Source organism: Equus caballus, chromosome 20 (genome assembly GCF_041296265.1).
Source record: "Equus caballus isolate H_3958 breed thoroughbred chromosome 20, TB-T2T, whole genome shotgun sequence".
Classification (NCBI taxonomy): domain Eukaryota; kingdom Metazoa; phylum Chordata; class Mammalia; order Perissodactyla; family Equidae; genus Equus; species Equus caballus.
Window position 1 is genome coordinate 29,433,966 of NC_091703.1, and position 288,358 is coordinate 29,722,323.

Sequence of the window (288,358 nt, forward strand, 5' to 3'; positions counted from 1 at the left end):
AACTGGGCAGATCACCATGGCTAGAGAATAGAATATGTGACAGGGGCACCAGCACTTGCTGTTCCTGGATCCCTAACCAAGGAGTTTGGGCAATGTGATCAAATTTACACCTAGAAATGTTATCGTGGCAGCAGTGTGGAGGATAGACTGGAAGGAGTTGAGATTACAGGCAGGGAGACCAATTAGGAGACTACTGCAAGAGTCCAGGGAAGAGATAGAGAGGGCCTGAATCAAGGTGGTAGCCATGGAAATGCAGAGAAGGGGACAGAATACTTAAGTTGAATTGATTTTTTAAATTCATTCATTCATTCATTTAACAAATTCTTTCGAATGCATTCTTTGTGCCAAGGGTTTCCTCTAGGGACTGGATATAATAATAATGAACACAAAGTCCCCACCCTCGTGAAGCTTATAGAGCAAAGATACATACAGAAAGTGGGAGATCTAGTGTATACAATTTGGATGAAATGGAGATTGAGAATGGAACATCACATCACACTACAAATTTTAAAGCCTTACAAACATCACAAACATAAAAATCGTAAAATAAGTGCTTTAATTAATTAACTGCCTGATGCACCTCTATAATAAATTTTTCCTAAATTGTTGGCGTTATATTCTTGAACTGTCTCCTCATGTTAATTTTGTAATTTAAATTTTTCTAGAAAGAATAAGAAGGTAATATAGTCCTTCCTCCAGCATGCCTGATCAAAACATTTTATTTTTTTCTTCCTTTTTATGTTTTTTTAAATTGAGTTCATAATAGTTTACATCAATGTGAGATTTCACTTGTACATTATTTCTTGATTGTCACCACATAAGTGCTCCCCTTCACCCCCTGTCTGATCAAAACATTTTAAATTGTTGATATTTGGGTAAACCTCTACCAAGTTTCTTTCAATTATGAGCTACAAGATTTTAGGATGTTTTAAATTTTTTGTATGGAGACTAATCTGAGAATCTCTTATATTGATGAATATATTATAATTGCTACTTTGGAGTCATTGGCTAGTCATTCAACATTTAGGTCACCTCTGGATCTGTTTCTATGTAATGCTTGGGAAGGTGGCTTACGTGTCTCATTTCTTGCATGTTTTGCATGTCCAATAATTTTGTATTATATGTGGACATTATAGATGATGAATTTTAAGGCCTTTGGAGTATGATTTCTTCCTTCAATGAATTTTGTTCTAGCAGGTAGTTAATTTACTGATAGTTTTCCTTGATTCTTAGGTGGTTTGGTTTTTAGCTTTATTAGGGTGGATATAGGAAGTCCATACTCAGGATATGGTTCTTACTCCTAAGGCATGACCTTTTGGTGTTACAGTTCAATTCTCAGCATATAATCAAAGTCTTTCCACTTTGACTGGGCTAGAACTCCAATAAATCGCAGTTCTGAGTAACTTGTATAGTCTTCCTACTTCCTCTGCCATGACTGAAAGCAGAAGTCCAACGCTTTGTCCTGGAAGGGACCTTTAATTTCCTATGTTCTAGAGTTCGTTTGACCCCAACCACATTAGCTCTTTAAGACCTTATTGCATTAAGGTCTCCTCCAACTTCCTGCAAATTGGAGTGTGCTAGTTTCATTACTATTCTTAGATTGTAACATATAAACCTATGGTAAGCCATAAAACAAGCCTCAGTAAATGTCAAATGTTTGAAATCATACAGAGTATGTTCTCCAATCACACTGGAATGAAATTAGAAATCAATAATAAAGGGAAATTGGAAATTCACAAATACATGGAAATTAGTGTGCCCTTAAGTATCCAATGAGTTAAAGAAGAAATTTCAAGGGAAATTAGAAAATACTTTGAGATGAATGAACACAAAATCACAACATACCAAAATGTATGGAATGGAATTAAAGCAGTGCTTCTGGGGAATTTATTTCTGTAAGTACCTGTATTCAAAGGAAAGATCTCAAATCAATAGCCTAGCCTTTCACCTTAAGAAACTAGATAAAGAACAAACTAAACTCAAAGCAAGTAGAATGAAGGAAAATAGTGTCTGTACCTAAGAGGATTCGCACTTGTCTCTGACTAGTCCATATTTTAAACTCAATTCATGATTTAAGACTTTTTGCTCTGTCTTGGTTTTGTGAATCTGGACTGTAAATCTGTGCAAAGTTGCTGTGGTTATAATTCTCAGGCACTGTTCTCTTCTGTTGTGTTCAGTACCAAGGCAACTTCCCTTACTAGTTGCTACCTCTAGTATGCTAGAGGTAGATATGGAGTAGCATTATTTTTGGTTCATCACTGCCGCAGCCTTTGTCGGTTCTGGCTTTCTCAAAGGAGGGTCTCTTATCTGATGCTCACCTTAGGCAGGCCTGGGATTTTGTCTTCTATTTCCAAGACTATCACAATTGAAGATCAAATTTTGTTTGGCAAAATTGAAGGGTAAAAATCAGTTTCAATGTTTGAACTACCTCTCTGAATTTCCATGTCCACTTAGATTGTAACTTAAAACTCCTTACTATCTTAGCAGCTCTGCAAAAGTGTTAATAAATTACTGTAAAATAACATATGATATATAGGTTCTTTTCAATAAGAGAGTCAGTGTGAATAACTAAGCTTCATATTTGAGAAATGGGAAAATGTCCATTCTCTTATAAACCTGCTGAAATAATGTTTTCATCCCCACCATTCCATTAAAACTTCTCTTGACCTCCACTTTCCCAACTCTAATGATAAATTATCAGTCCTCAACAGCCCCTTGGCAGCATTTCACATATTTGAATACTGCTCTTTCCTTCAAATACGCTCTTCCCTGGGGCACCACTCTCTCTCATAGTTCTCCTACTATACTGTTTATTGCTTCTAGTCTCCATTATGAATCCTACCCATCTTCCCGTTCTCTACATGTTAGAATGTCAAAGTATAGTCACTGATTCTTGTAATGGATCTGTTGTTCAGTGATCGGTTCCTTCCATCACAACTGAGGCACTCATTCCCCTAGCTGCTTAGAGTGAGGGAGCTGATAGCTCTTAGCTGAGACTCTCTTGAGGCATATCCCTCAGCCATCAGTGACAACTGCGTAGCTCAAGATCATGTCCCCAAACATGGCATCCCACATTCAGTGACCAGTCACTGTTGAGATGTATATGCAACTTTGACTCCTTGCCTCAAGACAAGGCAACTCTGAAGGACAATTGCTTTGGTTCCAGAGCTCCCTGTAGTACTAGTTGATGCCTTTGTTCAACTTCTCCCTCTGCCCAATATTGCTTCTCTAGGGAACTCATCGATAAATTTCTTGCATATAAATCTCAAAATCTCTTTCCTGGAAAACTGAACCTACATTTGATATTGGAAGTGGTCCTAGGAAGTAGTCTCAAAACTAGTATTTTGAATTTGGGTTACGTGATGCCAACTGGCAATGAAGATCCAAGCCCTAAAGATAGGTAAAGAACCTATATCCTTGACAGGAGGTGCAGTATGATTGTTAAAACTTTCAATGGTGGTAAAGTAGGATGGGATAATGGTGGAAGGTAATGAACTTGTAGGTGAATTATTTCAGGTGGGGTGGGTCTGGGATTTTATTTTATTCTACTTACAAACGAAAATCCAGCCTGTTAATGTTTCGTGGATGATCTCAAAAGACACAATGTCTATGGTCAGAAACAAAGGAATTTATTATTCATAGATAGCAAGCAACTTGAACATTCATATATGTGTCAGTTTCACTTGCCCCCAAATCTGAAAGAAGTTACAAGGTATATTCAGATGGATGATATGCAAACAATGAGTCTGTGTTGCATGTAGGGGAAACCTAAGCTTAGGGAATCTGCCACTTCTGTAGAATGCAGTTAAGTAAGCTTGCTTTTTGTCCAGGGGAAAATGTTACCTCATCTCTCAAGTTTACAACCTGCATAAACAACTGTGAGAAAGGGCTTGGATAAAAGAATGGTCAGGGTTTTGAATTCTTGGCACATACTGCAAGACGTGTAGGAATGTAAAAGGACCTAGAAGGAATGTTTTTGCCAATGAGGTTTTTGAGAATTTGAGTAGAAATAGTATTTATGAGGACTTTGGAATAGTATAGCTGTTGTCGGGGGCCACTGAAGCATTAGAAGTAGGCAATGGGTTTCTGAGAGTGATTAACCACCAATATAAAGCAAAGTGTAAAAGCCAAAGGGCCTCCTCAGCACCATAAAAAGTCTAATCTTCAGCCCGAGAGCAGAAGAGGCTGAGGATCAGACCCAGGACTTAGTTGAAAGAGCAGCAGAGCTCCAAACAAGGTTATTATCAAATCCAGTAGGCATGCTAAGCCACTGCCAGATTGCTGACTGGGAAGGATTGGAATTCTAAGACTTAGGATAGGGATATCTAAGTCAAAGCACTTGAGAGTCTTGAATCCTCAGACTTCTCTGAACCCTGTGGGCCTGCAGAAGTACCCCATGCCTCCCTATTAAAAGCCAGTGTTTCCTGCTTGCTTGAAGATGATGTAGAGCCTCTGCTTTGCAAGTCATCACGTGCCCGCCCAGAATCTACTCCACTTCTCCACCTGGCCACCAGGTCAATTCCTAGGTTTACACCACAGCAAAACCTGGCTGGGGAAGTACTGGGGGGATGCTGAGGGAGGAAAGAAGCTATCTGCTAAAGGAGCTATAGGACTGAGCCAACATGTATTGTCAGGACCAAGGAATGTATATATGAGATTGGATCTGAGAGGGCTGGATCAAAGAGGGGGATATAAATTTGGATAAGGAAGAGTGTATCAAGATAGAGGCACTCTCCAATGATATAGGATTTAACACCTTGGCAAGGGCCCTGGGAGATGCTGCTAATACACAGATAGGTTAGCACTTGAAAGCATTGAAAAAGCAAAACCTTTTACACAAAATGATACATACTCTATGATTCCAATTATATGAAGTTCAAGAGAGACAAAACTAAACTTTGGTGAAAAAAAAGAAGAGTTGTTGCCTCTGGGAGTGGTGGGGGAAATTACTGGGGAGTGGTATAAGGGAACTTCCTGGGATGATGACAATGTCCTATATTTCAACAGAGGGTGGGTTACACAGCGGTATGCATTTATGAAAACTTGAATGTACGAGTAAGATATATACATTTTGTTATATGTAAATTTTACCTCAGAAGAAAAGAGCCATAAACAAATATTGAAATCTAGTTAATGACACGCACACTGAAGTATTTAGGAGGAAGAGTACTGATTGATGTCTGCAATTTACTTTAATATGTATTAAGAAAATATAAATATATTAATAAAAATGAGATGGATTGATGAATGGATGGAGCAATAGCCATGCAATAAAGCAAGTATAGTAAGATGGTCATCGTAGAATCTAAATTATGGGTAAATGGTATACTTTAAAATTCTTTCAACTTTTCTGAATGTTTGAAAATGTTTGTAATAGGATGTTGGGAGAGAGAAGTAAAGGTTCACAGTATGTGAGGCAGACATACAGGATTGCTACTGCAGATGGTGGAGGCAGGGAGCAAGAGGCTCACAGAAGTGTGCATGCTAGAGTGGACATACTATGTGAGGAAGGCCAGAAAAACCCATGATCTGACTATATTCTAAGGGAGTGATGGAGAATCCTCTATTAACCAAACTGAGAGGGAATATGCTGATGAAAGGGGACCAGCATCATTAAGAAGCTCTGTGGTGAGAGCCAGCTGTAGACCAGGGCTGATGGCAGGTGTATTAATTGTCTAGAGCTGCCAAAACAAAGTAGCACAAACGAGGTGGCTTAAACTACAGAAATTTATTGTCTCACACTTCTGGAGCTCCAAGATCAAGGTGTCGGCAGGGGTGGTTCCTTCTCAGGGTGATGAGGGAAGGATGTGTTCCAAGCCTCTTTCCTAGGTTCTGGTGGTTCGCTGAGAACCTTTGGTGTTCCTTGGTTTGTTGATTTCTGCCTTCATTTTTGCATGGTGTTCTCCCTATGTGCTTATCTCTGTGTCCAAATTTCCCCTTTTAATAAAGACAAGCCATTAGGAGTCCACCCTACTCCAGTATGACCTCATCTTAACTCATTACATCTGCAATGACCCTATTTCCAAAAAGGCAACATTCTAAGGTACTAGGGAGTTAAAACTTCAACACATGGATTTTCAAGGGATATAATCCAATCCATAACAGGAGGAGATGCTGTAACAGAACATGTTTCCCTAATTGCAATTAAGGATACCAATATAACAGGCCAGGCAGTTATGCTTAAACTTAGAAGCAGTTTGGCAGAAATAGCTATAGAAAACATCATGTTTAGAGTAGCAGCCAGAGGGAACTGACCCTCAGAAAACTATGGAGATGGTTGATAGAACATAGCTTCCCAACGGTAAAATAGATGGGTACCCAACAAAGGTGTTTTTTGATATATATAACTTAAAAAAATCAAGAATAAGTGATAAGGCTGAGAGCAATCACCTCAATAAAAAGTCTCAAGTCATTATGCAGTTTCTGGACCTGAGCTATTATCAGAACTGGCTGTGCCTCCATGAGGAAAGACCCTGTAATGCCAAACTCAAGGTATATACTGTATTTCCCTAAGCCTTCCATAGAGGGACTGCAGTACAGGACATCTAGTTCATTAGATGTATGCTGGGGAAAGAGGGGATAGCCAAAGATTTTTTAGGACTCTGACACAAAGTGTGAGTTGATGTTGATACCTAGGTACCCAAAGTATCATTGTGGCCCCCTGTTAGACTGTGGATATATGAGGGCCTGATAAGAAATGAAGTTGTGGCCCAAATAAAGCTCAAATTGGGTCCAAAGAAACTCCCCTGCCCGCAGTGGTCATTTCTCTCATCTCTGAATTTAAAAAAGATGAGATATACTTCAGAGATGGAGTAACCCCACACTGAACCTTTGGACTCGGCGTTAAGAGCTATATCATAGGGAAAGAAGTGGTATTTTCTGAAACTGCTACCTCTTTCCCAGCCAACAGAGTAACTCAAAACAATTTTTCTGAATCCCAGCAAAAGTGGAAAGGTTAACACTACCCTTAAAGATAAAAAGAACACATCATCCTCCCCACCCCTTTTAATTCACCAGCCTGGCCCCTACAAAAACCAGACAATCCTGGGAAGGACAATTAACTACTGCAAACTCAACCAGGTATTAGCCCCGGTTGCAGCAATGGTAGATATGGTATATGCCAGAGATGATACATTTTCTAAAGCAGATTAACATGACCTCAGGTACATAATATGCAGTGATTGATCTGGTAAGTGCATTCTTTTCCATCCCTCTCAGAAAAGAAAAAGAGAAGCAGTTCATTTTTACAAAGTGGCCAAAAGTTTACATATCTTCTTGTTTCCTAGGGGCTACATTAGCTCTTTTCCCCCTCTATCATATTGTACTCAAAGGGATCTGGACTATTTGGACAACCCCACAGAAATTATATTGATTCACTCTACTGATGATAATATTATTCAGACCACATGAACAAATCATGATATGTTGGAGACCTTGGTAAGATACATTTGTTCCAGAAGGTGGGAGACATATGCGAAGAAGATTCAGGTGTCAACAACATAAAGTGAAGATATTACTTATGTCTAGGTGTCCAGGACATGTCAGACCATCCCCTCTAAAATAAAAAAGAAATTATTGCATCTTGCATTTCTACTGCTAAGATGGTAGTATGATTCCTGGTTTGCCTCTTTAGACTCTGGAAGCAGTATATTTCACACTTGAGAAAAATTCCCTGACCTATTTTACTGAGTAATGGAGGTGGCCAGATTTCAGTGAGATCGAGGCTGGCAAGGATTCTTCAGGAGGTCCAGGCTGCGGTGCATGCTGCACTGATCCTCGGGCCACATGATAGGTATTACAGGTATTGCAGGTGTCCACTGTGGAAAACATGCGGTATGGAGTTCATGGAAAGCCTTAATAGAAGAATCGCTATATAAACCCCTATGGTTCTGCAGAAAGGCCATAACATACACAGTGAATTATACATACATCTTTTGAAAAACATCTCCTGTTGTCATCCATCTCTGCTGCATTAGCACTTACCCCTATGACTATATAAGTGTGTGATGGTGGTGGTTGATGAGGAGTTCCTTATGACCAATAGACAAAAGAGGGAAAATGCTGAGTGTGGGCCATGGATGAATTGGTGTAGTATGTCAGTATAGGAATTGCACCCAGAGGGCAGAGCTTTGGGTGGTTCGCCTGGTCATATATTGAGTGGAAAGAAAAATGCTACAGGTAAGAACCTATATACATTCAGGGCAATGAGGAATGTCATCGCTGGTCTGTAGGAGACTGGAAGGAAAAATATTGAACGTCAAAAACAAGGAGGTCTGAGGGGAAGGCAGGTGGATGGATCTATGAAAGTGAATAGGAAGTCTAGAGATCATTGTAATACAAGTTAAAGCCCATCATAAAGCATACGTCATGAAAGAGGCAAAAAACAGACAGAATGACCCAGATGGTTTATATCAACCAGCCTCTGTTGTTGACCACCCCAGTGCTGGCACAACGGACTCATGAACAGGGTAGACATGGTAACAGAGAAGGAGGCTATCCATGGGCTTAACAGCACAGCCTCCTTCTTAATGGTATAGAGCTACTGCTGAATGTCCAAATTACTTGCAGTGGAAATCAATATTAAATACTTGATATGGTACCATATCGTGAGGGGATCAATTCCATTGATGGTAAGTGATTACATAGGGCCTCTTTCTACGAAGTGATTCACCTTGATTGGAATTAACACATATTCTGGATATGGGTTTGGCTTTCCTTCTCACAAGACTCAGCTAGCACTATTATCCAAGAACATACAGAATCTTGGATTTGCTGACATGAGATCCACACAACTTCACGTTGATTCAAGGGAAGTGTAGCAATGAGCATGTGGCCATGGGATCCACTGGTTCTATCACACTCTTAACCACCAAGAACCTGCTGGCCAAATAGAGCAATGGAACGACCTTTGGAAAGTACAGCTAAAGTGCCACCTTGAAGATGACACTCTGAAAAATGGCATGTCATGATCCAGAGCAAAGCATAAAAACCCTAAGACAATGATCATTAAGTAGTGTTTGTTTCTTAATATATAAACATGTATGTCTAGGAACTAAGGAACAGAAGTAGAAGTGGCCCTGAACTCCTTCCCTCCTAGTGACACATGTGGGGAAACTTGTGCTTTCTATCTTCGGTGAGTCTGGAAGTCTTAGTTCCTAGAAGAACATCTCTACCATGAGAAACAGGGAGACTCCCTATAAACTGAAAGGTGGGGCTGCTGCCCAGATATTTTAGCCTCCTTTACCAGCAGATGAGGAGAGGAGTCACCATGCTGGCAGGAGTTGATGGTCCTATCAATAGGAGAGGTAGGGCTGCTGTTACACAATGCGGACAAGAAAGAAAAAGTTCGTCTCTTAGGTGATCCACTTGGATGGATGTCTCTGGCTCTCCCCTGAGCAATCTTCACGTTAAATGGAAAAGTGCTGCTATAGCCTGAGAGGCGCATACTGACCAGAAGTTTAGACATCTTAGGGATGTGTATTTGGGTCACCCACCAGGAAAACCACCCAGACCATCAAAGGTAATAGTCAAGGATAACGGGAATCTACAATGGGTAGTAGAGGAGGAAGAAAATGAATATCCTTTACAACCTTAAGATGTGCTATGTCATTGGGGGTTGTAATTCCTCCTACCCATGTGTCCTTGTAAATTTCCCCAGGCAGAGAGCAGAATTCTGGAGTAATTGTTCCCATTCCTTATTCTATCAAACAAATGGACCAGAGTGGTTCAAGGGTGGACTGTAGTGGATGTTGTACTACACAATGAGGCATTCATTTCCCCAGCTGCTTGGAGAGTTGGTAGCTGATGGCTCTTAGTTGAGCCTGTCTCCGGGAATTGACCTCAGTCAAAGAGTTGCCTGAGACACCTTGCATCAAGGCAGGGCAATTCTAAAGGACCAGCTCAGCTCATGAGCTCCTGATAAAATCAGCTAGACCCTCTCTTGTAACTGCATCACAATTCAACTACTCTGCCTGATCCTGCTTCTGCAATCCCTCATGAATGTTATGCCTGAAGATGTATCTCAATAAAATTTCTGCATACAAATCTGAGTCTTGACTCAGTTTCCTGAGAACCCAATATACAACAATTCTCTTATTTTCTTTATAGACACTTACTTTCTATGTGCTGTCATCCACCTTCATGGATTCATATACTATCTTTCTGCTTCTGACCCTCAAATTCATATTTCTAGCCCTGACTTCTTCCCTGATTTCCAAATTCATATCTCCAGCTGACGTTTCAATATTTCTACTTCAGGGCACACTCAGAAATGAGTCAGTGTACACTCAGGAAAAAGGAAGCACTCTAGCTGTATCAAATACCAGGAATTTCATACAGGGATTGTGTTACAAGGCAATGGAAAAGCTGAGGAGCCAAAGAGGAAATAGTGAGGCAACCCAGAGATCAGCAATAGTAGGAAACTGTTATCACCCTGAGAGCTGGAAGGATAAGGCAGGCATGGAGCTTGATTCGCCCAACAAAAGCTGGATCATGAAGAACTTGAAGTGAGAATAATGGAAGGAAGTATCAAAGAGTAGGAGTTAGAGCACCGGCTAAACCACAGCTGTTGCAAAAGATAAAAGCACAGAGAGACTATGGGAGAAGTCTGGCCTCTCTCCTCTTGCCCTCCAGTATTCTTCCTGTGACTCCTACCGGCCAAGCCTATCCAGAAACCAGAGCGCAAAGAAGTCTGAGAAATGTTCTGTGAGATACAGAGGAGGGCAGAGGAAGGTGAAGAATGAATGTGAGAGCAAATAGGCAAATGATTGGCTCAGCATGTCCATCATAACCTGACCAAAGGCATACATTGATTACCCCCTCCAAACTTTCTCTACCCAATAATCTTCCATTTCTCAGTTAATGGTAAGTTCATCCTTGCAATTAGTCTAACCTTGTAATCATCTTTGAATTCTCTTTTTCTTTCACATCTCATATCCAATTTGTCAGGAAATTGTGCTGTTTTTAACTTCAGAATATATCTGGAATTCTTACTGCCTTCATAACTACCACCCTGGACTGAGATAGTATCATCTCTCTCCCTTGGGTACCACAATAGCCTTCCAAGTGGTCTCCCTGCTTCTGTCCTTGCTACCTGACAGGATGTTCTCAACACAGTAGCCAGAGTAAGCATTTGAGTCAGAATGTCACTCTCTTCCTTGAAACTCTGCCAAGGCTCCCCATTTCACTTAGAAGCTAAAGTCCTTGCAATGACCTACTTGAGACAGTCTGAGCTCTGTTGTCTCCCTAACCTTATTGCTTATATTCTCCTTGCCCACTCTCCCTCAGCCACCCTGGCTTCCTTGCTGTTTCCTCCACCAGGCACACTCTTTAGATTTGCACAGGGCTAACTCCTTCATCTCCTTCAGATCTTGGCTAAAATATCATCTCCTCAGTGTGACTTGCATTGACTTTCCTATTTGATACTTTAGCTGGCCCCTTCCCATACCAGGACTTCTGATCTCTCTAACTTGATTTTACTTTCTTCTTCTTTTTTTTAAATCATAGTGCTCATCAACTTCCATTCTACTTTATGTATTTATTTCGCTTAATTTTTTTTTTTTTTTTTTTTTGGTCACTCCCCACTGGAACATTAGCTCTATGAGGGCAGGGATCTTTGCCCTTTTTTTTTTTTTTGGCCACTGTTGTATCTTGAGCACCTAAAATTGTCTAGCTCAGAATAGTCACTCAGAGAACACTCTAGTTTATGTACAAGAGGTCCCACAAGGTAAATACTTGGAAGCTGCTGGCCAAATGTGCATATCATTTTCAACTTTACTATATATTTCAAAATTGCTTCTTAAGATAAGTGCACCAATTTATACTCGAATCAACTGTGTAGGAGAGTTCCAAATTTTTGAGAAATGTTATTGCTGAGGTGTGGGTATGAAATGGTTTAAAAGTGGCCTTTCCTTAATTGCTAATGATTAAGTGCATTTGCTTATGTTTATTAGTCATTCAAGATTCCTCCTCTGTGAATTGCCTGTCATTTGTCATGTTTGGTTGCTGGATTTTTTTCTTATTTATTTATAGATGTTCATTATACATTTATTGTACTGGTCCTTTGTTGATTATACATGTTGCAAATATCTTCTCCCAGTCTTTTACTTGTCTTTTCCACTAGTTTCTGGTGTATTTTTAGATAGTTTTAATTTTTAATGAGGTCAAGTTTATTTATTTTTTCCTTCATAGTTTGTATGTTTGTATATTTTAAAAACAAATCCTGCTTTACTTGAGGTCATAAAGAAATGATCCTAAATTTTCTTTTAAAAGTGTTAAAAGTTTTTTTTTTGAGTTTTAAGTTATTAATCTTACTGGAATTGATTTTAGTGCATGTGTTAAGTAGGAACTCAAATTTTATTTTATTTTTCCTTTTGGATATCCAAATACCACAGTACTATTTGTCAGTAGCCCCTTCTTTCCCCATTGACTTGTAGTGCCACATCTGTAATACATCAAACTTCCACACATGCATGTTTGTTTCTCAGCCCTCAATTCTTTTCCATTGGTCTATTTGTCCATAATTTTGCCAATACCACACTTTCTTAAGTACTAGACATTTATAATAAATCCTTTTATCAGGTAGAGAAAGTTTCTGCATCTCCATTTGCTCAAAAATCTCCTTGGATCTTCTTCACTCTTTCATCATTCCACATGAATTTAGAATCAACTAGTTAAGTTCCATGGAACACATTCTTGAGATTTTAGTTGAATTGAATACTAATTTAAGAAAGAACATCTTTATGATACTGAGTTCTCCTATACACAGACATGGTATATATCTCCATTTTCTAGCCTTCATAAATAAAAGTTTACACTATTTCCATTAAGGTATCTTATGTCTTTCTTCGCTCCTGTAATCGCTATCTTTTAAAAATTACATCTTATAACTTGTGCTGGTAATGGGAAATCCAACTACGAATACGAATTTTTAAAAATTCTATAACCTGGCTAAACTCTCTTATTAATCATTGTAATTTGAGTATTAGATTATCTTGGACTTTCTATGTAAATAATTCAGCATGCTCCTTAAAACAATTACGTATTTATAATTCGTGTTTTAATTAGGTAATACAATCAGCTCTAAAATTAAAAATATATTTAAAACATATAGAATAACACTCTTTCTCTCACCTTTATTGTCCTTTTCACTGAGTTTCTAACCATTCACTCTCACAGGTAACCACTATTATTAATTTTCTTATGTATTTTTCCAGTCTCTGATTACACAAGAAAATACGTTAAATTCTTTTTACTTTCTTCTACTCGCAAACATAGACAGAGATCTGCTCTTTGGGTTTCTCCCTTTGTTACAGCCAGAACAGTCTTTTCTAAAAGCCCCTTTAATAGCCAGAGGGGAGGGGAGGTGACAGGGCGGGGAGCGGGTGAACTACAGAGTGTCTGTGGGGAGGTGGCTAGAGAGGCCCGGAAGTGGCCTCCGTGCCCCGCCCCCGGGTGGTCGGCTAGTTGGGACACTTGGTGAGTGTGGGGTAAGTGCTGCCCGCCCGACGGGCGCCAACGTCCCGGTGCGGGGGTGGGCTGTCCTGCGTTGTTTTGTCTCGAGCAGGGGTGTGTGGCGGGACTTTGGGGGTGAAGAGAAGCCCCTCCCTCCCTCGTCCCCTGCAGCCTTGTCTCCCGAGGAGGGCGACCCCTGGCAAAGGCCGTGGGGGACCGAAGGGCGCTCTGTTGCGGCGCCAGGGGTCCCCGCGTAGGGCCCACGGGTGCCCCTTGTCTAGGGCCGTTTCTGGGTGTCGGGGTCGGTGCCCCAGGGCGTTTAGAGACTGGGATTCTTGGGTCACACTCACAGACAAGCCTTGGAAATGGGAGCCGTTACATTTTTGCTCCGCCTGGAGGCAAGGTCAGTACCAAGGTCTTTAAATTACTCCGTGGTACTGGACAGGAGCCTGGACTCTGGAGTGGGATTGCCTGGTTCGATTCCTGCCTCTGCCACTAATAGGCTGTGTGACTTTTGGCTATGACTTTTGGCTAGTCCTTTAGCCTCCGTTCCTCGTTTTACTGCTTTGTAAAATAGAGATAATGCTGTCACCTAACTTGCTGGGTTGTTGTGAGGATTAAATGACTTAAAATGTGTAGGGCCCTTAAAATAGTACGAGGCACAGAGTAAGCACGATTTCAAGATTTGCTATTATTATTACTATTATTATTTCTAATTATGACGGCATATTATCTTTAGTGAATGGTCTTGGTGACTGGCTTTCCTACTGCTTCTTTAAATTTTAGTGTCATTCATCAGTTCTTTTTGTAATGGATGATTTCTATATTTTAGGAGGGAAAAAAGATAATCTGAATAAGAGCCTATCCCAGAGCAAAGAGCCAAATGGGTTTTGTTGTGTTGTGTATTGTGTGTTGTGATGCTCAGACTCCCCAAAGCTTTAAGACTTGGGAATGCCTTTCCCTTGGCTGCCTGGATTCCCAAGGAGCAAGAAAGGTCTTAACAGTGAAGAAGGACTGGAACCCCTGGTGTTAGCAGAAATCGTGGGTCCTGCTCAGTGCTGGGAGATCTGCCAGTGTTTTGAGCGTCCTAAGTCCCAGCCTGAGTGGGGATCAGATATATATGTTTCTATATGTGACTTCCATGTTTCTATACATAACTATAATATTGGAAACTGAATTCACACTAACACCCTTAATTCCAATCCAACCTTACAAGGTTAACACTAGATTTCTCTTTTCTGTATTTGTAGCTCTCTTCTCCGACAATGAGAAACTTTACTCATTATCTTTGATATATTTACCTATTTGATCAACACTACCTGTTTGTAACCAATCTCCTAATCCAGTGCCTTCTCACTGTGCTCAGTTGGGCTCAGACCCCAAATAGGAGAGGGGTGAAACTTGCTTGGGGAATGTGGAATAGAAGTGGTAATGTATCAGGGTTAATTTTCCTGCATGGACACCCTCTTCACTCTGCTTGGGCTCTAAACTCATTCTGGGCTGGGCTGTGGCCCTCTCTCACCTCCCTTGACCCCACCTAAATGCTTTTAGACTGTACTGTTCTGGAAGGAAGGAAGGTAGGATTTTGTTTAATTTTTACAGTTGGGGGGGATTTCAAACAAATATAAGTGTAGAGAGAATATTACAGTGAACCCCAAAATGCCCATCAGTCAGCTTCAATAACCATCATCTTTGGGTCATTTTCTTTCTTCTTCTTTCCCTTCCCTTCTCCTGCCCTCTTCCTTTTTCCCTCCTCCCTCCCTTCCTTCACCATCCCCATCCCCCCCCTTCTAGTATTAAAGCAAATTCAAGCTATTGTATTAGTTCACCCACAAGTACTTCAGTGTTAATTCTAACAAATAAGGACTTTTATCTTGTTTTTTTTTAGTGAGGAAGATTGGCCCTGAGCTAGCCTTTGTTGCCAATCTTCCTCCTTTTTTTTCTTCTTCTTCTCCAAAGCCCCAGTACATAGTTGTACATCCTAATTGTAGGTCCTTCTAGTTCTATGTGGGATGCTGCCACAGCATGGCTTGATGAGCGGTGCATAGGTCCACACACAGGATGTGAACCAGCAAACCCTGGGCCACCGAAGCGAAGCACACAAACTTGACCACCCAGCCATGGGGCCACCCCAGGACTTTTATCTTAATGTAACCATAGTATCGTTATTACACTCAACAAATTTGACAGTCATTTCTTAATATCGTGGTGTTCAAATTTTCCCCATTGTCTCAAATATGTCTTTTTATAGCTGTTTTTTCTGTTAGGTCCAAATACAGTCTACCATTTGCATTTGGTTGTTATGTCTATTCCATCTCTTTTAATCTGCGACAGTTCTCTTTCTCCCCCTCTCCTTTTTGTTTACTTGAATGCCATTTATTTGCTGAAGAACTCGGGTCTTCTGTACTACAAAATGTTTCACATTCTGGATTTGGCTCATTGCTTCTTTTTAGTATCTTTAACTCATTAGTTCTCAAACTCAGCTGCACATTGGAATCATCTAGAAAATTTTAAAAGTTACCAGTGCCTGTGTCCCACCCCCAGGGACTGATTTAGTTCATCTTGCTTTCAGCCCAGGTATCAGGAGGTTTTAAAAGTTTCCTAATGATTCTAGCGTATAGCGAAGTTTGACAACCTTTAATTGAATTTGCTTCTGTATTTTACCTGTTCCCTGGTATTTGGATCTAGAGACTTGATTAGACTTAGGCTCACTTATTTTGGTGATATTCGTTCACGGAACAGTGCCCCAGATCTCTTGTGGCAGCTGATTAGGAGGAAGTATTTTCTGGTACTTCTCATTTGTAACACCTGTGCTGAGGTCGCAGTTTCCTGAGTCCCATCCCTTCCCTGTCATCCTCTGAACTGTAGTGGATTGGAACAGAAACCCAGGAAGGCATACTCTTGGAAGTGTTTTCCTCTAGTCACCTCTGTCAGCCTCACGTTTTCTATCCCCTCCATTCCATTGAGTGAAGAGGGACGTACTGACACCTCAGCCCAGTCAAATAAGTTTGCAGTCACTTAGGGTTTCAGATCTATTTCTGTCTAGTTCAGAGGAATCTCAGGGCTCCCCTCCCTTTTAGGGCTGGCCCAGGTGCCATGGCGGCTGGGAATGGCTAATAACAGAGAGGGCGTAACCTGTGAGGGATGGTGTATGTGTGGGCCTCCATACCTTACCTTCTCCCTTTTTCCCTTTCCTGGACCTACCCAACTCATGGTGGGGGGCGGGAGGATGGAAGGAGAATTTTCTTTCCTGTCTTTGCTAAAGTGGGAGGGGACCAAGCTATAATCCCATCCTCTAAATTTTATTCAATAAATACTTTCCATGTGCCTGGCAGTGTTTTAAGGTCTTTACAAATATTAACAAATGTATAACAACTCCATGAAGTAGGTTCTTTTATTATCTCCCTTTTAAAGTTAGGGGAACTGAGGCACTGAGTAGTTAATAAGTAACATGCGCAAGGTCACACAGCAAGTAAGTGGCAGAGCTGGGATTTGAGTCCAGGCTGTCTTGTTCCAGTGCCCGTCTTCTAACTACAGTGAATGGTAGCTTACCCAGCCTGGTTCTGGCATGGATTATGGTTAGCGCCAGCTCTGCTTGGAGGCACCTGAGGCAGCCTCTGAATCCCCATTTGTCCCCTATCTCTGCAGCCTTCCAACATCTGAGATTTCACAGTGAGGGAGAGGCAGGGCCTCCCTCTTTTCAGTCTTTGTGGGAACCCCATGTACCTCCCCAGGGAAAGCTGCAGGGGATGTAGACCCCAGCCCCCATCTGCCCATCCTTCTGGGCCCCGTGCCCAACTCTGGGAAACTTAGGAGTCCCTGCGATGCCCGCCTCTATTCCTTGGAGGCAGCTTTGCCCTTACTCACTTGCCAGGTGACTCCCTGCTGTGGTCCCTAAGTTCCCCATCAGCTTTTGGCACTAAGGCAGATTTTGTAATTCAGAACTTCACATTTTCACTCTTTACAGGAGGGGTTCTAGGCCAGGGGCCTTTTAGCTCCCAAGGTAAAATTTAGCACTGTCTGGAGATGTTTCTTGGTTGTCATGACTTGGGGAGAGGGAGGGTGTTGCCGCTGGCATCTAGTGGGTAGAGGCCAGGGGTGCTGCTGAACATCCTACTATTTACAGGACAACTCCCCCAGCCTCCCCTCGCATAGAATTAATCCCACCCAAAATGTCAACAGTGCTGGAGTGCTTTACAGAAATAACTGTTCACCCAGTGCTTTTGCGTTCATTCATCCTTTCACTTAAACAACCACCACAAACTTATTCTGTATTTACTGTGTGTCAGGACCTGGGAAATACAAAAATGAGTAAGCTAAAGGCAGATCTCTTTTCAAGAAACTCACAGTCCAGCAGGGTAGGCAGATTTTTAAATAGAGAACAAGGATGCACAAGTACTGTTGTTGGTTTTTTGTTTTGTTTCTTAGGAAGATTAGCCCTGAGCTAACATCTGCCACCAATCCTCCTCTTTTTGTGGAGGAAGATTGGCCCTGTGCTAACATCTGTGCCCATCTTCCTCTATTTTATATGTGGGACGCCTGCCACAGCGCAGTTTGATAAGCAGTGCGTGGGTCCGCGCCCAGGATCTGAACCGGTGAACCCTGGGCTGCTGAAGCGGAGCGCACTACCTACTGTGCTACCAGGCCAGCCCCCTGTTGTTTTTAATATAAAGTTTACTAAGCACTCTTAGTGTGCTCTTTCCACAAGCTATCTTATTTATTTTGCAAGGAAGGCAGAAAGCGTCATCGGAGGAGACAGTTCATTCTGCCTAAGGGACGGGGGTGGTGACAGGCTGTACAGAGGAGGGGATATTTAACCTGGGCTTCAGAGCTCAAGTGCTGTTTACCCTGCAGAGATGTGAAAGCATGAAAATAAATACTATATCAAGAGTATAGTGAACAGCCTGTCAGGGCAGCTGCTAACCTCTTGCAAAGTCAGGGAAACTTTGTGCCTATTAGAAAACATACCTCTGTGGAGTGGACACAGTCTGGGCCCAGGTTTGTGAGCCCTACCTGAGCTCCCACTGGTCCCCTTGGCTGGGCACGTTGAACAGTGCACAACCTGCAAGACCATAGGGGATGTTTCCAGGGTTTAGATCAGCAGTGGGCATGAGTAGAAATAGGTGCTTTATCTGGATGAGAATGGGAGCATTACTGGTTTGAGGCAGAGGAATGACTTGATGAGGTATATGTATTTTAGAAAGAGCTCTCTGGTGGCAGGCTGGAAGGTGGGGGAGGAAAGGAGGGGTTGAAAGCACTTAGTAGGCTAGACACAATAATGAGGGCCTGGGCCATGGCAATAGCAATGAGAATAGAGAAAAAGGAACAGATCTGCGAGACACTGAACAGGTAGAATAGACAGGACCAGGTGACCCAGTGTGGCAACTGAACGAGAAGAGCACGTCAAAGAAGATCCTGAGGAAGTCTGGCAGGTCGTGCTGTTGTTTCTAGAGAGTGCCGTACTGGGGAAGGAGTAGATTGCGGGGAAGAAGATCAGCTTGGTTTGGGGCATATTGAATTGGCTTTGTTTGCAAGATTTCCAGATAGGACTGTCTGGGAGGCAGCTCAGGATGGGGATCAGGAGTCTTCAGCCTTGAAATGAGAGTTAAAATCTTGCAAGTGATTAAAGACAGTTCTGGGGAAGATGTAACGAGAGAAAAGAAATACTCAAGAACAGAACTCCAGGGCCCACTCATACTTAAAAAGAGAAAGGCCAGTGAATTATACTATTAGCTGACATTTATACAGCACTTGCCACAAGCCAGGTGCTGTTGTAAGAACTTTATACACAAACTTACTTAATGCTCACAATATCCTTGTGTACAATTACTATCCCTACTACGGAACGGGAAAGAGGCACAGAAATACTGAGTAATTTACCAAGGTCACCCAACGAGTAAGTCGTAAAGCCACGCTAATGAACCCAGGCGAGAGTCTGCACCTAAACAGACTGTGAATGGAAGCTGGAAAGAAACAGGATGGAGGAAAGCAGGAGAGGAAGGGGTCCCTGGATTCAGGGACAAGATAGTTTCTGGAAGCGGACAGGAGCATCTGCTGCCTGAGAAGAAGCCATGGAAAATGGAAACTGGGGGAAGCGTCTCTGGTTACTCTGCAGGAGTGATCTCAGCGGTCATCGCTGGCAGCTGCTGCTCACAGTGTGTTGTGGGATAGTGGGAGCTGGGGACCAGAGTGGGGGTCCGGAGGCTTCCTTTCAGGAAGTTTGACCTTGAAGAGGAGGAAAAGGAGTGGCAGATTGAGGGGGTGGCAAGGACCAGGGGCAGCCACCGCTTTCTCCAGGGCAAGGGCTTGGTGATATTTTCTGCTTCTTTGATGTTTCTGAGAGAAACTGAAGGTCCCCTCTAGCGCAGAGCTCAGAGGCATCTAGGGAAGCCCTACTTTCAGCTGAATTTGAGTGTTACTTTTATGCCAGTTGTTTGGGCAAACTTCACAACAGAGAGAGTTGGGAGCCTCACCAGCAGGTGCCCAGGGTTTAAAAATTCCGTCGTATGTCTTTTGACCTGCAGTGCTTTGATGGCAGATAAGGACCTGGTATTTATTCCCTATTGCTGTATAACAGTTTACCATAAATTTATCAGCTTAAAACAACCTGTTTATTATTTCCCAGTTCCAGATGTCAGAAGACCAGGCAGGCTCAGCTGAGTTCTGTGCTTAGGGTCTTCCAAGGGCAAAGTGAAGGTGTTAGAGCTGAGCTCTCATCTGAAGGCTCTGGGGAGGAACCCACTGACAAGCTCACTGAGGTTGGTGGTAGGACTCCATTCTGTGGTCAGTCGGCCGTGCTACCTCAACATATTCAAAGTCCTCAGGATTAGGGCAGCAGTGTTTGGGGTCATTTTAGAATTCAGCCAACCCCAGACTTGGTTTGTAATGGGCCAATCACCAGGAGGGACGTCAGAGAGCGTCTAGGAAGTGGCCCAGGTCGGCACCAAAGTTCAGCCCAGCCAGTGTCAATTTTTCTCCAGATTAGTCTGGAGATCTAGGGGTGAGGTTGGGGGGCCAGAGGCGGTGTCCAGGCCTACCCCCAGGATATCCTTTGGGGAGCTTATTGTGGGATTAAGGTTTGGGGTGGTGCCAAGAATGGAGCTGCAGACGCACTTGAATATGGGGCAGAAATCTTCACGGCTGCTCCCCAGGGATGTCCTCGGGCTGCTGGGCATGAGAGGAGGGGACTGCTTCAATTTTACTGGTTAATAGTGATTTCCTACTTCCAGGAATCTTCCGCAGAAATACAGCTCCCAGCTAGAGTGAGGCCTGAATACCGCCTTGGCCCACGATGGCCAGAGAATCGAAGGAAAGCGCAGCCCTGGACGCCCAATCTGCAGAGGACCAGATGGGGCTTCTGGTCATAAAGGTGGAGGAGGAAGACGCCTCTGCCTTTGCGGAGGAGGCCAGAGTGAGGAGCAGCCTGGTTCAGGGCTCGGAGCACTCCCGCCAGCGCTTCCGGGGCTTCCGCTACCCCGAGGCTGAGGGGCCCCGCGAGGCGCTGAGCCGGCTCCGGGAGCTCTGCCGACTGTGGCTGCGGCCCGAGATGCACAGCAAGGAGCAGATCTTGGAGCTGCTGGTGCTGGAGCAGTTCCTGACCATCCTGCCGGGGGACCTCCAGACCTGGGTGCGGGAGCAGCATCCCGAGAGCGGGGAGGAGGTGGTGGTGCTGTTGGAGTATTTGGAGAGGCAGCTGGATGAGCCGATGTCGCAGGTAGAGAGAACAGGTTTAGTATCTGAGAGGTGTGGTCTGTTTCTTGCTGAAATCTCAAGATCCAAGCGAGAGGCATTTCTTTAAGCTCCAGAAATTCTCAATCTCTTTTTGTACCATGATCCTTTTTGGCAATAAGGTGAAGTCCCTGGACCCCTTCTCATAATAATATTTTGAAATACATAAAGGAAAATATAAAGAATTATAAAAGTACTCAATTATATTGAAATATGGTTAGCAAAGTATTAAATTTGTGTTAAAATTATATATATGCTTTTTTATTGATGAACTAAATAATAAGACCTAGGGACAGACCTAGTAACTAGTAATTTCAAAGTTGTTATAAGCATGAATGATGTTGACAGTATTTGCCTGGTTGTAATGTGATGTGAAAACATCTTCAACTTCTATTGGTGACAAAGTCCTGGGTATGCTATACCACATTGGTTTGTTGCTTCCTTTCATAACTGAAGGGGATGCTCAGTTCCTCTTAGAGCCTAGTAAATAAAAGTAGTTTTTTCCTATCCAAGTTTGTGGACCATTTGGGAGGGAGTCCATGGACCATAGGTTAAAAACCTCTGGTAGAAAATTGGTTGATTTTTACTTGCATCTTCTTGCCTGTTGATGAGATTGTTTCCTGTTTGCATTGTGTGGTGCCCTTGTGCACATTCCTTCAGAGGACATATGGTCAGAGGCTTCTAAGTTATCACTAGGAGACCAAGGTTCTTGAATTGGATCTACCGTGTCCAAGCCCTCTGTAACAGTGAAAACTCATTTCAAGTCTCTTAGCTTCAGGCTCTTCAATCTTTATGGAGGATGTGGGAAATTCTGAGCTGCACATGAGAAAGTAACTTGAAAACTATAATTTAACTATAAGTGTCTAGAAGGAAGCCTGCATTTAACAGGGACATACCATATGCAGGATCCTGTGTTAGGTGATTTCACATACTGTGATCTTATTTACTGGTCTGCCAAACCCTGTAGCTAGAAATTATTATCCTCATTTTTCAGTAAGAAAAGATATTAGTATTCTCTGAGAACTTAGTACCAATTCCCAGAGTTTTCATAAAAGCACAAATATATTTAATGAGGGAGCACAGAGTAATGCTTAAGAGCATAAGATCTGGAGTCATTCTGCCTGAGCTCCTATCCTACCGTTGCCACTTGTTAGCTGAGTGACCTTGGGCAAGTTGCTTAAACTCTCTGTGGCTTAGTTTCCCCATCAGTGAAATGGGGGTAATAATGGTACCAACCTTAAGGTTGTTGTTGTCTATGTTAAATGAGTTAATATCTTTAGTGCTCATGGAAACAGTGCCAGGCACATAGAACGTGCAATAGAAGTGTTTGATGAATAAATGAAAATAAATGAATAACTTCTAGGTCCCAGGTGGTGACCAGGGGCAAGAACTGCTCTGTTGCGAGATGGCACTGTTGGCACCATCCCAGGGGTCACAAAGTAGCCAATTCCAGCCAATGAAAGCTCTGCTCAAGCATGAATCTCTGGGATCCCAGCCCTTACCAGACAGAGGTGAGGATTATCTTCTGGGCAGTATGAATTCTACAGGCTTCATCCACTTCCACTTAAAGGTCACCTAATCCATTGACAGTTACTTTATATGCCCATCACTGATTGAGTCTACTTTGAGACTGAGACTAAAAGGGAAATTTCAAACAATGGTGGAAAGCTTTCCTAACCAAACCTGGACATAGTAAATAAGATAAATAAATAAAATTTGGTTTGGAAAGCATTTGTTCTCCATTTATTTAACACATAATAATGGAGGCCTTCTACGTGGTAGCCAGTGTTGTTGGTGCTGGGGAGCTGTCAGTGAGACAGGAGTCCTTGCTGCAATGGAGCTTACATTCTAGTGGGGAAGATGGAAAATAAACACATTAATAATACAATTTCAGATAGCAGTAAGTGCCAAGAAGAAAATGAACAGAATCTGTAAAGCCAGTCAGAATATCCCACAGACTATAGGACTATTGCAAATTAAAGAGTATAAATCTTCTAAACCTTAGGTCTGTTATTAAAATAGCATGAAATTCACTCCATAGGACGCGGCTGTATATTCTGTGGTGTTTTCTCATGTGCCCTGAACATGTGTGTAGGGAAGACACACAACACCAGGACATGCCAACCAACACGCAGTCTTCACTTCTCAATAGAGGTTCCAGCCTAAACCAATTGTTTTGTGCCCCTTTTAAAGTTTGCCTTTTTTTTTTTTTTTAAAGATTTTATTTTTCCTTTTTCTCCCTAACGCACCCTGGTACATAGTTGCATATTTTTAGTTGTGGGTCCTTCTAGTGGTGGCATGTGGGATGCCTCCTCAGCATGGCTTGATGAGCAGTGCCATGTCTGCACCCAGGATCTGAACCAGCAAAACCCTGGGCCACCGAAGCGGAGCGCGCTTAACCACTCGGCCACGGGGCCGGCCTCTAAAGTTTGCCTTTTATAAGGAAACCTGAGGTTCTTTTTACTCTTCTCTCTCTTTGATCTGAGCAAGTTCTGTACAACCAGATGTCCATTTCTCCCTTTCTGGGCCCAGCCTTGTCTGACTCTAATTAGTTTCCCAAAACCAAAGCAGAAAGCCCCCAACAGCCACTAAAGACATTTTAACCAAAATCTTATTTTTCTCTCCCTCCCTAGTAAAGTTCAAAGGATCTTTAGATGGAAAGCTTGCTTTGTGTTGCTTTCATTAAACCATTTTTACCAAGGATCCTGCTTTTCTGTGTAGTTTGTGTATATCTACAGAGCACACCAGATCTATTTAGGCCCTAGGATTGGAGCTGGTAGGGATCAGGCATTTCTGGAAAGGAAAACACTGTATAAACTTCTCAGCAGGAATGTATTGACCCAGTTTTTGGACTTGGATTCCACAGGGCAGTGAGGCCGAATGCCAGGGTAGATCTCATCTTTCCTTCTTAGCTCTCCAGGTTCCTGGGCTTGCCGCGGGAGGGCGCTGCAGAGAAAACACGGTGGGAGCTGCCAGGCTCTCCCCAGAGCCCCAGGTGAGCTGGAGCCCCTCTGCCTCCCACAATGTCCTGTACTACTGTGGTGCTTCCCATGAAGGTCCCTCCCTCCCCACTCCCCCTCTATCTCCATCCTCAATCCTCCACCCAAATCCTAGGTGAATTTTGAATTTTCTCATTTATGCCAAGGTTGTTTATCATTGTGTAACTTCTTTTTGGTGCCCAGTTAAGAGCCTTTTTTTTTTCCCCCAAAAGTACGTATAATGAAATTAAATGAAAAAGTAAAATTTACTCATGCAGATGATTAATATCTTCTAAATGCTTTGTATTATAGTCCATTATTAAGTAAATAACAGCATGATGGTGACTTTACGTTTATAATGTGACATACGAAAAGATGACTTTCATAAGCAAGAGAAACCACTCAGTGATAGATAGCTACTCTGCTGCCAGAGCCTTTTCCTATTTTATTACTAGCTTGGGGGCTGTCTGCTTCCCAGATCTTCCCTCCTCCACCACTTTGGTCAGCCCCTTCTTCAACAGGATTTTCTTCTTCAGTAAGGGCAATTCAGAAAATGCAAACTGAAGCTTTTGTTGTGATCGTGGTTTGGTTTTGTTTTTCTAAAGTTTTTAAAAATTGTCCTGTGGATAGGAATATAAACATGTGACCTCTGCCCTCAGGAACTTTTAAATGTGAGGGAACAGATGAGGCAAGTCCTTTTATCTAAGCTTATACGATTTGAACAGTCTTTACTTACACTGGATTTTAATTTCCTACCCAGTTCTTCATGTCCTTGAAAATCTCAGTGTTTGAGTCTCTGTAGTGTCCATTTTCATCCCCGATTTTTCTCACTTCATACCTAGATTTCATTGTCATTAGTGTAAATGAACCCTTATCACTACTATGCCGGAAAATCACACCACAAATCTTTTGGAAGGTTTTGATTGGGCTCCATTTCTTTCACTGTGTTGGCCTTTATTTTCCAAATCTTTTCTTTCTATTCTGGTGTCTAAATATTTATATGAAGATACTTATTGTAATGTGTTTAACATTTCTTCCATGGTTATTTCGTTGTTACAGATGACACTTAAGACTGGGTTAAGTAGGAATAAGGGTGCCACACTTGCTGTTTTTCACAGAGCCCCTTTAAGGGGGTGTTCTGGCATTGCATGTCCCCCTCACTGTAGTCCCCAGCTTTAGGAGTGATCCTGAGCAAGTGGAACTAGGTGGGGTTACCTGTCGTTCTAGGGGCTGCTGAAAATGGAAGATGTGGCCCTGACCCTCACTCCTGGGTGGACCCAGCTGGATTCACCTCAGGTGAACTTCTTCAGAGATGAAAGGCAGAACTGTGGCGGCCTGATCTCCCTGGGTAAGACTGATGGGCACTGATTTCTCATCAGATTTCTTGGCTTCCTTTGAGTATGAGAACCTCCTGGGTTGTTAGTAGCTGTTTGAATTATGTTTGGATTCAGAACCACCACTTCTGAACCCCAGCTGCTAACCAGCTGTGTGACTAGCTCCTTAATCCTGACCTTGCTTTCTTCTCTGCCCTGCCAGTGTCCTAGTCAGGATACATGGGAGGAAGCAGAGACCATCCCTAGTACAGGTCCAGCTCATAGTAGATGCTCAGCACATGTTGATTTCTTCCGCTTTCCTTCCTGTTGCTAGCCGTCACAGAGGAGGAGACCTGAGGGGTCCCTTCAGGAAAAGGGCCATGGGAACACAGATGTGAGAGCTAGCAGTGACCTAGAGATTGACTATGGAGCCTGACCTTAGAGATGAGGGTGCCTGACAAGACTGCCTGACTTGTCTGAGTTCACATAGCTCATTGGTAGCACAGTGGGGGCTCCAACTCAGATCTCCTAGTGCTGAAGCCAGTTCTGTTTGGGAACCCTACCTCTACGTGGAATAAGAGCAGAGATGACTGCCCTTATTGATTAGTGATCAATTTCTGAGTCCCCACTTTCCATGTTTCTTACAGAATGCTTCAGAAGTCCTTTCACTTGCTTTGTTTACTGCCACCTTCTGCTCAGCCCTTAGTATCTAATCCTAGATGCATGGCCCTGCTTTACTATCCTTAGAACTTGGAGCCTCTCTGTGTATCCCCAGCAAAGTCCTCAGTCATCACCATCTTCCCTCCATTCCCAGTTTGTACCCTTCTTCCAGTGGCCTCATTCTCATTCTCAGGTCTCCCTCCTCCCCAGCACTCCTGTTCTTTCTCCCTCTTTATTCTCATTCTATTCTTGCACCTCAATCTTCATCCATGGCCTATATAGACCTCTGTAATTCTTGCCTCCCTGGGACTCATCACAGAGCTTTCCTCCTTGGCAGAGCATAATTGACAGTTGCTGGCCATTTGTTATTTCAGGTGGTGAAACACAGACTAAGATCAGGGACTTGCCTCCACAAGAGGAACATCCAGAACAGGAGCCTGGGGAAATACCGTGCCACCTGGGTGAAGCCCTTGGCCAGATTTCTACATGTGAAGCAGCTGGTGAACAGGAGGGCAGGTTACAAAGAAAGCAGAAAAATGCCGCTGGGAGGAGACGGCACATTTGTCATGAATGTGGAAAGAGTTTTGCTCAGAGTTCAGGCCTGAGTAAGCACAGGAGAATCCACACTGGGGAGAAACCCTATGAATGTGAGGAGTGTGGCAAAGCCTTCATCGGGAGCTCTGCCCTTGTCATTCATCAGAGGGTCCACACTGGTGAGAAGCCATATGAGTGTGAAGAATGTGGCAAGGCCTTCAGTCACAGCTCAGACCTTATCAAACACCAGAGAACTCACACTGGGGAGAAGCCCTACGAGTGTGATGACTGTGGGAAGACTTTCAGCCAGAGCTGCAGCCTCCTTGAACACCACAGAATCCACACCGGGGAGAAGCCGTACCAGTGCAACATGTGCGGCAAGGCCTTTAGGCGGAATTCACATCTCCTGAGACACCAGAGGATCCATGGGGATAAAAACGTTCAGGATCCTGACCATGGAGAGAGCTGGGAGAGTCAGGCTAGGATGGAAAGCCAGGAGGGACATATTGAGGCTCCCGTGTCTTATAAATGTAATGAGTGTGAGAGAAGTTTTACTCAGAATACAGGCCTTATGGAACATCAAAAAATCCACACTGGTGAGAAACCCTTTCAGTGTGATGCATGTGGAAAAGGCTTCACCCGAACTTCGTACCTTGTTCAACATCAGAGAAGTCACATTGGGAAAAAAATTCTGTCACAATGACTCATTGTCTTAACATGCCAAAGTTGGTGCTCGTTCCTACTGCACTGAAGCCACCCTGGAGCCCTTCTGACTGCAGAAATTGTGGGCTGGGGCTTAATTTACCACTGCACGTCATCGGGTATTTGTTAGAAAAGATAGAGTCTGGCTGAGAGGAAGTATCTTCTATTCTAGAAGGTGACTGAAAAAACTATATTTGATAGGAGGCTATGGGAGAATTGTCTGGAAGACATAGGACCTGAAATGGTTTGTTCTCACCTATTGGACTTAAAAGGGCTTCCAGCCTGGCTCCTCACCCTCAGCCAGCACATTTTGATGTTTCCTGGGTGGAAGGCTGTGATTTGGGGACTGCTGCTCTGACTGTTCGTTTTGCTATAATGAATCCTCCATGGTTGGTCAGATTCGTGAAGTCTTACGCTCCCCACTGTGCCTTGTACACAGGTGCTAATAAACATTTATTAAATGTACCAGTGAGATTACCTGTATAATTCTGAAAGTCTGATGTCGTCTAGATTTCTGAGGAATTTCTCACCAAAACCATTTGTGCTTGTGTCTAATTCTGAGGTTCTAGATTCTGAGTTCATCTAGTGCATTTTTGCCCAGCACATAGGATTGGCAGAGAAGGGTTGAGGGTTGGGTTACTGTGATGGAGAGAATCCAGATTTCTTTACCAGACTAGGAATTCTAGTGTGAATGCCTTAAACAGCTTCTTTATCATTAAATCGTTGTGAATATGTGCCAATCATGAAATTCCATTGTTTTGTTACTGTTTCCCTGATATTAATTTTGTCACTCTTTAGGGAGAAAATGTTCCTATTCAGGCAGCGTGAAAATCAGTTACCAAGTCAGAATAAAATAATAAAGTCTCTAATGCTCAGCATCTTGGTTCTCACCTTTTAGTTCTCTTGGGCCTAACCAAATGCTCTCTGAAATAGCTACAGATACTCTCTTGCCCACAAACTCTCCCCACGCCCAAGTGTATAGTAGACTGTGCATCAAGTCTTATGCCTGCTAACCTCAAACATGCTGCAGTCAGTGGATTCACACCAAATATTTTAAACAAATAGCACTTACAGTTTCAAAACTCCATTATTGGTGTGTGACTGTCTTGCTCTTCTTATATATTGATTCCCAAACCAGCTGTGTGGTACCATTCCGTCCATTATTCATGGTGAGAATTTTAACCATTAAGTTAACTCCTCAAGCTATCTACTTTTCTTTAAACACACCTTGTAGACCATCTTTTTCTTCTTCATGATAGTCAAAATTGCAGTCTTGAATTTGCGAGAAATTTTTTTCTAGTTAGCATTATAACAAAGAATTTATTACATATATTTTAAATGGAGTTGCCTCTGCAAAAGCATTTCAAGATGACCATTTTCCTAAAAATTTTTTTGTTAGTGTATCACTTCTCTTTATTATAGAAATATGCTTTTTTTTTTTTGCATCTGCTCACACTTCTCCCTTGGTTTCTGGCACCAGCAGTCTCTTCCCTATTTACAATATTTCATTCTAAGACTCTGGAATTCATATATAGCAAGGTTTTCTGGTCACCCTTCACAATTAATGGTTTCTCCATTGTGATATATTTCCTGCTTATTTAAAATCCTTTGCAGATCTATCCAAGTTGCCGTTTTTATGTCACTTTCCAAGGCTTGTACTTCAAAGGTTTCAGGGATCTAGGGGACAGAAATCTAACAAATCCTAATGTGAGTTATTTGTATTACAGTCATAAACTATATGGTTATTTATTTTGTTTGAATTCTTAAACCCATAAAAATGCGTTACATGCTTTCCAAACATCCTGAACATACTTGTATTAGTGTTGTCTAGAGAAACAGAACCGATAGGATGTATATATGGAGAGAGTTATAAGGAATTGGCTCACATGAATATGGAGTCTGAGAAGTCCCAAGATCTGCAGTTGGCAAGCTGGAGACCCAGGAGAGCCAGTGGTGTAGTTCCAGTCCAAGTTCTAAGACCTGAGGAGTGAAATAGCTCATGGTATATGTTCCAGTCCAAAAGCCAGCAAGCTTGAGAACCAAGAAGAGCCAATGTTTCAGTTTGAGCCCAAAGGCAGGAAAAGGCTGATGTCCCACTTCAACGCAGTTAGTGAAGAACAGTTCCCTCTTGAGAGGGTCAGCCTTTGTTTTAGCCAGGCCTTCAACTGTGTGGATGAGGACCATCCACATTAGGGGAGGCCATCTGCTTTATGCCAGTTCAAATGCTAGTTTCATCCCAAAACACCCTCACAGACACACCTAGAATAATGTTTGACCAAATATCTGGGCACCCTGTGGCCCAGTCAAGTTGACACATAAAATTAACTATCACAACACTATAGTTTCAGGTTTTAGCTAAGCATCAAAACTTTTAACCATGCTCCCCCCTTTTATCTCTAGTTCTTATAATTGACAGTAGGAGACTAGGAAATAATGTTTGTAGCCTCCCTACCCAGCTTACAGATGAGAATAGAGACGGGCTGGTATGAGGATGAGAGACAAGAGATAAATGACTGGCTCACCACTGCATCCTCAGCACCTGGTAGGTTCCAAATGAATGAATGATTCTGAAAATTGGCTGATTCTACTTGCTCTTTCACATTAACATAAAATTTCCTGGCACCTACTATATGAGACCAAAGTGTTCACACTCCTATTTCCAGAAACAACAGTTTTTCTTCTCTATTTCTAAATAAGTATATTTACAACCATTCATTCAGCAAACTGCATTGTGGTAGGGCATGTACTAAGGAATCAAAGATAAAGACATTGTCTTTGCCTTTGAAGAGCATGAGAACTAATGTCTTCTGTCTCCTAATCATATTCTATCCATGTCTGTCCTTATTTTATGAGGCTGCTTGGCACCCTGCATGTCTCTGTATGTGCCATGTAGACCAGGACTGAACAGCAGCTGATCCAAGCCCTGTAATCCACCCAGAACATGAGAACATGGTAGACTTGTGAGGAGCTGCTCCAAGGCCATTTGCCGTTTCCCTCCCTATCTACCGCGGAGGCTGTCATGAGATATTTTCCTCTAATGAGGAATGAGGCTTTCTACCTCTCCCAGTTAGGCCTATGACTGCAAGCTACAAAACTGCTTAGCTGCAGCCTGACACGAGCTTCTCAGCACAGGACGTTCTACCATATGTATTGCTGTCATATGGCTGCTTTGGATGCCATCCTGTGGGACAAGGGACAGAAGGAACTGACACAAATGGCTACTCTTGCCTTTTATGTTTATATAAATTTTAAAATTGCTTCAATCTAAAAAGAGCTGTTTGTTTTCTGATCAAATCTGTCAGCCTTTCCTTGACAAATCTGCTGCCAAACATGGGGTTGGTGAGGACACAATGTCCTTTTGGAGGAAAGATGTGGCCATGCAGAACAGAATAGGATATGTGGTAAGAATTCCTGGCATCTGGTAGCACATGCTCTTGCCTAAGTGGTGGACACGAGGGGAGGAGCAAGGGTCTTCCCGCTGTTGTACCTATACCGCCCTGGCTGAGATACAGGATATAAAAGATTTTCCGGGAACCAGTCGCATATGTTACCTGCTGATGAATGTTTAGAGGTTAAGTCACTGAAGGTAGGATTGAATCCAGCTGCCTGATGCCTTAGTTGTTATTAAATGTTTATTGAGGCTGAGTAGATGGCTACTTAAAAACCAAAGTCAGTGCAAATCTTACTTTGCACTTTGCTTACTGGTGTGGAGCTTATCCTTCCATGGCTCCTGACCGCTCCCTGCCCTATATCCCAACCTCAGTTACTATAAGGAAAGAAGGCTCCCACTGCTCCAGCCACCTCCGCAGGATGTACGCTACATCACTCCTGCCCTCCCTGAGCTCCCACCCAAGCAGACAACATGCTCTCCTGGCAGTTGCTGTTGTAACTCTTGAAGTGCCTGTGTTTTCCTCTGTGTTTCTGTTGGGAAAAAAAAAGATGTGTCTAAATTCAGCTGATAGAACTTAAAAATTTGCAGTGAAGAGAAAAAAGTTAAAGTAACCTTGTGAGTGAGGGTGCCTGGGAGATGAGATGGGGCATGAATGGTCCCGTGAATGACACAAGTGCCTGCCCATTGTTGGGTACCGTCAGTAAAATGTGTGTTCCTGACTTTTGCCCATAGCTAACTGAATTGTTTGTTGTTTACCTGTTGAGATCTGGTAAATTCTTTTTATATTCTAGATGCAAGTCCTCTCTCAGGTATATGGTTTGCAAATATTTTCCCTTGTCTGTAGTTTGTCTTTTAATCCTTGAGTCTTTCACACAATAAAAGTTTTAAATTTTGATGAAGACCAAATTATTAATTTTTCATTTAAAGAATCATGGTTTTGATGTCAATTCTAAGAATCTTTACCTAACCCTAGGCCCTGATGCTTTCCTCCTGTTTTCTTCTAAAAGTGTTAAGTTTTAGGTCTTATGTTTTAGCCCATCATCTATTTTGAGCTGATTTTTGTATAAGGTGTGAGGTTTAGGCTGAGGTTTTTTGGGTTTTGCCTATGGATGTCCACTTGCACCAGCACCATTTTCTGAAAAGGCTGCCCTTCCTCCATGGTCTTGCTTCTGCACCTTTGTGAACAATCAGTTGGACATTTTTGTGTGGATTTACATCTGGGTTCTTCAATCTGTTCCGTTGAACTCTGCGTCTGCAATCCCACTCTCTCTTGATCACTGTAAGTAAGCAGTAAACCTTCCCATCAAGCAGAGTGAATCCTCCCACTTTATCCTTTTTCAAAATGTAGTTATTCTAGGTTCCTTGCTTTCCATATAAATTTTAGAATAAGCTTATCTATATCTACAAAAAATTCTTGCTGTGATTTGGTAGGATTTATGTTAAACCTATAAATCAATGTAGGGAGAATTGATACCTTTACTATACGTTGTGTTTTCTAATCCATGAACATAATATGTCTCTCCATTTATTTAGATCTTCTTTGGTTTCTTTCATCAGCATTTTGTCATTTTCAGCATATAGATCCTGAACATGTTTGTTAGATTTATACCCAAATATTTAATTTTCTTTGAGGTGATTACAAATGGCATTGCATTGATTTCCAAAGGTTCATTATTAGTGTATAGAACTAGGATTGAGTTTTGCATGTTGACTTTGTATTTTGCAACCTTGCTTAATTCCCTTACTAGTCCTAGCAGTTTTTTGTAGATTCCTTGGGATTTTCTATGTACACAATCATATTACCTGCAAATAGGGAAAATTTTATTCGTTTCCAATACGTATGATTTTGTGTCATTTTTTGGCTTTATTGCACTGGCTTGTACTTCCAGTATTATGTTGAATAAGAGTGGTGAGAATGGACATTGTGGTCTTGATCCCAATCTTATAGGGAAAATGTGGTATTCCACCATTAAGTATGAAGTTAGCTGTAACTGTAAACAATCACGATGTTGGAAACGGACTCAGGGCACGGGGAGGGTACGTGGGAAGGCTTCTCCGTTCAGGGACGTGGAACAAGAGTCATCAATGAGTCCCTGGCCCCCTACCCCCCACCACAGAGTCCTCTGAAGCCACCAATCCTCGGAGATCCTGGAGAGTGTGACACGAAACGGGCCGAGTCGGAGGGCCCAAGGGTCGATACCACCCCGCTACCGCTGAAGCGCACCGCCAGCTCCAGAGAACTCGGTCTTGGTCAGGGAAATGGACCGGCCCGAAACCTAGAGCTCCCACTACGCCCGCCCACCAGCAGCTGCCAGCAGCGGGCGCCCCGCTCCCGGCAGTCGCCAAGCCGCTGGCAACAGTGTCCTCCAGATGCGCTCCCGCTTCCTCTCTAGGAACCAAGAGGCTTTCTGGACTCGATGATCTCCTCTTCCAAACAGGGCAACCTCCGCCGCCTCCGGCTTTATGCGCTTCCCTCGCTCAGTTCAGCCACTCTTCTCCTCACCAGCAGCGGGCGGGGCCACCCCGGCCCAGGTGCCCTCTGCTCGTCCCAACAGAAGCCTACTTCCTCCACCATCCTCCCTTTTTGGGGGTTCTCACAACATCTCAGCCAGCATCTCTTGCCCTTTCCTCCCACTGGCCTGAATGTTCTTGGCCGGGACTGTACTGGGCTTGAGGAGCACAGACAAGACTCCCTAAAGAAATCGAGTGGGTTATTGAGATATCAGGACCACACAAAGGGAGGATTAAGATGCCTTCCCATAAACGATGCTTTCCAGATGGAAGGTAATTGAGAACCACTGATCAAGGTACTTCACTTGGAGGAGATCCTGGGGGACCCTCCCCCACCAGAATTTGTCATTGTGAAACCAAGGACGGAGTTCAAGCTTCCCTGGACTGGGATGAAACTGTGCCTGTACTCACAAGGTTAATGTGGGAAACAAAGTAACCAAAGTTTCTGAGTTTGCCTTGTACAACAGCAGAAGGACCGCTAAGAGAGTAGCTTGCTGACAGCCCTCTGCCTGACTAAGCATCACCCAGGAGCAGTTTAAAACGACATTGTAAACTTTATATGTCGTAGACTAAAGATCCACCGCATGCAACACATAGAATCCCCCCCGAAGTTGCACAGGAGGCCCATGAAGAAATATGAAAGACAGTCACCCCTGTGCAGAGGACTCTTAGAACTTCAGCGCCCAAGGCCACATGCTCCCCTCCCCCTCTTATTCTTACAATATGCTTTGGAAAAATGCTTAGAACTGCACGTAGGCGAGCAAATCTGTAACCAGTAGAAAGAATAACTTGTTAGCAGAAAATTTATGTCCTCTGCCCAAACTGTTTTAGATAAGGAAGGAACTGAAGTTTTCTCAGATTCCTCAGGAATATTACATTCAGCAGATCCGTTACAGAGAGGAGGCGGATGTTCTGCAGTCATCCATCACCTGACATTTCTGAGTACCCCCCCTCCCCGCCCCCCTAACTCCATTTGCCTTATAAAAGTCATTTCCAAATCAGTTCCCTTTAAGGTTTTTTAGGGTTATAGTCCACCATCTTCCGATATGCTAGTTTATTGCTTATTAAAATTCTTTTCATACCATCGCCTGCTTGGCATTTTATCTTCTGGAGAGCAGACAGAGCCCTTGCTCAGTATCAATGGGATTAACTCTAAAATACCCAAGGTTAAAGTATTATATTACTAGAGAGGAATAATGGCTTGGTTATCGAACCTTTCAACTAATTGTAATTCACTCAATGCTCCCTACTCTTATTAACCATGATTTCAGAGGTTACATGTTGGTGGTTTTCAGTTTAGTCTGCACACAATTGCTCTACATAGTGTTTTAACATTTTTAAAATTTACTTTCCACTTCATAGAAAAGTTCTGATTTCCTGCTCCTCTTGAAAAATCTTAGGATCTGGCCTCTAGAGGTGGATTGCAACTTGGCAGTGATTGTCTAGACCTGAGAAGAAGCAAAGTGTAATTTATCACACTTCCACCACTCTCTATTGTTTCCCTGACCTGGCCTGCTCCAGTCCTTTTCGTTATCTGCCTAGAGAGTACTTAGGAGAAAGTATGTGACCCTTCCTTATCTGAAGGAAGCTAGAAGTAGAGAAGGTTGAAGCCATAAAGAAGGGGACAATGAGGGTCTTAGACAGTCTAAGACGAAAGCCATATCTTTGCCGAGAGCTGGGTATGGGGCTTCTCCCTCACCTTTATTTGGACGCCAGTCTCCCGACACTCTATTTCCTCCATAATACCCAGTCCCGTAATCTCTCTATTCCACGAACTCATTAAGCTTCTTCCCCTTCAAAGCCTTCACTTTTGCAGATTCCTCTGAAAAGGCTGAAAAGGTGTTTCCACCCTGATTCCCACTCCAATCCTTTCAGGCCTGAGCTTAATGTCATTTCCTCAGAGAAATCTGATTCCCCAGATCATGTGAGGTCCCCTGTTATAAACTGCGATCACATCATCTGTACTTTTCCTTCAACTCTCTTACCACAATTACAATTATATGGCCATTTGTGTAATTTTTTATTTAGTTGTTTAATATTTCTCTTTCTCAGTACGCTATAATGTCCACAGGAACAAGGGGAATATGTCTGTAATGTTCAGTTGCTACAACAAGTAACTTTTGAATGAATTCCTTCTTAATTTAAGATATAAATTGGCTCTAAGATATTTTTCACCAAAAGTCCCATTTATAACTTGCTCCTCTTAAAAAACCAGAGGATCTGGCTCACTTAGAGTGGATGACAACTTCCAGTAATTGGCTAGAACTGAGAAGAAATGTATTAGCCACAATCCCCAGCACCCCTTAGTGTTTCCCTGACCTGGCTTGTTTTAGTCAAATTTGTTACCTAACTGGATAGTTGTACAGTAAAGGGTTAACTTCGCAAGCTCAGGTTGCACATTCTAAGGAAAGGTCTTTCTTCAGGAGGACTGACCCTTGACTGGCTCCTGTGACATAACCTCTGAGCCCTTGGAATAGCCTGTCTGAGAAGTGTTTTTATAAGCCCGAGGCCTTGGGTCACACTATATTAGCTTGGCCATGTAGTTTATACTTACGGTGAACACTTACAGTGAACACTTGCTTTTGTATCCCTGAGGCCCTGAGTCATGCTTTATCAGTTTAATGTCTAGGGGCTGGAGAACAAGCAGTCATTTAGGCACTGCCTGCCTACAGAACTGACCCCCAATAAAAACCCTGGGCACCAAGCCTCGGGTGAACTTCCCTGGTTGGCAATACTTTGCATATGTTGTCATACATCATTGCTGAGAAGTTAAGCGCATCCCCATGTGACTTCACTGAGAGAGGACATCACCTGGAAGCTTGTCCTTGGTTTCTCCTGGACTCCACCCATGTGGCTTTTCCCTTTGCTGATTCTTATCTGTAGCCCTTTGCTGGAATAAACCATAACTGTGAGTATAACAGTTTTTCTGAGTTCTGTGAGTCCTTCCAGAGAATCATCAAGCCTAAGAGTGGTCTTGGGGGCCCCTGACACACATGATGTCAGAAGAGGGATTTGCTAGAACAACCCCGACTCACTGAAACATGGCAAAGGCATTATTTAGGAAAAGGAATGAGGAGAGGGCAGGGGGTGATGAACATTTGATGCCTGAATGGCTACTGAGTCACCCATGATATGCGACAGCAGCTGTTCTGTGATCAGTTATTACAGGTACAATTTACCAATGGGATTTAGAAATCATAGACCCAACTGCCGAGAAGTTGACTCACTGGATACATAAGGAAATGCAAAATAATGACAATCCCTTGAGTTCTGTAAGTTCTTCTAGTGATCTTTGAGCCTGAGGGTGGTCTTGGGGACCTCTGACACAATAATACTTTAGGAAAAAGCATTTCCCTCTTCACCTGAGGGAAGATACGGGCTATACGGGAGAGAAGCCAGAAGGAACTCATGAAAATTACCTTGTGTGTTCCAATCTCAACTTACAACTAACAAATAAATGCTTATTTTTCCCTCCTCAAAACTATAAAAAATTTCCATGTGTGAATACATATCTTGGGGGTAGAAATCTTCTTTGGAGTCTTAGAAAAGCCCACTAATATGTGTGCATATTTTCTTTTGAAAGAAGCCTTTCGGAAGTCCATCGACGCCCCCCACCTTCCAAGGACACTGGGCCTGGGCCCCCACAAAGGAATGTGTCTGGGCTCAGGGCCAAGGATGGACACTTCGGCCTTGACTCTAAGGCACAAGCTACAAAAAATATGTCCTGCGTCATGTTCCTTGTCTGGGCTAGCCACCCCGATGGGCACATGACAGGACTTTAGAAACATCCCATCCATGGGAATAAAACAGATAAAAACACCCCATCCGTAGGAACAAGAATAAATAACTCAAAATATCCAAATGTGTAAAACCCTGAGTCGAAACCCAGAGAAACTTTAGGACAAAAGGGAGTCACAGGCATAGAATAATTGGAAGTCTCACTGAGGAAAGGATGCTTTGCCTCAGACCCGGACAATCGCACTCCCACCAGCCATACAAACTATTGGGACTTCCCTGGCTGATTGTGGTGTGGATGTTGTAAGTACCAATTTGTTGTTCCCCTTTATCCCTGCTCCTTGTTCTGTTTCCCTTTATAAATAAACTTTGATTGCTTAAACAACCAAGTAGCCTTGGCAGTACCTGTCATTCTTTGCCCTTCGCAGTTTCGGGCAACATGTGGGTAGGCCTTAAACTTAACTGCTTCTCCCCATCTCTTTCTTGTTTGGAGTGGGGCCCCAGACATTACTTTTTGAGTTGGCTTTCCATCAGCATTTCTTGTATATGGTTTGAGGGCTAGAACAAATAGCTAAAGTCACATCCTAGAGAAAACGGGGAGTATCCCCAAATAGGAAAAGAAGCTGATCAAGAGTAGGTTCTGATTAGAAGAAATAAAAAAGTATATTAAACTCAGAGATTAATCAACAACTTATGCTTAAAATGAGGCTCAGTACAGTCACATATTGCTTAGGGGGGGGGATATGTTCTGAGAAACGCATTCTTAGGCGATTTCATTGTTCTAAGAATATTACAGAGTGTCCTTAAGCAAACCCAGATGGTATAGCCTACTACACACCTAGGCTATATGGTACTAATCTTATGGGACCACCGTCGCATGTGCGGTCTGTCATTGACTGAAATGTCATTATGCAGTGCATGACTATCTTCCTTTGATTACTGGACCCTTAACTTCAGTCTAGTATCTACATTCCAACTTTCTAAGAAAAAATTAGATTTCTCCTTTGCATCTGCTGTCCCCATTCATCTGTCTCTCCCTAAATCCTCCACCACAGTCACCACCTCTTGCCCACGGTGGGTGGCGTCCTCTCACCCAGGCCTGGAGCTCCTCAGGCAGGATGGTCAGGAACTGCTCCAGCACCAGCAGCTCCAGGATCTGCTCCTTGGTGTGCATCCTAGGAACTCCAAGAGCTGGGCCAGAACCCCACAAAGCCCAGTGGGCTTCTAATAGCAGAAATGTATAAAGTGTGAATGGAAGAGTCTAGCCTCTGTGGGTTGTGAGTCCTAAATTCCTCCACCTTTGTTATCACAGACTCTTCCTGCTCCTCTGGGGTCTGAGGCAATGTGATTGCAGACATTCTGGGAAGTAGAAACAAGAGAAAAGGCTCACTCCAGCCTCAGATTCATAGTCGTTTTTCAGAGCCATTCTCTTTTCTATTTCCTGGGACATAACACCTTATCAGGGAAAATTTCCAGTCTCTCCTTACCAGTTCCATGCATAACAGCAGAGGCCCTTAACTGGAGCATTATTCTGAATATGAAGAAATTGTGTGTCAAGAATCAAAAACAGGAAAGGAGTCACTGTTTCAGCAAGTCTTTTTTCTCTCTGCCAGCCCTACTGTGATAGCTCTTGGATATCTTCCCAGCTTATTACAGTTCCTCCCTTCTGTGTTAACTGTCTCTCCACTGATCTACAAAGGACAGGTTTCTGGCAACCATACCCCAACAATCTCACTCCCTCCTCCCTGGACACAGCCAACTCGTTCAGGGCTAAGTTTTTGATCTAAATTGAGCTAATCATCGTCCCTTTCCCAGGAGTTTGGATTTGGAATCGATCCTCTCTTTAGAAGGGTGGACACACAGCAGCGCCTTGGGAGGCACTGGAGCCCCATTTTCACCATCACATAGACTGTGAAGCACAGAAAGTCAGTTTGTATCAGAAATACTGAAGTGGCACCCCAGAGGTGGATAAAAACAAGAATCTATTCTTGAGCTTTATGAGATATTCTGATATCCTTATACGACATTACCCTTTTTCCTTAGGTCAGTTCCCATAGGATTCTCTTCCTTGCTACCAAAAGAGCTCTCTATAACCAAAGTGTGGTTCTGTTATATGGTAGCCAGAATAATGCTCTCCCGCAAAGTTGTCCACATCATAATCTTCAGAACTTATGAATATGTGTTAACCTGGAAGAAAACACTAACAAAGGTTCAAGGAAAGTTGAAGTTTATTTCGTCCAGTTAGAGTCTGCAGGCTGTGAAAGCATGGACCCAAGGAGATCCTGAGTGGTTGTTCAGAAGGGGAGGGGTGGGGGAAAGATTATATAGGCTGAATGTTGGTGTCAGTCCAAATTCCATAGTGACCATTGACAAAAAACAGGGTCTGCAACATGGTCTGGTGATCTGACTACTGGTGTCAGTCTATCTTTGTCTTTATCTTAATCAGCATTCCAGGAGTGTTGGTAAAAGGTCAGCTACAAAACAGAATGTCACAAGTTAGGGATCAATGGTTACACATCCATTGCTCAAGTTCCCACTTCTCCTGAGAAACTGACCTGGGGTCAATAGAAAAGAATTTAGGCCTCATTTAGCAAAAGAGAGTCCATTTTCTCTTATAATATTTAACATATGTTATGTTACATGGCAAAAGAGTCGTAGACCTTAAGATGGGGATACTATCCTGCATTCTCTTGGTGGGCCCAATCTAATCACACAATCCCTTAAAAGCAGAGAACTTTCTTTGGCTGTCAGCAGATGTGCTTCGGATGTGGCAGAAGAGGGAGCTGAAGGGCAGACATCGATTCAAAGCATAAGTAGGGCTTAATCTGCTGTTGGTATCTTTGAAGATTAAGGAAGGCATGAATGAGTGAATGTGGGTGGCCTCTAAAAACTGAGAATGACCTCTAGTCAACACCAGCAAGCATATAGGGAACTCAGTCCTACGACCACATGGAACTGAATTCCTCCAACAACTTGAATGAGCCTGGAATTAGTTTCCTTCCAAGTGCCTACCAACCAGCTGACACTTTGATTTTGACCTTATGAAACCTGGAGTAGAGAAACCAGCCAAGTTAACTGGGACTTCTGACTTAAAGAACCGTGAGATAATAAATTTGTGTCATTTTAAACCACTAAGTTTGCGGTAATTTGTTAAGGTGGCAATAGAAAATGAATACAAGCAAAATAAGTATCATTGGGAGCACAGTAAAAATTAAGATCCAGACCTACAAAATCTGAACCTGCATTTAACAAGAACCCCAGGTGATTTGCTTACACTCATTTTCGAGAATCATTGTTTGGTTATACTTTGCCTGCTATGGAAGTGGAGAAAAGAAGCTGAAAAAGAACTCATGTTTTCATGATTTGCAAAGAAAAATAAAGGAAAGAAAAAGAACACCATGTAAGAGATGTGGGCCAAAGATTCTGTATTCAAAGAGAGTCTTATTTTCTCCTGTTATCAGTCAGAGTTCAACCAGAGAACAAGTTGATTCTATCTATCTGTCTGTGTTTGTCTGTCTGTCGGTCTATCTATCTATGAATAGGCTTATACAATTAGGGGGCTGGCCAAACAGTCTCCACAAGGCTCCAAAGTCCGCAGGCAGGCAGGAAGGGAAGATCACAAGCTGGCTAGGACCTATATAAATTCTTGTTGCCTCTGACTTTTGTGACAAAGGTATTCTGTGAAAGCTGCGGCCCTCTATCATGGAGTTAAACTCATACACTTGGATCAGGAGTCATAAAACCAGAGGCAGGACCCAATGGAAGGAAGAACAATTACAAGCCCAGATGCTGCTTCACACCAACCAGGTGAGTCAGCTGATGAGCAAAAATATGTGTATGCTACATAATGGCTGCTGCCTCCCTCTTGCCCTCTCCTCACCAGAGAATCTTCCTGCAGTCCGCCCTAACTGGAAACATACTAGAAAGAGAATTCTGGGGAATATAGTTCAGCCTGGCCAAGTTGACCATCGCAAGCCATCATATTCCACCCCTTCTCAACTTGGCACCTATACACATATCCTTTAACCATACTTAATCTCCTAATAATGACAGTTACAAAATTATACTCCCATCTAACAGGATACAACTAAATCCCATAAAACCACAAACACTAACTCTTTCCTCAGAAGAAGATACAAAGTCTCTTCTTTTTTTGTCCTTGGCCAATCTTCATTCATCTCCTAGCTGATTGACACTCCTCCTTTTGAAATCCTTTAACTTAAATACTGAGATGTAAAGTTAACTACCACTGATATATCTTATGTTAGACGATAAGAGTGCAAAAGAGAGAAGAAAGCAAAAAATTTGGTCAATATACAAATATATTCATACAAAAACAATAAAGAAATAGTCATAACTATTACTGTCTGGGTTTTTTTTGTAACTACTCACATGGTCCTAACTGTTATTTATAACAACCTTCTTCCACTGACCATTCCGTATTCCCTTCACCCTCAGCAAGCACCTCAGCTGGATGTAGTTTTTTGCCTGGTAAAGTAACCCAAGTCTTCATTCCTGAAGAGTCTGAGCCATTAGCAATCCTGCCTGAATTGGGTTGTTGCAGTTGTCCATTGACATTAACCACAGACAGTGGAGTACTAAAATATGCCCTAAGGGATCTCCTGTAGTCTAGCCTTTTACTCCTCATTGTCTAATGGAACTCATTTCCTCCTTATTAATTAGGGTCAATCACATCAGCCAGTTTTGTAACACCTTTCTTTGTCTACTGATGTAAAGGCATTGTGGAGTCAAAGGGGCCAGGTCACAGTCTCAACTCCCAGTTCAATGGAATCCTTGTTGTGTCATCTCGGGGAAGCATTCCTCCCTAGACCAGCAGAGCCTAAGGTCAGGAATAGAAAGTAAAAATTTTGCTACTGGATTGCTACAAGGGGTAAGAGTGAACAAAAAACTTCTATTTCCACCTCTGGATTCCTGGACTTATGAATCATGGCTATGGGAGAAACAGCACCATAAACTGGATGACAATTTAGAGTATATACTGCATCCTGGAAGACAATGCCAACTCTGCACCAAGGGGAATATGGTAAGACCAATAAATTCCATGAATATGAGTCCATTGCCCATTTCATTTGCTGCGAAATGAGCTCTCTGGTCAGAAGTGATGCTATGTGGAATACCATTGTTACTGCGCAAAGGACTTTTATTAAGCAATGAGCTAGCTAATTGGAAGATGGTGGACTTATGTCCTAAAGAACCATCTCGAGGAGAATATAGACTCTTGAAGCAGTTACATAGGGATAGTGGGCTGTAGAGAAGGGGGTCAGGAATGTTGACCATCTGGCACTGTAGACTAGGGGTCGCTACACTAGACCTTTCAGCTTTCATTGATGATGGATGCTAGTAGAGAATTCCTGTCCTGGATCATCACATTTCTAAGGAACTCAAAAGAACAAAGTTATCATCTCATGGCAGCTAGGAGGTATATAGCTAAGCAGGGGTCATAAATCATGATGCATGCAGTTTTCTTTATGATTTGGTTATTTGTTATCAGCCTATGTGCAAGCCAGAGTATGTCCAGCTGGGCTAGTTACTTAGAGGTTATCCATAGTTACAATATGGCTTCCTTTCTACAGTATGGCTTCCCTTATGCCAAACTCACATTGAGCCGGTATCACCATGATGCTGAATAAGGCAGAAGGCAAAAACAGGAGGCAGTTTTGGCAGAAACACTGTGGACCAGGAATGCAAATCCATATCCTGAATAAGTGTCTATTCCAGTAAGAACAAAGTGCTTCCTCTTCCATGATGGAAGTGATCCAATGTAATCAATGTAGCCAGGTAGCTGGCTGATGACCCCCAAGAAATGGTGCATGTTGGGAGTTCAGTGTTGGTTTCTGCTGTTGACAGACTGGAAACTGAGCAGTGGCTCTAACTAGCATTGATGCAAATAATCCATAATTAATCTATAAATCAAAATTGGGGTGAGTTTATCATGAGCCAGGTTTGAGGACTATAGCCTGGGGCACCAAAGAAGTGGGGTGTACAGAGTGGTATATACCATCTTGGAACAAAGAGCATACATCATGTGTGACAGGAATATCTCTCTTACTACTGTCATGAGATGCTGGCACAGCAGTCAGTGGTCAGCAGGTCAGTGGTCACCAGGTGAGCACAGGAGGTCGGTAATTAATCCTTAGTTTCCAAGAAGAGATGCTTATCCTTAAAGAAATGCCAATATGGGGGGAAGTTACATCCCCATCCTTAAGGGCATCATTCTCATCTTTGGAACATAGTAAATGTTTAAAGCAGATGTACAATGCATGCTCAGCAGGCCATGTCAGGCCCTTCTGGAAAAACAAGGTCAGGCCGAATTGGTTTAAACCAAATGGCTTCCTCATATGCTCCAATATATCTTACCGCTTTTCGTTTATTTATCACTAGGTTGACCTTGGTGAGTGGAAGTAAGCCCTTGCATAACCTCAATCCCTGCATCCATGGCCACTTTGTTCATGATCCCATTAAATAATGGCAGGAGTGCCTAGGGAAAGGCTGACTGATAGCCACAGAACAGCTCATCCTAATCACCTAATTACTAAAATCCTCCTCTGCTGAAGTCACCCTTTGGTAAACATTCAATGGTACAAACGTATCTTCTGCTTCTGTGCTCATTAGGAGAGGTCTAGTCACACACTTTTCCCCAGCCCTCCTTATCTCCAATCTTCCAATCGTGTTCCTTCCAAGTCCTTGATCATTCAGCCAAATCAATGGCCATAGCTCATGAAGAGTTATGGACACATACTTCTGGCCATCTCTTCTTCTAAGCAAAATGAACAACCAGGTACAGTCCTCAAAGTTCTGTCCCCTGGGGGGATTTCACTTTGTCACTGTCTTTCAGGGCTGTCGCAGAGTGGGGCTCAAGTGCTGCAGCTGTCCACTTTTGGATGTTGCCTGCATGACATACAGAATCATCTGTAAACTAGGCCCTAGTTTTTTTTCTTCCTCAGTCAACTGGTCATAGAGAATTCCCCATGAGGCCATAAGCTCAGGTAGATAGAGAGGAGGTACTGTAGGAGGAGTAGAGGCCTTGGGTACTTGGCTCACTTCCTCATGCAACTTATATGTGTTGTCAGGGCCTGCTCAAGCCTGATCGTATATATACCACTTCCATTTAATAAGGAAGTGCTGCTGTGCATGCCCAGTTTTATGGCTTGGCATATCAGACAACATTCAATTCATGATGGGCAGATCAGGTCACATGATAACTTAGTGGTCCATGACCAAGAATTTATTCTCTACTAAGGTCCAGTGGCAAGCCAAAAGCTGTTTCTCTCAAAAGGAGAGTAATAATCTGCAGAGAATGGCATGGGTTTGCTCTAAAATCCTAAGGGTCTGCTTTGTGATTAATTTATAGGGATCTGCCAAAGTCTTCAAAAAACATCTCTATCTATTGCTTACAGGGCAAGGTCCATTGGATATGCTCTGTTATGTGGGAGGAGTTTCTAGTTCCTAAGTGATCACTAACAGGGGCTGTAATCCAACCTACTCAAAGGGTGAATCTGAAAAGTTTGGGTTTTTTTAGAGAGTAGTGAGCCAAAGTTGGACTTGACTCAGGTGGCCTTTAGGTAATCATGTAAAGAAATGGTCATTGGTAAAGGTTGGGCACTGTTAGATGTCTAATGGGAAGGAAAGTAGATGAAGAGACAGGTACTAACATTAATTGAATATACTCTATTTGCTAGTCACTGTGCTGGGTAGGTGCTTATATTTATGATTCAATTCCTATAGGTGACCAATTTTGGATTATAATCCCTGTTTACAAAAAAGGAAACTGAAGTTCAAAATAGTTCGGTGACATACGCAAGAGAAAAAAGGGGGTAAACTGAAGTTTCTGATTTAAATGTAGGTCTCTAACTCCAAAATTCATATGCCTTTCACTATCTCAGACCAATTAGCTGAAAGGATAAAAGCAGTTATGGTCTGCAGTGAGGACTATCATTTAGGAACAACTAGATGGAGGAGGGAGTAAAGGTGAAAAGGAGGGTAAAAAGGGCACTAAACGAGCAAGGTGACTGTTCCTCAAGGCGTAAAAGTAGGGCAGAAGCTAAATGGTGGTCTTTCTGAGTGCTGGCCTCCTGGACCTAACACGTGTCTAATTTGAGGGAATTAGAATTTTTTAAAAATTTATGCATGTGAAGTTTTATCACCATAAAACTGAAAGACAATGAATAAATCTAAGAGGAACATCCATAAAGGATGCTCCAAAGTATGAGTTATGTGTACATGTACAGTCAACTTACGGAGACACAGAATAAACAAGACCAAAAGGGGCACCAACAAGGATATGCCTTCCCACCTGAATGCCATCTTTTAGGAGAGGTTTTACCCATATAGAGATATAAAGTAAAACACATTGATATCCAAACCCCCAAATAAATACAATTTTGAAAATAGTAAATTTTGGACGATATAAATAATTGGCTGAATCTTGGGATAAAGTATAAGTTATCCTTATTTGAATATATACAATTGGTATAATTTTTTTTAAACTCTCAAGTTACTCAGTGGCTGTCCCAGCGTAACTAGATTTTATTCCTGTGAATAGAAAAGGCTATGTCCTAGCAATAATCCTGTATAATTAATGCTTTCTTCCATTTCTAAAAGATGTGTTCCTCAAAAGAAACAAGGGATTAAGGACTGTAGTATGTGGAATTCCACCTTTGGTGAACAAGATTGTAAAAATTTGAAGAGCATGAAAACTGAATTGCTGAAATGTCAATAAATAGAAATTGTTAATCCCATCTATCTCATTCCCTGTCAAATAGCAAATATCCCACATCCCATATCCAAGTAAGTCCCAACCACCCATACAAAAACAACACAAAACCAACCAAAAAACAAAAACAACCTAGGTAAGAGTGAAGTATGTATATCGCAGCTTTCTCAATGTGATTAAAAGCACTTAATTTTCCTTTTAGTTCATTTCACATTTTAATTTATACCTGTATATTTCAAGGGAACAGAGTGCTTCTTTTTCACTCCTTGAAAGTCTGAGATGTGGGTTTTGGTTCCACATTCATTGAAACATCCAAAGTAACCTAAATTCATTTGGCCACTGACGTTTGCGGTGCTGAAGTTGGATACTGGGTATCAATTAGAATTGTAAAATTACCCAGAGTGCCTACTGGCAAGAATCAAAAGTGATTACAGAAATAGCACTTTCTGTCACTGCTAGCCACGTAGTTATTTCCTATGTAACCTATGATGCCTTTTCTTTTTCTTTTTCTTTTTCTAATTTAGCTATCCTTTCTTTCCTATTACTCTAGAAACTCTCTCTGCCAGCAATCTTTGTATCACCGGGGCTTCTCATGCTCTGCTCAGAGCATTTATTATACAGCTTAGTTAATCACAGAAAATCTGTTTCCTTCCTTTGTCACAAGGCTCTTGCAAGAACCTCATTCATTCAAGAAACACTGAGTTCCTACTAAGTGTCAGTCCTATTTTAGTTCCTTAGGATGCTGCAGTGAACAATACACTAATGGCAAACACGTATAGTTCTTAACTCGTGCCAGTCACAATTCTGGGCACTTCACATTTATTACTCATGAGTTAAAACCGACACAAATCTCTGCCCTTGAGGAGCTTATACTAATGTTAGGGTCGGGGTGAGTTGGCGATAGAGACAATAAACCTCTGTTGAAACAATAAATATTGGACAAAGAAAATATGTAAATTTATAGTGGGGCGATGAGAGCTATAGAAGTAGACAGGGGAAAGATGCTGAAGGTGTATATGGCAATTTTAAATATGGTAGTAAAGACATGCCTCACTGAGGTGACATCTGAGTCCCCTCAGAGAAGTGAGTCAAGCTGGCCATAGAACAGGACCCAGGTTCTCCAGCCCATGATCAAAACTTTTCAAAGGCCCTTTGCCTCAGCATCCCAACCCAGAAAGATCCGACCCACCACGCCCAGTCGCCTGTCTGGGCCGATTTTGCTGCAGACGCATTTGGGAAGAGGCAGGGGGAGAAGGAATGGGAGGGAGGCTTCTCCGCTCAGAGAACCCTGCTCCGCAGCCCCTTCCTCCGCGTCCCAGCCGGTCCTAATCAGAGCCCTACCTGGGGTCTCGAGGATGACTCCGAGGGGAGGAGCGCAACAGTGGCCTCCAACCATCCTCACCGGACACTCTGATCCCTTGCGCCGCAAACCACTGAAGCTCGAGGTTTTCACAAATTCGACTCCCGCGGGTACTGGCGCTTCTCTCATCCCGGATGCACTTCCGGGTCCACTCTAGGATCCCCAAACGCCGTGGTTGCTCTTGAGAAGACTGAAGAGCCTTGGCTGGATGGGGCTCACAGACGGAATGGACCCGCTCTCCAACCTGGATTTCCATTTCCTTGCTGAAGGAGGCACTTTGATCGCCTTATCTGCCTACAGGCCGATCTCCAGTATTGGTAGTGGTTATGAGCGTGGACTCAGTTCTATCTACTGGTGGTTATGAGCGTGGACTCAATTCTATCTATAAAATTCAGATATTTTCCTTATAGGGTTCTTTGCTGACATTACCAGACTTTTTATATATATATAGCAACTAGAGACAGGACCTGGCACAATTAACACTTTGTATTTGTTGAAGAAAAATGTGCCTTACCTCTACTGGCCTGACACTCATCCGTCCTACCTTTGAGCACTGACCAGCCTGGTGGTCTCTGGAAACGTGTCCGAGTTTCTGTTTCTAAACTCACGGCTCAGGGCTCAGTTGAAAGAGGAATGCTATGTGGTAAGAGTGAGAAGGAGTGGGCTTCTCTTACACATAAGTGTCTCTTGCCCTTATCCTTGGCGTTCTTTCCTGTTCTGATTATATAAACAGCAAATCTGAATGAAAATGAAGCTATCTGTTCCTACAAGAATATGCTTACAGACAGCTCCTAGATATAAGAAAAAAACTGAAATTGTGAGTGTTTCACTCCCTATGTTTTAAATTGTTTTTACATTCTAACTGTACCCAGGGTCACTAGCAAATATTTACTTGATATATGAACTGAGGTTACTTAGGAAATGTATATTGAAGGAAGAGTTCTGACATTCTTGTCCACTGGCACATACTGAAAGAGTAATCTGAGTACAGAGAGTCAGTGTCTAACTTCAGAAAGCAGCACCAGGGCAGGAGGCGTCTGAAGAAACTGACCTGTACTGTCAGTATCCAGAAGTGGATTCAGGCATCCAGGCCACTTGAAATGATCAGTGCCCAGTGGTGTGCTCAGAGAAACACTAAGTTCAGTCCACCAGCAAGGTAAAGGCAGACTGAGGATCTGAGAAATAAAAGGTACTTCCAGATGCACCTGTTAGGGCTGGCACTAATGCACACAGGCAGCTGTTGCCAAAAGAGGGCAACATGGGGCTCCCTCTGCTACCAAGGCACCTCCAAGATCCAAAGGAAATGTCTGAGCTCTAGGAAGCATGAGTGGTCAGAACTGTTGATCTTTTTTTTTTAATCTACCCGATTAAGAAAACCAACTTCCCACAGGAAACCTTTGTGGGGTATTAAATTTAATAACAGGATGGGGACTTGAATCAAAGGATGACACTCTTGGCCTTTTATTTCCTGGTCAAAAGAATGCAGCCCAAAGATCAGATAGCACATTTGAAAAGCTAACCTAGAAATGTAATGGAATTTCAACCAAGAAAACATGTATTTCATTCCTACTCCCATTCCTTGTCAGTATCCTTCATTTTTAACAAGGGTCTCTCAACTTCAGCACTATTGACATTTTGGGCTGAATGATTTTGTTGTGAGGCTATCCTGTCCATTGTAATGTGTATAGCAGCATCCTTGGCCTCTACCCACTAGACGCCAGTAGCTCCTTCCTCCCTCTGTACCCCTTCCCATGCTAACTGTGAAAACCAAAGTCTCCTGACATGGTCAAATGTCTCCTGGGGGACAAAAAACACCCCTTGTTGAGAAATACTGATTTAAACCAAGCCTATTTAAGATATGAAATTTAAAAACACTTATCAAAGACCTACTTCCTATAGTCTTCTCCCATTTGCATCTCATGGCCACTCCTCTACCACCCAGGCAGTCCAAGCAGTCGTTTTTTCCTGACCTTTCAAAATCTAGCAGTCCATATGAAATCTAAGTTACTTCATTCTTAGCATGAAGTCTAATGATGTATTACCACTCTCTACCTCCTTTGTTATGGCTGGCAGCATTGCCCATGGATCACTGGCCTTCTGCCAAACAAGGGAAGGCTCTTATGATGGGACATCGTTATTCTACTTTGTAGGGTAAATGCAGTAGAACGAAACTATTAAAGTGTCAGGGCTCCAAATCATGGGTTTCTTTCAGTCCCTACAGACCAGTGAAGAAAATTCTATCATGAAGGGTTGTAGGGAGTGAGGAAAAGAGGGTCATTTTCACATGAGTTATGTTCCATAGGTATTCCATAGGTATTCTTGAGGTATAACTTATTATAAAGTTGTTTCCTCCCAGTTAGTAAGTTCCCTGAACGTTTTTCCGACTTGGCTTTTGCATTTAACAAATGCCTGATTCAGCACAATGTACTCCCATCAAACTTGACTGACAAAACAGTGCTTGTTTGGGACACATATGATAGAGGGAAACTGAACAATAAAAAGTCTGTAAAGAGTGAGGGTTCAGAACCCTTGACAGTACAAGTTGAAAGGGGCCTGGGAAATGATCTTGTACAATGCTCTTTAAACTATTTTGAATATGACCTATAAAAATGAATACACTTTACAAATGACATAGTTACACACACAAATATATAATACTGAAACAAAAATATCACAAAACGATACTTATCCTTAGTATGAGAATTCTGATACTTTCTGTTCTAAATGCTTCTATTTTTTAGAAAACCTACTGATGGAGGATAATGGCAACTGCTTAAATCTGTGTCTCCAAACATAACCTCCCAAAATAATATAGAACAAGAAAAACAAATAAAATTATAGAAAAACTATGCCCTCAAGACTACCAGAAGACAAAAAATACCTAAACTTGAAATTACCTGGAAGCACAAAATGACAAAACACCAAAATCTTCCTATGGCAAACCTCTGTGGTGAGAAAGGACAGTCTGAGAAAAAGTCATAGAAGAGAGAAGAGGGGAGCTAGCAGTGAGCCTAAAAATTGCTATAAAACTACCAACAGAAGGAGGAAGTCTACCCTAGTTGTGAAAACTTGGAAAAATATACTGGGAGATGAGAACACTGAAACAAAATTAATATTTAAAACCATAATCCAAGAACACTTTAGAGAGTTAAAACAATGAAAAGAAGATCTGAATATAGAAAAGCCTCAATGGATACTCGGGAAAATTACCCTGGAACAAGCAACTCAGAGATACATGTGAGAAAATCTGTTTGACTTTAAAGACAAAGAAAAATGTTCTCCAGACCTCTAAGGAAAAACATTAAATAACTTAAAAGGACTAAATCTATTAGACTGGTATCCATTTTCTCAAAAACATCATACAAAAGGAAACTATAATGGAATATTATTTTTAAAAAATTCAATAATAGTGTGACACAACAATTTAATATTCAGTTGTCCTTCAAGTATCAAGACTAGAAAAATATTTTGAGACGTGTAAGAACTTAGGGATTTCAGTACTCATGAGTCCTTGAGGAGTCAACTGGAGAACAAGCTTTATTCAATCATGTGACTTGGAAAACTCCAAAATTATTGATGGATAAATTTTAGTATACTTTATTGTAGATCTAAAATTAAAACAAGAGTGGCAATAAGAGTTGAAGACAAATATGTAAACATTGTATGTTGTAACAACGTAGAAATAATGCAACATAAAAATGGGAGAAGGGACACAGTAGAATAAGCTCAGTGACTATTATTGCACAGGCAATGGATTGGACATAAAAGAAACAGAAACCGACAAAACCAATAGTAAAAGGCTAGATAAGAAAATAAGTGACTAAGGGCATTAAAAATGTATAAGTACAAATGTTACCATTTAATAAAACCACAAATTTTCCTAAATACCAAGAATATTTTTAAAGGAAAAGAGCAAAAAATACACAAGAAATAAATGTAGCAAATATGACATAATACACACAAAAAATTACAAAATAAATTGAGAGTTGGGACCAAATAGATCAATCATATCAATAAATGTGAATGGACTTAACTTACCTATTAAAAGATTTTCAATTAAGCTCATAAATTAAGACCTGACTATGTATTCCTTGTACAGTGAACACTGCTGAGATAAATTCAAAAGATCTAAAGTAGAGAAATGTACCACATTCATGTGTTAGAATACTCAGTATTCTTAGGATGTCAATTCTCCCTAAATTGATCTATAGATTCAAGGCAATCCAAAATAAAATCCCAGGAGACTTTTTGTAGAAATTCACAAGCAGTTTCCAAAATTCACATGGAAATGGAAATGACCTACAATAACCAAAATAACTTTGAAAAAGTTGGAGGGCTAATGCTATTTGATTTCAAGAATTATTATAAAGGTCTGGTAATTGAAAGAGAATGGTATTAGTGTAAAGGTAGACAAATCATTTGCACAGAATGGAACATCCAGAAATACTCCCATGAATATGAAAAAGTGATTTTCAACAAACGTTCAAAGGCAATTCAGTAGAGAAAAAACTAAAAACCATAAAGCACCTAAAAGTGATCGTAGAATAAAGTTTTTGTGACTTTGGGTTAGGCAAAGATTTCTTAGCAATATCACCAAAAATATGACCAAAAAGAAAAAAAAAAGGGGGGCCAGCCCCGAGGCCAAGTGGTTAAGTTCATGTGTTCCACTTCAGCGGCACAGGGTTTCACCGGTTCAGATCCTGGGCGCAGACATGGCACTGCTCGTCAGGCCATGCTGAGGCGGTGTCCCACATAGTACAACCAGAGGCACTCACAACTAGAATACACAACTGTGTATTGGGGGGCTTTGAAGAGAAAAAGGAGAAAAAATGTTTGGCAACAGATGTTAGCTCACATGCCAATCTTTAAAAAAAAAGAACAAAAGATAAATTGGACTTAATCAACATTTAAAACTCTGCTCTCCAAAAGACACTGTTAATAGAATGAAGACAATCCACAAACTGGAAGCAATATTCACAAATCACTGCACTGATAAAGGACTAGCATCCAGAATAACAAACCACCCAAGAAAACAATGGGCAAAAATTTCAACGGATACTTCAGCAGAGGCTGATGGGGATAGCAAATAATCCCATGAAAAGATGCTCAATATCATTAACCACTAGGAAATGTAAATTAAAATTACAATAAGATACCACTGCACAACCTATTATATGTTTAAAATGAAAAAGACTGACCATATTAAGGGTTAGCAAGAACGTAGAGTGATGGAACTCTCATACACTGCTGGTGAGGAAGTAAAAGAGAACAAACACTGGAAAACAATCTGACAGTTTCTTTAAAAGTTAAAAATATTCTTATCATCTATATCCGACCATCCTGCTCCAAGGTATTTACTGAAGAGAAATGAACACATATGTCCATACAAAGACTTGTACACAAATGTTCATACCAACTTCATTTTTAACAGCCCCCAAATGGAAATAATCCAAATGTCCATCAACAGGTAAAAGCATAAGCAAATTGTGGTATATCCACCCAATAGAATACTACTCAACAATAGAAAGAATGAATTATTGATGCATGCAACATGGATGAATCTCAAAATAACTATGCTGAATGAAAGAAGTCAGACCAAAAATAGAACATACTGTATGGTTCCATTCATACACAATTCTAGAAAATGCAAACTAAATTTATAGCAACAGAAAGCAGAGCAGAGGTTGGATATGGGGGCAGTGTGCAGGGAAGGGTGGGAGGGAGGAATTATCAAGGGACATGGGGAAACCTTTTGGGGTGATAGAGATGTGCATTATTTTGTAGTGATTATTTCACAGCTGTGCACATGTTAAAACTTATCATGTACAATTGTACACTTAGCAGTTTACTGGATATCAATTTCCCTCAATAAAGCTTTTTAAAAAGTCATAATAGATTATATTACAGATTCTAGGGAAGTAATTTGAAAATCTAGGTGAAATAATAATTTGAAAATCTAGATGATAATTTTCTAGGCAGATAACAGATTACCAAAATTGACCCCCTTATAAATAGAAAGGCTTAATAGACCATTTCTGTAAAAGAAAGAGAGAAAGTTACCCAGGAATTATTCCACAAAAAAGCACTCAGCCCAGGTTTTATGTCAGAATTCAACCTTCAAAGACCAGCTAATTCCAAGCCTATATGAACAATCATTAAAAATGAACAAGAATTTAACTCTTTTTATGATGCAAATAAAATACTGAAACCTAAACCTGAAAAATATAGTACAAAAAAAGAAAATTGGACCAATTTTACATAAATATTGAAGAAAAATGTACTAAATAAAATAGCAAGTAGAACTCATTAACAAAACATCATGACTAAATGGGATTAATTCCAGGAATGCAAAGTTGGCTCAGTATTAAGAAACATTTTCAAATAATGCAAGGCAATAACAACGTTAAGGAAAAGAAACGTGATTTCCATAGATGCTGAAAACACCCTCTAGAAAATGCAGTCCATCTTTTAAAATAGGGACTATAATACCTTGTCAAAAGAATCTAATGATGCACAGCAGATCCAAAGAATCATTGCAAAGTTCTGAAATCTGTGTTCCTGTATTTAGTGAGCTACTATAAAATATGTAAGCTTTATTCTCCTAGAGATTGGGCTGTATTACCAACTTACCGCAGGGCTTCTAAAGATTCTTTCCTCTTCTAGCCTGTAGGTTTTAGAACTGAAAAGGATAACAAGCAAGTCACTTAAAGTACCAGCCTTCACAAGATTATATTCTGTGTTATCTATAAGGGAAAATATCTCTAGCATTATCTGTCAATAGGTTATATTTGAAGTATCTTTTTCTGTCTTAAAAAAATAATCAGACCAAAGCTGGAAAATATATATTCTCTGAAGGACACGTATATAGCCTTGTGTTGGAGAACACAGAGGCAGTCCCAAATCTGGGAAAGTATCCAACAATTCAACGATGTGGTTCCTTTCTTTACATTTACTGAAACCATATAAATGTGATTTTTGAGTCCCAGAGTACTCATACATGCCTATTTAGCCCATCAATAAAATATATTTATAACACAGTAAGACAATATTACTACAGTCTACATTTGTTGAATGAATTTAAGATATGAGATTAGAGCAGGCATGGGGAAATAACATATCTTCAATACACAGATAATCATCCAGGAGACAGGATCACAAGTCCAGGGGTGCAGAGAAAGAGTTTATTTCAAAAGTCCTGGTTGCTTACATATATAGACTCCTCTAGGAATCGAAAAAACTTCTGACCTTTCCTTTTCTTGACCTGAGACACTCATTGAATATTTTTACTGGCTAAAATGGGCAATTTAGAATACTTCTTCACCATACAACTGCCCATTTACATTAATTATATTAATTTTCCAATACTGTGGAGAGACTGTAGGTGAGGCTTGATCTCTATCTATATAACTTCCCACAATCCTCTCATTTATAAGAGCCTCTCTAATATGGATTTGCTGATGTTTACCAAGATCCAAACTCTTATCTGAAGAATTTTCCATACACATCACACTGTCAGGGTTCTCTTGAGTGTGAATTCTCCAATGCTGAACAAAGCTGGTGATTCCACGGAAAGTATTTCCACATTCATCATGTTTATAAGATCTCTCTCCTCTGTAGATGCTCTGGTGCACAGTCAGTCCTGACTTCTGGGTGGCCTTCCTATTTCCTTCACATAATGTTCTACAAGATTTCCATGCTGAATGAAGGCCTCCTCACAGTCACCACATTTATGCAGTCTCTGGCTTATGTGGATTCTCTGATGTCAAAAAAGGCCACTATAGCTGAAAGCTTTCCCACATTCCTTATACTGATAAGCATTTTTCCTTGTGGTGATCTGCTGGTGGCAAAAGAGGGATCCGTTATAAACAAAAGCCTTTCCAAACTTGTTGCTCTCAGAGAGATTCTCTTCCATGTGGACTCCCTAATGCTGAGTAATGACTCACCAGTAAGTAAAGTTTTTACTACACTTATTGCATTGATAATGCAGTTCTATAGAGATCCCCCAACATGATTTCGCATCTTCACAGTTTTTTTGTGTTGGAGACAAGTCCTTATTTTCATTCTCAGTAACATCATCTAAAAAAAATGCATAGACAATTCAAATGTCAGTTGTATCTTCTGCTGAGATAATGAGACTTTAGTTGAGGAACACTGACAAAAACAAAACCCAGTTTTACCTAAAGAGTATGCCTTTTCCACGTCTTAAAACTGCCATCTCAAGTTTATAAAGTGTCAAAGAAGGCATGTGAGGTTCCAGTTTGAGTGAGGAGATAACTGGGCAGAAGGAGATTGGAATAGCATGCAGGATTTTCTCACAAAATGTGACAATAAAAGAATCAGGAAGGTATAATAAAAAAAAGTTAAGAGAAGATCAGTTTGAATCCAGAGATGAAAAACAGGGAATATTATGAAACCAAGAGGAAGTTTAATTTGCAAAGGCTAGTTAAAAGGACCATTTACACCAAGTGAAATGTACCTAGGCCACTCCTATAGACAAAATGCTCCATGAATATTTGTTGAGTGGATCAATAAACAACAGGATATGATAAAGGTTATCTTGAAGTGATAGTAAGACCAGTATCAAAATGCATATACTATTTTGATGTGGGAAATCAGTAAACTGGAAAAATTGCAGTGGGGAAAATAACTTTCCCAATAATGTTCAGGACTAAAACATAAGAAGAAATCAGTACTTGAAGCTAAAGGAGTTGGACAGGTCAAAACAAAATAACAACAAAACAAAACACAACGCCCCTGGCAAATACGGCTGAGAGTTTCTACCTGAAGAATTGGGCACAGCAAGCCCTCATGGCTTAGTGGTTAAAATTCAGTGTGCTCCACTTGGCAGCCTGGGTTCAGTTCCCAGTCGTGGAACCACACCACTCGTCTGTCAGTAGCCATGCTGTGGCAGTGGCTCACATAGAACTAGAAGTACTTACAACTAAAATATACAACTATGTAGTGGGGCTTTGAGGAGGAGGGAGAAAAAAGAGGAAGATTGGTAACACATGTTAGCTTAGGGTGAATCTTTCCCAGCAAAATAAATAAATAAGAATTGGGTAGATAATGAGAAACAGATTGGTAGGGGCAAGGTTTCAAGGGAGAGAACACTATTAACAAGAGTTCTAAAAAGCTTCCTTTCGAGAATCTCTCCTTTCTCTGCAGAAATCCTTTCTCATCAGCTTTCTGCTTCAAAGGCAATAATGCTGAGAGTTAAACTAAGATACGGTCTTAACAGGCTGGACCCGAAACCTTTGATTCCAAGGTACTATCTCTGTCATAGGCATAGCTTGTTCTTTTCTTCAGCCTTGGCCCTAAAGGCAATGGGATGAAGCTGGTCTTGAACTGATTTTAAAGCTAAACTTTCCCCAAAAACCCAATAGAGAAAGAGAAGGTTCCATACGTGCACATGAATACCAGGGGGAATTAAAGCCCACAGCAGAGACACTGGGTTATGGCTCCAGAGATATCTGAGGGATCCTAAAGTCACGTTTTGCTGTTTTCTGTGCTATTCCGGAAGCCTTTCACTAGTCAAGCCATAAGTTATCTTCCCAACCCTTCCCACCTGATGGTGTGTCCTTCAAGCTGTCTCTTCAACTTCTCCAGCATGACCGATGCCTCTTCTCCACATTCTAGATGATATTATCCTACCTAGGTCTGCAGTTCTCCAGGCAGGGTCAGGACCTGCTTCAACATCTGCTCCTTGGTCTGTATTTCTAGTCTCAGAAATTGTGGGCAGAGCTTCCTGAGTCTTCTGACAGCCCTGTGAGGTCCAGATCTTTATCTCCTGATAGTAACAACTTAAAGTTTGAAGAAAGGTCTGTGATTTCTTTGCCAGCCTGATTCTTGGCACAGCACATCCCTGTTCCTGTACCATCAGTCACTATTAGAGAGCTTTCCTGCAAGAGGACTGCCATTCTGGAATGAGAGAGCTGAGGAGAAGATTCACTCCAGCTTGGGGTTCACACTGATTTTTCAGAAGTATTTCCCTGTAGCTAGTCTTCTTCCTAAGGCACAAAATAAAACTGTTAAAAGAAACTCTAAATTTTGTTAAGCTCTTTTACCCAAGAACTCACTTACCTGGACAATGCACTTAAAGAAAAAGGAACTGTCAGGAAGCTAAATAAATTAGGAGTGGGAGTGACTTTGCAAATTATTAGCTGGCAACACCTGCTAAAATCTCTTACTTCCTAAATGTTTATGTTAATAAAGCTTGAAAGACCATGACCCTCTTTCCTTTGGTTCTCTCCTTCAGAGAATCCCAAATAAAGGGTAAAGAAAAGAACATCAGAGGGGGCTAGCCCAGTGGCATAGTGGTTAAGTTCAGTGGGCTCCACTTCAGAGGTCTGGGTTCCCGGATACTGATCCTAGGAGCAGACCTATACCACTCATTAAGCCGTGCTGTGGCAGCGTCCCGCATACATAATAGAGGAAGATGGCCACAGATGTTGGCTCAGGGCCACTCTTCCTCAAGCAAAAAGAGGAAGATTGGCAACAGGTGTTAGCTCAGGGCCAATCTCCCTCACCAGATTAAAAAAAAAAAAGGACATCAGAAATGAGAAAATAACAACAGCTAATATTTGTTTAAAATTGACTACGAATTTACTCATTTAAGTAGATACTATACAATTCCACTGACAGATGACTTATACTGAGGCACCGAGAGATTAAGTAATTTGCTCAAGGTCGTATAATCAGTAATTAGATCTATGTCTTTTCCTTGCACTCAAGCGTCGTCCCATCTGCTCTAGGGAGAGTCATGAGTCAGATCATCTCCGCAAAAGAACCCAACCTTCCTTTTACCAAACCAAGATCTCAGACTTTCTTCTTTTTCTCAACAACCCCAGTATCTTAACACAGCTCAAAACTTGGAAGCCCTCCTGAACTTTCCCCCGTAACTCCCAATCATCAGACCCAACCTCACCGGAGTTCTGATGGGCCGGATCAGACACAGAGTCGAACCCGGATGCCACGAACCCACAACAACCGCCTCCACACGCACGCCACAACGACTGTAAGAGCTCGCAGTTTTAAGCCTGCACTATCACCAGCCGCCTCACCGTTCGGTGTTCTCTAGGAATCTGGAGGGTTTCTCCTCTCTGTGGTCGCCTGACAGTATCCCCGCCCCCGCTGAACGGCGCCGGCTCGGGCTGCGCCGTCAGGTAACTTCAGGGGCCTAAACTCTGAGGCCGGGGCGCTGCAGGTCCCGCCCGGGGTCTTCTTCCAACTGCAGAACATCAGAAGAGCCACTCAAAAGACAAAAAGCGAAAACCCTGAGCTACTAGTTATCTCTGATAACTAACAGGGGCGGAGCCAAAAGATGGGGAATCTCTCCTGCCAGTTTAGGCGATATTTGTCCCCTGCCGGACACTGTTTATCAGTTCCCAAGGTAAGAAAGTACAAGTAGACCTAGGTGGGAGCTTTAATCCCAGGGCGGGGCGGAGTATGCAGCAGTCCTGGGGAGCTTGCAGCATGCTCACAGGTAGTTTAGGGCCTGGGCTGGAGCATCTAGAGCCAACACGTTTGAGAGCCCATGGTAGTAAAACCTTAGAAAACGGCTACAAGGCACTTAACATGTGATCAATACTGTTCTAAGCACTTTATGTATAACCCATGTAGTCCACATTAATTGCCCAGTGAGGTAGGTACTATTATTATCGCCATTTTACGTTTTGAGGAAACTGAGGCACAAGCAGATTAAATCACTTGCCCAAAGTCACACAGCTAGAGTTTGGCTACAGCAAGATGTCGAGTTCCTTATCCGGGATGAAATGGTGAGAGAGTTACTCCTGAATATTTCACTGGAGTAGGCAGAACTGAGGCACTAGATCAAAAAGTAAGATATGCCTATCAAGCCTAGAAAGGAATAATGAAGATCTAACTACGAATCAGGTAACAAACGGCCTCCGCTCAGGAGTCCTTCTTGGGACACTGAGGACCAGGACATCTGGACTTAAGATGACTGGTAGAGCAAACATATATATCCCCCAAAGACCACCTTCAACTGTGATGGGTGAAAGCTCTGGGAGCCTTGAATGATGGGTTTTCAGACCTGGAAACCATCTTTTATAATGCGTGTGAAGTGAATAAACTGTTTCCATGAAATCAAGGGAGAATTGCTGGCTCTCAACGATGGTCTTACAATGTGAGCTAGGGAGTTAACTGAGAAGTTCAAAATACTTATGGTTGGCTTTGTCAAAATCAAACTATATACATAAAATCAAATTCTATGTATAAAATAAAAATTATATACAATTATTTTATACAAAATATATTCATACATATATTAATATATATGTAAAAATACTTATATGTATAAAAAATAATGTGCACGGACTCCTTACCAGTTATACCCAGAAAGGTACGGAAGGAGAGGGGATCCAAAGAAATTCTAACAAAATGATGAACTGCTGGAGGAGCTGTGATATGCGACCTTTCAACGTGAAAAGATGAAAGTTGAGAAGATTCAATTAAAGGCTATCAAATGATTATCCCTGAATTGAACAAGCACTTGTTGCTCAAATAAATTCTGGGCTGTGGAGTCAAGAGGAACACCTGAAAGAACTATTTTATATAATACACAATTATGATTTTTTTAATCCAAGAAGTGGTACTAGCTACAGAGATAAAATCACTTTTGAAAACCCTCATCAAAGATAGATCCATATTGGTTACTGGATAGATCCATAATGGGGGCATCTCTCTAAATCTTTATTATCTGTATTAAAGAAGACAGCCAAATATCCCTTATTCTGTCAGAATAATGCTGTCAATTATGGTTCTAAGCTAGAAGGGGGATCCTTTCCTATAAAGAGACCATTTTTAAAGTGGAATGTCTCCTGCAGACACCCTCACTGTGCAGGTAAGAAGAACTTAGGGCTGATGTGTATGCTGACCCAACCTCATCCAAGATTTAGTAGGCAGAGAGGACGGTGATATTATTACTTTTGGTGTTTGGACCTAGGACTCTGGAGTTTCTTAAGTATTTTCCAGAATAGTAATAGAAGTTAAAAAGTTTCTACAGATAATTACTTGAAACACTGAATACCACTGCAACACACAGTTCTTTCAAATGAAATAAACAGAGGAAGTGTGGGCTCTGGGACTGGGCTGCTTGGGTTCAAATCTTGGCCCCACCACATACTAACTTTGTGACCTCAAGCAGCTTAATTCATCGATTTCAGTTTCCTTAGCTAAAACTGAAATAATTTAAGCATTCAGTAATGTCCGGCCCTCAGTAAGCAAGTAATAAATGTTATGTATTATTGTTAATTAATCCTTTTCTCGATTCCAAAAGATGGCCAATAATGAAGGGTTTGTTTTAACTGTAACAACTCTATAATAAAGTAGTACCGGATATTAATGGAAGAGGCTACTTCTGTTCTGAGTACAGGAGTGCAGAGCTTTTCTAAGTGCTTGTATCTTAGCGCTCTCTACCGCCATCCTCACCATACAGATATTTCTCATTTCAGAGCCCTGCTCAATCCTCTTTCGTCATTAGCTGTACCTCATATCTCAGAGTCCAGCAACCTCTTCATACAACTATTTTATCTTCATTGGCAGTCCTTTCGCAGACCCTTTCTATTGCACTCTCTGGAACCCCTATTTGATTGTCAGGTTACTTTTTCATCCAAAGCCCAGTTTAAGCTCACTTCATTTTTCATCATTTTAGAAACCTGGGTCTCCCCCAACCTCCAGGTGCTTTTTGCCTTAAACATTCACATCTTGTTTACCTTGAATCAATTAGAAAAGAGAAGCCAAACTTATTCTCATCCTTAATGTTATTTCTAAGCCACTGCTTCATGATTCATTTGAGTTTTACATCACTCTATCTGGCTGTTGTGGTACTACTATTGACTGCCATTACTTCTATGTTGGACTCACTTCATATGGTTCCTTTCCATCCTGTTATTGTTGATGATTCCAAAATCCATGTAGATAAGCTGCTTCAAAGGACTCTAATTTCCTAGATCCTGTCATTGTCATACTACATCTATCCTTTACACATGAAGATGTACTCTTGACTTCATCACAAGACAGTCTCTGTTCACTGCTCCCCAATTCCATATCTAACATCTCTCATGTCCTCCACTTGCCCCTCAGGGCCTTCAGCTTCTCTGTTGCCAACTTAGTTCCAATAAGTAACCTTATTCTACTATATTTTCTCCTTATCCTGGATAACTAGTTTGATCTCCTTTGATCCCTACCTGGAAATTTCATGCCACTCCACCTTTTTTTGGTAGTACAACTGTATTTAGGCACAAGAAACCACCAGAACAAACCCCCATTTATTTTTAAACAAGTTATGAACTGTATCTTTCTATGTAATAGGCATATCCCATTGTTCTGGGTCTTTGTTTATGGTTGCTTTATAAGATTAGGTACTTAAGAGAGTCAGAGGCAAATGGAGGAAAAAGTGTGCATTGAGAGAACATGTTAAACAGAGGATGAACTGGAGAGACTGCAAGTAATGGCACTGAGAGTAGAAAGCAAGTTTAAAATAAAGATTGCATTGCAGAGAGCAGTCAGATTAAAGGGAGAGGCTCTGGAGTTAGAGGAACTTCAGTTTGGATAACATGTCTGTGAAATCAGATTTGATGCCAAGTATGGAGAGCCTCAGTGTGGTAAAGAGGACATTCTCATATCGGTTCTTGTTACTAAGTAAAGTCCCCTCCAATAAGAAGAGTTTGCATGAGAGTAAGAAATTTCAGGCAAGGTAAGGTTAGGTCTCACATACTTATATCTCCAGAGCTCTCAGGCTCACTCTGGGATCCTTGTTTGTTTCTTGGATGTTAAAAATTAGGTTTCCAATCCTACCTGCCTCAATGCCTTGTGTGTGCAACTCCAATTTTGGTCTTATGAAAAAGCCTAAATAAATAGTTCTCAGCTGGTGAATGAGGTGTTTTTCAAATGTTCATTTGCTTTCCTCTGTTTTGAACTCAGAATGTTTTCTTGCACAGTCATGTAAATTCCAATCCCAATAGTCGATCTGGCAAATAATTTGTCTAAGTTATAAGACTAATACTATTATCATTTTTATGGGAAAATGTGTTCACACTTACAATTTAGAAAACTAGGAACACATGTATTTCTATAGTACTACTGACTCTTCTCTTTCCAAGCCAGTGATGATATGCTTATGTTCTATATAGGGATTATGGATAGGAAGGAAATAAGAGGACATCTCAGTAGAGATTTAAAATGATTTCAGTAAATAAAAAGATAAACAGAACAGGAGCCACGTGTACATCTATGTGGCTTGCCTATTTTCCCACTACAATAATCATCATAGGTTCTCATCCAAAACAGAATTGTTTACTGAGTAATCTAGGGGTAAAGTCAACCAATTTTTGGTTGATTTGTATTTTCAGAAGCCCCAAGGGATAGAATCACTAATCTTTAGGTCTTTTATGTGCTCAAGAAGGTATACAAACCAAAAATTGTACACCATTCTCAAGAGCCATTTTTAGGGAATTCAGAACATAATAACTATCCAGTTGGGAAAAAAGGGAGGTTAATGAGTAAAACAGAGAAAAGCAGCAGCACCCCTCCCCTAACTAAACACATACACACACAAAGGGCTTACACTAAGACCCTGGAGCCTCGGAATGTAGGTCAGTCTTTTTTTCAAAAAAAACACTTAAATTTGAAGGAATGGGCAGGCCATCCTGAAGCCCTAGTTTTGGGCATGATGGAGGTCTAATCCCCTGTTCACTCTAAGGAGCTGGTGGCATATGTCCCACATGTAGGGCTTTCCTTACGCCAAAAATCTGCAGTGGTCCCTTGTTTATGGGACTGTGTTCATGTTTCCTCACTTTGCTGGCAACCACAAAGGCAGTTGTGTCTCGATGCAATGTTTCTCATATTTTAGTTAACATCAGGCGACTGTAGAGCTATAAAAATGAAGATTCTCAACCCCATCCCAGACCTACTGAAGCAGAATATCTGTGAGTGGGACTCAGGCATTTTAAACAAGCTCCACTGATGTTGAGGAATCTATTGTAATGAAAAGGACATGAAGTCAGAGATCTGCACCTAAGTTGCTGGTCTTTTCCTTTGTGTGATGTTGTAGCTATGTCACCATCTCTGTAAACAAGAGTATCCTCAGTTTTGAAATGGAGAATAATTTTAATTTACCGAGATATTTTAGGAATTAAATGAGAAGAGTGCTTTGTAAGTGTCAAAGTGTTATAAAATATTAGGTAAAATTACTGGCATTCTAGCCCTTCCATAGTTTGTCCCCAAATTATTTCCAACTTAATGTCATCAACTGCCCAGTTTGAACAAGCTCTCTACTTTAGGTTTGCTAGTATTGTCACTCATATTTCCAAACGACTCTGCTTCCATTTGTTTGAGCCTATATATTTTCTCCCTTTTGCCTTTCAAATCTGCCCACCAAACCCTTATCTTCAATTAAATCTCTCCTGACCATCTTAGGCAACAAGGATCTGTCCTTCAGAATTTATAGCACTTACTGTCTTCCAAGTGCCATTTTAATTCTCCACCACTTTGAGCATCAATTCTACTGTCCTGTAGTCTTATTTAACTAAACATGTGGTCTTATATATTCCAAACTAGATTGTAAACTCTTTAAGAAAAGGAATTTGGTGTTATGCTTCTTGTTCTCCACAGCACCTAATACAAGGGTCAGCACATAGTGGATTCTTTATAAAATATCTGAGGTTTTCTCATAGCAATAGTGAGTGACTGACATTTTGCCCTGAATCATTTAAAAGCTACTCCAGCCTGCACTCTGTGACATAGCTTCCTTGTAGTCATCACAGAGAAACAGATTTTTCTCCTTTGTGGATCGTCTGATGTTGAATAAGAGCTGAGTTCTGCCTGCACGATTCCCCACACTCTTTACATTTATAGGGACCTCTACTATGGATTCTCTGGTGTTTACTAAGATCTGACCTCTGTCTGAAGGCTTTGCCACATTCATCACATTGGTAGGGTTTCTCCCCAGTGTGGATTCTCTGATGCTGAATGAGGCTGGTGATTCCTCGGAAGGCATTCCCACACTCATCGCACTTGTAGGGCCTCTCTCCAGTGTGGATTCGCTGATGTTCTGTGAGGACTGATCTTTGAGTGAAAGCCTTCCCACACTTGTCACATTTATAGGGTCTCTCTCCAGTGTGAATTCGCTGATGTCCCATAAGACTTGTCCTCTGAATAAAGGCTTTTCCACAAACATCACACTTGTACGGTTTCTCCCCAGTGTGGATTCTCTGATGTTGAATAAGGCCACTCTGACTGAAGGATTTCCCACATTCCTTACACTGATAGCATTTTTCTTTGTGGTGAGTCTCCTGATGGGAAACAAGGGATGAGTTATAAACAAAGGCTTTTCCACACTCATTGCACTCATATGGCTTTGCCCCAGTATGAACTCCTTGATGCTGAGTAAGTATTGAACGCCGACTAAAACTTTTATTACACTGAGTACAATGATATGGTTTGTCTCTTGTGTGGATTTTGAGATGGTGAAAGAGGCCTGCTTTCTGGCTAAAGGCTTTGCCGCATTCATTACAGTGGTAGTGTTTCTCTCCTGTGTGAAGCCTCTGATGTTGATTAAGAGCTGACCACCGGCCAAAGGCTTTGCTACACTCATTACATTTATATGGTTTCTCTCCAGTGTGTATTATTTTGTGCCGAATAAGCACAGTTCTCCCACGGAAAGTTTTTCCACATTCTTCGCATTTGTAGGGCCTGTCTCCAGTATGGATCCTCTGATGTTCTATGAGGCGTGAGTGCTGACTAAAAGCTTTTCCACAGTCATCACATTCGTAAGGTTTTTCTCCTGGACAAATTCTCTGGTGTTCAGTAAGGTCTGAGTTCTCAGTCAAACTTACTCCATTTTCATCACATATAGGTTGTTTATCTTCCCTAGAATGTCCAGAAGGCTCTTCTGTTTTTTCTTCAGATTCATAGGTTTTTTCATATCTAATAGACTGGGACATTTCATTTTCAAATTTGCTAGATATAGTCCCATATGGTTCCATTTCTTCAGAAACTTCTTGCTTTAAAGTTAAATTCCTGTACTCATTTCCAGTCTCAATATCTGAAACTACAAATGGATCACAAATGTTAACTAATTTCTTATGATAGCAAACAGCAACTTCAATAGGCAACACAAAATTATTGAAATGAAAAATACATAAGAACCTAGAGTTTCTGCACGGCTATAAAATGGTATTGGAATATAGGACAGACCTACTACATAAAACACTCCAAAAACTGTTAAGGAAAAGACCAATAACCCAATAGAAAACAGGGCAAAGGAAAAATTGATGGTTTCCAGGAAAGGAAATACAATAGCTCTTAAACATAAGATGCTCCACCTCAAAATAAGGGAAAAGCAAATTTAAACAATATTGAGATATTATTTTCACCCATCAGATTTGCCATCAGTTTGATATAACACTGTATTCACAAAATGGATATCACACATTGCAGTGTAAATCGATCCAAGCCTTACAGAGGGCAATTTAACAATATCTATCAAAATTACAAATGTATATAACCTTTGACCTAGTAATTCCACATATAGGAATTTATGCTACAGATATACTCACACATGATTATTCACCAAAGCACTGTCTGTTATAGTAAATAAAACACTGGGGATAACTTAAATGTCATCAGCAGGGAAAAGGATTAGTTAATTGTGTAGTACATCCAGACATTTTAATATTAAGCCACTGTTTAGAAATAAAAAATGCAAGGTTCTACCATCTTAGTGATAAAGAGAGGAAAATATATTCATTTGAATATGAAAAATGTATATGCATAAAAAAATCTCTAGAAGGACAAACAAGAAACTAGTAACAGTAACAACCTATTTTAGAGCAGGGAGGAGACAAGATGGCTGGGAGAATTGAATAGAATGAAAACTTTTCATTTGATAACTTTAAATTTTTGTTTTTGCACCATGTGAATTTTTACCAATTTAAAAAATTAAATGAAAAAGAAAAAATATAGAGAAAGATAAGGAAGATACAGGGTCTTTCACCCATTCACCGAATTTTAACATTCTGCCACCTTTTCTTTATTACTCCTTCTCTTTATAACAGTACACACATATTGTTTTTTCCTGAACCATCTGAGAGTTAGTTGCAGACATCATGGAGCAAAGCTTATTTACTGAAGGAGGAAGGATAAAGTCAAAGGGGAAGATAGTGGTATTATCTGGTAGGATAAAGGCTAGAAATAGCAGGGAAGTCAGTACAAAGGACAATAACTATCAGAAGGCCTAAATTAAGTGATCTCAAATAAAAGAAAGACAAAATTTAGAAAAATATTAATATAAAGAGAAAAAAAGAACTGAAGAGTAACAAATTAAGCTGTCTGAGAGTCTATGCATGAGCCCTCAGATTCCCAGAGAGACTTTCCTGACTTCAATGATCAGAAACAGCATGCAGTACAAAAGAGTCCCATGTCCTCTGCTAGCCCTGCCTTCTTCCTCCCAAGATGGGTCTTTCTTCCTTACCTTGCTTCTGTTGGGCTTCAAGTTCTGGAGATTCACACTTTAGCTGGGCTTTCACACACTGGAGGGTCATACTGGGTTCTTGTTCTCTTCCTAGAGGTGCCATCTCCTGCAAGAACATTTCCTGTTCCTCAGCGTGGTCTGAGACCTGAGGTAAATGAGGTATAGCTGAGACACTTGCTCTGACAACAGAAAACAAAAAAGTATACTATTCATGGCAGTGGCACCCAGCTCTCTGAAACTTGAATGAACTGCCATAATCCTACTCATTCTTCAAGGTCAATATAAACATCACCTCCTCTGGGAAACCTTCCCTTCCCCAGCTGGAAGTGATTTCCCCCATACTTAACAGCTAAAGTATGTTGGTTGTGCCAGTTTTACTTCTTTGTCTTATGCTCAAAGAAGTGGAGAAGGAAAGAGAGAAAGAAAAAAGAAAGGAGAGAAGGAAAAGAAGGCTATAAAGAGGAAGAAAGGAGGAAAAAAGAACTTAGGGGAAAATAGAAGAGAGAAAGAAGAAAAGGAAAGGGGCTAAGTAAAGGGAAATAATAGAGAGAAATGATGAAGAAAGGCAGAAGGAAACAAAGAAGAAAGAGGAAGAAAAGAAACAGGGTAGGAGGAGGAAGCAGAAAGGAAGGGAAAAGAAGAGAAAGGAGAGAAATCTCTTCCATAGTCACTCCAGAAGCTGTTCCCAATACACTGCTCTTCCAAGGTTTCCATCCCACTTCTCTCCAGGAAGATGATCTTATTTTCTGTTTATCCAAGATTACAATCATCTCAAAAATCATCTAACCTTTTAATTTATCTATGTCCACTCATACTCTTTCCTTCCCTTCTGTCTTAGAGGAAGATGTCTTTTCTTTTTCAAGGCTCCTATCTCCACTTTTGCCTTCAATCCCATCCCTTTCTGCTTCCCTCTGACCCTTGCTCCCTCAATTAACTCATTTATTCAGCAACTTCAGCCACTCTGTAGCTTCCATTCCTGCAAGGGCCCATTCCCTCTTGTATTTAAAAATAGGTTCCCTCAGTATGGTACTGTAAAAAGCAGAATCACTCTACTTACTTTCTCTGTTTCTTAGTTTAGCAGCTCTGTGACCTTGGGCTAGTCACTTACTCTGAGATTATACGACATCATGTCTGTAAAGCATGTAGCACAGGGCCTTGGCATACAACAGGCCCTCAAATTACTCCTCTATCCCCTTCAATGGCTAAATTTTGTAAATAAGAAATCACTATACACTGCTTCTATTTCCTTGACACAGTTTCATTTTGTAACCTCTGTCTCCAGAGTAAGAGCCAAAATCAACAGAATGCTATCTCAGATGTACTGAAAAGATGTTTTGATACTTCAAATTTTGAAAGAAAAAAAAGAAAAAAAAGGCCAGTACAGTGAGCTGCACCTTCTATCCCTGCCTCCCCGGGTTGACCTCAGAAATCAAGCTGTAAACCCCATTAGCTGCCTCCAGCATGCTGTAAGAGAAAGGACTGGCTGGCAATACAAACTCAACATGTTTAAAACCAAATTACTTTCGCCTGCACCTGAGAATCCAATGTTTCTGTCAGTGTCTTCCTACCCCGGTGGCCACTCCTTCTCAGCTACCACTTCTGGTTATTCTGCTTTTGTCTCATAGCTTTCAATTCCATCCATATTCTGACAAGTGTCACCTTTAAAGTTCTAGCATAGATCCCTCCACTGAATCCCAACTTTCTATATCCAGTTGCTTGCTCAACTTTTCCAACTGGATTCTAATGGGAATCTCAAAATTAACACATCTAAAACCTAACTCTTGATTCCTGTCCCTCCACTCGAAACCTACTTCTCACCCAGTCTTTACCAAATGACAAATCCATTCTACCTGAGTTCAGACCAAAAACCTTAGCAAAATCCTTAACTCGCTTTCTCTCATATCTCACATCCTATATAAAAACAAATCCTGTCAAGCTCTACCTTCAAAATATATCCAGAATCCAATCACATCTCCCCACTTCCACTGCTACTATCGTAGTCCAAGCCACCAATATCTCTTGCCTGGATTACTGCTTATAGCTAAGCCTCCTAAACTTGTTTTCCTGCTTCTACCTTTAACCTCTACGCCTTCCCCTCCCCCATCCCCAACACAGAACTTTCCCAGCATAGCAGCCAGAGTGATTATTTTAAAATTTTAAGTCAGATTAAACCTCTCTTCTGCTCAAAACTCTCCAATGACTTTCCATCTCAGAATAAAATCCAAAGTCCTTTTAATTAATGGCCTACAAGTGCCTACATGATCTGATCTCTTTATAACTACTTGATTTCATCTCCTCCTTGACAAGCACAACTCCACCAGGACAAGCACGTTCTCACCTTAAGACCTCTCCATTTACTATTCCCTTTGCCTGAATGCTCTTATTCTGGATGGCTCCATGGCTTGCTCTTCTGATTCATATCCCTGCTCTAAATGTCACCCTATCTGAGTAGCCTTCACTGACTGGTCTATCAAAAATAGCACAATCTCCATGTCATTCACTATTCCTTTGCTTTATTGTTTTTTTTTTTTGCTTGAGGAAGATTAGCCCTGAGCTAAAATCTGTGCCAATCTTCCTCTATTTTGTATGTGGGTCGCCACCACAGCAAGGCTGACGTGTAGTGTATGTCCAAGCCCAGAATCCAAACCTGCGAACCCAGGCCACCTGGGTTGGTGCCGAACTTAACCACTATGCCGTGGGGCCAGCCCCTATTTTCTTTAACAAATATAATTTGTCACCACCTGACATATTATGTTTGCCCATGTTTTGTTTACCATCTGTCTCTTCTCAGTAGGCTAGAATCTATCTACACGAGAGCAGCAACCTTCTATGCTTTGTTCGCTGCTGCATTCCCAGTGCCGAGAATGGTGCCTAGTGCAAAGAGATTTTCAATAAATATCTTAATGAACGAACTCTTCCCCAATTCACTTCCCCTACAGTCTTGAACTCTGTTAGGAATGTCTTCATTACGCTAGTCTTTCAAGCTTGAAATCCCTAGTGCATAGCCTAGAAGAGATTGCTTAGTAAAAAGTTTTCCATGCATTCTTCCTTCTTCAAATGTCTAAGCTGTCATTTCCATTTAATTCTTACCTAAGGCATGCCTCATCCTTTCTAGCCACACTTTTATAACTCCATTTCAAACTTAGATCTTTTTGCCACATGCTCCTTCCCTCTCCAGTCTATTTTGTACCCCAATGCTAGATCACACTTCTTGTTTTATCATCTCACTGTTTTATATTTGTGTGTGTGTGTTAGGAAGATTGGCCCTGAGCTAACATCCAGTGCCAATCTTCCTCTTTTTGCTTGAGGAATATTGTCCCTGAGCTAACATCTGTGCCAATCTTCCCCTATTTTGTATGTGGGACACTTTCATAGCATGGCTTGATGAATGGTGTAGGTCCATGCCCAGGATCTGAACCTGTGAACCCCAGACTGTCAAAGCAGACCCTGCTGAACTTAACCACTAAGCCAACAGGCAGGTCCCTCTCACTGTTTTATACTCTTTATACCAAGGTTTCCTAGCCTTGGCTCTATTGACACGTTGGGTCAGACAATTCTCTGCTGTATGAGGCTGTCCTATGCATTCTAAGATGTTCAGCAGCATCCCTGCCCTTTCGCTGCTAGATGCCCCCTTATGACAACCAAAAATGTCCCAAGATGCTGCCAAATGCTCTCTGGGGCACAAAATTGCCAATGGCTGAGAACCACTGCCTTTTATCAATGTTAAAACAAAACAAAAAGGTCCTACATAATTTGGTTCTCTTTTACATCTTGGGGTTAGTAAAGCTCATCTAGACTCAAAAAGAAAAGGTTAGGAGTCTCTGTCCTTCAGAATTAAATCTAAACTCCAGGGCTTGATATTCAAGGTCCTGGACTCTCTGTTCTTAACTCTTGTCACAACTCACCTTTCCAACCTAACTTGGCTTTCTACTACTCAAAGAAACATGGGTCCCCTGCCCTGGCCCTCCCTCCTAACTTTCTACTCTGCTCCTATATCCCATTCCTTTGAGATGGTAATTAATTTCTCCATCTTTTAATCCTTTAATGGAGACAGGGCAGTGGATATATCCGCAAAACCTTATTTCTTAATTTGTATTGAACAACAGAAGTGATGCCCCTTTCAAGAGGCTGCTGCCCATTCTGTTACCATCATCTCTCCAAAATTTTCTCTCTGTCCTAGAAGACTTGTTTCTAAATCTTCTGTTTCTAATGTTTCTGAGCAGCATTTTATCAAAGAGAACTTTGTAGCTTAGTGCAGAAATACATAATCCTTCCACAGAAAAGGTATAAATAAATTAGGACTACATTAATCAATTTTTCATGACACTCAGGCCCTTTTCTGATGCACCAGTGTCAAGATCACACTTTGTGAACTAATGCTGTACTTCACTCTGGCCTAGAAATCCATAATTCATCGTTTCTCCAACAGAAACCACATCTATCTTCTCACCTGATATCCTGGCTCGTCCAACTCTCTCTCTAAATCCTCCAGCACAGTCACCACCTCTTCCCCACTCTCTGGATGCTGTTCCTGCACCCAGGCTTGCAGCTCCTCAGGCAGGATCGTCAAGAATTGTTCCAGCACCAGCAGCTCCAGGATCTGCTCTTTGGTGTGGGTCTCCGGCCTCAGCCACTGATGGCAAAGTTCCCGGAGTCGACTCAAAGCCTCACGGGGTCCAGATGTTTCCTGGTAGCAGAACTGCCTGAAGTACTGTCGAAAGACCTCTCTGCTATGGGTGTTGTTCTTCTGCAGCTTCTGATCCTGTCTCGTGGTATACTTATAATTCTCCTCCTTCTGCTCCTCCTCCTCTATCTTTACTTCCAAAAGTTCATCCTGGTTCCTGTGGGCCTGGATAGCCCAAGTAGATGCCATCATAGCCTTGCAAAAGCTGTGTCAGTGCTTCAAGCAAGATCTCCAGTGGAAAGTTTCTTCCTGGGTGGATCTGAGGAAGAAGCCATCATTATTAACACAAATAATACCATAGTCAAAAATCACAAATTCTAAGAATTTAAATATGTGCTTTGAAACACGTCTCCAGGTTAATTTACTATACTCAGGGAAATACTTTGATTAAAAAAGACTTAAGAATAGACTAAAGAGAAAGATTAGGTAAAAAGTGCTAAGTTATTTCAGGACTTTATGAAGAAAGAGTAAGACTTGGAAAGAACATTTCCATTTAGTTCTAGAATAAATGACAACTAAATGGAATAAATCCAACATTTAGAGTAAATAATAATAATAAAACATTGAGACATCCTCGATTAGCTGCTTTATTTTTTAAATGCCCAGATGTCTGGTGAAAGCCATGAAGTCATAAAACAGCAAAGTCACATGAATTTATTCCCTCTGGGACTTATCTCTCCGCTCCTCATCATTTACAAAGTGAAAAGGCTGGAAATGTTGGTCTTTAAGGCCCTCTTCTACCCTCACATTCTGTGATTCTAAATCTGAAGGGAGGCAAGCCCAGGAAAGGGGCCCTAGGCCGCCGGTCGGCGTCTGAGACGCAGGAGCGTCCAGAAATGTCGGGAGGCGCACAAGCGAGAAGGGTTCGCGGCCCCAGGCACAGCCGGACTCCGCAGAGACCGAGGGCGGACCCCTCAGCCCCGGGCTCCGACCCACCCTCCCAAGGGTCGGGGGATGGCTTCTGTGTTGGGAGCTTCCCGCGGACCCACCTGGGCGGGGAGGACCGCAGGGCGCCCTGCTCCCGCCTGGGCCGGCCCGAGGGCCCCAGGCCGCCAGAACGCCCTAATATCCCGTCGCCCAGCGTCCGGAGCACAGGCTCGCTCACCCGCGGCCCCCGGAGCCAGCAGAGGATTCCCTCCTCCCGGGGCTCCGGGCTGAGGCCTCCAACCCCTTCGGAAGCCAGAACCCAACAAGAACGACCCACAAAGGCCGAAACAAGACCGGCTCGCCGGGTCGGCGCGGGCGCACTTCCGGCGCTGCTCTAGGAAGGGGGAGGGAGGGGCTCTCAACTCGGTAGTTACCCCCGGCTCCCGCGCGCCGCTCCCGCGAGAGGACCGCTGAGGAGTGTCAGGCCGGCGGTTCCACGGAACAGTCTTCTGCTTCTCCTCTTCTGTGCCTATCTCCGCTTCCCCCGACCCGATGAGTAGTCGAGGCTTCGCAAGTCGATCTGAAATAGGGAAATCCCACGCTTCCTCACTCTCACTTTTATTTGGGTTTCTGCACCTTTGAGATTCGAGGTGCCTCAAAGGGATGCTCCCCAAGTCCTTCCCAACTCAGCAACGCTTCACGACGATCAAGGGACGAAGATCTTGTACATACACTTATCAAGGGGCAACATGGTGGTTTCCGCCTCCTTTTTCACCTTCAATAGTTCTCATGTTCTCTTTTATGCGTTGGTATGATTATCTATCTGAAAACACGGAGTTCAGTGGGAAAACTACGTAAAAAAGATCATTTAGTAAAGTAGAGATATAAAATTAACATACTAAAATCAGCCTTCATATATGCAAATGACCAGTGATAAAGTTATAAAGCTGAAGACTGTATTTACAATAGCAACAACCAAAATTATTAGGAATAAATTTAAGAAGAAATGTGCAAAACCTATATGGAGAAAACTTTAAAAAGAAAACTCTTGAAAGGCCAGTGTAAACTTAGCAAATAGAAAGCCATATGCTGTTCTTGGCTAAAAAGAATCAATAAAGAGGTTCTATAATAAAAGTATCAACACATTCTGTTGTAAAATTAGACTAATTATAAAATTCTACTGGGTAGAATACTAGGCAGCTGTAAAAACAAATGAGAAATAATTTTCTTGATGCACCACTATGGAGTGATTGACAGGTGTTTATAGTATACTACCGGTAGTAGGCAGAATAATGATCCCCCAAAGATGTCTACTCCTAACCCCCAGAACCTGTGAATATGTTTTGTTACATAGCAAGGGGAAATTAAGGTTGCAGATAGAATAAATGTTGCTAATCAACTGACCTTAAGATAGGTTTCCTTAATTCGGGACCAACTTTTTTTGGTGGTTGTTTCAATAAAACTTGATTTATGGACGCTGAAATTTGAATTCAACATAATTTTTCCATATCACAAAATATTCTTCTTTTGATTTTTTAAAATTAAATTTTATTTTAATATAATTGTAGATGCACATGCATTGTAAGAAATAATACAGAGACACCCCATTTATTCTTTACCAACTTTGCATGATTAGTAACATTTTGCAGAATGATAGTACAATGTTACAACTAGAATATTTACATTGATAAGAGTCAAGATACAGAACATTTCCGTCACTACAAGAATCCATTTTATCAACATACCTACTTCCCTCTCACCCCCATCTTCTCATTAACTCCTAGCAACCAGGGCTCTGTTCTCTACTTCTGTAATTTTGCCATGTCAAGAATATTATAGAAATGGAATCATACAGTGTGTAACCTTTTCAGACTAGCTTTTTCCATTCATAATTCTCTGGAGAATCACGTATCAATGATACATTTCTTTTTATTCCTGAGTCGTATTCTCAGAGGGTTGTATCCAGTTTTTGGCTATTACAAACAAAGGTGCTCTCAACATTCCTGTACAGGTTTTTGTGTAAACATAGAGTGTCTTCATCTCTCTGGGATAAATGCCTAAAAGTACAACTGCTGGGTCATGTAGTAGTTGTATGCTTAGTTTTTAAATAAACTACCAAGTGCTTTCTATATAGCTGTAACATTTTACATTCCCATCAGAATGTATTAGTGTCCCATTTCTCTACATCCTCATGTCATTTCGTGTTGTCACTCCTTTTGTTTTAGCTTTTCTGATAGTTGTGATATTTTACTGTGGTTTTAATTTGCACTTCTCTAATGGCTAATGATGTTAAGCACCATTTTATGTGCTCACTTGCCATCAGTATGTCTTTGGTGAAATGTCTCTTCATGTCCTTTGCCCAAGTTCTAATTGGATTGTTTGAGTTTTTACATTTGAGGTTTGCAAATTCCTTATATATTCTAGATACTAGTCCCTTGATATATGGTTTGCAAATATTTTCTTCTGTTCCGTAGCTTGTGTCTTCATCCTTTTAACAGAGTATTTCACTGAGCAAAACTTTTTAATTTTGATGAAGTCCAATTTAGCAAATTTTCCCTTTATGGATTATGCTTTTGGTGTCAAGTCTAAGAACCCCTTGTCCTTAAATGCTAATATTTAATCCTATGTTTGTTCTAAAAGCTTTATAGTTTTAAGCTTTACATTTTAGTCTGTGATCTATTTTGAGTTAATTTTTGTATAAGATATGACACTTAGATCAAGGCTTTTGCTTTTGTTTTTAACCTATGGATTTCCAGTTGCTCCAGCATTATTTGTTGAAAAGCACATCTATCCTCCATTGAATGCTTTCCTACCTTTGGCAAAAATCAGTTGGGCATATTTGTTTCTCAGTTCTCCAGTCTGCTCCATTGCTCTATGTGTCTATCCTCCACCAATACCACATCTCTTGATTACTGTACTAGTTATATACAGTCTTAAGTTAAGTAGACTGATTCCATATACTTTGTTTTTCAAATCATTTTAGCTATTTTGGTTCTTGTGCCTTTCTATATAAATTTTACAATAATTTTGTTTGTATTTACAAAAAGACTTGCTGAGATTTTGGTAGGAATTGCAATAAACTTGTATGTTAATTTGGGGGAAATTGTCATCTTTACTATATTGAGTCTTCCAATCCATGAACATGGTATATCTCTCCACTTATGTAGATCCTCTTTGTTTTCTTTCTTCAGCATTCAGACTTACACGTATTTTCTTTTTTTTTTTTGAGTCACTGTAAATAGTATTGTATTACAATTTTAGTGTCCATGTGTTCATTGTTAGTATATAGAAATACAATTGAGCTTTGTGTGTTGATCCTATATTCGGCAAACTTGCTGAACTCAGTGGTTTAGGGGTTTTTCATACATTCTTTGAGATTTTCTAAGTATATAATCATGTTATCTGCCAATAGGGATGGTTTTCTTTTTAGTTCTGTATGACTTTAATTTCCTCTTCTTGTCTTATTGCACTAAACCTTCTTGCTCTGTGTTGAATAACAGTGGTGATAATGGAGATTCTTGCTGTGTGCCTGGTCATAAGAGGAATGTATTCAATATTTCACCAGTAAGTATACTGTTAGCTGCAGGGTTTTTTTGGTATATGTTCTTTATCATTTTGAAGGAAGTCCCCCTCTATTCTTTTTTTTTTTTTTTTTTTGAGGAAGATTAGCCCTGACCTAACATCTGCCACCAATCGTCCTCTTTTTGCTGAGGAAGAGTGGCCCTGAGCTAACATCTGTGTCCATCTTTCTCCGTTTTATATGGTGGACACCTGCCACAGCATGGCCTGATGAGCAGTGCTAGGTCCCTGCTCAGGATCCAAACCAGGCCCCCAAAGCAGAGCTTGTGAACCTAACTGCTTCGCCACCAGGCCAGACCCTCCTCTCTATTTCTAGTTGGTTTTTTTTTTAAATCACAAATAGGCATTGGATGTTGTCAAATGCTGTTTCTGCATCAATTGATATGATTTTTCTTCTTTAGCATTTTCATGTGGCAGATTACATTAATTGATTTTCAAATGTTGAACCATTTTTGCATACTTGGAATAAGTCTCACTTTGTCTTTGTATATAATTCTTTTTATATATTATTGAATTCAATTTGCTAATATTTTGTGGAGAATTTTTGCATCTATGTTCATGAGAAATACTGGTCTGTAATTTTCCTTTCTGTAATGACTTTATCTGGTTTTGTTATTAAGGTAATGTTGGCCGCATGGAATAAGTTATTGAGTGTTTACACTACTTACATTTTCTGGAATAGATTGTGGAGAATTTGTATCATTTCTTCCTTAAATGTTTGGTATAATTCACCTGCACCTGATGCAGAGTTTTTTGGAAGGTTATTAAATATTAATTCAATTTTTTTAATATATAGACCTATTCAGATAATCTACTTCTCCTTGTGTGAGTTTTGGGAGTTTGTGTCTTTCAAGGAATTGTACCATTTTATCTAAGTTATCAAATTTGTGAGCACAGAGTTGCTCAAACTATTCCTTTGTTTCCTTTTAATACCCCTGAGATCAACACCTTTTTCATATGATATTGGTAATTTGTTTCTTCTTCCCTTTTTTTCTGGCACATACTGTTAATTTTATCAGTCTTTTAAAAGAACAACTATTGCTTCTTTGATGTTCCTCTATTTTTTTCTGGTTTCAATTTCCTTGATATCTGTCTTTATCTTTATTTCCTTTCTTCTGCTTGCTCTGAGGTCATTTTGCTCTTCTTGTTCTAGGTTTCTGAGTGGAAGACTTGATTACTGATTTAAGACTTTTCTTCTTTCTAATGTATACATTTAATGCTATAAATTTCCATCTCAGAACTGCTTTAGCCATGTCTCACAAATTTTGGTATGATGCATTTTCATTTTCTTTCATTTCAATGTATTTTTTAAAATTTCCCTTGAGATTTTCCCTTGACTCATGGATTATTTAGAACTGACACACCAATTATTTAGATTATCTAAAACCCATGGATTATTAGAACTGTTCTCTCTCTCCAATTGATTTCAAGTTGGTTCAATTATTCTCCAAGATGACACTCTATATGATTTCAATCCTTTAAGTTTGTTGAGGTTTTCTTTATGAACCTGGATGTGGTCCATTTTATTATATGTTCTATCCACTTCAAAAGAATTTCTATTTGCTGTTGTTGGGTGGAGTATTCTAGAAATGTCAATTGGACCCTATTGGTTCGTGGTATTGTTGAGTTCTTCTATATCCTTGATGATTTTATCTTGCTGTTCTAGCAATTGAGAGAGGATTACTGAAATCTCCAACTATAATTGGAATAGATTTGTCTCTTTCTCTTTTCAGTTCTATCAGTTTTTGCTTCACATACTTGAAACTCTAAGTGCATATTTATTTATTATTGCCATATCTTCTTGTTAGATTGGCCCTTATCACTACATAATGTCCCTCTCTGTCTTTGGTAATTTTCTTTGCTCTGAAGTCTGCTTTATCTGATATTAATATACCTACTCCTGCTTTCCTTTGATTAATATTTGCAAGACATATCTTTTCCCATCCTTTTACTTTCAACCTGCATATATCATTATATTTGAAGTGAGTTTCTTGCAGATAGCATATAGTTGAATCATGTTTTTAAATTCACTCTGTCAATCTCTTTTAATTGGCATATTTTAGACAGTTTATGTTTAGTATACTTATTGATATGTTAGGGCTTCAATCTGCTATTTTGTTTTTTGTTTTAGGTTTGTTTTTTCATTTCTTTGTTTTTGTTTTCCTGCCTTCTTATAGGTTATTTGAGCATTTTTTAGAATTGCATTTTGATTTATCTGTAGAATTTTTGAGTACATCTTTTTGTATAGGCTTTTTAGTAGTTGCTCTAGGTATCACATTATATATACATAACCATCACATCCTATTGGTGTCATCATTTCACAAGTTAGAGTGAAGTATAGAAACCTTACTTTCCCTTACATTCCTTACTCTTTCCATTTGTAATTCCTTTAAGTATTTTCTCTAAATACATTTAGAACCACATCAGACAGTGTTATAATTCTTGCTTCAATAGTTAAACATAATTTAGAAAACTCAAGAGGAGAAGGAAAGCCTATTGTATATACCCATATTCCTTCTTCTTTCCTGATTCTTTTCTGTTTAGAGAATTTCTTTTTGCCACTTTTAAAGGTTAGGTTTGCTGGTGTCAAATTCTCTGTCTTATTTGTCTGAGGATGTCTTGATTTTCCTTTCACTTCTGAAGAATATTTTCACTGAGTATGGGATTCTGGCTTGACAGTTCTTTTCTATTTCAGTTCTTTAAAAATACTGTGTCAATTCCTTCTGGCTTCCATCATTACTCATAAGAAATCCACTGTCATTTGAACTGTTTTTCTCCTATAGGTAAGGTGTCATTTTTTCTCTGACTGCTTTCAAAATCTTTTCTTTGTCTTTAGTTTTGTCATTCCTTGAGTCTCAAGGTCTAAAGTGGGTATGTCTTTTTCTTTCCACTTTTTAGAGTCTTTTTGTATTTGTTTTATATACAATGTCCAGGGTTTTTAACTGTACTTAGCAAGAAAAAAAAGGGAAAATTAAGTTTATTCCATCTTCCTTGAAGCGAAACTCCTCTTCAGGGCCAATTTTTATCTTGAAATTCTAGTTTAGGGTATGCTCATCTTGTCTGGAGCATAAATTCAGACTTCACACTGAGTGCAGGCTCCAAGGTTAGCTCTCTCATGGAAGACCTCCTCCTAAAGTGCACAAGATTTGCTCTGTTCTGGTCTCATCAGCATTTCTCTCTTACCTCCACCAACCCAGCCCTTGACTGAGACCAGATATCTTGCTGCTTCCCTGACCCAGTAGGTGGAGTTTTCCTTTTATGGAAGGAGTTATCGTCCTAGAAATTCCACACCATGTCAGAGTCTCCATTTCAGCTCTGGTTTTGTGTTTTGTAGACAGAAGAGAACCTTACAAAAGAGGAATGTGAGAAGTATTAAGATGGAAGAGGCACTGGTGGAGCTCTGGCTACTCAGAGAAGTGGTAGACAGGAGGTACTAGACATCCCAGAGACTTCCTAGAAGAGCTGACACTTGGGTTGAGTTGTAAAGAAAGTACAGAAATAATCCAAGTGGAGAGGCAGGAAAAAGCCTTTTAGATAGAGAATCCCTAAACCTTCAAAAGGGCATGTTAATATAAGGTACGTAGATATGTGTGGAATGTGAATGTGTGGAATTCCCCTTCACAGGTGGTTTGTAAAGCCCCCACCCCAAACACTTCACTTATTGGGTTCCCACAATCCGGGGCCACTATGCACACACCAGGTTTTATGACGAAAAGCACCAGACCCTGCTCTATCACTTACCACACTCCCTGATATCCCTAAGGGGCACCTTTTCTACCTCCTGGTTCTTCTAGTAGTCACCTCCATATAAGCAATATGCCTCTATTATTATTATTTTTTTTTTTTTTTTGGTTTACTTACTCTAGGCATTGCCTATTGGACACTTGGTATGTTAGATTGGAATGTAAGTCACTTAGAATCCTCCAAATATACTTATGTTGCTATTCTCTGCTCGTCCTCTTGTCACCTTTGGGGGCAAAAAGGCTTAAATTTTTGCTCGTTTTCTAAGCAAGAGTTTACTCAATGTGTACTGCGGCTCACAGCACACACATAGTTACATGGCTCAGGTTTTGCTTAGCAGCATGGACCTGTCTAAATATTCTTGATCCTTTTTCTCAGTCTGTTTCACATATTTTAAAGATAGGTCAGTTTCTGGCCTGAGGAAAGAACTATATCAACGGTTCATCAATTAGATACAAATTAAAGAGAATCCAGAAAAACCCAAATAAATAAAGGAGTTCTTTCTGGAATCTCTTTTCCTAATATTGTTCAACCTTTTTTCTTGATTGTTTCTTGGCCCCCTTTCAACTTCCCTAAATACGCCTACCATGATTATGAGCCTAATCATGCTTTCATTTTATTTTCACAAAGTAACACTGACCTTCTGACATTACAGTTTCACCTTTTCTGTAATTTCTTGAATCCTAGATCTCAAATTCTGCTTTTTTTCCTCTTTTGATTTTTGTAGTAGTTAGAAGGCTTATCAAAATATCACAAGAGACTATCTCCTTTTTAAATGTTAGAGTTATTAGGTTAATAAAATGGCCAAGAAGTGTTAGTAACATATGTGGACAAAAAGTGAGAAATGAAAGTTTTCTAGAGCTCTGTTTTCACCTTTTGTGTCTATTCTCTGTCTCTATATCCCTGCGTCTCTCCAGAGTCAAAAGATGGAGATGCTGTTACTCAGCCTTCTGTCTGTCTTAAGCTCTCTTTGTGATTAGATGCTCTTTTCTTGTGGCTACATTGCCTCTATGACAGGGAGCTGACTTGATCATTCTTGGTGCAGGCTGACTCCTTAAAGGAGACTTTCATATCAACCTCCTGCAGGAAGCCATGCTTCTGAGCTGAAAAATCTTTCAAGATTTTTAGAAAAGGACCCAAAAGTCAACTTAATGTTCACTCCCATGTGGATTCAAGTTGTTGTCCAAGACTCGCCCTGTGTCTGTTGTTTTCTGACATGTTCCATGGTTCAGAGTGAGATTTGAGCCCTGGCAAGGTATGGGGAGGAATCCCTCATCTCTTCCCCAGATGCCCTGGAAGAGAAATCTACAGAGGCTGGGGGGAAAGAGGGTGAGGACTGCTCCCAGAATCTGTCCTGGGCTATCTTTTAGCACTACACACTTCATAAGATATCTTAAACAGTTAAACCATTTCTGCAAATTGTATGGTTTCAGAATATGGATCTCGAGCCTAACTCTCTCCCCATGAGTCCTAGATCCACAAATCCTTAAACTAATCCATTAACAAATAGCAACATCTGCAATATAATGCCTCCTAGGATCTCAAACTTAACGTTATCAAACTGATCTCATCAATCTGTTGTCAAAATGCTTTCTTTTTTTTACTGTTTTTTTAAAGATTGGCACCTGAGCTAACATCTGTTGCCAATCTTGTTGTTTTTCTTCTTCTCCCCAACCCCCCCCCCCCCCCCCCCAGTACACAGTTGTATATTCCAGTTGTAGGTCCTTCTAGTTGTGCTATATGGTACACCGCCTCAGCATGGCTTGATGAGCGGTGCCATGTCCACACCCAGGATCCACACCTGAGAAACCCTGGGCCACTGAAGTGGAGAGCGTGAACTTAACCACTTGGCCACAGGGCCAGCCCCAAAATGCTACTTCTTATTTAGTGTTGCCTCTCTTGGTGGAGGAACCACCATTCTGTGATTACATCTGGAACTTTTTGTTCTCTTAACTCTCGCATAATCAATCACCAAGTCCTCATCCATTTTCCCTCCTATTTCTCAATTTTATCCCCTCATATTTAGCACTCTCTTAATCAGACCTGCTCTCCGGGAGCATGCCCACTCCTCATTTGTTGCAACGGTAAACAAACTAGTCTCCCGATAGACAGTTACCGCCAGGCTTAAATTTCTTACATGGCCTTTTCAGTTAATGTTCGGCTCCTTGCCCTGGCTTTGAAGGGCCTTCCTGTTCTGGTCCTGCCTGCCCCTCTAACCTAACTTTGTTAACTGTAACATTGTTTAGCTAAAAAATAAATTTAAAAAAATTGGCCATACAATGAATTCTGGCTGTTATTATTAGATAACTTGCTTGCCTCCTTCTAAACCTGAGCTGGAGAACTAGAAACAAGAGTGCAGGCTTCAAGTCACAGAGTGAATTGCAGTTCACCACTTGCTGTACGGGTCATTTAACCTCTCGTTTTCTCATATGTAACATGGAATGACTGACCTACCTCACAGACTCACTGTAAAGATTAAGTGAAATGCATATAAAGCACTCAGTAGTGCAGACCAATGATAAGTCTTGTTACCCTATATTATGTCTTGGTCTCGGCAGGCATTTCAAACACTTCACTGGCCTGAGTTGACCTTAGTGAAGAGGAAAATATTTTTTAGGTCCCCATTATAGCCCCAGGCTTATATGCTTATGGGACAGAAAGACAGAGCATGAGAAGCTTAGTGCTTTGTTAAAGTGGTCTTTACACCAGGGCGGCTAACTCCTTCATTCTTGCAGTAAGGGAAAGTGGCTCCCTACGAGCAGGCAGATCTCTGCTGGGAGGAGGCACTGAGGTAGAGATAGCCTGGTAAACTAGTCATTTTAACAACTCTGTTGAGCAGCCTGTATCAGCAGTCGGTAATCTCTGAGCCCAGAGGCACTAAGAGCCCATGGGCATACACAAGTACCATGGCCCTCATCTCTACCCCCAAGATCACTATTAATAATTACAACAGTCTTTTGGATAAAAGATACATTTTTACAAGTAGAGGTGATAAATTGATAGCCCATGGGCAAGTCAAGTTGTCCTAAAGTAAAAAAAAGGACTAAAGACTAAAGAGAGTTCATATAAGATTTGGAAGATGTGGCAACACTGGGCATATGTTCCACATTTAATAATCAGGTGGATCCGAAGATCTGGAGATAGACCTTAACCCCTTAGGAAGAATATCTAAAATTAGAAATATGAGTTTCTCCTTTAAGAAGGGAGACTTGCTTTTAATCAGAAATATGCTCCTCACCTTCATTTGTTAGGTTAAGGGAAAATTAGTCTCATAGCCAATACATTTCTTACTTACATTGTGATTCCCATTCTTAAAGCTCCTGACACCAAAAAAGATAACATTGCCAATAGTAGTGAAATCTGTTTTAAAGATCCCTTGTGCTACAATTTGTTTCAAGTTGTGAAACATTGATTGTATGATTACATAAGTCATACCTTAGCGACTAGTATGAAAATTAATGATGGTTCAAACCTATCAGTTGACGACTGAAGTGGTTCAGCAGTAAAGCTTACGAAGCTTTTCCTTAAAATATACTATACTCAAAAGTACGAAAAGATCAGGGCCAGCCCGGTGGCACAGCAGTTAAGTTCGCAGATTCTGCTTCTCAGCCTCCCGGGGTTCGCCGGTTCTGATCCCGGGTGCGGACATGGCACCACTTGGCACACCATGCTGTGGTAGGCATCCCATATATAAAGTAGAGGAAGATGGACATGATGTTAGCTCAGGGCCAGGCTTCCTCAGAAAAAAGAGGACGACTGGCAGTAGAGATCATTGTTTATGGTGGTTAAAATGCACAACTAACCTGATCATCTTCCTCCTGCAATGGAACTCAATGAAGAGGATCCTGGCAATTTTCCTGAAACCTTAATGCAATAAAAAAGACGGTTTTTGTTTTCCCTTTTTTTTTTCTTTTTCAGCAAGATTAACCCTGAACTAACATCTGCCACCAATCCTCCTCTTTTTGCTGAGGAAGACGGGCCCTGAGCTAACAAGCGTGCCCATCTTCCTCTACTTTATATGTGGGATGTCTGACACAGCATGGCTTGACAAGCAGTGTGTAGGTCCGCACCCGGGATCCAGGCCAGCGAACCCCAGGCCTCTGAAGCAGAACATGTGAACTTAACCACTGCGCCACCAGGCTGGCCTGTTTTCCCTTATTTTTGACTCTAGGATTGCTTCATTTATTTACATTACCTGCCTCGCCCCTAGGTATTTGGGTTTGCTTATTCTCCTCCTCTGAAGACTAGCTTGGGTATCTCTAATGTTTTACAAACACAAATTAACCAACCTCTATTAATAAAAAGATGCATCTTTCTTGTTTGGAGTCTTGGCTATGAGCTACATGTTATACATTAGAACTGATGTAGGAATGGAAGGCCCAAAGATTCACTGTGCTGTCACTAAAAAGATGCTGAAAAAGTTTTTTTGACTTGATAAATCATCATCACTGTGGAAACATTTAAAATATATTAAGCATCTAATATTCCTACTTGTATATTTTATAAACAACTTAGGTTTTCAACTAAAAGAATACTATTAAATGGTTCAAGCTTTTGTAAGAATTATATTTTGGAACAACTAGTAAAACATCTAGAAATCTGAACTGGTGTTCCATAGGCAACCTTCAAATCACTAAAATAATGTAGCTTATTTGATCAGATTGTTAGGGAAAAAGTAAATGGCTTGCTCTTTTGAATGTGACAGGATTTGGGGGATACGTTTTGAAGAGCCAGTTTTCATCAAAGACCACCCAGAGGTCTAGCATGAAGAAATTCTGTCTTACCAATTTCTGATGCTGGACACCCATGAGTTTTTAGTGTCAGATGAGGTGCTATTGTTCAAAGTCTTTTTCCATCCATATTTATCAACTTCTTAAGTTCTCTCTTGAGTGAGTTCTCTGGTGTTTAATAAGGAAAGAATTTCCATGAAAACTTTCACTATACTGATTACACTTAAGATTTTCTCTCCACTGTGGATTCTGATACGATAGAAAAGCTCTTTGGTCTGACTGTAAGCTTTACCACATGTGTTATACTTGGTAACATTTCTCTCGGGTGTGAAGTCTCTGCTGCTGGTTAAGAGGTAACCACTGACCAAGGCTTTCCCACGCTTGTTACATTTATTATAATGTCTCTTTCTGTACGGATTCTCTTATGATGAACCAGTCTGCTGTTCGCACTGAAAGTTTTCCCATATTCTTCACTTTGTGGGTCTAACTCCAGAAAATTCTCCTATTTTCACTGAAGCTTGCACTCTTGAGTAAAAGCTTTTCCACACTTATCACTTTCATAGGGTTTCTCACCAGTCTGGATCTCCGATGCTGAATAAGGACAGAGTTCTGAGTGAAATTCATTCAACATCCCTTACACTTATACTATCCTTGTAGTAATTTTTGGATAGCTTTCTAGTCTTCTCTGATACTTTTCAACTTCTACAGAATCAAAGTTCTAATAAGCACTGTCATCAAATCTGACAGTGTATCCCTGTTGGCATGTTCTTTTTTTGTTTTTGCTTTTTTTTTTTTAAAGATTGGCACCTGAGCTAACATCTGTTGCCAATCTTTTTTTTTCTTCTCCCCAAAGCCCCCCAGTACATAGTTGTATATTCTAGTTGTAGGTCCTTCTGGCTCTGCTATGTGGCACGCTGCCTCAGCATGGCTTGATGAGCAATGCTAGGTCCGCACCCAGGATCCAAATGGGCAAAACTCTGGGCCACCGAAGCAGAGCGTGTGAACTTAACCACTAAGCCATGGGGCCAGCCCTGGCATGTTATTTCCTCAGATTTCTTCTACTTTGGAAGCAACTTCTCATTCTCCATTTGATCAAATCATCTGGAAGAGAGTAACAATTTCACCATAATTAATTCACTCATTCACACATACCTTACTCAATTATTTGCTCATTAAATAAGCAATTATTGGGATTACATGCTGCAGAAAGATAGAAGAAAATGTTTCACATAAGACAGATGTGCATTAAGTTTATGACTTTTATAGTATGCCATCATTTTAAAAAGGGAGGGTTGTGCGTGCATGTATACATATGATTATATTAAAAGAATAATAAAAGGATAACCCATAAAAGTAAAGAACAAAAGGTTGCCTATGGGGAAGGGAGGGAATAGAACGAGGGAACAGGAATACAACTTTGAAAATATCTTACTTTGTAGGTTTTGCATTTAAAATTTTATATTTTACATAAGAAAAGGAAGCATTTTAAATAATTAAAGAAAAGAAAAAGGATTCTCTAAATAGTGAAGAAACAAAACAAACTGAACTTAAATGTGTACCTGTTGGTGGCATAATCACACAAAAGAGGAATTATTAAAAATGTCCTTAAAAGAGTAATTTTTTTGTATATCCCCAATGAGATATACCTTAAGGACAAAGGAAATGGGAAACACACACACACCACTATTGGCGGTTGACAGAAATCATATTTGTTGATGATAATGCTGATATTCTTATTCTGAGGCTATTGCATATATGCTGTAGGATAAAGCAAATGAGTATTTGATATTCTATCATTCCTAGTGTCTTTGAGAATTCTTCAAAAGGAGATACAGATGAAAAGATAGATTAAGACCCTGAAGTCCTGAATTTAACGTGGAACTAGTGATGTGAACCCATAATACAAATTTTATCATAAATATTTTTCTGGCTCTGAGCACTGAAAAGGAACAATGTCAAACTAAGCAGCGAGCAACCGTAGCACCCTATTTTGGATCTTGAAATACCATTTCCCACTAAACAGAATCAAGGGTCCTTGGAAAAATTATTAGGACTGGGCAAGGAAAATTATAAGACAGGCCTGGTACATCTTGTCCTAGCAGACAGCAAGAAAGCTACCAAAGCTGACTAGGCTCATGTCATAAATGTAGGAGTCAAACTGAAGAGGCTCCTACTGCCCACAGATGAGACATATGAGTTTCAAAAGGCTATTAGTACTATGGATTGAAAAATATCAAATATGTTTAAATCCATGAGTTCTTAATGATACTATTACTAATAATAACTGCCCACTGTTTTAGAGGAGATAGCAAACTAATTGTTTTGAAACTGAGAAACAAAAAAAAAGGTGGGAGGGAGTTAAGCAATTATCTTGCCTTTCATATACAAACCATTGAGTAACCAAGCAAGAAATCAGGGGAAGCATCTCTTTATATAAATATTCCAGCTTTATTAAGTGAAGAAAGAATGACAGAATAAGAATATCATCACTTTGGGATCCTCTAATGAATTACTAGATGTAGGTATTGAGGATCAAAAGCTGATCACATCACAGAAAAAGAAACAATCAGACATTATAGGCTCCAGACAGAACACCAGCTTGCCAAGTTAAACTTGTCTTGCCCCAAAACCTTAAATTTGATTTTGGTCAAGCCTGTAGATTTGCTACAATTTATAGAAAACAGAGAGGACAACAGAACATGTTAAACTACAGCACAAGATGCAAGCAGCAAAACCCAGATTGTGGGAAACTATATAGGACAAACAACTTAATTTCTTTAATAAGTGAGTTGCAAGGGGGAGAAAAGAAGGAAGGGGGACCCATTTATTAAAAGAAACCTAAGAGACATATCAACCAATCACAACGCATTTTCTTCTTGGGATCTTGACTCAAATGAGCTGAAAAAGAAAACAAATTAAAAAGTTTATGACATCTTTGAGACGAGTGGAAATTTGATATTAAGAAATTGTTAATTTTTTTAGGCATGGTAACAGCATTATGGTTATGTTAAAAAGTTCATGTCTTTTAGTTATGCCTTCAAGAAGTCATCTTTTAGAGTACATAATGAAATATTTACATTTGAAAGAATATGGTATGAGATGTACTTCAAAATTATATGTAAAAAATAACATGGGAAGTGAGTAGGGCTATAAATGAGAAAAGACTGGCCATCATTTGATAATGTTGAAACTAGGCGATTCATGGAGATTCACTATACAAATCTACTTTTATATAGGCTTATATAGAAAAAAGATAAAAGGATTTATGGCTTTTAGTTGGCAGTATTGAAAAAAACAAACAAAAGGGGCCGGCCCCGTGGCCGAGTGGTTGGGTTCACATGCTCTGCTTCCGGCCCAGGCTTTCGCCGGTTCAGATCCTGGGCAAGGACACATCAATTAAAAAACCTCTAGGGTTAATTTAAAAATAATTTGATACCCATACAGTGAAATATATGTCAGCCATATGTATATATTCCATGTAACACTCTTGGAAAGATGTCCATAATGTAATATTAAACATAAAAATAGTGGCAGTTGATATATACAGTATAATTATATTTGGGTATGGATGTGTGCTTTTCCAATAAGCATGCACTTACTAAAGAAAGTTTTGTTTCCTACACTCATTTAAAAAAAATGTACATTCTAACATTTCTCCATTGCATGTAGCCCTGAGTAGTTTTCTGTTGGCTTCAATGCAGAAAAATGTTCTCCTGCCTTTAGACTAAGAGGTCCAGGTCAGGGAAGCTGGTGGCATTAAGCTAGAATAGAGAAACTGAACTATGTGATATGAAATAGCAGGATTTTTCAATAATTTTAATTCAAAAAAGTGAAGGAAGAAAAGAATCATAATTGAGGTTAAAATGATATGCTGTGGAACAGGCTTTAGAGGTCAATTGAAAGGTAAGCAAAGATTTTCATGATGAGGTTCATTTGGAAAATGCAAAAAGCCACCTGCATTTGCTATCTTTTGCCCAGGACAATCTCCTCCTCACTTTTCTCCTGAATAGGGTGCAGCTCCCAAGCTTCAGAGTTGAGCTGACCCTTTACTGGCTGGAGCTAGACCCCAGGTGAGTTCTCTGCTGCTGCCAGATAAACTATTGGCCCTTAGGGTACTTCCTAACCCTGTAGGAGGGCTAGGACCTGGGGACAATTAGACACAGTTTAACCAGTGTGATATCTGCTGAGGGTTCTAGAGCTTAAGATCCCAATATTAATATGGAACACAGGATGGGAGGACAGAAAGCAGTTTCCCTTAATCCGCAAGGGCAGGGCATAAAAGGACAGAGAGGATAATACACAGGGAACATAACTCTACAATGCGCATTAGCCATTTTTCTCGCTGTATTTGAGAGAAGATCTCAACTCTGTTATCTCTCTCTGGAGAAAATGCCTGCTTTCTGATAATAGATCATTTCTTCCTTATCTCACCTTTCCTCCTGGATTAGCCAGCTTCCTCTCCAAGCACCTCCAGTACAGTAACAGCCTCCTCCCTAGACTCTGGGCTGCTCCTGCACTCAAGCCTGGAGCTCTGGGCAGGATGGTCAGGAACTGCTCTGGTACCAGCAGTTCCAAGATGTGTTTGTTCCTTGCTGTCTATCTCTGGTCTCAGCCAGTGATGGCAAAGAGCCTGGAGCTGGACTCTGGAAGCTCAAAAGAATCCTCCTAGCTTTGTCTGAAGAACTCCTGGCCAGAAGCTCCAGTTCTGTGCAGGCTAAATTTTAACTATTTGACATTCCTTCTGTTCTTCTGCAGCCCAAAAGGGCTGAACTGAATTCATTCCTGGGTGAAACAGCTCAGAAACCTGGCTTATTGCAGTAGTAGGAGTGCTTCATGCTGGCGCCGAGGCATAACACATCATTGTTAACAGACATCAACTCCAAACTAAGAACATATTCACTCAGAGTGAATGGTCGTGATCAAAGCAATGATCTGCAGGCAAAGAAACTCTGTAAAAGGTAAAACAAGCAAAAAATGGCAATAAGAATAATGGCATAAAATCAACTAAATGATAATTCAGTTACTTCAGGATTAAAGTTTTACAAGACTATTAGCTTTTAGATCTAGAAACCTCAGTGAAATACTCAGATAATGAGAAATATTCAGATAATGAAGAAAAACAACGGAAACAGCTTTGCCTGCTTATATTGCAAGTCAAAGACTGAGTCAATTAACATTTATAAATCAACTTCTCTGTGCCAAGACTTGCGCTAGATGCTTTCAAAGGTACTTTTAGTGTTAGAAAAGAATAACGTGCATGTCAGTCAGGGAGTCCCACATTTGAGTCATGCATCCCAAGTCACTAACCAAGTCCTTTTCTTACCAGATGACCCTGCAGCACCTAACACTGCTAACCACTCCCAATTTTCTAAGGAACATTACACTCTTCTGGCTGTTTTTCCATGAGTTAGTTTTTGAAAAGTGCTTAGACCAATTTTTGGCGCTCTGGAAGCATTATATAAGTGCTTGTTAAATAGATATATGTCTCTAATGGCTCCTTCTTACATCTACTTTACAGTGCTTCTTCTGCCTACCAAGAAACGTCTGGTTACCCTAAGTTGAGATCCAGCCGCCTTCTCATTCCACATTGATTCTGGGCAATCTCATTAATTCTGTAGCATCAGCTGTCACCCGAGAACTCCTAAATCTGATCCCAATCTTGTTTATCTCTTATCTCAATCTTGCTTTGGAGCTCCAAACCATTATAATCCAATGGTGTATTAGACCCTTCCACTTATATGTTTTATGACACTTATATGAGTTTATATGAGCATCTTCAACTCAATACTACTGAAAATTAACTCATCATTTTCCCCTCATAAGCAATACCTCTTCCAATATTACCCATTTCTTTTAAAATGGTACCACATTCATCTAATCATCCAATCCAAAAACATGCCTAATTATTCCTGACTACATTTATTAAAAAAAAAAAAAAAACCAAAACCCTTATGTAGTACTTAGTATGTGCCAGGCAGTGCACTCAGCGCTTTTTTAAAAAAATATCTTTCTCCTTTTCATCCACCTAATTAGTCATCAAGTCTGGTTAAATCTACCTCTTTAGCATAGTTCCATTCCATCCCCTCTTCATTTCCATAGCCACTGCCTTACTTTCATCAACTTATAGTATTGGTTCTTTCTTTGACAAATGCAAGTCTCTTATCTCTCTTGCTTCCAGTCTTGCCCCCTTTCAATTCATTCATCACACTGCTTCCAGAATATTTCTAGAAGGCTAGTAAGATTATGTTACTCCTCTGCTTAAATCCAGACAGAGACTCCTCACTCTGTGGGGTATACCTTCTCATCTTCTGTGCTATGTCACAATTCACTGGATGCCTCAAATGGCTTACAGAAGTGCCAGCATATTGATATCCCAAGCTCCTGAAGTGGCCAGGCAGATCTGGGATAGCTGAAGCCCTTGGCCTGGTCTCTTCTGCAAGGCAGTGTGCATACAAACATTTTGTCTATGAGCCATTACATTAAAAAGATGGGGAAGCACACCACCCTATAAAGTCGAAATTCCTTAGCATATCTCTGTTACTATCTACTTTTTCTCTTTGCTCCAGCTCTACCACACCCACCTCCATCTACTTGTAGTTTTCTGAAACGGTTTTCTGATCTGTCACATACTATATCTACACCCCAAGGACTATTTCCTCTTTGCTATCCAATTTCTATCAGTTGACAGAGGCAGCTCTGCTACTGCATAGTCAGGGAGGTTATCTTTAACTTTCCACTCCCCACCTCCAAAGGCCCTCCTATTATGAAGTTTATTTTCCTCAAGGCACTTATCACACTATATTGTCATTGTGTATCGTCCTCATTACACTCTAAGGTAGTGAGTGCCTCTTTTATCTGGCTTATTCCCCTTTTTATGACACAGAGCCTGGCACATATGTGGCACTCAATAATGTTTGCTTTCTGAAAGTGCTAACTTCTGAATCTATTTTCTTAGCCATAGAAATTCACGTAGCACTTCACTTTGTTTTGCAAAAATGTGAGCATCATGTTATGGTAAAGTACTTTTTAAAAGTGCTAAGCCTGGTAAAGTACTTTTTAAAAGTGCTAAGCCTTTACAGTACTAGTATGCAATATCACGGCCACTACTATTGGGGACTTCAACGAAAACCGAAAAACTGCTCAGGTAAAACGACCGTAGAACTCAGGAAAGGTATAAGAAACCATCTTTTAGCATAAGGATCCGTCAGCCGATGGACCCCGGAGGGGTCTCCCCACTGGTACATCTGTGTCCCCACCTGAGAAGCGTTTGGTCAGCACAGACCCAGCTCTGTACACTTGTGTTCTGTCCCCTGCATCTCCAAAAAGTCCAGCAGCACCGACACGGAAAAGAGAGTCAAATCCTGAGGGATCTACGAAGGGAGAGGAATCCGAGGCAGGCCTGTGAAAAGGGGCAGCACTCCCTCCTCTAGATCCCGACATTTCTGCTGAGCTATAGAGCATCCTGCCAAAGAAAAGGGAGGCAGGTTCCCACCCACACCCACTCAGAGTGTGAGGGTGTGCAAGAGGGAATGTAAGAAGATAATACTTGGGCCGTAGCTCACCCCAGAGACCGGAAGTACATCACAACGCTCAAACGCGTCTCGGCCGGCTTCAATAGCTGCCTCTCTAGGAACGCTTCGAGGACCCGTCATCTCAGTGGCTGGTCTGCGCCCACCACGTGACCGGCGTTGCGCGCTCAGAGGCTTCATCCAAACAGCTCCGGCAGCGCGACCCACTGCCGCTTGTAACCTCTGCTGTCCAGCAGCCCCTCAGTCAGAGCTAACATCTCTCTATCCCGCTGAAGACAGCTGGCCACAGTGGATCTTGCGGAGCCCTACGTTCCCTAGGACCCCGGTCCTGCGAGGGCCCCGCCCTCAGTGCCCCTCTGCCGCAGGGTCTCGTAAGGTACCTTCTGTCCAGTTACCTTCACTCTGTCCCCAGGGTAAGGAGCAACAATCAACACCCAGCTGAGGAGAACGGCAACAAGAGGGGCACATGTTGGCTTGCTCTCTACTGTTTTAAATCTTTGTTTAAACAACTCAGGTCCCTCTGAGTAACCTAACGACTAGCAAGTTTTGGGTATATAGATCCCTAACTGTGCTGAATTAGCAGAAAGCTGAGATTGCAGTGGTGGTGATGGGAAGTCACTCCCCCCCACCTCCCCGCACACACTCACCCTGTCCCCCTCTGTGAATGATCTTGAGGCAAAGGCGGAATATGGGGGCAGGGGCAGTTGTAGCAGTTTGTCTTTGGTACCTTGTGGTGGGAAGAGGGCTATGGCTCTACAGCCAATGAATTATGTGGCTTAAATGTGGTAATTTATGAAACTGTTCGGCACAAGGTCTGGCCCCCATTCATCCTAGCTACTTGCTTAAAATGGCTCACCCTCTGCTTTGTCCCTGCAAGCTTCTGACCCAGTGCCCTTTCTTCCCACTTTTCCTGTACAATTTAAGGTCCAACACCCCTTACGGATCTGTCAGTCCTGATGCTACTGAAATGCTGCTGTGCTTCCAAGATGTCCTCAATCTTGTCTGACAAACCATTCTCTCAATAGGTTCATCTTAGGAAAATAGCTATTTTAACAGTGAGGTTTTTGGGGGGAGGAGTGTCGTCTCTTTGTTTTGGTTTTTGTAGACATACTGTCCCACCCTTTCTTACCTAATCCAATAGATCTGTTAAAGGGGATTATTTCAGACCAGGAAGGTGGTGGCTACCTTGGTGTAGATGGCTACACCTAAATCTCCAACAGTCTCCTTCATGTATGTTCTGCCTCAGCTTTCATGAGAGGACACTGTATTCTTTCTGATTCTCTGTCTCATCTTCTATCTCCTCAGCTGGAAGAGTCATGAGTAGGGAGACCATACATCCTGATTTATACCTGTTGGCTGGGTGTAATTATTAATAGCACTCCCTTTCATTCTCAAAAGCGTCCCAGATTGGGCAATAAATTAGGTAGTTACCTGATGTCTAAGAACCAGTGATATGTTAGCTAAAATGGAGATTCCCAGGCCCTGCCCTCAGAAACTGATTCAGTCAGTCTGGGGCCCAGGAAACTGCGCTTCAAACAAAGAGCCCAGGTGATTCTAACAGGTGTACACATTGTGAAACAGTGGTTTCATCATAAAGCTGAGGCAGTTGGCATGGAAAACTAGGTGTGGGTCCAAAGAGACCTAAAAAAAATCACAGTGATTTATAGACTGTGCTTTTCTCTCTTTTCCTTTTTATGGAAAGTACTAAAACGAGTTAGAAGTAAGGAGTAGTAAGATTATTTTCACTGCTTATTCCATCTGTACCTAAGACAGTCGGACCAATGAGCGACAGATTTCTAATAAGTATTAAGAAGATGAAGCACATTTCTTGGTAACACTGTCTCTGCATCTGTCTTTTTATTTTGCCCTCTCTTTGGTCACCATTTATTGGCCTGAACATATTTTAGATGAGTCTTGCCTTACCCTGTTCCCCCTGCCTAAAACACTTTATCTTTCATCTCTCTCTGCAGAAAATCTACTTTTCTCTCAATCACTAACTCAACATTTAACCAATGACACATATAACTGGTATATATTTTATATTTCAAAATTTCCCCACAGAAAATACTTCATATTTTATAATAATTTTGACTTTACATACACTTTTATTTTAAAATCACCTCAGAGATAATTTTTGTCTTATTGGAAAAATATAAAACAATCTTCCACTATAAATTATAATTTTTTAAATGAAAAAATTGTTAGATATAGAAAATATAGAAAATAGGAGTCATTTCCAAATACAAAATATGGACAGAGACTTGATTCTCCTGGAGTTGTGACCTTCAAATCAAAATTAGAGTGAAAGAGCATCTTCTGGGCTCTACCTACAGCTCTAGGCAGGTTTTGGTTGCAAGATACTCTGCCATTTCTTGATGTACAGTGTCCACTGTCCTAACAGTGCTCAAAGGGGTGCTGGACTATCCTTAGCACCAATAGGTTTATTTAATTGGATTTGAATCAATATTTCTTACACCTTGCTCAGCCATAAAACATTGACTATTCCGCTATTTCAGATTGGATTCGTCAAGGGGCTAAGCATGAATGGATCCTGGTCCAGGAATCACTTGAAAGGAGATCAAGGCTAGAGACTTCATGGGTTGAATAAAGGAGCCAGGGTGGAAAAAGAGAAAAGAGAAGTGAGAGAAAGTTAGAAATGTGAGAGAGACACAACTAAGAATTTCTGGCCGGGAAGATTGGAATAAGCACAGAAGAAGCAAAGGTCTATATGTCGTTGCCTATAGGTTAAGTCAACTGTTGTTGCTCAACTAATGAGGAATGTGCATCCTAGGTAAGAGAATTAGCACCATAAATATCAGAAAACAAGAAAGTTAGTTTGGTGAACTGTCAGTCATTTTAATCATGTTAACCATCACTGCATTCCAATGGTACATCTGTCTCTACAGTGTATCTAATGCCTTTTGTATCTTGATGTTTTCTAAGTTGAGAAAAGTGAGAATTTTTGAGAAGCTGTAAAAAAACAAGCACAAAACATCCAATCTTCAATTGCAGGTGTAAAAATTCAGTCCATTAGAAATACATCCTTTAAAATCCTGATCTGTTTATATTTTAAATCTTTTAAGAGCTGATATAATGGAATTACCCAAACGTGCTGCTTCAGCATATGGAGAGGCATTTAAGATGCTTATGAATTCAGATTATAACAGTATATGTATGATATCACTATATGGAATATATATTTACTTAAGAAGTTGATTTCATTTCAAACTTACATCTACTATATTTTCCTTAATGTTACTCTAAAATCCATATATATTTCTCTTGGAAATAATTTAACCTCAAGACACAATAAAATATAATTTTGAGGAAATTTAAGCTTTTTGATAATTAGGCCTAGTAGTGACACAAATAGCTTGAAACATTAGGTTTAAGAATATATAATAGAACCAGATACATGAAACTGAAAACCACCACCCATCACTTCTCCATTTCTCTATAGAAGAATTGTGTGCAATTCTAGTTACCCAAACTGTTTCCTAGCTCACGTGGAAGTTGTTAGCTTTTAAACAGACAGAGCTTGACTTGAACTAAATTGGGGAGAAGAATGAAACAGAATATACAACATTTTAAAATAGGGATTTTCATCTATAGGAGTATGTATAGGAGCACCAAGAAATGAAGTATTATCCACTTGTAAAGAGAATGAGAAAACTCTGTTATGATGCAGAAATCTCTATACTGTTTCATGAAAATAGCACAGTGTAGAAGAGTGTAAAGAGTATGCCATCTTTCCATGTAATGGAGGAACTAAGAATATATATTCATATTTTCTTGTAGTTACATAAAGAAATAAAGATACACAAGAAACTAGTAAAACAGCTACCTATAAGAAGAAAGATAGGGATCCTTCTTCATGTTGTTTTGATTTTCAAACCAGGTGAAGAATGAATTACTGCTTTAAAAAAGTCCCTCTAATTAAATTTTAAAAGTTAAAAATAAATAAGTACTGGGACTGGTCCAGTGGCATAGTGGTTAAGTTCACACACACTGCTTCGGCAGCCCTGGGTTCCCCGTTTGGATCCTGGGTGTGGACCTACTCACTGCTCATCAAGCCATGCTGTGGTGGTGTCCCACATACAAAAAATAGAGGAAGATTGGCACAGATGTTAGCTCAGTGACAATCTTCCTCACACAAAAAAAGAAAGATTGGCAACAGATGTTAGCTCAGGGCCAATCCACCTCACCAAAAAAAATAAAATAAATGAGTACTACAGAAATAAGTAAAACGCCTCAAATGGAGGATAAGTGGGAGGAGTCTTTACTGGAATGCCACTGTAAATTAAATAGAGAAGCTGTGCATTTATTGAAATGTATAGATGGGAGGGTTTGTTGAGCTAAAAGAGCAAAACCTCAATGACTTATAAATCTTGTAAGTTCCACATATTTGTAATTTCTATTTGGCAATATAATGCTTCCAGTGCCTTAGTAGAAACAGCATTGCACTAGGAATGAGGAGACGAGGTTCTAGTTCCAGCTCTGTTAACTAGCTGTATGATCTTACATGGTGACTTCCCACAGCCTCTGTTTCCATATCTGTCAAATAAGGGCATGCAGAAGTGATTTCTAAGGTCTCTTACTGTGTTTCTATTCTACTTATGTTACCCACTGTGTATTTGGTCTTCCCATCCAGATTATCATCACCACCGATTTTCCATTTCCTTGTCTCCTGGGCTTAGTATAAAGCTTAGTAAACATTCACTCAATCACTGTTAAGGGAAAGAAATTTTTGTATGTATGACATTGGTGGTAATCAATAGGTAGTGCTGAGGAGTGTGGAGGTTATAAAAGCAATCAACATGGAAGACTGATCATACTTTTCTCTCTACTTTTGTATATGTTTGAAATTTTCCATAAAAAAAGGTTAAATAAAAAGAAAAAGGAAGAAAACAAAAATGCTCATATGTCACAGGAAAAATCCAAAGAGGCCTGTATTTTTATAACAAAGATTTGAAGTGAGATATCAGATTCTTTTCTTTTTTTTGGTGAGGAAGATTTGCTCTGAGCTAACATCTGTTGCCAATCTTCCTCTTTTTTTGCTTGAGGAAGAATAGCCTTGAGCTAACATCTGTGCCAGTCTTCCTCTATTTTCTATGTGAGTTGCCACCACAGTATGGTTTGACGAGTGGTGTAGGTCCATGCCCGGGGTCCAAACCTGCCAACTTGGGCTGCTGAAGTAGAGTGTGCCAGACTTAACCACTATGCCATGGGGCTGGCCCCAAGATATCAGAGTTTTAGTTAAGTTTCTTGATCTTTGCACAAAATTCATGAGGCTGAGTTACTAAAACTCTGTAAGGAGAAGCCTTTCATACATTTATGGGAGGATTCATCTGCCCCCTTTGTAGGCTAAAAAGCAAATTATCATATCTTATGAGAATGGACAATAGTCAAGTAGTTTACACTACAGAGTTTACTACAGTTATTTTCAAATCAATTTTTACTCAGTGAACTACCTTTGACACTATTTAGTATTCAGGCTGCATATAATTTTCTAAAACTTTTTTTAAAAGTTTTTATAAACTAAGATGAAGGTTTCCTGAAGTACACCTAGAAAACTTTTTGCATCAGTGTGTGTGAGACTATGTTGATGAAATCAACATAATAATATTCAGTATTGCAAAGTCATGCATGTCACTGACCACAGAGAAACTGACAGATATATTTGAGATATTATTATGCTTTTCTCAGCATAAAAATAAGGACATGTTCACTGGCTTTCCTTGGAGCTTCCTGCAGAGGGTTAAACTATTTTTGTTCTTCCAGGGACAAAGTAAGAACCAGTACCCTTGTCACTTTGCCTAGTGGTCTAATGTCAGGAAATTCTGCCCTACCTGTTTCAAGGAGCTAGCTGGATTCAGCCACAGGGTGGACTTTCCGATGCTGGATGAGGTTGCAGTGGTAAATGAAGTTCTTGCCACATTCTTCACATTCATAAGGTCTTTCTCCAGTGTGAATCCTCTGATGCTTAATGAGGACAGAACGTCGACTAAAGCTCTTACTGCACTGCTGGCACTGGTAAGGTTTCTCCCCAGTGTGGATCCTGAGGTGATGGAACAGCCCAGCGTTCTGGCTGAAGGCTTTACCACAAACGTTGCATTGGTAGCGCTTTTCCCCGGTGTGGAGTCTCTGGTGCTGGAACAGGCCTGAACGCTGGCTGAAGGCCCGCCCACACTCATCACACTCATAGGGCTTCTCACCTGTGTGCGTTCTCTGGTGCTCAATAAGGATGGAATTCTGGGTGAAGCTTTTTCCACATTCACCACAGATATAGGGTCTCTCCACTGAAGAGCTTACCCGTTGCCTTTCCAGTCTGCCCTCGTGGTCACAGGTCTCTCCACATTCAGGCATCTGAATGATGTCACCATTCAGTTTTCCAGGTACTTCCACAAGAGATTTAATTTCTTTAGAAAGCTCCATCTTTGGGGCTAACTCCACATTCCAAGTTCCAGCCTCATCATCTGAAATAATAAATGGATCACATGAATATTGTTTCCAAAGATAAAAGGAAAAAAGTGGCTAGGAGAATGGGTGGAAGGGGAAAAGTGACCTCATTTTCTGTGTACTTTCCCACTCTAAACAATAATGCCTCGACCTCAGGGATAGGATGCACTGTATTGTAACTGCTTGTTTACTGTCTGCCTCTCCCAGCAGACTGTAAACTTCCTGAGGGCAGGGACCATGTCTACCTTGCTCATCACTGTATCCCCAGTACCAAGCACAGTGCCTGGCACAGAGCAGACACTAAATAAACTGTTGAACTGAGGAACATTCAGGGAATGATGTAGGCTTCCTGAGGAAACTCTAATCCTCACCAATCTCCTGAACCGGGCACACCTCTTGGAAGTTATACCGACGCTGCTCTTCCAAGGTGTGGAGCTGGCCACTTGACAACTCCTGGGCTGCTCCTGGAGTTGATTTCTCCTTCACAAGCTCTTCCTGTTCATGATCATGGGCTAGGACCTGGTGGAAATTAAGGACAATTGGGAACCAAATATCAGAGAAGACATTACAAGGGCCTTCTCAGGGCCACTGGATAGGAAAAGAAGGACCAAGAAGCTGGCAAAGTAAAAAAGGCAGAGAGATCAGGAGCCTCCTAAAGACCAAGTCAGGCATAAAGAAATCCTTCTCCTCCTCTTCCTCTTGTGGCACTGAAACCCCATACTTGATCACACAGGTACAAACTCCTGTTCTCCCATCTTCCCACCTGCTCTCCTGGCTCATCCAGCTCTCTCTCCAAATTCTCCAGCACAGTTACGGCCTCCTCTCCACTCCCTGGGCGGTGCTCTCTCACCCAGGCCTGGAGCTCCTCGGGCAGGATGGTCAGGAACTGCTCCAGCACCAGCAGCTCCAGGATCTGCTCCTTGGTGTTCACCTCTGGTCTCAGCCACTGCCGGCAGAGCTCCTGGAGTCTTCGAAGAGCCTCTCGGGGCCCAGGTGTCTCCTGATAGCAGAAATGCCTGAAGCGTCTACGAAAGATCTCTCTGGTATGAGGGTTAGTATCTCTTGATAGGCCAGCTTCTTGCCCACAGGCATGGTCCCCCTCTTCCTCTTTTACTTTCACTGCCATAAGTCCCTCTTGCATCTCTGGAGTCTGAAGGGCCAAGGCTGTGGCCATTTAAGCTTAACTATTCAGAAAAAGAATCTATTCTTGATAATTCCCCCTTGATCTCTTCTTCTGGAAATCCCAAAATCTAAAAAATAATTTGCGGAGAAAAAAATATTAAAATGTAGAAAATATTTTCTGCTGGCAGGCAATGGGAGTATTTATACCAAAATCAGTCACTTTGTCTAATGAGGAACATGAATACATGATTAATGATAAGGACCACACAAATACTTATGCAGATAATATAGGAACGAAAACAGAAACAAAACAACCCCCTTGGACACCCAGTTTTATTGAAGGAAGGGGCCATTTGATCATCCTGAATGAATCCACTCAAATAAATCAGCTTGAATACACTGGGTTTCCATTTGAATGGCAAGATACTAGACTCATAGTAAGTTTTTAGTTGAATGGAAGTAAACAAGCACTTTGGGCCCAAGTGGTCACAGATGACACTAAGCATCAAGGACAAAAGGGAAAGAAAATGGAAGAGGGAGGGAAAGTAAAGAAGATAAAACGACAGAATGAGAAGCCAAAGAAATGCACTTGGGGGAGACGCTGAGTCCCTCCAGTAAGGTGAAGTGTGGAGGAAAGAGATCATGTTTGGAGTGGGGAAGAGCTGGGGTTGAGACTGATCCTCCAGCTACTCCCTCCGCAGCCCTGGGCTTCACGTTTTGAGCCTTAATTTACTCAACCTGTAAAACAGGAATGCCAGAACCAACCTTGCCTATCTGGCTAGGTTGATATAGAGATAAAATAAGACCATGGATAAAGAGCACAAAGAAGCTGGCAGCTTGGTAAACTGTAAAGTAGTATAAATTACCACTATTGTTATTTTTCTTATAAATTTTATTGAAAGATTAAATGAATATCCTAGTGATCTAAACACTGAGGCAAAAAAATCAGAAAGTAGTCAAGTGGAGTCTTGGCTCAGAGATATTAAAATGAAGGAAATATTAGTTCTAATATTTTTAAACAGGTAGAGTTTGAGCTCTTTTTTGCCCTTTAATTTCTTGGAAATTGTTTCTCTTTGAAGCTCCTCGAGGATGGAGAGTGGGCAACTGTATGTAAAATGAGTGCTAATAAAGACACAAATATCTATGACCACTTAGCTTATGAACAATCTTAACCAGAATAGTAATTAATGAAGGCAATTTTCTGAAAGAAAAATAATTACGTGACTTAGTGATTTCCAAGCACCATTGCTGGGCAGAGGCTTTCAAACTGTTTTGACCAGGACGCTCAGTAAGAAACATTTTATACTGTGACTTAGAACACATATACCTGTGCATATGAATGTATGTTTGTGCATGTGTGAGACACACACACTCACACACAAATGACTGAAATAATAATTCTACAAAACACTATGTATCCTTACCTTCTGTGATATATATTATTATTTTTTAAATCTTATGTCATAAAAAAAAAAACCCGGTCACTGCCCACCACATAGATTTCATGACCTACATCTGGGTCATGACCTATAGTTTAAAAATGTTTTCATTTTGATTTTCAGTAAAATTATTGTAATTCACCGTAAAAATAACTACACTATCTCTAGGGATTGGCATGCATTGCAAAATTTTAAAAACTAAGGATAAGGTACTTACATTACAAGTGGACACTGACCACACTACAACTAAAAGAAAAGTCATTAAATTCATATTGCCATTATTGGTTATAGTTATCAAGCAGAAAAAAAAAACCCACTGCTGTAGGATAGCATCCTTCTGGATGACCTGCAAACATAATTCTCTTACCAAATTTCTAACATCTTTGGCTTGGTTGACTTCCATAGACCACCTCAGGAAGAGTGGAGAGGGTTTTCACTCAAAAGACAGGATCCCTGAGTTCATGTTTTCCCTCCAACTTTTCTTGGTGCTGACTCACCACCACTGTGACCACATTATCTTTTTCTGTCAAAACTTTTCATACCCCACTCATTCATTTAGCAAATTATTTATTCAGAACCCACCATATTCCTGGTACTATTCTAGGCACTGGGGATAAGCTACAAACAAAACAAAGTCCCTAGTCTCATGGAATTTATACTCTAATAACAATATTAATAATAACTGCCATTTACAGTGCTTTTAATGTACCAGACACTGTTCTAGATGCTTTACATACATTAGTTCATTTAATTTTCAAAAAAACTGTGAGTAAGCTACTATTGTTTCCCTCATATTACAGATGAGAAAACTGAGACACAAAGAACTTAAGTCATTGGCCCAGGGTTTCACAGGTAGCAAGTGGTGAAGCTGCAATTCAAACCCAGGAAATCTAACTTCAGAATTACAGTCTCAACCACCATACCACTGTCTCTCCTCTATGTGGGCAGAAGAAGGGGACAAGATAAAGAAAGGGAGCCATAGGAGACAGACAATAAATATCTGTCAAATGGTGATAAATGCTATAGAGAAAAATAAAAGTACCGGAGGTAGGGAGTAAGGGGGAAGAACATGTTTCTATTTTATGTGGGGTAGTCAGGGAAGGCCTTGTTGATAAGATGTTATTTGAGCAGCAACATGAACAATTGAGGATCAAGTCACATGGCTATCTGGAGAAAGACTGTCCCATGCAAAGAGAACACTGAGTTCCTGGAGGCAGGAGCATGCCTGGATCCTTCAAGAACAGCTAGTTGAATAATGTAGCTGGAAGAGAGAAAGCAAAAGGGACAGTAACAGGAGATGAAGTCGGGGTGGGAACAGATCATGAAAAGCCATCATAAGGGCTCTGCCTTGTACTCAAGAGATGTGGGAAGCCATCAGAGGTTTTCAGGAGGGGGGTAACAAAATTTTACTCATATTTAATATAAAGTCATAACTGGCTGCTTGACAATAGACCACGGGTTAAAGTGGAAGGAGGGAGAGAAGCTGTGGCAATAATCTAGGGGAGAAATGATGGTGGGTTGAACCATGGTCTGCTGAGTTTGTTCTAGGGTGAGAAAGTTTTAGGGTACAGATATCAAATAGGTAAATTAAGAATATGTGCTTTCATGTCACTCAGTTAACCTAGCGTGAGTTCAAAGGATTAAACAGCCACTTATGCTGTCTTGTTTTCTTAACCTTCTAGGCCCTTGAACGTCTTTTTCCTATTTCCTGCCTACCCACCTTGGTTTCAAGTCAAAGCTTTTCTATTCACAGACAATGCAGCTGAAGCTTTCAGTTCTGCCCACAGAAAATCATTTTTGGTATGTGATGTTTAAGACCTTTACCCAGTTTTGCTGACATCGATTCCTCTCTATTCTCTGTATATCTTAGGTTCCCTTTTGCTTTCCCTTGCCTGATTTTGCTTTTATCTGGTGGTCTGAATACCCAGGTCTTCACAACAGCATAACTTAGTTCTTCTTTGGACCCAATGTCTCTAAAAGGCTTCCCAAGTATTTTATAATCCTGCTTTCCTGGTCACACGCATAGTTATTAATCTCCCATTCAGGATCTCCACCCCATTTATATATGCCAGGTATATAGTTAGCATAATAATCTCTCTCACCTTAAAGAAATACATCTGCATTTTAAAGTTGGTTTCTCCCAGAGTCTCAGCAAGCTCAACACCCCTAAATCTACCATCATGCTCTTTGCCAAGGATACATGTAGGTGAAGACTAAGCAGCACACCATGCAAATGTGCCTTTATAATACACACCTCCACTCTCACCTCTGCTGTCAGTCTATGGCTCCCCACTACTTATTGGATGAATTCCCAAACTCTCAAGCCTGGCTCAAGACCAATCGGACCTCTAGCTTTCATTGTCTGGCCCCACTCTTGTTTTCCTCTATTTCACATGCAAAAACTGCCAGCTCCACTTAAGCTTTTCTTCTCACTATTTTTTAATCAGGCTTTCCTCATTCTTCTTCCACTTTCTTGGTTGCCTTCTGCACTCATTCAAAGCCTACCCAATCTCTGCAGCTGATTCTCATTTCACACCCTCTCTGAAGTCTTCCTCATCCATTCCAGTCCACCCTCTTCCTCCTCCTAGCTCTTATAGCATGAGCCCCACCTTTTACTCTCAGCCACAATCTATCTTGCAGTTACTTCTTTCCTTTTAAAAAAAAATCCAAAAAGTACAGAATATAGAATTCCTTGGCGAAGTTCCACTCTCCAGAAATAGACACTGTTAAAGATTGGAATGTATCCTTTCAGACATTGTCTATGCATCTGCAGTCACACACACACCACACACACACACAACATAGCCAATATTTTTGCTATTTATCTGAGATAAGTAGAAGAGAACATAGGCAGATCTGGTTGGGAATTCTGATCTACTGACATGTGATCTTGGGCAAGTTACCTAATTGATTTTTCTGAGCCTTAATCTCCTCATGTATGAAATAAGGACAACTACCTTGCAAAGTTTTTGAGAGTATTAAATGAGATAATGCATATAAAGTGGTTTTGCACAAAGTCTGGCAAATAAAACACATGCAAATTAACTACATTTTAATGAGACAATGTGCAACTTTTGGTACAGGGGTGGCTTCATCAATAGCTGCTACTTACCCTTAAGGCCAGGACTGTAATCTTTTTCTATTGCCCAAAGCACAACCAATGGGTGAGTGGGTGGGGAAAAACATGCCTACACACACAAACTGGCTGTTTCATCAGGTTTGCAGACACACTCAGACATATATGTCTTCAGGTGTACATTTCTCTCTAATCTTAAATCCTAACTAGAAGCCCAGGATTACTGAGGTCCAAATGCGGTAGGACCACATTCAAATGAAAGAAGTAACTTCCTGGGTTGTGGCTGTAAAGCTATTACAGAAAAAGAAGAGTCAGCATAGCAAAGGATTTAAGAAAATGGACTCTGGAGCCAGACTGCCTGGATTTGAATCCTGACTACATCCCTTACCAGCTCTATGACCCTAGGCAAGTTACTTAACCTCATTTTCTTCTTGGATGTTAAAAAAAAGGGGGACGGGGGAGAGGTTACATAATAACAGTGCCTACCCCATTGACTTATGATAAGTAAATAAGTTAATATTTGGAAAGTGCTTTGAACGGTACCTGGCTGGCACATAGTAAGTGCTATTTAAATATTCTTTTTAAAGAAATGGCAAGGGCCTTTACACTATGTCAATCAGACTGAGAGAGGCTGTGGCATATTATAAAACTATCCTTGCTCATTGTTCTGAATAAATCTCCAGTAGACAACGATGACGTCGGAAAATACAAACATTCCTCGATATCCGCATCTATTGTTATCCTAACATGCGGAGAGGAAGAGTTCAGAGGGGCATCGGTACTAGGGCAGAGTGGCTGAAGAGCTGAGGAATAGACGAGAGCGGGTGGGGGTGGGGCAAGGACGCTGACTTTCAGTTAAAAGGCCCTTCCAGGTTCCGGAGCAGAGTCCTCTGCCCCTCACCTGTGCAGCCAAGCTCTGGCCAAGAAGCCCCCTCTGCCTCCTCCCCACACCCAGGCCGGGGTCGCAGGGCACAGACCAGCCCTTTCGGAGGCCCTCAGCGGTAGCCCGACTCCGAAGCTCACCGGGCATCCGCGGGAGGAGAGGCCACCCAGCCCGGATCGCACCACCTCTGAGTCCTTGACAACCGCAGCCCAGAGACTGATAAACGACAAAGGCCGGAAGTGCGTCACAGCGGCCGCTCTCCAGGAGAGCAGCAGTTCTAGCCGCGTTCCTTCTAGTAAGCCCGGAGGTTTCTACGCCTCTGTGGTCTCCTCGCTGACTCTCCCTCGAGGGGCTAAGGGGCATGTTCTCTTGGGGGCGGGGCCGCAATATAATAACAGCGAACATACTGTTTTACACGTTCTGACTCATTTACTCTGCATTGACAGCGCTGTTAGGTACAATTATCCCATTTAACAAATGAGGAAACTGAGGCACTTTCCTTCAGCCACATTTGTTGGTTGATATATCCTGCAAAGAAACAGTTTTTGTATACTTTACTTTCTCACACAAGATATTCCTGGCTCATTTTATACGTTCTCTTCTCTATACCTGGAATCCAGCATTGCTCCATGAAGCTATGGTTCCTTTTAGTGGAGAATGATATATAGAAACACTGATCTGCGTTTTGGGCAATAGATAAGCTCTGGCTACTGGGATGTATCATTGCTTCTAGGCCCTATCAGTGGACCTAAGACCTGGAATATATACATATGATCAGGATTTTATAGGATATCTTCAATACAATTCCACAGAATTATTTTTCATCTTCACCACTGTACATTTGTTTTTTTCCTTTCTCCCACAGTGAAAAGCCTGGTTCCCAACAGCATCAACATATTTACTCAATGTGCTCTACTTTACAAGAAAAACAAAATACTTTCAAAATTACAATACCAGTATCACCAGCAACATACCTACTATGTAGAGTTCAAAATTTCTTCACTTTATTTGTTCTTGAATTATACCCCTTACAGAAGTCTGTTCAGACCACTGTATACATGCTTTATTTGAATTCTTTTCTCTGTATGGTTATGTTCTAAACTTGACATACAGTTAGGATCATTTGTGATTGTATTCAATGTCAAGGTTTGCTTTCCTTTCATCCCTTTTCATTTCCTTTCTGAACATGCAAAACAGTTCAAAATCAAAATTATATAAAAAGGTATATTCAGAGTTTTGCTTCCATCTCTAACTCCTGTACCTCATATATATTCATGCCCTATTTTGATTAGTTTTTAATTTATCCTGTCCATCCTTCTCTCCTTCCCTCCTCTCTTCCCTCCTTTCTTTTGCAAAAATAAGCATTTACCACCCTTTACCTCTATAAATTTTCATATTATATACACTTTTTTGTACCTTGCTTTATCACTTAACAGAATAACCTGAAAATTATTCTAAATCTGTGCACAGAAATATTCTTTTTTTTTTTTCAGAGGGATAGTACTTCATTGTGTGGATTAACCACATTTTTTTCAACCAGTCTCTTTGGGATGGGTATTTGGATTGTTTCCAGTATTTTGCTTTAACAAATACTGCTGCAATGAACAGTGAAGAAAGAGAAGAGAGGAAGGAGAAAGAGAGATGTCTTTGTAAGGGTTGCATCATTTTTCACTTTCAACAGCAACGTGTGAAAGTACCTGTTTTCACACAGTCTCCCCAACTGTATGTTTTCAGGCTTTTGAATTTTGCCAATATGATAGGTCATTAGGTATTTCTTAAGGAACCACAAACTCAATGCCGAAATCCCTGTTAAAAATAGAGTCACAGTGCCAAATGTTGGCAAGGATTATAGAGCAATGGGAATTTTCATACACTGTTGATGAGAGTGTAAGTTGATAACAGCATTTTGGGGAAACTGTGGTATATCTACCAAAGTTGAACATATGCATATTCTGTGACCTAGGAGTTTCACTTCTAGTTATATAGCCATCAGACATGTATATATGTTTGCATCTAAAGACGTGTGTTAGCTTTGTGAAAGCTTTAAACTGGAAACAACCCACCTGTTCATTAACAGTAGGATGGATAAAAAATTGAAGTTTATTCATACAATAGAATACTGTACAACAATGAAAATGAATGAACTATAGCTACAAACCACGGTGATAAATTTCACAAACGTAACAGTGAGTGAAAGAAGCCAGACACAAAAAGATACATACTGCATGATTCCATTTATGTAAAGTTCAAACAGGAAAACTAATATCTGTTGTTAGAAGTCACAACAGGAAGAAAGGAATAGTTTGGGAGGAGCACAAGTAGGGTCTTCTGGGGAACTGGTAATGTTATATTTATTGACTTTGGTGGTGGTGATGTGGGTGGTCTCACTTTGTGAATTTCATTTAGCTGTACACCTATGATTTGTGTAATTTTACATATATGTATATAATATTTCAATAGAAAGATTTTTTAAAAGTTCAAGCCATTTTACAGTCGAAGAAACCAAGGTTCAGAGCAATGAAGTGTGTTGCTGAGGTCAGCAAAGCCAGGACTCAAATCCATGTTTCCTGATCAGGAAATCCTGACTTGGCTCTGAGGGGTCAGCTACCTAGGAATCCTTGCATTGGGGCCATTAAGGAATCCTTAACGGGGCCATTTCCTTGCTTTAAGTTTAACACAGTGACCATTAGGCAAAAATGCAGTTATTAGTAATGTTTAAATACACATGTATGATAATCTTCTTCAACTATTCTATCTTACGTGAAATGTATCCCAAATAGAGAGAGAGGTGGATTTAAATATATATTTTAAAGGCTAAAGTGACCTAAAATTATTATACAAACCATAAGGTGATAACTATGATTATATAGAAACATGGGGTGTATTTTTTAAAAAGTAAGGGTGACTGATGAAAATATAACAGAGCATAAAAATTCTAAATACACTGAATAAAAATTATGTAAAACTAGATATCTATGTCAATCTCTTTAAATAGACAACAGAAAGAAATAAAAATAATTTTTAAATTAGGGAAGTGAGATTCAAGTGGAATTTTTTTTAATCCTTTGATGCCATTTAAAATATATTTAAACTATTTTTTTCCACAAGGCTCTTTAATATTATTATTATTGAAGGAAGCTTGGTGAGTTTAAGGATCCTCCAACTCAGGGATCTCATCAATTCTCATTCCTCACTTTCCTCTTTTCCTTCTCCTTGCTCTGTTCCGCCCCTCCTAACATCCACTAGGACACCACTGTATCTCCTAGTTCTAATTTTGTTTCTTGCACCCTTTATCTCTCATTCTTCATCTGTTCATTGATCTTTTAGCACACATTTATTAAGAGTTGGTACGTGCATTTTAGAACTCAAAATGCCATGCCTTTATTTGGGACTGTTGTTTGCCTACTAAATAAGTATTCTCTCCTTTTTATTAGATAACAGAACTCCAGTTTTTATCTGCGTACATTGGCTCCTGGAATAAAGATTACATTTCTCAGCTACTCTTGCAGCTGAGTGTGGTCATATGACTAAGTTTTGGCTAATTAGATATTAAAAGAAATTTATGTATTCTTAGATAGCTCCATGAAAGATGCTGACTTATCTGGAAGTCCCTTTTTTGCCTTCCTGCTGACTGGAATGCAGAACTGATGGCTGGTGCTTCAGCAGCCATGGGAAAAAAAGCTGCATGTGGAGGATGATGACAAGGTGAAAGGGACCTGGATCTCTGATGATTCCATGAAGTAAAAGCAACAACTGTAAATTATCTACCTTCTTTTACATGAGAGGAACACACTTTGTATATTTTCAGATCTTTGTTACTAGCAGCTGATCATAAATTCTGATATAGGATGCTTGTACCTTGACTCCCTATCTTGGGTTTTCTTTCTAAATGTGATCTCATCATTTCTGATTGAACCCACTATCTCTGCCTCCTCCCCCTAAACACTGATATTTAAGAAGTCAAAGTTTGGAAGGAGGACAGATAATTAGAAAGAAATGATATCTATGGTGGTAGAAGTAAAGTGAGTGGTCAGAAAAAAAGGGAAGTGAGATTGCCAAGAGATGAAAGAAAAAAAGAGAAGGGAGAAAAAGTGAAGAAAAAAAGTAAGAAAGAATAGGCAAGAATGGCATTGCATTAGTGATTCACCAAACAGTCTGTAAATTATGTCCAAAATACCACATTATCATCGCAGAGTCGTAAGTGTCCACAGCTGCATTATCCTTCAAGGTTGTCACGTTTGGAGGTTTAAGCTCTCCCTTAGAAGCCTGGGGGAAGTTCAAGGTCTTTCCACTTATCAGGACACTGGCTAATCATATCAAAATGATAGCTCTATTTTTAACAGATAGCGATATCAGATTTCACAGAAATGACAGCTAGTGCCCTCAGTGTCACTCAGCCGCTGAACAAAATCAACTTTTATGTAAGAATCATGCTAAGGGAGAGTATTTCTCTGGTTTACATAGTCTGCTCATCCTAGGATACACTCTTAGCCACTAGTAGCTTTCGTTGCCTTAAGCTCTGCTACCTGTCTTCTAATCCAGCGACATTTCGAGGTTATCTTTTGATTTGAATCACTCTCCGCCCTCTCTAGGTCCTCATTTTATTTATCTCTGCACTAACATAAAATAAAGGTACCTAACAAGGAGCACTTCTCTTAGGACCATCCTACCTGCCTGGATGTGTACTACACAGTTGCATCAGGAATTTATAGAGTACCATTGCAAAGGAGCTGCCTCTGACCCCCATTACAGTCTGGGGTATGCGGGATCGGCATCACAGCCTTTCTCAGGGAGGGTAACCAATGCCTCCTTGAGCACTAGTTTTTTTCCAGTACTCTAGAAAGTGATTGTCCTTCTCTTCCTTAGGGAGCAACATCTTATTTTAGAGGGTAAACCCAACTGTTATAAAATTAACTGACAGCACAAAGGAAAACCTTCCAGGGCTCTTAAGGGTAGGTACCCAACAGGGTCAATAGTATTTACCCAAGCCCTTTTTTTTTTTTTTTTTTAAAGATTGGCACCTGGGCTAACAACTGTTGCCAATCTTTTTTTTTTTCCTGCTTTATCTCCCCGAACCCCCGCTGTACACCGTTGTATATCTTAGTTGCAGGTCCTTCTAGTTGTGGGATGTAGGACACCACCTCAATGTCGCCTGACGAGCGGTGCCATGTCTGCGCCCAGGATCCGAACCCTGGGCCGCCGCAGTGGAGCGCGTGAACTTAACCACTCGGCCACGGAGCCGGCCCTACCCAAGCCCATTTTTAAGTCACATGTTAAGGAGTACTGCTACACAACCTAAGGAGGTTTAGCACTCAGAAAGCTTGTTTATTCTAAGTGGGCTTACAGTGAAATATATATAATTTAGTTGGGGAAACAATGAAGATAAAGAGGGCATTCAGGGCATGAAAGGGAAAGAATGGAAGACAAAGACACGGAAGCTTCAGTGTACTTGGGGTGCCTGGGGAAAGTGAGAGGTGTATAATAGGAGCAGAGAGCTCCTGTAGGACAGTAAAGGAAAATAACGTTGGAAATACTGGACATATTTGTGGAGGTGGCTCTTGAATGTCAGGCAGAGGAATTAAATATAGAGGCTTGATGGCATTCACAAAAATCACTTAACTATAGAGCTGGAAGGGACCTTCGAGAGATTACATATTCTAATCCCATAATTCACAGATGGGGAATCCAAGGCCTAGAATGTGTGGGTGACTCACCTAAGGTCACACAGAGGTAGAGTGAGTACTAGAACCTAGAACCTACTTCTCCTTCCTCTCCCCACGTCAACCCCCTTTTAAAGCAACATCTAATAAGTTACTAAGGTGTTGATCACCACCAATATATAAAGCAAAGGAGGAAAAAGTGAGGAAGAAAAGCAATGCCTAAACTTGACCATTCACTTGAGAAATGTTACAGTACTTTCAACTCTGGGTTCGGGCGTGCATTTTTATGTAAATTTAATTGTGAATAGGATGAAACCAGCCATTCCGAAGCTTTACATTTTTAACTAGCCAGCCCTGAGGCCTAGAAACAGAAAATCTGACTTAGCTTACTCTGAGATAGAGAGAATCTAGTCTGAGGATACTTTGGTGTCAGAAGAGATTGAGATGGTGATAGATACTGAGAGTGCTCATGTGGCTTCTCTGAATTCTGCAAGGAACAAATGCTGCTTAACATTTTTACCATAATACTTAAGGCAATGTGATTTTGATTAGTTGTGGGATTTTTTGTGTTGAAAGAGACCTGACTTCTGTTTGAAGGATCTTCCACATTTATTACACATGTAGGGCTTTTCTTTGCTGTGGATTCTCTGGTGTTGAGTGAGATGTGAGCTCAGACGGAAGGCCTTCCCACACTCGTCACATTCGTAGCGCTTCTCCCCCGCGTGGATTCTGTGATATCTAGTAAGCTCAGAACTTCCACTGAAGGCTTTTCCACATTCATCACATTCATAGGGTTTCTCTCCTGTATGAATTCGCTGATGTTTAGTGAGGTTTGAACTTTCCCTGAAAGCCTTCCCACAGACATTGCACTGGTAACATTTTATTAAGGTATGGTATCTCTGATGCTGAGCAAATCTGTGCTGTTACTGAAGGTTTTACCACATTCATTACACTCAAAAGGTCCCTCCCCAGTGCGATTTCTCTGATGTTTAATAAGGACTGAGTCTCGACTAAAACTTTTACCACACTGATTACACTGATAAGGTTTTTCACCAGTATGAATTATAAGGTGTTTAAAAAGGGTTGTGTTTTGACTGAAGGCTCTCCCACACTCTTTACACTGAAAGGGTTTTTCCCCTGTGTGGATTCTCTGATGTCCAATAAGACTGATGCTGTGCATGAAGCTTTTCCCACAGTGATCACATCTGTGTTCTTTTCCTTCTTCTGAATTTCCTTGATGCCTTCCAAACCTGTCCTTGCATTTACAAAGGTCTCCAAAATGAGTACCCTGGAAAATGTTCCTGCCTCTGCAGATTCTGTTGAGTATCATCTTCTGTGATGCCATTCCTTCGGGTACTTTCTGGTTTGGAGCCAATTTCCTAATCTGATGCTTGGTCTCTCTTTCTAAAATAGGAAATGGGCCATTTAAATGTCACTTTCTTTTTAAACTTTTTATTAGGGAAAATTTTAAACATATAAAATTAAACTGAATAGAAATGTCACCTTTTTTTTTTTTTTTTGAGGAAGAGCAGCTCTGAGCTAACATCTGCCAATCCTCCTCATTTTTGCTGAGGAAGATTGGCCCTGAGCTAACATGTGTACCCATCTTTCTCTATTTTATGTGTGGGGCATGTATAGCTTGATAAGCACTGCATAGGTCCACACCCTGGCTCCAAACTGGCAAACCCTGGGCCACCAAAGCAGAATGTGTGAACTTAACTGCTGTGCCACCAGGCTCGCCCCTGAAATGTTATCTTTTTGAATAGATAAAATATTAAACTCCTAAGGGATCATTTATCTCTTTTTCAGTCATGTTCCCCCAACAATCAATAAATATCTCTTTAGTTCAAGTAAGGAAAGAAAATGCTAGGAAAGAAAATGCTAGAAAGGAAAGGTAAAATAGACATATCCTAGGAATAAATAACCTATATAGCATTTACTAAGGTAGGATTGAGAACAATCTTTACCACTAAAAAGGGGCACAAATCATTAAAGCATTCGGAAAAAGTCTAAGTGTATAAAGAGTACTTTAAATTGCATTCAAATACAATTATAGAGGGAAGGCAAAAGTGTCTTTATTCTATTGCTTGGAAAGAAAACCCTTTGTCTCAATCTTCCCCCAAACAGGCCACTGCTTGCAGATTTGGTGTAAACCAATAATTCCTTTACATAAACCAAGGTCAATATTCCTTTATGAAAAATATTCCTTTATTAAGACAATAAAGAATACATTTTTAGTGAAATTTGACCTGAAAGAGAAAAGTTACGTGTCCCACTGAGCTCATTAAAATGAAGATTCCAGTGGCTGCCAGAGGCAAGGAGGTGGGTAATTGGGTGATGAGGGTCAAAAAGTACAAACTTTCAGCTACAAAATAAGTCAGTCATGGGGATGTAATGTACAGCATAGTGACTACAGTTAATAATATTGTATTGTATATTTGCAAATTGATAAAAATAGTAGTTCTAAAAGTTCTCATCACAAGGAAAAAAAATTTTGTTAACTGTGTCGTAATGGATGTTAACTAGACTTATTGTGGTGATTAGTTTTCACCATACACAAATATCAAATCATGATGTTGTACACCCGAAACTAATATAATGCTATGTCAATTATACCTCAATAAAAAAAAAAAATGGAGCTTCCACTTGAATTCACAGGAAATACTGGAAAAGGACTGATTTCTTGGCTTTCCTAGTCACTTGATTGCTATTTTCTAGAAATAGATTCTGAAGGGGATCCAGATGTAAAAAGGGGGATGCTTTGTAAATGGAAAGCACATTTGACATGGAGAGAATGTGGAAAGGAAAAGGTGTACCTAATCTAGGCTGGAGTGACAGGGGAAGGTATTGACATGAAAAGAGAAAATAATTCACTGTGGAAGAAGATAGGAGCAATGTAGTCAAAGTGAAAGGTTTAAATGGTGACTTTATCACTGATGGGTAGGGAAAACTTAAAGGTAGGACAAGGAAGACATTTTGGAGGTCACTGTAAAAGACAGGTGATATAAAAAGCAACAGAACCATGTGATAATTTAATGCTTTAATGCAAAGCAAAGTTGGGTATGTAAAAACAAACAGAAGAAAAAGTTTTAGCTTAAAAGGCCAAGAATAAAGGTTGTACTTTGTGAAGAGAGAGGTAGATGAGCCAAGGAGGATTTAGGAGTGAGTTAGAGTTAGAGACACTAATAATTAAGTTGTACAAGATGGCTTTATTTGGCCAAGCAGGAGCCCCCTACCCTAACTCACCTTCCCAGATAGATCCCTCCTCTTCCTCCTCACCGCTCTCGTAGGGATTGGGGTTCCAGAGAGTCATGCTTGAGCAGGGTCTCCATGTGCCGGAGCTGATAACTTGGTGACTGTTGTGCGACTCCCAGAGATATCACCTCCTTCCAGAGAACTTCCAGTCCATCGGTGTGGGAAGTGCCCTGGAGACAATTAGGGACCATTGGGCTTGAGAGGAAACTGCTGCGAGAATTATAGCTAAAACCTCAGGAAACATCTCCCATGGAGACAGGACAGGGGAAAAGGATTCAATGGGCTTAGAAGGAAAGATGAGACACAAAAAGGAACTAGCAAAAGCAATGAAGCCTGATAGGGATGAAAGCTCAGTAATGTTGCCCTCACTGCTTTCCTATTGACCTAACCATTAAATGCTGTACTTTACCATCACAGAACATGACTCCTGTTCCCACCTGAAAGCCTGAATCATCAAGTCTCTCTTCAAATCCTCCAGCAAAGACACAGCCTCATCTCCATTCAATGGTGATACTCCTGCACCCAAGACTTGAGCTCCTCAGGCAGGATGGACAGGAATTGCTCCAACACCAGCAGCACCAGTATCTGCTCCTTGGTATGATTCTCTGGTCTCAACCACTTATAACAAAGTTCCCAGAGTTGGCTTAGAGCCTCCCTGGGTCCAGGTGTCTCCTAGTAGCAGAATCATCTAAAGTGTTGGCAAAAGACCTCCTGGCTGGACTGGCTGTTCTTCTGCAAGTCAATTTCTTGTACAAAAAAGTGATCTTCCCCCACTTTTACTATCACAGGTCCCTCCTGTTGTTTTCCATTCTGGATGATAAGATTTGTAGCCATTTTCTCTCAGGAGAGGGGTCTCTGCACATGGGTCTATACTCCAGGGAGACGCCTCTTCACAAAATATAGAAAGTATTCAGTTGAAAAATTACCATCCGTTAATAAAGAATCTACATGTACTATTCAAGGCTGCCTATACCACTTTAAGCACAACAGAAAAGGTCTTTGAAATTTTGCTAACAGTGATGTAGATGATTGAAGATCTGACATTCTTGGTAATGGAAATTTACATGACTATTTTTGAAATGAAAAGAGTTAATTTTTTTCCTACCAATCTTTCCTGTGCTCATTCTACTCCAATTAAACCCTTTTCTATTTTTAGACATGTTCAATGCATTCTACCTGAGGCCCTTCACACCATCTTGGAATGCTCTTACCCAGATGTTAGCATGGGACGTTCTCTCATTTCATTAAAGTAAGCTCAAACATCATTTCCTCAAAGAGACATTTCTAGCCCATCCTATATAAAATAGTTCTACTACTATCCACCTTCTTACCCTACTATATTTTTCTTTGTAACACTCATTACCACCTGACAATATATGTTTACTTGCTTTTTGTTTGTTACCCCCACAATACCAAAAATGCCATAGGAGAAGTGGCTTTATCTATTCTGTACACGGCACTATCCCAAGTACCAAGAGTGCCTGGTGCATTCTAAGTCATCAATAACTATCCGTTGAGAAAACGAATGACTAACAAAAGGCATTAACTGTAAGACTTTCTCAAAACTTGTTCAGGAATTGTTTGCTTTATACTGTGTGACAAATAAACAAATATAATTAGAGAAATCAGGCAGCAAAAACATTAAATAGAACAGGTCCACAATGCCTTTTCCACAATTTTGAAGTCCTCCAAAGCTCTGAAAACCAAGAATATTTTCATGAGTCATTTGATGGCAATACTCAAAGCGACATAAATTCATTTTGTAACAAACCTTGGCTTGAAATGACATGAGGCTATTTATAGTTTTAGAGTGAATATTCACATTTTGTTAAAGAAATATTACTGTTTGAATATGAGGTTGCCCCAAACTCCTGGGGTATTATTCATTCAATATACTATATATGCACCATAAAGTTTTAAAACAATCCCTCAAAATCTGATTTTGAAAACACTTCTGACCCCAAGGATTGGAGTGAAGTTCCGTTTTCTGTGTCAGGGACCCGTCAGATTCCAAAAAAGTCACCCCCATTACACGGAGTCCTCTGCTCCTATCAAATTTCTGGAGAGGAGGAGCCTGACTTTGAGTCGCCGAGATGGACGCGGCGGGCGTCGCATCTGGGCACAAAGCCTGGTCTCCATCGTTAGGGGTCACCCCAGACCTCCTCACGGCAGCCCGGAATTGGAAGAGGGGGTGAGGTAGTTTCTCACACTCCGCCCAGAGCCGGCCTAGGGTGAGCCCAGGCCGCGGCTTCTCAACACCCAGCGTCACCCTATCCCTATTCCCGACACGAGTCCAGACCTCACTCACCCGGAAGCCCAGAAAATCCCCCTCCTCTGGGATCAGCCGACTTCCCGGACGTGCCGCCACGCCCCTCTAGGACACTACGAATACTCATCTCTATGGTTTCACCATCCAGCCGGCGTCGTAGCAGTTACACGTTTCCAAGGTTGATCCATATTTCCCGAGAATTCCGCAGGCGACCGATTCCCTCCCAAGTCGACACCTGGTTAGTCCAGGAATGACCCCTCGGTCTGGAGATACTTATTTTGTTTTCTGCCCTCCCCCGGTTTTATCTCCCTCTTTTCACGTCCGCCATCCAAAAATCAGCACCTTCCCATTCCCCCAACGTGTGTCATTCTCCCAGTATGCGTTCTTCCATATTTTACTCTCTTCTCGTGTAACCGTATACAGACACACACATGTATATGTAAATATAGAAAGACAACTTGGTGCTTAACTGCTTGGTTTCTGAGCTTGACTTTGGAAATCCTGTTAGCTTTGTGCTGTGGAGCAAGTTACTTAATTTCTCTCTGCCTCATTTTCCTTAACTTGTAAAATGGGAATGATAGCATATACATCAGAAAGTTATTGTGAATACTGAGTGATTAATATGTAAAGAGCCTCTGGGGCACAGTAAGCACCAAACAAATGTTTGCTAACTATGTACATAGGTAAGTTTTTTTCTAGTGGTTAAGATTCGGGTTCCCGGGCTTCCTTTCCCAGTCAGGGAACCACACCACTGCCTGTCGGTTGTCATACTGTGGCTGTGTGTTGCTGTGATGCTGAAAGCTATGCCACAGGTATTTCAAACACCAGCGGAGTCACCCATGGTGGACAGGTTTCAGCGGAGCTTCCAGTCTAAGACTAGGAAGAAGGGCTACCCCTCCCGAAAAAAAAAATTGGCAGTGAAAACCCCACAAATAGCAGCCAGGCCATTGTCCAATATAACGGTGGAGGGTGAAAAGATGGCAAAGAGAAGGCAGGCCTTCACTCTGCTGTACACAGAGTCACTAGGAGTCAGAATCCACTCCATGGCACTAACAAGAACAAAATAAATTTGGGGGGGGGATGAATTTTATGTTTTATAAAAATAAGACTCTCTATATAACCTTATAATGTGTATATAACATATGTTCTTGCATATTTTGTTTATACCATTAGGATCCTACTAAATCCTTACAAGTCATCTGGAATAATTCTTAAGTATTATTTTTAATAGTCCCATGGTGTTTATTTTAATAGCTGATTTACTGTCCACAGGCATACTACAATGTGTTTCTAGTTTTTTGTTAAGACGAACAAGTCTGCAAAATATATTCTTATATATGATCTCTTCTGCACAGATGAGTTTGTTTCTAGGGGATAGGCTCTCACAAGTAACATTGTTGGGTGGAAGAATATTTGTATTTTTAATTTAAAAAGATGCTAAAGATTGCTTTCCAAAAGGCTGTAACCACCTCACATTTCAGAGCAGCAGCTGTTACAGTTTTTCAAAATTTTGGCTGAAGTTTAGTGGTTTCTCATTTTAACTTTATTCACTGATGTGTCTCAAATTCATATCTCCAGATTTTTTTTTCTGAATGCTGTGATTGTTTATCCTTCTATACTTAGATATCTCAAAGGCACTTCAAACAAAACATGCCTAAAGACAAACTCATAATCTCTTCCCACACCTACTCATCTTCCAATGTCCCTTTTGTCCACTTGTCCACATGAGAAACCTAGGCATCTCTCATCTTTACCCTCACATAAAACCCATCAAAATCCTCCAAAATATTTCTTGGGTGCATCCATTTCTCTTTTTTCCTTTCTGCCTCCATCTCATAAGCTGCCATTATATCTCTCCTGCACTATTTCAACAATCTCTTAGCTGTCCCCCTGCAATCTCCTCCAGTTAATTCTCCACAACACAATCAGTCATCTTTCAAAAACATTATTTAAGTTTCTTTGGACTTTCCTACATCCTCAAATCCTTGAGGGTCATAGTCCTTACTAATCCAAATCAAAATCTCAACAGATTTTCTTGAGGAAATTGACAAGCATGATATTTCACACCTAAATACTCAGCATGCCTCTAATAATAGTAATAATAATAATAATATCCCTGATAATTGCAGTATCTTGTCTTGCCTTTAAAAAATCCAGTAATTCCCTAAAATCTAATAATTAGTTAACCGTACAGAAAAAAGACCTATTTCAGGTGACTCTAGAATATAACGTATTATACATTCTTATAGTGATATATTCCTAGGGCAAAAATTATGGGAAGGTAGTTGTAAACTTCAATCATTATTTTACTGTTAGTAGTAATATTGTTATTGTTATCTTGAAATTATTATATGTATGTTGTAAGATAAAGCAAATAAGCAATTATGTCAATATTCTTAGGAACCAGTATAAAATAGATACAATTTAAAAATTAAAAAATTACATTAACCACTATATTGCTAAATTCACTATATTGAGTAGGAAATATCAGTATGAACTCAGAATTTTTTTCCTTTTTGGGAATACTTGCTAGCTCTGTTCATTGAACAGGTCTAGGAACACTGTATTCTATTTTCAAAGAGGGCCCTCTCATATTATGCAAGATTCAGCTTCTACAAAACCTAGATCCCTCCCCACTATTCCAATCTGAGGCCCATTTCTCCATTTCGTTTGTGGTGTCTTAAGATGCACAGAAGATTTTATGGTTGATTTAGTTAAATTTACCTCTTTTCCTATATGGATTGTACTATTTGAATGTTGTTTAAGAAGTAGTTTCCTAAATCTAGAAGACAAAGGATTATTCTATATTTTCTCTCACATTATTTAAAATTTCAATTTTTTACATTAGAATTTTTACATTTAGGACTGAGTTTTCTGGGGGTAGTATGACATGAAACAGTCATAGCAACAGCTATTTCTGCCTTATAGATGAGAGTCCATTCTGTTGCACTCTTGTGTAGTCTTTATCTCTGCCACCCTGGCCACTCCATTGATGTGCCCATCATGCCAGGTCAATTTGTTGTCTCCTTCTTAAAGTGCAAGTGTTCTTCAAATGTTTCATACTTTTGTTCTGTAGCTCATATTCTAGGACATCAGCAATCCTTGTTGGTAATATATACCTGGGGGGAGGAGTAAAATTTCAGGCCCTAATGTGTACCCTTTCTGGTGAATACAAGGAGTAGGTGGTGGGTGGTGGGAGATGTGCCTGGGAAGAGGAGCATCTAGTGTCAACATTCTGGTTTAACCACACCTTGTTTTCTCTCCTAGCCACCATGGGGTCTTGCTTATCAGGGAATGCCCATATTTCTGCTTCAAGCGGTGATCTTTGACAACTGTTGCCTCTGTATTGTTATTAACTAGCCCATGGAGTGAGTGAAGTAGGAAATGTATACAGACTGGCTTTTATTACTTCATCTGTTGTAATTGGTTTCCATCCTTAGCCAGGCTCTGACATCACCCTGGAGGGCCCAATTTAGACCCATCCTGTTGAGTAGGAGGCTGCTTTTGCTCTCGGTGGTGATGGGGGAAAGAATCTTCTCATGTCATGTGAGAGAAGTTTTCACAGCTTATCCTCTAGCTTTGGCCCTCAAACTTCTTTCTTTGGGATGCTGTTTTCCTCCAGATAACAGGACTCAGCTAATTTCCGTATTCCAAAAGATTTCTCACATTTTTAAAATAATAGTTTCTGAGATCCATTAACTTCCTCGTATGTCTATCACATTTCCCAGCTTGGATTAGCAGAAGGGGCCAATGGAAACCAATGTCAGTTTGAAATCTTGTCTGCATTTTTTTTTTTTAAAAGATTTTATTTTTCCCTTTTTCTCCCCAAAGCCCCCCGGTACATAGTTGTATATTCTTCATTGTGGGTCCTTCTAGTTGTGGCATGTGGGACGCTGCCTCAGCGTGGTCTGACAAGCAGTGCCATGTCTGCGCCCAGGATTCAAACCAACGAAACACTGGGCCGCCTGCGGCGGAGCGCACGAACTTAACCACTGGGCCACGGGGCCAGCCCTCTTGTCTGCATTTTTTAAAACTTGTTTTTAAGACTGAATTTTGTCATGTAATGATATATTGTCTGTTTCCCCATACACAGAGTATTTGTATATTTAGTTATTAGCTGTTGCTTATTTAGTGATTGCAGGCTATTGTACATATATATCTGTTAAGTCTTTGTATATTTTGTATACAAAAAACATAATATTGGCTATATTTTAAAAACAACTTTACTTTTGATGTTTATTTTGTTGTACACATCTTTATCCTTCCTATTCATCTTGTTTTGGTCTTATTTTCCATTTATTCAATTGCCAGAAATGTATTACTCTTCCACAACTGTGACAGACAAATATTTCATTTTTTAATAAAAGCGTTCTTAAATTTCTAACTTTTTAAAAAAGGGAACATTGTTTAATGTTATTATTATCATTATTTTTTGCTGGGAAACATTTTTCCTGAGCTAACATCTGTTACCAATCTTCCTCTCTCTCTCTCTCTTTTTTTTTGTCCCTCCCCAAAGCCCCAGTACATAGTTGTATATTCTAGATGTAAGTCTCTCTAGTTCTTCTGTGTGAGCCACTGGCACAGCATGGCTCCTGACAGATGAGTGATGTGGTTTTGCTCCCAGGAACCCAAACCGTGGGGCTGAAGTGGAGTGCATCAAACTTTAACCACTAAGCCATCAGCTAACTTTCTGATTTAAGTTAAATTTGTTGTAATTTTGTTACCACACAAAGGGCTCAATCTACTCACTGCAAGATGAAGCCAATTAGTTGAGAGGCAAGACAGTGGTAGAGAAAGGACTTTGTTAAACTATGAGCTGACTGTTCGGAGGATGGTAGACTAGCATCCTAAAGAACCATCTTAAAAGGGTATGGAATCTTGAAGCAGTTATATAGGAGCAGAGGGTTATAGAGGAGGGAGTCAGGAATGTTGACCATCTGTCATTGTAGTTTTCTGGGAGTCACCACACCAGGCGTTTCATCTGTTATCAATGATGGATACCAATATAAAGTTTTCATCCATAGGTGGTCACATTCCTAAAGAACTCAAAAGAACAAAGCTATCTCCTAATCACAGTTGGGAGGTATATATGTAAGCAGGGGTCATAAAACCTATAGAGCATGTTATTTCCTGGAGGGTGGTTGTTAATCATCTAAACAATGTGAGCCTCAAGCATCTCCTACAAGGGAAGAGAAACAAAAGTTATAGAGAGTTATAAGATGGCTTCTCTTAGGCCAAGTCTGGTTTGACCTATAACAATTTCTGGTATGAAGTATAGACCCAAATTAATTATTCACCATACTAACATCCTACAACATCCATATTGTTTAATAATAGTGCTTCTTTTTCCTATTGTTGAAATACCTCTGATTTGACAAGTTCTTAAAATAATTAATTGCAAGAACTCATTTTACATTTTAAAGAAAATTTCATACAGTTTTGATAACTGTATTTTAAGGTTTTTAAAGTTCTAACATAATGAGACACTTTTCAAGGTAATTTGTTTCAGATTTGTTTGTTTCAGAATTTACATGAGTTTAGCATTTTTCACTGATACTATACTAAAAGTTTCAAGGCATTTTTTAACTAACTTTTAGGTGTTTTTTAAAATGAAGATGCTTATTTTCATAAGCAAAGTGTTATAGTAAGAAATACGTATTTGGTCTTTGCCCCCTATTGCTGACACAGAGCTTCCAAAATTCTTGGAATTTCCTGAATGATAGGGCTGATAGGAGCATCTTTTGTTATTCATAATAAGCCCCTTTCAACCATACCTGAGTTTATCTTAATAAGGTGACTCTTGGTAGGCCCTTAGATAGCTTCAGGATGGGGGCTGGTTGCCAGAGAAACTAACCATGTGATTAGATGGTTGGAACTTTCAGCCCCATCCTCTGACTCTAGGGAGGGGAGGAGGCTGGAGATCGAGTTGATGGCCAATGATTTAATCAATTATGCTTATATAATGCAATCTCCATAAAAACCCCTCAACAGTGGGGTGTGGTGGAGAGCTTCCCGGTTGATGAACACATTGAGGTGCTGAGAGGGTGGCACATCCCTCCGCTCCATCCACTGCACCTCTCTGCCATACCTTGCCCTATGCATCTCTTGCATTTGGCTGTTCCTGGGTTGTAATTTTTTTGTAATAAACTGGTAAGTAAAGTGTTTCCTTGAGATTTGTAAACTGTTCTAGAAAATTATCAAATCTGAAGTGGGAGAGTTATAGCTCCACTTTATAGCTGGTTGGTCAGAAGTACAAGTGGCCTAGACTTGTGATTGGCATCTGAAGTGGAGGCAGTTTTGTGGGATTGACCCTTAACCTGTGGGTTCTATCCTAATTCTTGGTAGTTAGTTTCAGAATTGAATTGAATTCTAAGACACCCAATTGGTGTCAGAGAATTGGATAATGTGGGAAAAAAAACCCCAAGACATTTGGTATCAGAAGTGGTGCTGGTAAACACAGCACATATGGTTTTCTTGAATTGACTTTTGAGCGTGATTTTGATGGAACATATATTTAAAGGAGGATATATTTCAGGTTATTTTTGGGATTTCTCATTCAGAATAAAGCATCATTTTTTCATATTCTCTTGGATGAAATGGCCCTCCTCAGAAGTCTCATCAAAGCTCCTTTAACATCCTTGTTCCTCAGAGTGTAGATGAATGGGTTGGCCATAGGAGTAATAACACAATAAAACAGCGTCAGAACTTTGGTGACGTCTTGACGGCCATCCACTGATGGCTGCATATAAATGTAGATTCCAGGACCATAAAATAAAGACACTACCAGTAAGTGTGATGAACAAGTGTTGAAGGCCTTAAGTTTCCCATCAGCAGACGGGATTTGAAATACAGCTTTGGCAATATAACTGTAAGAGGCAAGAATCATAGAAAGGGGACCCATTATCAGGAAGGTGGCCACCACTGCTAAAGTAAGCTCGTTGACCGTGGTGTCCACACAAGCCATCTTAATAAGACCGGGCAGCTCACAAAAGAAGTGGTCTAGTTCCTGGTTCCCACACAGGGGCAGCTGGACTGTGAGTGTAGACTGAAGCAGTGAGTTTCCCAGACCAATGAGCCAAGCTGTGCTGGAGAGCTGCAGGCAGAGCTTGTGGTCCATGATTACTGAGTATCTGAGAGGCTTACATACAGCCACATAGCGGTCTAAGGCCATGATGCCAAGCAAGACACATTCAGTACAGCCTAGCCAGTGAAATACATAGGCCTGGGTCATACAACCTACATAGGTGATGCTCTTGTTGGGTCCCCCTAGGTTGAACAGCATTTGGGGTACAGTTGTGGTGGTGAAGCAGAGGTCCAAAAAGGAGAGGCTGGTGAGGAAGAAATACATGGGACTTTGGAGTTGGGAATCTAGTTGAGAGGCAAGAATAATAGCAATATTTCCCAATAATGTGAACATGTAGGACATCAGGAGGGCAAAGAAGAGAGGAAGATCCAACCATGGATATTTGGTAAAGCCCATGAGAATAAAATTCTCTGGAAAACTTTCATTCACGTGCTTCATTGAATTTTGATGGGAGACACCTGCTAAAATCAAGGAAGATAAGGGTGTTTAAAAAAACCCTGAGTTGGTAGAAGTTTTGAAGGTATTATGGAAAGAATATACTTTTATGAAGGAGAGAGGGGGCACATCCTCAATAGAAATCATAACAACACTAATGGATATAATAATTATAATTAACATTATAAGTAAAATTGAAAAAGTTCCTTCAGTAGAGAAAGTGGTTTCAAATATTTCTTTTTTTGTAGAAGGCCTGTGCGATGGGTTAGTGGATTTGAGTTGTTGTGGCTCTTCTGTATGAGTAAAGAAACCATTGGGAGATGTGCACTGTATTCTTCTCCTAGCTACCTTGCAGCTAAGGGAGTATGTGACCTAGGTTTGGTCAATCAGATGCTTCTACCCAGGATTTGAATTTTGGTAAAATGATGCAAAAGAATGAGGGCGGGGGGAGGGATTGTTAGAAATTCAGAGCAGCTCTCTTCTTGACTAATATCCCATGTGACAACACCAAAGAATGTGTCCTACATAGTCTTTCTAGAGTGGGATCGTGGGTGTGTCCTGCTTCCCTTCATTTCTGCTTGTTTGCCAAGTTGGTTCTTTACCATTCCCACTGATTCTGTGAACTACCACTTTTCCAATATTTTCTTTCTGCTTAAGTTATCAGAATTGTTTTCTTTGTTTACAACTAAGGACCCTGACGAATACAGAAAATAGTACCAGAAAGTGGGTTGAAATTTTCTGCATGTCTTTTATAAGTTGAGATACTGATGAGGAAAGAGTAGGACTCCAAGAATTGGAATGAGGATATATGGGGCATCAGAGTGTCCATGGTACCCCACCACCCACACTCCCATTCTAGCCAAGGCAGATGTCCTCTTTTGTCTAATGAAGCTATCTTGATTGAAAATGCTATACTTATCAAGAGAATGAAAAAGATAAGCCACAGACAGGGAGGAAATATTTACAAAAGACATATCTGATAAAAGACTGTTATTCAAAATGTACAAAGAACACTTAAAACTCAACAATAAGAAAATAAGCAAACATTTAAAAAACAGGCCAAAGACCTTAACAGACACCTCATCAAAGAAGATATAGAGATGGCAAATAAGCATATGAAAAGATGCTCCACATCATGTGTTGCTATAGACTATAGTTCCCACTCCCAAATTCATATGTTGAAACCTAATTCCCAATGCAATAGTATTAGGAGGTGGGGACATTGAGAAGTGCTTAGGTCATGAAGGTAGAGCCTTCTTGTATGGGATTTGTGCTCTTATAAAAGGGATCCCACAGAAATTCCTTGTCCTTTCCACTAGGTGAGGTTACAGCTAGAAGGTGCTATCTATTAACCAAAAAACGAGTCCTTACCAGACACTAAATCTGTCAGTGCCTTGATGTTGGACTTCCCAGCCTCCACAACTGTGAGATAAATGTTATTTTAAGCCACCCAGTCTCTGGCACTTTGTCATAGCAGCCCAAATGAAGTAAGACATACATCATCAGGGAAATGCAAATTTGAACAACAATGAGATACCACTACACACCTATTAGAATGACCAAAATCCAGAACAATGACAAATGCTGACAAGAGTGTGGAGCAACAGGAACTCTCATTCATTGCTGGCGGAAAGACCAAATGTTATAGACACTTCGAAAGTCAGTTTGGCAGTTTCTTAAAAAGCTACACATACTCTTACTATACCATCCAGCAATCAACTTCCTGGTATTTACCCAGATGAGCTGAAAACTTATATCCACACAAACAACTGCACACAGATGTTTATAGCAGCTCTATTCATAATTGCCAAAACTTGGAAGCAACCAAGATATCTTTCACTAGGTGGAGGGATAAACAAACTGTGGTACGTCCAGACAATGGAATATTGTTCAGTACTAAAAAGGAACGAGCTATCAAGCCATGAGAAGACATGGAAGAACCTTAAGTGCATATTACTAACTGAAAGAAGGCAATCTTAAAAGTCTACGTATTGTATGATTCCAACTATATGACATTCTGAAAAATGTGAAACTATGAAGATGGTAAAAAGATCAGTGGTTAAGGGAGAGGGAGGGATGAATAGAAGGAACACAGTGGATTTTTAGGGCAGTGAAACTACTCTGTATGATATTACAATGGTGTATACATGTTATTACGCATTTTTTTTAACCATAGAATGTAAAACATCAAGAGTTAACAGTAATGTAAACTATGGACTTTGGGTGATTATGATGTGTCAGTGTAGGTTTATCAGTTGTAACGAATGTACCACAGTGGTGGGGGATGTTGATAATGGGGGAGGCTATGCCCGTGTCGGGGCAGGGGGTATATGGGAAATCTCTGTTATTTTCCTCAGTTTTGCTGTGATGTAAAACCTCTAAAATAAAGTCTTAAAAAAATTGTGATATCTCCTTACTGGAGAGATGCAGGGTAAAAGGAAACCAATCTTCCTCGTGGCTCTTTCCACATCCATCAGGTAAACAGAGTTAGATTCTAGCAGGCTCTGTCAGGGGCAATTAAAAGATAAACCTGAGGAAAAGGATAATGCATAAGAAACATTACAGGTCCTTGAGAATTTGGTGCAGAAATTTGGAGACTGTATGTGATAATGAATTCTGAGGGTGTTTGACCAAAAGAATTAGATATGAATTTATCATAATGGTTACCTTTACCAGAGAGACTTGTTTCAGTTTAGTAGCCAGAGCCATGAGTATGGTTTTAATTGTTTTCTCTCTTGGTTGACTAAAACTCACTGTTAAAGCGACCCACATAAATGATGTTGATTTGTCAGAATTCCCTTAGAATATAGTAAGAGGACCTTGAAGACGTGTAGGTTATGTAATATTTGAGTTAACTCAGTTGATGAGAACAGGCTGGTGGATGAGGACAAGATCATCACCGTATGTGGCTCAATTGGTTTCAGAGAGAAAGGACCATATCTACAGACTATACTCCTATTCTAAGACAACTGTTTTAAATGGGTAATATCATGTGATGATGAGAATCAGTATCCTCTCTCCTTAAAAAGCAACTCAAAGTATAAGAAACCATAACTTTGTTATCAATTCTATCTTTATAGTATATGGAGAATGTTTTATATGAAACATAGATAATAGTGACAGACATTTATGTCATGTTAAACAAGAGACAGACCTAACTCATAATTAAATGGATGAACTTGATCTACAAATATGCTTAGGATGAGGAATTCTCAAAATGAATACACTGAGAGAAGTTTCTACTTGTTCTAGATGTAAGTTTCTTAGCTTGTACTTGAAGCTGGAGCAGGCTTTTCTATAGAAATTCTGTACCACTTAACCAGCTGGTCTGCCTTCCATCTAGCTGTGAGCCAATACTTATCTCGTATATTATTTATGCCACTTTGGACAACTGTACCAAATCCAAGAAACTCTCCTGATTAATTCTACTCAGATCTGCTCATTCTTTTCTTTTCTTTTTTTGATCGCCTATGAACCCATGCATCTGGTCTTCATTATATTACTTTGCTCTTATTGGATTTTGGCTTTATGCACTTATTTTAGCCATTTCACCTTTGGGATGTAATTGTTCAATTAAAAAGCTCAAAATGCATATTAATGTCTCTCATTTTCATAGATTTTGATTCTGTAAGCCCTTGGTGGGACCAAGGAATTGGCATTTTCAGCCAGTACTTCAGATGATGCAAGTGGCTTTTGGATCATACTTTAAGATTCAGGGGCCAGCCCAGTGGTGTAGTGGTTAAGTTTGCATGCTGTGCTTCGGTGGCCCGGGGTTCACCTCTTGGGATCCTGGGTGCAGACCTACACACTACTCATCAAGCCGTGTTGTGGCGTCATCCCAAGTACAAAATAGAGTGAGATTGGCGAGGATGTTAGCTCAGGACCAATCTTCCTCACACACACACACACACACACACACACACACATTTTTTTAAAAAAAGAAATATTCATTCTTTAGAAAATTTAGTCAATAAGAATTATTCGAGCACCTACTCTGTATTAGTCACCTCTCTAGATCCTGGAGATACACTTGAATAAAATAGACATCGTCCTCACAGACCTTATGTCATAGTTGGGGGAGAAGAAACTAGACATATAAGCAAATAACTATATAATACACCATGTGGTGATAAGTACTAGAGAAAAATAATGCAGCATAAGGAGAGAGAAGGCATGCTGAAGGGATTTGTTATTTTATTTAGGGAGATTAAAGAAGTCCTTACTGATAAAGTGACATTTTGAGTAGAGACCTGAATAAAAGGAGGGAATGAGCCATGAGGAATTTGGGGACAGAGCATTTCAGTCAGAGGGTACAGCACAAATCCTGAAGTAAAGGAGTTCTGGATGTGATTGAGTAGAAGCAAAAATATATTGCAATAAGAGCTCAATAATTGTGGACTGCCTATACAAACAATAAAACTTTCTGAGGTCTGTTTAGAGAAGAAAATGAAAATGGGAAGAATGGATAGAAGTTCATAGGTCCATTTCATGTTCCTTCTCAACCGTAAAGCTTCATCTACTCGTGTAATAGTACTTGCATACTACTTGCATAGCATAGCTTAATGTCTCCAAATCCAATTTCCAGATAGCATTGGTGTCCCCCAAGATCACCCTGTAAGTGGGAAACCCAAATTTGCCTTACATCTCTACCTCCACCTGGAAAAAATTAATTTTTGAGCACTTTGTATCTGAAGAACAAGATAATAACAGCAAGAAATGATATAAAAGAAATAAAATACAGGGCTTCTTCCTTTAAAGACCTGATAAAATAATCATGGAGGCAAATATTTCATAAGATGAAATGTGTGCAAAAGAAAATTAATATAACTACAATTCGTAAAGGTAGAATGTAGTCTTAGTATTTAAATTCAGAGAATATATTGGTTGATTCAGGGGCTGGCCCCATGGCCGAGTGCTTAAGTTCCAGTGCTCTGCTTCAGTGGCCCAGGGTTTCACTTATTCAGCTCCTGGGCACAGACATAGCACCATTCGTCAAGCCATGCTGAGGCGGCATTCCACACAGCACAAGTGGAAAGACCTACAACTAGAATCTACAACTATGTACTGAGGGGCTTTGGGGAGAAGAAGAAGAAGAAAAAAAAAAGATTGGCAACAGATGTTAGCTCAGGTGCCAATCTTTAACAAAAAAGGAAAAATATATTGGCTGATTTGTTTACTGAGTCATTTATCTATTCACTCATTAAATTAACATTACTTTGATGCCTACCAAGCACAGGGCGCTGTGTTAGACACTGTAGGGCAGGAAAGCCAACCAGACCTATCCTCTATTCCAAGAAGACTATACCCTAGTACCTCTCTACATGTGCATAAATAACTAAGAATAACTAAAAATGTGCTAAGTACCATCCTAGATGTACAGGTAAAGGACAAAGAGAATTTTGAGGTGGAAGAAATTATTTGTAGATGAGAATCAAGGAGATGGTGGTATCATGAAGGTGAATGCTATTGAACTAGATCTTGAATATTAAATATTGTTTTGAGGTTAAACATGGCATATGTAACACATGCATTTGTCTCTACCTACCAACATGGCAGTAACGGAATAAAAAATGATATAAGCTCACAAAGGAAATGAGGATGAGAAAGGAGCTGAGGGCAGAAAAACAATTTCAACATTGTTTAGAAGCTAAAAAGGAGATAGTTGGGTGGTAATTTTCTTAGAAAACCTGAGAAAGCAGAAACTTTAGACAGTAATGGAGGGAGTCAACAAGCAAATAGATTCATACAGGAGAAACCCAGAAAGGTATAGGAATTGGAGGAACCAGATACCCTGAAGGTGATGGGTATGACATGGAATTGAAAACAGGAGGATTGTCAGAGAAACTTTATTAACAGTTAGACTCTCAGATCCCCAGCTTCTTTAGTGCTACCAGGTGACTATTCCTCTCCCACTCTTCCAGAAGGCAGTAAGTTTACTCCTCTGTAAGGGTGAACTAAAGGTCCCCTAGACTTTGGTATAGCAGGCAAAACTAGAACAGGAGTGAGGGGACAAAATGAAAATGAGCAATTAAATGGCAGTCTGTTTACTGATTTGTGAGACTCTCAACCTCTCTCAATGATCACAACACTGGAAGCCATGCCTGTACAGCCCAAACAGGAATTTGTAGGGTTTGTCATTTGAGAAACAGTCCTAGAAAAGACCTACATTTTGAAAGGAAGATTTCAAAATGAAAAGCTGCATCCATACTTGATCACTCTTATAATGAAACCCTCCCATCACCAAACTCCATATAGTCACACAAAGCTGCCAACTGGCATTGTGGTGTCTCATTTTTAAATATGAATGGACAAGGATAACCAAACACCTGAGGAAACCTTCTAACTATAATAGACAAAATAACTATATGATTTTTTAAAAAAGAACTCAAATGTAACAGAGACAATACAGGAAGGAGAAGATGTCAGGTAACATAAATAAGATATTGTAACCTTGAGAGATGAACAGGATCACTGAAAACTGGGGGCATATTTTTAGAACATGAAATAGTAGTTGAAAATTGAGAATATGATATAAAGGAAAGATTAAATAAAAGGACTGAAAGGTTGTGGAAAATTCTTAGAAAGAGAACAAAAAGATAGGGATAAGAATGTAATAAAATAGATTAAAAAACCAAAGGACAAGACTAGGAGACCTGTCAGATTTTAGAGGAGTTAATCAATAACATTTCTGTCTTCTCTCCCTAAATTTAGAACAAAATAAAGAAGTGGACATAGATACTGGAGAGATGGAGATAAAAATGTTTGCATTATTGTTGCTAGAGCTGTTTGGAGATCATGGTTTTAGTCATACAATTAAATAATTTCTTTTTTTTGTTTGGCCCTGATCTAACATCCATGCCAGTCTTCTTCTATTTTGTATGTGGGTCACAGTCACAGCATGGCTGCAGACTAGTGGTGTAGATTCGTGTCCAGGAACTGAACCTGGGCTGCCGAAGTGGAGTGCACCAAACTTAACCACTAGGCCACAAGGCTGGCCCCCATCTTTCTTTTTCTCCATCCCTGAGAGGACTTATCCATCAGTCACTGGCACAATTGGACAAACCGCCCCCCCCGCCAACACATACATACATACACACACTCTATCACACAATGAATCTTTGCCTGTAGTTTGAGGTACCAGAGCAAGATGAATCCTGAAGACATATTAGATTCAACCAGAGAGGGGGAAACTTGTTGAGCCAAGCATGCTCTGTTCCATTTGTCAAACTTACCCACCTGACAAATTCCTTTTTCTTTCTCAAAACTGTGACTGAGAGAGTTGAGATAAACTGGAATCATTCTTCTGGTACCTTTCCTGACTAGTGAAAGTAATAGAAATTCTTCCACTCTATAAAAATGGGGATTAGGAAATAAGTGCTCCTTCTCCCTCAACAAAATTCAAATCTGATTAGTAGAATCCTAGCAAGAAAGAAAAAAGAAAATATAGGGGTGGAAATTAGCAAAGGAATTTATATATATTTATGTATGTGTGACATGAGTGGCCAGATATCCAGCACATTGAAAGGAAAAAGACCCATATCTAGTTGCATTATTCATGAATGTCAGTTAATCAGGATGAGAAGATCTCAAACACTTCCAGTAGGGGAAAAAAAGTGTGTATAAAGTAGAATTAATCAAAATGGTACTGAACTTCCTAACAGCAATGGTGGAAATGAGAAGGAAATGGGGAATGATTTCAAATTCAGAAGGAAATTATTTCTCAACTAGAATTCTATCTACAACCAATCAACTGTAAAGTTAGACTAAGTCATTTTAAGGCATGTACAATCCCCAAGATTTTATTTCCTAGGCACCATTTCTCAGGAAGTTACTGGAGATATGTGCCACCAAAATATGGGAGTAAACAAAAAAAGAGAAAGGAAATAGGAAACCCACACAAGAGGATGAAGGGAACTTCCATAGCAATAGTAAAGGGAAGTCTTAGGAGCCTGCTAGAGAACAACAAGGATTGAACAGGCACCAGCAGTCATATCTCGAAAAATGAAAAAAGAAATTGGTACCATCTATCACACCTGCTATAGACAGAACTGAGAGGAGATTTTTAGGTAACCATAATTCATTACATGGTTCCACTGTGACTAATGTTTACATGATCATGAAAGTGTAAACCCTCAATGCTGATCTAACTAAAAAGTGTGATAGAAGAGTATTTGGAGGATGAGGCATAGATCTCTCTCTCTCTCTGTCACTTACTGTTGCTCTCACTCTCTCCTTGTTGTTTAAGGGTTAAAAGTCCTCACTTTTTATAGTAAGTAACAAATAAACAAGATTTAAAACTAGAAACCCAAATAGAATAAAAGTTTCTTGTTAAGAAATATGGGTAAATAGAAGAAAACATTGAACTTATTAAAATTTGTTACCTTAGGAGAACAGGAATTGAGAGGGAGGAACGAGGAGGAAGGGAACTGCCGTTTTTCATTGCAAGCTCATAGTATTATTTTATTTTAACTTTGAACATATATGTCTTTAATAGAAATGAAAATTAAATATAAGTAATGGAAGAGATCTTAATATTTATAAATGGTGGCAAAGGGCATTAGAGGGATATACACTATTTGAAAGGATGGAGAGCATACATTATCGATTATTGCAGCATGATATGCATAAAGTGGTGCAGTGCAAGACCAGGTTGTAAAAATAACTGGGTACTGGATATGGAAAATCTTGAATACTATGTTAAGGAGTCCGATCAAATGAAGATTTTTTTCAGAAGGGGTGTGAAATGATTGGAACAGCACTTCAGAATTTATTATGGCCACATAATGAGGGATTAAAGATGAAGAGACTGGAAGTTGGGAGGTCAACTGGAAGGCTACTGCAAGAGTCTAAGGGAGCGAGCCTGAGAACATTAGCTAGGATAGTAGCAATGGAACTCAAGAGCAAGGTATGGATGTAAGAAAGAGGAAGGAGTTGAAAGAAACCTTAAAGTTTTAATCCGATGTGCTAAGAGAATAGAAATTCAATTAACAGAAAGGGGCATATATGTGAGGATTGATAGTAATATATGATTTGACCAATAAAAGAACTCCTTTTACAAAGGTAAATTTAAAGCTTGACCTGTAACACTTGGCCCGGAGGGTCCATTCACCAGAGGATGGATTCCTGCTTCTCCCAGGCACCCCTAGGTCAATTTGACCAACTACCCATTCATAAAATATCATACAACTTCTTGAATCCATGACTAGGATGGTTTGTTGCAGCTGTTTAACCACCAAGGGCAGGGACCAGGACAGATACAGAGGCAGAGGCAATGGCAAGGGAATATGTTTCCAAAGTCAGAGAAGATAATAGATTACATTTGCTGGGAAGTTAATGCATTTGCATATAAAATGGCAGAGGAGGAAAAAGTAAAACAAGATCCCACTGCCCCCCAAAATCCTCACTGTTTGGCTTATTGGTCATTGTTGATATTGTTTGATCTTCAAATTTATCTTCAGGGCATTGGTTTTTAAATTAACTGATTTTTAATGACTTGACCTGCTCTCTCCTCCCACCATGTCTCCTAAGTAACTGGATCTTTTGAACGTAATTCCAAGATTGAGGTGAACAAGTGACAGCCATTGGTCTGGCATAATGAGAATTCATCTAGTTCATGGAGCCATCTTACCCTGCCTGATCTTGTCCAACACTCAGAACCTTTGTTCTCTGTCTCAAACTCTGTAAAACTGAACAAAACCCAATGCCATCTAGGCTGGTGTGAATAAAAAGAGACATCCCAGAACATACCTCTTCTCATTTGAACTTGTATTAGGCAAGTGTCCTTAGCTATAGAAGCTTAGTCAGGAGAAAGGTTACAAAAAGGCTGGATTCCAAAAGTCCTGAGAGAGGGTAACAGGTACAGTGAGGTCAGGGCTTCAATAAAAGACGCCACGGGTCTTGATATAGCAGGTAAAGTGAATGTAATTCGGGAGGCAGAGGATAGCCTCTCCTGATTCCAAGTCTGATCAAAGGCAGATAAAACCAGCTCTCACCCAGTGCGTCAGTGATCCTGTAGGGGCTGTCATTGAGGAGTCAATCTCCCTGGAGAAACCATATTCGTCTTTTATTTACAGTTTTGGTTATGATTATAGATTGCATCAGTTCTTCCACTGATTAATCCCAGCTTAATAGCAAGGGAGAGCAGGATTTACCCCGGCAATTTTCAGAAAGCTAACAAATGTGTTAATAATAATAATGATGATACTAATAGCTTAATACAGCCTAGACACATTACATGAATTGTCTCATTTAAGGATCCTAACAACTCCTTGAGATGGAAACTATTATTGTCCTCATTTTGTAGTTGAGGAACTTGAGGCTTAAAAAAGGTAAGTAATCTGTCCAAGGTTCACAAGGTTCACACATTTCCAGAATTTAAACACCAAGTGGATGCTTTGCAAATGTCACGAATAAACATTGGTCTTCTCATGTCTGTAGTGTTTGGGGTACATGCTCATTTGGTCTTTTCAACCATATTGAAAGCTCCCTGGGGACAAGGTTTAGGTCCTCTTTTTCAACTGGCATGAGCACGTGCTAACCAAGTTAAGATCTTTCTTTTATTTCTTACAAATGCTAGTACAATGTTCACTCATCTCCCTCACATGAAGACTATCACAGAGCAGGTCACTCCTCAGAACAAAGTAGAACAAAAGAAGCAATTTAAAAAGTGGTGCTTTAAAGGCCAAATCCTTGCTTAACTGTCTGACATTAATTTTATCTCAATACTTTCTTCACATCCCAAAAGCTCCTTTTTCAGGCTGCACTCCAGAAGTTATTAGATGCCCTCATGACCAAGTTGTTACTCAGAGCTAAGCCATACAATCCTCCCTCTCCTGCTTGTTAAGGACCAAATTGTCTCCCCCAAAATTCATATGTTGAAGCTCTAACCGCCAATGTAACTGTGTTTTGAGACAGGGCCTTTAAGGAGGTGATTAAGGTTAAATGAGGTTGTAAGGATGGGGCCCTAATCCAAGAAGACTGGTGTCCTTATAAGAAGAGGAAGAGATATCAGAGCTAGTGCTCTCTCTCTCCCTCCTCCATGCACAGAGGAAAGGCCATGTGAGGACACAGGGAGAAGATAGCTGTCCACAATGCAAGAAGAGAGGTCTCACCAGAAACCAATTCTGGTGGCACCTTGATCTCTGACTTACAGCCTCCTTATGAGAAAATAAACTTCTGCTGTTTGAGCCACCCAGTCTGTGGTATTTTGTTATGGCAGCCCTAGGTGATGAATACACTATGTTTAAATCGAAAGAATCAAGGGATGAAGAAAGCATGTGCAAGGCAAAAGCAGGTAAATAGAACCTGGGAGATGGAGAAGCTTAATTCGGTTTGTTTACATGGCCTGTTCATTCTTCATGGAGATCCTCCTACATAGATTTCTAAGGTTTTATTTCATATTTTCCCCCTCCGTGAGTTAAATGAGTTGAACAACTCTTCACTGGGCTGGTATTTTTCATAGAAAACAGGAAATTATCTCAGGCTCCCTAACCCATGGGACTAAGGTTTGACATCAGTCTAGGCTGCTTAATTTTGTTTAGCTCGGTGGCCAAAAATTTCTGTCTTGACTCTGATCAAATAGAATACAGATATCACGAGAAAAGCGTGGGTTCTGACCCTAGAAAGACCTGGTTTGAAATTGAACTTTGTCACCTGCTAACTATGTTATCGTGAACGTTATTGAACCTGTTTCCTCATCTTCAAAGAGCTGATTATAACACACATTTGCCAGGACTCTTGGGTTGGCTAAATGAGAGAGTGTCTGGAAACACCTGGAATATAGTAAACTTCCAGTAATGCTAACTTGATGATAAGAGGGTAAGTGGATGTTCAGGGATGAATACAAAGGTGCTAATGGCACAGGTGGGCCTCACTTGCAGTTCAGCTGCATATGTGATATTTTAAGCCAGAGTTTTGCAAATGTGATTGACTTGCTTCAAAATTACTTGAAGTGTTTGTTGAAAATGCACATTTTTGTGCCGTTCACCAAACCAGAATTAAAACCTCTGGGGATGAGTCCCAAGAAACTGTGTTTTCACTAGTTCCCTAGGTGACTTAAATGCACGCTAAGCTTGGGAGTCACTGCTTTCCAGGATCATTCTGTTTTTTAAACTGCAGCACTAAGGTTCAGTTCCCAGTGGGGCCAATTTATTGATTTCCTTGGAGGAACAAAATCCTTCCTTGAAGACTGAGGGCATATAAGCAAATATAAATTACTGTTTTATAATTTAGTAATATTTGGAAAATCGTATGTAAAACAGCTACCATAATGCTGGATTCTCCAGAATCATTAATAAATTATATGGGAGTTCAGAAAAAGCCTCTAGAGTTGGGAACATTTTTATTGCCCCCTCCTCCTCCGAAAAAAAAGAGAGGACAGGGAAGAGCTTTAGGAAAGATGTCACAAAGTTACTGACTTCTGGGCTTCCCAGCTTTCAGGGCCATGAGGAATCCATTTTCCTTCTCTGTTTCCTCTCTTACAGTTATCATTTTGACCATGAAAAGAAATCAGTTTTTCTTTGAAGTGAGAATTTTGCAATCACAACTGCTTATAAGTGATTGGATCAGAATTTACAAGAACACAGTACAGCAGGGAATTAGAAGCGGCCAGGGAGTGAGGGGTACGGGGGGCGGGAGATGGTTAACGAAGATGTTGGTTTTCCAGAAGGAGGAAAAGCTAAGGCCCCACTGGGATTCGAACCCAGGATCTCCTGTTTACAAGACAGGCGCTTTAACCAACTAAGCCATGGAGCCCTTATGTACGCTTGGCATAATACTCAATCTGTCCTGACTATTAGATTAAATATGTTTGACGTAGTCTATACGATCTAGAACGGTTTACCGTGAGAAAACGGCAAACTCCAAGAAGACGTTTTGCGTCCTTAGATGCGCTGCAGTGCTAACACAAGCGTGAAAACTTTCGAGCAGCTTGCACGTTGGGACCAATAACACTTCAACTTGTCCAAGGATAATCACCAAAGTCGAGGCTAGCCACTTTTTCCAAATTGGGCAAAGTCTTCTAAAAGGAAACTTTGCTATAACTGCACCTCGTCTTTTGTAACTTAGATTCTTCATTCGAATGTACTAAGTGAGACTCTCTAAAAAAGGAACTCCACCGAAAGACTCTTAGACCGCCGGGTTAGGGCAGAGAGTGTCCTTACAGGTCGCTTGCATTTAGCAAGCAGGGATTTGGAGGGGAGGGGTCGGGAGCGGAGAAGAGGAGGCTGGGAGTGCAGACTTCAGCTACAGTCAGTCACAGCGCTTTCTTGAAATCCCACAACGCCAATGTCAAGGGAACTGTAAAGACTCTGATCTGACAACCACAGATGGAAAAGGAGAGGCGGAGTGGGCCCCGGGAGGCTACAAGGTGTTCCCAGGATCCAGGTACAGTCCTCCTAAGGTGAGGAGCCTTACGGTTCCAGTGAACCGCCGCTTTGCCCACTCCTGCCCAACCAAGGCCTGTTTTCGAGAGCAGTATGTCATCAACTCGCAAAGAAAGTAACGCCTTCTCCCCTCTAACCCGGTCCGTGCACCCCGCAGTGACCCGCCCTTTTCTCCCAGGTGGTTGCAACCCTGGGGGATGTGCAGAGAGCCGGGCCCGCGGGCGGTCAACCTGATCGCGGGTGCCCGCCCCCAGAAGGCCCCGCGTAGGGTCGGGGAAGGGCGGTGGGGGTCGGGTGAGTATGCCGGCCCCGGGGGCCCTAGGACAGGCCGGGACTGAGACGACTGAGGGCATGAGGGGCAGGGAGGCTGGCACAGGGGAGAGGAGACCCAAGGACCCGCCCAGACCGCGCTGGTGGTGTGGGAGCCTCTCAGGGTTGGGGAGGACGTGTAGACCCGCATCAAATGCAAACGGACTCCCTGCCCTGCACTTTTCGTCTCTCTCACACACTCCCATGATTCCAGTTCCACTCCAGTTCCTGGAGGGGACGGTGGGAGGATGGGGTGTGAGCTCCTCTAACTTCTAGTTGCAGGCATTAAAAATAACTTCCCGCTGTCTACCCCCGACGCAGCTCTCGGGAGACTGGAGACTCACCCCCTCGCCTAGTCACAGTCCCGGCACCGTGTCCGCAGTGGTGATTTTAAATAATTCTCTCAAGTATTGATCTCTGCTCCCCCCAGAGTTTAACGGATTTTATTCTTTGGCTGCCTTTACACGGGGTATCGTGAAGAGACAGAAGAGGATGCGAAACTCAGGTCTCCAGGGTCCTTACTTGGTGGACAGAGGGGCAACAGATGGGAGTGTGTGTGGGGGGGAGGAAGAAATGTGTGTGTGTGGGGGGGGGGGGGGGGGCTCGTTACGCCGGAGCAGATTGTTAGGATCAAGGAGGGAATGCTTGCAAATGGGAATCTGATATTCCTAGGGATAAGAAGCGAAGGGCCTGTTTTGTGCAAAGAAAGCAGGAAAAGTAAAGTATGTTTAAACAGACTGCAAAACTTTCTTATATCTTTTGGAAATGAGAAAAACGTTTAATTAAAAGCCCCTCTGGCGGTAGTGTGGGAGTCTTCTAGGAGGAGGAATTGTCTCCAGTTTCTTTAGAAACACGAGTTAGGGTCCCACCACCACCATCCCGGCTCCCTCCGGGCAGCAAACAACCAGTAAACAGGCTCTTCCTTAAAAGCTGGCGGAAAATTCCCACTTGGAGGAAACATCTTAGGTGTGGAGAGTTCTTCCAGCCAAAGGCAAGTAGCTAAAGGTGTGGCAGTCTCTCCTAATCCAGTCTTTCCCCCTGTTCTAGTTCGTGGAGTTTCCTAGAGACATCCAAAATGAAACTCCAGAACTTCAATGAAATAATATTTTCTACTTATCAGATTGACAAACAAAACCCCCCACAATTTTTTGTGCTAGTGTTGCCTGTGAGCACTTAAAGACATTGTATTAGTTTCCTGTGTCTTCTGTAACAAATTACAACAAGCTCAGTGACTTAAAAGAACCGAAATTTATTTTCTCACAATTCTGGAGGCCAGAAGTCCAAAGTCAGTATCACTGGGCGGAAATCAAGGTGTTGACAGGGTCATACTCCCTACGGAGGCTGCAGGCGAGAATCTGTCCTTGCCTCTTCCAGCTTCTGGTGACTGCCAGCATTCCTTGGCTTGCAGTCCCCTCACTCCCCTCTGCCTCTGTATTCACATTGCCTTCTCCTCTTCTGTCTCTGCGTAATCTCCCTGTGTTTCTGCCTTATAAGGACCAAATTCAAGGTTTATCCGGATAATCCAGGATAAATTCTCTATCTCAAGGTCTTTAACTTAATCTCTTCTGCAAAGACTCCCCAATTTTTTTTTTTTGTGCCATATAAGGTAATATTTACCTTATTCCAGGAATTAGAATGAAGCTATCTTTTGGGGGGCCATTTTTCAGTCTACCATAGGCATTAACATCCTGCTTCCTCCACCTACAGGCAAGCTATTAACTGATTATAACTTTAGTTTCCTTCTCTGTAAAATGGGAATAATAATATGAATTTCCTTATATATTATTGAGAATATGACTTAATATATGTAAAAAATTAATGACAGTATCTGGGGCTTAGTTGGAGCTAAATAGCTGATTATCATTATTACAATGTTCTGTGCTCATCAGTGTATCGAGGAAACATACTCTTCACCAGTAGAATAGGAGGATAAATTAGTAACATTTAGGGAACCAAAATTACCATCACACATATGATTTGATTTAGCAATTGCACTTTTAGAAAGTTCTCTAATCCCACCCACGTATGAAATGTGGAAATAATTTATTGTGACAATGTTTATATCGTTAAATGTGGCTGGCGAAATAAATTAAGATATATCCATGAAATGGAATACTATTGAGACAAAGGGAAAAGAAGCTCTTTCTGTGTTTCCGTGGAAACCACTGCCACATACATGAAGCGTGAAGGCAAGCCGTGGTAGGTTTAGAAAGTATAAAACAGGAGCATACTACTGGGTTTCTTTTGGCTTGTGTATGCAAAATGTATACCTTGAAGGTAGCTCCAGGCTCTAATACGTTTTCGCAAGGAGTCAGAATCGGGTGTCAGGGTGGAAGGAAGTGAGGTGAGGGTAGACTTTCACTGTATGAATACTCTTACATTTTTGTAATTTTGAAGCATGTGAAAGTTTTACTTATTTCTGTACATTTTTAAAACATTAAAAAGGAATTTCGCTGTGGACACGAAATCCTGCTCTTAGATATAAATAATTCGCAGACTTTTTTTTTTTTTTTCCTAAGGATTATAATTGGTCTCAGCCTACTATTACAGAGACAAACAACTTTTGCACCGCCCCGCTTGGGAAAATGCTCGCCCAGTCTCAAGAAGATTGATCGAGCCAGTTTAACAATAAGGTTGGCAGCGGTGGGATTCGAACCCACGCCCCCGAAGAGACTGGAGCCTTAATCCAGCGCCTTAGACCGCTCGGCCACGCTACCACACGTACGATAGCCTAAAACTCTTCCTGATAGTTTAAAAGGTACAAGACTGTTCTTGCACGTGTTATTTTCTTCTAGAGCCTTTTGTGCTCTGTTTCTGATACCCGAGGGTAAAGGGAGAGGCAGCCAACGCTCAACATCCATCAAACTCGAAAGTAATTAGCCCTTGACAAAATGATCGGAATTCACCACCGCCGACGCAGCACCGGAGCTCTAAGGATGCTGAGATCAAGAGTCGCCAATTTGTCAGCTGCGTTTGGGGATCGGCAGCGGGAAGTCATTTCTAATGTCCGCAACCAGAAAACAGAGGAGCTCCCTTCCTGCTCAACCGGAACTCCGTTCCTGGTTGCTGTGTCTGTGTGTGAATTCTTGTTGTGAAAGTCGTGGAAGGAAACAACTTCGCAAACAGGCCTACTTTTTTTTTGCTGAACATGGTCACGGTCTTCATTTACAAAGTTCAGGGAGGTAATCAGTTTGCATTTGGCGCGGAGCATCGCATTCTCTCCGTACTCGCAGAGGACGCGTTCTGCCCTCTCTTACCCCTTGAACGCGAGCTGGGCGGGTCCCTTGGCCCAGGTCTCGGCTTCCAGACCGCTCATCCTCTCTCTCAGTCCCGCCTGATCCATAAGATGCTGCCTCTTTTGAGCGAGCCCCAGTTCCACCTTTTCAAATCCCAGCGGCTCCACTTAACAGCCATAAACCCATTGGCGAGTCACTTAAGCTTATCGGGTATCACTTTCTTCATATGTAAAATGGTGACAATAAAACTTACCTAAAGAAATGATAGATTTATTTATTTATCTTTAAGTCGATACATGTAAGTTGCTTAAAAGAGTATCTTTCCTATAACAAGCACTCAGAAAAGTTTACTATCATTATTTGTATCACTTATTCATTGAACAACTTTTTGTGTCGTGTTCAGTCTTTTAAATAATACTGTGAGACCTTATCCCATTTTACAGATAATAAAGCTTTTAAAATTAAGTAACATATTCGCAAGAAAACCAAGTGAATTATTTTTTCCTAAATTAATAGATGACACACGGAAGATTTACACTCCAATCCTACAATTTTAAATTTAGGACATTTTCCACTTGGCCAGGTTGTCTTACCTTGAAATCCAGTATATTATTTCTCCATTCTCAATCATCTCATCTCATCTCTCCCCCCTTATCTCACTTTTGTTTACACTATTCTGGACTTCTAGCTAGAATAGAGGGGCCGTCAGATGTCAAGGTCAGCGACATCAATTGTAACGGGAACATTCGCAGGCAAGGAAGCTTCAAAGTCAGGTAAGACCGCAGCTCCACTCTCATCAGAACTAAGCAACTTTCTGTGTCCGTCGTAGTTCCAGTCTGGAAATCTTCATGCCTGTGTACCCAGCTCAGGCCCCTTCTATCTGTATGTCACCTTCTACACCTGTCATTGTAAAGTGGAGCAGTGTGAAATTTAATGAAGTCCAACTTCTCCCAGCAGTAAATGGTGTTTAAGGCATAGTGGAAAAAAAATCCACTTTGCTGCATGTTTATTTAATCAAGGATAAAATTGGAAATGATTTTGATTAATCCTTATTACATACTGGGAACAGCAGTAACATATGACATAGTATGTACTTTAATTTTGTACCCTATTGTAAAAATCAGGCTTGAAAGGGTTAGCGGCAGTAGTTCTACCGAGAAGCTCTACACTCAGTGCCTTCTTAGCGCAGTAGGCAGCGCGTCAGTCTCATAATCTGAAGGTCCTGAGTTCGAACCTCAGAGAAGGCACAACTGTTTTGTCACTTCTACAGACTTTCGTTTCAGAAAGAAGTATGATAGCAGAGAAAATTATGCCACTGATCAAGTTCTCTGGTATGAAATCTAGCCTCCAGGACTAACTCCCAGTCAATGTGGTGTGATGTGATTATAAACGAGGCTGTAGACCTTCAAGAACGTTACCAGTTTCTTTTGGTACCGACTTCCTTTGGTAGCGAGACAGTTTTTCAATACACTGACTATAGTACACTCTAATACAAGTCTGTATTAATTGCCTATCTACTGCCCTAGAAAATTACCAAAAATGTAATACCTTAAAATAGTATAAGTTTATTATTTTGCAGTTCTGGAGGTTGGAATTCTGCAATGGGTCTTATGGGGCTAAAATCAAGGTTGAACAGAGCTGCCTTCCTTCCAGATACCCTAGGTGAGAATTCATTCCCTATTATTTCCAGCTTCTAGAGGCTGCCTACACTCCTTTGCTCATGGTCACATCACTCGGACCACTGCTTCTGTTGTCGCATCTGCTTCTCTGACTCCAACTCTCCTACCACCCTCTTATAAGGATCTAGTGATTATGCTGAGTCCACGTGGGTATCCGGGAAAATCTTCCCATCTCAAGATCCTTAACTTAATCACACCTGCAAAGTTCCTTCTGCCATGCAAGATAACATATTTACTGGTTTTGGAGATTAGAAAATATGTATCTCAAGAGGGGGGTGGAAGACAGTATTATACTTACCATAGACTGCCTACTGGTCCCTAAAGATTCACACCTGTCCCACATGAAAAAACATTCACCCCATTCCAATCTCCCCCTAAACTTTGACTCATTTTAGCATCAATTCATCTAAATCTCATCAGCTCAAAAATTGCAAATACCACCTAGATCACCCAAATTAAGTATGAGTGAGGCTCTGTGTACAACCAATTCTAGGCACAATTCCTCTCCATCTACAAATCTGTGAAATTCACAGGTTATTTGTGCCCCAAAATACAATGGTGGAATAGGCATTGGATAACAGTTATAGGCATTCCAATTAAAAAGGGATAAAATCGAAGGGATAAAGGAGTCACCACCTCCAAGTAATTCCAGAATAGATTTTCCAAATCCCTTTTGGATTTTGGATTTGTAAAATTCATCCAGGCAAACAGCATTAGCTTTCAAGGCCTGGGAATAATCTTCTATAGTTTGAGGCTCTGCCCTCAGACTAGTGTTTCTTCCTTGGAGTCACCCTTTCATTTTTGTGAAGGGTAGTACATGCTTGCAACTGAGTAGTTTGATCAGGCTATTTCCTGCCTAGAGAATTTTGGGATTTCAACATCGTTCTTTCGTTTTGTCCCCTTTCTGTCCTTTTCAGTCCAAGCTGGTAGTGTGTCTACTGGTATAACACTCTCAAGACCCTTGTGGATCTCCTGTGTATGTCATGAAGATTCTGTGATGTACACAGAATGACAGCTATACAAGCATAGGGAAAGGGAAGGAAGCAGCTTTTTCCTGAAGACACTGGGCTTGCAGATGGCCCTTTTTCTTAAAAGGCTTCAGTTTATGTCAAATGCCTTCACCTCCTGAAAGGTGGTTTGCAATGGAAGTGATAAATTATCATTGAGATCTCATGTTTTGACTTTTTCTCAGAATCCATTTGGCATATATGATGAGTGGTAATATTGCCACCACCTCTCATTACGCTTTTATTTCTTTCTTGCCACCATCATTCCATACCATGCAAGCCTGGGAAAATCCCATATTTTAGGGAAATGTCTTCCCTTCATCTAACTGAATCCTGCCTCACTTCTGAGGAGATCTCTCCACTTCCTTTCAGTTATTCTTTTCTGAACTTTATGCTAAATTAGACACCTCTACTTGGAAGCCAACTGCCCTAACACTGTCTCTAATGACTGTGGCCCAGCCAGAAGGGGCTTGTTCCACTGGAGAAAAAGGAGAGCCAGACCTCTGATATCTCATGGCTTTGGCTGTCCAGAAACTTTCTGAGCATCACACCCTATGGTACCAGCTGAAACCTCTTAACACCTTCCAGCTCTCTCTGAACTTATCTAATTACAGAGTCAAAGACCTTCCAGGTAAGAAGTTGCCTGGAATTACTTGCTGCCTTATTACTTCTTCTGCACCATTTCCTAAGGAACCACATTATTGGTTTCCTTTTAACCTGAATAACAGGTTTTGAGCACGTTAAAAAAAATCCTAGGGGCCTGCCCAGGTGGCAGAGTGGTTCACAGGTTCAGATCTTGGGTGCAGACCTAGCACCCAAGCCACACTGTGGTGGCATCCCACATGAAATAGAGGAAGATTGGCAGCAGATATTAGCTCAGGGCCAATCTTCCTCACACACACACACACACACACACACACACACAAATCCTGGACTAATGGTTTTCATTTCGTATGTTAGGACATTTTGGGTTGCCAAAATGATCTGGGGGACATAACTGGGATTTGTATTGGGGATACTGGGATGTGAAAACATGTTTTTCATGGTTTTAGTATACAACAAATTGTCCACGAATGTAACTGCCTTATAAATTGAGTGAAGTTTGTCTTTTTGTTGTTGTTCAGAAACTCACCAAAACGTGTTCACTATTTCAGAAAACCAGGTCTCTAATGCCAACGCTAGTGTCTGGTATGACAGACCTGCTTCATTTGCAGCTCTTGCATTGTTCATGACTCCACAGAATCAGTCAGATTCCAACATCTTTCTGCCTATTGTATTTTCTAGTGTTTTCAAGCTCAGGCATTAACATATTGAAAAAAATGAAATTATTGTGAAATCTTTTCTTTTTATTTATTTTATGTCATAATATTGTGTTCTTGGGAAATTATTTAAGTAAGTTATATTATCTGTGCATTGTAGGTGATGCAGTAAAGTATTAGAAAATACAAAAATAGGTCATTGGATTGGTAGGATTGAGAACCACTGTTTCAGACAATAAATTTCTTGGGATAAGAGACTGAATTGTATATCACTAGAGCCTAGAATAGTGCCTAGGAAATAAACAAGGTCAAGTACTGAAAACATTTAGTTGGAAGAATGCTGTTTCAACCTTCTGTGAATAGATCAGCTATTAGTATGGTAGGCAACAGATCACTTTCCTACTTTTGAAGGTCCTGAGAGAGGCTCAGAGAGGGCAGTCCTCTTTCCCATGCTTTGGAGATATGTGGTGGCAGAGAAGTTGCATTCCTGAGAAGCAATGTGTTTTGTTTCCTTTGGTGGATGGAAAGGTGTAAACTTTTTTCTTTTTTTGCATTGTTTTGCATTGTTTGTCACTACAGCATATCCTAGACCATCTTAACTACTAGAGTTCTTTATAATGTGTGTGTTCAAAGGTATAAATGTCCCTCAGTGACATCTTATTTTTTATTAAGGGAAATTATGCATACGGTAAAGTGCACAATCATTAATGCACAGCTCAAAGACTTTAAAAAACTCAGTTTTATTTGTATATAGTTTACATACAATAAAATTTACTAATTTTAAATGCTTAATTTGATGAATTTTGGTAAATTTATACACCCTTAGAAGAACCACCACCACAAGATATAGAAAATTTCCAACAACTCAGAAGTTTCACTTCTATCTCTTTCCAGTCAATCCCTCCAACCCCCAGACATAGACACTGTTTTGCTTTCTATTACTATAGTTTTATCTTTTTTAGAATTTCATATAATTTCTTTTATTTAGCATAATACTTTTGAGATGCATCCATGTTGTGTGTATCAGTATTTCGCTCCTTTTCATTATTGAACAGTAGTCCTTTGAACAGATACATCATAACTTCTTTGTCCACTTATCAGTTGACAGGCATTTGGGCTATTTCAAGTTTCTGCTTATGTTTCAAAAACATTTGAGTATATAGCTTTGTGTTCCAGGTGTTTTTATTTCTCTTGGGTAAATATATAGGAGTGTAGCTGCTGAGTCCTGTCCCAGGGATACATATGTGAATGTTTTATTTTATTCAAAACTGCCACAGTGTTTCCCAAAATGCTTTTACCATTTTGCTTTCCCACCAAAAGTGTCTGAGAATTTAAGTTGTTCCACATGCTTGTCAACACAAAGTTTTGCCAGTTAAAAAAAATTAGCCTTTCTAGTGGGTCTGTATTGGTGTCTCATTGTGATTTTAGCTTGTATTTCTCTAATGACTATTGATGTTGAGCTTGCTTACTACACATATATCTTCTTTGGTGAAGTGTATATAAAAGTTTTCCCTTGATTTTTATTGGGTAGGCTATCTTATTATCGACTTGAGTTCATTATATATTCTGGATACAATTTCCTTATATATATTTTTTCCCCAAATATTCTTGTAGTTTGTGGCTTGCTTTGTCATTTTCTTAATGAAATCTTCAAAGAGTAGATGTTTTCAACTTTGTTGAAGTCTGATTTATTGATTTGTGTGTGTGTCTTCCTGCTTTTTGTGCCCCATCCAACACAACTTTCCCCAAAACAGTCATGATGTTTCTTTTTCTTGTTTTCTGCTGAAAGTTTTATAATTTTAGCTCTTGTATATGAGTCATGATCTACTAAGAGTTCTTTTAAATGAAGTGTGACGTTAAGCTGCCTTTTAATCATATGAACATCCTATTGTTCCAGCACAATTTGTTGAAAAGATTTTATTTTCCCCATTGTATTACCTTGGCCCTCTTTTAAAAATCAATTGATAACTGGATGGTTTACCCTTTCACTAATACTTTACTTTCTTAATTACTGTAGGTTTATTCTAAGCCTTGAAATCAGGTAGCCAAAATTGTTTTGGCTGCTCTAGATCCTTTGCTTTGCCATATAAATCTTAAACTCAGATTGTCAATTTCTATTTTAAGGAAGACTACTGGGATTTTACTTTGCTTGTGTTGAATCTTTAGACCAATTTGGAGGGAGTTGCTGTCTTTACAATGTTGAGTCTTCTGATTCGTGAAGATGGTATTTCCCTCATTTACTCAAGTCTTAATTAATTTCTCTCAGCTAACTTTTGCAGTTTTCAGTGTACACATCCTGCACATATTTTAAAATTTATCCTCAAGTATTTCATAGTTTTGATGCTCTTGTAAATGTCTTTAAAAATTTTTCAATTTTTCTTTGCTGTTGTAAGGAATTACGTTTTTAAAAAATTGACCTTGTAGTCTGTGCTCTTGATAAACTCACTTATTATTTCTACCAGTTTTTTATAGATATTTTGGGTTTTCCATGTAGCTGATCATCTGAAAATAGAGACAATTTTATTTTACTTCTTCCTTTAGACAATTTATGCCTTTCATTATTTTTTCTTGCTTTATTCGTACTGGCTAAGACTTCCAGAACAATGTTGAATAGAAATGATGAGAGTGAACATGCTTGCCGTATTCTTCATTTTATGGGGAAACATTCCATTTTCACCATAATATATAATGACAGTCGTACGTTTTCTTTCTATGTCCTTTATAAAATTAAGGATGTTCTCTTCTGTTCCTAATTTGCTGAAAGTTTTTATGTATTATGAGTAGATGTTGCATTTTGTGAAATGCAAGTGTGCTTTGAGATAGTTATATGGCTTTATTTTTAATTGTTAGTATGATTAACCAACATTAATTGGTTTTTGAATATTACACTAACCTTGAATTCCTGGAGTTTATTCCTGGAGTTTATCCCAAGAATATCCTGCTTGGTCATCTTGCACTATCATTTTATAAACGCTGGATTTGATTTGCTAGTATTATTAAGGATTTTTTTTTTTTTATGAGGAACATTGGTCTGTAGTTTCTTTCCTTGTAATGTCTTTGTCTGGTTTTGATATTAAGGGAATGCTGGCCTCATAAAGTGAGTTTAGATGTGTGCCCTCCTCTTTTACTTCTTGAAAGAATTTGTATAAAATTGGTATTACTTATTCTTTAAATAATTGGTAGAATTCACCCTGAAGCCATCTAGGCCCAACTTTCTTTTGGTGAGAAAATAATAAAGTATGAATTCAATTTCTTTCATAGATGTAGGGATATTTGAGTTATCTATTTTTTCTTGAAAAAGCTTTTGGTAATTTGTGTCTTTCAAGGAATTTTTCCATTTCATTTAAGTTTTCAAGGTTATTCATAACACCCCCCTATATCATTTCAATATTTGTAGAATCTCTAGTGAAATCCCTTTGCATCTCCTCTCTCTTTTTTTCATGAAGACTATGGCTAGAAATTTATTGATTTAGAGAGGGAGAGAAAGACAGAGACAGAGATGGAGAGAGACTTGAGGAAATTCAGGATTTCTAGGGCCCAGTTGTTTGCATCTTCCCAGTCAAGGCCCCGTGCATGTGATAACATGATAAGCAGCTTGACTCATGGAGCAAATTAAGTAAGTGATGATTATTTTTTAAAAGGCATCATTTAGGGATAGTTTGTTATGTAGTAATAGTCAAGCAAAATGCAAATTAAAACCAGAACAAGATATCACTAGACACTAGGATGGCTAAAATGAAAAAGAATGATAATTCCATGACTTCCTGAGGCTGTGGAACAATTGAAATGGTCATATGTTGCTGAGAGAAGTATAAGATGGTGCGACTTCTTTGGAAAATAGTTTTGTACTTTCTAATAAAGCCACACATATACTTCTCTTATGATGCAGCAGTCCCACTATGTACTTTGTCATAGCCAAGAGAAACTAGTGTATATATGCCCAAAAAGTTATGTACAAGATTTACAGCAGTTTTGTTAATAATAGCTCAAAATTTGCAACAGAATACAATTTTGATAAGTATCATTTTTATTATTTTTCAATTCAAAATACTTTCTAGTGATTTATTCTTTGACTCATAGATGTTTTTGAAGTACATGTCTCAATTTTGATAAAGAGATTTTCTAGTTATCTTTTTATAATTCTTTTTTTTTAAACATTGAGACTTGAGGTAACAACTGTTGCCAATCTTCTTCTTCTTTTTTTTTTTTATTCTTCTCCCTAAAGCCCCCCAGTACATAGTTGTAGATTCTAGTTGTGAGTACCTCTGGTTGTGCTATGTGGGACTCCACCTCAGCGTGGCCTGATGAGCAGTGCCACATCGGTGCCCAGGATCCGAACTGCTGAAGCGGAGCGTGTTCTTTTTTTTCCCCCAAAGATTGGCACCTGAGCTAACAACTGTTGCCAATGTTTTTTTTTTTTCTGCTTTATCTTCCCAAACCCCCCGTACATAGTTGTATATCTTAGTTGCAGGTCCTTCTAGTTGTGGGATGTGGGACGCCACCTCAAAGTGGCCTAACGAGTGGCACCATGTCCATGCCCAGGATCTGAACCCTGGGCCACTGCAGTGGAGCACGTGAACTTAACCACTCAGCCACGGTATTAATTCTTAATACCTACTTTCATTGAATTGTGGCATTGTGTTCAAAGAACATCTTCTATGTTGTTTCACTTCTTTGAAATGGATTGAGGCTTGTTTTATGACATTATATGTTCAATTTTTCTAAATTCTATATGTATGCTTTAAAATATTTTGTACTTTGCAATGTTGGATTTGGTATTTTCTATAGGTCCCTTATGTCAGATTTTAAATTACTAATTTTTTCTCTTTGTTATTGAATTTACTTTTTGCTTGCATTAATTATTGAAACATGACTAAATCTCTTAACCTGATTGTGGATTTATCTATTCTCTGTATAGTACTGAGAATTTTCACTTTATATATTTTGAGGTTATATAATTAGGCATATACAAACATAAAATTTTTACTTTCTTTCTGAATTGAAGCTTTTATCATTTTGAAGTGTCTCTCTCTATGTCTAGTAATGTTGCTGCACTAAATTCCATTTTATCTGATATTAATATAAGTATACCAGATTCATTTTGGTCAATGTTTTTAGGGTTTAACTTTGGCATCTATTTTCTTTAAATCTTTCTGTGTTCTTAAGTTTTAGATGAGTCTCTTGGAAACATCATTTTACTGAATTTTTATTAACTTAATTAGTGTCTTGTATAAGAAAATTTTTATGTTTTGGTTAATGTAATTGCTAATGGAATGGGACTTTTTGAGCCATCTGTTTTTTGTTTCCTATTGGCTTTCACTTAATTTTTAAAAGGATTCCTTTTTCCTTCCACCTGTTTTAAAGTACATTGTGGTTACCCTACAAATCAGAACAAGTGTACTTTACTTGTTAAACTTTAAATTTAGTATCTTTTTCTTTCCTCTGGATAGTAAAAGGACCCTAGTACATTTTAAATTCATTTGCATTTCTCCTGACCTATATAAAATTGACATGTATATTGTAAATGTATCTTCTTTTGGAAATCCTTTTAGATATTATCATGTTTGCTTCACATGGCAAAATCGTACATAATTATTCACATCTTTGTTAATTTTTTTTCATTTTTTAAAGGAGATACAGCCTTGTTGAGACACAAATCCTTGAGAATGCTCCGTGTGCACTTGAGAAGAATGTGTATTCTGCTGTTTTTGGATGGAATGTTCTATATATGTCTAAGTCCACCTGGTTTAGCTTTTCATTTAATTCCACTGTTTTCTTGTTGATTTTCTGTCTGGATGATCTATCCATTTATGTGAGTGGGGTGTTGAGGTCCCCTACTATTATTGTGTTATTTTTAATATCTTCTTTTAGGTTTGTTAATAGTTGCTTTATGAACTTTGGTGCTCCTGTGTTGGGTGCATCGATATTTATAAGTATGGTGTCTTCTTGATGGAATGTCCCTTTGATCATTATATACCGCCCCTCTTTGTCTATCTTTACCTGTCTTATCTTGAAGTCTACTTTGTCTGATATAAGTATTGTGACACCTGCTTTCTTTTGTTTGCCATTAGCTTGGAGTATCATCTTCCATCCCTCCACTCTGAGCCTGTGTTTGTCACTGGAACTGAGATGTGTTTCCTGGAGGCAGCAAATTGTTGGGTCTTGTTCTTTAATCCGTCTTGCCACTCTGTGTCTTTTTATTGGAGAATTCAATCATTTACGTTTAAGGTGATTAGTGATGTATGAGGGCTTAATGCTGTCATATCACTCGTTTGCCTGTTTTCCTGTATTTGTTTTGTTTCTCATCCTTGTGTTTTGGTCTACCCATTGAATTATGTAGCTTTTTATGATGCATTTCTTTGTTTTTTTCCTTATTTATTTTTTTGTGTCTCTGTTCTGATTTTTTGTTTAGTGTTATCCTGAAGTTTGTATTCAGAACCTTGTGTATAAGATAGTCCATTTCCTGATGCCCTCCTATTTCCTTAGTCTAAACCAATTCAGTCCGTTTCCTCCTCCCCTCCTAAGTTGTTTTTCTCATATCTTATTCCAACTTGTGTTGTGAGTTTGTGGTTAAAGTGACAAGATTGTCTTTGTTTTTGGTGTTTTCCTTCCCTTTGTCCTAACGCTACAGTTGAATATTTGCTATCCTATTCTGATTCTGTCTACCTATTTATCTCCTTACTCTGTGTTTTGTGACCCCTTTCTCTCTTTTTTCTTTTTTCAGGTATGAGGGCCTTCTTGAGGATTTCTTGTAGGTGGTGTCTTGTGGCTACAAAGTCCCTTAGCTTTTGTCTGTCTGGGAAAGATTTAATTTCTCCTTCACATCTGAAGGATATTTTTGCTGGATAGAGTATTCTTGGCTGAAGAGTCTTGTGTTTTAAAGTTTTAAGGGGCCAGCCCCGTGGCCAAGTGGTTAAGTTAGCATGCTCCACTGCAGGCAGCCCAGTGTTTCATCGGTTTGAATCCTGGGCGTGGACATGGCACTGCTCCTCAAGCCATGCTGAGGTGGCATCTCACACCCTACAACTAGAAGGACCCACAACTAAGAACATACAAATATGTACGGGTGGCTTTGGGGAGAAAAAGGAAAGAAATTAAATCTTTAAAAAAAAAAGTTTTAAATATGTCATTCCACTCTCTCCTAGCTTGTAAGGTTTCTGCAGAGAAATCTAGTGAAAGCCTGATAGGGGTTTCTTCGTAGGTTATTTACTTCTGCCTTGCTGCCCTGAGTAGTCTTTCTTTGTCATTCATTTTTGCCAGTCTTACTACTATATGCCTTGCAGTAGGTGTTTTTACATTGACAAGTCTAGGAGATCTGGAAGCTTCTTCCACACAAATTTCCCTCTCTTTCTCTAGATTTTGGAAGTTTTCTGCTATTATTTCTTTGAACACACTTTCTGCTCTGTTCTCCTTCTCTTCACCTTCTTGAATATCTATAACTCTTATGTTGCATTTCCTCATTGAGTCGGATATCTCTTGGAGACTTTCTTCATTTCTTTTTAGTCTTAGTTCTCTCTCCTCCTCTGTCTGGAGCATTTCAACATGTCTATCTTCGATTATGCTGATTTGCTCCTCTAGGATATCCACTCGAGCATTCAGGGAATCCATATTTTGTTTTATCTCTTCCATTGTGTCTTTCATCTCTAATATTTCTGATTGATTCTTCTTTATAGTTTCAATCTCTTTTGTGAAGTAGCTCCTGAACTGTTTGAATTGTTTCTCTACATTCTCTTTTACTTTGTTTAGTTTTTTGATGATAGCTATTTTGAATTCATTGTCATTTAGCTTACATATTTCTGTGTCCTCAGGACTGAGTTCTGGGTGCTTGTCATTTTTTCTCTGGTCTGGAGACTTAATGTAGTGTCTGATATTGGAAGGTCGGGTCTTTCTCATTCTGATATTATTCGGTTGCTGTTACAGGCTATCACCACTGGATGGGGGTCGAGAGCCATGTATTCTGAGCCCTCTTCCTTGAGCCGAGACCCCAGGAGCTGGGGCCACGCTGAGTGGGTGGGGAGGAGGCGTGCTGTCTCCTGGGGTCTTGGCTGGGTAGGTCACCCTTTACGAAAGCTTTTGCCCCATTAGGGGGCTTCCCTCTAGGCTGCAAGGGCCCTAGGGAGTCCTGGGTGATCCCACAGTTGCGTGACCCCTCCCCCATTCCTTTCCTCATGGATCCTCCCGTGGCAGCAATTGCAGTATTTAGGGAAGGGAGCAAAGTTTTCTCTTACCCAGTTCCAGCTCCTCTGCTGGGGGCTCCAGCCTCTCCGCCCTCCATCGTGTGACTGTGTGTCTCTCTGAGGTTTTTGTGTTGTTAGGATGTCTTCTGTTGGAGTATGGATGTCCCTTTTTGTTGTATGTTGGAGGGGAGAAAGTCCCGGGCAAGTTCTCTCCACCATGATGCTGACATCACTACCCCCTTTGCCTTTGTTTTTGAAAGATCCTTCTTCTAGTCAAAGAATTTCATATTGATTCTTTTTTTCTTTTAGTGCTTTAAAGATATTGCTGTACTGTGTTCTGGATTGCATTGTTTCTGATGAGATGTTTTCCATCATTGTCTTGGAGTAGTTTTCTTCCTATTTCTCTTGCTTAGGATTCATTGAGCTTTTTGGATTTGAAAGTTTATAAGTTTCAGCAAAATGAAAATTCCAGCCATTCAGTATTTTATCTATCTCTCTTTCTTCTATCCTTTTGACACTCAAATTTCATAGGCTGCAGAATGATATGCCACTTAGTCTTCTTTTCTTTCTGTGTTTCATTTTGGTTAGTTTCCATTGTTGTGTCTTCTAGTTCACAAGCCTTTATTTTGCAAAGTATAAATTGCTCTCAATCCCATTCTGTGAATTTTTCATCTCTGACTCTGTATTTTAATCTCCAGAGAGTGAGTGTCTATCTCTCTCTTTTATTTCTACCCTTTTACTGCCAAAGTAACAAATCTAATATGTTAGGAGCTTTGATAATAATTCCTTTCCTATTTATCCCAATCTCCCCTTCATCTCTCAGCAATTTTGGCAGGCTCACTTCTGATGTATGGGCTTCCTCCATTTGGTTAAATCATTTCATTTGAAGGAATAGCATTGTTTCTATGTCATATCTATAGAACTAATAATTTATGACTGTGCAATGTAGGCCATATTTTTCTAAAACTGTTATCTCTTCTAGTATATTATAACTTGAGGGCTCATATTCTCTCATGACATATATGCACTTTATTAAATGCTCTACAGGGCCTTGAACTTTATAAAGTTTCAATAATGAGGAGGAATCCTGAATAACGACTTGCAAATAGAACTATTTTTCTTTTTCTTTCTTTTTTTTCTGGAGGATGATTAGCCCTGAGCTAACATCTGCTGCCAATCCTCTTCTTTTTGCTGAGGAAGACTGGCCCTGAGCTAACATTCATGCCCATCTTCCTCTACTTTACATGTGGGACGCCTACCACAGCATGGCTTGCCAAGTGGTGCCGTGTCCACACCCGGGATCCAAACTTGCAGACCCTGAGGCTGCCAAAGCAGAACGTGCAAACTTAACTGCTGCACCACTGGGCTGGCCCCTGGAATTATTTTTCTGATTCAAAGGAAAAAAAAGACACTGAAAGTAAACAGAATTATAAGAGTTCAACAATAAAGATCAGTCAGCCACCAGTTTTCTTGATATCCTTCACTTGCCCCACTTTGGATTTTCAAAAGTTTTCATTATCAGTATCTGATGCACAATGTGAATACCCTCCTCACGTCTAAAGCTCTTGGGTTGAACTTTTCCATGGGAAAATTTTGTTCAATTGAGTGAATATGGAGGACCAGTAAAAAGACTTCCAAGCAAGTTTCTTAAGTCCCTAAATCATACCCTGAGCCAGGGATTCAGGAGTATGTGACTTATTGCGGGAGTGGTCCTCACAATGGGGAAGGGAAAGTAACAAAGCAAAGATGTATTCTTGGGTAAGGTCTAGCCTTGACTGACCCATGGGACAGTAGGCCCTGGAGCATAAATCACAGAGCAGGGTGGGCAATGAGTTAAGGGGTTCGGAATTTTGTATCCTTCCCTCCCATCAGTTAGTTATTGGCTATAGCTGGGGATGGGGTGGTGGTATAATCTATTAGAGGTCTCAAAACAGTCTAGGGAAATTCACCGGGAAGGTCACAGGGATAAGTCATTGGGAGGATGGATGTAGGGGCCTGTTAAAACAAATGAGAAGAGGAAAAAAATTGAGGAGGGGTACCCAGATCATGTACTAGAGTAAAACAACTATGTAAGTGGAAGATATTCAGGTTTGTAATTTTAAGCTGAAGTGTAAATATCCCGTATGTCATGTATTAATTTAGGAAAAATAATAGATTTTATTATTTGCTAGTATAAATTACTAATTTTGTTTTAATGCTTTGTGTTAGTTTCCTAGGGCTGCCATAACAAATTACCACAAACTGGGTGCCTTAAAACAACAGAAATATACTCTTTAACAGTTCTGGACACAGAAATCTGAAATCAAGTTGTGGGCAGGGTCATACTCCTTTTAAAGGTTCTAGGAAGGAATCCTTCCTTGCCTCTTTCAGCTTCTAGTGGTTGCTGGCAATCCTTGGTGTTCTTAGCTTGTGGCCAATAACTGCAACCTCTGCCTCTGTCTTCACATGGCCTTCTTCCCTGTGTGTCTGTGTCTCTGTCTCCAAGTCTCTCTCTCCTTCGTCTTCTAAAGACACCATTCACTGAATTATGGCCCATCTTAATCTGGCATGATCTTATTATAACTTGATTACATCTGCAAAGGCGCTATTTCCAAACAAGGTCACATTTACAGGTACTAAGGGGTAGGACTTCAGCATATATTTTCAGGGGACAGAATTCAACCCCAAACATGCTTGGAACTCTTATCTGTAAGTTTAGAATAATACCTCAGAATATTGTTGCAAGAGTTTTACATTTGACCCCAAGCAATTATTCAATAAATACAAACAATGATTAGCACAACAATATAGTGTACTTTATTGATTGCTTATTTATGTGCCAGATATCCTTTAAAAATATTTTATGTGAAATTGCTCATTAAGTCCTCCCATTGACTCTATTAGGGAGGTCTCTCACTATTTCCTTTTCACATATGAGGAAAGTGATGCCCATTGAGGTAAAGTAAGTTGCCAAAGGTCCCTCAGCTAGTGGAGTAGCTGAAGTTTGAATACAGGCAGTGTAACCTAGTTCAAGAGTCCTAATTAAAATGAACAGAGGTGAGGTCCAGGCATAGTTGGGGGACAATTTTCTGATTATTTAATCCTGCCATTCATGGTACTTAGATTAATGTAGTAGCCACTTTGTGACTATTTCTCATTAAAAAGTGAAAAAAATAATTTTGAAACATTTGCCAGTGATTTTATCCAAGAGACAGGCTGATGCTCTCTGATTACTCTGCCCCACCCTATACACTCCCCATACTCTTTCCTTGCTCTATTTTTCTCTGTAGACTTCATCAGTATCTCATACGCTTGCTTATTTTGCATATTCATTTCTTTATTTTCTGTGTCACCTCCACCAGAATGTAAGATCCATGAGAGTAGTCATTTTTGTTAGCTTTGATCACTGTTATATTTCCTGCCCTTAGAAATATGCCTGAGGTGGTTACCAGAGGCATGGATAGGGGGTGGGTGAAATGGGTGAAAGTGGTCAAAGGCACAAGAAATATGCCTGGCACATAAAAGACCAGCAGTTAATATTGCTGGATTAATGGATGAATGAATGAGAGACAAAAAGACATAGAATAAATAAATATCTAGGGCTGAAACTAAATTGCTTTAGATATCTGGCAGAATTCTCCTAACTGCTTTTTTCTCACGGCAACTTTGTCCTGGCTCTGGGAGTGCTCATGTCAAGAACATTCTAGTTCCTGGTTGATCATCATTCCTTAAGCTTTCCAGTTTTTTCCTTAACAGGATTAAATGGGAATGTAATTGTTCTTCCTCACCGCCCCTTCAAAATGGCAAGCATTCGCCTGCAAACATCTTAATTTTCCTTTGTAGGTATTAGTGGATTCATAGTTCATTAATTTACCTAATTTTGTGAAATCAATTACAGAGTTGGAGACTGTTAGAATCTATAGAGATTATACATATCTACCTGTCAGGATGCTTTAAACTGTAACACATTGTAGGTGCTCAAAAACATTTTGCTACAGTTTAAGGCAAAATTTATGTGAAACGTGATTGAGGTAAGGTCACATGCACTATTCTCTGGTGGTGGTTTGCATTTGAATCGCCGTTTCCTTAAGAATCTACTTCTTTTCAAAAGAATCTGAGCAGGTTGCAATCAAGCAATTTGCAATGTATCCGGTTGGGCTCCACCGCTGTAAGTTTCCTGAGACTTTCCGGGGATCAGTAAGAAGACACGGTTAACTCGCTAACAAAATGGTCTTCAGAAAGGGTTGATTTCCTGGGAAAACACAAGGCCCTACTGGGAGTCGAACCCAGGATCTCCTGTTTACGAGACAGGCGCTTTAACCAACTAAGCCATAGAGCCACCTGAAACCACGGGATTGAACTGAGTCTATCTCATTTTACTTCGACTGGGTGAAAAAATGAGTTTATACTACACAGTGTTATCTGTTATCTTTAGAAAACATGCCGACTCCAGGGAGATGCTTCACTTACTCAGGATGCGCTGGAGACAGAAAAAGACAAAAGAAAAAGTATCAGGCAGGTGCAGCGTTAGGCAAAGGACTTTTCTTTTATCCCAAGGAAAAGCGTTGCAGAAACTTGAGGCAATGCAACATGTGGTGAAGCGTATTCAAAGGAAAAATATATACACCATTTGTTTAAAACAAAAAAAAATTTCAAGAATTTGCATAAAATAACTGGCCATATGTAACAAAGCTTGAGATACCTGAAGGTGCCAGACTTGTGAGAGGAGGAGCAAGCATCTCTCGGTGGAGCCGAGGAGTCTGCGCTTTAAGGCAATCTTCCTTCAGCTACAGGTGTCAGCCGGTCTAGTTTCTCTTCAAATCCCAAAATGTCATTTTCAGGAGCACGGTAAAGATCTGTTGTAATAACTTTCCAAGGGGAGCATCTCCGGAGCGGTGCGCAGGTGGGTGTGGGGCTGGGAGGCAGGAGCATCCGCAGCTGCGGCCTCCGGAAATTTGGCGAACATTTGAAAAATCCACCCGAGAAAAAGAACCATTTGTTTGCTCTAGTTTCTCCCCACCTTTTGTCCTCTTCTGTTCCCCTAGGGCTAGGTTTTTATACTCAGCCTGTTTAATTAGCTCGCAGAAGAGGTTATGCTTTCTCCCCTCCAAGCCTGTCCGTGCACACCACGGTGACCAGCCCTCTTCTCCCAGGTGGTTGCAACCCCCCGGGGACGTGCAGAGAGCCGGACCCGCGGGCGGTCAACCTGATCGCGGCTGCGCGCCCCCAGAAGGCCCCGCGTAGGGTCTGGGAAGGGCGGTGGGGGTCGGGTGAGTCCGCCGGCCCCAGGGCCCCTAGGACAGGCGGGGACTGAGACGACTGAGGGGATGACGGGGCAGGGAGGCTGGCACAGGGGAGAGGAGACCCGAGGCCCTGCCTAGACCGCGGTGGTGGTGTTGGAGCCGGCAGGACACATCCTTTTAGGGCCCGGGAGGATGCGAAAACTCGCATCAAATGCAAACGGATCCCCGCCCTGGACTTTGGGAATTAAGACCATGAACACATTCAGCAAAAAAGTATGTCTGTCGGCGCATATGTTTCTTTCCGTACCTTTCACAACAGGGACCTTATTAAAAGCCCGGGCCTCGAATTCCAAGTGGGTAGGGATGGGGAGGCTGGGAATGGGGAGGGGAGCTCGTCTGTCTTCTGGTCGCCGACAGGAAATGAAACTTCCCTCCGCCGAGCCCCAAGCGCCATGGGCCAAACTGAGACTCTTTATCTCGCGTCGTCACAGTTCCAGAGCCAGGTCGGCCATGGTGATTTTCAAGCGTTTATTTCAGTGATTGATTCTTCTAGAATCTAATGGCTTTTATTCTCTGGCCATCTCCTCCTTTACACACGGGTATCATAAGAGACGGCACAGGAGCGAAACTCGGGGCTCTCGGGTCTGTGTTGGATGGACAGAGAGGCAACGACCTGAAACCGAATTCTGATCTTTATCGGTCGCTGGGAGGACTCATTGCAAGGTAGGGAATCAGGGAAGATGCAGAACCTGAAGTTTTGTAGGGAATCGGGCGGACGGTCTAAGCATACGGTTTTAACTATAATTTGGCCTGGTTGAAGGACGTGAAGCTCCAAACGAGTGCGTGTTGAAAGGGAGTAGAGTAGATAGTCCATACTGAATTTAACTTCCTTATGCGCCGTTTGAACCTTAGAAATAGCTCTAAAAGAATTTGGTTTTTTTTTGTAGCGGTCATGTGCCTAAGCAGCAAAGTGTTGGATGAGGGCTCTAGTGTCTTGGGGTGCGGAGAGTAGAACCCCACCCCTGCCCATCATTTTTCTTCGGGCTCTTCCGTAAAGGCCCGCGGAGAGGTCCAGGGAGAGAGCCCCTCCAGTCTCCAGCTACAGTACTTTGCCTTCTTGGGAGCTGCTGGTTTGGTAGAGACGCGTATAGGGAAGAACTTTGTCTTTATCATAATAAATTAAGGATAATTAAGATTCAGTTAAAGGAAAAACCAAGCTTTTCCTGTATTTACCCTTTATTTTTCATATCTTCGGTCAAGACTTGGAATCTAAAAAGAGAGAATTTTATTTTTTGAAGAAGATTGTATGTCATTTAGGTAACATTTTGACAGCTCCCAAATCTGAAAAAGTGTCAAAGCAGATCCTACTTGCCCCTTTACTCTCTCTCCCCAGCTCTGCGGCCCCGTCTCTCCTCCAAGGTTCTGCCTTACAGGCAAACATATTCATTTTTGCGCTTCCTTCCAAGGACATTTTTTGCACATACAAGTGCACGCATATATATCATTAGTCCTACTTTTTACTCTAATGATAGTGTATCAAACACACTCGTACACACCTTAATCACTTCAAATATCCTGGAGTGATTCCCATAGAAAAACATAAAGAGCCACTTTACTCTGGCAGCTACTATTCCGTTGAATTTGTCCACTCAGTTATTTTTGCCCAACCAATGCTGCTGTGAACAACTTTGTATATTGAACATTGCACATGTTTGTGGAAAGTTTCCAGAAGTGGAATGGATAAGTCCAAGCTAGGTTCTATGGTAATGTTGATGGACCTTCCCTAGAAGGCTTCCCAAGATATTAATGCCAATTTTCACCCCTACTGGGAAAACTTGGAGCGCTGGTTTCACCGTGCCATGACCAGCATAGTTTATTAAATAGTAACATTAACGTGTATATAGTGCTCACTAGATGCTTAGTATTTCCTATCTTTACATTTATTAAGACGTTTAAGCTTCATAACAATCCTATGAGGCTATTACCGTATTTACCAATACTTAATGGATAAGAAAATAGGCTTTTCAGTTTAAATAGCCTGCCTCAGGAGAACAGAGAGAACAATCACGATTAGAATCTGTGTCTGTAACCAAGGAATTTCTTTTTTTTTGGCCAATTTGATAGATGAAAAGTAGTATCTCAGTATAGTTTTATTTTGTCTCCCCCTCTAATATTGTGAGACTAAAATCTTTTCAAAAATTTTAAAGCCGCTTGCTTTTCCTTTTTATGAAATGGCTATTATAATCTTTGTCCATTTTTCTGGTTGATGATTGGATTTTTCCTTTGATATGTGTTATCTCTATGTCAGAGAACTTTGTGTGTGTGTGTAATGAACTGTGAATATTATTTTTTGGTCACTTACTCATTTGTCTTTTCACTTTACCTGCAAGTGTTTTTTAATCCAAGCAAACTGTTATTTTGAAGTTCATAAGCTGAGAAAAAATAGACATTACTCATCCAATAGGGATCTGAAGTGTGTATGATTATGGAGGTGGGGAAAGAGGTTCTCTCCTCTCTATTTAGCCACAGTAGCCATGAGACTGCTGTCCGGCATTTGTTTAATAACGAGTTTTGCATTAAAAAAAAAAAAAATCCTAGTATTCCTGGAGTAAATTTTCTTTGGTCCTGTTGAATTAATTATTCTTGCTGGATTCTACTTAATATTTTATTTGAGATGTTGATCTTTAGATATTGAATTGAATTGTTCTCATTTGTTTTCTTTGGGGTACTATTTACATCAGGTTTTGGTGGCCTTAATGAGTGGATTGGGCAGTTTTCCATTTCTTATGCCTTGGAACTGTTCAACCCACAAGAATCATCTGATCCTTGGCACTGGGGCGGAACTTGCCTAAGGGAATGAGTAATTTTCATGGTGGTTAGAAATGGGAAGACCTCTGACACCCTCTTCATTTACTTCTGTGGTCATTATTCTACAAGAATGTATAACTTGGGCATGTCCTAAAGTGTCTCTGATTCTCTATTTCTTCCCTTGTTGGGAGATAGTGACACCAAAGGATTCAATGATTGACTGCCTCTATTGCCCTAGTACAATGCCTGGCACGTGCAAGCCTTCAGTCAATGTTATTCATTATTATTATCACATCAATAGTGGTAATTTATATTGTGCTAAATTCTATGTCATTCATTACAGTTAGATTCTCAGATACAGAGGTATAAAGCTGTAAATAATATTTCGTTTTTACTTAACATGTCCCTATTCATAAATCTCCTTTCTTATAACTAATTTTGAATTCTGATTTCATATTTTCCCTTGATTAGTCTTTCCATTGGTTTGTAGTTTGGTTTCATCTATCAAGAATGCTTTCTTAGCTCTCACAGCATGTCAGCAGCTTTTCTCTATTAAAATCCTCTCTTCTACTTTCATTTGGTTGGTTTTATTGGTCTTTTATTTGCTTTGTAAGTGGAATACTCACCAGTAATCAAATTATTTTAATATTTCCTATTTTCTAAAGAAAAAATGCATTTAAAGTTATAAATTTTCCCCTCTGATCTGCTTTTGTTGCATCCTGCTGGTAATGAGGTTTTCTTGTTATCATTTTTTCCTACAGAGCCTGTAATATCAGTTTTGATTTTCTTTTTCAGCCAAGATATTTCTAAAGAGCATTTCATTTTTTAAGTATAAAACTTTATGTTTTTCTGATTATATTTTGATTATGATTTTGTGCCTTATTTTCTAGTGCATTATTAATTTTCTAAATTAAAAAATATTTTGACATTTTCTTACTGGACAAATATATAGTCAATTCATGAAATCCCATGGGCAGTTTAAAAATGGTGTATTTTTCATTTTTAGGAAATAATTTGTAATTATCAGGTAAATTTTGTTGATAATTCTTTAAGTTTCTTATAATGTTACTTATTTCTTGGTCCATTGATATTTCTTAGACTGAGAGAAGAGAATTAAAGCCGATTGCTGAATTGTGTCTGTCTTTCTACTTATGTCTCTGGATGAGTTTCTGCTGAATGAAAGTTGCTGCTTTGGTTTATTGATCATGACCATTAAAACACAAAAATCCTTATATCTCCACTTAAATTGTAAATTTTAGCATTTTGAAGTCCCTTCTTTGTTTCATTTAATAGTTTTGTCCAAAATTCCATCTCAAATAATATTGTCCATGAGTGCTTTCTTTTTGTATGAGTTTGCCTAATATCCTTGTCTGTCATTGATTTTCAATCTTGCTGATTATTTCTGAGCCCTGTGGGTGAGTGGCAAGCTGGAGGAACCTTATGTGACAGGGGGTATTCAGGAAACAAAGAGCTCAGAAGACACTGGCTGTTGGTGTTCACAACATTTTGAAAGCCAATGACTGTAGTTAAGTGATACCCAATCTTCCACTGGTTTGTCTGCCCACAGCAAAAATTGCAATTGAGATATTGAGTAGAACAAATATGTGGCTTTGTAGAGAAATTCTTGGGGGAATGAAATCTCTAATGCTAGCCAAGGACTTCCCAGAGACTTGAATAAAATGTTTCTAACCTGAAAATCTAGGGCAAGTGAGAGAATCATACTTTTAATGCGTTTTTTTCCTGCTTTTTCTCCCCAAATCCCTCCAGTACATAGTTGTATATTTCAGTTGTGGATCCTTCTGGTTGTGCTATGTGCGATGCTGCCTCAGCATGGCCTGATGAATGGTGCCATGTCCACACCCAGGATCCAAACCAACAAAACCCTGGGCCACCGAAGCAGAGCGTGCTAACTTAACACCTTGGTCATGGGCCAGCCCCGGCACTTTTAATGTTGATGTTTTCTAGGTTCCATCTTTGGTAGTCCTACTTTTCTCTGAGAATATTCAGAAAAATATTCCATACACTCACATCTTTGAACACCAAAATGGGCTGATGACTTCCAACTACCTTTTACATAGACCTCTTTAGAATTGCATATGATTATAGCCAACTGCCTATCAGACATTTCCACCTTATTGTCTCACAGACACCTGAACTCAAGTCCCTCCTCTTATTACTTTTCTCCCTGTTAGCACCACAATCTATTCTGTTAAGCTAAAAACTGAGTAATTACTCTAGATGACTCTCTTTCATTCATTTCTTCATCAAGTGAATATAGTGTTGCTGCTGTTTAGGCTCAAATAGGGATCATTCCCCAACCAGTCATGGCAATCAGTGTGACATTCTAAGCTGAACCTACTGCTCTGAAAGCATAATCTGATGGAACTGAGGGCTTTGCTGTTAATCCAGTTAACCCCGTAGTGAGTCAGCTGCTCCAGAGATACAGTTCTAGTTTTAATCTGGTATTTGCCTTGTCTTAGAGAAGGTTTTATTCTAAGTAGATACCAATGTGATTTTTTAACTGGACAAAAACATTCTGGATCAAGTTTGACATAAAGGGATAGTTGAATTTGCCCAAAAACTTATGGAAAACAATCCTAAATATTGGCAAATATTGTCCCAAGTTTGTTCTTTGTTGCATGAAGGGAATTGTGGACATTGGCTGACCTGACTGGCTGGGACTACCGAGGGCAGAGTTGAGCCACAGCCCCCATGACACCCCAAAGTTCTGACAGGTTTTTCATCCTCACAGTAATGCTGTCTTTTTCCCCCTGACTGATATTACCTCTTAAAATGTAGGATGGTTTTGAGCTTTGATTCTTGACGAATGATCCAATTATGGAGGATCTGGCAAATTCCTTTTTTTCCTTGACTTTGTACTCCATGTGTATCATGCCAGGCACACCTCAATGACCCATTCTGTCTTAAATTGAGAGAAGCCAAATTGAAATAAAAAGTTTAAAGTTAGTTCACATTTTGGGCTAAGGGTTTTAGATAGGGTCTGTAAAAATGTACTGGCCTAAAGTGGCTGATTTCAGAAGAACTTGATAGCAGATGTAGAAAGTGTGGTTTTCTACATAATTTTGCAAGTTAGGAATATATGTTGAAGCCAGAAAGTACCCTTGGAACCCTGAGAACATGGTGATTGATTACAATTTGTTTTCTTTAACTTTATTTTGGCTTTTAAAATAGATGATTGAAGACGTAAATGATTTTTTTCTCCTTTGGCGGGAAGTCACAGTTTGAGGATTCAGCTTTCCCTAATGAGGGAAGAGAAAAACTGTCCTGGGGAATGCCATTTTGTTTTGATGACCAGCATCTTTCCACTGCTTTGTAAGTAACACACCTGTTTGTTGCATCGTATGATCCTTTAATTCTATCTTTAATGTATCTTCCAAGTTACTAATGTACTTAGTGTCTATTTTTAACACAAATTATGAATTCTGCCTCTGTCTCACGAGCTACTTGCTTATTATCTATACCTAACACAGCCTGTGAATTTTGCCTTTATCTCATAAGCTACCAGCTTACTTGCTATCTCTATGGGCTTTATTCAATCAATTTGCTTTCCTATTTTCTATCACAGAATATTGTCAAATAATACATCAAACTCATATTTTATGAAGCCATCAAACTCATAGTTTGTATTTTTGGAACAGGAGCCCCAGGCTGTCAGTGTTCTGTATAGGAAGGACTCTGAGGCCCTATAGATGAAAATGGAGCTCCCTTTGCCAGGCTCAGGGCCTCTTCAAAAGGAATTTAATCAGATAATAATTTCCTTTCCTACCTATTTGTCTTCTGGAGGCAAGCAACATAAACAAAGGAAATTGGAAAAAGACAGAAAAGATCTAAAAAAGGGGAAGTTCCTGCAGTTATCTTTTCTTTAGTTCCACTGAAGTTATGATCAGAAAATGGGGGAGTGCTACATATGCTTTAGGTGGCGCTCTGAGGTTATCAAATGGTTCCTACAGTGATGAGCCTGCTGTATTTTAGGGGCCAAAGGAAGTCTGAAAGAGTTAAAACTATTTTGCTCTTCTTTTTATAATGAAGCAAGAAAGGGTAGATAGTCCTCCATTCCCTAGAGCAGTGGTCTTCCAACTTTAGCAAGTACTAGGATCACCTGGAAGTCTTTTTAAATCACAGATTGCTGGACCCACCCCCTAGAGTTTCTGATTCAGTAAGTCTGGGAAAGATATAAAAAGTACATTTCTAACAAGTTCTGAAGTGATGCTGTTGCTGCTGATCAGGAGACCACACTTTGGGAATCAACTCCCTAGAGACAGAAGGCGGGAAAGGGAAAATGATGACTTCTACAGGGGATTCCTCTGAATAACGAGATGTTTATGGAGGGTAATAGATGATCTCCATGGCCTTCCTCAAATTTGCTTTACTAGGATGGGACACCCACTGCCACCTGCTCTGAATGTTGGCTGCCAATCGCTCACAGCTGCCCATTCTTCAGAGCATTACCCTCAGCTGCCATCTTCTCCCGAGAATTTCTTCAGCCAAAAGGAACCATCTCACATGAGAGGTTATGCCTCCGAGGCTGGGAGGTAAGCCCATAGCCAATGATTGACTGACCTGAGTTATAAAAGACCATCCTTGCTTCAAGATGGAAACAGTTACAGTGTGATTTATTCTGAAGCTAAACTCCAGCAGAAATCACATCCTTACTTCTCTTTCCCCTGCCCTATCTTGCTTTACTGATTCCCTTTCTTCTGAGATGACTCTCTCAGTAAATTACGTGTACCTGAATCCTAGTCTCAGCTTCTATTTATAGGAAACAGAAGCCAAGTCAAGGAGTGTTCGTGAGACTACAGGAGCAAGATTTGACATGCTCTGGGATGAACTTTGTTTACTCTTTTTCAGATTTTGGGGAATCTAGCTTTCAGAACTAACATGGGCGCTCTCAAAGTCCAAGAACCACCAGTGTCCACACAGTCCACAGGGAAGATATTGTATCTATGCTGTAACTGCGATGGGGGAGACTATGTTGGGGACTTACTTCCAGGAATGGGCTGCTTAGCAAATCTGGAAATAGGATGATTAGAGAGGGTCTGTGTCCTGGTTCTTTGGGACTCAAAGAACCTCCTTGTTTTGCCCAAGGACTCTCCCCAAAGGTTTTGTGATCAGTGGAGCCTTCGTGATTTTAGACACCTGTTAGGTGGTTTGTGCAGTAGTAGATTTGTGTGAAAACATATGTCTTGGAATCGATTAGCTCAAGTTTATCTAATTTACATGATAGTTTGTGAGAACCTGTGGTTTGAAAAAAATTCCACAGCAATAATAGGGCCAGTGATGATAATGATGATGATCACCATGATAGTAAAGTCTGCCCCCTCACCTACACTCACCTCCAAGTGCAAGGAAATTTGTTTCTCAATTCCCTGGTCTTGGGCCTCTCCCCAGAACCACCTTTGTTTTCTCTTCAGGATTAGCCACTGGAGGGCATGGGAGTATGGAACCTGGATTTATCAGAACAGCAGCAGGATTGAGACCTCTCCTAGATACTCAGGCATAACGCACTCAGATTGAAGCTGTAGCTCTCCACCTTCCTTACTGGACTGTACCATGGGGCAGGGGACATTCCTCCCCTGGAGCATTCACTTTTGTACAGCACTGCAGTTTCCTGGTGTAGGCTGAATTAGTATCTTGGAGAATTTTATACATTGTGTCATCCCATCCTCCTCCACCCACTTCCTGGACCTTGATTATTCTGATCTGAAAATAGCAACAGATTTGGAACCCTCCTGAGGACTGTTAAGGTTCCTGGAGGTTCTTAAGAACTTCAGAGATATGGAAGAAACTCAAAAATGAAACATTTCTCACCGCCACTGGTAGCTGGTTCTGTAATCCCCTCACTGCCCTCACAACTGCCACAGTGCCTGGTAAGAGACTAAGGAAGTCTCAGATCCTGTGGGTTACAGCCAAGGACAGCCAGATTTTTTTAAAAATCAGTTTTTTCTTGCTGGATTGAGTTCAAGAAAAAACATCAAAATATTTTGAAAGTATTTTCTATTTCTCATGTGCGTCTACCACCTATGAATTTTAAAGTCTTCAGAATCACTGTCCTGGTGATTTCTGGCTTAGTTTGTCAATTTTCATGCCGGTATGTGTAGATTAAGTCGGGGATCACATTTTTATTTAGGTACACAGCAGTATTATAATGTTTGAAATTAGTCACTGATATTTAAATATCCTGTACTTTTTAAGTGCAAAAAATATTTTAAAGTGCAAGTACCTGTGTTCACAATAATTTGTGAAAAGGAAAAGAAAATGTTTTATTTCACTTCCTCGTACAACCTTCTCTTTCCTTAGTTTCTGATTTTCTGAAATCTGTCTTCACAAAAAAGATTGAACTTTAATTACAAAACAGCATGGGCCAGGTAGAGCTTCTCAGCGTGCTCTTTATTTCTCTGATGAGGAGTAGGTTTTGCTATGCTTTTCTTCTATTTACATGTGATTTTAAATTTTTACAGTGAGCATGAATTTTATAAACAGGAATGTATGTGTATTTCTTGTTGAGAAAGAGAAGATTCTTTAAGAAGCAAGGATTCTCTCCTGGAGGAAGACCTGAATAGGAGGGTAGAGTGGGGGCTGACTTCAAGAGATCTGTGTTCACGTCATATCTTTATAAGCATCCAGTCCCACCTAGTGTTTTTGGATGGGTCAAGGAAAGGTCTAGAGTGCTTCTGAGAAAAGCAAAATACTAAAGAGCTAGGTGAGATAGTCAAGGAACCAGGGACACCGTGAGAGAGGAAGAAGTGGTGTGACTCCAGACATAATATGGGACGCGGAAAACACCACAGGAAGCAGAGCTGCTGCAGAATGTTTTTATTTGAGACAGTGATAAGAATGAGTTTAAAGTTGGGGAGACTTGGGGTGAGGAGAAAGCTCATCATTCAGAATGGCAGGACATCCCTGCCCAGGTGCCATGACCTGAATGCACTAAGGGACAGGCACCAAGGAAGGCTCTGGTCAGGTCCGACCTACAGGGGCTTTGGGACCTACCATCATGGAGATGCCCCTCCTTTCACGTGAGATGAGTTTTCAGCTCTCACTCTGCCTTCAGAGATCCTATAATTGAACTACAGGGTGTCAGGGAAATTAAGGAACACTAACTGGGGAGAGGAAGAGTTTAACAATGCATGCCTATCTTGGAGGAGAGAAGAGGCTATTGAGGGGATCTTGAGAGTCTTGTTGCCAGTTCCTGCTTTCTTTAAACCTTCAGGATGGGAAAGGATAGATGTTAGGACTTCTGGGGTCTGCCTTTTTAGGGCCATGGGTAGTCTGAACCATTTGCCCTGAAATATGATTTTCCTTTGGAATAGAGTGAAAAAACTTGATACTTTGGGATCAGAGAGTTGGGAAGATAGATTTTCTTTCCTTTAATCTTCAAACACACGCATGCACGCACACACATACACATACACTACATATGTGTGTGCGTGCATGCGTGTGCATGTTTTTGGGCAGTACAGGATAGTTTGGTCATATGGAGGCTGGATAGAAAGGAATGTGGAGCAAAGAAGGATCTTTTGTTAAATGTATTCTTCAAGCGGGAGGTCGGGTGGCTACTTCTGACAAATCCCTTCCTACTCAGGTGTGAACTGCTTCAGGTACTCCAGGATGTCTGACTTGACTGTGCTGACTGAGGCCCGATGGAACCAGCGCATGACAGGGACTCCATCAGGTCCCACCAGGAATTTCTCAAAGTTCCAGCGGATGTCGTGGACCTTCATGGGCTCCCAGAAGAGTTGTTTTGGTGAGCCCAAAAGATCAGAGGTTGGAGGGCAGGAGTTCTGGAGCAGAGATATGAAACATAGAAAGGTAAATTTTTTTTCTGCCTCTGTGTAGTCCAGTCTCATCCCCACCCCTAGATAGCCTGCCCACTATTGTATATCTCAATACATAAACTACTTAACCTACTGCTAATGAACCACAGACATTTCAATACATCACCACTACAACAACTACCAATCAAACCACCAAGAGTTAGAGGGTATGATAGTAAACAGAAAACATTCCTCCTTTGCCTGTCTCTCCCCAACTCCCAGGATTATATCACCGTGCTTCAATGAAAGAATATCTCTTGTTTTCTTTGGTAAATCATATCATTTCTATGGCTTCAATTTCTCTAACTGAAAAAAAAAAATCGTGGTTTGGTTTAGAGTAGTGGTTCCCAGAGTTTGGGGCTTCAAAAGCCAGTAAAAGTTCAATGACTATTTTTTGGAGATTAATGTAGAATAACCAACATTCAACTTAACAATGAGAAAAAAATTTAAAGTCTACTGTAACTATGAATTCAAAAATTATCAGATTTTTAAGTATTACGTTGAGGAATGTAAAATTGATGAATCACCATTTTTGAGCAACAAAAATGGCAATTTATATGGTTTAACCTAATATTAATTTAAGATCAGAATGAATGATGGTGTTTTATATTCAATAAATTGAGCTTCATGAAAAATTCCCCACAGTGTCTTCTTTTTCAGTTTGCTATGGATGGGTAAGCATTTCAACAAGGACTAGACTTTTTCTGTAGATCAGCATTTGGGAACCAGTGTACTAAGAGATCTCAGGGGTCCTTCCATCTTCGGCTTTTCTTGTCTAACACTCTGTATTACCACTAAAGTCAGTTACCACATGATACTCTACATTATTTATTTCTGTGTTTGTCTCCCTGGTTAGATATGAATTCCTTCAGGGAAGAGACCATGCCCTGTTAATATGTATTAACTCATTGTGTACCACAGTTCTTGCACATAACTAAGAACTTGATAAATGATTGCTGAGTGAATTAATCATTACCATTCAGCAGGGGAGGTTAGTCCAAGTCAGACCTATCATAAGTTATTTGTTATCTTTACTTGAAGCTAAAGCCTCACAACAGATATTGCCATGATCCTTGAACTTCCCTCAGCATTTCTTTCCAAGGAATTCAACCCCAGTCCCAGGCTTCAGCCCCATGCTTTCAGGGCATCTCTACAAACCTGACCAATCCATGCCAGGTTTATGTTCACTCACCTTCAGGAAGGTAAAGACTTTCTGTTCTTTTTCTCCATTCACATCCCCTTTCTCAAAGAGCTGAAAATTGGGGACAAAGCCACCACCTGGACGCACATACCTGCAATGAACCAGAGTATTCCTGAGAGGATCTAAATTAAGACAAGGATGGATAGTAATGGCCACCACAAGCTCACCGCAAAAGGAAGTTAGAGATAAAGAGGGAGAGGGTGTAGACAGGGAAGGTGTGGAAAGAGAGGTCTCTGGAATCAAGTCTTCATGCATAGGCTTCACGGAGCCAAGAGAGAATTCCAAGAAAATTGGAAAGCGATATTTCAAGGTTAGGATTCCTGATTCATTTCTGTTTCCTCTATTTCTTCCTTTGCCTCTGTTTCTTTTCCATTAGATTTTCCTCTAGTCTCATCATCAAAGAACTCAAAGGTAGAGAGAATACTTGAGCACTGCCAGAAGGGCAAGATTGAATTCAAAGCATCATGATGATATTCTTGAATGTATTGATCTACCACCCACTCCAGAAGTTTCCAGAATGACGCCTCTAGGCAGAATGTGGAAGAGAAGTCCTGACAGGGTCTCTGCAGGCACTTACTTGAGCCCAGAAAGGATCTCTGAGTTTTTTCCTGGTTCTTGTTTGCCAAACTGGTTGCAGGGAAAGCCCAACAAAACTACACCAAAAGGCTTCAGCTCCTCCTGTAGTGCATTCAGTTCTGTAGGTAGAGAATGAGCGGCATGGGTAGCCTGGCCAGCAGCCCTACCCTGAGCAGTGAAAGACCACTGAATTTATCCATTTGTCACATGAATAAACTGAGGACTATGAAGAGAAAGTTTAAGATTTACAGAGGTTGAGGAGGCAGAACCAAAAGCTAGAACACAGGTTTCCAGAAACACATCCAAATAGCTGTTATTCTTGTACAGTAGTTCCCATAAATGGCTCCACTTCACCACCCAGTAGGAGCCTTCTTAAAAAGCACAGATTGATTAGTCCTCTGGGCAAGGGGGGGGGGGGGTTCCTGGTTGATTCTGAAGAGAACTCAGATGTAAATGCCACTGCCTTCCTTAGTTGGTGGATTGATTGATCAAAAAATAATTTTAAGCATTATTTCTTTAAATAAAAATATTTTAAATATTAAAAATATTTAAGCAAAATATTGATCCAAAAAATATTTGTAAGCAAAAGGCAAACAAAATGGACATAACATGCCAACCCCTCCGACTATGCCCCATGACGACACAACCTGACACTCCAATCCCCTTCCCAGGAGCACTCTTTGGTGCTCTAACCTGGGAGTTGGAGAGTGAATCAGAAATTCCAAGCTTAGCTCCAGAGCATTCTCTACCCTCTTGTCAATTCCAGTGACCTAACTGATGCCATTTCCCTGGAAGACTCACTGAGATTCCAGGACTCAAACTCCAAGCTGCTCTTTGCCACCACCAGGAAGCCTTCCAACTTGTGTGTCTAGACTTCTACCATTATTTCCATCTTCAGCCATTTTTGGTTCAGATTTATTCAGTCCCCAAGACAGCATCAGCTATTCCCATTCAGACTCAGCTCTGCCTGCTGGCCTCTCCCCTAAGGACCTCTTCCTAAGTGACAGTGCCTACCTGTTTTTATATATTTCTTCAGTTACTATCCACACAAACCTCCCTCGTATCTTTAGCTATCAAGAATATTTCCTTCCTATCACAGAAACACTTAGAAGACCCTGATTCTAGTCCTTTGGAAAGTTCCTTTAACTCTCTCAATTTCCTCATCTGGAGTAAAATTTGAATGAGATACTCTTTAAAATTCTCATGAACTAGTTTAATAAGCTATATCGCAGCAACAGAATGAAAACTATGCCTTAAAATGAACGAGGAAACTCATCGTGTAGTGATACAGAGTAATATCCAAGATATTTTATTTTGTGAAAAAGCAAGGTACAGAATCATTTGTGTGTGGATATTTGTGTATGTGTCTGTGTGAGATAGAGGCAGAGGGGAGAAGGGGAGAGGGAGAAAGGGAGGGGGAGAAGAAGAGAGAAAGGAGGAGGGAGAGAGGGGGATTGACTGATTTGCTTGTATATGCAGTAAAGATTTATGGAAATAAACCATAAACTGATGACAGTGGTTGCCCAAAGGGAAGGGAATGTGGAAAGGTTTACCGTTACTCTTTTGTGTCTTTTAAATTTTGAATGTTGCGAATGTCTTACCTATTTGACACATAACCAATTTAAGTTAAAACTAAATCAAATTAAAACAGTTTTAAAAGCAGATTTACATTCCATGGAACTGCTTTTAACGCATCACAACTTTTTAAACTTATCATATTTTTCAAATTTAACTTTTGAAGGGAGGAAAATCTCAACTTGCAAAATAATGCTAAACTAAAAACTAAACTGTTGTTTAGGCTCTTATAATTAGATTTTGAGATTTTATAAAAATTAAATAAAAATTTAATCTGTAGCTGGGACTGGCCCGTGCAGTAGTTAAGTTCGCACATTCCACTTCAGTGGGCTGGGGTTCGCTGGTTCGGATCCTGGGTGTGGACCTATGTACCGCTTGTCAAGCCATGCTGTGGCAGGGGTCCCACATACAAAACAGAGGAAGATGGGCACAGATGTTAGCTCAGGGCCAGTCTTCCTCAGCAAAAAGAGGAGGATTGGCAGCAGATGTTGGCTCAGGGCTAATCTTCCTCCAAAAAAAAAAAATCAATCTGTAGCTTTTCAGGTTTTGCCTCGAGTTGATTGTACATAAAAGTAATAAACATAAAGTGACTCCAGAATTCTTTTAAATGTCTAGATCTTTTCATAATCTGTATTTTGAGAGTATCTTTTGATGCACAATTTCACCATTAAATTAAAGTCTTTAGCTGCTCTTGGTAAATGTGAACCATTTGGGTTTTGTTGTGCTTTGGAGAAGGGGGTCTTTTAATACCATTTTTGCATAAATTAAGCTGCATCCTGTCTTAGCCCATTCAGGCTGCTATAACAAAATACGAAAGACCAGGTGACTTCTAAAACAACAGAAATTTACTTCTCACAGTTCTGGACACTGGAAGTCCAAGATCATAGTCCCGGTATGGTGGGATTCTGGTGAAGGGCCCCCTCCAGGTTGCAGACTTCCAACTTCTTTTGTGTCCTCACCTGGTGGAAGGGGCTAGCGAGCTCTGTGGTGTCTCTTCTATGACAGCATTAATCTTATTCATGAGGGCTCTACCCTCTTGACCAAGCACTTTCTAAAGGCCCTATATCCTCTTACCTTAATATTGGGCTTAGGATTTCAACATATGAATTTGGGGAGGACACAAACATTCAGACCATAATACCCATTGAATGTTTAATTTTAAAATATGAAAATTGGTGAACCATATATCTTAGAAGTGAGATTGCAATATGCTTAAATTTAAGTAGTGTTTAAGAAGGAGAAAATTCTCAGATTTCTTATTATTGAAGCTCCATTAAGACAAACTGATAGGACTTTGTATTTTTGATGGGTTAAATAGATATCAGTGTTAATGTATGGACAATTTTTCTTGAAACTTGTTCATGTGTTGTTTTGATCCATTTCTTTGTGGCATTTGATGCAATTAACCTTTTAAATTTATCTTGAGCTTTTTTTTTAAAAAAAAGCAGAAAATAAAGTTCTTGGTATGTCAAAAATTGCCTCTATCTCTAGTATAATCCATCAATAGGAATGCCAAACTCTTCCCCATGAGTGCACAAAGAAAATGGAAAACTCCTCTCAGTCACCATAGAAGAATTGGCCAAGTTTAGAGAGATGGAGCATTTTCCCAAACAGCCCTCATTCCAAAGATTGCTCAGCTAGAAAACTACATTTCCCTCTTCTCTGTCATTCGGGAGTGCCTACAGAATCCAAGGGCATTTTCCAAAAGATCGAAGATCAATCCTCTCTCCTGTTGTTACAGAAAGAAAGATAAAAGCAGCCTCTGAAAGCTAGGTTCTGGCCTGGGAGTCTCAGCCAGGGCTTGGTGTTCTGTTGAACATAAACAATATGTTTCACAGAACATCAATATACAATATGTGACCATAATGATTCAAGACAAAAACAAGGACCACTCCATAATCTTATTTTAACACAGACAAAACATCAGCACTGTCCAAATCACGAAAATGACCAAGCATCACCTTATTCTTGACAATATCAGTGATGGCTGCTTCTTTACCAGTTTCACTTTAATACTTTTAGCCTTGGTTTATTCATTCTACCTTGTACATTTGATTTATCAAGATACTCAGTCACATAACTGTCCTCATTTGCTGACAGCATCCAATCCAGCTTCAATTCCTTGAATCCTTCCCCAAATCACCCAACACAAGCCCAGATCCTCAAATAAGTCCCTTCTAACACCTTCTTATGGAGAAGCTCCCTGGTTCCCTGCAGCATAGGTTTTTCTTCAAGGCATCGAGGAACCAACTCAGCTTGTTCAACTACAGATATGTTCCTGGTGGGCCTTGACTAAATCTTTGGGAGCATCTTAGCTCTCAAATCTGGGGATAATTTTCCTGGCATTCTTAAGGCTAAAGGAGGAGAGCAGTGGCAGGATTTAGAGGAACAGAGTCACGTGATCACCTATCCAACCCACTCCCCTTCCTCCCAATAACAAATTAGTAAAACCATCTGGAACTACAATATGGTCATCAGACAAAGCTTTTTCCAAGAGTTGCAACATGAGTTCTTACCAGGATACTGAGCTGTCAAACCTCAATAGGTGGCCACATTGATAAAGAGGACGTGCTTGCCCGCATACTGCTTGAACTGGATATACTCCTCGCCATTGAGAGTGAGGGCTCCATACTCATAGATGGTGCCTGTCACCCCCTTATAACAATCCATCTGGAATGTAACAAAAACAACCACAATGATGTGATGATAAGATAAATAATAATCCCCAACATCTGTGGGCTTTTTCAAAGCACTCTTTCACATAATACCTTGAAACGCTAAGAACTGAAGAGACCTTCTTAGGTAATGTTTTTAATTATGAGCGATGCGTGTCTTCTAACTTAAAACCCAATTTTGTTTGTTTAGTCATTTATTTAGTGACAGGACAAGCACTTCATAATGTTCTTCCGATTCCTGGAAGATTAATACAATTTACCTCCATTCTCTGACATGGCACTCTCCTCCACATCCTCGCACCCTGTTCTAGTCATCCCATCCCTTCTCAAACATTTTTAACAGATGTTTGCAGGGTTTCCCATAAAAGAAGTAAGTTTTACATAAATTTCTCATCTATATATTCCTACATTGTAATTTCCTCACCCCAGAGCTGGGCCAATAACTTGCTCTCCCTCGGGTTCCCATTTTGAAGGCCCTTTCTAGAGATTTGCCATTGGGGTGATCATTTGTACCTACAAAACTCATCCTCAATACCCTCTTCTTATTCCTATATTGTGGAGAAACAGCCTTGAGTGCTCATGAATTTGGGATTATAAAATAGAAAGCAAAGGGAAAAAACTTCCTACCCATAAGCATGCCAAGGGAAAAAAGCAGACAGGACTTGGAACAAAAAGCTAAGATGTTGTTATCTGAGGAGAGGTCAGATTCCTGGAGATGTAGAGAAAAGTCATAGAATTTTAGAATAACTTAAGTAAGCTGCAAGGGATCTCAGTCCATAAAATTCTGCCCAACGCAGTGAAGGAATTGCCTGTGGGTGAGCTCCTGTGAGGCGAGTGGGGCAAAAACTCTCTTGTCATTTTCGAAGTCCATAAGTTCTGTCACCAGGATACCAGGCAATAACTTCTCCTTCACTATCCTTGGAGAGAACAAGGCTGACCCTAGGGCAGGTGCCTTCCCTATGTGTCCATACATCCATACATATCTGTGCGCACATTAACCCCCATATTTGGGAGCATTAGCCTAAGAAGGCCACCACAAAGGGGTTGTCATCTATGTGCCTGCATTCTCTTTGCCTTCATGCCATCTCAGCTGTGTGCTTAATAACTTCTAGCATTTGCCTTTCTTGCTACTGTAATTAAGAAGTCACATGGAGATCATCCTGTGAGCAGTCATTTGTGCACCTCCTTTTTCCTTGTCTTCATGCTGCCTTAGCTCTGGGCTCAACAACTGCCAGCTGTTCGTCTCTCACAGCTATCACCCTCTGAATCAGGATATAGAATCCAAGAAAATTGCACATTTGAAGAACTCGATCTTTCCTACTCAGCTTCCCGGTCTGCTCCAGTTTGCTGAGGTCTGCTTGAAGAGGTCAAGATACCCTGAAACACAGCGTTTTATTCACAACAGAAACTCCACCCCCAATTTGGCAGCAGTGGCTGACACAGCCCTCAGAGGCTGCCTTCTTCTTTTTTTTTTTTTGGTGAGAGAGATCGGCCCTGAGCTAACATCTGTTGCAAATCTTCCTCTTTTTTTTTTTTTTTGCTTGAGGAAGATTGGCCCTGAGCTAACATCTGTGCTAATCTTCCTCTATTTTGTATGTGGGTCACCGCCACAGCACAGCTTGACAAGTGGCATAGGTCTGTGCCCAGGATCCAAACCCACAAACCCTGGGCCACTGAAGTGGAGCATGTGAACTTAACCACTAAGCCACTAGGCTGGCCCCAGAGGTTACCATTTTTAATTTCAGAGAGGGAAAATGATCTTACTACAGATGCCAGTATTTGAGCATTTTACATGCATCATCTTATACTTCACATGGACTGAATGACAGTGCACTCAAAGTGTGGTTTGAGGACCCGGACAAGTATCATCTGAGGACATTAGAAATGCAAATTCCTAGGCTCCTCTAAGACCTACTGAATCAGAAACTTTGGGGTGGGACCCAGCAATCTGTGTTTCAACAAGCCCTCCAGCTGGTTCCTATGTGAGTTGAACTCTGGGATTACTGCACTCCACATGGGGTATTCTCCAGCTTTTATAGAGGAGGGCAAGGTGCCAATAAAAGATATGTAACTGGTCTAAGGCCACAGGCAAGGCTGAGTTTTTGAATGAGTTTATCTGATTTTAAAATTAAAACTTGGTGCCTCAAGTCATCTACTTCAGTCCCCACCCTGCCTCCTAAGACATACACATCTTTTACAGGGTGGCTGCTGACATCCTGTGGGGGACTTTTCTGAAGGGCATTGGGCCATTCGGAGCAGCCCCAAGACCTAACAGCAAATCCTCTTCGTCTGATCTGAGCTTTGTCTCCACCTCACACCATATCCCCTAAAATGAAAATTGGCCGACAACCATCCTGGCCTTAAATGTTTCACTATTCCCTGAAAAAAAGCTTCCGTGTCCCTGACCCTGAAACTCCTCAGCACGTTCCAGCACCAGCTCCTCTTCCCCTGCCCGCGCGTCTCAGCCTCTCCAAGACCCATCAGGTCAGCCTCCCTCCTAGTCCATTTGCTGCGACTTGTCCCGTTTCTGAAAACTTGCAAGGCGGCCCCAAGGTCCAGACCAGGGTGGAGGGGACAGGCTGTGGGTTATCAGGCAGCCGGTATGGGAAGTGGCAAAGTGGAAGGCACGGAGAGCCGCCTTAGTCCTCTGCCCACATTAGGCTCAATGCCCACCAGGTGCTGGGGAGAAGATGCGCGTAAGAGACGCGGTTTAGGAGGGCCTCTGCCTCAGAGGAAAGCGAGGGTGGGGGTGGAATTTGCTAAGAAGGGCTGGGGAGACGGATTTTGTCCTTCGAGAAGAGACGGGAGGACTCCTCGAATCCCTGGAGGCCAAGTTAGTCGTCACGTACTAACATCCTCCTGGATACCTTGCGGGACACTCACCTTCATCTTCTGTGACTCCGGGGTTAGCTGAGCGAAGCCCACCAGGAACAGCGGGAAAAGAGAGGAGGCCCAGAGCTGCCGGATCATGGCTCCAGTACCAGGTCTAGGCGACTCTGAGGTTCCCAGGGATCTCGGCCCCTTTTGAGCTCCTGGCAGGGACCAGTTTGAAGATGCGCCCTCCAATCACAGAGCAGCATTCACACGCCGGCTCAGGGCTGCCGGTGCATCCGGTCCTGCGGCCCGCACGTGTTCTGGTAAACGTGTTCTGGCGGGTCAAGGTGCCGGCTTGCCCGTTTGGAACCTGAAGCACTTTTTCTACCCTCTCCCCTCTCCAAGTGTCTGGGGGTTCCTAAGTGCTGGCACCGCATCCAGGAAGGAAAGCCACCAGCACAGAATCAGAATCTGCTTTTTTAAAACAAGATCATCTCGTGATTTACGTGCAAACTAAAATTCGAGAAGCATTGTCCCAGATGCTATTAATCCTTTGTCGTGTCCCCTCAAACTTTAATCACTTAGTCAACAGCACACTATGTTTTCTTAATTATGAAATCCAGCTGTGAGGGCCTGAGTGTCTCAGACACTTTGCTCAGCCATCTGTCCCCTGGAGAAGGGCTGGTTAATGCAGGAGGACAGATCAGAGACACACGTTCACGGCGGGAAGCTATCAGAGACAAGGCTCTAAACTGGGAGTCAGGGAACTGCCTGGGCTTGAGTTTCATTCTCTGTAAATTACTGTAATCCTCTCTGCCCCACTCACTCCATAAACTGATTTATTGTGAGGCTCTAATAATGTAACAACTAGAAATTTGTTGGGAAGTATTTGAATTAGTGAAGAGGCACAGAGTTTTTTCTCCCATCGCACCCCACCCACCCTCTCCTCTCCCATCTGTTCCCATCTGGCTTTTCCCTGCCAGCTCAGCTTTACTAGACTCCCTTGTTAGCTGAAATGATAACTTCTTCCTCTTCAGTTCTAAGCCCCTTTCCACCCAGCTCCCTCCACCTGCCCTGCCTCTTCCAGGTTCACACAAAAGGCTTTCTCTGCTCCTGAAACTGAAGTCTGGATGGGGTTGAATTCTTGTGAACTCACTTGGAAGACAAGCATTTTGTTATCTCAGATTTCTGAGCTCTTCTCAAAGGCCTATAATCCATGGCCTGATCACTAATACCTGATCCAGCCATGCAGGCGCCCAGGCACTTAGAGCAGCCATGCAGAAGCCTTCCCTCTTTTGGCACAGAGGTACAGCATTCCCAAGCTCTTTGGCCACTCCCCATTCTCAGTTCAAAAAATGGCTGAACCTGAGACAATGGGGCCACAGAGACCATTGAGTTTAACACCCATGCGTGCCATTGACTAGCTCCCTCCTCAGAAAAAGTTAATGTCTCTGTACCTTAGTTTTCTCACCTGTAAAACTGGGGTAATAAGCTACCTGTCTACCTCCTAATTTATCTATCTCCTAGGTACTATCCTAGTAGCTACCTATCTACCTGCTAGGGCTGCTGAGAGGATCAAATGTCTTAATAACAATAAAGGACTCAGCCATGGCCTGACACAGGTAAGCAAATAGAAATATATTTATCATTCACACGTTTGGCTTTATGCATGAGAAAACTGAAGCCCAGAGAGAGAAAAAGCATATCAAAGATCACGGGTTAGTTATGGTGAAATGAAAGCAAACTTGTGATTCCTACCTTAGGTCCCTTCCTCTGATTCCACGTGGATCATCCATTGTCGTGACTAAATTTTTATTGTCTGTGACAACTTACTTACATTTGCTAGTTTTGCAATAACTAGTCCTTGAGTGATGAGGAGACATCAGTAGGTCTAATGGCCCAAAATCCCAACTTCCCAGGTTCCTATTCCAATATTCCTGATAAGCTTTCGAGCACCTTGGGTCCTGGGCTCCAGCGGTGAAAAGTGAAGGTACAGAGCTCACACTGAGCAGGAGGGAATGAGGCAGACATCTCACGTCCCTGTTCCACCTGAAGGTATGTCAGGGCTACAATTCCCCTTTACTCCTCCTCAGGGGCCGTAGTTCAAATCTCTGTTCTCTCATTCCAGGCACTTTGCTTCCATCTCTTGGCTCGTCTCCTTACTTCCAAGCTCGTCTCCAGCCCCTCTTCCTCCCCACTCTCCCTCTGTTCTATGACTTTGCTTAAGATCAGTTTTGTTGGCATCACTCTTATGTTAAAAATACTTTGATTCCTTTCTACTTCTGACATTTTTAATTTGAAATTCTCCCATGGAGCGCTCAAAATCCTTCCTGATATGACATTAGCCAGATTTCCAGGCGTACCCTTCCTTCCGTAAATGTTCAGTTTCTGACAGACTGAACTGTCTCCATCACCTAGAATCTACCTATCTAGGTGCTGATCCTTGACATTTTAGGTAAAATCTGGGCCAGTGCTTTGGGATCATTCCTGAAAGATTTTTTGGTATATTAATGACGAGACTTTCACATATTGAGTTATATGGGGTAACTATTTGAGTTCAAAACTGATTTGGCTTGAACTACAAAGCCTGACTTATGGCCTATGAAACATACATTGTACATCTGCTTAAGCATTAAAGTAAAGCATGCACTCTCTTAAGATAAGAATGCATACTTCCCCTCCCACCCTTATTGGTAATGCCCTGTTGGTAACTCCCAGATTTGTTCCTTTCCGGACATCATGGTCATATTGACCTGCTAATTTGCATCTGAATACTTCTTTGAAATTTTGACAAAAATGTATCCTGGGTGTATTTAATGTATGCTCTTTGTTCTAAAAACAGTTAAGATTGTACTGGAATCCGTGCTTCTCTGGAACCCTTTCTAAGGCCTTCCTGGGTTATAATCCTTGCTCTGGCTCAAGTAAACTTACCTCATTTCTCTTAGTTATTGGTTATGGGTTATTTTGGTCATAAAATGGTTTTTTATGGTTATTGGTTATTTTGCGTCAACATTAACAACATTTTTATTCAAAATGATGGGACACTGTTTTATCAAACAAGATTTCATAGGTAACTCTCCCAGGCCTGAGTAACAAATCAGGGATTTAGTGAGCTTGACCAGGCCTTAAATTGGACTCAAGGTCAGTCTTGCTGCCTTTCACAAATAGCCTAGGGCTAGGGAAGAAAAGGATGAGAGACTTTGATCAATTTGTCTTAATCACTGTTTCTTTGACCGAATCAGCATGAAGCAGTTTAGAGGACAGAGACAGGATTCCTAAGAAGAGAAATGATTTGTACAAGGTTACAGGGTATTATGGGCTGAATTTTGTGCGCCCCACCAAAAATATATTGAAGTTCTAACCCCCAGTATATCAGAATGTGACCTTACTTGAAAATAGGACTGCTGCTAATGTGATTAGTTAAGATGAGGTCATGCTGGAGTAGGGTGGAACCCTCATCCAGTATGACTGATGTCCTTATAAAAAGATGGCTGTTGTGAAGGATGTCATGTAAAGACAGAGACCGAGATTGGAGTTACGCTGCCACAAGCTAAGGAATGTCTGGGGCTACCAGGAGCTGGAAGAGGCCAGGAAGGATCCCACCCTCCAGGTTTCAGGGGGAGCATGGCCATGGTGGCTCCTTGATTTCAGACTTCCAGCCTCCAGAACTGGGAAACAATAAATTTCTATTATTCTAAGCCGCTTAGTTTGTGGCACTTTTTATGGCAGCCTTAGGAAAATACCAATTTCTGCAAGTAAGTTTCAATTCAGAGATAACAACGGAATCCCCTCTTATTTCCTTCATGTTTCTTCCCTTGCTTTCTGTCTACCCCTACACTCACCACAGGGTGCTTTCATTCTCAGTTCCTTTGTTCTAAAAGGGAACAAAACTTTATTGCTTAAATACAGTCTTTATTCTTAGTTGCGGAGTGAAACTGCTTCTTTATTTACCTGAACCCCAACTTAGAGATTCAAGCCTCTGCTTGAGTCTACCTGAAAGAATTTTCTGATTTGATCCATCGTTCTAGGTACATGGGCCGTCCTCTCAAGACTCCATGGATTTCCTTCTCTGCACTGCAAGTAGGAGACATAGACTCCAATTCCAGATCTGCCATAATTTTGTAACGCCATTCCATTCATATTGTCAGTTGTATTTTTAGATCTTCCACTTCATTTTGCCTCACCACCAGAGTAGAAATGAGATAGGAGAAGGACATTTTTCTCAATTTACAAATGTGAAAGTAAGATTTAAAAATATAAAGTCACTTAACTTCAAATCTAGTTTTTTTTTCTGTTTGCTTTTTATTTCTTTTCACTTTAAATCCACGAACTACACACATTGGGAATTTGAAGAAAGTGATGTTTTGGCTGCAGTTTCCTTTTTGGTACATTTTTGTCCATGTTTGTGGCTACTATTGCCTCATCCTGGAGGACACCTCACATCCAGGCTGGCTGTGGCCCTAATCCCGAGCCTTCATTAAGGCAGCTGGCCCTGAAGCACAGTCTTCCTGGAGCCTCTGCCACTGTTGCTAAAATTTCCACCCTCATCTGCTCCAAGAAATAATTCTAACGTTTGGTGAGACAAAGGGGATAATGTGTAAAGAAGAATGTGTACTATCCCAGGCCGTGTCTGTTATTCCCATCTTACTGTACCAGGGAGGTGCCACTGTCCATGCATCATCACAGGCATCTGAGACACCCACAGCACCCACAAGAGCTAAGCAACTCATATGGCTACAGAACCAGATGTCTCCCAATAAGGCACAGTCCCAAAGCTTCTGTGACTCAGGCCTTCCTCCTCCCTCGGAAGGAAGGAATATGCCATCTCATCAACACTGCAAACCCAAATCCAATTATTAACCTGGGGATAGGGGTTAGGGACTGTAAGATGACTGCCTTTACTTCCTTTCACATTTCATAGTCTTTTAGTATTTCCTCATCTTTTAAGAGGTTCAGATCACTTGATGATCTAATTTGACTGATTTTCCCCTTGAGAAGACTGAGAAGAGAGTATTGACTCAGAAATCTCTAAAATTTTAGTGCCCAAATATTTAACCTTTTTCAATTCATGTATGAAAAATCAGAAGCCCTGAAAGAGGAGTGATTGACCCTTCTGACCTTGGATATACCCTTACCTAAGAAACAAGCGCTGACCTCTGTCACTGTAGCCATCAAGTCAAATTAGGGACAACAAATAGAATCTGAGAAGGCTTGACTTCTCCTATTTTATTCTTACTGCCAGTTGTTGAACACCAGTTTCTAGTCTGGTAGGTCCCTGGATCTCTCAGGCTATCTCAGGGCCAACTCTGTCTACTCCATGGACCACAACATGCAGGAGGAAACGTCAGTAGGAACAAGGGATGCTAGGAGGAATTTGGTCCAAGAGATAGAATGGGGAGGAGATAGAGAAGAAATAGAGGAGTGATAAAAGGAGAGGGCAGATAAAGGAAAAGAAGGAGAGAGGGAAAGAACAAAGTATGAAGGACAAGAAAGGGAGGAGAACTAACATATATTGACTCCCTTCTTACTATGTCTCAGGCATATTTAGATTGATTTTCTCATTTCAGCATGACCAAAATAACCATAAAGTTAATATTTTCTCCAGTCTGTAAATAAGAATATGAATACAGAGTAAAGGTAGATAGCTCCCCAAAGTTACAGATCTAGTAGTGTGTCAAACTGGGACCCAGACTCAAGTGTGTTCTGATTCAAAATCCAAACTCTGTAGTAGCCTAAGTAATGGCCCCCAAAGATATCAGGTTTTAATCCCCGGAACCCATAAATGTTATTTTTTATGGCAAAGATTTTGCAGATGTGATTAAGGATTTTGAGATGAAGGGATTATCCTGGATTATCTGGGTGCACTGTAAATATAATCACATCTATTCTTCTGAGAGGAAAGCAGAGAGAGATTTTACTAAGAAAACAGGAGACATACAGCAATGGAAGCTAGAGGTTGGAGTGATGCCAGGAAGGGGTCACGAATCTTTCAGTTTTCCGTAGCATGTACCTCACTTCATTCTGAGCCCTTACCTGAAGCATCCTTTAACATCCATAATTCTATCAACAGTTAGTTCAAGGCACTCTAGGTTTTTTCTGTCATGCACCTTAAGATCCTTTCAGCCTCTGCCCATTATTCCAATTCCAAAGCCACTCCGATATTTTTAGATATTTGTTACAGCACCACCCCACTGCTAGGTACCAGAATCTATATTAGTTTCCGTTAGCTGCTGTAGCAAGTTACCACAAACTTGGTGACTTAAAAGAACAAAACTGTTTTCTCTCACTATTCTGGAGGCCGGAAGTTCAAAATCAGTTTCACTGAACCAAATCAAGGTGGAGGCTCTAGAGGAGAATCTGTTTTTCACCTGTTCCAGTTTCTGGTGCTGCTGGCTTTCCTTGGCTTGTGGCTGCATCACTCCAATCTTTGTCTCCATGGTCACATTGACTTCTCTTCTGTCCATAGTCAAATCCCTCTCATAAAGCATTTAAGAACTGACAAGAAGGTAATGGACTACCAAGCCATTTATGCAGAAATAGAAACCAAATAATAAAAACATTTTTTTCTCATGAAGGCCAGTATCTCTCCAGGTAGAGATGAACTTCTGATTTGAGGCCTCTTATGCCTAGAGGAGGCAGATCTGTGATTCTCCAGACACCAGCTTAGTGTTCAACAATTCGGCTCAATTCTGACACCAACTCCCAGAGTCAGTACAGGCTTCACAGTTTAAGGGCTTAGTGCCACAAGATTTCCCCCACTTCAGGGGCCAGTTGTAAGTCTCAGGACAGAGCACTTGCACTTCTGATTGACCAGCTATAAGCTGGGTTTCCCATGACACCCCTCACCACCCAGTTTTGAAAATTCACCAGAATGACTGACAGAACTCAGGAAAACAAGTTACTTACATTTACTGGTTTGTTATAAGGGATACAACTTAGGAACAACCAAATGTAAGAAATGCATAGGGCAAGGTACTGGGGGCAGGCAGGGATGAGTTGTTGCTGATATGGAGATTCCATGCTCTCTCCAGGTGTGCCACCCTCCCAGTACGTCCAATGTTCAACCAGGAAGCTCTCAAACTCCGTCACTTAGAGGTTTTTATGAAGGCTTCCTTACATAGGCATGATTGATTAAATCATTGGCCATTGGTGATTGAATTCAACCTAAGTCCCTCTCCCTCTCCTGGAGGGGGGGTGGGGCTGAAAGTCCTAGTCCTCTAATCCTGACTTGGACTTTCCGGAAACCAGCTGCCATCCTGAAGCTGCTAGTTACCCCCAGTCACAAATCTTCTTATTAGTATACAAAACGACACACACACACACACACACACAACTCAGGAGATTCTACGGGTTTTAGGAGCTCTGCGCCAGGAGAGAGAGAGCTTTATTATAAGGAATTGGCTCACATGATTATGGAGGCTGAGAAGTTCCAAGATCTGCAGTTAGCAAGCTGGAAACCCAGGAGACCGATGGTGTAGTTCTAGTCTGAGTTGAAGGCTTGAGAACCAGGAGAGCTGATGGTGTAAGTTCCAGTTGGAGTCTGAATCCAAAGGCAGAAGACCAATGTCCCTGTTGAAAGACAGTCAGGCTGAGAGATTTTTTCTTGCTCAGCCTTTTATTCTATTTAGACTTTCAGCAGATTGGATGAAGCCCACCTGCATTGTGCAGAGCAATCTGCTTTACTCATTCTACCAATTTAAATGTTACTCTCTTCTAGAAATACCCTCACAGACACACTCAGAAATAATGTTGAACCAAATATATGGGCACCCCACGGCCCAATCAAGTTGACACATGAAATTAACCATCCCAGTAAATGTATTATGAAGATCGACTATGTAAACAACATCTTTTTCTTTATGTATTTAGATAGGTAATATCTATCTATGTTTAATCACACCAGTAATACAACATATAATTATATAATTCAAGAGAGTGAATATAGTGCTAGAAAATTCTAAGGTCCTTACATTGCCTAGAAAGAGGGTAAAAAAGAGGCAAAGTAACTATTTATAACTAGAATCTGATGTGTCAAGGATGCATTTTGTAATCTCAAAGAATGATAAACGTGTATATAACCACCACCTTGTGGGGGTGGGGGGGAGGAATAAACATATACCAACCAGTTTAAAGGAAGACTAGAAAAATAGAATAAGGGATATAGCACAAGAGAGAGAAGATACACATCTAAAACAGAAAGATATATAAAAAGTAAAAGGATGGGAAGAAGTTACTAAGCGTAAATAAACCAAAAGAAAATTGGCTATATTGATTTCAGACAAGGCAGATTTTTAAGGCAAAAAGAAAAACTAAGGATTTAGAGAAATTCCTCATAATGATTAAACATACAATTCAGCAGGAAGGTATAATTACTCTAAATTTGTAAGCACTTAATAACATAGCTAATAATATCTAAATTAAAAATTGACTTAGGAATCTAAAGAGAAATACGCAAATCTACAAATCATAGGAAGGAAGACTTTAACATACCTCTCTCAGTAATAGAAAGAGCAGGAATAACATCAATAATGATGTATGAGATTTGATAAGCATGGTTACCAAATTAGACCTAATAGACAGATACAGAACATCCAACAGCTGTAGCATTCAAATTATTTTGAAACACACATGGAACATTTACAAAAATTGACCATATGCTGCGCTATAAACCAAGTATTTATAAATTTCAAATAACTAAAATAACACAGAACATATTCCCTATCATTCAATGAAGCCATCATTCCACTAAAAAATAACTAGAATATTCCTATATGCTTGGAAACCAAGGACTATACTACTAAATAACTCATATTTGTGAGATTACATCAGAATGAAAATTATAAAATACTTTTTCTCAGAAAGAAATGTTTTACACTTTGAAAATGCATTTCACCTTGATCAGTCGTCAACTAAAAATTTTCATCATCTTTGCCTCATAGAGCAGAAGCCTCCACTGCTGATAGCTTTCCAACTTGCCCTCAATTTCCTTCAGATACTATGTTGCTTTTCTTCCTCTCCCATGTTCTTGTCTCCTCCACTGTCTGTTTCTGTACTCTGGAAAGTATTTTGAGCTGAATGATAACAAAATTATGACAGCAAAAGTTGTGGGCTGCAGAATGCCTGCAGGAAATTAAAGAAAGTAGAAGGAACTGTAAAGATAGGAGGAAAAATTAAATGGAAATCTAATATACAAAACAGGCTGAATTAAAACTGAATTTAAAAGACTACTGTTATTGATAACTTTCTGGCAATAATGATCAAGAAAAGCTGAGAAAAAGCAGAAATGACTAATATTAGAAATGGAAAAGAGACCACTTCAGATTATACAGAGAGCAAGAACATATTAGGAATAATTTAATGCTGATAAATATAGAAGTTTAAGTGAAATGGGAAAGTTAATAAAAAGATACAACTGTACCCTTTCTGTATTCATCACAGAAATAAATACAAAATATTAATAATAATTTAGTGGTTAAAGATATTCAATTCATAAATAAACCTTCTCACAAGTAATTCTCCAGGTATAGATGACTTTACTAGTAAATTACACGAACATTTAAGGAAGAGCTGATCATGAGCTTACACAGTCTTCCAGAGAAGAGCGAAAGGGGGGAGAGTCCTAACTTATTTTTTGAGGATAGAATAACTTTACTATCAAAATGTGACAAGGTCATTATAAGGAAGGAAAACTACAATCCTAATGTTTTTTGTGAACACAGTTGCAAAAATCCTGTACAAAATATTAGCAAACCAACTTAAGCAATATAAAGTCGGATTGTTTGTCTCCCAGAAAGCAAAAGTGGCTTAGCATTCATAAATCAAGCAATTAATATGCTACTTTCACAGAATAAATTAATATCACATGGTCATCTCAATATATACATCAAAAAGCATGTGATAAAATTCAGCATTGAGTCATATTTTAAACTCATAGCAAACTAAGAATAGAAGAAAACTTTTCAACCTAATAAAGAGTATCTAACACAAATCTACAGCAAATATCATACTTAGTGGTGAAATATTTAATCATTAACCCCTGAAATAATTCAAGGAAAAGATGTTTATTACTACTTCAAATCAATATTGTATTGATAGATCTAGCCAGTGAATCTAAGGCGAAAAAGGGAAACTAAATGTACAAAGATTGGAAACAAATGAAACTGTCATTAGTATACCTGTGAACATATAATTTAAAAAGAAACTAGCCTTCCTAACACATTCTATGAGGCCAACATCACGCTGATACCAAAACCTGACAAGGACACCATGAAAAAAGAGAACTACAGGCCAATATCACTGATGAACATAGATGCAAAAATTCTAAACAAAATTTTGGCAACCAGAATTCAGCAATTCATCAAAAGAATCATACATCAGGATCAGGTGGGATTCATACCAGGGACACAGGGATGGTTCAACATCCACAAATCAATCAACGTGATACACCACATCAACAAACTGAGGAATAAAAACCACATGATCATCTCAATAGATGCAGAGAAGGCATTTGACAAGATCCAACAGCCATTTATGATAAAAACTCTGAACAAAATGGGCATAGAAGGAAACTACCTCAACATAATAAAGGCCATATATGACAAACCCATAGCCAACATCATACTCAATGGGCAAAAACTGAACCCCATCCCCCTGAAAACAGGAACAAGACAAGGATGCCCTCTATCACCACTCTTATTTAACATAGTACTGGAGGTCCTGGCCAGAGCAATCAGGCAAGAAAAAGGAATAAAAGGAATCCAAATAGGGAGGGAAGAAGTGAAACTCTCGCTGTTTGCAGACGACATGATCTTATATATAGAAAACCCCAAAGAATCCATTGGAAAACTGTTGGAAGTAATCAACAACTACAGCAAAGTTGCAGGGTATAAAATCAATTTGCATAAATCAGTAGTATTTCTATACTCCAGTAATGAACCAACAGTAAAAGAACTCAAGAATACAATACCATTCACAATCGCAACAAAAAGAATAAAATACCTTGGGGTAAATTTAACTAAGGAAGTGAAGGACCTATATAATGAAAATTACAAGGCCTTTCTGAGAGAATTGGATGACGACATAAGGAGATGGAAAGACATTCCATGTACATGGATTGGAAGAATAAACATAGTTAAAATGTCCATTCTACCTAAAGCAATCTACAGATTCAACGCCATCCCAATCAGAATCCCAATGACATTCTTTACAGAATTAGAACAAAGAATCCTAAAATTCATATGGGGCAACAAAAGACCCCGAATTGCTAAAGCAATCCTGAGAAAAAAGAACAAAACGGGAGGCATCACAATCCCTGACTTCAAAACATACTACAAAGCTACAGTAATCAAAACAGCATGGTACTGGTACAAAAACAGGTGCACAGATCAATGGAACAAAATTGAAAGCCCAGAAATAAAACCACACATCTATGGACAGCTTATCTTTGACAAAGGAGCTGAGGGCATACAATGGAGAAAAGAAAGTCTTTTCAACAAATGGTGCTGGGAAAACTGGAAAGCCACATGTAAAAGAGTGAAAATTGACCATTCTTTTTCACCATTCACCAAAATAAACTCAAAATGGATTAAAGACCTAAAGGTGAGACCTGAAACCATAAGTCTTCTGGAAGAAAACGTAGGCAGTACACTCTTTGACATCAGTATTAAAAGGATCTTTTTGGACACCATGCCTTCTCAGAGAAGGGAAACAATAGAAAGAATAAACAAATGGGACTTCATCAGATTAAAGAGCTTTTTCAAGGCAAATGAAAACAGGATTGAAACAAAAAAACAACCCACTAACTGGGAAAAAATATTTGCAAGTCATATATCTGACAAAGGCTTAATATCCTTAATATATAAAGAACTCTTGCAACTCAATCACAAAACATCAAACAACCCAATCAAAAAATGGGCTGGAGACATGAACAGACATTTCTCCAAAGAGATATACTGATGGCCAATAGGCACCTGAAAAGATGCTCATCATCGCTGATCATCAGGGAAATGCAAATCAAAACTACACTAAGATATCACCTTACACCTGTTAGAATGACAAAAATATCTAAAACTAATAGCAACAAATGTTGGAGAGGTTGCGGAGAAAAAGGAACCCTCATACACTGCTGCTGGGAATGCAAACTGGTGCAGCCACTATGGAAAACAGTATGGAGATTCCTCAAAAAACTAAAAATAGAACTACCATACGATCCAGCCATCCCACTACTGGGTATTTATCCAAAGAGCCTGAAGTCAGCAATCCCAAAAGTCCTGTGCACCCCAATGTTTATTGCAGCACTGTTTACAATAGCCAAGACGTGGAAGCAACCTAAGTGCCCATCAACAGACAAATGGATAAAGAAGATGTGGTACATATATACAATGGAATACTACTCAGCTGCAAAACAGAACAAAATCATTCCATTTGCAATAACATGGATGGACCTTGAGAGAATTATGTTAAGTGAAATAAGCCAGCAAGAGAAAGATAATCTGTGTATGACTCCACTCATATGAGGAATTTAAAACTATGGACCAAGAACAGTTTAGTGGATACCAGGGGAAAGGTGGGGTGGGGGTGGGCACAAAGGGTGAAGTGGTGCACCTACAACATGACTGACAAACATTAACGTACAATTGAAATTTCACAAGATTGTAACCTATCAATAACTCAATTAAAAAAAAGAAACTAGCAATAAATTATTGTAATTGTATGAGTTTAACAAAGCTGCTAGACAAAAAATTAATAGAAAATTCATTATATTTCTATATACTTTTCATAAACCATTAAAAAATTAAATGTAATTTTTAAAAATAACAAAATCATCAAATACCCAGCAGTAAAGCTAGCAAAAGATATCCTGGATCTCTATGATGAGAAATATTCTTAATTAGTGCAATTTTGAAAAGCTCTAAATTAATTTTGAGGTTTACCATGTTAATGGATTAGAAGAGTCAATAATGTAAAAATGCTTATTCCATCCAAACTACTTTAGAAATTCAATGTAATCCCAATCAAATTCCCATGGATATTCCTGTGAAATTTGAAAAAAAAAGATTAAGAAATTTAAATGTAAGTGCAAGTGGTCAAAAATAGTTAAGAACACTCTTGAAGAGGATGGGAGAACTTGCTCTATAAAATATAAAAATTCATTTTAAAAACTACTTATTTAAAGCTATACTAAACATTGAGTGTTTTAAGGATAAACAAACAGAGCAATGAAAAGAAAAAAAGAACTCAGAAATAGACATGTGTATATAAGGACACTTGATTTATGACAAAGTACATTGCAAAGTAATAGAAAAATAAAGAGTGGGATATCCATGGGGAAAAAACTTAAAAATTTAGCTCTACCTTATACCATACACAAAATTTCTGTTCATTCAAGTCTTTGACCTCACTTCCAAAACAGGAAATATATGGGATGGAGAACAAGATAACTGACACCATGAGGAAACAATGAAAAAAATAAAAATGTGGAATATTCATCAAGACAACTAGACTTATATCTTCAAAAATGCCATAGAAAAAGGCGTTGGCCTGGTGGCACAGTGGTTAAGTTTGCACATTCCACTTTGATGGCCTAGGGTTTGCAGGTTCGGATCCTGGGTGCGGACATGGCACTGCTTGTCAAGCCATGCTGTGGTAGGCGTCCCACGTATAAAGTAGAGGAAAATGGACATGGATGTTAGCTCAGTGCCCGTCTTCCTCAGCAAAAAGAGGAGGATTGCCAGCAGATGTTAGCTCAGGGCTAACTTCCTCAAAAAAAAAAAGCCATAAAAAAAGAAATTTCGTGGGATTGTTGTAGATTTAAAATCAAAGATAGAAAAATGACATGATAGCATCAAAACACGAACCTTGAATAAATTTTGGTTTGAAAGAAAAGTTGTAAAGTCAACTTAAGAACTATTGGATAAATTCGATTGTGGAATGAATATTAGAAAATTTTAGGGATTTTTATTGATATTTCAAGAGGAATCAGGATACTGTTTTAGGTAAAAGAATATATTGTTTTTAGGATATACATTGCTGATATATATATAGGGATAATATATCTGGATGTCTGCAAGATATTTTTGAATGATTCCACAAAACAGACAAATAAATAAACAAACGTACATAAATGCACAGACAAAGCACGCAAGGACACATCATTATTGTTGAAAATAGGTGGTATATAATCTAGTGATCATTTTTCTATTTTGTCAACATAATTGTATATTTTTTAAATTTTCATAGAAAAACTTGTGAATAAACCAAATTAGAAGTATTGTAGATATAAACGTGAAAGACAAAACAATGAAACTTCTAGAAGCTAATAAGGAATATCTTTGTGATCTGGAGATTGAGAAACATTTCTTAGGCAAGGCACAAAAAATGCAAATTATAAAGGGAAAAAAATTTTAAATAACTAAATGAAATTCTGCTCATCAAATACATCCTAGGGCGAGTTTCTTCAATAGTATGTTTCTAATATTTTACTCAGCATATCTATCTATTTTGCAGAGGCATTTTTCAGGACCACAAGTACACAGTTGTGTCAAAGATGGAGATAATGCATTTAAAATATTTGTATACTATTAATTTAGTGGGAGCAAAAAGAGACTGATTTTCTTCTTATTTTCCCTTTTTTCAAGGAAGACTGAGCATTCCTATTAAGTTGGAGCACAGTGTAGCCAAGAGAGGGGTTTATGGGTGGGATTATGGCAGGGAAGGTAGGTTAAAACCACGGCCTTGAAGGCTGTCAATGTTCTATTGAGAAGTATGAATTTTATACCGTAGGCACAAAGAAAGACCATGAAGCTTACTGAAAGTATAGAGCAAGGTAACACGATCAACCAGAAAAGCCTCCTCGTGCTTTCATACTGACCTACAACATATTGCCATGAGTTTATTGTGAATATGATTCCACATCTTGGATTTCCAGCAAAGAAACATCGCAGTACTTTAGAAATCTTTACCTCCTCCTTGTTTTTATCATGGTAGGCCTTGATTAGTCTAGGTTCCAAGGAAGGCTAGCATATATATAGATGAATGTATAGAGGCTTTATTAGAAAAGTTTCGCTTGTACAAGGTCATCAATTACAAAACTGTTTTGTCCACCATGCGTCAATGCCACAAGCACGTGTATAAGCACACAGCATTATTTAAATAGACTGGATCCTCAGGGTTCGGAAGACCAATGTGTGTAAGTTGTTGTTTCTGTGGGTACTCATGGGGCCTCCTGCTGGCTCGGCACTGGACTTACAGGGAGGCTACAGTTTTTCAAGCTGGAGGCAAAACTAATAGCCAGTGATCAGAGAGAAACGCTGAGCTTCTAGAGATTTCTGCATTTGTTTCAAAGGCTCGGGATAAACTTGAAATTGGCAAACTATTATTTGGCGAGAACATCTACTCCTATCAGTTTCTGGATAAAAACTCATGTCCTTAGAGGAAAAGATTCTTTGTTCTTGATATTTTAGTTAAAGCTAACATAGATAGGACTATAGCAATGGGTGTTAGGGAATCAGGAATCCCTTGATAATATAACCATAGTGCTATAGTGTCATTTTTCCAGAGAGAGTGAGAAAGAGTCCTTGGTTTTCAACAGATCCTTAAAATTGCTTGTGTTTCTCCAACAAAATTTATAAACACTACTCTAGACAAATCAGGTAAGTTACCTGCGTTCATGGATCTTATATCTCATGCATTAGATATACCATAAATAAATTACATATTTATTTCGTTAAATAAACAAGAAAGTTACAGAATTCGATAAGCCCTGTACAAGGAAAAATCAGACAGCATCATACGGTGTAATGAGGAGTGAGCTACGTTAGATAGAGGCGTCAGAGAAGGTCTTTCCACTGCGGGGACATCTGAAGTGAGACTTGAACGATGCAGAGATGCCATTCACAGGAAGAACCAGGTAGGGGTAGGGTCGGGGAAGGTTTTCAACCTGTCAGCAGCTTGTATCAAGACTCGGCCGTGAGAGGGAGCTTTGCATGCTTGAGAAACACAAAAAAGACCAGTGTGGCTGCAAGATGTGGTGACTGTAAATAAAGTGCTACAAAATAAGTCTGGAAAGAAATGCAGGGCTCGGGCCAGCCCGGTGTCATAGTAGTCAAGTTCACGCACTCGGTTTCAGTAGCCAGGGTTCACAGGTTCTGATCCCAGGCATGGGCCTAGCACCCCTTGTCAAGCCACACTGTGGTGGTGTTCCACATAAAACAGAGGAAGATTGGCACAGATTAGCTCAGTGACAATCTTCCTCAAGCAAAAAGAGGTAGATTGGCAACAGATGTTAGCTCAGGGCCAATCTTCCTCGCCAAAAAAAAAAAAAAAGGAAAGAAATGCAGGGCTCAAATTACATAAGACTTTGTAGATCATTTGTATCTTATGCTAAGTTCTCTGAGATGCTTTGGGAATTATAAATGGGGAAACACTGTGATTAGATTTTAAGTGTATTTTTTTTTGAAAAGTTCACTCTGCCTGCTGTATAGTAAATGTCCTGTAGGGGGCCAAAAATAGAGGCAGGCAGATCATTTCTTTTTTTTCCTGTCTTCATTAGTTCAGTCATTCAGCAAATATATATTGGGAGCCAGCTTATATCCTGACTCTCTTAGAATATGGCCTGGTGTATTAATTTATATGTGTGTGTGTATATATATATATATATTCCCCCCCACCCCCGAGGAAGATTCGCCCTGAGCTGACATCTGTGCCAATCTTCCTCTATTTTGTATGCGGGATGCTGTCACAGAATGGTTTGATGAACAGTGTGTATGTCCGTGTCTGGGATCCCAACCTACAACTCAAAACCCTGGGCTGCGGAAGCTGAGCCCATGAACTTAACCTCTAAGCCACCAGGCCAGCCCCACTTATCTTTATTTTTTGTTTTTATTGGTTTACTTTTGACTTAAAGTAAAAGTCAATGTAAGTTTATATGAATTGCCATTATAATGTTGGTGCCTATTTTACTCTCTACCCAGGCCAGTGATCTTTTAAATCTTAATTCTGTCATCTATCCTAATAGCTACATTTACCAGCTATTAATGATCTATATATTTGGTCAGCATATTTTTTGTATCTTCCATCAAATAAATTATAAGTTTGTATGGCAGAACGAGGCTAAGTGTAGAAACTTTAGCCCTAACCTAGAATTTAACTTATGACTTTAAGATGTTTGTGACTGACTTTGGGTAACCCCATGCTGCCATTCAGTGTTCTGCACTCACATCTTTATAAATCGTCTATTTAAAATATGTCCTAAAAAGCAGCAATGGCCCTAAATACAACTTCTTTAGGTTCTGGAGTTCATTTCTTCTACTTTGAAGTCAGGACATTTACATGTCTATCAAGACACCTGTCTCTTGCGATTGGCAGGCAGGGATGGATATGGGAATACGCATGCCACTTTTTGGAGGCCAGCACTTGTTCTGATTGGTTGTGCCCATTCGATAGTGTTAAGTATTTGAATGTTACTTTTGATTGCAGAACCAATGCAGAAAACTTAAGGTTTTAATTTTTATCTTGAAGTCTACCTGTCTGTGCTTGTGCCCACAAATTCACTGACAACAAGTAGAATGGCTTTTATTAATCCCTCAATTTTAAATTTAAATTCCTTCTTCATCCTGCATTTTTTTCTTCTTCTCTGTTTAAATATGTATTCTTCTTAATGGAGAAGAAAGAAGCAAAGTGGGTGTTAAATAATGTTGCTTTATCATCGTTGAGGACTAACATATTATTTTCCTCAGGTTCTGTGTTTATCTCTTCCTTGTTCTCTTTCTGCTATAATTTAGCTTGAACATACACACACACACACACACTCATGCACATTCACAAGAAGTTAGTGGCAGGGCCAGTCACAAACGTCTGAGAGCTCATGGATCCTCCGGATTGTTGACACCATTAGGGGACAGGGACTATTTGTTGGTTCCCTCCTAGCAAACTCAGCAGATGGCACATAGCGGATTCTCTATTAGCTTATCCTGAATGGAAGATTACTCATTCCTCAGAAGAGTCAAGGTTTGAGCATTGCCAACCCTTGTTACTTGCCATTTCGGAAATGGCTTTGGAAGGCCTTCTTATCAACTGAATATCTGATTCTGAATTCACTAAACCTCATTCTTTCTCGTATTTTTTCCATTTCTACACTTTCTACTATTTGCTGTCTCTTGTTGCTCTCTTCCTTCCTCCCTCCCCATTGTGTATAGGGAAAAATGGTTGGATTTAGGATTTAAACAGATCTGGCTTTGAGTTCTTTCTAGCTGTGTGATTTTGAGCAAGTTATTTAATTTTTCTATGTATTAGTTTCTTCTTTGTAATAGAACATAACAATATTAACTTTTAAAATAAAGATTAATTGAGAATTTATATCTGGAAATGCCTGGCACATAGTAAGGGCTCAGTGAATGCTAATATAAGTCCCCATTTTTTCTTTCTCTTTTTTTTTTTTTCATTTCCCTTCCCTCCCCATTTTCCTCTCTTGTTTATCCTCTAATCTGCTCTATTCCTTTTCTATCCATCAGTTTTAAGAAGCCTCCTACCCCAAGTATTTCCAGCTTCTTACTTTTTATTAAACTTTTCATTACGGAAAGTTTCAAACATAGAAACAGAAGAGAGAAGAGTATGACTAGCCTCATATACCTATTACCCTCTTCAACCATGATCAACACAACTCAAGGCCGAGTTCATTTTATTTACACTTGTATGTGCTTCTTACCAACCCCCCCATACCTACACACGTACACACTGAATTATTCTGAAGCAAATTCCAAACATCACATCACTTCATCTGTAAATATTTCCTGCCTCTTCTGATCTTATTCAGAAAGAAAGCCAACCTTGTCCTTGAGATGTCCCCGGGATGACTGCAGTGAGTTTCTAGGTGAAGTTCTGGTGTTTTCCCTCTGCCCTTGGTGTCTTTCATAAGTTGTCACAGGGAGAGGAGCAGCCAAGTGGTCTCAGCCTCTAAGTGGTTGTTCTGAATCTCACTCTGATTGCAACGTGGATAGAGACAGCTGTGGGATCAGAGCCGTGGATGTGTCTAGCCCTGGCCTTGTGACTCGGATGAGGCAATCTCTCCACTTTACTGAGCATCTGTTTCTCATGTATACAGTTGTGTTCTGGAAAACATGACCAATAAGACACATTTGAGTTTAAAATTTGTAAAATTTCTTGATTATTACTCTTGTTTCCCAATTATCTAGGGGTAGGAATTGGTCAGATCAGTTTCAAAGGTGATCAGAATCTCTCAAAAGCTGAGAAAATAAACTAAGAATGTCAGCCTTAGAAGGAACTTTGGTGACTTTCTGTTCCAACCCCCTCCTTTTGTAAATGGGTAAACTGAGACCTGTAGAGGTTTTTTTTTTCCCAATGTCTGACAGTTCTATTGAGTTGTTGGTGATGGCTTGCAGTGTGTGTTGGTGACATGGGGCATATTTATTCTTTCCCAGGAAGCAGCAAGAGCCTGAGTCACAGACTAGAGAATTTCCAGGTGGGAGAGCATCTCGTTTTGAATGGTGTGGGTTAATCACATTCCTGTGGTTGTTCATGGACACAGAGCTCTCTCTCCCGCGCCCTCCTCCAGCCCATTTAGACAGGAGTAATAGACAAGAACACTGCCTAGGGGAGTACACATCATTCCTCTCACCGCCTCCCCACCCCAATCTCCAAGAAGCAGTGTTCTTCTTGGAGCAGCCTGGGGGAGGAAAGCTTGGCAGACTCTTCAGAAAGTCTGCGTATCAGGGTCAGATGCTCAGTGAAGGTTCATGGCCACAGTCAGCCTAGACCAGAGGTGAGCACCAAACCTCAACATGTTTGGGGAAGGAGGTTAGAAGGTTAAGAACACATGAAGATGAAAATTAAATGCAAAAGGACAGTAATTTTCTAAAACTTTCCCCCATTTCTAAACATATATATTATGGGGGATTGAACCTAGATTAGAGAGACAAGAAGATTTGGAATAAAAACTCAAGTTTATAATCTAGATCTACACTATTATGAGACTTTGCCCAAGTGACTTCCTCTTTCTGAACCTCACTTTTCCATTGCAAATTTGAGAAAATAATGCCTTTCTTACCTATGTAACTGGCTGATAGTGAAGGCTAAATGAAATCATTGATGTGAGGGAGATTTGTGAACTGTGAATCCTATGTAAACATAAGCAATATTACTTTCAAATGGCAGGCTTAGGAGTAGATCTTATGCTTCGTACTTGTAACCCAGAGTAGAGAAAATCCTAGAGACCTGAATGGGAGTCCCAGTTGCCAGTGGAGATTGTCTAACTTAGGGAAAATATTCTACTAAAACAAAATGGTGGACAAAAATCTCTAAGTCAGATTTGAGTCGTTGCAAAGGCTGTGCTTGAATCTGGGACGAAGAGGTGGACTGCATCCCAGCAAGAACTGGGCCTGCTTCCTTTATGACCAAAGGAATTAGAAATAGGAAACTTGGTGTTGATTTTTAGGTAGGATTAAGTCATCAATAGAAGCTGGGATAGGGAGGCTGAAAGGCTTTATTTCAGTGTCTAAACTGCCACTCACTAGCTGTGTGACCTTGAGCAAGAAAGTTATCCTCACAAGAATTCTACCTCAAGGAAAAATTGAAGTCTGACTGGGAAAAATAGGCTCTGGTTGATTTTTGCCACCTTGATCTACTTAAGATCATGGACTGTTTGTAATTGTAGGATTTTTAAAGTCAGGAAGTGATAAACCTTATGGTCCAATTTAGGCCTGGGTTGGTTTTCAGCCTTAATCTAGGGCTCAAGTCACAAACATTTCCACTTAAAATCTTGTTTGGTAAAATTTGATAAAGTAGCATTCCCTATCCTTTCAGTGGGAATAAATACATAGATAATTTGGAGTGGGGGAGGTGAATTCCCAAAGCACTCAGCATAATTGACCTCCAAGATCAGGAATCTAAGTCCAAAGTGTGTTTTGGTGAGTGGAAAGAATTTAGCTTGTCTGAAGTATGAGATTCACAGGAGGAGCCACTGGGAGGGAAGACTGGGAAGGAGGTTGAGATCCCATCAGGAGAGATTTGGCTATCATGCTGGAGATTCTGAATTTGATGCTATAGTAAATTGGCTAGCCTCATTCACCCTTTATCAGTGGAAGGATATCATCAGACAGGTGTGTAGAGGTTCCAGTGGCAGCAGGATGATAGAAAAAAAGCATTGAAAGAGAAGAGCCTGGAAGAGACAAGACAAGTAGGAGATTGTTTTAGCATTCCAGAAAGGAAATAACAGGAATTTGATGTGGCTCTGGTGGAAGCTGTGAAGAGAAGGCAGCAGTTATGTGATATAATCAGATAGACCACGACAGGAAGTGCGCCATGTGGTCCCCAGCTGAGTCTGAGTTCCTGAACCTTCTCTAATCACAGACAGAGTTCTTGCCTCCCAGGAAACTAAAACAGTGGAACACAGAGACTTAGTAAGACAGAGATTTTAGGCCACGTGATCTGACAATTGAGGTAGAGCTTATGATCAAAGTTTCTCTTCTAATATAGTAGTTATTGTATAATTAGCAAAGATAAAGCATCTAAGAAAGTAAGGAATTTATAAAAGCAAGGGAGGAGAAACGTGTAATTCCACCATCACAAACATATGACTTTGGGTAAATCAGTTTTTCTGTTTGACCATCAATTTCTTCATCTGTTGAATTAACAATGGATTAACCTTGGGCCTGGTCCAGTGGTAAGAGTTTAAATGAATTATCTCCTTTATTTTTAAAATTAACCCTATGAAGTTCTTCTTATTATTCTCCCAATTTTACAAATGAGGACTAGAGGTACAGAGGGTAACTTGCCCAAAGTCACACAGCTTGGGAAGGATGAAGGAACTGAGGTACATTATTTTTGAGGCTTGATGTTTTAATTTCCATAGTTCCAGATCAAACTGTGATAGACAGGAGGAGGGCAGGAGAATCAGCATGTGTGGGCAGAGAGGTGCTACCAAGCTGGAAGCCTGTACCGCTACTCTAAAAGGCTTTGGGAGCTTTGTAGCTGGGTCAGACATTGTTTTGAGCTCTTCCCCCTAGATAAGAGGCCTCTGAGAAGAGATCAGAAATCTGGGAAAACAGAAAGCTTCTGTTTTCCAAGCCAGCTTACGAATGCCCAGACTCCACCAGCAACAGGAATTAAACCCCACCGGGACTTCAGTTTTAAGGAGGTGGAGGCAGCTTTTTGTGTGAACCAGAAGAGCCAGGGCTGGTGGAGGGGGCTGGGTGGAAAGGAACTTAGAACTGGAGAGGAAGAATTTATCATTTCAATAAACGTGGGCATTAGTAAAGCTGAGCTGGAAGTGCAAACCCGTGGGAGGAGGGAGAGGCGTGTGGGAAGTGTGGTAAAGGGAAACAAACCCGAGCCTCTTGGACTAATGCAAATACTTTCCAACATCTCTTTGTTAGTTGTCTCATTGGAGCCCAGTTAGTTGCTGAATTCACCCCTTTCTTTTAATTCCAAAGTTTTAGAACAGCCAACCCACACCAACATCCACCCTTGTTTTAGGCATTTTACCTTCTAAGTCTTCAGGCTACAGTTTTACCAAGTGTTTTGTTGCAATAGAACAAAGGCTGCCAACTTTCCAGTCTCCAATAACAGTTTCCTTGCCACTCCTCCTCTCGGAGAGGTAGGATTGGGAGAAAAAATTTAAAAATTAATATAATGAGAATCATCACACAGCCTAATGATGATAAAATTCCATAAGTTTAAGAGTTTGATTAACTCAACCCTTTGAATCTGATGTCCAAATGGAAAAAAAAAAATGAATAATTAAGTTTTTAAACTTTAAGGGGCTAATAATCTGATGAGAAACATAGAGTTTTTCAGGAATACAAGCAATATGCATATTAAACATATTATACCCCTATGGGGAGAGAAAAAGGAGAATGGAATTTTGGAATAAAAAATCAAGGGAGTTTGGGTATGAATAATAAATAAAACAAGAGAGGGAGCTTTCAAGGACAAATGATCATGAATTTAGGAGTATCGTTAACTCAAACCTTAGTGCTTGAGGTCCAAAAAGTAAAACTGTGCTGTAGACAAGAGGGAGGAGGAAGGTCTTGGCCAGCCTCCCAGGAGGTTGGTGGGCACTAATGTTATTTATGTGAGAAACCCAGCAATTCCTAGGGCTCCATGTCCGCATCGTCAACTCATCTATTCCAAAATTTTAGCTGAGACTATTGAGCAGTTGTAGGAAATTGCTGCTGACTGGATGGGGGTTCTTAGGCCGGTTGAGAGACAAAGGATCTGGTGTCTCATTTCTATTATCCTTCTTGGCCCTAGGACTTCCAGGAGATTAAGAGGAGTACTTGCAACTTCCTATAAATTTATAATTATTTCAAAATAAAAAGCTTAAAAAAGTTATTGACTTTTTAAAAAGCACTGCATTTGGAATGGCAGATTATCTTCCAGAAAGTCGGCAGCCATTAGTAGTCCCTCCCTGCCCCCCGCCCCGCCCCCCGCTAGAGTGTTAAGAGCCTCCTATACCAGACTGACACCCAAGCTGGGTACAACTGTTCCTTTTAACTTTGGCCAATCTGATAAGTGCAGAATGCATCTTTTCCTATTTATACCTCTTTGATTATTGGTGAGGGAGAACATTGTATCCTACCACAGATGCCATCTGGTTTACCGTCTGGTGCCCGTTTTTCTATTGGGGTGGTTGTTTTTTCTTATTGATTCATAAGTACTTGAAAGCACTTATAAGCATGATGAACATATTAATGTGCTTCCTTCACATATATTGTGAATGTTTTTCCTCTTCAGGGCCAGCTTCCTTCCAACTCTCTTAGAGAGATCCTAGGTGGTCCATCCTTTGTGGTTTTAAGCTCAGATAATATTAGGATAGTATTTGGAATGTATATGTTAGCTCTTTTGCAGTGACTTTACTGCAATGTCTGAGAGGCTGCGTCTGCATCTAGACACTCCTATCCACTCAGTAAAAACAGACAATAGTCTTCAAGACCATGGAGGGCTTGCCATCACCTTTTCATAATTCTGCCAGAATTTATGAGTCCCAGATCCTCATCGCACTGGTGAGCGCTGAGTGCTCATGGGGGTGTGTGTAGGTGAGGATGTGGTTTGAATTCTACCTCCTTATGCCCTACTCATGCCTCAGAAATCCTTGCCACTTTGCTATTGGCCTGTGCAGTCTTGGGCTAGTTCCTGCCACGGTATCAAAAGGCTGCTCAGGTACGCGAAGACCTCAGATTAGCGATCTACAAACACTAGTCATGACTGCACAGTTAAGGGCCTCCTATCTTTTCCTCCTTCTCCTAGCAGGCTTTGTGCAGACAGAAAACAATGCAGAGAAGATGAAGGTGAGTGACTTCCAAAGAGGACAAGGCAGGGCTCAAAGGTAGAGTGACTCTTCTATTCTGTTCCAAGATCTCTCCCTCCAGTCCTTCTTGTAAGACTCAGCCTCTGCTTTCTTCCCTTTTGTGGTTTCCCCTAAAGTTTTCTTTTCTTCTCCTTGAATCTTGTTCACTCCTATACATGGGCGTTCCTTGAGTTGAATATATGTAGGGGAAAAAGAGTCTCCTTACTGTGATCCTTTCTCCCCTTCTTCTCCAGGTAGAGGTTGCCTGGATACCTCTCCAGCCACATCAGTATCTGCATCAGAGCAGAGTCTGAGGCATAGGACAGGGCTGGGCATCAGAGTGGGTGGGGACCAGGGTTTGAAGGAGAGGCCAAGCTGACTCCTATCAGATGCGGCTCCGTGGGAAACCCATGAAGAGGAGGAAAGAAACAATATGGAAATTTTAGGGATGGGTAAAGTCAGAGAGTTATTGGAGAAATATAAAACACATAGAAAAGATAAACAGAGGCCTAAAACAACTGGATTTGGAATCAGGAGTCTTGGATTCTGGCCTCAGTTTTATTCCTAATTCATGGTTCAGTTGCTTTATGGATAAAACACATGTGTATGGCAATGGGACGGAGAGTTCAGGGAAGGATAGCAATGAACTAGAAGACTCGGAGGCAAAACAGAATCATGAAGTTAGGGGTAACTCTCATTCACATAGGAGGTTACCACTTTTGGCCTGGGACAGGTCACTTCACCTCTGTTAGCCTCTACTCTCTCATTATAAATTTGTGGTTAGCATTCACCTACCTTAGGAGTGAGTGAGCAATAAGTATTACACATATAATGTGTTCTATAAAAGGCAGCTCTAGTAAGATCTTCCTCCCTCTCTGAAATTGACTAGAGAACCTCCTGGATGACTCTCTATTTTTGAGAATTAATATGGTTTTTATATTACCCAGTGTTGCCTAACTGGGTTTGGAGATCTTGAGCCGTAGCTTTTGTTTAATAAAAGCTGGATCTGGAGGTATTTGATATGATGCAGACTTGAATAAATTTCGAACAGCAACGAATGTCAGGAGTAAGCTGAACTAAAAGGATCCTTTAAGTCCAGAGTCTCTCTAAGTCCACACTTCCTGTACCCTAAGTGCCCAACATGATTTTCAGTGATTTTCATTGCAGCAGCAAAGATGAAAGCCAAATTCTTTAAAATGTTTAGCTTGGAACCAGGCATCATAGAAGGGGAAATGGGTGCTTTCATGTAATATTCTCTTTTATATGTCTCAGTTTTGCTGGTGCATGAATGTATATATGTATTTAGGAAAAAGTGCAAAAGCCTGCATAGAGAAAATGCCTTTTTCCCCAAGAGTAGAGACTGAGTAGCTACAACCTGGTGTGCTAGTGATAGAAGCAGTGGGCTTGTAAGGTTGGAAAAAGTTTGGTTTGATTTTGTGTCGCATCCCTCCTTTAAGTGGAAGCAGATGGTGTTTGGCTAAAACCCTTTCTGGTCCATTGCGTTTCCAGGTGGTCTAGTTTGAGTGTGGACCTTCCTTATCAAGTAAAGTCCTTTTCTCTTTTCTGGTCAATTCCTTTCTGTCTTTTTCTCACAATGTGGTTTGGTAGCTTCCTTTTCATACTTCCTATTTTATATTCCCAGTATTCTATGAACAATTTGTAGCAGCTTCTTCAATATAGGGAAATGGATAAAGATATGCTGGTAAGCACTGTGGAGTCAGTACACTTTGGGTACTGCATTTACCCTGCCGTGGATAGAGACAGAGGAGGAATAAGATGAGATCTGCCTGATAGAGGAATTTAACCTAAAGACAACAAGAATTTCATGGGGAAGTTATTTCTGTTGCGTGGAAATTATTTCTGTTATGTACAGCTCTGTTCAAATATGTTCAGGAGATTTGAGAAGGAATAGGATAGATGAAGTTGATGATGAAGGCAAGTATTAGATACCTAGAGAACAAGGGGGTGAGGAGCTAGGTATGTGATAAGTTGGATGCCACCAGACAGATTTTAGTCACCTACTTGTGGATGGACTATTGAGCTCTCCATCTCCTTTCCTGGGAGGAACAAAAAGTTAGAGTTTCACAGTATTGGCTTGTAAGATTCATATGAGTAAGAGTGACACGAGAGGGAAAACTATTCAAGATGGGGATTATATTAGATTCTAGAATGTTAAACCTGGAAGCCACCTTGAGGATCTGATAGGAATCTAGACAAATATCTTCATTTTGCCCATGGGGAAACTAAGGGTCAAGGATGAGAATTGCCCAGGTTCACAAAGGAATTTGACAATAGAGCTGGCTTCCGATTCCCAGGCCAGAGTTCTTTCCATTCCACCATGCTGATGAATGGAATAAGAAGTCAGAAGACCTAGTGAAGGTTAAAGAAGTAACTTGGTCATCTTCAAATACTTATGCAATTTAAAACCTTCCCTTCACTGAGAGAGTCTAGGCAAGATACCTTCAATCCAGAGGCAAGGAATAGGCTCATTTTCACAGAAGCCTGAAAGACAGTGTGCTTTTCTCCACTTACTTCCAGGTCCTCCCATCCCAGCTCATGAATCTCTGCTCTTTTCATTTATCCAAGTATTTCCTGATATCCTGCCTCTTCCAGGATAATAGAAAGAGACTTGACTGCTTGTTGCTCAAAACACCATTGGCTTTTAAGGCACAAGACCTAAGTTTCAGTCTTGTCATTGACACCTTAGACAATTCTTGTTTGTTTTCTGGGTCTTACTTTATACATATATTATTCTTTGAAAGATTACACAGATGTTAGTAATTGTTGTTATTAATATTATCATTTTTTTAATCTTCCAGACAGATTGCTACAAAGATGTGAAAGACACCATCTATGAATATAGCGCCGTCACTCTTAATGGAAAGGAACACATTCAGTTCAATCAGTATGCGGGCAAGCCTGTCCTTTTTGTCAATGTGGCCACTTATTGTGGTCTGACTGCTCAATATCCTGGTAAGAATTCATAGCCAGGTCTCCTTGGACTACATTTTCCAGCTCATTGTATTCTAAATTGTTATAATTATAATTATGTATCAGAATAAATACTCATGCTCAGGTGACTTCATTCTTCCATTTCAGGAGTCAACAAACTATGGCAAATAGACTAAATCTGGCCGGTCTGTTTTTGTAGATGAAGTTTTATTGGAACACAGCCATCCCCATTTGTTTACATACTGTCTGTGGCTGATTGTACGCTACAAGTCAGAGTTGAGTAGTCGTATGAATAGTGGTGACAGAGAACATCTGGGTCCTAAAGTCTGAAATATTTACTATCTGGACTTTTACAGAGAAAGTTTGCTAACCCCTCCCTATGTGCTGCCTCTGCTTTGCTCCTGAGATTTCCAGGAGAATCAATATATATCTGAGAACTGGGAGCCTCTCTGAAAATTCAAATCTCCTTGGTAAATACAGGAGAGAGGATCAATATTTTTGAGACTTTTTCCAGGTTTTACAGGTAACTTATAAAGGCAGGAAAAAGGGGGGAAGCAGTTTTATACCTGGAGCTGCTTATTATTATTATTATTTTTTTGGTGAGGAAGATTGGCTCTAAACTAACATCTATGCCAATCTTCCTCTATTTTGTATGTGGGATGCTGCCACAGCATAGCTTGATGAGTGGTGTAGGTCTGCACCCAGGATCTGAACCAGCAAACCTCAGGCCACTGAATCAGAGTGTGAAAACTTAACCACTAAGCCACCAGGCTGGCACCTGGAGCTGCTTTTGACTAGAGTGAGGCTGGCAGGGGAGGCAATAAGGGAGGGAAAAACTCCTCCATCCTCAGTGCCTTCTTTAGGTGTAGTTTTCTCTCTCTCTGTACTTTTTCAGGGAATAATTTTGTCTTTCTCATATCTTAGGCCATGTGGTTTAAAAGCCAACGAATAATGAACAGGATGAATTTTACCAGAAACAGATGCACTTCTTACATTTGAACGAATAAGAACTTCATGTTTTTATTTTTGGTTATGTTATGTTTTGAGTAGGTAATATTCACAAGGCTCACCAATTAAAGGGATAAAAAAGTTTAGAGTGAAAAATCTTTCCACTTCCTTCCCTTCCCTTCAAATGACCAATATTATCATATTTACAAAGTATATGGATAGATTCCTTTTTCTGCTTTTCCCTTTGTTGATAACATACCTTAAATACTATTTGCCGCTTTGCTCTTTTAAATAAATAAAGTGCTTTAGAGTTCAGACCATTTCCTCACCCTTTTTTTAAGATTGAATAATATTCTATTGGACCATAATTCATTTTACCAATTTATAGGGACTTTAAAAATCAATTTATTGAGTTCCCACTCTGTACATGACAGATGAGGAAACTGAGGCATAGTTGCTCAAAGACTGGAAGATGAGTTTCCTAATTTGTTGTTTCTTTCCAAGAGTAAGTGATTACTCTTGAAATCACCTGTGACTGAAGACAATAAGGAAGGATGTGGGGAGAGGTACTGAGGAACCACGCGGAAACAGGAAAGCAATCTTTATTTTGTAAAAAAAAAGCAAGAAAGAATAAAAAAGAGAAAAGGGACTAAGAGGAGATACCAGTTGACCAGTTGGCTGAAGCAGAATCTGAATGGCACTGGCCAGTGTTTGTCAGGGGACTGAAGGCATTTAACCCAGAAAGGGTTAACACAGATGATTATAAAAGTCTAAGCAGACAAATTAGAAAACTTGTAGAAAATGGTGAAAGAATGCAGTTGGAAGCTTGTGTTTTGTCATATCAAGGAGAATTTTTAGGTAGAATGCATCTTTAACATCCTAAGGATTGTTAAGAACACCAGAAAGCTCTACTTGGAATTTCTCTGGTTCTCTTTGTCCCTGTCAGCTTTCCTTCCACTCCACCCAGGCTAACCAGCCTGTACAGAAGAGATAAGCCCATTCTCATGGTTCACATCCTGTCCTTCCTTTTAAAAAAGAAAGATTCAGTTAACCAACCAGGAAAGGCAAACTGATGAGCAGTGATATTCAAAGCTAACATCAGCTTTGTTTAAAAATCACATGGTAAACTTTTTTTTAAATTGCGGTAAAAGAAGACATAACCTAAAATTTACCATTTTAATATTTGTAAGTGCGATGTTCAGTAGCGTTAAATACATTCACATTGTTCTTAAACAAATCTCCAGAACTTTTTCATCTTGCAAAAGTGAAACTCTATACCTATTAAACACCTTGCTTTTTCCCCTTTGCCCAAGCCCCTGGTAATCACCATTCTACTTCTTGTTCCTGTAAATTTGACTATTTTATATACCTCATATAAATAGAATCATATAGTATTTGTCTTTTTATGTCTGGTTTATTTCACTTAGCATAGTGTCTTCAACGTTCATCCACGTTGTAGCATGTGACAGAATTCCCTTCCTTTTTAAAGCTGAACAATATTCTGTTGTGTGTATATGTCACATTTTGTTTATCCGTTCATCCATTGATGGACATTTGAGTTGCTTCCCCCTCTTGACTATTATGAATAGTGTTACTATGAACATGGGTGTGTAAGTGTCTCTTTGAGACCCTGCTTTCTATTCTTTTGCATATATACACAGAAGTGGGATTGTTGGATCTATGATAGCTCTATTTTTAATTTTTCGAGGTATCTCCATATTATTTTCCATAGCAGTCACACCAATCTACAATCCCACCAACAGTGACCTGGTGAGCTTTTGAATAATAAAGACGACTGGGCCCTATCTCAGAGGAATGGAATCAGAAAATTCTCCCGGCCCCCAGCTGATTCCAATGTGCTGCAAATTTGAGAAATACTGCATGATAATAAAAGACTTTTGAATGGGTGTCTGGAGCTCCAGTATCTAACGTCAGCCTTGCTGCTAATAGTCTTTCTGTCCTAGAGATTTTTCCTTCTCTGGGCCTGTATTCACCTCTGTAAAATGGAGACCTCCAGGGTCTCTAGCCAGGCCACCATATTGTCCCTTCTCTACCCATAGAACTGAACACACTTCAGGAGGAGCTGAAGCCCTTCGACTTAGTAGTGCTGGGCTTCCCCTGCAACCAATTTGGAAAGCAAGAACCAGGAGAGAACTCAGAGATCCTTCCGGGGCTGAAGTAAGTGCCTGCTTGAAACCTTATAGGAAGCCCCTGTCTACCTTTCCTCAGTCTCCAGAGGCCCTTCCAGGTAGGGGAGGTTCTGGATGGGTGGTGGATTAATAGGATCAGAGGCATCTGTACCCTGATTTTCACTTTGGCCTACCCTGATATGAGTCTGGCAGTGTCCAGAGACTCTCTCCTCCTCCCTTGGTAGTGAGACCTGGATGAACCATGGGAGAGCAGGAGCACAGAAATAGCTGGTACAGAAACAATGTAGGGGACAGGGACAGCTTGTGGAATAGAGAAAAATAAAGTGAATCAGGGAGCTCAAAGTAAAAAGAAAAAAAGAAAAGCCTTATTTTCCCTTCCCAACCCTGTCTGCTATTGGTGTCCCATCATAAATTTCTCTCTTATATTCTGGAGCTTCCCAGGAACATTATGATTCATTGCAGGTATGTCCGTCCGGGGGGAGGATATGTACCTAATTTCCAGCTTTTTGAGAAAGGAGATGTGAATGGTGAAAAAGAACAGAAAGTCTTCACCTTCTTGAAGGTAAGTGAATTACTGACAAGCCTCTTCTTCTCTACTATTCCTAGCATAGAGTTGGTGCAGTAGAAATGGACCCAAGGACTCATGCCTGGGGGTGAGACTGGACTCTTTGGAAGAGACTTCCAGATCAGCATAGGGTCTGGAGTTTAATCTGCTAGTATCTATGAGGCTCTCGTTTAGTGTGGTGGAGTTGTGTAGAATGGCAGCTTTTACTGGGACCACTCTCTTTTGTCATTGACATTCATTCACTCAAGGTACATTTATTGAGTGCTTGCTATCTACATGGGAGTGTGTTAGATAATAAGGGTATAAAGATGAATAAGACACAGTCCTTATCCCTTGATGAGTTCATAGTAGAGAGGGAGACAGAAATGAACAGGTGTAATACAATATAGTAAGTGCCTCTTATGAAACATCAGCTTCTAAACACAGAAAATGTCAGAGCTGAAAGGGTCCCTGAAGATCACCAGAGTTCATTGTTCCTAAGTGCTAGCTTGTGGACCAAGGCTGGCCCACTTTGAGATTGTCATATATCCTCAGTAAATTGAAGAAAATAGGACAGTGTAAGGAGGGTTTCATAAACTCGGCTAATTTACAGGGCTACCCTTTATTCTAGGATTATGACCTATATGTTATTTATTCTCACAATAATATTTTTTAAATTAAATGGTGAAGTGATGATGTTTTAAAAAAATTTTTCTTGTTTGACAAAACGAAATTCTGGTAACTCTATGTTGGTTCCAAAAGATATATTTGAAATGCTACTGGTTCACAGAACCCATGACCTGGGAAGCCACATTCTAATCCACGCAATTTGCTTTACAGAAAAGGAAGCTAAAAGCAAGAGAGGTGACATTTCTTACCCATAGCAGCATGATTTTGTGATGGGGTCACAGAACAAAACAGAAAGAGGGAACAGACCTTTGCTGTAATATCTATAACATTCTTAGTAGTTGGCATGGTGATGATTCAGAGAATTTCTAAGAATCACAGGAAATTTAAATATCTAGGTATGGGATGGAGTGGATTACCTGTGGGTGAAAATAGCCTTGATCATCCAGGAACAGAAATGATGTTGTTGTTTCTCTTTTCCCTCTCTCTGCTTCAGCACTCCTGTCCTCACCCCTCTGATGTTTTGGGCTCATTAAAACATATATCCTGGGAACCTATAAAGGTCCATGACATCCGCTGGAATTTTGAAAAGTTCCTGGTGGGGCCTGATGGAGTCCCTGTCATGCGCTGGTTCCATAAGACTCCGGTCAGTACAGTCAAGTCAGATATCCTGGCGTACCTGAAGCAGTTCAAAATTAAAAAGGGAGGCTGATTTGGGGCCAGGAGCCACCCTGCTTCTCAATGAAGACCTGTTCAAAGAAAAGTCCATCTTCTTACTACACTTTCTTCCTCAATGGCCTCCACTTGACCAAATCACCTCTATACTGTTAGAGTTCCCACTCTCTACCGAGTAGATTTATACTCACGAGTCTACTACTATCTCTTCTTGCAAGAGTATGTGAGTGAAGAACAAAAGAATGGAAACCTAAATCCTCAGACCTCTGTTTAAAATTAGGAATTCATATCCATCAAAGGAAAATCATCTTTCTATGAGGATGGTTCAGTGTGCCACAATATCCCGAAGAAGAATGTTCCTAGACATTTTGACTCTCCCGTCTCTCTCTACCCTAAGGATAAAGAAACAGCAATGGGGTTACGGCCATACAATTTAGTTTCCACTCCATAAGATTTTTCCTCCCCTGAGATAAGCATGTACTGTCAGTTTCCAACTCTTTTCAGATCAGTCTTCAACCATGACACCTCTGCCCTGCACCCCCTCCTGCCCCCGCTGATCTGTCATTCTCCTGTAGGAGCCCTAAGGTAGAGTGGGAGCAGGAAATTCCCTCACATGAAGGGAAGGACATCTCCATGATAGTGGGACCTAGAGCCTCTCTCTAATTTGGACCCTACAAAAACTTTCCTTATTGTCTGATCTTTAGTGTATTCAGGTTATGACACCTGGGCAGGGCACCCTTTGAAGGATGGACTTTCCCCTTTTAACCCTAGATTCCACAGCATCAGAACCAGCCCTGCCACCATCTCCAATAAAATGTTTTCTGCAGCATCTGGGATCACTGTGGTGGTTTTTAAATCCTATCCTGTGCACAAACTCGTCTTATCTCTCTCCTCTTCCTCACTGTGGACTATCACAGAAGGTGTATTGCCCAAATTACCTGAACCTCTTAGAATCTCTTTCCTTCCAGAATCTTGGAAGGTTGTCACCTGATGGCTCTCGATTGTCATCCCTCCTCAGGAATTGCCTCAGGCCAAGGTCATATCTCCTTTCCAGGGGCAGCCTGTATCCAATTAACAGCCAGTGAGGGGTATAAAGGCCAAGCTCTGATATCTCAACTTAGGATAACTTTGAAGTGCTCAACCCAGCTGTAGAGACCCCCAAGGGGTAAGCTGATGCCTTTTCTTCCTGGTACTGCAGCCCAATTTTTCCCTCTGCCAAATTATGCTTCTCTTCTTTGCCCCTCAGGTGCCGATTCTGAGGTAATGCCCTAGTAAGGTTTCTGAATGCAAATCTCCATCTTGGAGTTTTTCCAGGGAACCCAACCTGAAATAGTTGGTACCAAATGTGATCTGAGAAAGAAGATGCTAAGATGAAATTTTTGATGCAAAATTGTCTACCATCTGGTTGGCAATGAGGGATGGGTAGAGCACAAACAGCCACTGACACGAAGTAGCAGTGCAATTTTTAAGACTTTCACCACACCTGAACTGAGACGGGATACTGGTGGAAGGATATGCACAGGCAGATGTAACGTATCAGGTGCTTGAGAAATATGGGAGAGATGGGAGTTATAAGACAACAGAACTGGATGGTTGTTACTAGAAGAAATGGATGCTTTGGAGAGAGATGATTAAAAGCTGAGGATGATATCTCATCAAATAAAGGCTAACTGTGAAAGCCAGAGTCCCTCCATAGGAGGATATAAAGAACCTTTCATATCCTACAACTCAAGGGCACAAAAAGCTAAGCTTCCAGTCAAAAACTTAATCATAGGAATAATAGGACCCCAAAGAAGGTTAAATTGTCAAACTAGATTATCTTGTATGCCTCTGTCATGGCCTTGAATGAAAAGAACATAACCTTGAGACATTGGATGGAGACATCTGGTTGGATGCATTCAAATATCTGAATCCCCAGATTTCCCAAGACCCCCTGAGCCTTTTAGAAGCAACCTAGTCCTCCTTATTAGGGATTATCATGACCTTCCTGCTTGAATCCAATGCAGAGGTCTCTGCTCTGCCAAACGTCATGTGCCTCTACCACCTTCTCAGCATCTGCCCCATATAGAACTAGATTCTAAGGATTCTGGATCAAGGAGAGTGGAACACAAAGTTAGCTAAAGGAGAGTTCATTGATACTGGAGCATTCTCCCAAACTATAGAATTTTTACACACTGGCAAGAACCAACACCTTGTTAGGATTCTCCTGCTGGGAAAAAGAAATGGCTCTCACTAAATGTAGTAGAAATGCCAGGACTATTGTGACAGATGGCAGAAAGAAGGGATCAAAACTCAGAAAAGTGATCATGAAGAGTGGATTTACCAGGTAAACTTGGGAAGCCCACTAGATGACCATGTGGCACAGGAGGGCCAAATGACATTCTGTTTGAAAAAATAAAAAGGAACATGCTAGGGAGAGGGGCATGACTGAGAAGTTCTGTGATGAGTGTCCTCAATAGGCCTGAGCTGATGATAAGAGAAGTAGCCTCACTGACAACAATGGGGATTATCGGATCTTGAAATAATTCAGGCCAGAGATGGCAGCACTCAACCACCAGAATGCATATATGGGGGTTGGACCCGTGGTCGAGTGTTTAAGTTGGTGTGTTTTTCTTTGGCACCCCAGGGTTTTGCTGGTTCTGATCCTGGGTGGGGACATGGCACTGCTTATCAGGCCATGCTGAGGCGGTGTCCCACATAGCAGAGTCAGAAGGACCTACAACCAGAATATACGGCTATGTACTGGGGGGCTTTGGGGAGAAGAAGAAGGAAAAAAGAAGATTGGCAACAGATGTTAGCTTAGGTGCCAATCTTTAAAAAAGAAATTTTTTAAAAAAGAATCCATGTGTGTATGCACATGTGTTTGGAGGGTGGGTGAGCAAAACTACTGTAATAAGAGACAATTTCAGAATGGTAGTCAACTTTGTAGAGTGTTAGAGATGCTTAATAGAGCACAGCATACCTAGAAGCAAGATAGACGAGCAGCCAACAAGGGTATCACTATCTACAATCAGAAGAAATTAAGGACAGATAATCAGGAGACTGAGGGCAGCTGCCCCACTAAAAATCAAATCACAGTACTTTGCTCAGTTTCTGACCATGAGCCAGTTTTCAGACCCAGAATCAATGACTAAAAGAGAAGCCAAGTCTTGAGAAATTAAGACCCTGCAACATCACTGCAAATATATAGAATATATTTTCCCCATTCCTTTCTTAAAGGAACTTAGGGCCATTTGCTCAGTAACCATAAACTCAAGAAAGGGAAATACTCTTAGATTTCAAGGACTGTTGGAAATAAGATCCAAATCAACATTGATACTGAAGGACCCAAAGTGACGTCATGGCCAGCATTATAGTGGAGGTAATGAAGACCAGGTAACAAATGGAGTTCTGGCCCAGGTCTGGTTCACATTGCATCCACTAAGGCCGTGGATCCATCTGATGGAAATTTCTCTTGTCCAAAAACATATAAAATGACATTGGCACAACCAGTATAAGAGCTATCACAGTAGAAAAGGCCAAGAGGGAGCCCCTGAAACTAACTTACCCAATTCCCATGCAAGACAGTAAATGAAACCATTTAAGAGAATGAAAACCATACTCCTAGGGAGAATGACAGAGATTATTGCCTTTAAGGATCAAAAGGATGCACAATTGGGATCCCTATAATATCTATCTCCATTTAATTCACCAGTTTGTTCCCTGCAAAAAATCAAGGAAAGGCCCAGAAAAGCGACAGTGGACTACCACAAAGTAAAACAAGTAATAGCTCCAATTCAAATTGCTGTACCAGATGTGGTATCTTTTCTGGAAAGATTAATTTATGTTCTTCGATTTTTTAAAGCAACAAGTGAGAAATAAGATTAAGTGTAACCTTTTTGGGAATCATTAGTTTAAATAAAATCATCTGAACACCATAATAAAGTCTTATCCTTGTCTCATTATATATTCTATACATGCTGACACCACCACCCCATCCCCAAACCTGGCTCCGAGAACATCTACTTTCGCTCAAATATAGTTCTGTTAAGGGCACTGACCCTCCGAGAACTTTGTTTAGTCTTCTCAGCTCGGTTGGTCACAGTCCTATCCAGGAGGCAATGTTTATGGTTTGGGGATCAGAGAGAAGAGGGGCCCAGTGGGTTGGTCAGATATCTGGCTCTTTCCCAGGACCAAGTCCTGAACTAGATCTTTAGCTTAGGCTGGGATATTCCTATGAAGAGAAGACAGAATCAGAAAGACAGCATGTCTTCTGGAGCATTCGTCCTTGAACTCTAGAATGCACCACAGTACCAAATGTCCTCTTTATCAAAAGACAGGTCAAAGATGTCCAGCAGCATTAATTAAATGGTAGTATATCAGTGGATGATTGAATATTGACTCTTAAAAATATAGAATAATGAGTCATTATATGTACAGTTCTTAAACAGTTCCATCCCTACTTTGAGGGCTATATGTTTCCTTTAGTACAATTATCAGGGAAAATGGTTTATGTAATAGTGTTAAATAAGAATAAAACAGAATATAAAATTGTACATATATTATATAGTATATATGTGTGTATGTGAGAGTGTGGGTATGTGTGTATGGTTACAGCCGTGCCCCCTCCAGAAAAACTCCAATGAAAACGTTCATAGAAAAGAGCCTGAAACAAAATACAACAAATGTAAACAACGGCTTTCTCCGCGTACGAGACTTTAGAAAATTTTCAAGTAATTATCTTATTGTTTTTCTGTATTTCCTTAGCATGTGTGGCATCTATACATGTAAAACAGTGAAATTTTTCTAAAGGAAATATTAGTTCTCTGAATGTCTCAGGGTAGCAAAGTACTTTAACATTCTTATATTAAAGACAGCGCGTGATTGGGTGGAGGTGGGAGAGGCGGCCTTTGAAGTAGAATTTTAAAGTTAGTGGAGCGCACAGAGTGGAGAGAGAGGAAGAGCGGGAAATTAGAACGGCTGAGACGGAAAATCCGCGGGAATGCGGAAGCCATAAAAATGCACCGGTTCTTACACACGGAATACAGGCTCCCAAGTGGAAACCGGCTGAGCTGTAGTGATATGACCAGAGTGAGTGACACGACCGTTTTGCATGCAGTCATCTTAGCTTCCTGCCTTTGTGAATCAATGCGATTTCCTTTCATTCAAATGCTTTCAAATAACAGTCTGAATTTAGAGAAGCCATGGGAATCTGAGTGGAAAATTAAGATACAGGTGACCGCGACCCTCAGCCCCTTAGCATCTCTGTGCTGGGGAAACCGTTCCAAAATGGCTACTACTGGGGAACCCTCGGTGCTTTTAATCCCCTTTGTGGAAGTCCCATATCAGAAGGTGTCATTTTGTTCATATTGTTTAATAACTTTAAGAAAAATATGTTAAGACATCTTCACTTACACCTCCCCAAAAGCACACCCAACGTAGCTCCAGTGGCGCAATCGGTTAGCGCGCGGTACTTATAAGGCAGTACGTTCGTGAGCAATGCCGAGGTTGTGAGTTCGAGCCTCACCTGGAGCAGCTTTTACTACTCTTCGGCCCATACAAATTCAAAGGGAGTTGAAGGGGGACGAACGCTTGTAATTTACACCTTACTCAGAGCTTGCTAGGGATTTGCCTTGAAAGTCTGCTCAAGGCTCGGGCAACTAGAGTTTGACAGTTGCCAAGACAACTGTTCACAATGTTCAATTGAGTAAGAAACAGACCGTCAGAGTCTCAAGCCCAGAGTTGAGGTGTATATAAAAACTAGTGAACAATAATTCAATGTCTGATTTGTCAGCTCCGTGAAATGTGTACAATCTTGGTTTGTACGTATTTTGGTGGAAATTTTTCTGTCCTTGAACCTGCTTTCCTTACCTCAGTTTTTTCACTCCTCTGGGCTTTCTCTGGGATTTTTATCACTCTTAATAAGTCCATGATGCCTGTAGTTATGACAGAGACACTGGTATTCAGTTTCAAAAAATGAAGTGATCCTGTATTTACAGCCTCCCAGTTGAGCTGGGAAACCTGTAATCTTAACCCTCTGGATCTTAAACATTATTAGAGGCATGCTGCAGACATAGACGTAGAGCTCTCTGGCTTACTGAAGATTTATAATTGCCCATGTGCAAATGTCCAACACTCCCGGTTCTTTTCCAGCTGCTGCTCCATTTTGGAGTATTTACATTCTCCTTGGCCCCACTCTGAGCCGCCCACCATATAAATGTGGGTTCAAAACAAGGCTCACAGACAACTTAGATTAACAGTTGCTAAAGAAGTGATAGTGGATAATTTACTTACCATCATGTACAGTGGACATATCAATAGACGCTATTCACAGTGTTGTTTGTAGTGTTAAATGAGAAATAAATCATTCATTAATTAATGGTCACAAATTCTTCCCATCTCTACATACATTTCATTTTGCAATCTGATTTTGCAGTAGCTTCCATCAAGAGGTGGAGTCTATTTCCTTCTCCCTTGTGTGTGAGCTGACCTTGTGATTTGCTTTGAACAACAGAATGCTGTAGAAATGGTGTTGTAGAAGTGGTGTTGTGGGAGTTCCAAGATTAGGCCTCAAGCAGCCTTGCAACTTCTGCCTTTTCCCTCTGGAGACCCTGAGACCACCATGTGAAGAAATCCCATCTAGCCTCCTAGAAGATGGCAGATCACATGGAGAGAGAGTCTCAGCCATCCCAGCTATTCCAGCCATTCCAGCTGAAACCCCAGACATGTGAGTGGGACCATCTTGGATCATCCAGTCCCAGTCAAGCTGCCAGATGACTGCAATCACATGAGTGACCACCGGTGAAACCAGCAAAAGAAGTGCTCAGCTGAGCACAGCCCAAATTGTTGACCTGCAGAATTGCAAACAAGAGAAACAATTATTGTTTTAAGCCACCAAATTTGGGTGAGGTTTGTTACATAGATATAGATGATTGATAAAGGCATTTAGCAGAGAGTAAGAGTCTAAGATAGGTTAGCAGTTTATTACTTTGGGTGATCTTCTCATTGCCCCAAACATTGAGTCCCCTTTGCTCTTGCCACAGCCTGGAGACTTCAAAATCATTTGGGACACTGGGCTATTTAAATTTACCCCTAGAGTAAGCTTCCAGCTCCTTGGGGCCTTGTAGCAAGCTCAGAATTCCTACTGTGAAAGACACAGAGTTTCCAGATCTCTAGAGCAAGCAGAGGTATGAATTAGTAGGTATTGTCCACGTTCCTTGCCTAATTCTGCAAACAAACTAGCCTCCAGGTTCCACAGTCCTCTCTAGCTGCATCTTCCCAGTGCTGGCTATCCTTTTGGTAAGTTTATTGGTTTGCCTTGTCACCTACGATAGGGAGAGAAGGCATTGATATCCACATTGTGAAACATTGACATATCTAATCAATGTAGTTTAGAGATACAAGGCAGTCACCCCTGATAAACTGTTGCCAGTTTGCCTAATATTTTTCCAAAGAAATTCCATAACAGAAAACTCTTATGGGTAGCATTCTTGTCATGTGACTGGAATTTGGGTGTACAGTCCTTTTTCCAGATACTCCTGAGGACCTTCCCACTGGGTACCCACCAAGACACCAGGAGTAGGCTGTTTTTTGTTTTAGCTTCTAAATAAAATCTGAACAAAAAGCAGCATATGTATTTTATTTAGAAATAATGAGTTTAATAGAGATAACAGTTAAAAGTGACAATAGAATAATATTTTATAAGTTATGAGGGAAAGGATTTCCTATCTAGGTTTACGTATCTAGCCAAACTATCATTCAAAAGTGAGTGTGTATAAAGCCATTTACAGAGAGAGGCACCTTCTCAGAAAAACCCAGGAAGTTGTTCTCTGTTAAAATGATATGGAAATAAGAAAGAGGAAGGCATGGAGATCCAAAACAGGAAGAAGGTAAAGCACATCCCCTGGTTGATGGAATGAAATCCCTAGGAAGACACCTGTGCAGCACACCTAGCGAGCAAGCAGAGTGAAGCAGGAGGACAAGGGCTCCAGAGAGTTTGCCACTGAGAAAAACATAAAAATTGATAGGTTCTTTGAGTTGTTTCACCATATTGAGAGTTGCTTAAAGTCTTGGAAAATCAATTGAAAGGAATTGGTTATAGGATCATAGAAAATAAGGAAAAAGTATGAGACAATTAATAACTTTGCAGGAAAAATAAAAGGTGTGTAGGAAAAGAAATATAATCATAGTTCTACATGCCTCAGCTGTGAACAATTTTTTTATAACCAATTAATCCTGAATATAAAATTATGATGAAATTAAGTAGGGAGGATGAGGGAGGGGAAATGTGGTTGGAGGGATGAGTAAAGTGAGAGAGGTGCCTCCAGATATCTACTTTCAGCATGATAATGCAAGGAGATCCATGGACCTGTTCCCAAGTGAAACTGGTGAAATTATAAAAAGTCAGCTACTGAAGTTCTCTGGAAATGGTCTTAAGGAATAAGAAATTCATATGGAAAATGAAGAAACATCTATTCAAGAAAATCTACTAAAATTCTATAAGAACAGCAAGAGTCTATGGTATTTAAACCAGTATTGCTTCCTCCCTCCTCCCTTCCCAGTTCGTTGACATGGAAACTCCACTGCAGACAGTGAAGAACAGAGGACTCCCTCACTCCCCAGCTCCTAGCCTGAGGGCTATCTTCCAAGGAGAGGTAGGATGTCAGCACTTTTCATCCTGCCTCCAGCTACTGGTTTCTGAGGTTCCCTCTGAGCGTGACTGAGAGGTGAGGTCTCCATTTTTCTGCCCAATCTCCTCTCATGCTATGAAGGCTCTATCTTAGGTGTAGCAACACTGCAAAGGCAGTGGTTCCATGCTGGCTGGCAGAGATAATCTGAGAAGACCTGAAAACCTGCTTTCACCTAGTGCTCACCTTCTAAAGCAGAGGCGTCACTCAGAGAAAAGCACATTTTGTCCCAATCCCCCTGGCTAGGAGATTTGGCCTGAGTGGAGAAACAGGCCATAGAACAGATGGCTCCTAATCTCTACCTAAAGGGCTCCTGTTTTTGCAACAGAGAATGGAGAAGTTCACACTTACAAATGATCTCAAAAACAGTGAAAGATTATGGTAAAAGCCAATTGGGAGAAGATTAGTAAATTCATTGGAAATATAGGCTAATCTGTAGGCCAGATATTTTGCAAGAGAGAACTGGGGAAATAGTCAATAGAGAGGAGTCCTCTTGGGGTCAGAAGAAATGTTAAACATTGACTTCAGGAATTCTTCCTTCAAAGAAGCCAGAATTTGATTGGATTGGTCTGTAGAGCAATCTGTGCCCCAGGATATTGTTGAAAACAGTTGAACAATCAGCCAGCAATTAGTGGAGTTTAAAAGCTAAAGTGTGTTCAGGGAATGAGATGGTCAAAGAGAGCCCTGCCAAAACCACTGTTACACTAGGATGACTGCATGTCCAAGGCTGTGCCTCTTGAGGAGCGACATCAAGGCTTAACAATGCAGAGGAGAGAGGAATAGGCTTCGCTAAAATAATTCAGCCAATCATTAGACAAGCAAACAACAGATAACCAGAACAAGCCCTGGAGAAGGTGACCAACCCAGAGTTGCTATAATATGTTATCCACAATGTCCAGTTACCAAAAGAAAATAAGACATGCAAAGGATAGAGTATGACCCATCTACTGGGGAAAAAAAGCAGGAAGTAAAACTTCCTGTGAGAGCAACCAGATGTCAGATTTAACAAAGATTTCAAAGTAGTCATTATAAATATGTTTGAAGAAGTAAAAGAATCTATGATTAAGGAAGTAAAGGAAAGTACAATCTGAAGAGCAGAGAGAAAACAGAAGGAAGACAAATGAACAGAGCTTCAGAGAAAGGTGGGACACCGTTAGGCACACTGACATATTCATAATGGGAGTACCAGAAGGACAAGAGAAAGAGAGAGAAAAAGAATAGAAAAAATATTCAAAGAAATATTGGTTGAAAACTTCCTGAATTTATTGAAATGCATTTATTCTAAAGATCCAGGAAGATAAACCAATCCCTAGTAGGATAAATACAAAGAGATCCTCAAATAGGTACATCATAGCAAAAATTTTGAAAGTCAAAGAGAAGAAGAAAATCTTGAAAGCAGCAAGAAAAAAATGACTCATCACTTACAAGGGAATCCCAGTAAAGGCTGACTTCTCATCAGAAACAGTGGAGGCCAGAAAGAAGTTGGATAATGAAACAAAATGCTCAAAGAAAAAAATCTGTCAACCAAGAATCCTATATCCAGCAAAACTAGTATTCTAAATCAAGGCAATATGAAGACAATCCCAGATAAACAAAAACTGAGATAATTTGCTGCTTGCAGAACCATCATACAAGAAATTCTCAAGAAAATTCTTCAAGCTGAATGCAAGTGACCCCAGAGAGTAATTTGAATTCACACACACACAAAATGCATCAGTGAAGGAAATTATGTAATTATAAAAGACGCTATAAATGCATATTTCTTCTCCTTGGTTCTCTTAACTTATTTAAAAAGCAATTGTATAAAACACTGGGGCCGGCCCTGTTGCCGAGTGTTTCAGTTGGTGCACCCCGCTTCAGCAGCCCAGGGTTTCTCCAGTTCAGATCCTGGGCATGGACCTAGCACTGCTCATCAAGCCATGCTGAGGTGGTGTCCCACATAGCAGAACTAGAAGGGCCTACAACTAGTATATATACTATGTACTCAGGGGCTTTGGGGAGAAGAAGGAGGAAAAAAACATGATTGACAACAGATACTAGCTCAGGGCCAATCTTTAAAAAAATTGTATAAAATGCTATGTGTTTAATGTATTGTTGGACCTAGAAAATATAAAAATGTAATATATTTGCCAATAACAGCACAAAGGAGGTAGTTGGAAGCAAAGCTATATTGGGCTAAAGAAACGACTCCAGATTGTAATTCAAATGCACAAAGACAAAATAAGAAAGCCAGAAATGAATTTTTTAAAAAAGGTTAATATTACAAAAGGTATAACTATTACTTGCTCTCCTTTATTCTCTCAGCTTCTTTAAAAGTCATAAAATTATGTAAAATAATAATTATAACAATGAATTGTGGGTTTGTAACCTATAGAGATGTAATATGTATAATAATAATACCACAGGAAGGGAGAAAGGAAATAGAGGTATATAGGAGTAATATTTTTATATCTCACTAGAATTAAGTTAGTATTAATCTGAAGCCCATTCTGATAAGTCAAGATGTATATGGAAAGCCCTAGGGCAAAAATATTTTTAAAAACACAGTGAAAAAGTCATTAAAGAAATTAAAATCCTACTTTAGAAAATATTCATTAATGCAAACTAAATGAATAAAGAAAGACTAGGGGAACAAAAAATACGTAAGACATAGAAAATGAAAAGAAAATTGGCAGCTATAAATCCAACTATATCAATAATAACATTCATTGTGAATGGATTAAACAACCCAATTAAAAGGCAACATTTAAAGAAGAATTAATATCAACTCTTCACAAACTCTTTTAAAAATAGAAAAAGGAGGAAATACTTCCTAAATGATTTTATGAAGCCATTATTACCCTGATGCCAAAACCAGACAAAGACATCCACCAAAAAAGAAGATTGTAGACCAATACCCTCTATGAACATGAATGCAAAAATCCTCAGCAAAATACTAACAAACAAAATTCAGCAACATATAAAAGGAATTATACACCATGACCAAGTGAGATTTATCTGTACTTACCAGGAATGCAAGGCTGGTTTAACATCGAAAAAAATCAGTTAATATAACATACCACATCAATAAAATAAAAAACAAAAACCACATGATCATCTCAATAGACACACACACACACACACACACACACACACACAAAGTGTGTTATAAAATCTAACACCCTTTCATGATGAAAACTCTCAACAAAATAAGAATAGAAAGGAGAGGCCAGCCTGGTGGTGTAGTGGTTAAGTGCTCTGCTTTGCAGCCTGGGGCTCACTGGTTTGGGTCCTGGGTGTGGACCTACATACCGCTAATCAAGCCATTCTAAGGTGGTGTCCTAAATAGAAGAACTAGAAGGACATACAACTAAGGCTTTGGGGAGAAAAAAAAAAGAGGAAGATTGGCAACACCTGTTAGCTCAGGGCCAATCTTCCTCACCAAAAAAACAAAAAGCATACCTTTAAAAAAAAAAGAATAGTAAGGAATGTCCTCAACCTGACAAAGGACATCTGTGAAGAAACCTCACAGCCAACAGTATTCTTAATGCCATATTTCTCTTTATAGTGCCTGTTGATTAGCTAATTTAAATTTTTTTATGATGTCAAATTTGTCTATCTTTTCCTTTATTGTTGGCACGTTGTTTATTAAATTCTTCCCCACACTAAGTTTACAAGTATATTATTCTTTATAAGTCTGAGGGATCCAGCAGTGGCATGGGGTGGTGGGAGAGGGCAGTGAAGAGTGATTTGGGCACAATCATGTGGTAAATATCTTTATCCAAATGTGCTAGAGGAAGGGCAACCTTGGGGAGGGGTTAGGAAACAAGAAACTAGATCCTGCTCTTGAGGGGGAAAGTGGTCTCGAGAAGTACACCTGCAGAAAGAGAGAAAACTTATGGATAGGCAGGAAGGAAATAATTTAATCTATTTATAAGCCAATCTTTCTGTTCTTACATAAAAATGACCATATATCACCTTGGACCTTGCTTTTATCCTTTAAACATATATGAGGGGATTTCTCATTTTTAATAAATCTATTTCTATACCATCATCAATCTTAATGACTAAATATTACCTCAATGTATATTTACTGGCCATTTAGATATCATTCCTATGAAGTGCCTACTCAAGATTTTTCCCCATTTTTTTCCTTGGTTTGTTTGGTTTTTTATTTATTTGTAGGAGTTCTTTAAATATTCTGGATATGAATTGTCAAAGCTTCTTTTATTTTTGCATCACTTAAAAATAAGTGTAGCTTATGGTCAACTAAAACACAAGAACCTTGTTTTTCAAAGTTGCTGTCAATCTCCAATATTGATTTTTTTCCAAGTTTAATACATCCTCCCATCAATAGCAAATTTTGAGATCTCAAGTCTGTCATCGATCATAATGAGCTATAAGGCAAAAACAAAGTTAATCAGCACGCATATTATATCTCCCACCAAACCAATCCAAAAGTAGCAAGACATGTCCGAACAGATCCTAGATCCCAGACCTAGAATTCTACTTTGGCTTGACCTCTGCATTTGTCTTATGACCTGTGCTTTGTAAATCTAAGCATTCACCTAGTGATCTCCATACTCCACAGGCCTTCACAGTACATTTGACTAGAAAATAAGTGTACAAAATCACAGAATCTCTAAGTTTGCCTTCTAGCCTTTAAAATTTCACTTGGTCTCTTTATAAATTCAGAATACTTTTATATCTCTAGGACTTCTTGTAGATAGAATTGCAGAACTACGGCTGATTAATGATATTTTAAAAAATATCCTAAGATAGTATTTCTATGGGGTGTAGCCTTAAATGCTATAAGTAGGTAAAAGCTTTCCTATTATCCTCTCACAGTTTTAGCCTCATATTCCCCCTTAATCCTTTTCTTTTTCCATTTTACATATTATTATCCTTGATGGAAAAGACAGAAGCAAAATGGGTGTTAAATAATACTGCTTTCTTCTGTCAAAGGTAATATTACACCATTTTCCTGATACCATAGATTTATCTCCTCCTTGTTCCTTTCTGCTGTAAACTGATTTTACATGCACACACACAAACACCACAGTTGGTGGTATGGGACAGTCATAGGGAAATCATACCCGGTTATTGACATCACTGGAATTAAGCTTCTCAAGGCAAAGACTATAGAAATTGTTATTGTTTATCCCAAATAATGAGAGGTATTCATAGAACTTAAAATACATCAATATTTGTTTAATTAATAAGTGATTGCCTCCTAGAAGAATCTGAGGTCTAAGTGAGATCAACTCCAGCTCAATCACCATTCCAGTGATGGATATTTGAATAGCTTATTGCAAACTGAGTCCCTGCTTCTGAATTCCCTCCATCTCCTTCCTTTTCTTCTTTCTTTCCCCTATATGTCACCTCTGCTCTCTGCCTTCACCCATTACTCCCTTCATTTCTTGCATAACATAAATTTTCATTATTGGATAGTGAAAATAAATTTGATTTTGGAAGTTTTGGGATTGAGTCCTTGCTTATCTTCTTTTTTTTTTTTTTGAGGAAGATCAGCCCTGAGCTAACATCTGCTGTCAATCCTCCTCTTTTTGCTGCGGAAGACTGGCCTGAGCTAACATCCGTGCCCATCTTCCTCTACTTTATATGTGGGACGCCTCCCACAGCATGGCTTGCCAAGCTGTGCCATGTCCGCACCTGGGATCCAAACTGGTGAATCCCTGGCCACCGAAGCAGAACGTGCGAACTTAACCACTGCGCCACGGGGCTGGCCCCTAGCTTATCTTCTTATTAGGTAAACACATTTAGGCATATCATTTATTTTATCCCTGTGTTGACTTTCTTATTTATATAATGGGGACAATAATAACTGCCTGATTATTGGTGAGGATTAAATGTGACGTATTTGAATATGCCTGGCACATAGTAGGCAGCTTGTGAATGTCAGTATTCTTTTTTTTACTTCTCTTCCTTCATTCTTATTTCTTATCCTTTCCTCCCTTTTTCCTTTTCCTTTCCTTATTTCTCCCTTCCTCTGCCTTCTCCCCTTTCTATTTTCCAGCTCTAAACTCTCACAACACCTGTCCCCATTGACACTGTCTTGACCAGGTTGTAGGCCAGAATGGAAGCCTTGGCTCTGAGATGGCTGAGAACGAAAGGATCTGATGTTTCACTATTGGCGTTGATATCTTTCAATGGTAGCCTACAGGCCCAAAGAAGGTAGAGATCCTGGGGGTAGGCAAAGCTCTTTCAGCCTTTACTTTTTGTTCTTAACTTGATTGCAATATGGATATGCAATCCTTTCAGATGAGAGTTTTGACATGATAAGCCAGCCATGTTGCCTTCTGAATCTAGACTACTTTCTCTTCTCTTGTTGGAGGCCTACTCTGGAGGTACTCAAAAGCTTATGAGAACTATTGAACCACAAGATCTGGGAAAGCAGAATCTTTAAGCTACATGATCTGAACCATGAGGTGAGGCCCATAAAGAAAGAATTTTCATGGGGCTGGCCCCGTGGCTGAGTGGTTAAGTTTGCGTGCTCTGCTTCCAGCCCAGAGTTTAGCCAGTTCCAATCCTGGGCGCAGACATGGCACCGCTCATCAAGCCATGATGAGGCAGCATCCCACGTGCCACAAATAGAAGGACCTACAACTGAAAATACACAACTATGTACCATGGGGCTTTGGGGAGCAAAAAGGGGAAAAAATAGAATTTTATGACTACTTAAGAGTCAGTTATTATCAACTAAACAAAGGTTAATAGTCACAGATTGTAAGGAATTAGTTACAACATGTGAGGGGCAGGATGGAGCCCTAAGAGAGGATCATGGAAATTGGATTCCTTCCACTATTATTAACCACATGACCATGGTATATCACTTTACCCTCTCTGAGCTATAAATTCGTAATGTAAATAATAAATATCATTTATGTATGGCCAAATGTCATGCCTCATACTAATTGCTTGACATAGGTATATTAACCATATTTTTTATTTTCTGATACTTTGACATCTTGGGGCCTTGCTGACCCTGGAAAGACCGTCCCTCCCCCAACCAGGGCTAGCCAATTCCTAGAGATAATAAACAAATTCCCTGTGACTGTGCCTTTCCTATGCAAACCAACCAATTCAGAGTCCATGCCCCACCGCTTCCTCCATCAGGCTCTTATACTCTGGGCTGCTAGTCCCATGCCCTAATCATCCCAAGGCCAGGCAGCAGACAACTAAGGACAGCCCCTGTGCTCCAGAGCCCGGGGAAATTATTCAAACTGGCCAATCCTCAGCCTGCTTACCCTGCTTCACTCATTCCTTCCCACAAAAACCACAATAAAGTCTCTTGCCCACGTTTTCCCTTAACTCTCTCTGCCTCCGTACTGATCTTGGTGCTGCCCCATGTGGCCCTGCGTGGCATGCCGTGCCTTCTGCTTCTAGGGATCTGTGGGTATAAAAACTTCTTCCTTTGTGACAATCATTTCCACGTCTATGTGTTTTACCATACCTGATTAAAACAAATCCAGGGTACATTTAAAAACAATATGTTAATTCATTTAATCTTATGAGGTAGGTATCATTATTACCAGGTGGTGTGGGATTGAATTCTCTGATCTCTATGGCTATAGTAGAGGAACCCTTTTGCATGGCTGCTCTAAAGGGCTTTGAGGGTTTTTGAGGCATGATTCGGTGTCCTTGGATTATTATGCACAGATTAGAAGCCCTGAGACAGAGCTCAGAACTCTAGAGAAACAAATGGGTTTCTATCTTCAGAAAAAGCTCTCAAAGCCTCATAATCCACAAGCCCCAGCTGGGCCAGAAATCAACTCTATCTGCTCAGCTTTAGGAAGGACCTAGAAGAGACAGGATGACTGGAGGGACTGGATCAGAAAGGCACTTAGAGCAGGAGCAGGAGAATTGCAGCTGCTTTTGGTTTTGGATTACATTACCTGCTCGTCAGACTCCAGAATGAAGTTTGCCAGTGATTAATTAAAATAAAAAATGAAAATTGTTTAATAAATAAAGTTTTTGTCTCTCACATTTGAGGGCTTATGTGGAGTAAAAAATAAAAGGGTTCATTGCATATAAAAATAGTTGGGAGTTTATTCTCTAATTCTCCCATTTTCTCATTGTATGTAACATATGCTATATGGTTTCTCTCTTCACTTATTTAGGCTCAATATATTACAATCTATTAGATCTCATAATCTATTAAATTATAATAGATCTATATAATCTAATAACTTATCTTTGTATACAACCATGTCATCTGAGAAGAACGACAGTTTTCTTTCTTCCTTTCTAATCGTTTTGCCTTTTATTTCCTTTTTCAGTATGACTACACAAGGCAAGGACGGAGGCACACAGGAGTCTGTAATCTTTAATAGAAGTGATGAGAGCTGGCATCCTTGATTTGTTACCAATCTCAAACAAAATTTTTTCAATATTCTCCATATAAATATTAAATATTTCACATTTAAGATTGATGTTTACTTTAGTTTTTCAATGATGTAATTTGTGAGGTTGAAGAAATTATCTTCTATTGCTAAGCTGCTTAGAGTTTTAATCATGACTGAATGCTAAGTTTTATCAAATACTTTTTCTGTCTCTACTGAGATGATTACATGGTTTTTTCATTCCTAATGTGAGAATTAGAATGATTTACTTTTTAATGATAAGCTAACCTTGCAATCTTGGTAAAAACTCAAGACCAAAATGACTTGTAATTCATTTGAAACATGACTGTGTCCAGTTCCTTAACTTTCAGGACAATTTGTGTCTATGTTCAAGAGTGAGATCGACCTATGATTTTCCTTTCTCATAATGTCCCTGTCAGGTTATGTATGAAGGTAATACTAGCCTCAGTTTGTCAGTTTCTTTTTTAAAAAATTAAATGTAGACCTACCAACTGACCCAGCCATTCCACTCCTAGGTACTTACTCAAGAGAAACGAAAGCATATATCCATTCAAAGACGTATACACAAACATTCATGGTAGCTTTATTTATACCTGGGAATAACCCTAATATTAATCAATAGGTGAATGGATAAGCAAATTGTGGTATATCCATACAACATTATACAATTTAGCAATAAAAATAAATGAACTATTGATACAAGCAACATGGGTGAATCTCAAAATAATAATGCTGAGTGAAAGAATAAAATATGCATTTATACTGTATGATCCCATTTACATAAAATTCTAAAATCTACAAGTATATAATGTTTCATAAAACTACAAACATATAATGACAGAAAGCAGTAGTTGAAGGGGGACGGAGATTACAAAAGGGCATGAGGAAACTTTGGGGATAATGTCTATGTTCATTATCTTTATGTGGTGATGGTTTCATGAATTATACGTATGTCAGACATACATATGTTTAAATATACGCAGTTTATTTTAGGAAAATTATGCCTCAATAATGCTCCTTAAAAGATACATTAAGTGGAAAAAATTCATTGTGGCATTCTGTAAGAGTTGTTGTGGGTCTTCTCTTTCTTTTTCTCTCCTTCTCTTTTTTTCCTATGCTGTGGAATAGTTGTGTCTGATTAGATTTATTTCTTCCTTGAATATTTTAAAGAAATTCCGGGTAAAAGACGGAACATAGGATTTTTTTTTTCAATAGGAAGACTTTTAACAACTAATTCAGATTATCTCATAGTTTGACTATTCATAATTGCCATTCCTTCTGAATCTAATTTGACATATTTTGTTCTAATAATTTGTCCATGTCATCTAAATATTCAAATGTGTTTGGCCAGACTCTTTTCACTTTTGCAGAATCCGCTCCCTCTTCATCTTAATTTGCCCGGTTGCCTCTTCTCATGGTTTCAAGTCTCTGTTTAAACCTTGGTTCCTCAGATATTGCTGAAAGTCCGGCTAATTCACCAGGCGACGTGCGGGAGAACTCGGAGCTGGTCTCAGCAGAGACCAGGAGAAAGACCGCGCGAATCAGCAGTGGGTTTTACTACGTTGTTTCTCTAGCTCCTTCAAAATGTGGGAAGTTTTCCTTTCAAAAGACGGTGACATTTAAACTGACTTCAGAAAGACATCTGTCAATACACTTTTTTCACCGTCAAATTACTGAGAGCCAACTGTAAACCCACAGAAGAGGGAGGGTCCTTATAGGCTGAGATAACCGAGACCTCCTGGCACTGCCGGACCAGGCGAATGGATCTCCTTGACATTCGTGCCCTGCCGACCCCACCCCGCTCACCGGGTCCGCAAGACCAGGGCTTGCGCTCCTCCCAATCTCCACACACCAGTTGGCTTGCCTGGCCAGGAGCTTCTTTCAAAGTACCAGCGGCTGGAAGGTGGAGGCTCGCGCCAGCTCCATCTTCAGAAATCAGTCAGGTCCTAGAGGACATCTACGGTGATGCGTCATCTCATTTATTACTGCAAACAGGGGCGGAGAATTTTAGGTTCTCTTTCCGAAAGTGCTCGGATGCTGTAATTTGGGATCTGAGAGTTGGGACGGTGAAGTCTGGGTAAGGAGAGGTTAAAAAGCTAAGAACAACCACGAAGGGATTCGAACCCTCAATCTTCTGATCCGAAGTCAGACGCCTTATCCATTAGGCCACGTGGTCTTACGCTTATAAAGTCTCGAAAAAATATAACAAGTGTTGAAAGTCTGGACTATTGCCTGAAGTGTTTATGTATCTCGTGTAATCCTAATAAAATGACATTATCTACACTATTAATCTCACTTCAAAGATAGTGTCACTGATACAGAAACTAAGTAATTTCACACTGCAACAGCTAAGGCAAAATGAGAATTACGATTTTCTCCAAACTCCTGCCCTTAATTTGACACCAAATTTCTTTTCTGAACAAGATTTTACACGTGTGCTGCGATACCTCTCTCAGCCGGTTGCATGAAACTATAAAGAAATGGGAGAAAATGAATGAACGTCGATCTGTAATCACGGCTACAAACTCTTAGTTTATCTTCAGCATGAAGACAAAGTCAGAACTGAGACCTTCTGGGAGTAAATGAAAATCACCACGAGGTGGATGAGAAAGACCCCTCCTGCGACCCTCTCAGCGACGGGCCCAATCCCGCCAGGGAGGCTTAATTAGGATTGAACCGAGGGCATCTTCCTAGGCCTGGCCCTGCCAGGAAACCATGAAGAATAGATCCCATTGAGTACCCTCCAGTGAGACCCCTGTAAAAAGCCCAGGAATGGACCAGGCACTTAGTGAGCAGTTAGAAAATGTCTATCCTCTTGTGCAGCCAACTTGGTCGTAGTGTTCTGTGGCTCAGAGGGAAGGAGCTGTACTTCCGCTTAGGAAAGTTGGAGCTTGAGTCGACTTGTGGTGGTTGTGTATTTTCTTTCCAGCTCATCATTTTCCCCAGCCATCCTCAGCTCATCGGATCTCGGCCTCCCACTAGCGACGGTGCCCGAGGGGAAAGCACACGGATGACGGGAAGGCGCGCGCGAGGCCTGATTCCCTTACGCACACTGCCTGCTGTGGACCCTCCTCCAGTGGGAGCGGTGGGCGTGGTGGTGGAAGCAACAGGGCTGAAATCCGAGGCATCTCGGGGGCGTCATTCTCCGTAATCGCGAACTCGGACGGCCGAATTTTGGTCTTCATTGACCCTACCTTCTCAGCACATCCTATCTCTCACACCCCACCCTCCAATATCAGTTACATATATTTTTCACATTTTAGAGGTACTGGAAAAACGGTGTTTTCTCAAAAGCGCTTCTGATCGCGACTACACCTGAGGAGGCTGCGCTCTTTCTCTTGTCCTCCAGGAAAGCAGCGCCCTGGTACTCTAGGCCACACAGGATCTAAGTGTCTGACTGTCTGGGTCTGTCCTCAAGCCAGCCTTCAGTAAACATTCAGAGAACCAGATTTAAACTGATACTTAAAAGATGAGAAAGGGTTAGCCAAAAAAATAAATAAATAAATAAGAGCAATATACAGAAGGTGGATCAGAATGTGCAATGGTGTAAAGAATTTCGTCCAATTAATCTGAAAATCGAAATGAAACAGCAAACTCTGCAAAAAAAAATCAATTAATAAATTTGACTAAAGAAGAAATAGTAAATATGAATAGTCCTCAACCAATAAATTGAATAAATAATCAAAATTTTTCCAGCAGAGAAAACTCCAAACTCAGACATTTTCTTCTAGAAGTTCTACAAAACATTCCAGGGAGAATAATTTCAATTGGGCACAAACACTTCCAAATACAGCAGCAAAGGGAAGCCTCTCCATCTGATTTTATAAACCTGACTTCATCCTAATATCAAAACTAGGCAAAGACAATGTGAGAAAGGAAAATAACTGATCAATCTCATTCATGTACATAAATGAAAATATCCTTTAAAAAAAGCAAACTGGATGCAACAATGTTTAAAAATTGTGACAAACGGATTTTTACCAAAAATAGAATGTCAATTTAACACTAAAAAACAGTTGTTATCATTCAGAATAACAAGAAATTAAAGGAAAAAAGTTATGTTCACCTAAGTAAATGCAGGAAAAGCATTTAATAAATTTTAGTGTCCACTCATGAAACAACAATCTGGAAATAGAAGGAAATTTCTTTAACCTGATTTTTAAAGTACCAAAATAATCTGTAGAAAACATAGTAGTTAAAAGTGAAAAATTCAAAACATTCTATTTGAAATTGGGAAAACATAGAGTATGCCAGGAATCGTCATTTCTATTCCCTACCAGGCAAAAGGAAAGTAAAAAAGATGTAATGACTAGAAAGGAAGAAACAAAACTGTCTTCTTCTTCTTTTTTTTAAACAGATTGTATGCTTGTGTACAAAAATCAACTAAACAAACAAAAATAAATTATAATTAGCAAAACAGCTTTAACACACTTTCCTGACAGCTATAAAAACTTAAAAAAGCAACTACATTCAATAAAGTCCAAAGATCACATAAAATGGGATATTAACATGATAATATTTCAATAACAAGAAAATATCCCAAAACAAATACATCACACTGCCATTTATAGAAACTACAAACTAAGCATACTAAATAATCTATTGTTTTATGGGTGCATATCTAAGTAGGAAAGCTAATAAATAAAAGCAACAAAATGTTTATCACAAGCATTATATGGTGGTTATCTCAGAGTGAGAGAGAGATGTAAAATGGAGTGAGGCAAATGGAACTTCTAAAATAATGGCAAGGTTCTCTTGATTGGTGGATTGTTTTTCTTTTTAAAGTAAACTTTTTTAAATTGAAGTATAGCAAACATGCAGAAAAGTGCCCAAACATAAATATATAGAGATCACTGCATATTTATAAAGAGAACATATCTATGAACCCTCATCTAGATCCTTTGTTCCAATTTATTGCCACTGTTGCCATCGAATGAGGTCCAGAACTAGGTTTTGTCACTTGGGCTATCTGTGTCAAGAAATACAATAGTACAGCATACCAGAAGCCCCCCTCATGTGCCTCCTAACCACTTTCTTCATAAGGTAACCACTCTTGACTTCTGGCATCATCTATTAGTTTGGCACATTTTAGTAACATATAAATAGAATTGAACAATATGTGCTATTTTATGCCTGGCTTATTTTGTACATTAATATCTGAGATTCATCTATGTCGTTGCTTTTAACAATGTTATTTTTTGTTGCTATATATATATATTCCATTGCATAAATATGCTATAATTCATTTATTTATTCTACTGGTGATGGACATTTGGGTTGTTTCCAGTTTGGGGGTATTATGAATACAGCTGTTAGCAACACTCCTGGACATGTCTCTTTATGGACCTGTGCACAAATTTCCATTGGATATTGTAATTAAGAGGTTGACTCCATCTTTGACGTTTACTCACAGCTGTCAAGATCCATCACTCTCTCTTAGTCACATCTAAGGCAGCCCATAAGAAAGCGAACAAGCTCCCTCTCTTGGCACCGGGAGGCGGGGAGGTCAAACCACACTAGCCCTGGCTCTCACACAGGAACCTTTACCCCAGCCCCACCCTCTAATCAAATAAAAGCCAAAGCCAGTCACCCCTCCTTGCTCTCTCAAGCCATTTTTGGACTTGCTTAGGAGGCTTTTCTGCTCTCCCAAGAAAGCCTCATTATGTGAGTAACAAAAATTTTCATATCTTCTTGTAGCATTTTCAGTCTTGCTATTTGAACCAAATTTGAGTAGGGGGACAATTTAATTTCAGCTGAGTGATTACAAGACAGATGTACACTTTGGAGTGGACTTACTGAGTCACAGCAAGAATATTTAACTCCACTGCAAACACTTTTGCAATCAGCATATGTGATTTTCATATATCTGTAATTAAATATAGAAGAAATGGACAAACTAAAAATAGAAAAAAATGAAATATGACAAACTAGATTAAAAAATAGATTAAAAACAATTCTCCATAGCCCAACAAACTCAGCTGTTAAACACAAGATTCTATTTCAAGTGTAGAAATGCCAGTGCTACTTAGGCCAGTGGAATTTTTAATCACTTGCTCCAGGATTGATTTTCTTACAATGGAATGACTTTTACTCTTTAAGTCCAATCGCTTCCTACTGTAGTATCTTAGCACAGAGAGCATGGGTGACAAAATTCACAGCAACAATTTGAAACAGAAGCCTGGTCCATAATAAGAGTTGAGAAAATTCCTTATTCAGTGATTGATTTGGAAGGATGGAGATAGTTTCTTTCCATAGGTAGGAATTAGGTGAACAGTCTGAATGCATACTCCAATTAATTTTCCCAGTTTGAAAGAATTGAAACCCCTGACCAGCGTCTATAGAGAGGAGGCAAAAAAAAGTATTGAGTTGCCAACTCTGCATTCATGCAAAATACATTCATCATCTTCTAAAAGTAAAACTCTTTACATATACTTCTTCAACATGATATTGTGCCCAAATGACCTAAAGCTCCAGTATGTTTGAGGATATTGGTTTGAATCCCACTGCTACCAATATTCTTGTACATTTTGTGTAATTAAGGCAATTACTTTCTCAGATAAAAATTGGTCTTTCAAATAGACAGAGGGAATTCAATTTGAGGTAATTGGTTTAAGTGATACAGCATTCTTCACATAAGTAGCTAAGTAGATAAGCCTTTTAATGAAGTTCCTGAAAGTCTTTCTGAAAAACATTTATATAATAATTTGATGGCAATTGTGGTCAAGTTTGAAGAGGAAAAAATTTAATTTCTTTCTCTCCTTCATATCAAAAGACAGTTATGCCTGGTCCAAAGGGACAGAATTCTATTTTGTTTTGTTTCGTTCTTTATTCTAATATTTTGAATACATAATAGAGTCACACAGTTCAAAATTCAAAAGTACAAAAGGATATCCAGGGAAAAGTCTTCACCCAAGCCCTGCAAGTAACCACTGGCATTAATGTGTATACTACCAGGGCTATTTTATGCACAAACACGAAAGCGTTATATGTTATTTCTTCACTGTTTACTCTTCACAGCTTTGTATACTACTTTTATTTAGTTAATATATTAACTCACTCAGCAACAAATGTTAACTATGCACTGACTGTGTGCCAAGCATTGCTCTACGCCAGCAGTTCTCAAAGTATAGTCCTTGCACCAGCAGCATCAGCATCAGCTTCACTGGGAAATGCATTAAAAATGCAAAATATTGGGTCCAACCCTAGTCTGAGTAAATTAAATTCTGGGGGTGGGACCCAGAAATATGTGTTTTAATAAGCCCCCCAGGTGATTCTGATGCATGCTAGTTTCAGAGTCACTGCTCCACTCACTAAGGATAAAAAGCTAAAAAGGACCAAAGAAAAAGAAATCTCTGCCCTCATGGGGATTCTAGTCAGGGAGACACAATAAGTGAGACAAATAAGTAAATTTTTTTATTTTTAAATAATGATAATTCCAAGGAAAAATGTAGGAGAGGGGGTTTAACTATATTGAGATGGTTAAAATCTAGTTAGGGTGGATAGAGAAAGTGTCACTGGGAAGGTGGCTTCTTCTTTTCTTGAAATATTTTATGATGAAAAATTTTAAACATAGAGAAAAGTTGAAGAAACTCTTTAGAGAACACCCATAAACTCACCACCTAGATTCTACAACTAACATTTTTCTATATGTGCTTTATCTCATATCTATCAATCTATTCATCCATCCATTAATCCATTTTATTTACTGGTACATTACAAAGTAAGTTGCAGATATCACATCATGTATTATTAACTAGAGTTGAATTTAGGTATTTTCAAATATCTGAAAGCAGGATACATGAAAAAGGCTTGAGAATTTCCCGTGTGTATACAGAAAACATAATAAATACCATTGAACAGAAGTTACAGGGAGACAAACTAAAGAGACTCAAGCACCATATGGAAGAGTTTGATTAATTGGCCTTTCTTTAACATATGTTTTAGCCTGGGAATCTATGATAGAAATTTTTGAGCTCTATGTCATGTTCTAAACTAGATCTTCAGGAGGGTGTAAGATGAATAACACCAGAAGCTTAAAGTTATTTAAAAAGCTTAAATTAATATTAAATAAATAATTAGAAAACAAATCAAAAGGATAGCTCTTTCTATCCTTCTCCCCTTGCTCTGTCCCATGGAGGTTGAGTCTTAGGGCTGCATTCTTGCCCTCTGCTTTCCTGCTGGGCTATGCCAAAGAGAGGCATAAGCAAGTCGGATCATGATGATTGGCTGTGTTCCTCTATATAATGTTACATGTCTTGTCAAGCGGCCCTCACCAGGCAGCACTCCTTCCTATGGTCCTCCCAGACAGTTCCCTGTTGTTACTAAACCTGAGCATGAGAATATCCTTTTTTGTTTTCCCTCAACCCTGTATGAGGTTTCTGGTTCTACATCCTGTCCATCACTAGACATCCTGTCCCACAGAAGAGGGGAGAAAAAAACTGAGACACACTTGTGAAATTCACAGTCCAAAGGCATAGGCTCACAAAAAGACCAAGACCTAATCATAGGACTATAGAATGCTTCCCCTCCCCCATACCTTACCATCACATTACTAATGTTCTATTTACATCATTTCCTTTTACCTGGTACATCATGGCCAGCTATCAAGAAAAAAATTACAAGGCATACCAAATTCAGAAAACACAAGTTGAAGAGACACAGAAGGCATCAAAACCAGACTAGCCAGTGTTGTTGAAATTATCACACTGGGAATTTAAAAAACTATGATTAATATACTAAGTGCTCAAATGGATAATGTAGACAGAATGCAAGAACAGATGGTCAGTGTTAGCAGAGAGATGTAAATCCTAAGAAAGAAACAAAAAGAAATGCTAGAGATCAAAAACACTGAAACAGAAAGGAAGAATGCCTTTCATGGGCTTATTAGTAGACTGGACATGGCTAAGGAAAGAATCTCTGATGTGGAAGATATATCAACAGATTCTCAAAAACCGAAAAACAAACAGAACAACGACTGGAAAAACAGACCATGAATATCCAAGCACTGAGGGACAACTACAAAAGGTGTAACATACACAGAATGGGAATACAAGAAAGGAAGAAAGATGGAAAAGAATAGAAGAAATATTTGAAAGAATAATGACTGAGAATTTCCCCAAATTAACATCACTCACCAAACCACAGACCAAGGAAGCTTAGAGAACACCAACCAGGAAAAATGCCAAAACAAAAAACAACAACAACAAAAAAACTACACCTAGGCATATCTACTTAAAACTATGGAAAGAAAAAGAAAAAACATGATAAAGAAAAAATCCTGGAAGAAGCCACAGGAAAAGAACATCTTACCTATGAAGGAACAAAGATAAGAATTACATCCAATTTCTCCTCAGAAATGAAACAAACAAGGACAGAGTGGAGTCAAATACTCAAAGTGTTGAGAAAAAAACTCCACCAATCCAGAATTCCGTACCCTACAAAATTAACCTTCAAAAGTGAAAGAGAAATAAAGACTTTCTCAGACAAACAAAATTTAAGCTAATGTGTGGCAGGTAGCAAGAATGGTTAAAAGAAGTTTTTTAGAGGGAGAGAAAATAACATAGGTCAGAAACTTGGATCTACATTAAAAAAAAAAAAAAAAAGGAAGAGCATCCAAGAAGGAATAAGTGAAGGTGAAATAAAAACTTTTGCTTTTCTTATTCATAATTAATCTAACAGAAAATAGTTTGCTCAAAATAATAATAGCAACAATGTATTTGATCATGTATGCTTATTATATATCTTATGTATATATATGCTCAAGTATGTTTATTTATAAGTGAAATGAATGACAGCAATGATACAAGGGACATGAGGAAGAAATTAGGGTTATTTTGTTATTATAAGGTACCCACATTACCCACGCAGTAGTATTGTATTATTTGGAAATGGACTTGGATTAGCCATAAACATATACTGCAAACTCTGGGGCAACCACTAAAAAAGGTTAAAAAAAAGTATAAGCAATATGCTCAGAAAGGAGAGAAAATGCAATCATATAAAATGCTCAACTAAAACCACAAAAGGCAGGAAAAGAGTAGAAGACAAAACTAGGAACACAGAACAAGGACAACAACAGAAAACGGTAATGAAATGGTAGACATTAATCCAACTATATCAATAGTCAATTTGAATGTCAATGGGGTAAATGCATCAATTAAATGACAAAGATTGTCAGAGTGGATCAAAAAACAGGACTTAATTATATGTTGTCTACAAGAAACCCACTTTAAATATGAGAAAATATACCATGCTAACACTAATCAAAAGAAAGTTGGAGTGGCTGTATTAATTTTGGACAGGGAAGATTTGCTGTAGAGCAACAGGAACTCTCATACATGGCTGGTTAGAATACAAAGTGGTACAGTCACTTTAGAAGACGTTTGTTAGTTTCTCATAAAACTAAACATACTCTTACCACACAAACCACAAACAGTAATCACACTCTTTGGTATTTACCCAAAAGAGTTGAAAATTTATGTCCACATAAAAAACTGCATGTGGATGTGGATAGCAGCTTTATTCAGAATAACTAAAACCTGGAAGCAACCAAGATGTCCTTCAGTAGGTGAACAGATAAATAAACTGTGGTACATCCAGACAATGGAATATTATTCAGTACTAAAAAGAAATGAACTATCAAGCCATGAAAAAACATTGAGGAAATTTAAGTGCATACTACTAAGTGAAAGCAGCCAACCTGAAAAGGCTACATACTGTATGATTCCAACTATATGATGTCCTGGAAAAGGCAAAACTATGGAGACAGTAAAGAGTCCAGCGATTGCCAGGCTTTCAGAGTAGAGTGGAGAGATGAATAGCTAAAGCACCAAGGATTTTTAGGGCAGTGAAAATACTCTGTATGATACATAATGATGGATAGATGTCATACATTTTGTCCAAACCTATAGAATGTACACCATCAGGAGTGAATTTATAATATAAACTATTGACTTTGAGTAATAATGTGGCAATGTAGGTTCATCAATTGAAACAAATGTATCATTCTGGTGGGGGATATTGATAATTGGGGAGGCTATGCATAGGTGGAGGTAAGGGACATATGGGGAATCTGTGTACCTTCCCTTCAATTTTTCTGTGAACCTAAAACTGCTCTAAAAAATTTTTCTTGATAAGGAGAGTGACATCAGCATCATAGCAGAGTGAGCTCTCCTGGTGATCTCTCCCCTCCACAATACAATGAAAAAGACATTCATGCTCCAACAGAGGACATCCATGCAACACAAAAGAAGTCTGAGAGACCCACGCAGCTATACATCAGAAGGTGGAGATGCTGGAGCCACACTTGGAGGAGGTAGAATGGGGTAAGAGAAAACTTCACTCCCTCCCTGAAAGACTGCGATCCTGGACTGTGTGTAGCCTCCAAGAGGGAAGGAATGGGGAAGGAAGCACCCATTTGTGGGAACATCAAAGATCCCTGAGGTCCCTCGCAGCCTAGGGGAAAGCCCTGTACTGAGGTGAAAGCTATCATGAGGGTGACTTCATCCAGCCAACACCTCAAAAGAGCAGATAGCGAAGGCAGTGTAAGGCGAACAGGGCATGCAGAAAAGAGCATCCCTCCCCTCCACCCACCCAGTGCTAGCTCCAGTGCTTGGGATCCCAGTGGAACATAGAGGGCACAGAATACACCGATCTTGACTCCCACCCATTGGCAATAGGTAGTAAGGGTGATCAATAATACCAGGATGCAGAAGAACAGAGCCACGCTCTCCAGCAGTATCAAAAATTATTTTAAATCTCAAGACAAGAGAGAAAATGACAAGTACCCAGAAATCAGTCATGAAGACACAGAAATATGTAATCTAAATGACAGAGAATTCAAAATAGCTATCATCAAAAAACTCAACGAGTTAAAAGAGAATATAGAGTTACAATTCAACGAGTTCAGGAGCTACTTCACAAAAGAGATTGAAACTGTAAAGAAGAACCAATCAGGGGGCTGGCCCCATGGCCGAGTGGTTAAGTTCACGCGCTCTGCTGCAGGCGGCCCAGTGTTTCGTTGGTTCGAATCCTGGGCGCGGACATGGCACTGCTCATCAAACCACACTGAGGCGGCATCCCACATGCCACAACTAGGTGGACCCACAATGAAGAATATACAACTATGTACAGGGGGGCTTTGGGGAGAAAAAGGAAAAAAATAAAATCTTTAAAAAAAAAAAAAAGAAGAACCAATCAGAAATATTGAAGATGAAAGACATAATGGATGAGATAAAACAAAATATGGATTCCCTGAATGCTTAAGTGGACATTATAGAGGAGCAAATCAGCATAATCGAGGATAGACATATTGAAGTGCTCCAGAGAGAGGAGGAGAGAGAACTAAGACTAAAAAGGAATGAAGAAAGTCTCTGAGAAATATCCAACTCAATTAGGAAATGCAACATAAGAATTATAATTATTCAAGAAGGAGAAGAGAAGGAGAATGGAGCAGAGAGCTTGTTCAAAGAAATAACAGCAGACGACTTCCCAAACCTGGGGAAGGAGATGGAAATTCATGTGAAATAAGCTATCAGATCTCCTAAATATCTCCATGTAAAAAGACCTACTGCGAGGCATGTAGTAGTGAAACTGGCAAAAGTGAATGACAAAGAAAAATACCAAAAGCAGCAGGAAAAAGAAAATAACCTACAAAGGAACCCCTATCAGGCTTTCAGTGGATTTCTCTGCAGAAACCTTACAGGCTAGGAGAGACTGGAATGACATATTCAAATCTTTGAAGGACAAAAGCTTTCAGCCAAGAATACTCTATCCAGTGAAAATATCCTTCAGATATGATGGAGAAATAAAAACTTTCCCAGATAAACAAAAGCTAAGGGAGTTTGTAGCCACAAGACCGCCCCCCCCCCCCAGAAATCCTCAAGAAGACTCTCATACTTGAAAAAAAAAAGGGGGGGAGAAAGGGGTTACAAAGTATGGAGTAAGGAGATAAATAGGTAGACAAAATCAGAAAATTGTGGCTATACATCAGAACAGATTAGCAAATGCTCAAGTATAAAATTAAAGATAAAGGGAAGGAAAACATCAAAAACAAAGATAATCTTGTCATTTTAACCACAAACTCACAACATGAGATGGAATAAGATGTGACAAAAACAACATAGGAGGGGAAGAGGAAGGAGACCGAATTGGTTTAGTCTAAGGAAATAAGAGGCCGTCAGAAAATGGACTACATTATCTATGAGATTTTGCAAACAAACCTCATGGTAACGACTAAACAAAACAGCAGAACAAAGACACAAATAATAAATAAGGAGAAAACAAAGAAATCCAACATAAAAAAACTACATAACTCAATTGGTAGACTGAAACACATGGGAGGAGAAATAAAGGAAATGAAGGAGAAGCAAAAGATGACTGATAAAATGGCAGTATTAAGCCCTCATATGTTGATAATCACCCTAAACGTTAAATGGATTGAATTCTCCAATAAAAAGACACAGAATGATGAGATGGATTAAAGAACAAGACCCAACAATATTCTGCCTCCAGGAAACACATCTTACCTCCAATGACAAACACAGGCTCAGAGTGAAGGGAGGGAAGATGACACTCCAATCTAACGACAAACAAAAGAAAGCAGGTGTCGCAATACTTATATCAGACAATGTAGACTTCAAGATAAGACAAGTAAAGATAGACAAAGAGGGGCAGTATATAATGATCAAAAGGACACTCCACCAAGAAGACATAACACTTATAAATATCTACGCACCCAACACAGGAGCACCAAAGTACATAAAGTAACTATTAACAAACCTAAAAGGAGATATTAATGATAACATAATAATAGTAGGGGACCTCAACATTCTACTCACATTATTGGATAGATCATCCAGACAGGAAATCAACAAGAAAACAGTGGAATTAAATGAAAAGCTAGACCAGTTGGACTTAATAGACATATATAGAACATGCCACCCAAAAACAGCAGAATACACATTCTTCTCAAGTGCACATGGAACATTCTCAAGGATAGACCGTTTGTTGGGAAACAAGGCAAGCCTCAACAAATTTAAGAAGATTGAAATAATAACAAGCATCATTTCCTATCACAATGCTATGAAGCTAGAAATTAATTACAAGAAAAAAGCTGAGAAAGGGACAAAGATGTGGAGACCAAACAACATGCTATTGAACAACCAATGGATCATTGAAGAAATTGAAGGAGTAGTCAAAAAACATCTGGAAACAAATGAAAATGAAAATGTACCATACCAACTCATATGGGATGCAGTAAAAGCAGTACTAAGAGGGAAATTCATTGCAATAAAGGCTCACCTTAACAAAAAAGAAAAATCCCAAATAGTGATCTCAAACTACACCTAACGAAATTAGAAAAAGAAGAACAAACAAAGCCCAAAGTCAGCAGAAGGATAGAAATAATAAAAATCAGAACAGAAATAAATGCAATTGAAATTAAAAAGGCAGTAGAAAGGATCAATGAAACAAAGAACTGGTTCTTTGAGAAGATAAACAATTGACAACCCCCTAGCCAGACTTACAATGAAAAGAAGAGAGACAGCTCATATAAATAAAATTAGAAATGAAAGAGGAGAAATAACAATGGATACCACAGAAATACAAAAGATTATAAGAAAATACTACAAAAAGCTGTATGCCAACAACATGGACAATCTAGAGGAAATGGATAAATTCTTAGATGCTTACAACCTCCCAAAGCTGAATCAAGAAGAAATATATAATCTTAATAGACTAATCACAAGTAAAGAGATTAAAAGAGTAATCAAAAGCACCCCAAAAAATAAAAGCCCAGGACCAGACTGCTTCCCTGGAGAATTCTACCAAACTTTTCAGGGAGGATTTAATACCTATCCTTCTCAAGCTATTCCAAAAAATTAGGGAAGATGGAATGCTTCCTAACACATTCTACAAGGCCAACATCACTCTGATACCAAAGCCAGACAAGGACAACACAAAAAAGGGAAAACTACAGGCCAATATTGCTGATGAACATAGATGCAAAAATCCTCAACCAAACTTTGGCAACCCAAATCCAGCAATACATCAAAAAGATCATACATCATGATCAAGCGGGATTTATACCAGGGACACAGGGATGGTTCACCATCCACAAATCAATCAATGCGATACCCCACATTAACAAAATGAGGAATAAAAACCACATGATCGTCTCAACAGACACAGAGAAAGCATTTGACAAGATCCAACAGCCATTTATGATAAGAATTCTTGGAGCTGGCCCCATGGCAGAGTGGTTAAGTTCATGTGCTCTGCTTTGGCAGCCCAGGGTTTCACTGGCTCGAATCCTGGGTGTGGACATGGTACTGCTCATCAGGCCATGCTCCCACATAGCACAACCAGAAGGACCTATAACTAGAATATACAACTATGTACTGGGGGACTTTGAGGAGAAGAAGAAGAAGAAAAATCTTCTTTTTAGAAGATTGGCAACAGATGTGAGCTCAGGTGCCAATCTTAAAAAAAAAAAAAGAACTCTTAAGAAATTGAGGATAGAAAGAACATAATAAAGGCCATATATGACAAACCCACAGCCAAGAGGAACAAGAAAAGGATGCCCACTATCACCACTCATATTCAATATAATATTGGAGGTTTTGGCCAGAGCAGTTAGGCAAGAGAAAGGAATAAAAGGTATCCAAGTAGGGAGTGAAGAAGTGAAACTCCTGCTGTTTGCAGACGACATGATCTTATATATAGAAAATCCTAAAGAATCCATTGGAAAACCATTAGAAATAATTAAAAAATACATTAAAGTTGCAGGGTACAAAATCAACTTAAAAGATCAGTTGCATTTGTATACTCTAATAATGAACTTACAGAAAGAGAACTCAAGAATACAATTCCATTTACAATTGCAATAAAAAGAATAAAATACCTAGGTTTAAAGTTAACCAAGGAGTGAAAGACTTATACAATGAAAACTATAAGACATTATTGAAAGTAATAGATGATGACATAGAGAGATGGAAAGAGATTCCATGTACATGGATTGGAAGAATAAACATAGTTAAAATGTCCATACTACCCAAAGCAATCTACAGATTCAATACAATCCCAATCAGAATCCCAATGACATTCTTCACAGAAATAGCACAAAGAATCCTAAAATTCATATGGGGCAAACAAAGACCCTGAATTGCTAAAGCAATCCTGAGAAAAAAGAACAAAGCTGAAGGCATCACAATCCCTGACTTCAAAATGTGCTACAAAGCCATAGTAATCAAAACAGCACGGTACTGGTACAAAAACAGGCATACAGATCACTGGAACAGAACTGAAAGCCCAGAAATCAAACTACACATCTACAGACAGCTAATCTTCGACAATGGCATCAAGGATATACAATGGAGAAAACATAGTCCCTTCAATAAATGGTGTTGGAAAATCTGGACAACCACTTGCAAAAGAATGGAAGTAGAGCGTTATCTCACGCCATATACAAAAATAAACTCAAAGTGGATCGAAGACTTGAGGATAAGTCCTGAAACCATAAAACTCCTGGAAGATAATACAGGTAGTACACTCTTTGACATCCAACTTAAAAGGATCTTTTAGAATACTATGTCTTCTCAGATGAGGGAAACAAAAGAAAAAATAAACAAGTAGGACTTCATCAGACTAAAGAGATTCTGCAAGGCAAAAGAAACTAGGATCAAAACCCAAAGACAACCCAGCAATTGGGAGAAAATATTTGCAAATCATATATCCAACAAGGGGTTAATCTCCATAACATACAAGGAACTCACACAACTGAACAACAAAAAAGAACAAACAGCCTGATCAAAAAAATGGGCAGAGAACATGAACAGATATTTTTCCAAAGAAGATATGCAGATGGCCAATAAGCACATAAAAAGATGTTCAACATCGCTAATCATCAGGGAAATGCAAATCAAAACTACACCTTACATCTGTTAAAATGGCTATAATCACTAAGACTAAAAATAACAAATGTTGGATAGGGTGTGGAGAAAATGGAACCCTCACACACTGCTAGTGGGAATGCAAACTGGTGCAGCCACTATGGAAAACAGTATGGAGATTCCTCAAAAAAGAAAAATAGAAATACCATATAACCCAGCTATCCCACTACTGGGTATCTACCAAAACAACTTGAAATCAACAATCCAAAGTGACATATGTACCCCTATGTTCATTGCAGCACTGTTCACAATAGCCAAAACATGGAAGCAACCCAAATGCCCATCGACCAATGATTGGATAAAGAAGATGCGGTATATATATATATATATATATATATATACACAATGGAATACTACTCAGCCATAAAAAAGATAAAATCACCCCATTGGCAACAACATGGATGGACCTGGAGGATATTATGCTAAGCAAAACAAGCCAGACTGAGAAAGACAAACACCATATGATTTCACTCATGTGGAATATAAACAAACACACGGACAGAGAAAACAGTTCAGTGGTTACCAGGGGAAGGGGGGTGAGGGGTGGGCAGAGGAGGTGAAAGGGGGCACTTATATGGTGACAGACAAGAAATAATGTGTAAATGAAATTTCACAATGATGTAAACTATTAGGAACTCAAGAAAAATAAAAGTCTAGATTCCAGGGTATGTGGATGTTCGGCTTTAGCAGATATTGCCAAATGGTTTTCTCAGTAACGTTTTGGAGTTTTCTGTGGAGAGGTTTTGTACATTTTTTGTTAGATTTATCCCTAGTTTTTAAAAAATACTACTGAAAATAATGTTTTTAAAATTTCATTTTCTGTTTATTGCCTTATGAGGAAATATGATTCATTTTTGTATAATGGCCGTAAATCCAGCAGCTGTTCTCAATTCATTTAGTAATTCTACTTTATCTGTAGATTATTTTGGATTTTCTGTAAATACCATGTCATCTATGAATAAGGATCTTTTTCTCCTTTTTCCAAAAAAAACCCCTGTCAATTTAAAAAGAGTACTTCTCCACCACATTTTTTTCTGATGTATTTGTGTCTATATGTAAATCATTTGTTCTTCATATCATTCAAATTGATGGTAAAATCAAGGTATGTAGTAAAAAAAGTCTTATAATATGCTTGACAAGATTAATTATATTTTAAAGGTAAAGTTTAAAGCTTATATAATGTTATTATCTATTATTTAATATTATTTCATATGTATATATAATAAAATGCATACAAATCAAGGTATATCACCAACATTTTATAAAAGAAACTTGTGTATAAGAAAGAGAGAGGGTTGGTGACTCAAAGTGGCAGTTGAGTATTGCTTTCTGCTCTTCTACAAGGCAAGATTTTGGTTTCATCTGATCTGACTGTGGACTCTTAAAGGGACAGTCACCTCCACGTTTTTATGCTGCTTTGTGCATTTTATAACCATAGATGTTGTAAACAAATAGAATAATATGGGGTTCCTCATATTCAGAGAAGCTAAAAATCCTGAGATTTGTTGTGTTATTTTCTGTTATTTTTTAACATAACAGTATGGATACTCTCATTAATGACACAGATAAGGCTAACATAATTTTTGTTCTTAGGCACTTGTTCTCTTATCTGACATCTTTTTCTCAGGCTGCTTTTTCCAAGATCAGACCAAAACTTCAGTGACCAGTGGGAGGACTTTTACAGCATACCACCTCGGATGCTACCTAGACAGCCAGTTGGTAACACCAAATTATGGCTCTCTTTTCTTCTAATCCACAACATGGCGTTCAAAAACAATGAGTGATGCTAGAAAAATTGGAATGCTCCATATTCTCTTAAGTCAACTATATTATATTGGCTGTTGTTTATTGTGCTCAGAGCATACAGAATATTATCAACTTACAAAGAGGGAAAGTACCATTAATAATTTTTAATATATTAATATATTTTTAATAATTAATAATTTTTTTCAGTGATCATACCCAATTTGAGGTTCAGTAGGAGTATATTTTATTCATGTACATCCCATTTTCAGATCAGTTGAAGTTATACATGTACATGGGCTCACACAGCAACTGCCAACAAATTGATTTCTAATAAGATTTTATCTTTAGGTTTAAAATACTTTTGTCAGTTGACATCAGTACGGTAGGTGCCTGAGGATGGATTGCAATACATTGGAAATTCATATTGTCCATAATACGTCCTTCCTTTCAAATGGATCAACTGAGACCTTGTGGACTGGTTATGGATAATCCCATTTGTTTATGTTTCCCACTAGAGGGTTCTATTTTCCTCCATTTGAATATTGTTATCTGCGAAAATAAATTAACGACACTCACTGAGTCTATCATCAACTGGTTTCTGATTTTCTCATACTTGACTATAGTTGCCTGGTTACAGGCCAGAAACTGAGTCTTCTGGTAGAAAAATCAAAGGAAAAAAAGCCTTGGAGTTTCCATGGGAAAAGTTATGTTAGGAATTCTTAACTGTTTATATTGCAGTGGAAAAGACTCACAGTACTATATTTTATTTAAATGTTCTTTAAGAAATGGGACATTAAGACATAGCCCCTATCCCATTCTGCAGAAGTAGCCAGTACCCCGTAATTGTTTGTATGCTTTTTGTTCATATTTTCCGCTTTACTAAATACATGCAAATCCACAAATAATAGATAGTTTGGTGTTTCTAAATATACAGAAATGAAATTATACTGTAGTAATTATTCTGAATTGCTGTTTTTCATTGAGTTATATTGAGAAATAAAGAAATATACTTTGTTGTTACAATATTGTTTTTACTATTTTAAAATAAATTATTATTATTTAAAGGGAAACTCCCATTATCTAAAGGAGGAGCAACTCTGCTGACAACCGTGCACTTTCTCCCCCTCTGGGTAGCGGGGTAACCAGCGGAAGGCGGAGAGGATGGCGGCAGGAGTTAGCTCGCCGTCGCGGAGGAAGTGTGGAGCTCAGCTTTCCGAGTCTCAGCCAGTTTCTGAGGGTGGAGTTTTCGACCGCTTGTTGAATTTCGTATACTTTTCACTTTACCTTCACTCTGCGCCCCTGGACTCGGCGCCGTTCTCTCCCAGGAGTCTCCAACTTCTCAGTCAATAATTAAGTATGATCGAAGCAGAGACTAAACCCCCGGGTCGGGGTGGGGGGGTGGCGGTTGTGAAGGAGGAAGAAAAGGGAAGGTGGAGGGGGAGAGATGGGGGAGGGCTAGGGGGAAGGAGACGGAGAGAGACTTCCTTCGGATCCTACAGGAAACGTGGAGATACGACCCTAATCTGAATCATTCATTCATTCAAGCATCCATTTATTCATTCAATAAACACGGCGGAGAACTGCGCTTGTGCCAGACAACCAAACCACAACATCGCGTGTATGGACGTCTTCGAGGACCCGGATGGGAGAGGAAAAGCGTCAGTACGCCCTAGGCAGGATGTAGACTGCACTCTCTCATCGACGCAGACGTGCTAGGATTCTCTCCAAAACAGTCTGCTTGTAATAATCAATCATTGGCTCGTGAGTTTATTGAATCTCTGCTTGAGTCATAAATTTTAGTTCCAGAAAAACCTCAAAAATAGTAATAGTCCTTACTTGTTCTTAAGCATGGGCCGCAGTTCGAAGCAACGATTCCATCCCTGGCTGCAGCAGCAACCACAGGTTTATAATTTGGCAAAGTTCTGCCAAGCTCCATTCCCCCGCCCTGGGCAGGGGAACTCGCAGAGGAGCGCCGCAGGGCCAGGTGCTCGATACCTGCCTGACCTCCTCCCCGCCCAACCTTGCCACAAAGGAGATCGAGGCAGGTTAATCTTCCCAGAAGATGGCCCTCGAGAGAGTTGCAGAGGTTTAAGCTTATTTCTTAGAATTCTGCCTTTTCTAGGGGAGGGAAGGAGGTAGAGGATGCTGTGGTACTGTAGTCGGGACAATTTCTTCATCACTTCTCAGGGCTAAAGGAACGCTCGGTAAAACTGAGCGCATGGAAAGAGGCCCCACTGGGATTCGAACCCAGGATCTCCTGTTTACAAGACAGGCGCTTTAACCAACTAAGCCATGGAGCCGAACAATGTGGCTGCTTCAAAAGGTAACTTTTACTTAATTTATCATTTTTCTTTTTATTTTGAGAAACGCTAATAAGATCTTTTCTTGATCTTTTGTTTGATCTTTTTGATTCGAATACAGGCAGTTTGAATGTGTGCAGTTCAGTGGCTGACAGACGGCTTAACAGCGTGGTACTCACTATCCTCAAAGCAACACAGGAGCTAAGGTTCAAGTTTGCTCCAAGTTCTGGACAGCAGTCCCCTGTGCGCCCAGATACACCCTCATCTGAGACCTTGACAACTTGGCATATGGCCGATAGTTGCCTCAGCTCCTGAGCAAGAAGTCTTCATCACTGGTTCTGTCCATCCATCACTGCCCTCCCTACCTCTAGATTCCAGAGTCTTGCTACTCAAAGCATGGTTTGTGGGGAAGGAATCATTTAGGAGCTTGTTAGAATGAAAAATCTCGAATCTCATTCAGATCAACTGAATCAGAATCTGCATTTTAACAATTTCCTGGTGATTCATATGCACATCATAGTTAAGAAGCGTGGCCCTAGAACAGTGGTTCTCAAACTTCAGTGTGCATCGGAATTACCTGGAGGGCTTATTAAAACACATGTCGCAGTTTCTGATTCAGTAGGTCCTGGTGTGCAGCTCAAGAATTTACATTTCTAATGAATTTCCAAGTGATGTTGATGCCATTGGGACCCCACTTTCAGAAGCATTGTCCTAGAGCATATAGCGCGCTCACGATCCTTTCCAATCCAGTCCCTGGTCTCAACCTCATCTCCACACAGATGTTTGAGCTCTAATATCTGGATAGGAAGTTGGCGGGAAAGACAAGGATTTCTGGAAAGGGGCACTCATTTAACATATTTAAATTTTTGTTGAGTTCTAACAGAATGGTGTTGCAACAAAAATGACAGAGTAGAGGGAAGTATGAGAGAAACTGCTCTTACTGAGAAAGTACCTTCATATGAATAAGAAGTTATATTCCTCACTTTCAGTAATAGTAGATTAGGAAATATTTGTTTCCTGCTCTGTCCTCCCCTTTGCTTATAAGGAGGCAAGGTACACAGGTAGACGTGCTCACAGGAACCAGGCTGGTCTATTTTGGAAGAGGAGCAGCCGTTTTATAAGACATAAAAGTAGGATTAATTCTCCCAGCAACTTCATGCAAATAACTCAATCTCTAGAGCGATCCCCAGTGGATTCCAAGTATCCCTCCTTTTTCAAAGGAACGTCCTTCTTCTTCTGGGTAGATCCTTCCACTTGTGACTTTGTATTCCGACTTGCCTTCTTGAAGTCTAGCTCCATCAGTGATCCCCATCCTCTGTTTGAAACCTCTTCCCCTGTCATTCTCTCTCCTTTCTGAGCCATACTCTTGTATGTATCACTATAAATAGTTTCTTGTCAGCTTCCTTGTCTTAAAGAATCAACTCACTGTAATTTGTTCCCATTTCTACTGTTCCACTGAAACCACTATAAAGAAAGTAATCAATGACCTGTTTTTACAAAATTAAAGAATTGGATTAATTTTTTTGGTGGCAAGTGTCAGAAATCGTACTTAAACTAGCTTAAGCAAAGAGGAGAATTTATTAACTTCTTTTAATCGAATCCAAGGAAAAGTCAAGCAATTGAGTTTTGGAAAGGACAAGAATACCGTTGGTTCTTGGCAACAGCTGAAACCTGTGACTCTAATGCTGTCTCAAGGACCCTCTATCATTTCTGCTTCCTTCTGCAAATAAGCTTTATTCTCTCTTGTTGTAGAATAGCTATCTTTACATGAAAGGGAAACTTTCAAGTTTTATGTCTGGGCTTGAACCGACAGATAGGATGTGTCCTGATCCTTTTATTTCCTCTCATGTCCAAAAATCCTTGAAAAGCCAGTCAGCAGCCTGGTTATAGCAGGTGTGCAACATGGATCAATCAACTCTGGTCAGGTCAGTGGATTTATGAGATCACTTTATCTTGTAACATAAAAAAAAAAATGCGTTTATGGTTTAAACAACTTTTAGTTGAGTAGTGCTTTTTGTTGCCAAGTACATTGTAATCAACTTATATATTTTTCAATCTTTGCTAATCTGACTAGCAAAATATATCATTTAATCATTGTTTCTGGTGGCATTTCCTTATTGAAATTTTTTCCGTATGTTTCTTGGCTCTTCGTACTTATTTGCCAGAAGAGTATATCTGTCCTTATCTGTGTTAGATATTATTATTTCGCACAATTTGTCCTTTGCTCGATTTCCTTGCTGTATATTCCATTTGGGTGAAGTATACTTCCTCAATCCACGGACATTGGGTTTAGCAATATGACTTGATTTCACCAATGGAATGCGGGTGGAAGGAGAGTGTGTGGTTCTGAGCTGAGGCTTTAAAAGTCATGGCAAAGTTTTCTAGCCTACTTGCCTCCTGTATTACACCATGAGAAGAGCATACCTGGTAGCTGCTGGCCTGGAGTGGGGAGACATATAGATAACACAACAAAAGCCCAGCCAATTCCAGCAGAGCCTAGCCAAACAGGGACCTGTAAGTGAGAAGTAAATATCTGTTACTTTAAGCCACTGGAATCCTTGATTCATTATTCTTCTTTTAGGCTGTTCAACACTTTCCTTATTTATTTGGAAGATCACTATCAAATTTATATTATATAAATATAATAGACCAAATGTATTTATGTATTATGTATTCAAAATGTTTTCCAAGTTACTAATTTTATTTTTATATTTATTAATAGCTTTTTTCAATATAGAATTATAAATTTTCATTGGAGTTAAATCCAGCAATTTGCTTCTTTATGGTAATTTTCCTAGAAGTCAACTTTTGATGTCTTATCCCTCCCGCTATTTATATAACTATGCATCCAAATTTATCCTCATATTTTAAAAGTACATTTAAACAATAATATATCCAGGATTTATTTTGATGAAAGTAGTGAAATGAAGACCTTAACTTGTTCCAAAGAGTTAGCCTCTTGTCCCACTGAAAATTTTTACTTATTCTTTTGAAATACTATTTTTATAATACAATCTTACCTTGACTTATGAAGGCAGTTTGCACATGAAAAATATAAGGCAAATTATCATAAGTGGAATTAACATTACCATGTGCTACAATGGAAAAATATTAATACATTCCTGAGTCCCCAAATTGACACCTGTTTATCCATTTATTCACCAAATATTTATTGAGCGTTACCATGTTCTAGGTATTTTTCTAGGACACGGGGATACAGCAATAAACAAAATAGATTAAAAATCCATCCTCTCATGGATACTGTATTCTAGTAGGAAAGCAGAAAAATTTACAAAATGAATTCATGGAGAAAAATAGAGCAGGGAAGGCGAATAGGAAATTGGAGCAGGAGGGATAGTTAGTATATGGCCTTCCAAGCTATGGTAATGTCTTTGGTTTTTCCTTGGAATGACATGGGAAGCCACTGGAGGGTTTTGAGCAGAGGAGTGACATAATTTAATTTATATTTTAAGAGGATCTGTCTGGCTGCCGAGTTGAGAATAGGCTGAAGGGGAGCAAGGGCAAATTCAGTGAGATCAGTAGGAGTTATTGTAATGATAAAGTAATCTTGGAAAGAAGAGACGAGGATTACCTCAGTACTTTTGATAACATAAAGTCATTATTCTTCGTTGTGAAGAAAGATTGGAATATATTAATACGCCAAATACTACATAGGTACAAAAGCATTTACCAGATAGGGTTAAAGTCATATTAGGTTAAAATCTGTATAATCTGCACATTGTCATCATGAATTTCAATTTTTGGCTAGTTTATTTGCTAAGATAAGCAAGAAGCTCTCCTATCAAATTCAAAGATTTTTATAGTACTTGCCATTAGGACTTTCAATGAAATATCTTGTCATTAGGAAGCTGCATTTATTGGATATAAGTTAAAGAAAATTTGGTTTGTTCCTTATAGTTTAAATTATGTTTTTAAAAAATTTCTTATCACCCTGCTCTGCCCAGCTCACTTATTGTTGTCCAGTATTTTAAGTTCTCGGTGTTTTACCCCCAATAATTATACATTATTACCAATATTATTTTAGAGTAAATGTTTATTTAGACTTCCTAGATGTTTATTACTTTCTTTGCTTATCATTCCTTGTTGCGCTCAGTTTTTCATTCATGGTTTAATTTGCTTCTTTCTTAATTATGTCCTTAATAGTTCTTTCGGTGGAAGTTTGTAGGTAATCAAGTCTCTCATGAGATTTCTGAAAATATTTTTGTTCCTCTACCATTCTTGTATACCACAGTGATCAGTGGGTCGATCTATATTAGGTTGATAGTTATTTTCTCTCAGATCTTTGAAAACATTTTTTAACATCTGTCTTCTGTTGTGGCTGTTGAAAAACCTGCCATAAGTCAATTTTATTTATTTGTTGTTTCTTTTATCCCCAGTTGCTTTTGATATCTTTTTTCTCACTATGATGGATCTATGTATAAATCTAGTTTTATTTATCTTGCTTTGGGCTGGTTTTGTTGGTTGAATTTGAGGGTTCAGGCTTTTATCAATTCTAGAATATTCTTATGCTTTTTCTCTTCAAAGATTACTTCTAGCCCATTCTCTCTGTTCTCTTCATATAAACAGATGTTGGAACTTCTCAGTCTCTCCTTCATAATGTCAGTTCTTTCATAATTTTCTTTTTTTAAATCTTTTTATTCTGTCTTCAGCATCGTATTTGTCAGATTTATATTCAACTAATTACATTTTAAACTTTGAAAAGATATCAAAGAATATTTGTAACATATGTACAAGGCATTCAAAAATAACCCAATAAGTTGAACACCCTTGTATCCACCACCCATATTAAGAAACAGAATATATATAAACCAATGTTATCCCAAAACAGAATATGCCCTGAGCGGCTCTACCAAATTTACAACTGCCTCCTTCCTTTTCTCACCCAACACAAGTAACCCCTGTCCAAAATTCTGTGTTCATAGTTTGTGAGCTTTCTCTTTCTTTATGCTTTTACCACACAGTATCTCTAATTTATGCTGTTTAGGTTTTCACACTTTCAAAACTTTTTATAAAGTTTTTTATATAAGTGGAACAATACTTGAGTATTCTTCTGCAACTTGGCTTTTTCTTTCAATATTATATTCTTAAATTTAACCCACTTTGATGTGTGTAACTGTAGGTCACTCATTTTTAAAGTCAACTTTATTAAGGTATAATTTACATACAATAAATGCACCTATTTTAATTATATAAATTGATGTTTTGAAAAATATATATATAGACATATACATATATATGTAAACACCAGCACAATCAAGATATAGAACATTTTATTAACCTCCAAAAATCAGTGATGACTCATTTTTACTACTGTATTCTACTTGCTGAATAAACATATTACATTTTATTCTATGAATGGACATTTGGGTCATTTCCCATTTGGACCTTTATAAGTATTAATGTTATAAACATTCAAATATATGGCTCCTCCAGATGCTTGACATATAACTAAGAGTGGATTTGTAAGATTGTAGGGCATGTACATCTTCAGCTTTACTAGATAATGTCAAATTGTTTTCCAAAGTAATTGTACCAAAATGTAAATACAATCCACAGTGTAGGAGCCTTAGTTGATTCACTTTCTTTCCAACACTTGATACTTTAATTTGGGCCAATCTGGTGAGTATAAAATGTAATTTATGCATTTCCATGATTACAAATGATTTTGAGTGTCTTTATGTCTGTTGGCCATTCAGGTTCTCTCCTTTGAAGTGCTTATTTTGCTAATTTTTCTATTTGGTTACTTGCCTTTTTCTCTTTGATTTGTAGTAATTATTTATATTTTGGACAATAATCCTTTGTTTTGATAATAATCTTTCATCAAGTATATGTGTTGCAGATATACACTCCCAGTTTTGTTTAATAATTTCACATTTTATTGTGTCTTAAGATAAACAGAACTAATAATTTTAATATTGCCAGCTTTTTTATGGTTTGTATTTTTACACCTTAAGAAATTATTTCCTTTTTCAAGTTCAAAAGCAGATTCCCCCATATTTTCTTCTGTGAATGGACATTTGGGTTGTTTTCCATTTGGGCTTTTATTAGCATTGATGTTATAAACATTCAGATACATGACTCCTTCAGACGCTTGACATATAACTAAGAGTGGATTTGAAGACTGTAGGGCATGCACATCTTCAACTTTACTAGATAATAACTTACAAAGAAAGTTTTATAGCTTTGCCTTTCACATTTTAAGTTTTTAATATATTTAAAATGCACGGATCCAATTTCATTTTCTTCCAAATGAATAATCAAGTTTTTCTTTTCTCCACTGAGCAAGAAAGAATATTTCTGTCATATCAAGTTTCCACATATTCATGGGATTGTTTCTGGGATCCCTATTCTACTCCAATGGTTTATTTGTCTATGACTATCTTAATACCACCCTGTTTTAAATACAATTGCTTTATAATAAGTTCTGATGTTTAAGGTGAGAATAAGCAAGTTTTCTCAACCATTTTTTTTTTAATCCTTAGTAAGTCTGACCCTTTGCTCTTATATACAAATTTTAGATAGTTGTTAGACTGCATGAAACCTCTATTGTTATATTCAATAGAATTGTAAACTGGCACCTTTAGAATATTGAACCTTTCAAATATATCCATTTTCCTTCATCCCTACTACCATTTCCCCAATTCACGCCATTATCATCCATCTATTTCATTATAAAATTCTTCTTGGTCTCCTTGCCTCTAAGACTCCAAGTTATTTTCCACGTTGTAGCCAGAAAAATCTTCCTAAAAATGTAATTCAAGTAACTTTCTTTTTATCATCCCATTAATGACTTCCCAATGCCTCCAGGATCAAGGCTAAACTCAACGTGGCTCATGTTTAAAAATCGGCTTCTGTTCACCTGTGCCTCCTCACCCCCAGACACCTTTTTCCAAACTGTTGCACCCTGCATTTCTTTGTGCTCCTCTCGCTCTGAGTTCACTTTTGGTTCCTCAAGTTAACTAAGCGAGATTTTTCAGATAGGAAAACAGTAATTTGGAAAATTTGCCCTCCTAAAGATGCAAAAGAGATTTCAGTCAGAAATCAGTTTGCATTTAAATAGTAAGATCAAGCACATCATAAACATAATCACACTCTTAAAAGTCAGTCCATAACAGCCTCATGCTCTTTTCCTTTTTTACATTTTTTAATGAGTCCAAGGTTTAATTAACTAAAACCATAATTGTATCAATCATAACAAATTTTAAATTCAATTTAACACAAATATATCAGAATACAAAGCACATAGTATGTTCTTTGAACCAGTAAATAAATGTTTTCTTTCCTAATCATAATTTCTAATTGTACAGTGTTTAGAACTTTCACAGTATTCTTGCTATCTTGGTGAATACCAGAAAAGATATTCTGCAAGTTATTATTTAGGAGAGCCCAGGAAGGGTACAGACTGGGCTAGTTTCCCCATCCAATCCTCCAAGTTCCCAACAGACTCACTGCAGAACATGCACAGACACATCAAGGAAGGGGGATTCCTAACAGCAATACCTTTAGCACCTGACAGAAGATCCTTTTCTCTGAAATCTCCCAAAGAGTCAGTCAACCCAGAATGGAGGTCTCCAAATGCCCAGGATTTGATTGCACCACTAACACCACTCAAGTACCCCCTTTCAACTCTCCTCTCGCTGCTACAAAATCCCACCCTGCTTTTTCCCCTCACTCTCCCCTTTCCCAAGCTTCTCACCACCAGAGCTGAGGAGGAAGAGATCCTATGATCCAGGTAAGTCTGGGCTGGGGCCCTATGGAGGACCTGTGGGTATAAAGTTGAGCAGGCCACCTGGCCCTTAACTGCAACTCCCTCTTCTATCCTGCTGCTCCCAAACTCAGACCTATTCATGACAATAAATCTTGCTGGGAGGCCAGGGTTCATCCAAAGACTCCAACACCACACACACACACACACACACACACACACACACACACACACACTGGAAGTGGAAGTGTAAACTGGTAACTTGCCTCTGACTAAGCCCTAAAATTCTGGCTTTCTCAGGAGGAACATGTGAGAATTTTTCAGGACATTTGTGGGGGGCTTGCCCCAAATATATGTAGAGAAAAATAGCTAGCTAGCTTAACTTTCAGCTTAACCTATTTCACCTCCTTCAGCACCTAATAGCTACAAATGTCAACCGCCTTTGTTGGAGAGTTCTCTTGGCTAGGGGACAGTTTTTCTGAGTGGGACACTAGCTGAGGGCTCAAATTTACATTCCTTGGTGTCACCTGACCTACAGGAAACTTGCATATCTTCGCCACCCCAAATTGTGGGAAGGCAGGCTGATCTACTGCAGGTCTAACCTCTCCAACTTTTTTTTCCTGCTCAAGTAATCAGAGAGCAGAAGAAGAAGTCTGCTTTCTAAACTAACACCCAATCTGGAAATTAATGCAAGTCTCCTCTTCCTGAAGGCGTCACAGCAAATGATTTCTTGATAGAAATCACAACATTGGAAGCCAGTTCTATCACTTAGTCATCCTTCAAGGTATGTCTGTCTGCTGTGCGTGTCTGTGTGTGTGTGTGTGCATGAAGGAGGAGGTTCTGGTTCTAGTCATTGCCATATTTCTTTAGAATATGAGGTACTTATCTCCTTGACCCATCTTTGGCCCCTCCATAGTTACCATTCCTTAGGTAGTAGGAAAAGTTCAATACAACATCCTATTATACATAATAACTATAAATGCAATTAAAATACAGCACATAAATAAATGATAAATAGAAACACACACATAGTAGTCATATCTGCACACAAGGAAATATGCAATTACCATTGCAGTGTATGCAAAACCACATGTCTACAGACATGTGAAGTCACTGCACAAAAAAAAGAGAAAATAGAAAGAAAAAGATCAGGTGATCTACAGAATCACTAGTCATCAAGTTCATGTTAAGATTTCATGGTATATAAACTATGTCTCAATAAAGCTGTTGAAGGAAAAAAATTTCACAATAAGACAATAAAACAAACAGGGAAGAGGGAAGGGAAGGAAGACAAATATTCCTAAGTCTTAAAAAGGTGAAGGTAAAGCAATTCAGCCTCCTGGTACCGAGTCATTTGCAGGAAAAATACACGAGCGTCTAATTCAAATATCTGAGAGGGCTTCACACCAAAAATCTTGTCCAGGTGATTCTAATTCTGTTCTCAGATATCCAATGCTTTATATTTCTTAGAGAGAAAATAAGGAAATTTAGTTCCCTTTTAAAATATACTTTTTATGTCCCTCTCAGTTTATTTTCCCCCAGACCACTTTAGGTATTTATAGAAAGAAGTATGAAATCACCACATATGTTGCTCTATAAAATTAAGAATTGGAAGCACAATACTTTATTCAATTAATAAAGCAAATGGTAAAACTTTAAAAATGTACATCCCTTAGTTCCAAAATAGACTCAGATAGGAGAGAAGACACATAAGATGTAGGTGGGTGGAATTACACTGCTGTCTTCTAAATCTATCCAACACTATTAGCTTTTTTTTTGAAAAGCTGTAAGATTTTATTAAAACAAACACGCAATAAAACATAATCCTTCTAAGGTTTCAGAACCGAATGTGAAAAACATTTCTTCCACTTTCTAAGGTTTTTGGGATCCAGTCCCTTGACTCTTTTTACTCAAAAGGCTAGATTATTATAACTAAAAAACTTTTTCTTCTTCAACTTTCAATGTTACATTTCTTTGAAAAGAAGCAGTTACTGTAAGTAGCTTTCTTGTCTAGGAAAAGACATTTTCTTCAAAGATCCTGGCATGTTTTGCCATGAAGATCTTACCTTGTGCTAATAGTCTGTTTTCAGTAATTCAGAGTGAGTACACAGACAGGAGAGCAAATGTGTGGCATTTTTCTGAATCATCTCCAAAGAATAAAAGAGGTTATAGAATCTACTTGAGGTGCCAATAATACCTGACTTTGTCTCAGAGAACCTTAAAAGGCAATCAGCTCAAGCAAAGTCTAAAAACCTTTACCTGACATAATCTTGTCACTATGGCCCAATCCCCCACCATTATGAAATCAGAATTAATCAATATGCATCCAAAGCCATAACACCATTACAAGATAAGTGTTTCCCTCCCCCTCACCCACTTAAAACACTGTGTCTAAACATACACCTACAAAAGGAACTTAACATCAACTTCCAACATAACCAGGATCAGCTTAACAAGCTTAACAACGTACTGACCCCCTCCCATGCATTCAAATTCTAACTCCACCCCTTGAATTCACTTCTCTTCACTGATTTAATCTGCCATCTCAAAGACATCATTCCCCATCCTGAAGTCATCCTACAATCGTAATATCCTCATGAAATACAATAATAAAAAGACATACAAAATACCAAGACAAAATTTTTTAATATTAGTACCAACAGATTTAAAATTACATTTTAATAAATATAACAAATATAACGGAAAAATAAAAGAATTATAAGAACTGTACAGTTTCTTAACTGAAAGTTTACATATAGGCAGTTTATATAGAAAATTGCTATTTTAATCATAATTTTTCATACTTCCATAATGCCTATATGCATCAATCAACTTCCATAATGCCGTATGCATATATATTGATATATATATCAATATTTAAAGTTTTTAATGTGATAAATGAGCTTGCTTCTTGCTTGTTAATTTGTCTAATCTAGGTTGGATTGATGACAATGCTACTCTCAGTGGATAATGTATATTTAAACTGTTTCTGTGTTTTGTTTTAATAACACTCAGAGTAGAGAACCCAGTCTCACAGAGGTACGTTGAGGGGAATAGAAGAAGAGTCTTCAAAGCAATCTCAGCAAGCTCAGGATATTCATTTTTAACTTTTATCCAAAATGAAGCAAGTGATGCAGTATTTTCAAAATTCATTTTCAATCCTTCATCAGTAGCCAGCTTCAATAACTTATCCTGTAAAGATATAGTTAAATTTAAATTATCTTTTGATGAAAGAAATGGATTTTGGATCCATGAATTTCCTATGCGTGGATCTTCTTTTGATGGAAAATACAATTCAAAACAATCTAACAAATTTGTAAGATGTTCCTTGATAACCTTTCGCAGATGTGCAATATCAAGGTCATGACCCACCTCATTGATAACTGTTGTTAAATTATGGAACATGTCATAACAGTCTGTAGAAACTCGGTTTTTCCAAGCTCCTAACTTTTGTTTTTGTCCTTCGATCTTATCTGCCATTGAAAAACATGTTGCATTCTTTCCTTGCATGGAAACATTAAGATCATTAAAAATACTGAAGATATCAGATAAATAAGCAAGTCTGGCTGTCCAATTCACATCTTTGAAAAGTTGGGACCAAACTGGTTTCTTGCTTTGCAGAAATACTAAAAGTTCATTTCTTATTTCAAACATTCTTGATAGAACTTTTCCCCGGGATAACCACCGTATCTCAGCATGCAATAACAGTTGCTTATGATCAGTTTCCATATTATCACATAATAAAGAGAATAATCTTGAATTTAATGCATTAGATTTTACATAATTCACAATTTTTACTATGTCTGTAAGCACACTATTTAGTTCAGCTGATATTTTTTTCATAGCAAGACTTTCTCGATGAATGAAGCAATGTGTTATTCGACATTCTGGCGCAAGTGCCTTAATCTGGGTAACCACTTCAGAATGTTTTCCTGTCATTGAAGCTGCACCATCGGAACACACTCCTACACACCACTTAAATTCCAAACCACATTTGTTGACAATGTAATTCTTTATAGCTTCATACAGTTCTGAGCTAGTTATATTTGTTGGTAAAGAGGCTGAAAAAAAGAATTCTTCCTTTATATCATCATCATGTTCAAACCTTACATATACTAAAAGAATTATCATGTTAGCAATATCCCTGCATTCGTCAAGTTGCAACGAAAAATACTTTGCTAATTTTATTTGTTCTATGAGTTGGTCTTCCATATCATTAGCCAGTTCCTGAATACGTCGAGCTATGGTGTCATTGGAAAGTGGTACTTGAGCTACCTTCTTAGCTGCAGATTCACCCAACATTTCCAAGCAAACTTCTTTGATGCAGTCTTTCACTAGTGTCTCGGCAATTGTGTATGGTGTTTTAGACTTAGCAACCGGAAGTGCTACTTTATAAGAAGCCCGCAAAGCACTAATGTTTATATGAGAAACATTGAACACCTGCTTTGGTTGGCTTTTTAATTCACTACTCTTTCTTTCAAAGAATTCTTTTGGTTGTGAACTTATTTCTTTATGTTTTGAATATAAATGCCGCTTAAGTTTTGAAGGCTTCATTGCTTCATTAGCCAGCACATCTCCACAAATGATACACTGTGGTTTTAGCACTTCGCCGTCAATTACAGCTACAAAGCCAAACTCAATATATGAGGGATCATACTTTCGAGTAAAACTAGTATGAACTCTTTTGGTTTTCACTTCTTCGGGATGATTTCCATTGTTACCATTTCTTTTACCACTACTGCCGTATTCAGAACAGGTGTGTCTTTTCTTCACAAAAAAATCCAGTGAAGCTTGTTTTGCCATCTGCAAATTAGGATTAAAAATAATAAGAATTTTACTTTCCTCCTTTATCTAATAATGTTAAACTATAAGTTAAAAACCAGGCTTGACTAAAAATAAAAAATGATGTTAAAATCAAGCTACAAAGATAAATAAATGCTTACATTTTCTCAGAGTGTTATACACTTTTGAGTCACAGCTGACAAACTAACCATAAAATATCACACATTGTAATGTGAACCTATTGTGCTTGACTAGTGTGCAACTCCTACCATGTGACTCACCTTGAGAATTTAAAAACACCCAAACTGGTCTATATTCTATTTAAAAAGATGAGTTCATTAATCATGTACTTGGGTATTGCAGCTATGTCAAATTGTTATAAGTTTATAAATACTCTCAACTTATATAGACTTACCTCATTATGGACTGGTATAAATAGTTTGCAGGCCAGCACTGGTCTGAAGATCATACTCTGAGTACTACTGGCCCAAATCATGTGTAACCTCTATGTTTCAAAACTCTAACCTGAATACACATTAACTCTATAAAACCTACTGTTTTAAAATCTCTTTGGCCTTATCTCACGCTCTCTATTTGAATCTGAAAACTGCTTTCCAAAAACAAATCCATATCCCCCAACCAAATTTACCATCTCCTGCCCTTCCTAAACATTTCTTCACTTGACCTGAAGTCAATGCCCTTTCTTAGCTTACCTCCCGACCCAAACTCACAGACAATTAAAACAAAGTAACATTCAATTCATCTCCTCTCAAATTCATCCTTCTAGAAACATATATCTTGATACACAACATACACATCATACACCATGGATTATAGCTTTCTCATTCCCTCAGGAAATGCCTGACATCAGAAAGCAATAAAAGAGATACTATTCATCTCCCCAGAACAATAAGTAACACAGCATTCAAGGTTATAACTTCCAACTTGAAAAAAGGAGTGCAGGGAGGCATTAAAAATAATGGGCCTTTCTTTAGAGAAAATATATCTGAGATAGCTGTAATTGTGCTTAAGTATACTGCATCCAAAATTCTCTTTCATTACCATCACAGGAAAGTGTAATGAAGTTCTTCTCTTTTGGTCTATAGCAGATACTCAAAATCTTACCCAATCTCCTACTTTCTCTGATGAAAATGGTGTCTCTGATGGCTTTAGCATTTTGGAAGGTTGAACAGTCAAACTTCTTTGAATCCCATCATGTTTCCTTTTCATTGTAGTGGTCTCATAGCAAAGACTGCACGTTATTCTGGGATGAAAGCCCTCAGTCTCATGCTGAGAGGGCACTCCGCAGAAGGCATGAACATTTCTATCACATGATATACAACTATGAGCCCCTGTGCATTCTTTTTCACAAACTACACAGGATGAAAAGTTTAGTCTGCTTTCAGGAGGGGTTTTTTTGACCACCTTAGGAGTGACAGAAAGATTCTCATCAGTATCACTACTGTCTGTTCCAGTCTCAATGTTTTCTTCATACTGGGCTCTTAGAGTATTTTCTAATTCTTTGTTGGCCTGTTCTAATTCATTTTCTGTGTTCAGGCTGGTGACAAGTTCTTCAGTTAACTGAGAATGAGACAGGCCCAGCTTAGCTTCAGAGTTAAAAGTACCTTCATATGGAGTCTGTTGCATGCCTCTGTGATAGGGTTGATTTTGGATCATCTGAATGAACCACAAAAATTCAGCCCAGTGTGATGAATTGTTAGTTTGCATCCAGGAGACAATCCTGTTTTGGATATCCTCGTTAATTTGATTCATAGAACTTTGGCTTTGGCAGGGCTGAGGTTTCCCATGGACAATTTTCAATTCTGGCCAAATATTACTGAGTTCACTGACAATTTGGCTTGAAAATTCCCTTCCATTATCAGATTGTAGGACACTTGGTGCTCCAATAATTGTAAAAATATCTAAAAGAGCATGTGCAACTTCCTTAGGCCTTTTAGATTTTAATGACCGCAAAAAACTCAACTTTGTACGAAGGTCTTGATAATGCATAATAAATTTATATTCCCCATCAGGATTCAACTGCATGTCTATAAGATCCACTTGGCATCTTGAGTGAACTTCCTTAATTGGCTTTGATGCTAGAACTTTCTTGAGTTTTGAATTTTTCTGCTGGCACAGTTTGCAGAGTGTCAAGTATAGCATTATAACTTCTTTCGTGATGTTCTTGTATTTTGCTTGTAACTCTTTTTCCATGCGGGTACGTCCACCATGTCCAATGCTGAGATGTGTATCATGCAGAATGTCAAATAAGTCCTCACTGTGTAAATAATACCGTATTTTATCTGTTTCCCCATTTATAGCTTCAATGAGCTTCTCATTTCCTTGTACAAGGATCACATCAAATCTAGCTAAGCGACGGTAGTCAACTGATTCCTTTTTTGCCTTTGCTTTAGCCTCTTTCACTTCCCTTATTAATTGACAGTACTTTGCTTTAGAAAATATCTTGGTGTTATTACTTTTGTTTTCCAATAACAATGCTAAGCTTCTGAAGAACTTTTCTCTCATGTTTTCTGGTTCAATTTCTGCTTCATTAGTATCTAAGCTACTGAGATTATCATCACCCATGCTTTGAGACATCATGGAAAGCCACAAAAATGACCCTAAAATATAAAGAAAAAAAGTCAATTAGAATATTTGGGAATATAACTTAAACTACATATATTGCCCAAGTAGCCACTAGAGCTTGGGTAGAAGTAGAGACTATGGACACACAAGAGGGGGGATACAATTTTGGTTAGGAGCCCCACCTCGAGGAATAAAGAGAGGTAAATGAAGAACTCTAGCAAGGAACGAAAAGTTCTGATATAGGAAAGAGTGGAAAGCCAGGATGTAACTTTCCAAAGCAGCATCTGGGGTTAGCCTTGAAGTAAACCACTGTTTTATATAAAACAGGAAGTAGGTCGATGTTATTATTGTTTATTTATTAACTACACAGGAAATTTTTTTTGGCTAGAGATCACTCAGCAATGTAGTAATCGATTTTTTTAAAAGCCTCAGATTATACCGCATTTTGTTTTATTCAGTCAGGTTACCTGTTATAGCAACATTTGGGGCTTAAGCTTCAATATCATATATTTATATCAGCTCCCTTTCAGGGCTTGTGAAACTATAAGCCCAGAACAAATATCTTTATTACTAATTTTAATAAAGAAAGAGTAGCAGGGGCCGGCTCCGTGGCCAAGTGGTTAAGTTCGCAGGCTCCGCTGTGGTGGCCCAGGGTTCGGATCCTGGGCGCGGACACGGCACCGCTAGTTAGGCCACGTTGAGGCGGCGTCCCACATCCCACAACTAGAAGGACCTGCAACTAGGATATGCAACTGTGTAGGGGGGGAGGGAGGGGGGGTGTTGGGGAGATAAGGCAGAAAAAGAAAAAAAAAAAAAAGATTGGCAACAGTTGTTAGCCCAGGTGCCAATCCTTAAAAAAAAAAAAAAGAGTAGCAGATGAGCTTGAGTGAAAAATCTCTGAATTAATACAGCATATTAAAATAAATGTTTAGAATATTCATAATAACAGGAACATTTAGAATAATTCAAACTTGGCTAGTCTTAAGGAAACTATTTTGAAAAAAATCAAAAAGAATAATTTGGAATTACCATATCACCTCTAGATAGTTTTATAGCTGCTTGGAAAAAACAGTTTCGCTCAAGTCAACATTGTTTATACTGCCAATTTGCATATCAAATATTGAACTGGTAAATTTAAATCATTCTCAAATGTTCATATTTCCAAAATTAGGTTCAAATTAATGGTATGTTACTGTGTGTTTTGGTCTTACTTAATTCTCAATTGTTCCATGAGACTTCTTTGATCATTTAATTTAAGCTCACAGTGAGTTCTCCTTTCTTGAAAAATATAATTTATTCATAACACAAACTAGAACTGTAGCACTTTCTTCTTTAACTGTTTCATATGTAGACTAACAAGATTTTAAGTTTCTAAAGAAGCAGTGATCCCTTATTTCTCTAGTATTTTTTCCATTATCTAACACATTACTACACAGGAAAATGCTGGATAAAAATTTGGGGACTTTCTAATGAAGATGACAACACTCAGGGTAAGTGGTATCTCAAAATGTGACTGAAAAGACCATTACATGGTTATTATTTCTTTCCATGCTGATGTATTTTGTGCCATGTTATGAGCAGAAAAGGAAGGTAAACAAGGATGAATTTGGGGGAGGGAAGGAATATAGGGCAATGTAAATGAGAACCAGGAGAATATGAGCTCCAGAAGTTAGTAGAATAAATATTAATAGGTCTAGAATAAGCAGGGAATAGGGAGTTGCCAGGGCTATATGAGAAAAAATAAAAATTCTATCAATTATACTTAAGCCTTTTGGAAAAGATAACTGCTCCAGAACTAGGTGAGCATGCACTCCTGTCTCCACAACACATTATACTACTAACAGTCCTTAGAACTCTAATGGACATAGACTTCAGAAATTCCAATTTCTTGAGTAAAATTTCTAAACAGTATTTCCAAGTCTTAAACGGTCACATGTGACAAAAATTGGGGGCAGAGGCTCTAGAAATGGGACGTATGCTTACACTGACAAGTGCTCCAGATTTATATACAGAGGCATCTCTAGTTTATCCACAGGTACTTAAGTCCATTGCAAAAAATCTGTGTTCAACTATTTTTTATGTTATTATCTGACAGCTTAATTCAACTCCTTTAATAACATTATACTACACTGGGTGACTTTTCCTTCAGCTATATTCAGTAGGGTCTGCAACAGAATGAGGTTTGATAACTTTTCAGTGACTAGACTTTTCCCTCTCCCAAATCTTATCCTCTTTCCAGAGACTAAATTATCCTCACCATTATCTTGAAGTGAGCGTGGCTCTGGAGATTCACATTCCATTCTGTCTTCCATAGACTGGAGCTGGGTACCTAAGGACTCCCTTGCAGTATCCAGAGGAGTCATTTCTTCCATAGGAACTTCCTGCCCATATGTCCCCTGTGGAACCTGGGGACAAATACGTACATTTGGAAATTAATATGAGTGATCACTGTCTGTACAAACCATAGCTAAACCTCAAAACAGTCTTCTAGTGAAATAGAATGTAAGAAGAAAAAGTGTCTTCACTGAATTTTTAAGAGGAGTGCAAAACAGAATAAGAGAAATAAAAAATGTTGGGACTAATAAAGCCAGAGTCATACAACAGAAACTGCCTGACTCCATTGGACAAGAGTTGATATGCATCCCTGTGGTTTCTGTTGTGAGGAATAACAATGGAAACACATTAAAGGACTCTTTCCTAAATTGTGATAATTGAAAGAAAATTGTAAATGCATTTCAGTATGAGCAATTAAAAGTAAATATTTGGGGTGGGGGCTATGCAAATTATCTAATAGGGACAATGAGTTGTTTAACTCAGGAAGGAATCTGACAGTTGTTTTAGACCCAATGTCTAAAACATTAGCCCAGTGTGTTATGGATGAAAAAAAAAAAGCCAATGAAGTTGGATAACTGTGTTGAGTGAAAAAGAAAACACTATCCTCTCTTTACACTAATCATCTAGTATATGGTTTATAATTAAATTTCCCCAATTGTCCCCAAAATACATTTTCTGGGTTTTTTTTAAGTCCATGATCCAATCAATATTTATACATTATTTTTGGTCATTATACCTTATTTGCTTCTTTTAATCAAAAATAGTTTCTTGCATTTTTTATGACATTAAATTTTGAAAAGTCAGAGCCAGTTGTCTTATAGAACATCCCACATCAGGAATTTGTCTGATTGTTTCTTCACAGATAGATTCCGGTTAAACATTTCTGGAAGAACACTATATAAGTGATACGTACTTACTGTGTCACACCACAGGGTACATGCTATCAAGTTACTTCGTTGTTGATAATGCCAAATTTGATCACTTAGTTAAGGTAGTGACCACCAGATCTATCCATTTGAAAATACTTTTTTCCCACTGTAATTAATGTCAGCTTTGGAATAATAATTTAAACTACGTAAATATCCTATTCCCCAATGGTTTTAGCATTCATTGATGATTTTTGCTTGAATCAGTTTTCATACTAGGGGTTGCAAAATGGTGACTTCCTACTTTTATAATTTCTTCTACATTTACTAGCTAGCAATTTTCTGTCAAAAGCTTTATGTTCCTCTTCCTTTATCTGTCTGTCCCTCTCTGTTTTTGAGTATCACTATAGACTTACTTTTTAATCCATTCCATCATTATTCACTTTGATACACCAAATGTCTCAGATTTGGCCAGTGGAGCTCCTTTGATCTGGTTCCTTCATCCTTTTGACATGACCCCAGTAGGTTATTTTTTAGCACAGCCATGCTTTCCGGAACAATAAACAATACAAGGACCACATTGTATTTTCCCTGTCCCAGATCTAGTTTTAACTGTTTTTCCAAGAAGTCGATTCATTTTAGAGGGCAACAGTGTTTATTTAGTAACAAAGATTGAGTAGTAGGTAGGCTCATTGTTAATGAGGCATCCTCGCCTCTAGGCCCTTTCATGGATAGAGCTGGTAAATACATTTTAGAAAACAGCATGAATTCAATTCATTTTCAACACCATAGGATTTTCCTCATCTTTCCATATTCCATATAAATATTTACCTTATTCCACAGTGAAAAAAAAGTTCAAAACAATGTATATATATTTACTCATTTGCGCTAACCTACAGTAAACACAAAATAGTTTCAGAATTACAACACTTTGTGTTGTAGAACACTTCCAACAACATACCTTCTAAGTAAAATTCAATATAAGTTTGCAGCTTTATATCCACAGACAGTATCCCACTAAGAGTGTAGTCAGAATACTATGTTCAAGTCACCTGAATTATTTTTTTCTGTTATTACCTTTTTAATTTGATATACAGTTGAGTTCATCTGTTTCTGTTTGTTTCATCATTTTGAATTTAACGTCGTTCTTTAAATACTTAAAACATTTACATGATATAAAAAAATCAAAATATATATTCAGAGAAGTCTTGCTCAAATTCATATAGCCTGCATTCTATTCTCACCCACTCTTATAAGAAACCATTTTTTTGTTGATACTTTACTATTATTTTTGCATAAATAAGTAAAAACATTATATATATACACATATATGTATGTCTATGTGTGTATATACTTATATATGTGTAAATATATAATATATATACAATGGAATGCAGATGTGTATATTTTCATACTATATATAGTAGTTTACACTTCCTTTTTTCCACTTAATACAAAAATATTATGTAGAAATCATTTCATACCAGCTCATAGATATCTTCCTCATTCTTTTTTATGTGTACATAGTATTACATTATATTGATGCACCATAGTTTATTCAATCACTCTTATACGGATGGGCATTTAGATTGTTTACAATATTTTGCTTTTACAAATAATGCTGCAATGAAAAATTATGTCTATGTTTTTCTAATTTGTAGACATACATTTTCAAAGTCAGTTCCCAGAAGCAGTATTGCTGGGTCAAAGGGTAAATGCGTAAATTGGTGTTATATGGTGCCCAAATCCCTTCTGTAGGGATGGTAGCATTTTGTACTTCTACCAGCAATGTATGAGAGGATCTGTTCAGATCAGGCTGTGTTGCCTAGCTTTTGAATTTTTGCCAATCTGATAGGTGACAAATGGTACCTCAGTGTAGTTTTGATTTGCTCTTATTATGACTGAAGTTGAGCATCTTTTCATATAATTAAAAGCCATCTGTTTACCTGTTTGTGAAAAACTGCTCACATCTCTTGATCATTTTTATTGCACTTCTGTTAAGGAGAGTAGCTGTTATTCATTAAATATTTTGCAAATATTTTCACTAATTTATTATTTTGATTTGCTTCTGGGTTTTTTGTCCTGCATTTTAAAAGTGTTTCATGTAGAAAAATTTCTTTATGTTACTTCCGCATTTTGAGTAATTCTGTACAAATTATAAAAGAAGTCATCCATGTTTTCTCCTAGTTCCTGAATGTTTAAAATTTTATATATTGATCTATGATTCATTTAAAGTTTATTCTGGTACTCATATATGATGTGAGGTAAGAATTTAATGTGTTTCTTTTCAAAATGGTTATCCCTGTGTCCCACCACCATTTATTTAAAAGTGCTTTTTCCCCACAGTGATTTGAGATGGCACATGGATTGTATACACAATTTTCATATTTATTCAAGTCTACTTTGGTACTTTCTATTGTTTCATTGATCCATCTATTCATATACCAGTACCACAATTTTACCTAAAGAGGCTTTATGGTATGTTAGTATCTACTAAGACTATTTCACTCTTCTTTACTTGAGTTTTCCCTAGAGATGCTTTCATGTTTATTTATGCATATGAATGAAGTCCATGTCTTTCAACCCTTTTTTTCCATAACTAAGCAATTAGTTTTGTTTTTCCTAAGACAGTGGGTAGAAATTCATTTTCTATTCTCTTTTTTTTCCTGCTTTATCTCCCCAAATCCCGCCCCCACCCCCTGCCCCCCACCGTAGATAGCTGTATATCCTAGTTGCAGGTCCTTCTAGTTGTGGCATGTGGGACGCCGCCTCAACGTGGCCTGATGAGTGGCGCCATGTCCGCACCCAGGATCTGAACTGGGGAAACCCTGGGCCACCGCAGGGGAGCGCGCGAACTTAACCACTCAGCCACGGGGCGGCCCCTCTATTGTCTTTAAGTTTGGGGCAGCACAGATATCTCCACTGACTACAGATGAAACTATAATATAGTAATATCTCATTAAGTTATTACCTAATATGGTAATTCCCATAGAATTCACTTCAATGGAAATTAGCTGGTTGGCTGTGTTCCTTAGCTTCCCTGGGTTTTGTCTGCTTACTTTTATTTTTTTTTGAGATTGGCCCTGAGCTAACATCTGTTGCCAATGGGTGCTAGGTCTGCACCCAGGATCCTAACAGGTGAAACCCTGGGCCGCTGAAGGGGAGTGCACAACCTTAACTACTCGGCCATTGGCCACCCCTGCTTAGGTCTTTATGTTACTTATCATTGGCAGGTGATATCTCTTGGATTCGGCTGTGGTCTGAAAGTCTGTGTCCCCCTAAAATTCACATGTTGAAATTGTAACACACAATGTGATGGTTTTAGGAGGTAGGGCATTTGGGAGGTGATTAAGTCATGAAGGTGGAGCCCTCATGAATGGGATTAGTCCTCTTATAAAAGAGATTGCACAGAGCTACTTAGCCCCCTTCCACCATGTGAGGATACAGTGAGAAATCTGCAACCTGAAAGAGGGCCCTCCCCCAATCATGGCACCCTGATCTTGGACTTCCAGCCTCCAGAACCATTGCTTCTGCTTGTTTATAAGCCACCCAGTTTGTAGTATTTTGTTATAGCAACCTGAACAGACGAAGACAACTTGTATTTTACTCATGATATGGTTAAATAAGGAAGCAGTTGAATAGGAAGGAACATTAATGCTCACAAATAGGTTTATCTGGTGAGAATATTCAGAAGAAAAGTTACTACCACTGACTTTGAATAAACACTACTTTTAACATAAATGCATGTTTACTTCTAAATTATCCACATGACGCTGTTCATTACACTTGTGTTTGATTAGGTTTTACTTTCTTGGGAAACCAGAAGTAAGAACCTATTTAAAGCTCTATTGTATTCCTTCTTTCAGCATTTCTGTAAATTAACTTACTAAATCTTTGTAAAATATGAATCTGCAAATTCAGTTATCACACCATCCACTATGTATGTTTTTCTGGACTGTGTTACAATCTAATAGCTGATTGTCCCAAACCTAAAAATGATAGTCAGTGGACAATAGAGAAATGCTGTAATAATCCAGGAAGTTGGTAAACAGCTCACTGTTTGGCACAGTTTGTTAGCATTAACCCTGAATGTTCCTGTCTGGCATTTCATTCAGTGTATTTGTGTTATCAACATACTATATAACTTTTTCTACTGAAACAGTGTGTCTGCCTACTCATTCCTACATATGGATCTTTGTTAGTCATTTAAGCAACAGGTAGACTGGGAGTAGGCACGTGTTAGGCAGATTCTATTCTGAATCTCCACCATAGTGAAATCTAATGAAAATAGATTCATTAATGAAAATAAGTATTCAATAACCAATAACCTCCTGAAGTTATCTTAAGAGAATAGCAGCCTCTGGGATTAATCACATCCCCAAGGTTAATTCCAAAATGAGCAAGAATAAGTTACTTAAAAAAATAAAAAGTGTTAGCTCCCTAAGAACAGAAATTCTGATTTATAGTTATTTAGTATACCTTACAGTGAAAAGAGCACAAATAATAGGCTTGGACTCTTCAATTGGAGGCTTTGAGTATGGCACCCAATTTCTCCTCTGAGTGTGTCTCTTACAGTGGACGTAGCCTGGCCACTTCACAGTTCTGCCAAGCGTGTTCTCTTGTAAATAGCCTTGTGGAAGCCACATTGCACTGAAACCAAACATTTCAATAGTCTGCTTTGCCAAATATTCTTGAGGACAAAGAAAACAACCTGGTCTATCAATATATAAGACCCTAGCATGGAAACCCAATCAAACCATGCTCTGCCATATATGTTCTTAGCATTAATTACCCATACTCTGCATCTAACTTGCAAAAACTTAGCTCATCTTCTGGTGGGCATATATACACTTGGTTAATTCTGAAAATTTCCCTCACTAGCCCTTGGCTTTACAAAAGTAATTTCTCATTCACATCATATACGAATCTAAGAATGTGCATATAGTCAAGTATCCTAGCCTATCATGTGAGAGACATCATGAGATATAAATCTTTTTATTAATACAATATTTTTGTTGAAGTATTATAAACTTAGAATAAAGAACACAGCTCATAAGTTTAAAGCAGAATGACTTATCACAAAGTGAAACACCAAGGTAAAAAAAAATAGTACATTATCAGCATCTTAGAAGGTTACCTGTGCCCTCCTCCCCCCCCCAAAGTAACTACTACTCTGATATCACTAGCTTCATTTTGCTTTTTTGTTTTTTTGCTGAAGATTCACCCTGAGCTAACATCTGTGCCAATCTTCCTCTCTTTTTCGGTATGTGGGCTGCCAGCACAGCATGGCTGCTAACAGAGTGCTGTATGTCTGTGCCTGCGAACCAAAGCTGGGCCGCAGAAGTGGAGCACACCAAACTTAACCACTAGGCCACGGGCGCTGACTCTCATTTTGCTTTTGGAACTTTAGTAAACAGAATCATACAATATGTATTTATTTTTGTCTGGCTTCTTTTGCTCAACATTATGTTTGTGAAATTCATCCACATTGTTGAATGTAGCAGTTGTTCATTCATTTTCATTGTTGTATAGTCCTCAACTGTACAAATATACCATAATATATTCATCCACTCCTCTTTTAATGGGCATTTGAGTTGTTTACAGTTTTTGGCAATTATAATAATGCTGCTATTAATATTAATTTACATGTCTTTGAATGTGTTTCTGTTAGATATATACCTTGTAGCAGGTTTGCTGGATCATAGAATATGCTTATACATGGTAGATATTTACAAAGGTGTCTTAACTTATTACTACCAGTAGTACATAAGCATTCCAGTAGCTCAGCATCCTTACCAAAATTTGGTCATGTCAGCAATTTTAATTTAATCCACAATGGTTACAATAAAGTGGTTCCACATGTTTTAATTTGCATTTTTCTGATTACTAAGATTAATTGTTTTACAATTTTATTGGCTAACTGATTATCCTTTTTTTTTTGTAAAGTGCATGTTCAAGTCTTTTGTTAATTTTTCTATAGGGGTATCTGTCTTTTTAAAAATTGATTTGTAGTACTTTATACATTCAGATATGAGCTTTTTGTATGTAGATTATCTGGACCTGGCACAGGGAAAATAAAATAAATCTGGAATATTTTATGGTTTGGAAGTGATGCCTTCACGGATATCTGAGCTCGTGTTGAGATTTTCACTGCCAAGCAATGACAAGCCAAGCAATGGAAAACAAATTAAAACCAAAAGAAAGCAAATTAAAACAAACCAAACATGTTAAGGAAAAGAAAGGCTTTTTATCCATGATACTGTAAAAGGAGAAGTTGCCATGAAATGAGTAAAAAAGTCAATTATAATACACAGGGATGTTCATAATACTGCCTTAAAAATGTTATTCATTGATCAATCTCAATTACAAAAGTACTGAATGAATTTGTGAACACAACTCAAATTACCATAAATACTGACCTTCATGTCCTGATTTATTTAAGCTGGCTGGCCAATTCCCCTTTTGTGTACATTGAAAAGAAATGCTAGGTTAAATAATCAAGGGTTATCCTATAATTGGCAATAGAACTGCCTAATTTTTGCTGGATTAGGAAAGTTAATGAAGGTAATAACGCGTATTAGTGCCATCCCATCATTTCCTATGCTAAATGCTCTTGTGATTCTTTTCTCTTTAAAAATTAAAAAGAAGGGCTGGCCGAATGGTGCAGCAGTTAAGTTCACACGTTCTGCTTTGGCAGCCCGGGGTTTGCTGGTTTGAATCCCAGGTGTGGACCTATACACTGCTTGGCAAGCCATGCTGTGGCAGGGATCCCACATATAAAGTAGAGGAAGATGGGCATGGATGTTAGCTCAGGGCCAGTCTTCCTCAGCAAAAAGAGGAGGATTGGCAGCAGACGTTAGCTCAGGGCTAATCTTCCTCAAATAAATAAATAAATAAATAAATAAAAAGAAAAGAAAAAGAGAGGCCATGCCAATATTCAGGTGTCAGCTAGTGAAAATGTTATATTTTAAAATGTCCAGTAGATTACAGATGACTTTATATTCATCAGCAATATCCATAGAAATTAAAACATAAGGCATTGTGGAGACAACTTTTCTGACCCACCTAACATTAAACCGTAACTATTTTTGATTGTATGGCAACAACAGTGTCGATCTTTTTCTTTTTTCCCCAATTCTACAGACCATTGGTCGCTGGAGAACAAACACTGTCAGAACTATGAACTCTAATAATTGAGATTCACTGGGCAGAACAAGATGCTGAAATAAAGTTAACAGTAAAAGGTGTGAGTGGTAGAACTTACTCTGCTGCATTGCTAGAAAATGTCCACAGATATTGAACTCAAGTTGAACATAAACCAGAATATTCCAAAAGGAAATATTCAATGGTATATGAGGACATGAAAGCAATGGTGTATTATAACGTCATGGTGGGATTTAAGGAATTTATGTCTCACGCTCCTTTCTCCCAAGGTGAACACTGTGTTATAGACTTACTCTCTCTTCTTAGACTGTACAAAGTATACAAGAAACCAAATTAATTTTCTTTTAAAACAAAATTCATGAAATGGTTGAGCCAGTTACTTTTGGTTAAGATTTTCCCTTCTCTGATCTTAAGAATAAGATATCTTACGTAGATTTCTTTGTATAACGGCATGCATTTCAGTTGGCTCATATCTTTCCATAATTGGAGGAAACAGGATCCTGGAGTGAGAGATATAAGTCATCTGGGAGACAGGGTAACCTGCTGCTTATAACTAAACAATCATATCAATTCTGTAAAGTTAGTACAAGCACAATCAGCCCTTAGAGCAACTAAGATATGAAACAAAATATAGATATGGCTCATTGTGATGGATTTCCCACTGACTCCTCCTCCCCAACTGGGCAAGCAGGTGCTCATGCGCACACGCACACACAGGCACACAAACACATATCTAGCCTCTTGATTCCTCTACTTTTCCAACAGAGGGACTAGTCCAAGGTAGGTCAGCCTGGTCTTAGAAGGAATAAGAGGAATTCCACTTGGCCTCTACCACAGAAGTTTAAAGGGTGCCTTGGGGAGGGCAGTAACAAGTTACAAAACTGAAATTACTTCCAACTGGTTATGACAGTCATTTGCCTTTCACTATATGAGTTCTACATTTGATTTAAAAAAAAAAAAAATTCTAGTAGGAAACATTTGGTTGTAAAATGGTGGAGTAAACTTGGTTGTATTCATTAGAAATGCATATATTTCCCAATTAGGACACCCAACTTAGGCTTAAACCAATAGGGGTTTATTTTTGTCAAGTGACAAGAAGTCCAGAGGAGGGTTGTTGGCACTGACTCACTTATCTAACAGTTTTGTCAGGGACTCTAGCTGTCTTTATAATTCTGCTCTGCCATTCTTAACATATTGGTATTTGTCCTCATGCTTATCATCACTTCATGGTCACAAGATGGCTACCACAGCTCCAGATATCACATTCATGTTCAAGACAGGAAGTGGGAAAAGGCAGAACTAAACACATCTGTCTCATTTTATAAGGAAAGTAAAAACTTCCCCAGAAACCCCCCAAAATATGCTTATTTCTTCCTGGCCAGAACTACGTTGCATGGTCAACTCTAGTATAAAAAAAGCTGCAAAAGTATTTAGTTAGGTACATTGCCAAGATGAAACAAAGCATTCTTTAAGGAAGAAAGAAGGGGAGAATAGATATTGGGTTGGCAGCTAAAAGTGTCTGCAACAATGGCATTTTCTCCTTTCAGAAATCACACAGGAACAAGAAAAAAGGAGAAACATTTATGCATATTTGATATTCAGAAAGACTAGGAAATGTCTGTAACACTGAGTCATGAAAAACTATCAAACAGGATCAGGAGTAACCCTGAACATCACTCAGGACTGACCAAACGCCAAGTCCTACCAAGTGCTGCATTTTCCAACAAAGCTAGAAGAGAGAAATTCTAAAGTTACAGGCACATCTTAAGGGAAAAACCTCAATACTGTTTATCTCAAACAAAAGGAAAAGGTGTGCTGCCTAGAGGTAAGAGGCCACCTGGACAGGCATCTATGCTATAACATAATAGACGAACCATGAAAAAACATGCTTTCTGCAAAAGAGCACAAAAACAGGATTTATGGAGAAAATAAAGTTACAGAGTAGACTATTTAAAATCTACACAACTTTGTCACCAGAGCACTAGTAAAACTATAGCAAGTCCAGCAAAAATACAAGTATAGTCAAAAAAGACGTATTAACGAAAGAAATATTACATTAAGTATAGAATTTTACCTTAGAAAGGCGATGGTATCTTGTTAGAAAGAGGTGAAAGGAAAGGGTAAGGCAAGGGGAGAGGGACAGCATCATCATTTCAGGTGGAGAAGCACTGCACACTTTCCAAGAAATGGAGTGGTAGTACAAGAAATGTAATGATGGTTCTGGCTCATCGTCTTGTTTTCTTTCTTTGACCTTGGCTTATAAAAAGATAGCCAATTGTTGCTGCTTAAACATTTTAGTTCCTTCATAAAGAAGCTGCTTATATGGCTCCAAATAGGACCTAATACCATGAAGTGCAATCCTGCTGTGTCCTGCATTGCAGTCATTATCTTCTATCCACTGCAACTGCTTCTCTGTCATACTTCAAACAGAAGATAACTGAGGAGTGAAAAGCTCTTGTGGGGCAGCTTGCTGAACTGCCTCATCGTCTTGCACACCTTCCATTTGTGCCTCAGCAGCTAAGTGTTGTAGCTCTTGTGTAGACAGAACCTCTGCCTGAGAGTGCCGCAGCTCCTCAGTATCTTCCCTCTCAACTTCTTCAAATCCAACCTCCTCTGCAAGAGCATCACAGCTTGCTTTGATTTGGGGCAGTTCTTCTGAAGGTTCAAAGCCTTTAGAATCATGAATTAAATAAGGGAGAATTTTATGCCATATGCAAGCAGGCTTTTGTGACATCATTTCGGGCTTCTGCAATATATCAGTTGCAAGTTTAATGTTGAATTGATTCCAGAATTCAAAAACCGTGCGTGCATTGTCACCCCCCGTTGATGTAATAAACATCTTGAATGTTTTCCTTAAATGATAAGCTTTGAAGGCTGCAATCACACCCTGATCAAGGGGCTGGAGTAAAGAAGTTGTATTAGGAGGTAAAAAGAGACCTTTAATATTGGAAGAAAGCTCAGCAGCTGTTAGAGGATGGCTTGGTGTATTACTGAGAATTAAAAGAATTTTGAGAGACAAATTCTTCCTCTTGCAATATTTTTTTAACTCATCTACAAAAAAAAGATCAGTAAATAGCTGCCCTGTCACCCAGCCTCTCTTGCTAGACCTATAGTAGACACCAAGGCTAGTCTTTACAATTCGTTCCAAAGCTTGTGGGTTGGCAGTGATAAATCACAGCAGGGTTTTTAGCTTTAAGTCTCCTCTGGCATTGGCACCCAGCATCACAGTCAGTTGATCTTTTGTAGCCTTAAACCCTGGAGCTTGTATTCCCTCCTTTGAGATATAGGCCTTTGAGGGTATTTACTTCCAACTGATACTCATTTCATCAATATTAAAAATCTGATCCAGGGTATAGCCTTCTTCACCAATCAAATTTCTTAACACTAGGGGGAATGTCTGCAGCTTCTTCATCTGCACTCACAGCTTCATCAGAGAGCTTAACAATGTGGAAAGCACAGTGGTTCTTGAAGCCACTAACCCAGCCACTACTTGCACTAAATGAAGTCACTTCTGCAGGACTTTCAGCTTTTTTCTCAAAGTCTTCATGTAATGCCAAGGCTTTCTCTTTAATTTTGAGAAGGGTTGCCCCTGATTGCTTCTTTGTTTGGTATTCAATCCACACACTTAACAAATATTCCATTTCCTTATGCCTTGTTCTAACAGATTTTGCAGCACTGGCAGTTATTCCAGCTAGATAACTTTCTCTTATTTTCCCAGCAGCATCTGTAATTGTATGCAAAGTTGATTCCTTTATGCTGTTTGCACGACCAATGTCACAGGTTCTTTCTTTCAAAACATTTTATAACTTTGAGCTTTTCTTCAATTGTTAAAGCTTTTCTTCTTTTACACTCACAAGCAGAAATTTTATCACCAGTATGCTTCTGTGGCACCCGCAAACCCCTTTGCTTGTTCATTTTCTGGAATACAAAAAAGTTTAGCAAAAAATGCACAAAGATGGGGGGGTGGGTAGCAGCATGCAAATAAGCACTTCCAAAACAGAGATTGTGTCCAAGAGAGCCAAGAGAAAGGATGTGGAAGTGAATGGGCATTATATACAGTACCATGTGTCTTCACAACTTGCTGCATTCAGCTATCATCGGATACCTTGTGGCCCAAAATATCACCTTGCTAGGAAAACTCATGTATGAGCCAGTACAATTTCAGCATTATACTGACTCATTTCCCTATTCACCAATCTCATATGAAAGATTTTGCATTCCAGAAAAACGTGTTTTAATAGATCAGACTGTATACATGAAATGTTCATATTCAAAAAGAGTTCAGATAAAGGTATGCATAGTATCAGTATAGAAATGCAAGAAAGTTTAGCAATATTCATAATGTTCTACAATTACTGTCACAGAAGGCAAGTATACTCTTTTAAAAATAACCTCTAGCATAATTACAAAAGACAGAATACTGGGCTCAATACACCTCACATACCAATAACTCCAAGTACTGAAAAGCATCTAGAAAATGATGCAATTAATCTCTTCATTATACAGATGAAGACATTAAAGCTCAGAGAAGATGTGATATGTCCAAGATACACAGTTAATTAGTGACAGAACCTATCACAGAACCCAGATCTTATGATTCACCATTTCCATTAAATTGGCTACTTCTTTATTTATCTCTCCTAGAAGGTGTTCCTTATATTCTTATACTGATTTATTTTCATATATGGTAAAAGTAGTGGGCATCATAAGAAGAGAGCACTACTTTAATCTCACAGTGACTAAATAAAATATATTTTATACGGGTAAGCAATAGATCAAGGTTTCCCATTTGGTTAAATCATCTACTTATTTGGATCAGCTATCACTTACATGAAAGTTGTTATCCCAAAAGCATGAATCTATTCATCTACACCGATGATCAAATACTAATACCCCAAACCAGAATTTGCAGCCACCAGTATGAAGTTAATCCCACTTACTCTGTTTTGGACCCATGCACTCAAAATTCTCCAAAGATGGCCCCTCCGATTTCTCACCTGCTGTCTAGGTTCATCAAGCTCCCTCTCCAAATCTTCCAGCACAGTCACCACCTCCTCTCCACTCTTAGGATTATGCTCCCGCACCCAAGCCTGGAGCTCCTCAGGCAGGATGGTCAGGAACTGCTCCAGCACCAACAATTCCAGGATCTGCTCCTTGGTATGTATCTCTGGGCTCAGCCACTGACTGCAAAGTTCCCGCAGTTGGCTCAGAGCCTCCCTGGGTCCAGGTGTCTCGTGATAGCAGAACTGCCTGAAGCGCTGACGAGAGAGTTCCCTGTTATCAGACAAATTCTTCTGTAGGTAGGATTCCTGATCCCAAACATGATCTTCTTCTTTAACTTTTACTTTGATAATCTCCCCTTGTTCCTCTGAAGCCTGGCCAGCCAAGGCTGGAAGGGCCCTGGAGGCCACCGCCATCCTAAGCTTAGACGGCTCAGAGGAATGCTCTCTCCAATTGGGGTCTAGGCAGATGGGTGATTTTACTTGAAGTCCCCACTTAATCTTTGATCAGGAAAGTTTTCGATATAAGAAGACTGTTACCAGAGAAAAATTACAGATGCAGTGAAAAAGGATTTGTTTGCGTGACAACACAGGGCTGTTACTCGAACAATTCCTTTGAAAGTGAAGCCATCCTCTGACAAGACCGGAAATAGTGAGCACAGAAATACTCACTAAAGCTGCAGGGTCACAAATTGAGTGGCAGGTTACTTGCGAGACAGTAAAGTCAGGTTATCAAGGACACTTTGGCCCTAAATAAAGCCTGGGTATACGAGGTGGGGCAAGGAAACTAGAGAGAAGGTCGCTCTGAAACCGGAGCTCCTGGTAGCCCAGGCCAGGGCGGGGATGGAGAGGGGCTCCTCCCCCACAACGAGCCGTGCGGAGGAAGCCCGATTGTCGCCGCACAGACGCAGCCTTCCCTCAGCCGCAGCTTCCACCTATGAGGAGCTCAAACCCTCTCGCGCAAAGCCGGACCGCGGGCCGAGGGTACCGCTCCCTTGACACACCCGCCGCAGGCCCCAGCACGTTCCCTCCAGGCCCGGGAAGCTGCCCTCACTTCCGGTCCGCTCTAGGATTCCAGGCGGTGCAATCATCTCTGTGGTTGTGGTAACGCGGACTGGTCAACGTGCGGCGAGTGCTCTGTAAACTGTACAGAAACTTAACTCTCGAGTTACCCAGTTATCTGTCATCCGGTGAAAAGAGTTTCACAGTGTGAGTAGCACTAGTGTTGAGGCTGCTCTGGGTTTTCTTGTCACGGTGATAGACCTTCGCTGGCGCTCAGACTGCGGTACTCACCTTGTGTCCTAAAACAAACGTAGAAGAGCATCCCTGCTGCGAAAGCCAAGTCAGCGAGTTTGTAGGCTCCACCCGGCCTTTTCTAGATAGTTCTGGGCCACTGTCTCCTTTCCCGGTCACCTCAAGTCAGGCTTAAAGAAGAACTGTAAGATCTAGTCCCATCTTTCCCTTTTATGGATGGGAAAACCCGTGAAGAGCGAGCTTCGCCCTAATGACAGCAGTGGTTATTTCTGCCTGTTCTGGCTCTGTGAGCGGTGCTGTATACAATTGTGGGAAACTAGCCCCAGAAAACCAGCAAGCAAAATATAGACGTGTTTTCAGAGCCTAGAGAGTCACTAGCGAGGACCAACCAGAAAATTCCCTCCTGGCTCATGCTCCTTCACCACGTGCTCTGCCAGGCAAGGTATTTGAAAGTGCAGGGAGCTGGCAGTGCTAGAATGGATGCAGTTAACCAAAGAGAAAACGCTATTGCAAGAGGAAAAGCCTGCGGCCACCAGATTCTGCCAGAGATCTAGAAGCATAGGAATCATCGCCAGTGCCAGACGATTCCTCGTTCGCCTCCCTACCCAGCCTGCCCCAACGGCCTTGTTAAGAGCGCTCAGTAAATAACAGATGCCCGAGGAATATTTGTTGAATTACTGAATGGCTCTCTTTCCCCACTCTCTCTTTCCTTCTTCTTTGGTCCTTATTGATTACTCACATTTTGGCATTTCTGATTCAAGAGGCTTTGAAGAATCAGAACATGTTTTTTGGAAATCTCCAAATCAAAAATTCTTATCCTTGGGTTCTGTAAGCGGTCTTGAGTGAGTCGCTAAACTCAATGAAATTGTATATAAAAGTTTTGTCTGTGTGCCGGAGCCATCAGATCCTCAAAGGACACGGATGGAGCTTCCTCATTCATTTTCCCAGCCACTATTAACATTTTGCAATTATCTTTTATGGTTTTCCCCTAACCATCTGTTAATCCTTTGCAGTCGGGTCTTCTATCTTCTACCCCTTTCGTTTTCTGCATGCCATCATCACCACCGTGCTGAACACAGTAGGCAGTCAAACATGGAGTAAACATGACTTCTAAGTCCTCAACTGAAGGACGTTAATTTTTTTGTAGATTTTCCCTTTTAACTACTAAAGTGATATACACCTGTAAATAAAAAATATATATATCACAAAAGTGAACACAGCGTAAGTGAAAAACTCCTTCATCCCCAATTCCATTTCTCAGAAAAGTTCATGCCAAGAGTTTGGTATATATTCCTTAAACCTATTTAAAAATTAATATAGAAACAGAAATTATGACATAAAAATTAGGTCATGCTGAGTATTACAATTCAGCAAATTGCTGGATTTTGTTTGTTTGTTTTAAACTTAGACTAAATCCTCTCCAGAAACTGCCAAGCCAACATGTGGGTACCTACCTCTATCCCATTCTTTTTAGTAGCTGTATATTATTTCAATTAAGTGGGCAGGCACATTTTCAAGTTTCTGATATTGCAAAATGTTACAATAAGCATCCTTAGGTGTTTGCATTTCTGTAGAATGGCTTTTTAAAGAACAATTGCTGAGATAGAGATTATTTTGATAGATGTTGCCAAACTGCTCTTCAGAGGGGTATTTATCGTAAGCCTCATGAAGGGCATCAAGACCTCTCACTTGCATGAACCCTTTCTAAGGACCTGGAAGGGGTCGCCCTGTATGAAACATATGTTTTTGTAAAACTTGCAAAAGTATATTATAACGGAGATCAGTTAAGACTGCTGCCTCTTTCTACTCCAACTTATCATCAGATACATCATATACTCCTTGGAGTGTCTATATCTAATTTTGTGTTGATAATATCTATTCTTTTTCTTAAAGAGGACTCCCTAAATTGTGTAAACTTTAGACCTCACAAAATTTGGATCCACCCCTGCTATCTTCTGAAAGCTAACTTACGCTCCCTGCAGGAGCTCAGGGGAGAGCGCCCCAATTGCCCTGAATTGTGTTTTGCCCATCGCCTCTTCTCCAGCAAGAACAAAGCATCAGATTTCATTATCGGTGTGGTCTCACTGAAGCCTGACCTAACGCTTCTGGGTTGAAGCCACTGCGAAGTTATTATCGAGAAGATATTTTAAGATATTTTAATCACGGCTAGGGAGGGTCTCTAACCTTTTCGGTTGGTCCCATGGTGTAATGGTTAGCACTCTGGACTTTGAATCCAGCAATCCGAGTTCGAATCTCGGTGGGGCCTCTCAGAAGAACCTTTTATAGTTCCTGGAATGACATTCGAACGTGAAATAACGCTTCCTCTGTTTACACATCTGTGGGCGTATGCAGCAGTATTCGGTTCTCCTACTCTATTCAAACATAAGAACCCAGTACTTTCATCTGGGAAGTATCAGATTCTTTTAAATTCAGCTTTCAAAGCGCACAAACTTTGCCAGCAAGGAACTGACTAGAAACGATCGCCGCTCCCAGCGAACTCACGAACTTCTCAGGGGCCCCGGCGGAAAAGCTCCAGCAGCGCCCAATTCCTGTGATGGAGACACCACCTCCCCCAGATCTGCAGGTACAAAGGCTTCCTTGCCGCTCCTGAGCCGAAACCCCCGCGCGGCGTCCCCGAGCCTCGGGCCCCGGGCGCACGGTCTTCGCTGTGAACCTCACGTCCCGGCTCACTTGTCACTCCCTCTCGCCATCCCCATTTCTCCGAGACATTTCACTCTCTTCTGCTTTCTCTCGTTCCTTCTCGTCCTCACCATCCACCCCAAACTGCAAAGCCGGCCTGGAAACTCGTCAAAAGCCGGCAACAGCAGAGTGCGAGGTTCCTGCAGTCCAAGCGGCTCAGCCCCCTGGCCGGCGGGAAAGTCACTGCCCCACGGGTCGTGGGCCCCCCGCGCCGGGAGCTGGCACTCCCAGTTCATCACCAATCGCCCGCAGGTGTTGTGAGTAAAGCGCGCAGAAAGGGCTACACGCAGTGGAGGGGCCCAGAGGAATCCAAGCGTGTGTGGGAGAGGAAGGCAGTGGCGGTGGAAGGTCTTCTGCCTTCACCCTTCCGCCGGCCTCTGGTCTCTCCCGCCCCTGCGGTCTGGGGGAAGTGGAGCGAACCTCTGACCGCATCCTTCCCTGAAACTGCCGAACACTCGCACCCAGGAAACTGTTTCGCGAAGCTGAGGCTCAGGGACAAGAAATGTCCCCGCGAAAAATTACTCTCAGTGTGTAGACAGGGGAAGAGTTGGAGATGAAGCCGACCAAACCTGGAATGTCAGGAAAGTTCCAGACAGACACTCGCTTTGCCCTTAGAATGGAGTGAGAAACGTGAGCTGGAGGGAGGAACGATTTCCTTCAGCAGGCCAGGAACTAAATTAGGAAGAGACAGGCATCTGTGTTCTGTACAAATTAATCTCTTCTACGTCATAAGAGACAACCTTTAAATTCAGTGATCCATAATATTTTCATGGTCCTTATTATGTCGGTATTATAGTATTCTCATATGCAACACAAAAGCAAATCAAGTTCTACTCTCACCAGTTCCAATAATGCATTAAAATGTAAATATTTCACTAGCTTGCGTTATGAATTACTATTGGTTACACAGAGAATCTGTAACAAATGAAGGTTACTATGCTGATGAAAACAGGTTCTTTCGGTTCCCACTATGGGTGATTGATCGTACCTCCTCTTATATGGAATGTAAGGATGCTGATTGCAGAGGGAAACAACAATTTCTACTTGGGGTGTTGCTTTAGCAGATGTGGTCCTGCCTTCTTTCCACTTTGTTGATGCTAATGTTGTGAGGTCTCCCCCAAATTATCCTCTCATTTCTGCGATAGCCTAATAAGCCTTCTGTGTGGGGGAAATTTATAACTGCAGTTCTTCTTCCAAACATCACCACCTGCAGCCTCTAGCTCTCTCAGCCATCCACAGCACTGACATCCTAACCCAAAGTCAACTCGTCAAATAGATCCCAGATTTCCAACCACACTCCTGGGAATTTATAATATAACTGTAACATAAGGGAGGACCACTTCTTCCCAAATCTTGAAAAAGAATTTAATGATGTAATCACTGTGATCATATCCAGCATCAAAGACCCGCTTATCCTAGCTCAAATCCAGTTACTAGAATTTATTCCAAGGTTCTAAATTAAGGTGGTGAAAAAGACCTGACTGGAGGGGTGCCTGCACCCAAGTCACCCAGGACTGAAGGGAAGGGCAAGAGCAGCTGCTACAGGAGGTGGAATGAGCCGCAAACACGTGAAGAGGCTTGGAGAGCATGTGGGCACCTCTACTAGTACCTTACATCCTCTGTGGGTCTCCTATACCTTCAGGAAGCTGAGGGGATCCTCAGGTTGACAAGGACCCCCTCCTTGACCCAAATTTAGGTTCCTCTGAGCCGTCTTCTAAACTTTGCCCCATCTTGGCCTGCCAAATCCAATTTTAGTAAAGAATACTAATAAGTCCAATTTGGGCAAGAATCCTGATAGCCACTTTATTGAGAACTCTTAGCCCCCTTGATATCCAATACCTCCACTCCTGATATTTGATCAAGTTCCTTTTAGTAATTTCCCATCCAATGATTCCCATATGTTGCACACTGGCTGTAAATCCCCAGATGCCTCTGCTGTACTAAGTTGAGTTCAGCCTCTCTCCTCTATTGTAATAGTCTTAAGTAAAGTCTTCCTGGCCTGTTTAACTCCATCTGATGCAATTTTTCTTCGACGGTTCCCTCAAAGATTTACAGATACATCCCAGGAAAATTTCTTTATCTGAGAAGATTTAACTCAGGACTTGAGGATGCAATACACCGTGTAGAGAAGGTGTGTCCAGAGTAGAGGACTGGAAGAATTAATGGCAGACAATTTCCTGAGGACATGAAAACAGATTTTCGAGTCTGTCCAAGATACAAAATATGTGACTAGGAAGATTGAAGGCAGGAGTAGCTTTCCTGGGTTGGACATTTACGGAATAAAGAGAATTCTGGGTGATTGGCTGTAACATGTAGATACCTCAGCCATATACAATGCTTTAAAGTTAACATAATAAATATTTGGATGATTTATTAAATCACAGATTCTAGGTCACACTCCCTGAGATCATAATTTAACAGGTCAAGAATGAGGTCCAGAATTCTTTATTCACAGCAAGCACATGAAGCAGCCTGAAGACCGCACTTCAAATATTGCTTTCAGCTTCCAAAAAAAAAAAAAAAAGAGAGAGAAAGAAAGAAAGAAAAGAAAAAAAAAAGAAAGATCAAATGAATAAAAGCAAAAGTGATTCTATTTTTATAAATGTAACAAATATTTTGTTGTAATAAGAGAAATGAAAATTAAATTGCACGGCAATGTCACTTTCACCTACTAAATTAACAGAGACCCCAAGGTTGACAACACATTATGTTGAGGAAGGTGAGGGGAGCAAGGACTTCCATCATTACTGACTGGGAGTGTAGATTAACAAAATTCCTTTGGAGGGCAATTTGGCAATATTTCAAATGTCTATATCCTAGGACATGGCAAACTCATTCCTAAAAATTTACTTTACAGTATTACAGACGCATACATTCAAAATTATATATAAAGTTATTCATTGCAGCATAGTTTGTAATAGCAAAAGATGTGGAAAACCTAAATGTCCAATAGAGGGCTGCTTAAATAATATACAGTAATCCATACGTTGGAATACCATGCATCCTTGGGAAAGAATAAGGTATCACTTTTTGTTATGATGTGGAAAGCTTTCCAAGATATATTGGCTAGGGGAAAAGGCAAAGTACAGACCAATGTGCATAGTATGTTATCATTTGTGTCATCTCTTTTTGAGATAAAAACATTATTATTTTATGTAATATAAAAATTCATATATGCTTAATATGATTCTGGAAGGAATTACTAACATAATTATCTGTGGGGAATGTAATTAGATGGTTGTGGAATAACGATGAGTGCAAGATTTTGTTGTATAGCTTTTTGTACCTTTGGAACCATGTAAATGTAATGCCTATTCAAAAAGTTAAACAAAAGAAAGAAATACAAGGAAGAGTTTTTCCCCAAAACCCACACAAGATGGAAATGACAAGCAGAAACTACAGAATATTGGCATTCTTTTCTGTCTTGCTAAAGAGGGAATCTGTGGATCTAACTGGGAATGTGGTGTGGGGTGTATTTTCGGTCTTGTGTCTTTAAGCAGAGACATACCCTCTTCCTCAAAGTCAGAGATCTTTAGCAGTAATGGTTAAGTATTTTATTGGGAGGAGGACACTTTAAATTAGCAAACGTGAAAATTGCAGTACAGTTAAAACTAGGCTGAAAATGTCCTGCAAAATACAATATAAATAATTCGTTGCCTACCTCTCTCTGGACGATTTTATCATTTTAAGTTCGTTAGGCAATGTTTTTCTATATCTCTCAATTAATTATTCAGTTGCTTCCTCAAAAGACCTGGAGACTGCGTGGTGAGTATGAATATGTTTCCTGCCCTCAAGGAGATTACCACTTTAGATGGTGAAAGTAAACACTTTTCAAATGATTCAGCTGGTAACTTAAAACTGCAAGTGCTACTGAAGAGGAACAGTCCCTGGGACTCCAGAAAGTATTAATACTGAGAAACTAATTACCACAGAAGTCAAACAATTTACTAAATTTACAGCCAATGAACAATTAACCCACCAAAGGTAAACGCTGAGTAGTCAGTTTTTACAATTAACCCACCAAAGGTAAACGCTGAGTAGTCAGTTTTTACAAAGCTACGGTTTTCCTTAAAGGTTTGGGAAGCCTCACGACGAGGGTGGGATTCGAACCCACGCGTGCAGAGCACAATGGATTAGCAGTCCATCGCCTTAACCACTCGGCCACCTCGTCATGTGCAACTATGCAGAATCAAGTTCTTCATCCCCACATTTCCTTCTTTAGTAGTACTGTATCTAATTGCCTTTTCTCTGGTTTAATCGTGATACAATCTTCACAATCATACCCACAATCAGATATTTTTAGGTACATTTCACAGCAACCACAAAACTAATAGATGACGCTTCCAGTGGTTCAGTTACTTGGCACACGTGAAATGAACAGGTAAAACCAGTGTGCTTATGTATTAAATAGGTAGATCCTTGTTGAACACACGAATGGATGAATGAACAGAGCCAGGATTTCAACCCTGATTTGCTGAATTCGCTCCAGCCAACCGCTTTCTGTTCTCCCAGAAACTAGGGTCTCTCTGCCGTTGCATTCTGCATTCGATGGGCCCAATTCCCTACCTCCTAAATAGAACATCCCGGGATTCCTGTTTCCTGGGAAGGAGCAGGAAACAAGGAAACTTAGCTCTGTGATTCTCTTATATTTGTTTCTGAAATATGCTGGACTCCTAGGAGACGCCTTCATTTCTCTCTTGGGCTTCTCTGGGGCTTGGCATTGACCAGTCTGCGACATACAGCAATGGGAGAAAACGATTTGGAAAAAGGTAAAAAAAAAAAAAATACAAGCACCCTGACGGGGCCGTTTTCATTCTAGATTAGATTGAGTGTAAGGTCGATTTAGCGTGGCTACCACCAACAGTGAGAAGGGCTGGATGGGGAAATCTCCACTAGTGCAGGATCCAGGATGCCTGGGTCCTGGTTGTGGCTCTGTCCCATTCACCGTGTGACTTTGGGCAGGCCAGTTCAGCAACTCCATCTCCACTCCCTCCCTCCGGCCTCCACAATTTTTCTTCCCAGGGGGAAGCTGAACTTAACAAATTCAGATAAACCCAGCATCTAGAAACCACTTTCACTCACTAGGGTTCATCTGCTTTTCTATATTTAGTGTAGAATTGTGGAGAGAAATTTGAAGAGAAAAAATTCATAACTTGCTAAAATATTGTTGCTTTTTCCTTCCTATGAAATTTCTCCTTCTGTTCATGGGTTTGGCAAGAGTGACTCTCTTCTCTCCCTTTCCTGTTCCTTTATGGAATTTCATAAACTCACTTTCAGCATAAAACTACCCACCATGTGAAACTCACCTGCAATCGATAGGTTATAAGATTAAGAATTTATTTATTTAGTGAGTCAAAGAATCACGTTTATTTTTTTGAATGAGGTCAGTTGTTATGACTTTCCTTAAGCCTTGAGTTAGGACTGACATTCTGCTGTTCAAATCATTTATGGTTCACTTCTTTTGTGTCTCTCTTTCACAGTTCCAAGGAAAACTAATTTTGTGCCATTGACCTCAAAACTATCTCTCAATACAGACTTCGAAGGGGAAATTTTCCCAGTTAGGTTAAGAAAGATTTTATTTAGACAATTTTCCCTCCAATTCCCCCCAGAGGACAGGGATCATATTTCTTCATTAATTGTATTACACCCAGTGCATTAGCGTGTAGTAAGCACACAATAACTATTCTTGAGTGAATGAATGAGTGAAAAAAAATCTAGATTTTTAATAAAAGAACCAACAAAAACCAAGGTACACAGAAAGACTATTTTCAATTATTTAAGTTTTATTGGGCTAATAAGTAACATTATAGCGTTGCTGTGAGGATTGAATTACTATGTAAAGTGCTTTAAAATGCCTAGCACTTAGAATTACCATGTAAGTGCTTTACATTATCATTAGTCATCTGTAAGAAAAGACAACCAGCAAGGAAAAACAAAATTGAACCAATACCTGTACAGGCAGTCCACAAAGGTAGAAAATCAAATGGCTAAAAACATACTAAAAGAAGCTCCACTTGATGTATATTTAAAGATATGCTAATTGAAATAGTTATACACAATATTCTCCCCTCCACTAGATTGACAAATATTTCTAAAATTAACAATAACAAGTCTGGGCAACTGTGTTAGAAAACGTGTTTTGAAATAATGCTATGGGAATGTGAATTTGCACAAACACATTAGAGGATAATTTTAATTTTACGAGTTCTGTAAAAATTTAACAGTTTACGTCCTTATTCTCTTCCTAAAACCCAACTATTAAGAGGGAGAGAAAAGCAAGTTCAAATATAGTACATATAATTTTGTTGTTATTATTATTATTTTAAATACATTTGTATGTAGGTAGATTGATAAAGAGTTTTAGACGGTATTAATGAGGGCCATTTAGCCTCAACCTCAGTTTTATGAAGGCTTAAAATTACTCTTTTCTTGATACCCACAAAATACATTATACATACAACTATTGTATATTTATTTGGTGTTAAAAGAGCTCACCTTTAAATATAATTATTTCAAATATATCCCAATTTTTAGAATCTTTCTTTTGTCTTTCTTTATTTTTGATTTTCTG

At 39.7% G+C, this 288,358-nt stretch overlaps 8 protein-coding genes, 1 long non-coding RNA gene and 9 other non-coding genes across 41 annotated transcripts; 6 read left to right on the top strand and 12 right to left on the bottom strand.

Annotated features, from left to right (window-relative positions):
- Positions 1–13,411: 13,411 nt before the first annotated feature.
- On the top strand, positions 13,412–28,115 carry ZKSCAN3 (zinc finger with KRAB and SCAN domains 3). Of its 10 annotated transcripts, none has more exons than XM_014734267.3 (6): positions 13,412–13,476; positions 20,682–21,166; positions 22,544–22,691; positions 24,093–24,175; positions 25,386–25,506; positions 26,506–28,115. In XM_014734267.3, the coding sequence occupies exons 2-6, from the start codon at positions 20,744–20,746 to the stop codon at positions 27,366–27,368; spliced, it is 1,638 nt and encodes a 545-aa protein (XP_014589753.1). In that variant the 5' UTR covers positions 13,412–13,476; positions 20,682–20,743; the 3' UTR covers positions 27,369–28,115. The 10 variants fall into 10 exon arrangements, with proteins under 10 accessions (XP_014589753.1, XP_070101116.1, XP_070101118.1 ...); XM_001504891.5 differs by having other exon boundaries at positions 13,424–13,487; XM_023624118.2 differs by having other exon boundaries at positions 13,476–13,855.
- A 22,553-nt stretch (positions 28,116–50,668) lies between these two features.
- Positions 50,669–72,566, bottom strand: ZSCAN12 (zinc finger and SCAN domain containing 12). 6 transcript variants are annotated; one of them, XR_002801956.2, is made up of 6 exons: positions 72,264–72,566; positions 71,041–71,533; positions 66,591–66,735; positions 64,016–65,168; positions 56,664–57,105; positions 50,669–55,174 (listed from the first exon to the last, which is right to left on the bottom strand). XR_002801956.2 is itself a non-coding variant. In XM_070245009.1 (5 exons), the coding sequence occupies exons 2-5, from the start codon at positions 71,464–71,466 to the stop codon at positions 56,985–56,987; spliced, it is 1,845 nt and encodes a 614-aa protein (XP_070101110.1). In that variant the 5' UTR covers positions 71,467–71,533; positions 72,380–72,547; the 3' UTR covers positions 52,613–56,984. The 6 variants fall into 6 exon arrangements, 4 of the variants coding, with proteins under 4 accessions (XP_070101110.1, XP_070101109.1, XP_070101108.1 ...); XR_011429902.1 differs by having other exon boundaries at positions 72,380–72,547; XM_070245009.1 differs by having other exon boundaries at positions 52,613–57,105; positions 72,380–72,547.
- A 5,267-nt stretch (positions 72,567–77,833) lies between these two features.
- Positions 77,834–105,012, bottom strand: ZSCAN23 (zinc finger and SCAN domain containing 23). Of its 10 annotated transcripts, XR_011429905.1 has the most exons (7): positions 104,840–104,934; positions 98,943–99,429; positions 98,551–98,698; positions 97,570–98,196; positions 88,623–89,140; positions 84,246–85,292; positions 77,834–79,066 (listed from the first exon to the last, which is right to left on the bottom strand). XR_011429905.1 is itself a non-coding variant. In XM_014734276.3 (5 exons), the coding sequence occupies exons 2-4, from the start codon at positions 99,351–99,353 to the stop codon at positions 97,583–97,585; spliced, it is 1,173 nt and encodes a 390-aa protein (XP_014589762.2). In that variant the 5' UTR covers positions 99,354–99,429; positions 104,840–104,934; the 3' UTR covers positions 83,348–85,292; positions 97,570–97,582. The 10 variants fall into 10 exon arrangements, 6 of the variants coding, with proteins under 6 accessions (XP_014589762.2, XP_001493377.2, XP_023479899.2 ...); XR_002801957.2 differs by lacking the exon at positions 77,834–79,066 and having other exon boundaries at positions 83,620–85,292; XR_011429906.1 differs by lacking the exon at positions 77,834–79,066 and having other exon boundaries at positions 83,620–85,292; positions 99,030–99,429; positions 104,840–104,927.
- Positions 91,861–114,879, top strand: LOC138919601 (uncharacterized). The gene is made up of 3 exons (XR_011429914.1): positions 91,861–92,096; positions 114,032–114,209; positions 114,771–114,879. It is a non-coding gene; the product is annotated as an uncharacterized lncRNA (long non-coding RNA).
- On the bottom strand, positions 110,782–115,989 carry LOC100629264 (zinc finger protein 3). The gene is given in 3 exon segments (XM_070245052.1): positions 110,782–111,269; positions 111,272–113,784; positions 115,923–115,989. Coding segments are annotated over 2 exon segments (795 nt in total). The 5' UTR covers positions 111,705–113,784; positions 115,923–115,989; the 3' UTR covers positions 110,782–110,907.
- A 6,471-nt stretch (positions 115,990–122,460) lies between these two features.
- Positions 122,461–123,405, bottom strand: OR2B28 (olfactory receptor family 2 subfamily B member 28). The gene is given in 1 exon segment (NM_001391124.1): positions 122,461–123,405. A coding segment is annotated over 1 exon segment (945 nt).
- A 12,676-nt stretch (positions 123,406–136,081) lies between these two features.
- On the bottom strand, positions 136,082–136,155 carry TRNAT-UGU (transfer RNA threonine (anticodon UGU)). The gene has a single exon. It is a non-coding gene; the product is annotated as a tRNA-Thr (tRNA).
- Positions 136,156–139,728: 3,573 nt separating this feature from the next.
- Positions 139,729–139,810, bottom strand: TRNAL-AAG (transfer RNA leucine (anticodon AAG)). Its single transcript has one exon. It is a non-coding gene; the product is annotated as a tRNA-Leu (tRNA).
- Positions 139,811–141,503: 1,693 nt separating this feature from the next.
- Positions 141,504–141,576, top strand: TRNAM-CAU (transfer RNA methionine (anticodon CAU)). Its single transcript has one exon. It is a non-coding gene; the product is annotated as a tRNA-Met (tRNA).
- Positions 141,577–156,695: 15,119 nt separating this feature from the next.
- Positions 156,696–156,769, bottom strand: TRNAT-CGU (transfer RNA threonine (anticodon CGU)). Its single transcript has one exon. It is a non-coding gene; the product is annotated as a tRNA-Thr (tRNA).
- Positions 156,770–167,301: 10,532 nt separating this feature from the next.
- On the bottom strand, positions 167,302–177,320 carry GPX6 (glutathione peroxidase 6). The gene is given in 5 exon segments (NM_001166483.1): positions 167,302–168,283; positions 169,509–169,608; positions 170,095–170,212; positions 174,185–174,338; positions 177,227–177,320. Coding segments are annotated over 5 exon segments (666 nt in total). The 5' UTR covers positions 177,314–177,320; the 3' UTR covers positions 167,302–168,076.
- Positions 177,321–201,259: 23,939 nt separating this feature from the next.
- GPX5 (epididymal secretory glutathione peroxidase) lies at positions 201,260–210,183 on the top strand. Its single transcript, XM_001504880.4, has 5 exons — positions 201,260–201,459; positions 204,278–204,431; positions 207,419–207,536; positions 207,971–208,070; positions 209,176–210,183. Exons 1-5 carry the CDS (start codon positions 201,373–201,375, stop codon positions 209,389–209,391), a joined length of 675 nt encoding a protein of 224 aa, XP_001504930.1. The 5' UTR covers positions 201,260–201,372; the 3' UTR covers positions 209,392–210,183.
- Positions 210,184–214,774: 4,591 nt separating this feature from the next.
- On the top strand, positions 214,775–214,868 carry TRNAI-UAU (transfer RNA isoleucine (anticodon UAU)). The gene is made up of 2 exons: positions 214,775–214,812; positions 214,833–214,868. It is a non-coding gene; the product is annotated as a tRNA-Ile (tRNA).
- Positions 214,869–228,483: 13,615 nt separating this feature from the next.
- Positions 228,484–228,556, bottom strand: TRNAR-UCG (transfer RNA arginine (anticodon UCG)). The gene has a single exon. It is a non-coding gene; the product is annotated as a tRNA-Arg (tRNA).
- Positions 228,557–247,301: 18,745 nt separating this feature from the next.
- Positions 247,302–247,375, bottom strand: TRNAT-UGU (transfer RNA threonine (anticodon UGU)). Its single transcript has one exon. It is a non-coding gene; the product is annotated as a tRNA-Thr (tRNA).
- A 9,327-nt stretch (positions 247,376–256,702) lies between these two features.
- Positions 256,703–278,896, bottom strand: SCAND3 (SCAN domain containing 3). Its single transcript, XM_001504878.5, has 4 exons — positions 277,831–278,896; positions 264,727–264,874; positions 261,009–262,504; positions 256,703–259,904 (listed from the first exon to the last, which is right to left on the bottom strand). The coding sequence occupies exons 1-4, from the start codon at positions 278,248–278,250 to the stop codon at positions 257,988–257,990; spliced, it is 3,981 nt and encodes a 1,326-aa protein (XP_001504928.1). The 5' UTR covers positions 278,251–278,896; the 3' UTR covers positions 256,703–257,987.
- Positions 278,897–281,281: 2,385 nt separating this feature from the next.
- Positions 281,282–281,353, top strand: TRNAQ-UUG (transfer RNA glutamine (anticodon UUG)). Its single transcript has one exon. It is a non-coding gene; the product is annotated as a tRNA-Gln (tRNA).
- Positions 281,354–285,876: 4,523 nt separating this feature from the next.
- On the bottom strand, positions 285,877–285,958 carry TRNAS-GCU (transfer RNA serine (anticodon GCU)). The gene has a single exon. It is a non-coding gene; the product is annotated as a tRNA-Ser (tRNA).
- Between the last annotated feature and the right edge of the window lie 2,400 nt (positions 285,959–288,358).

Excerpts from the sequence above, each read along its gene's own strand:
- ZSCAN12 (XM_070245007.1), bottom strand. The coding sequence starts at position 71,466 with ATGATGGCATCTACTTGGGCTATCCAGGCCCACAGGAACCAGGATGAA. Across the intron at positions 66,736-71,040 it reads TGGACGAGCCAGGATATCAG|GTCTCAGACCACGCTGAGGA; the intron begins GTGAGAAGATAG and ends CATTTACCTCAG. Across the intron at positions 65,169-66,590 it reads TGAAGCCCAACAGAAGCAAG|TTTCAGATATTGAGACTGGA; the intron begins GTAAGGAAGAAA and ends ATCCATTTGTAG.
- GPX5 (XM_001504880.4), top strand. The coding sequence starts at position 201,373 with ATGACTGCACAGTTAAGGGCCTCCTATCTTTTCCTCCTTCTCCTAGCA. Across the intron at positions 207,537-207,970 it reads GAGATCCTTCCGGGGCTGAA|GTATGTCCGTCCGGGGGGAG; the intron begins GTAAGTGCCTGC and ends GATTCATTGCAG. Across the intron at positions 208,071-209,175 it reads AAGTCTTCACCTTCTTGAAG|CACTCCTGTCCTCACCCCTC; the intron begins GTAAGTGAATTA and ends TCTCTGCTTCAG.
- ZSCAN23 (XM_014734276.3), bottom strand. The coding sequence starts at position 99,353 with ATGGCCACAGCCTTGGCCCTTCAGACTCCAGAGATGCAAGAGGGACTT. Across the intron at positions 98,699-98,942 it reads TGGATGAGCCAGGAGAGCAG|GTCCTAGCCCATGATCATGA; the intron begins GTGGGAAGATGG and ends AATTTCCACCAG. Across the intron at positions 98,197-98,550 it reads GTGCCCGGTTCAGGAGATTG|ATGATGAGGCTGGAACTTGG; the intron begins GTGAGGATTAGA and ends TTATTATTTCAG.
- ZKSCAN3 (XM_014734267.3), top strand. The coding sequence starts at position 20,744 with ATGGCCAGAGAATCGAAGGAAAGCGCAGCCCTGGACGCCCAATCTGCA. Across the intron at positions 21,167-22,543 it reads TGGATGAGCCGATGTCGCAG|GTCCCAGGTGGTGACCAGGG; the intron begins GTAGAGAGAACA and ends AATAACTTCTAG. Across the intron at positions 25,507-26,505 it reads TGGCGGCCTGATCTCCCTGG|GTGGTGAAACACAGACTAAG; the intron begins GTAAGACTGATG and ends TTGTTATTTCAG.
- SCAND3 (XM_001504878.5), bottom strand. The coding sequence starts at position 278,250 with ATGGCGGTGGCCTCCAGGGCCCTTCCAGCCTTGGCTGGCCAGGCTTCA. Across the intron at positions 264,875-277,830 it reads TTGATGAACCTAGACAGCAG|GTTCCACAGGGGACATATGG; the intron begins GTGAGAAATCGG and ends ATTTGTCCCCAG. Across the intron at positions 262,505-264,726 it reads ACGCTCACTTCAAGATAATG|GGTCATTTTTGTGGCTTTCC; the intron begins GTGAGGATAATT and ends TTTATATTTTAG.